General features: G+C 37.8%; 4 protein-coding genes across 7 annotated transcripts; 2 read left to right on the top strand and 2 right to left on the bottom strand.

Moving 5' to 3' along the window:
* The first annotated feature begins 14,328 nt into the window (after positions 1–14,328).
* Positions 14,329–89,693, top strand: AK5 (adenylate kinase 5). The gene is made up of 14 exons (XM_088526087.1): positions 14,329–14,472; positions 15,982–16,168; positions 17,226–17,393; positions 21,518–21,687; positions 21,818–21,931; positions 31,770–31,961; positions 53,814–53,904; positions 60,851–60,927; positions 73,841–73,883; positions 74,946–74,990; positions 81,513–81,676; positions 82,631–82,747; positions 84,693–84,878; positions 89,363–89,693. The coding sequence occupies exons 1-14, from the start codon at positions 14,413–14,415 to the stop codon at positions 89,471–89,473; spliced, it is 1,725 nt and encodes a 574-aa protein (XP_088382213.1). The 5' UTR covers positions 14,329–14,412; the 3' UTR covers positions 89,474–89,693.
* Positions 89,694–92,315: 2,622 nt separating this feature from the next.
* Positions 92,316–148,728, bottom strand: ZZZ3 (zinc finger ZZ-type containing 3). 2 transcript variants are annotated; one of them, XM_088526078.1, is made up of 13 exons: positions 148,643–148,728; positions 123,405–123,561; positions 119,182–120,743; positions 106,645–106,783; positions 105,063–105,210; positions 104,861–104,979; positions 104,517–104,588; positions 104,229–104,330; positions 102,837–102,932; positions 99,429–99,581; positions 96,958–97,092; positions 94,030–94,130; positions 92,316–93,678 (listed from the first exon to the last, which is right to left on the bottom strand). In XM_088526078.1, exons 3-13 carry the CDS (start codon positions 120,690–120,692, stop codon positions 93,534–93,536), a joined length of 2,721 nt encoding a protein of 906 aa, XP_088382204.1. In that variant the 5' UTR covers positions 120,693–120,743; positions 123,405–123,561; positions 148,643–148,728; the 3' UTR covers positions 92,316–93,533. The 2 variants fall into 2 exon arrangements, with proteins under 2 accessions (XP_088382204.1, XP_088382205.1); XM_088526079.1 differs by having other exon boundaries at positions 104,861–104,976.
* Positions 148,729–161,937: 13,209 nt separating this feature from the next.
* USP33 (ubiquitin specific peptidase 33) lies at positions 161,938–197,748 on the bottom strand. Of its 3 annotated transcripts, none has more exons than XM_088526074.1 (25): positions 197,729–197,748; positions 193,331–193,402; positions 192,718–192,838; positions 191,571–191,624; positions 189,592–189,654; positions 187,339–187,491; positions 185,546–185,645; positions 184,389–184,458; positions 182,929–183,042; positions 182,030–182,108; positions 179,443–179,863; positions 178,902–179,042; positions 176,767–176,879; positions 175,227–175,399; positions 175,027–175,121; positions 174,473–174,506; positions 173,651–173,696; positions 172,804–172,984; positions 171,453–171,579; positions 169,131–169,300; positions 168,651–168,732; positions 166,646–166,754; positions 165,284–165,386; positions 164,302–164,370; positions 161,938–162,540 (listed from the first exon to the last, which is right to left on the bottom strand). In XM_088526074.1, exons 3-25 carry the CDS (start codon positions 192,796–192,798, stop codon positions 162,383–162,385), a joined length of 2,736 nt encoding a protein of 911 aa, XP_088382200.1. In that variant the 5' UTR covers positions 192,799–192,838; positions 193,331–193,402; positions 197,729–197,748; the 3' UTR covers positions 161,938–162,382. The 3 variants fall into 3 exon arrangements, with proteins under 3 accessions (XP_088382200.1, XP_088382202.1, XP_088382201.1); XM_088526076.1 differs by having other exon boundaries at positions 175,027–175,097; XM_088526075.1 differs by lacking the exon at positions 197,729–197,748 and adding an exon at positions 193,730–193,943.
* Positions 197,749–198,132: 384 nt separating this feature from the next.
* MIGA1 (mitoguardin 1) lies at positions 198,133–231,826 on the top strand. Its single transcript, XM_088526070.1, has 16 exons — positions 198,133–198,213; positions 198,793–198,965; positions 200,379–200,556; positions 201,102–201,238; positions 201,587–201,713; positions 202,206–202,342; positions 202,982–203,105; positions 223,657–223,757; positions 227,100–227,218; positions 227,351–227,423; positions 227,749–227,835; positions 227,949–228,047; positions 228,395–228,529; positions 229,844–229,897; positions 230,493–230,609; positions 231,017–231,826. The coding sequence occupies exons 2-16, from the start codon at positions 198,867–198,869 to the stop codon at positions 231,233–231,235; spliced, it is 1,806 nt and encodes a 601-aa protein (XP_088382196.1). The 5' UTR covers positions 198,133–198,213; positions 198,793–198,866; the 3' UTR covers positions 231,236–231,826.
* Positions 231,827–243,353: the final 11,527 nt, after the last annotated feature.

Raw genomic sequence — 243,353 nt, 5'->3', positions numbered from 1 at the left:
ACGGTTGGAAAAGACCTTCAAGATCATTGAGTCAAACCGCTTCCTCATCTACACATTTCTTGAACACTGCCAGGGACAGTGACTCCACCACTTCTCTGGGCAGCCTGTTCCAATGCTTGGCTATTCTTTCCACATAGGAATTTTTCCCAATATCTAACCTGAACCTTCTCTGTCAGAAATCGAGGCCATTTCCTGTTGTCCTGTTGGTAGTTATTCTGGAGAAGAGATTGACCTCCACCTCACTACAACGTCCTTCCAGGTAGTGGTAGAGAGCAATAAGGTCTCCCCTGAGCCTCCTCCAGACTAAATAACCCCAGCTCCCTCAGCCGTTCCTCGGAAGGTCTGTGTTCCAGCCCCTTCACCAGCTTCATCCCCCCTCTTTGAACATGCACCAGCACCTCCATGTCTGTCTTGTAGTGAGGGGCCCAAAACTGAACACAGTATCTGAGATGGAGCCTCCTCAGCACCAAGTACAGGGGGACAATGACATGTTGAGTAATTAACTTTTTTTTTTTTCAGACTTCAAAACTGCTGCAGAACTATGCACCTCAAAGCACCTGGATCTTCTAGTTTTTAAAACAAGCAATGTTAAATTTTGGCCTTCTCTGGAATACTTGAATTTATAGTTTAAATATTGTTCTTTTAAAGTTATTATGTATGATTTACTACATAAGAAAAACAGAAATGGAAAAAAACCACAATATCCATCATGTAGCATTGGAACAATGTAAACAGATTAGCTGTTAAGTTGGACTCCACAAATAGACATCTGCTGTTTGTGCTGAGCAATTATGAACTGTAGCAAGTTATTTTTACATGGAATATAACTTGTAGGGGTGAGACATTTTAAACACAAGGTTTCTGAGATATCAGAACAGTTTTCAGCACACGTGCCTTGTCAATATTGCTGCTATTTCACATGGGTTTTACTGGCTGGTGTAAAAGCATAGCTGCACGTTCATCAGTCTTGTGTCCTGTGCTGTCTGCTGCAGCACGTGAGCAGTATTTGGATCATCTGCACTCACGCTGGAGGCATTAGGATTTTATTATAACCATTCAGGTCATTTTGACACCTTTCCAGGGTACAGGCAGCACCGGTCAGAGCAAAGCTCTGTTTCGCAAGCCCCTTGCAACACTCCAAAAGAAGGGCTATTATTCCCTCTGATTTATGTGCTAGTCTTTACGGAACACACTTCACTATTTTACCGTCTGTGTTTTGCCTGCTAGATTCCTTTAGCCTGTTTCGGTGTACTTTGTAATGGACCTATTCCTTCTACTTCTGGCTTTTATTTTAAGATCAAAATCAATCTTTTTCTTTACAGTAGCAATCTTTCATAGGCTTTAGTATTCAATCGACACTCACAAGTGTCCCCACATCTGAAGTGTTATTCCTGGGGATGGCATCACATCTTATTTTTTCTCAATAAGACAGTACCAAACACTTCGCTTTCATTTTTTTTATTATTATTTTTATTCCCCACAGACACTTCTCTAGTGTATGCTTCCACTCCTATACAGAATTTTTGTCTAAAAATTAAACTCCATTATTCTGTTTCTTAGTTCTACTTTGTCTTCATGCTAATTACAATTTTTGTCATGCTGTGAGTCTCTTTAGCTTGACCGGTGCCACCATGTTTCTTGTACCTCATGCTGAGTAATTAGAAAGAACACCCAAATCATTTGTAATTAAAACAACTATTTACAAAGCTGCTGTAGCTGCAGCTGGCGTTCGCATTGGTGTACTTCTTGGTGCACTTCCAGATTCTTTCCTCCTCCAGCAGGTTGCTCAGACCCTAATCCTGCTCTAATCTAAACGCTCTAGAAATTGCCCTCTTGAAGCCATCTGGCAGTTTCAGCTCTTATCCCAGCATGGAGCAAACAAGCCCAGTCCTCCTTCCAGAAAAGGTAGTTATCTCATACGTAACCACACACTTAGATTGTAAGACAAGAAAGATTTAGTTGATATTTTCTGATCCAAACTTTTTTTCTATAACAAAAATACTAGTTAAATGCTTTTATTTTATTGTTATTAATCTTCATTAAACTAGCTGTATATACCATAGTGTATGCCCTTCTTTTCAGTGTATACTTGGTCCTGTTTCTTCTTCTGTTTTCATCAGCATTATAGACACAGCCTGCAAACTTTACTGTAGAAATAAGATAAATACCTTTGTCTTGCTTATTACACTTCTAGAAGAAAAATGAAAAAGAACACTTGCAATGAAATAAGACAAAAAAGCTGATTTCTTAAGGAATCATCAAAATCAATCAGTGTATTATTACACTAAAAATACAGATTTGTTTTAATTTCTTCAATTATAGAGGTTAGAGAACCCACAATATTAATTGATTTTATCATTTTTTTTGCTTTATTTTTATTTAGAAGAATGGCTTGGCTACAGAATGTGCTTCTGAAAGATTTACAACAGCTAAGTACAAGTGAGCAAAAGTATGCTATGGACAGTGTAATAAGTAAGTAAGCTTCAGAACTTCAGAAATCAGTAAGCTTCAGAACTTCCAAAGGAAAAAAGCTTGAAAAAAGTCTAGTTTCTAATACTATGAGAAACTAGACTCTGCTTTAATAGATTCTTTTGAATGCTGATTAAATGCAATAAAACTTGTGCTTTGGTTCATCCCTAAAATTACGTTGCTTGCTTCTAGGTTTTAATCAAATTGTCAAACTAGTATTTGCACAATGAATTATAGAGATAACTTTTTGCAGCACCATTTGAGGTCAGAATAGAACACAGGCAGAAAAACTCGATGTCTAAAATGATGTTCAGTTGACATTTGTTCTTAATTAATTCAACCATCCACCTCATCATCAGTTCTGTTCTGTAATTAATGACGCAAATCTCTAGCATATCACCAGGCACGTTGTTTCCGAATGTTGAATTGTGTAATAATGCCGTGGTTCATGTTCAGAACATGTAAGGTTACAAACCGTTCCAACAATGATATAAAATAAATAAAAAATAATGGCGACTTGTATATATGTTTTGTTAGATATAGTGTCTGTCATCAAATATGAATGTATAGCACATTTCCTTTGAATGGATCAGTATTTTTCTCAAGAGAAAACGACACTGAAAACGTTTCTTGAAACAGTCTAATTAATGAAAAAAAACACAGCAGTAAAAGAACACCTCTATCTTTTCTAAATTACCCTCTTCATTGTATTTTTCCATTAATATTATATTGTATTATTTGCAAGTAGGGAAATAATTGGCTTTCTAATTAGAAATAAGTATCTTAATTACACTGCCCTAAGCAAAGCTAAGTTCAGTATCATAGTTTTACTCTTTATTTCAAGTATCACTTGAATTATAGCTAGTGCATCACATTTTAGAATCAATAAAAAGTCAGAATTTTTATTCCATTACTAGTCTGACACCTGTATGATAATGTCATGTGCTCAAAATATGCTAAGTATTTGACTATCCCAGGAAAAGACCTCCCAATACTAAACAGTTTTGCTCATTAAATTAAGTATCAGATCTCATTACTGATGGAAAACCTGTTGCCAAACCATTTATAGAGATATCTTGTCTATTCTTACCTTACCCTATAGCCTGCAATCTAAATATATGCTGTTGTCTTCCAACTCATTTTCTTCATTTGCAAACGGGATTTTTTTTAGTCCATCCATGCTATGTGAGAAAAAAAACACAACATTCTGAAAATTACTGATAACAAACATAAAAACTAAAGCCTGAGGGCAAGTCAACAGTATCTGGAAGAAAGATTTAATATAATGAACATTTTATTAGAAATAAGATATACAGTGAAAACTGAGTCACCATTAAAAGAGGTTACTCATTCACCAAATACAATGATGTTGATTAAATATTTGAACAGCAGATAAACTCTGTGGTTCCACTCAGTTGTCAGGAAAGGTTACATAGATCACTGTGATGAGCACCAAAATTTTGTTAGAACTGATTAGTGAAAAATTGCACTTGAGAAAGTGCAAGTTAAGAGATTTAAGGAAATGTTCTCAACATAAGAAATGATTTAACATAAAAATAATGTAAATGTTTAAGATTATTTTTGTTTTCTCAAGAGTCATGGAGTAGAAAATATCAAAATACTCAAAAATATTTTTACACCAATGCCAACTTTTGCCTTTCCGAGTAGCCTTTAGGCTGTGAATCAAAGTAATATAGGACAAGCAATCCTTAATAATATCCCTGACCATTCGACCTGTGTACAGCCTCTCTAGCTACACTGACCAGAAAACTAAAAGCTGTCACAGATGGTGGGAAGTGCTCAGGCTGAACTAAGCAGGGAGGATCCTGCATCATACGCTAACTTCAGGGTGCCTATTATTTTGGGAGAATTAAAAGTACCTGTTTCTTTAAGCATTTCTATTGGAGACTGTTCCCAAGTAAAAATGCTGAAATGACCTCATAAATTGAAATCATAATGTGTCAGAGCCAGATTTTGCTATGATTTATAAAAATGCAATCTCAATGAAATTTCCTTCTCAGTAAGCAGCCTTTACACCAGTAAAGGACTGGCACTTCATGCAAGGCAAAATTTAATTTAAAAAATTAAATGGGCTATTACTTAGCAGAAAATCTAGATGAAACCAGATAATACATTCAGCAGAAAAATTATGTGGGGGCTAGGCAATTCTCCAAATATTTTTTTTTTCTTTAAAAAAGAAAACTGCGGCCTAAAATTGATTAAGATATTGTCCATCTCAAGAAAACCACTGAGAGCAGAATGAATTCAGTTATGAAATTTATGAAAGTCTTTCTATACTATTCTGCAACCGTCTTATGAATTTAAAAAATCCAAAGTCCTTTTTTTCCCCCCATCATACTGATAGCAGGAATTACTCACATATTTAGTATGTGCCTGTTAATTCTATGTATCTGACCTCTCTTGACCTGAACTAATTGTTTCACTGATGAATGTGTCATAAGAAAATGTAAAAGCTACATTTAGTGCAGTTAACAACCTTTCGCATTTATAAGACAGACATTAAAATGTACATGTTCATTCAAGATGAGTGACTTTTATATGGAAAAAAAGAGACATCACTTAGTCAAGCAGTTTCAACTAGTCAATGCCTTAATGGATACATTTGCAGAATTATCTTTTTAGTGAATATCACCTTTGAAAAATCACATTTTAACTCTCTAATATTTATCAAGTACTTTGTCAAATAAAAATTCTCTCACTTTAGGATAAACTCTGAGAAAAAAAAAAAACAGTTGTCTTGCTCTTGGGAACAAAACCAGATTAATAACAATAAAAATAACAATAAATAAATACTGTGTGAGTACAAAATAAAGATTTAAAGCATTAGAGTCTACTGCCTGTCCAAATTTTGTACAACCTTCTATCTGGTAATTTTAGGGGGTTTGCACCTCTCCACCCTAATGAAAAGTAATAAATCCAGAGTCAATGAAAGTGCCAAACAGTCCCTACATTTTGGTGGCCCAGAGACTCATATAGCACAGCCCAGGGCAAAAGATTTGAATATGTCCTTGTCTTGGATTTCAGAGACTACAGAGGTGACTTAAATCTGCTTTTGTGACATCCTCTCTTCATTTTTTAACAGATTAAAGCTCCCTGGTCTAGAGAATGTGACCTTCAGATAATGGATTACTCAGTGGGTTAAAACTAAAAATCTTTCTTTCAGAACTCTCAAATCATTCAACCAAGCTTTTAATAAAAGAGCCAGGACTTATGCATGTCAGGTGCATATTATTTCTAAGTCTTCTAAGTGCATGTTCATGTTAAATTTGATATATACACACATATATGTATCATTTATTATTAGTGTCTGTCAGATACTGAAATGTATACTCTATTTGTCGATTGCAATGATTTCAGATTTAAAAATTTTTAGAGTGAGATTTGCAACCTCCTGGTTTCAAGAGGACATGAAACTAACTTGGAATGCTGTGATATCTTAGAGAAATTGCTCTAGAAGAAGTAATTTCCATAGAAGAAGTTAAATAGGGAAACTGTACAGTCTGGCTCTACAGGACACATTTTTCTCCACATTTCCCTGATCTAGAGACTGGGTGAATAAAAACTTAAAGCAGTGTAGTAGAGTATAATTAATTGGAGATGAATTGTAGAGAGAAAAAAATATATCAGCTACAATTTGGGGCAATTTTTAAAGTTCTGTCCAAAATTAATATTAAGGTGTTTTAGCTGTAGAAAATAGAAAAACATTTTAAGGGATCTCTGAATATTCATATATTCATATCCAAATAGTACCAATTCGGTCGCAAGATAGCAACAGTAAAAATGATAAAGACTCATTCCTGTATTACACAGAAATGCAAACCATACAGTCTTATACCTAGTATAGCAAAGGAAAAAGATATATATATGTATGTGCGTATTTACAAATATGTACTTGGTGTTACGGTAACAAAATAATTTGTGATATATTGGATACAACGTATCCAAATACATGGTGAATTCCACAACAACATAGTTTCTCATTGTCCCAGTGTAGTATGAGACCCGTGAAAGCCATTTTTAAGGTTGCAAACTTCCAGACAGCAATGCTTTTATAATTTTAAATCGGGACGAGGAACATACTAGTGATTGTTCCAGTATTGTAAGGTAATTTGAATCAAAGGAAATAGAAGACACTGGCAGGCTTTACTTTAGGAACCCACTAAGATCCAGAAAATACAAGAAAAAACCTTCAACTCAAGTACTTTTTAAAATACGCATGACAGCAAAAATAATGCTTTTTCAACATTTATGAATAAAGATGAAAGCTGTAGCCACAGAGCTTGTCTTTTATACAGCTGTGTAATTTTGTAGTAACCTGCCTCCTGAGACAACTAATAAATTCACAATGGAGCAAAACTTTGTAAGAAGTTCTCCTGAAGATAGCTACTCTTAACAAGTTGTTCCTGACTCCTTGATGACTGTTTCATGACTTCAAAACCCAGCCAGAGTACATTTGCTTTCCAGAAAAAAAAAAATAAAATTCTTCGTCTCTGAAGAGATATTAATAAAACTCAGCCAAAGGCTCTGTTCTGCACTGAACAACCGCTTACATTTATTGGATAGCAGGATTGGGGGGGGGAGAGTCTTGGTGATTAAAAAAGTGCTGATGATTATGAGTAATTTCAAGTATGAAAAAACATTATTCTGTATCAAGCTCTAAGCAATATCAGGCTAATTTGTTTTCTCCCATTTAGCCAAAAGTTTTCAACCCATGCTTTGTTGAATATGAGTTCAAGTTCAACCATCATATGACAGTTTCATCAACCGTTCTGTTATATTTGCTAATAAGCCATCTGGCAGGGTGTCATCTTCTACTGAAAACAGGTGTTTGGTCCAATTCTCATTTGTTACACCGGCAAGGAAGCTTTCACTGAAGTTGGTGACTAAATTCAGGCAATGTACTTGTACATCAGCAGAAAGACAGGATGCATTTTGATTTTCAGTGAGAACATTTCTATGGTTAAAACATTTGCAAACTACTCTTATGCTACCTCCCAATGCATCCAGTGCAATGGCATCATCTTGTCCTTATTCTATATTCTAATTTTTATCAAATTATTAGGCTCATTTGAAAGCACTCAATCAAAATTAAAATTCTCCACAAAGAAAAAAAAAAAGCCCCATACAATAGAATTCACATGTGTGACCAACAGCTTCCTATGTTGCATCCTTCTCAGGTTTAGAGACAAGAGTTTGAATGGTCATTTTCTACTTTATTATGAAATATGAAAAGCAAACAAAGCTTTAGCTCTAAAGAAAGTTGGTACTTCAGCAATGAAACAACAAAAACCAGTGGCTGACAGGCATTTTGACAACTGCTTCTTTGTGGTGAATACTGAAAAAAATAAAATCAAATCAACAAATTTGGCATTAGGTGAGTGTGTATTTCTTACCAGAACCGTACAGTTATTGTGGTGATTGCTTTCCAACAAGAGCACTTGGCATTGTTATTCGATTGTGAATCACAAACTCAGTTATAAAAAATATATTTTGCTATTGTATATCTTCATGCAAAACAAAGATTTTTTTTCTTATCTCTTTTTTTGTAGCTGACGTACAGACAAATTAGTAACAGTATTTTTCTCTTATTACAGTGAAATTAAACTCTGTAATGGCAAATATCCTATGGGCCCTTTCATACTTGGGAAAAAAAAAATCTAGTGCCAGGTAAAAAAAAAAAAAAAAAAAAGTATCAGACTAACTTGCATCTCTCTCTCTCTCCATCTCTCCATGGCTTGACATCACAAAGTGTTGTACCCCTGAAAAGATACAAATATAGGAAATGTTTGCAGGCTTCTCGACGTGAGCAGTCCCTCAAATTATGTAATAAAACTCTTCTACGCAGTTCATATTCAAAGCTGGCATTACTTTCACTTCATTTAGCTTCCTATTTAAGAGGAAAATCGAGAGACCATCTTTTCAAGAGCTGCACTTTGTATCAAGGCGATGTTGAAGAAGGGAAGGTTTACACTGTGTGAATGAATAACAGCTTATAGAAGTAACATTCTAAGGCACTGGTTCCTTCTCGAATAAAACCCAAATGATAAGTAGCAGGATCATACTTTCTAATCATCTTAAACTCCTTGAAATCTCCAAGAGGAAGTCTAATAGCTGTGCTTGAATTCTCTCTCTGTTCCCACCCCTTGCTCTCTGCAAATCATTATTCAGTTCAAGTTTCTTTTATTAATTACTTTTTGCTTTACTATTAATTACTCTTTGTGTTTTTTGTTCATTTGTTTCTTTGATTGTTTTTTTGGGGGTGGTGGTGCAGTGCCTTAGTTAGATGGAGTCCCCTAAATCACAGAATAAACAAAAGCATCATAAAACTGCTCTACTATCAGCATCTATCTGGGGATAGTTCACATGTTTAGAATGGTAAACTCTATGGTTAGATTATTTTTAGGAAGAAAAGTCACTGAAGACAGCTAGTGACTTTGAGTGTTTTTAATCAATTACTGAAACACAGTGAAAGCAAAACAATCCTCCCAAAAAGCACTTGTTGAACAAAAAGACCGTGCTGGAGAGAAAAATTCCTTTTTAAGTGACATCAACTAAGAGAGAAAGGCATCAAGAATCCATGCCAGTTCAGATGGAAGGTCCATCTAGCCCACTGTCTTCTCACTAGTAGGGACCAGCAGTGACAGGGAAGTGAGTTAAGAGCAGTGAAAACTTCTGCAGGATCTCCCTGCCTCCCATCTCTGTGAGGCTCAAGGACTTTCAGAGGTGGTAACTTTGGATTTAAGTTGTGTAATGGCTGTATCGGGACTTTTACAGAATATCTAATTACTATGAGCCAGATGAGGGCTAAGGAGAAATGTACACGATTGAGAATTATTTAAGAAAATCTGACAAAATAGGCAAAACACTATCTTTGATATCAAAGATAGTGTTTCTCACTATGATATCTCATAGATTGATTAAAATGCAGTTTGAACTTAAAAAAGGGGATGTATAAAATGGGAAAAGGATCTATAAAAACACTAGAAGTAATAAATGATACATAAAAATAAGAATTGTAGGAAAAAAATGAGAGGGGAAACAAAACTCAAAAGCTCAGACAGCAGTAGGATTAAAAAGAGCTAGTTTTCTATATAGAAGGAAAAAAAAAAACAGGATCCTAACAATACTACTGGAATATGATTGCATAAATATAACAAAAGTGATTGGAAGCCTTTAGTAAATATTTTTCTTCTGAATATAGAGAAACACTCAGGCAATGCAATTATATTATAGTATGATGACAAAGCACTTTACAACTGTAGTCAAACAAACATTATAAATACTAAAAACAACTGAGTAAATCTGCTTATCTATGTACCTTCTATCAGAGTTTTAAAGCATCTCGAAGAGGATATTCGGTGGGCTCCAACAATCTTTGAGATACCTGCATTATGGAAATATGTCAGACAAGTATTTTTAAGGAGTATATGGTGACCTAGAGAATTATAGTCTATCCATCTAACACAGATCTCAGTAAAAAAGCTGCTAGGAGCCTCCAGGAGTGTGACTTGTATGAAATTGAATTAATGCTCATTAACACTAGCTTTTAGTCAGTCTAAACTGATACTTGTTTTAGTTGATAAAAATATGATTCAAAGGCATTTATTTAGTGTTGCTGGATATTTTGTTTAAGCAACTTCAATGAATTAAAATTAATGCACATATATTTAGTGGCTGATTGACTGCTCTCAAAATTGAAGTGTAGATGGGAAATATTGCTTACATTAATTTCTAGCTTGGAATGGAAACCCATTGGAACTGGATTTTGGACATCTACAATATAACAGTTTTATCATCTACCCCTCTAAAAAGGCACTGGTAATACTGGAAAATAACAAAGATTGGGGCAGTGGTAGTTAACAAATGGGACAGCTCCATTGGTACTAAGCAATCAACATTCTTGGTAAACTGCCTGCAAGCAAAAACATGAAGTTACATATCTAGGCATAAGGGAGACAGGTTGATTTATGGAGTGGAGGAATCTACATTGGAAAACAGCAGATTGGAAAACATACCTGCCAGATAACCAGCTAAGGATGAATCCCTCTGCAACACTGAGGCCAATGCAGAAACTCAATCTATCAGAGTATCCACAACAGAATCAGGACTGCTATGATGTTATGGGCAGCTGAATCATCAAGACTCAGCACCTGTGAGACCGTTTTGGGAACACGGTGTCCTTCTTGATGCCATAGCTAAAGCAGCCATCGAGAGACTGGAAAGGATTCAGGGAAGGGTCAGAGGAATGATTACATCACAAGGAGAAAATAAAAACTGTATCTATTTAGCTTATTAAAAAGAAGGCTAAAGAGTGACCTGATCATAGCAGTGTTTTGTTTTGATTTTTTTTCTCTTTAGATTGAAATACATGTTCTCAAATTTTTAACTAATTCAACCTCCTTTCTTCCCTTGCAGGATTTATATTTCTTGGTGTCCACAAAAGTTATATAAAATGGCAGTTCTGGAATTAAGCAAAAATTAAATCCAGAAATTAGATTTTGCCAGGCAGAATTTTGCTACTTTTTAATTAGTGATTTAGGTCAGTTACGTAACCTCTTTAGATATCGGGAAAGGGAAAGGGACAGGGAAAGGGAAAAGAGCAGGTTAAAATATGCTGTAGCAAGAAAGATCCAAAAGAAGCTTCCCTTTAAAATGGAAAAATCTTATCAATCTTGTATTAATTTACAACGTGCTAAGGGACTAGGTAAAATGCAGGGCTGCAAAGAAGTGGTGTGTTTACATTAAAATGCATGCTGGTTCTGAATCAGAAATTTATCACTCAGCATATTGTATTAGAAAGGTTGCACATTTTTTTTTTTACTTACAGAATCTACAGTGTTCAGTCCAGGAACATTAGTTCTGATCTAATACAGACATCTAGCAGAGCAGCAGCTTATGTGAAAAATCACAGCCACCGGGGCTTGAATGGGCACTTAAACACAAAAATATAGAGGACTCCAGTACAGTGCTGTGATTTTTGAAAACACAGTGAAGATTAGACTGAAGGCTAAGGATACCACACAGTTGGTTTAACTCGGGAAAAAACACAGAATGGCAGATTATTGCCAACTGCATACTAATTTCTTTTTAGTTCAGCTTCACAGCCTTTAGTGGAAGAACCAATGAGAATGATACTGAAATCAGCCCTAGGGTATGGAACCCATAATATGAAATTACAGAACTGCTAAATTATCATGTAGATGCAAAATTTTGTACTTTCTGCTCCAAGACAGGTAGGCAGCTGTGGTAGTAGCACCGCTGAGGGGAACCCGCTGCCGGCCTCTTCGCAGCAGCACGAAGAGAGCCGGGCACAACCAGGACCAGGCAGCGCTCTTCGATTCAAACCCATGTTTCCATTTCCGTCAGCATTTTGGGGACAGTGTTATTTCCTAAGGCAGCAGGACCATTTCATTTCCATCCATGCACTTGATCAGATCATGTTAAAGGACAACCAGCTAACCTTCATCCTTCCAGCTACCCAAGCACCTGCGATGATAAATAGCCCAGCTTTGGAAGCCCATTTAACTGAGGCACCCTTAATCTTTTGCTGCTGAGAGTCTGTAGAGCCTGCTAGAGGCATCTGCCTGTGACCCTGCTTGCTCCACACATCCCTGCAATACACGGACTTTGCCAAAGGCAAAGGCATCACAAGCTTCTTCTTCAGAAGTGCCACGATATGAGATCCAAAAATGTTCTTTCTAGATACATATGGCCTGACAGGTTTTCTAAGCAGCAATATTTTTTTCTGAAGTGGTAGTTTCTGTAACACAGAACTGCATTCTGTGCAACAAAACTCAAATTGGCTCAAAATAATTCTTTTTCTTTTTTTTCAGGCAATACCCCAGATATGCATGATGATAATTCTTTCATAGCAGTCAGAATTTTTATTTAAGCATGAGCAGTCAGAACAGTCAGAATTTTTATTTTTTGTTAGCATAATCTGAGTGAAATATCTGGGTGGTTATAGTAAAATAAATAAACATCAGACAAGACTTTACACACAAAATAAAATTCACATTCCCGGGGAAGAGGCCAGAACATATAAAAAAAACTCAGAAAGCATGTGAAAAAGTATTTTTCTCTATTAAGAAAAGGAATATTTTTCCCCTATCAACCCAGGACATTGGATGGGATAGTAATTTACCTATAAATGCTAAATATATATAAATATATATGCTGAAAGCCTGTAAGTGGATTTTTTTTGAGACTGCAGGTTTAGCTAGATCTTTCCTAGCATAAATTAAAAAAGATTAAAAAAAAAAAAAAAAAGCTAAATGTCCTTAGATCTCTCTTCCTAGTATGACACATTCCATTCATTCAAGAGAGTAGGGTTAAAGCTGCAGCCAGCATTTCATCACAGGATGAAAAAGACAGGAGACAAATGATAATTAAAACCTAAAGACTTTCTTAGTTATACCGGCTATTCCAGTTAGTGATACAACTGCAGCTTGCTTTACTTGAACGCCACTAGATGTCTATACTGGATGTATAGATAATAGATCCGGAAAGGATCTTAAACTGTTTCATCCAAATTTCTTCTCAGAGATATTTCAGATGAAATGGAAAATAGGCCATCAGCAAAGGAGCATCAGTTGCTCTAACAACTGGGTGTCTGAGCACTTGAACCACCCTCCTGTCCCATCTGCCTGAAGAAGTTCCTCGTTCTTCCCTGGGGACCGAGTTTATCAAGTCAGGGAAGAAAAAGGACTGGAAGCCTCTTCCAGAGAAAGGACAATATTTTCCTGGAAGGCTGGAGGAAAGGCAGAAGGGAAAGGAGGCAGTTAACTTCAGAAAGAAGGAACATCACTGCATATGAGGGAAAGAAACTGATGCTGCTTCACAGACAAACCTAGGCATGAAAGGGAGAAGCTTCTTACAAGACTCCAGAGAAAATCCATCCAGTGCCTGATGAATACTGAGATGTGGAAAGCAGCTGTTCAGCTTGCACTTATGTAACCAATTTCTTATATGGTTTGCATCAGTAAAACTATATGAATGATGTTTTTGTTAGAAAGATATTAAAAAAAAAGTCTGATAGAACATTAAGTTTGTTACATGAAGCAAAATATGAAGATCTGTGAAATCATCTACTCTGATTTCCAGTATGCCAGAGAATATCTCAGCATATAGCCCCTCACTGGCACTCATTTAGAGCACACCTAGAATACCTGAATCCAGTCTGGGGCTTCCCCAGAAAGGAAGGATGCTGATAAACCAGAGCAAGTTCATGGACTGTCACCAAGGTGGCTGGAGCACCTGCCTGTGAGGACAGGCGGGGGGAACTGGATTTGTTTAGTCCTGAGAAGGCTTCAAGGGGGACATACCAGCAGCAATTTAATGCCTGCGAGGAGGTCATCAAGAAGATGGGGCCAGGCTCTTTGCAACGGTGGACCGAGGTGACAGAGCTCTGAGGGACTGGAAGGAAAGAAAGCCTTTTTCTTTGTGGAGACACCACATCACGGGAGCAGGCTGTGCGGGACAGTGGTGCATCTCCATCCTTGGAGGTCTGCAGGACCAGATCGGCCAAAGCCCTGAGCTACCCGTTCTGACCACAGAGCTGCCCCTGCTTGCAGGGCCTCTCACAGCTCCAGGGCGAGCACGGATGGGGCTTCCACCGGCCCGAGGCGCCGAGACCGCCTCGCTTTCCAAAGCCTCGAAATAGCCTCGCCAAAGCAGGAGCGAGCTGCAAACGCCGCCCAAACTTTGGCACGCAAGGCCGGCGCAGCGCCAGCCCGCGGCCGCCGAGCCCGCTCCGCTCCCGCTCCGCCACGCGGCGGGCACGGGAGGCGGGCAGCGCTCCCGCCGGCCCGCCCGCCAGCCCGCCCTCCTCCCCGCCCCGGCTCGCTCGCACGCTCGCCGAGCCGCCCGCACTGCATCGCCGCGCCTGCCGGCGGTGCGCGGGGCTCGTCCCCGGCCGGCGGCATGAGCGCCGGCGAGGCCAAGGAGTACCTGGCCCGCAGGGAGATCCCGCAGCTCTTCGAGGTAGGCGACGCGCGGTTCGCCCCGCGGGCTGCGCGGGGGACGACGGCGGCGGGGAGCCGCGGTGAAGGTGGCCGCAAGGACGCGCAGCCCCGCGGAGCGCCCTCAGGCAGCGCGCGCCGCTGCCTCCGCACCGGGCGCCGCGTGACGGCCGCGCTGCCCGCAACGGCCGCGCTGCCCCAACGGCCGCGCGCGCCGCCCGGCCCCACCTGTGGCAACGGCCGCGCCCCTCGGGCAGCGCGAGGCGCCGCCGTGTGAGGGCGGGCGCCAACTCACGGGTCCGCGCGGCCGGGACGGGCGCTGCTCTCCTCTGGTTCCCCCGATTCTGACGAGAAGAAAATAAAGTGCGAGAGAAAATAAAGAAAAAATAGTAATAATAAATCCCGAGCTGTTCGATAAGCTCTGTTCGGCTTCATACAAGTTACCCGCTGCTAACGGCCACTCATTGCTCCTCTCCTATCCAAGGTGCGTTTCAGCCCCCTCAGCATCACCCGTCCTGGTGATGCTGATTACCTGGATGTAAAATGCACAGAGCTAAACGTATTTCTGTCCTGGGCTCTTCAGAAGCAAAAATATTTGTTATGTGTGTTTTAAAGTGCCAGGGCTTGGGCCGTATGGGTGTTGTACTAATGCATGTGAAATATATATTGTTTAACAATAGATGCAGGCAACTGCTTTTTCAACAGAGGCATGAGGCTTGTGCTGGTAATTGAAGAAAAATGGTGCACATCTTAGAGAAAAATGTGTTTCTGGCTGCTGTAAGGGCATATTTATATAAATTATATTCTTGTCAATACCTATGTGTGTATCATTGTTGGAAATATTTGAATTAACAGCAGATAATAGCAAATAATTGAAGGAAAATATAAAGTCATGAATCACAGCTATTTCTGTTTATTACAAGTATCAGCTATGGCCCTCTGCTTATTTGCACCAAAATTAGGAATGGCCAAGAGCACGAAGGAAAAGCTGTCACCCTGGAACACACTCGTAGCTAAGGACAGGTTGGCTGCAGTTGTCTTTGGAGCGGTGAGCTGATGACCTGGGTATCACTTCATCAAGGAAAATCAATTCCCAGGCACCCAGAGAGGGCCTGGCATTGCTTCTTCCAGGCTCCTCCTGATGCTCATTGGTGCAATGAGTGTATAATCAGCACTAAAAGGGAGAAATAATAATAAAAAAGGGGGAATTTCTAACGGCTATGAATTTCTGGTCAGTTGATCAGAGAACGTTGACTCAGAAGTGTAAAGATCCCTGTGACCATACTAGTCTTTTAGGAAGAAACAGATTTTACTGATCTAATAGGACACACAGAATGTGAAACTTCGGGGGCTTTTCTAGCTCATGCAAAATCACCATGTGTGTATTTTTGCAGGTTTCACACATTGGCTTGAATTGGAGGTTCTGAATATAGACTATGTCATTTCTCCATGTAAATCAAATCCAAATAAAAGAGTTTATGTTTTCCTGTTATTTAACTTCATGGTTTGTATTTCTGATCTGATGTTGTAGAGTCTGTTGAATGGATTGATGTGTTACAAACCCGATGACCCAATAGAATATTTGGAAAGCTGTTTGCAGAAAGTAAAAGAGCTTGGAGGGGCAGAAAAAGTGAAATGGGACACTTTTGTCAGTCCAGAAAAGAGGACCCTCCCTCCACTCAATGGAGGACAATCCAGGAGATCTTTTTTCAGGAATGGTAATGTACTAAGTGTAAAAGTGAATGCACTTCCTGTAATATGGACAGTCTTACCTCCACTATTGATTTATTTTATTTAACTGATTTAATTTCCACGTACTTCTATAGCAGATGATGCTTCATTATGGTATTCCATAAGCAAGAAGTTACAAGCATCCAAACATACACATCCAGTATGCTGTACATAAATGCACAATGCCACACATGGGAAGCTATTCCTTCCACCATTACAAGGGTTCTGTTCACTTAGATTTTGTCATTTTGTTTTCTCCCCCCATAATGGATGGTATGCAGGGGAGGAAATTGTGATCATTTTGCAGCCTAATGATGGATGTTTGCTCTGCAAATGTTTATTATGACATAGAATGATTTCCCTTGTCTGACCTAAAACATTTACAATGATAAGGGTAAAGTTGACTTAATGTACTTCACTCATATCCTTAGTTGGTCTTCATGGGTGATGTGATATTAAAGGTAGTCTTTTTTTCTAGCTTATATTGGAGTTGTGAACAAATTTATTAAAATAATATACACGCAAAATTCTTATAAAAAGATTCATAGAAGCTAAGCATATGTCACATCAATACCTGTAATTATTTTTTGTAATGTTAACAATGAATAATTACCTTATCTTTCAGTTGCCATAGTTATTCTTCCTGACCATCCAGCATTTCATTGAACTAATTAGCAAGAGTCCTATTCTATCTCAATGTACAACATGTAGCCTGTGCTATTAAATATAACTCCTCTGGTGCTATCTGAACTGTACAACTGCCAACCCCTTTTCACATGAAAACTGAAATACTTTTAAATTTAAAGAACCTCCAAAAAGTACTGAGTCTTAGTTGTTCTAATTTAACAAATCAGCTAAATAGAGGAAGGGAATATTTAATACAGTAATAGCACACATTGAAACAGTAGTTATTTTATTACTTTTTAATTATAAAAATGCTAAACTTTGTTAATTCTTTTTGTTTTTTTTTGAATCTACCCATCTATGCATAATTAACTTTTCTAGATATTTTCAGCATTTCCAGTTTATTTTACTGTTTTACAGTGATTCCTGATAATCCTAACTTCCCATACCGACGGTATGACCGACTCCCTCCAATCCATCAGTTTTCTATAGAAAGTGACACTGACCTCTCTGAAACTGCTGAGCTAATTGAGGAGTACGATGTGTTTGATCCTGCAAGACCTCGACCAAAAATCATCCTTGTTATAGGTATGAGTGTAGATGCCTTTTAATTTCTCCTACAAATACAGTGAATTCCTATATATATATATATATATATATGTATATATTTAAAAGCAAATCTAGGTTTGGAGGAAAAATCTAATCAAAAGGCAATTTTTAGATAAGAAGTTGGAGGCTGTATCTCCAATTGTCTTTGGCTGTATGCAGATAAACTGGAGTGTATTACAAAGTTTATTTGTTCATGCTGAGGATATAGCATCCTGACTATACGCATTTTAGGGAAGTTTACTGTCAGCACCTGTAGTCTTGTTCTGTAGGCCGAATGCCCATTAGCTGCTGGAGTGCTCATGGTTTGCAGTTGAAGCACATCTCAGTTTAATTTAATCTGAAAAAACCCAGCTCGTGCATTTCAAGGCTGCTTGACCATGTGAACTGAAGTGTTCTGGCTTGACCATGTGAACTGAAGAACCCCCCTGGGTCTGAACTGAAACGCTAATGTACCAAAACCATTCATAAAAAAACACGACAACTCAAAAAGGTAATAGTGAACTGCTACCTTCTGTACTTAGAGTCCTGAAAACTGATGAATGTGTCCAGCTAGGGTATGTGTTCATTGCATCTAGGGATAAATAAATTCCAACATCTGCTTGGCAAGTGAGTCCAGTGCTATCATCGGGGAGAGTGAAGAGTCGATTAGCGCTATTTAATTGATCCTTTTTCCCAAATTCCCCATTGTGCACTCTTCAGAGCCCTTTCAGGGTAACTCATGTTTCCCAGCCTCAAACAGACAAATTGGTTGTGTAGAGATATCTGCAGTTTGAATCTAAATGAACATTATTTTTTATTTTTGAATTATATTTGTTTTAATTAGTTTCCTTACTGTGTGGAATAGTTGCCTTTCCAGATTCTACATGCAGGCCTAATTCTGTGATTCTCTGCACTATGTAAATAGTTACAGCACAGGTACCAAATGATGGACAATCACATTTTTAGTCTATAAAGCCTTATTTTTCTGAAGAGAAAATACCATCTGCAAGAAAAAATAATAGTATATATTTCTCCTATGTGAGAACCCAAGCGTGAACTCTGATAACTCCTCCTGTAGACTCTACATCCAGTCATTCTCAGAAATTTGGTATTGGAAGACACTAAAACCAGAAAGAAAGCCACTGTAGATATTCTAGATATTTGTTGTAGATCAAAGTGATGAATGAAGATTTTTATGTATGTGAAATGAAGAGACAATGGCATTCACCTTTGGAACAAAGATATTACAAAGCTCTTTGCAAATGCTGTCAGGTTTATTTTCTAACTGAGCTTCTCTGCATCTGTCTAGGATAGCGTGATATAATAGAAACACAAAAGTATATGAATCTTAGAAACTATTGTCTAATTTTGTATAGTACTAAGAAAATTTCTACCAAATTCAACTTCCACTTGACAAAGCACACAAGGACGTACACTAGAAAGAGTAAAAGAATAATTAATATACTGAATAAAAAAGAGAAAATGAAAAAAGTACCCTGCTAAATTGCAGAGACTGAAATTTTACATGAAAAATAAATGTTGCATACTTTTCAGTTTTATAAAATGACAGCTAAAGCCTCAATTAAGCAAGTTACTTCCATCTAACTAACCATACTGCCTAACTAGGATTGCACTAGGCCCATTCATTTGGGAGACTGAAACGGATGAAATAGCTGTCTTCTGCTTCACATATTAGATGAACTTCTCATTAATAATACATTACCCCAAGATCTTTTAAATGTTTCCGTGAAGTTTTCACATTTTCTTTGCTTTATAAAATCTATCACCCTTATAATGAACGAGATAACTTCAATGTGAAGAATAACTCGCTCAAAAAGGTGGGTATTTTGTTCTTTTTCTGTGTTTGCAGAAAAATCTACTGGTGAAATATAAGGCTACAAAGCTGCAAAGTGAGTATGTGACTGGATTATAGAAAAGTCACATGAAATCAGCCAGGATGGCACATCTCTGAATCAATGGAAAATTAAGTTTCTAAGGGATTATAACACTGGGAGAGTAGATTGAAAATATGCTTCCTAACATATTTCGGCAATCGCATTTTTACTATTGATACAGCCTGAATAAAAAGATTTAAAAATGAATTACCTGAGGTCACCAGCCTCACACAACAGTTTTATTAGTATATAAATAAATATAAACTGAGTTTCCTTCCTTGGAAGGTTTTTTTTTTTTTTTTTTCCTGCAAGAATTAAATGGTGTATTGGCTTCAGTACATTTTATAAACCTTTGCTTCAAAACACAATCACAATCTACTTCTCCTTTTGTCCACTAGCTAGGGTTATTGCCACTGAATAAATCAATTTAAATTCATACTAATAACTGTTATCCGTATATATAAACACATGCATATAATATATAACATATATTAGTTGTTATGCTCATTAGATTTCAATATGTACTGCAAATATTTAGAGAGCTATTTATAGATATCTTTCCACAGAATCAGCAGTCATTCTGGAAACTAGCGATAATCCTACTTATTCACCAGGCATAGCTTTTCTTTCCTTTACTTGTCTGTTCCATGAACATTAGTGACTGTATTGTCTGTTTGGATGCTATGAATATATGCTCATATTTAGATTCTCCTAATCTATCTTAATTAAAGTATTATTTAAACTGAGTAGTGATAAAGCATTCATTATCTAAGGATGTAAGCAAAAAAGGCTGCAGGAATTTGTTGACAATGCACATTCAGGGATTTATTTGAAAAAAGTGAAGTGTTAATTTAAATAGTAAATGAGAGTTTTCATGCACATTCTTCTCCACTGGGTCCGAATGTGAGTTGCAAAAGCCAGGTTGAAAGTTACCACCACTAGGACTGGGCATACAGAAGAGTTCCTGATTGCTGGTGACACTGAAAACTTTCTGACATGTATCTGGGGTGCAGATATGAAGCTGGTCACAAGGAGAGTGTCATATCCATATATGAAAAAAAACACTATAGAGCCTATCATGCAGTGTTAATTATATAAATGATTAAAAAAGCTATTTGTGGGGATAATACATATAAGAGTTTTATGATTGCTACCAAACAACTCATTGTATTCATATTTACTTTCATGGCAGTGCTGCACTTTTTCAAGTTCATAGACAGAACACTCCCAAATATAGCTGTTAAGTGCTGAAAATTCACATCAGAACATATGTTTTAGTCTTGCTTTGTTACACTATTCAATAATGTATGCTTTCCTCTATATAAATACTTCTATCAAAACAAACTCCTATTTTTACATAACAGATTCCAATTTCTATAGTATTTGTCCCTCCTGTCACAGCAGGTCCTTTTAGTTGAGACCTTTTGGTGTTCTGTTTACACATATTCTTGCTTCTCCTGTTCAGTTGACCTTCACTTCATCATTTCCTGCTGGCTAATGTAGCTGTTTTCTGTGATTTTGATGCATACTCTGCCTGTGCTGTATTGCAGGGTTTCTTTATTCTTCATGCTGTCCAGCAAGCTGAACCTAACAAACTGTATCCCTAATGCTTCAAGCATCAATACCAGAAGTATGCATGGTTCAACAGAAAGTCCTTGTAACAAATCACTATGGAAACATCCCAGATGATTATTTAATAATTCTATGTATTTTAAAAATACAAAAAAAAAAAGAAAAGAAAACAACAACAAATGAAGAACTAAGAAACTCATGCCACACACTTAGGAACAGATTTTATATATTTATATTATATATTATTTATATATATATTTATATTATTCTTGAATAGATTTTCTTAGTCAAGTGTAATTCTTTCTGTCAAGGCTTTCAGAGTATATGGCTCTACTTTTGGATGCACAGTGTTCAAGAAAAGTGTGGTTTATTTCTCTACTAGAAATAAAAACTTCCTTTGAGGAACAGCTTTAGAAGGGCTTTGTGCCCAAAAGAACATGTACATTTTTTTCTTCTCAGATGGAGTTGTGTTTTTACAAACTGTTACTTTCATGTTCTGGCTTGGGGCCTGGATGAGAACCTTTTCTAAAGGCATGGAAAATTGCAAGATTTGTTCTAATAATGGTTGGGACGTTGGTCTTATAACAATAATTTCATGTAGGATGGAGTATTTTAGATAGAAGTTTAATGTGATGTTTTGCTTATAACTAACACCAGGTGGTCCGGGAAGCGGTAAAGGAACACAAAGTTTGAAAATAGCAGAACGTTATGGATTTAACTACATATCAGTTGGTGAACTGTTAAGGAAGAAGATCCATAGCACAAGCAGCAATAGAAAATGGAGCTTAATTGCTAAAATAATTACTACTGGAGAACTGGCTCCTCAGGTACAACAGAATTAAGCCTATCCTCTGTTAATCTTTGCTTTCTAATGATCTGTAAAAGCTTTATTAATGTGCATCATCATGAAAACTTCATTTACAAAACTGAATAAATACTTTTTTCTCTCTGTGAAAGGAAACAACCATAACTGAGATAAAGCAGAGATTAATGCAGATCCCTGATGAAGAGGGTATAGTGATTGATGGATTTCCCAGAGACGTTGCCCAGGCAATCTCCTTTGAGGACCAAGTAAGAGATCGTTTTTATTCTTAAAATAACTGATATGTCTCTACAGCAGTTAAACTTCGTCAAATTAACAGACAGATTCCAAGAAGTACTAGATGATATTTCTAACCGAGCATTCCTCTTTAAATCTTTGCAAGTGCCTAATTATAGGTTGATAAAAGGTTATTCTTTTGCCTTACACTATAAAGAAGAATATTTTGTAAAAAGACAGTGTGATAATATAACCCATAATCCAAGACTCCAGTTTCAGCACTGAAAATGCTCTCAAAGATGAAGGAGGAAATAACATCAAATCTAAAAAGTACTATTTTCCAGGTATTAATATTTGGGAAAGTGCAAGAACCATTATCTTTCCATATCTAACTTAATTTACATTAGGAGAAGCACACTTTAATCAGTGCATGTCTCCACAATGCATTTGATCTCAAGATTACTACAGTGCACTGAAAAGACTAGCGTAAAAAGAGGATTAAAATTACCTATGCTTTGTAGGTTTTTCCAAACAAGAAATAACACTCTTTTTTTCTTTCTAAGAAACTTGCTGTGTTTTGGTTATTGTAAACACTGTACTACCATTTCTGTACTTTGAATTCTAAGTGGCATTGCCAAGACAGAAGTAACAAAGGAAACCAGCTAATGAGACATTTCATTAGTGTGTAAGGTATTCTGGGCAAAATTTAGAAGACTGAATTGAGGAAATTAAAGGAAACAGAAAAAGTAGTTATTACAGAAAATGGCCAATGACTGCAAGCTATATCACGTTGTAATTAACAAAAGAGAAGATTGTATAACACCTTGTAAACACTATCCATTAATACCACTAACACCTCATAAAGATAAGGAGGTAATAGCAGAAGCTCAGGCAACACAGTGTCAGGGGAGGAGGGAAGGATGAACACTATGTATTGTGTGTACTCAAACACGCCCATTCTAATGTCTTTTAATACAATTTCCTCATTTAATATGAAACATTTCCTACTTCATATAGGGCCATATTTAAATCTCACTCACAATTAGATAAATATGGGAAAGGATAGAAAGAAAAATCAGCAGTTCCACCATGGGAATTATAGAAACTTTATGGGAGCATAGGAAAGAACTTATTTAGCCTGGTTAGGGCATCCCCCAACTTCACCTTTCCTTCTGACCTATTATACGAGTATATCCAAATCCATAGAAAAAACTGCAAACAAAGGATGCTCCTACTTCAACATAAAATGCCTATTTAATCCGGCAGGATATGTTCAATGTTTTATCTTGTATTTATATTTTGAATAAATAAAATATGCTTGCTATTTCTTTAAAGTTCTCTATTTAGTAAGCCATAATGCTACTCACGTAGGAAGTGTGGTCTTGTGATAACAGAAGTTGACTGTCAGCAGACTTAGATCAGCAGACTTGGATCCCCTCCACAGCTCTGCCACACTCTTACTGTACTGAGCTACTTACTTCCCCGGTGGCACCCATCTTCCCTCACTGTAAGGCTGAGAGTAAGCCATGGCTTGTCACTTTATTTACATTAAATATGCTAACATTTTTAAGGAGCTCAAAGATCTCTACATGGAAAGCACAACTGAGTTGTGAAGAATTTACTAATTAACTCTTGCCATAATTTGTGTAGTTCTGCAATTAAAGATGTGACTGGTGTTTTCCATGGCTTATGAATGTTGTAGCTTTCTTCCTAGCAGTGTGTAAATTCATAATTTATAATGAGGAAAGTACAAAATTGTTCTCATTAGCCAAAAGTGACAAGATGAGAAATAATGAATTGAGATTTCAGCAAAGGAAGTTTTGACTAAATGGTAAGACGGTTTCTAATTAGAGAAAGACTTATTAAGCAATGGAATATGCTTCACAAGAAAAGGGTGGAATTCCATGAAACAGGAATAGTAAAATCACATTTCTGTAAATCGTGCCTTATTCTTACATTCTTTTTTATTTTATTTTTTTAGCACATGGAGGTCTATTGATAAAAAGTCTGAATAAGAGCTAATTATTCGTACTGTTGCTAATTTCATCAGGGTTTTATTCTTACTTATTCATTCAAATGGTTCCTTTAAAATAATTACATGCATATGTACCTGAAAACAGTAGAAAAGGTTATGTAACACAAGCCATTTTAAAGGTTACATTTAGGAGAACTGTCTAAAGATTCATATAATAGGACTTACTATTTAGTTAACCATTTTCCCTCGCTGCATGATCTCTTCATAACTGTTAATTGTTTAGATTACATGGATTCTAAAATGAAGTCGTATAGTTTAGAACAGTGACTGTACCTTATTATTTGCTCCATAAAGCAGCTAAAAAAGCTAAAACACTTCTGGAGATAATGAAGTAAATTAAAATACAGATTTCTGTAAGGGTAAACAGAATATTCCAACTATGCACTGGCTATCTAAGCCTCTTCAACTGTATAGGATATAGACTAGATACCGGTGGAAAGAATGAGCAGCAGAAACAAGGGTGGCTATTGATTTTTTCTTTATTGCTTAAGTGTGTTTGGATTGTGTATTTGCCTGGGATTCTGTGGAAGTTTGAAAAAAAAAAAAAAAAAAAAAAAAAGCAAAAGAAAAGCTTTCATTTTAGAAGTAGCATTTTGCATTTTATCCCCTTCCTCCTTTGGCCTTATTTACACAGACAAAAAGAGAAAAACCAAGCTCAAAGAATATAGGTTAATACCTATATAAAAGAAACAAAAACAGGATAAAAGAACAAATAAGAGAAACAAATGACAGATGGCAGGAGTGAATTTAGGGGTGAGTCACTAAACTCATGGAAATATTGTTGAAGTAATACAAGATAGTGGGGAGAATAGGTAAGGCTGAAACAGGGACTGAACGAATGCGAGTAGAAGAGGAGACCTATAAAAATGAGGCTGCAAAAACCTGGACATCTTCTAATCTAAGATAGCCACCTCTGCTACACCTGCCATAGCTTGGGGTGGACAGCAGATCCCAAACAACTGGAAGAAAAGGGGGAAATCTGTTTTGCTGCCGAACGCTAAAGCTATAGAGATCCCGGAACATTCCTTACTGAACTATTTCATATATTACAATAGGAATAAATCTTGTATCTCCTTGTATGAATAACATGATTTTCACCAGAATGAACTGTGCTGAGTTATTAAAAAACAAACAAACAAACAAACAAAAAACCTAATTTTATTTAGGGAATGGTTCACCATACTAATAGTGGAAAGGAAAAGATAGGTTGTTTGGTTTCTTTCGCAAACATATGTTGAAAAATAAGTGTACTGTGTTTGTAGACACCTTTAGCATAAGACAAGCAAAACAATTTGTACCAGAAAAACCTTTCAGCTTTATAGTTTACATAGCTGTTTCTGAGACTTGACATTATTTGAGCTTTCATCATCTATCTTCTGAAAAAGTTACAGATGTGTAAGCAGATATATATTATATGCATATATAGGGAAATATGTAAGTATACATAGGGCTATATGTATCTGTGAATTCTATTTCATAGTTCTAGTACCTGCCCTGAGTAGTCTTAAAGTATTGAAATATACAGTGATAATGAATTCTTGTTAAAATTCATATGTAATTGCTCTTGATACTGCCAACACATTTTTATCCCTTTGCTAATCCAGAAGCTGAACATTTTTCTAGGAAGAAATTTTATTTTTAGTAAATGAGTCAAAGCAAACCAACTTATGCTAACATTCCCAAACATAGGTATAGCTAAAAAGATTACATTTTTCTCCTTATTATGTTGCCAGGCTGTCTCTTGTGGACAGTAAGTACTGGAAGTGTTGCTAGGCAGAAGAGTATTAAAACATTACATCTCAGTGATTAAAGTGCTTAAGATAAACCAAGATATCATTTGCACTCATAGGATCACAGTATTTCTTTTCCTATTCAGGACTAGAAGACACAGGGAACAGACGCAGCTTCCAAATAATAAAGTCAAACCAAAATAAATGTAGAAAAAAAGCAGCCTACACATTTGAGGAATTTTATATTTGAATTAAAGATCAACTTTTGTTATTTTATCCAGTTTTGTTCATATCACTGCTCCTTTAACTAATATATTTTGAGCAGAAAAGATGACTGTTAGGTGTCATCAGGGATGTTTTTAGATTTTCAGCAGTACTTACCAGCCAGCAGCAACTCTGCCATTATGGTCACTTGATTAACCATCTTTATTCTTAATTTACTCTCATTGTAAACTGGCTTTCTTTCACTGTATTATGAGTTTACTTTCATTTAATTATTATTAATTTTAGTCAATGAGAATTCAGAGCTTTGATTACTGGTGAAGTCACTCAGTTTTCTCTGAACTTCTGACTTGAGTAGAAATAAGGCCTACATTTTTCTTTTTTAATTTCACCTATCTAGACTGAATACATAACATTTATCTTATAGAAAGTCTTGGATTTTTGCCAAATTTTCTTTCTCCCTTTTCTCAATTCCAGATAGCAGAGTCAATACTGACAGTCATTATGGCAGTGGTACTTTTAATAAAGTCTTGAACTCATGTGATTATGAGAATCTCACTTTAAAACAAAGTAAGTTTCAAGTGGTCATGATTGAGAAGAAAAAGTAAAAACATGAATTTGAATAGCTTAAAGGCAAATAGAAAGAATTTCCAGCTCGTATTTCTAGCAGTCTGAAGCTCATACTGCTTCAGACATCTGAGAATGTCTGGATTTTATCATTTAAAAATCCTTTTGGTTGGCCCTAGCATTGATTTCCTACTGATTTATCCTTTCAGTTTGACCCATAAACCAGAAATTTCAGAGTAATTCCATATCCCTGCTGAGTGCAAATGCTGCAAAGTTGTTTAGATTCCAAGCACACTTTGGAAAACGCCAAGAAGAAAATGGTTTGTTTACCATTAACCTGTCAGCTTGAAATTCAGCAAGTCACCTGCAGTACTGGCATGTCCAAGCATGCTAAATATCTTCCTCCAGCAACACTGTAATGAAATGTCTTTGAGTGGTGCATTGAACTAAGATGAAATGTGGAGAAAAAAAATGCACTTTGACTTGTTGTCTGATGTCTCAGATGCTGTTAAATTTTTATCCTTCTTCGGAAAAACAATTTTTCACTTCAGTATTTTCCTGTTAATTGCATTTATTACCCTTTTTCCTATTTTCAGTCATTTGTAGATAAATTTTCCTTTCAGTATTTTTTTTTACCATTAACACTGTTAATTTCAGTAAATACAGCTGAATTTTGTTTGTAAATGTAGAACAGATATTAGAGTTAATGAATACAGATTAATGTATATCTTAATTCCTTGATAAAAGGGAAGGAATATATTTGTGTAAATTATTTGATAACTTTTTTAATTGGTGACTTATGGCCAGGGTGATGAGGATTTATTTGGATAAAAACTGAAGTCTTAATTTAAATAGTGAACGAGAGTAGAAAATTCTTATTCTTTGTTTAAAACACCCTTAGGAACATTCATATAGGCACTATACCCACAAAAAAATTAGTAGTTCAGCTCAGTTACGAGTCAAGTTATCTATTTAACCCCCAGATTTATTCCTATGGAAGTTATTTCAGGATTTTATTGTACTTAAGTAAAGAAAACTTTGTAAAAGGGGCAGAATTGGAAGTTCAGAAGAACTGACTTCTTGTCAGTACCTCATGGGCTATGGAAGCAGTACTGTTCCTGCAGGTCTGATACTTAAACCTTCAGTAATGATGTCTGCAGTCCCCTTAAAGCCTTTAGCCTTACACCTAAAGACGTAGGTGTTTGTGGCCCAATGCCAAACTCATGCTGTGCAGGAGCTTCTTACATAGAGAGCTTGCTCAGTCACTAGCCAACAATGTGCTCCAGAACAACTAGCAAAATGTTGTGCTGAATACAGACATACTGTTGACTTTACTGTTAATTAAGAAATTATATATTCTTTGCAATATTTTTTTCTTTTGTTCCAGTAAAGCTATCTTTTCTGCATCATAATCTTTACATCTTCTTCACCTCTCTCAGTCCACAGCTTCTACCTCTTCCCCAGAATCTCCAGTCTCAGCCTGATAATCCCCACAGATAAAATTCCGTATTGAATATGTATACTCAGTCATCAGGATGAGGAATGGAAGGGCTATCACATGAGCAGGCTACGCTGCTGTGTTTCCTCTTGTTTGTTCTCATTTGCCCTATGAATTTTCCATTGCTTTCTTCAAAGCCTTGGTTAAACAAGAGAACTATAGGAGGGTCTTACAATTTGTCTCAGGTTAACTATTTTCTGGGCAAGTACTCCTCTTGCTAGCCAAGGTAGCCAAAGCAGAGCTGCTCCCTATCTGACTGTTTCACTGGTCCTTGACCCTTGGGAAGGGACCTGAGTTCAGTATTCAGAGTAGATGAAGGTGTCTGGTCATCAGCTGTGAACCAGAGATCTGCTTAGTCTTTGTACAGTTAGTGTTGATGCTTACAGATAACATTTCCTATGTTATCTGCCCTACACAGGTGAACATCTGAACCAGTCCTTTCTTCATCAGTTATAAGAGGGTCTGACCACTTGCTTCTCACTGTATTTTTTAGATGTTTAGAGTTAGGTACCTAAAACAGGCAGAGTGAATATGGTTCAAAAGCAGAAAAAAAATCTCATCAGCAGGATTTATTTTTTGATAAGACGATTAATGATTTTGTTTCTGTAAAACAAGACAACAATATATGCAAACAGTCCTACAATCTAGTAGAGATGGAACTATATATAGCTAACAGTTAATTACAAGAGCAAGCACCCATACAATATACACAAAGTAACTTGCTAGTAACCTCTACCAGTTGGAATGAAAAGTACTATTAAAATAATGATTGTTCATGAGCTGTCAGTTAAGCTTCCTCGTGAATATGTAGTGGGACATACAAGGAATCAAAAATCTGAGCTTTTTTGTCTTTTGCCTAATGAGGAATAGTGACATAGTGTAATCATCTAATTCTCTAGCAAGCAACTACTCTACTCTCACTTATAAGAGGAGATGTAGAAAATATCCCCAGAGATAAGAAAGCATCTTTACGCTTACAGTACTTTACCTCAGTGACACTACTGAATTTAGATTACTCTGAATTTACTTCCTTGTACCAGTTTAGGAAGAGGGTTTGGATCCAAAGACAGAAGGATATACTCGCTAATAAATATTGTTCTAAAAGCATGAGAGAACTGAGCACTTCCTACCCAAAGATTTTATTTTGAGTTGATGCCATATATTCTTTGTCTTATTTGAAGCTTAGAAAGTTATTCGTAACCAGAAAGCTATGTGTACCCACCCATAGGCCAACGTTTTCCCTTTGGCTGAGTTCCAGTTAGTAAGTAGTCAAATTTGGTTCCCTGAGCCTCAGTCTCCCATGCCAGCTCTATGTTTAGCAAGAAAACTATGATTTGCTATAACTTATGTAATTATTTCTTTATCCAGAAGTCAGCATAGGAAGTATTTCCACTAATTTTCTTGGGACCAAGCTGTGTCCAGCTATCAGTAGACTTGGATAATATTTCTGACAGAAATATATGCTATCCTTTCCTCTCCTACTATATGCACTATTTCCTACATATTGCTTGCAATAAGCATTTTTTATATTTTTTTTTCCTTTTACATGATTTTTAGCTCTATTGTAGAAATCAGAAATTTAAAGCTAATCCAGCTTTAAATCTCTTTATGCATACATCTACATTCCCCTGTGTGTGTGTGTGGGGAGAGACAGAAAGAGAACATAACTTTGAGAACAACCTTTAAGTGAAAAATTTTGATTGTGTCATTAGTCTTACTGTTCCTTTTTTTTTTTTTTTTTCTTTGCTCTAGGCACATATCAGTGTGAATTACATGTCCATTAGCAACACAAAAATTGTTTAGCTGAGGATAAAACGCTAGCATTTTATCTATTGCTTGTTGTAGTAGTAAATTGAAAATTTCCTCTAGCACTAATACTTAATCACATTACAAATCTATAGCCTGTTTTCTGCGAAAGCAAATGTTATAGTGCAGTACTGTTTTCTCCATGCTTTGTGTCTTAGCAGTTGAACAGAATACTGAGTTCTTGTGTATGGAACTTCTGTTGCTCTCTTCATTCAGAGGTGAGATTGTGTGGACCTCCCCCCTTAAAGAAAGGCCTTGTCACAGTGAGGCAGAAGACAGAGATGCAGAAACACCCAAATGCAGTCTCCTTGATTCCTACCAGCTTTGGATGTGATTCCTGCTCTTTGGCAGGACAAGGGGTCTTTTCATCAGCCATCTGTCCTTTGGGACAATCTGTGTATTTGCACCATCAGTTTATTATGTGGATGACACAAAAATGGTTTCTTTAATCTTTCCTCATACACATTCCTGGACAAGAATAAGACCCTCTGCCTTCAACACAAGGAGCATATTGGGGGGTAAATGGCAGGAAGAAATCCAATTCTCCTGCCTGTGCTGCTTCTATACGCAGCACCTTTTTTGCAGATTGAATCCAAAGGCACAACCTATTTCCTAGTTATAAAACTCAACAACATTTACTTTGAGTTTCAGAAATAGGTTTGTTTTCAATGAGTCATAAAAAAACATTACCTTTGTTAGGAAAACGCGATTTGTACTTATTTTTACGTAGGAGAACTAGACATTTTGCCAGAGAAGTAATCCCAGATGTCTATATGTTCATAGTAGTCTGTTACCTTCCAGCTTAAATTTATAAGCAAGTCTTGCAGGCAATTGCAGTTGAGGTAAATGGGAGCAGAGTGTCTCAGGAAAACAGGAGTGAAATATTGATAGCATTTCACAGGTTTACCCTGGAGGTTATAAAGTGTGTAGGAGAAATAGAGGAAGTGGTATTAGGTCTGCATACCCTGGGGTGTAGAAGAGATGATAGTCTTTTGCATATCTAAAAACAAACAGAGAAGTATGCTTACATGTTTTTTATCTACTTTCTAATGGCAAAGATGCATGTTTTTCAAATAACAGATGCATTCATAGAGACATCACTTAATCAGGATCTATTTCATATTCCTATCTCAAAAAGTAAAATACCTCTTAACTTTTTTCCCCACTTCAAAAGTCTTGTAAACAGTACTTAATTTGAAACTGAGCTTCATAAATTTAGAATTTTAAGTATTTGTTTTCACTGACACTCTATTTGAGTGAATAAAATGCATTTCAAAATGCAAAAACTGAAGTCTCAGGGTAAATACAAAGGCCTTTTCTGTTTGTGAGTGAGCACTGCAACTGGGGATAGTGCCAGCTACAGCTGGAAGCATTTGAAGATTTCTCATCCTGCTTATAAGCTAGTGTTAGACTGTTAGCATCAGTGGAAGTACTAATAAAAGTGCACTAGTAATAACTAAAAAGGTAACCAGAGACAGGTGTGATTATCATAAATTCATTTACAAGGAAAACTAATTCTTAGCAAGAGTGTGCATAAGTCAATGAGTAAGTTTACTGTGGATCCTGGAACAGATCTCTCTTCACCTGGTCCTACACATCAGTTAGCAGCCGCTATAGAGCTAAACTTCACATGGCACCTTATAGAGTGGCGCTTTAAATAAAAGTCATATGGTTATCTGCAGAATATGGGACACTGATTTTCATTTTAGCTACTGGAATCTTCTGCTAATGCAAAGGAGAAATATATAGCTTAGAAAAGGTCTCTGAAATGATGTAAAATGCTTTCATTAAGGTTTTCCTTAAAATTTCAAGGTGAGTCATAAATAAACAGTGACATGAGGCAAGCCCTTTCCCAAGCCTATGAATTTCCTATTAGGAGAGAAAGAAAGAAAAAGTTAATCAAGTTCTGGATTTGAATAAATGTACCATATTTGAGCTTCACTTAATAATGGAGTGTTTTTCTATTGGAGAGCCAACTAAATTGACAACTTTTTGACTTGCTCTTTCCACAGATCTGTACTCCAGATTTGGTCGTATTTCTGGCATGTTCCAATCAAAGGCTGAAAGAAAGATTACTGAAACGTGCTGAGCAGCAAGGGAGACCTGATGATAACCTGAAAGCTACACAGAGGAGATTAATGAATTTCAAGCAAAATGCTGTCCCACTGGTTAAATATTTCCAGGAAAAAGGGCTAATCATCACAGTAAGTCCTTTTATATACATCTCGGAAAATTCAGAAGTCATCATAGTTATATTTGGCTCCCGAGATCTTTGCTTTAGGATAGGCTAGATGAGGTAAATTATGTTTTAGGTTTATACACCATGGTTTCTAAAGGCAATTTTTCCCTTTTTTTTTCTCCTGTAGATACAAAGTGAAAATACACTTTCAATTTTTTATATCATTGCTTGTGAAATCCATAAAATATTATTCAATTGTGATGCTAAAAAGTTGTATGAGAATCAAAGGGCGCATGCATGCGTAGTGTGCATATATAAGGACTTGAACCATCTTTTTAAATGCATAGCTCCAAGACAATTATACCAGATTTAGCCAATCATTTTCCACATTTTGAAAACAGGATATATAAGACCGTAAGGACTTAAAACTGGCTTAGGCCAGTCTATGAGATCTATAGCCTTTTAATTTGAGAAAGACTGCAGAGGAAGACTGAGGCAGAAGCTGAATAACTGTCAGGAGGAATATTTTCAATAAAACACAGCAGCATGGAATGAAAGTCATCTGTGTGCAGATGACAAGGAGACCATGTAAACACCATGTCAATATGCAGCAGGCATAAATTGCTCCTCTAACTGGCTGCAAAACCTCTGCTCAGATTATTTGCATGAAGGAAAACACACCTTTGAAGCGCTGGTTGCTATTTCAGTGCAGGAGTCTTATGCTTTGTGCATAGTCGTGTGCTTTTTGGTTGCTTGCCTTGGGATAAATTAGGAGGGAGCGGAAAACAGAAAAAAGCATATAATCTAACAGAGACACACTCTTTGTTGGAGTGAAGCAGTACATCCTCTTCTAGAAGTAGGTTTATAAAAATGTTTACTGATGCCAGTAATAAAAAGCCTTTATCTTATCTCATAGCTTTTACATGGTCCTCTAGAAAGTTTAACATTTCAGATAGAAATTCCTACAAACTTCCAATATTTACAGTGTAGTTTTCTTTTTATTTCTGCAATATTCAAGGAAAGAAAAGCTAGCGTACTTAAAACTGCATGCATAAATAAAACCAAAAGTAATTAGTGGAAGTAGGGCTAGCTAGTACTGCAGAAGTATTAAAGTGCTTAATCACGTTGAAATCAATGAGTAATTGACAAAGGTTGAATTACTGACAAGTTATAAATTACAAATTGTGGCTGGCTGTAATAGTGTACAGAACTAGGTACCACATATCATACTGTAAGAGCATAAACAGCCTGTTTTATTTACTGGGACAGCCTGCATAACTCAGGTAGTTCACACTGGTCCATTCTCACAGCAAGTGTGAATAACTCTTAGCAGTTCTGGTGCTGATCAGGTTCACCAAGGGCTAAAGCATTCATAATTGCCAAGGCATCTAATGATGTTAGTACCCCTAATTATACACTAAATCTTTCTGGATTTTCAAATAAAAATCCAAGGAAATTATTATATTGCTTTCTGGAAAGAGTATCTGTTCAGTTTGCAGGTTTTCATTAGTTCTGTTAGGAAGGAAGGGAGGACCGAAGTTCTTACGAATTATTTTACATTATTGAGGAGGTAAGTATTCTGTGACATATCTATAGCCCTTTCCAGTGCTCTGCATATGGAAAGCATACTTAGGTATTCAGGGAAGATGCATCTTTTGCAAATGAAGTCTCAATGGGGCACTTGCTAAAATTCCTTCTTTGTGATGAGACCTGAAGAAAGGAATCTTTTTTTCCTACAAATGTTTGGCCTTCTACTTCGAAAAAAAAAATTAGCCTGATTTTTTGAGAGTTCTAAAGGTAATTTAAATTATAATGTGTACCTTAAGTGTATCTTTGCTTTTTGAAAGATATATGGGCAAATAAATGATAACATGGCATGTGGCTGTTTTATTACTGCCCATTACTGAACAAAGAAGCATTATATGCAGAAAACATTGACTTGTCAAAATGTAAAAAGAGTCTTTAATGTGGGGAAAAAAAAAAGATTTGGTTTTGTCTCTTAACTATATGGTCTCCACTGACAGTATACTAATAGACATCATTTTCACAGACATCTAGAAATTTCTCTTGATTTACATCTGTGTATAAATGAAGAAAATTATACTTTGGAAGGCAGTCTTTATTGTTCACATGCCTTATCTATTACTTCTACAGTGCAGGCATTTTTCTCTTGTTGCAAAAACAGGAGGCAGCTGTAGAATAAAGCCCTGGGAGTTAAACGTATTGGCAATTTGATGGCTAGGGGGACAAGGATCCCTTTTTGTAGCTGATAAAAAAAATATATGCAGCATACCTGATTTTCGTAGGATTTCATTGCAAATGGAAAATGCATTTTGCAGATGCCCAAGACAACTAAGCTGGTGGAGAGTAAATGAAAGATAGCAGTAGGCAGGAAATAAAAATAGATTATGCATGCATACTACAGAGGAAGTGAGCAGTTGAAATTCCTACAAAGGGACATTAAAAAAAAATGACCTTGAAATAAAGAGAATATTCTAAGTGCACCTAAAAACTACATACCACTATAGCAATTTGTAAATTTAAAATAGTAATTTTTAAAACGATCATTTGCCCCCATTCATTCCTTTTCTTACTGCTCTATGTATAGACCAGCAGGAGTTCTGTTGTTCCTCTTACAACATAATTTCTTTTAGTGTATTCATTCTGTTGAATATTTTTTCCAATGGAAAATGTAACTGTGTTTCAGTTAAATTCCAATAGATATTTTATTACTCTGCCTAATGTTTTCTTTCACTTGAAGATCCTATTGTTTCCTTCACTGATGAACTTGACCTTTCTTTCTGAGGGGGAAAAAAAAAAAAGGAAGAAAATAAAAGTAAAAAACATACACTTTTTTTAAAGCCTCTAGAGTTCTCCAGATTAGTTTGATCAGTGGGAAAGGCAGAAATTCATAAGGTCTAAGAACCACTACAGTCTTCCTCATCATCTAGCTCTTGGTGAAAGGCATATATATTTAGCTCATATTTTTTTAGCATGTACATACACAAAATACATGTAATATTAACACTTCTACAGACCTTGGAAGTGCTTGTGCATGCTATTTTCCAGCAGCAGGAGAAAGTGAGAAAGAAAATCACATTTGTCCTGCTGATTAAAGTATTCCAACACCTTGCAGGTTCAAAGCTGTGTGGATGAGAACAGTGTAAGAACTCGAACAGCATAAAATAGAATTAAACTGGCCTAATTCCTGGAGGAGTGAAGCCTTGAGGCAAGGTCAGGGTGGACCAGGAGAAAAGAAGAAAGATTTACATTTTTCTTAAATCCCTGCCTGATGCTTGTCACTGTTATTCAAAGCTCTAAATCTGTAAATCTCTACCCAGCATCATGATTCTACCTAAGGAAAAGAAGCAAAGCCATCTGTATTATAAACAGAAACAATTTTGGAACTGTAGCTCAGATTTTAAACTTAAAGATACCATTCTTCATCAATAAACAGATTGTGACTAAATATGACTAATGAGCAGACATTTGAGATAATCATAGTCATCACAGACACTGTATGAACAAGACAATAAAGTGTAATAATCTAAATTCTTCTTCCCTCCTCTCTCCAATCTGTGCATGGTGTCCCTGCTTGTACAGCCCATTACTAGTAACTAGTTTCTAGGGCCCTATATACAGTAATTCTAAGGAGCAGGAAAGCGTGACCAAATTCTTTTTGAAAAAGGCTTCTCTTGGAATAATAAAGTAGGGAGATCCAAACTCTTGGATTATTGTTCAAATTTAACAGATTTGTAAGCATCATTATAAGAGAACCGAGTTTTTTTTTTTTTTTTTTTTTAAACAAATGCATGGTCTTTGTTTAAAGTTATTTTTAGCAATGAGCTAGTAAGTCTGATAGAATAAAATCTGACTTTACTGAATCAAATGCTATTTCTGAGCTACAAGACATTAGTAATACATATCAGAATATTGGATGTGGCCTATATAGAACATATACTGACATTTATTACATCAGATTTTAAGAAATATTAGAGCATTGCATATTGCTTATCAAGACACTAAGCTACAGATTATCAGGAAAAAAGTTACGGTTAATTAATTTTTGAAAATGAGAACATGTAATTACCTAGATAAGTACTCCAGTGTTTAGCAGAGTGTCTTCATTGCTGTAACCTTCCTGCTGTCTAGTAATCATTTAGGTTGGCATTTTAGAATACAGTTTATTTGGTCTCAGCTGCTGACACGTCAGTTTGTACCTGTACACAACCATGCAAATAAATAAAAGAGAGGTTTGGCCTTGAATAGGAAACCTCAAAATAAAGGGATATGACACTACCTAGTATAGATAGCTAAATAATCACAGAGAGGAGTCTCAGATCACTGGCTTAGAAAATCTCTCCTCCACGCTTATTAAAGCTGCTTTCAGAAACTGGAGCTGTTCTTTGTAGAACTAATTAAGTATCTATTGGTCCAGAGAGGGAAAGAATATTGCAAAACCCTTGTGCTAATGACAGCACAAGTTTCAATGCTCATCTTACTGGAGACAGGATTAAGGCCAGTTGGTCTTATTTACAGTAATTCCATGTTGCTTCAGTGTCAACCCTGCTGAGTTAAGGTGTGTGTAGTTTTTGCAACAACAAAGGTTTGTTTAGTGAGAAAAAAAATGTTAAATATTAAAAGAAGATTCTGGACTTTTTTTTAGACATGTTATACAGCCAGGACAGGATCCCAGGGCAGAGAGTTTTGACATCACTCTTTAAAAAAAAAAAAAAAAATTACCAGTCCTATGCAGAATAGAAATGGCATTCACTTAAGTCAGAGAAGTAAAACGAACCCACAGAAAGCTGCTGAGGCTGGATTTTTTTTTTTTAAGTACAAATTTAGAAGTTAAATAGTTGTGAGTGAAGGAAATAGCTTACATAGCTGTCTGCCCTCATTAGTATCAAACAAGCCTAATGGCTGTCAACTGTCACAGGAAAACTCCCGATGGAACTGAGTTATATAAAACTTTCTCCCAATTTGGTTGTAAAAGGGGTTTTACTATAGCATTGCACACTGATGCAAACTTTAGCTACAGGCTGTGACTTACCAGTACCCTCACATTAGTTATAACCCATTTCTAAAGTTTCTGTCCAATCATATTGCTGCCAAGCCTGGGGTTTGGGGATGAGGTTTTTTTCTATTCATTTTTTCTTTACTGATCTCTGAGGACTGAATCCAAAAAAAATACTTTAAAGTAGTAGCTCTCCTTCCCATTCTACCTTCCTCTCCATCCTGAGAAATGTGGCTCCTGAAGTTCTTGCAGCAACTCTCAGGACCAGTCCAGAGCTTATCATAGACATGTCAAGAAAAAAAGACATGAACCAAACCTCTGCTCTGCTTCAAAGCCTGATTACGAGCTGCTGCCAGGCAGCTCTCCCAAACCAGATTACAGTGGGGAGTACAGAATTTACACCTGTTCTGGCAAAAAGCAGGAATGAATAGTTTTGAGTCCAAACTCTTCTTGGTGCTGGCCAGCACCAGGACAAGGGGTAAAGGGTACAAGTTGAAATGCAGGAAGTTCCATCTCCATGTGAGATGGAGAACTTCTTTACTGTGAAGGTGACGGAACCCTGGAACAGGCTGCCCAGAGAGGTTGTGGAGTCTCCTTCTCTGGAGATCTTCAAAACCCACCTGGATGCCACCCTGTGCCACATGCTCTAGATGTCCCTGCCTGAGCAGAGGGGTTGGACTAGATAATCTCTAGAGGTCCCAAGCTTAACCACCCTGTGATCCTATGAGTTCCTGTTGTTTGTATGGCTGAAGGGTCTGCAGTGTTACTACTTCTTGCCCATGCAGTATTACATTAAGCAATCCTTTAGAAAAAGGAAATAGCCCCTCAAATCCACACCCCACCTCGCTGCAATAATCCTAGGGATAGAGAGTGTTAGCCACCACCTCCCACTTCTGCTCTTACTCTCAGCTACAAGATCAGGATCTCATTTAAATTCCATCTGATGCCTTCCATCTACATTTTTGGCTGCGAATTGGTACAAACTTGACAGGAACAGCTTCCCTCAAACTTAGCATCATCTGTATCCTAGCCTAGCCCTTTTCCCCCACAGATCACAAGCTTGGAAACTTGCCAGCTGTGCATATGCAAGTGTAGGAAAACACCTTGAAGGTAGAAATTCTCTGCTGAGGTGAACCATTTCGTGCTCCAGTAAACACGTTAGTGTGATGATTTAAATAATTATCAGCTCTTTGAAATCTTCCCCTACCTCCTGGTAACTTGATTGCAGAGACGGACTGAAAAAACTGCTGAGAGAAATACCCTGTCATGAGTGCAGGGACCAAATCCATTTAGTAACTCCAGAATAAGAGGGACATCTCGGGCAGACTTACTATTCCATGTTCTATTCATTTGTGGCTCTGTGAAAGTTTATACATATTTAAAATTGGTCTTATTTTACAGATCTGAGCCTGAGTTCAGTAATTAATCCAAGTTATCATGCAGCAAAGTAGACTGTAAGAGTTATTAAAAAAACCCTACATATTCTTCAAGCCATTCTAAAGATTTCATTTTAAGGTAATTAAGCTGTATCCTTTGCGTGAGTGTTACTTTCTAATTTCCTGTTCTTAGTTAAAGGGAGGATTAGAGAAGATTTCTTTTCATGCAGATTGGCCTCGTATTAAGAGCTCATCTTGAGAAAAAAAAATACTTGATCTCCAGGAAATCCAATGATCAGGAATACCTAGAATTCATAAGCAAAATCTTCCTATCCTAAAACTCACCTGGTTTTGTAATCATCCAGGAGAACTAAAACTGAATTTCTGCCACCATTTGCTGTAAGTGCTAAACATTGCTTTCTTGTCGACTCAGAAGTTCTATCAGTGATTTCCAACACCGTGGAAATCAAAGGCTGCAAGTTTATATTCAATAACTTCATAATTTTATGGGGAAAAAAACACCCTTTCTATTGCTGTTTGAAAAGTTTTGAGTATTGACTGATGCAAGAAGAACCGTTGTCTCCATTCTGACTACCTAATTATTGCCCACCCACCCCCACCTATTTTTTTTTTTTTGGTACCACCGCAGTCCCACATGACAGGCCTGGCTTTGCAAATTGAGGACTTGCATATAAAATGTGGAATCTTTCTACTGTAATTTACAGTGATAGTCAGCTACATATCTGGATTGTTCATACCTCTGTTATCCCTTGATCTATCTTCTTCTAAATATAGTTTCTAAAATTATTTTGAGGTGGATCTTGCACACTTTGTCTTCCACTAAATTTCTCCTCCTGCCTTTGACCACAATATCAAAATGAAAATTTACACCCACATTTTCAAAGACACTACTTCAAAATTCTCTGCCCAATCTAGTATCTCAGGCTTTTTATTGTATTCTACTCTTCATTGTGTTTTGGTAACAATGTAGTTTTTATAATGCTTAAGTCATCTTCCCCTCCAGCCAGTGCAAATTGCCAATTAGGCAATTTAAAAATATTATTTTCTCTAGTTTCCTACTGTGTCCTGCCTTCTGTGCTCTTTCAGTCTCCTATAGGGAAAAGAAAAAAAAGACCCTCTCTGTATAAATGCACACCTTTACAGAAAGGAAGTCTAGCAGGCTGGCAATGCAGTTTTTTCCCCTCTGTCTTCAACCTGTTTATTAAATTTGTCAGTTCAAGATACACTAAAGTTTTATTAGTCCTCTGAGTCTTACCCCAAGAATTTCGCTCTATAGATTCTACTGATTTCACTTGTGCCCAGTCTGCTGATCCTTGTTTCTTTTACAAGAATATTCCTGTGGTTCTCTGCTTTCCTTCAGGCTATGTATTTGGCCTCACCCTGCTTTAATGACCACTAAAAATTGTGTGGGTCCTTCAGCTTTTATCTCACATCCTGTTCACAGGGTGCAAGACACAAATGATCTCAATTCCAGTACTATGAGCAGAATCTTTTCTTTATTTATGCCACTGATACTCTCTTATACCTCTTGAACTGTAGAAAGAGGGTCAGGAGCCATGTGGATTCTGAAATCCTTTTGGCTTTGAGAACTATTCATTACATCCTTGAAATACAGCCAGGAGACTGCTCCTCAGAAGAATTTAGTAGGGTAATTGTAATACAGAATAAGTATATCCCTATATTCCCTCACAGATTAGGTTAGATCTTGGTAACAGGAACCATGTCAGTGTTCCTTGAAAAGGTGTCTGCACTTAAACCCTTAGTTTTACAACCAATTGTGTTAGAAGTAGCGTTTAATAGAGTTTACTTGATAAACTGTTTCACAACCTTAACAAGGAGTTCTCATAACCCATTATAAATAAGCCACATAAGTTAAATGTCATACTTGCTGTTTTTGCAATGAGCAAAATTTAAATAAAATTGCAAAATCCCCTTTTTCCTTCTTTCTCATTTAAAAAAATAAATATGCCCCCCCCCCCCCGGAAAAAAAAAAAAAAAGATTTATTACAAAATGACCAAAATGACCAACACTTAAAGCATGTAACTAGACCTAAATCTGATCTTTATCTAATACAGGGTTTGGTAGGGTTGTAAGAAAAGGCAAATACAAAAAACCTTAAGCAGGGGAATAACAGATTGTTCGCTGCAACATAAGTCTATCTTAAATATATATGTATGTATATATAGAGACAGTCTGTCTTAAAAAGATAATTTAAAGGAATATTTAAAAAACGTGCTTGCCCAGCCAGCGTATATAAATGGGCCCTCTGTGGACCCTCACTTCCCCCACTGTTAAAAACAGGAAGTTTTCCACAACCTAAGAGCACTTGGGCTATTCATGGAAAGGGGATCTAGTCTGGGCCCCATGGATGGAATACTCATCCTCTGACAGAGGACTCTTAGTTAGTCAGTTCCCTTACTTCTTTGGCACAACTTTAATGCAAAGTAATAATTCACATTTGCTTTTATTTTTTTAATGCTATATACCAGTAAAGGCACCAGACTCAAGTAAGAATCAAGTTGTTCTCTGGAGATGGACAGTGACTTTCAGAAGTTACTGAAAGCCAAATCACTACAGTCCAAGCTAAAGGAAATTATATGTTTCCTCCTTCAAAGTAATAATTCTATGAGATGCAGGGGCTAATTCCAGTCACAACAACAACACCTTCACAAAACACTTCAACACCAGCACTTAAACATCTGCAGACTTCCATTTCCCTCCCCAGGGAAAGGCAATGCACTTCTATAATAAATTTCATAATTACAGCTGCATAATTGCATAAAGATAACTTCCTGCTGGTGTAAAAGACGGGCTCCCAAGCCTCTGCTGAGGATACATTTTGAGAAAGAAGTGGCTAGAAATCAGGTAGCCAACTTCCATATGGGTATGCCTGCCGGTCTCCTCAATCTTTAAATCAGCACTGAGCCTTATTCTAGAAATCAAAGTTACAGCTCAAAACAGAAGTTGTGATATTTACGCACACATTATTAGCAAGGTATTTTTGCCTGTATTACCCAAGAGGCGAGATTAGATGATTGCAGTTCTCCCTTCCAACCTTGAAACTGATTATTGTTCCAAGAACACACTTCTGCATCCTCAAGGGACTTCATCTTGCATAGTCATCAATGACTTTCTAGAATGCAAATACAATAACTCTAAGTCTTATTTGTCTCCTTCTCTGTGTGGATTTTTGTCAACTATTTGCTTTCCCAGTCAAGTAAAGACAAAATAGTACAAAACTGTGTTAAATTACAAGGGCAGGGATTATTACTGTCATCTCACCCATTAATTCATTGCTAGGTTTAGAAGCTCTCTGACTCATGTTTTGTTTCAGCTGTTCCCTTTCACATTGTTTCTAAATTGTCTGTTTATAGTTTGTTCCAAAGGGGAATCATTGAAACAAATTAGCTACATTTCTGCATCTGTTACCTTTACTTAAAAGGTCTTCATTGTGGAGAAAATCGCCCTTCTGTCTTAAATATTTAGGTCATAAATTAGTGTAACTGGAGACTTTTCCACAAACAAGGCTTTTACAGGTAATACACAATGAATATCTATCCCTTTAATGATTCTTCTTTAAGAACATATCTGTGGAAGAGTGAATGACAAATAAATAATAATAATGTAAAATATCATTTTCATTAAGTGCTTTCTGTCAAAGAGACACAGAGATGTTGAGAAAAAGAAAGTGGCACACTTTATGTGAAGACTCCCCCCCACACACACACATTAATGTTTTGTTTAAATTGCTTAAATTAAATTCTACTGTTAACAGGAACATATGTTAAAACAACACCCAGCAAAGTTTCAGGGCATTTTTCTGAGAGGGATTTAGGATTCAGGAAAAACATAATGATATTATATTAAGAAGCATTCTCTTTCTGCTCTATGTTTATCATGTAAAATACAATACAGTACAATTTGTTTCCGCCAGAACAAATCTAGAAAGAAAAGAAGAAAAATTGATGTATTCGAAAACATATAGAATAAATCCTTTACTTTTCCATTGATATCTGCAGGAATTTTGTCCCTAATTTTGCTCTGCGTAGGCCTGTAGACACTGTCTACAGCTGTGCATCGAGATGTGTCATCTAGGCTTCAATACCTGTCCGTGATAGCCCAGAGCTGAGGCAGGGAAGTAGCTGTTGATTCACATTGCTTGAATTTTTCCACCAGTGCAGATGAGGTGGTCCTCCTTTCTCAGGACCATGGGTAATACACACCTCACCCCAGTCCCTGTAAATTTTCATTTTTTGGTCCCGTTTGGATTTTCTATAGGAAAATTGATGTCAAGAGAAGTTGTGTGGAATCATGCAATAAAGGCAGGCAGCTGGAAACAAAATAACCATAGAAAACATCAGCAAAGCCTCAGGCCTTGTTATCATGGTGTGTGATTATCTTCTCCTCTGAAGGGATAAAGTCTGATACCTTACATGTAAAGAGAACTAGTTACAGTTTATGATTTTGAAATTTAAGGACTACTATCTAAAACATTAAGACCCTGAAAACAGTGTTTGATCTACAATGGTTACAAGTCTGCTTTTAGAGAAAGTCTGACTATTGCAGACACATTGGTCCATATCTATTGCACAAGACTGTGGCCATTACGGCATTTGATATAATAAGCTGTGAGAGTTAAAAGATTGAATAAAATTTATGGTATTAAAAATGAGAGAATGGTGTTAATGATCACGGACTAGTATATGATTGGAGAGACCCACTAACTAAATTTGACACTGTCTCTACAGTGCAATGGCAATATGTTGCATGACTTTAAAAGGAGACAATTGTCAAACAATGCCAGAAAAAATGAATTAACAAAACAGGTTCAGGCTTAAGGTTGGATGAAATTATTTTTTGTTTAAAATGATTTTTTCCCTGTCAGACTTTGCAGGTCTTGCCTTAGTTTTTTAGACAAAAGGGATATAGAAAACAAACAAACAAACAAAAATTTATTATCTCACTTCAACCTAAACCACTTGGGAGGAGAGTTGGAACCTAAAGTCCTCAAGATAATAATTCTATTGATAAACAAAATATAATGTATTCAAACTTTTTAAAATTTGACACAACTCAAACTTATTGCACCCTTATCAATTACCTACTAAAATTTCTTTATTCCCTGAGTATTTTCAAAATAAAGACTAAGTTACCTGAACTCAGTTGCATTGCAACTTTTCACAATACCTTCACAAGACCTAAAGATAGTTTTAAAAAAATGAGATACTTCTATCTTCCTCATCTCATAAGCATGCAAGAATTCCCATTTACATTTTGTCTTCATAAAGATGAGACCTCCCCCAAGTTTTATGTGTACTATAAGAAAGCAAGAGATTCTGCTCTAATATATCATAAGCTATCATTTTCAGAAAGGAGTAGCCTATACACCTGTAAGATTAGTTAAGGTAAGTGAGCCCTGGAACAGAGTGTTGTTGATCACATTTCTGGCAGTCCCTACAGTCTGCTTTCTTCATGCAATTATATTGGTGAGCAAGGGGCTCTAAATTGCATTAAACCAGACTGATGGTCCTGGTAATACCTAATTTTAGTGATAGCACCTGCTTTCCCTAATAATAAGAGAATATAACAAAGTAAAGATTCTGGATTGTAGTATCCAGAGGGGAAGAGCCATTTTCTCCAGCCTCCCTTTTACACTGTTTTATCTTGACAGTTACCTTTCTATTTTTATGTCCCTGAAAATCCATCTTCTCTTTCCTCTCCCTCCCTTGCTCCCCCTGAAACAGGGCTGGTGCTTCCAGCACAGTTTCAGTTTCTTCCCTCCTGCCAGCCACTCTCCTTTCTTCTGTTTTCCCACCCATTCCATCAGTTCTGTGCTGGATTATATATCCTTCAGATCTTGATCTGTTCAGTTGCCTGCCAGGAAGGTGGTTTCTTTGTAAACTGAAACAATGATCAGTTACAGCAGTTTCTCTAGGTAACATGTAAGTACTTGGTGTGTTTGCTGGTTTGTTTTTGCAGTCAGTGACTGATATCACAATAACCTCCTACCACTATGGTATTAAACTGCAAGTGCTAGTTTCAGGTATTCTGTAATTGGTTTAGCTCAAACTAAAAGGTATTGGGCAACCAAAGGAGAAATTAAGATATTATAATGAAGAGAAAGTTTATGGAGGTTTCTTTTTGATCTTGACTGTTTTTATTCCTTTCTTCTGCAACACAGGCTGTTGTCAGAGTACATGACTTTCTTGAGAACATACATAGCCCTTCTCAGACATCATTTCCCTAGTCAAAGGGAAAGCTGCTCCAGTTTTCTACAGTGAATAAGTTTTCTACTTATTTCCTTGATCAATAGAGTGGTCATTCCCTATACTGCCTTGTTGACAATACATCCCTTAAACATTTGTCATATCTTCTTTCTCGTTTGTAAGCCATTTTATTACCCAGTGCTTCCCTAAAATTACATTTCATTTAATAGCCTCTGGGTAGAAATACTGCCAAAGGCTTTTGAAAAGTTAAATAAAATATGTCAGTCAGTTCCACTTCATCCACGTTTTTTGTTTAAACATTTTAAAAAATGTTTTCAGCCTACATGATCATATGGGGTTTTGTCCTATTTTTTTTTTAAACAAAAAATACACGTTAGTTGCAAGAATGTCATATTTGGTGATGTCTAAACCAATAGTTTCTGTCAGTATCTCCTTAGCTTGCCAGCTTTCATTTATAAATCAAATAGTCTCCTTTATGTTCTGAAACAACATGCTCCAATAATTTAAGTCAACTAAACAGAACTTTCTGGTACAGAGAAAAAAGAAACAAAAATAACAAAACAAACAAACAATCAGTGCACTAACATCTCACTACAGGAAACAAATTCATGTCCTTCCTTAGGCAACGCAGTTGGAAGCTGGTCTTATGAGCCCAGCCTGAACTCCAAATGACATTTGCTGAACATTATCCTAGATTTGGCACAAGTCTTGCTTCTAGACATAAATATTTCATTGAAATTTGTCACTCAACTCAAAAAGACCAGGGGAATACTCACTGTCAAGGATTCCAATATCTTTCTCAAATTTACCTGCATAGAGATCACCACCAGAAACACCACTTGTCCTAGGGCACTTTGAATAGCTACACCTGTTGCAGATCAAACTATTTATATTTCTAGTATCTTAGGCACCTAGAAACATGAAATTACTTCCCGAATTAAATATTAATCTATTGCATATAAAAAACAACCACAGCAAACATTTAAGTCAGTGGTGCATCCTATGCTATAGCACTTGTTTTTGGATCCAAGTAATTAATTCTCCCATTTTGTTAACTACTTAAATCTCAAGTTGAAATTCATGCAGGACTTCTTAGCTTTAGTTGATACACACTTTCTTAGAAATTTCTGGTTATACAGAGGCAAAAATCATGTTTTGTTAATGATTGCTATAACTTCATCTATCACTTAGATTAGCCTACAGTATTTTAGCATTTTTGTTCATAATCTCTGCTACAAAAGCCATGGGGAGAAACACTGTCGAGTTTGAAAGGAAATACTTGGTGCACATAACAAACAGAGGTGCCTTTCACTGGAGCAAGGTGCAGAGTATCACTGGAAGAAAAAGGCACTGCCTGTGAACACTAGTTATTTCCTCAGATGTTTCTAAAATGTGTTTTAGCTGCAGTATTTGGATTACAGTTGATGCAGGAAAGCTGTGTTGAATATATTAATTTCAAGTGCCCATCTGCCACACACAGTACATGCTGCAGGTGTTTGGTTTTGTTTTAAATGAAATGAACTGTGACCCTGGAGATCTAGTAGCACTGCAGAAATGGAAAAACAGATACATTAACTTCATTCATGAATAAATGGCTCTACACGCAAATGTTCGTTAACATCATCTGTTTTTAGGGCTTATCTGGGAAATAGTGTGGCATCTGGCAGTATAAGTTAAAGGTATCAAGGCAGCTGTTTACTTGAACATATCAGTAATCAGGGTTGTTTCGCTGAGCAGGAGCTTGTGGGGAACAGGAAGATTCCCATACTCCTTTCATGTGATGGAGGAAAACGTAGGAATAATACTTCAGCGTTAAATGTTGTTTGCACAGCTCAGCCCTATGAAACTAGTTTTCAAAATCCTGCAGCATCGCTGTTAGCTCCAGTAATGCAAGCATAAAGAGGGTTATTGCATGTTAAGACAGAGTGAACTGTTAGAGCCAAACGAGGATTCTGACAACATCAGTAATGCCTTTCTCCTTCCTCTAGGTTCAGATTTGTTGTACTAAAAATAGAACAATTTCTTCTAGACCCAGCAGAGTCAAGATTTAAGATCCCCTCAGGCTGAACGTTGTCCTAGGTTCTTCAGGAATAGAGGAAAAAATAAATCAAGGAGAATCTCCTAACTCAGAGCATAATTCAGTTTTCAAGTGCTTCAGTTGCAATTTGTCTTGATGCTGGACACCACTGTTGTGTTTCTCTGAAATGTCATTTGCCTGTTTAAAGAGAACTTCTTTTAAAGGTAAATAGGTGGTGAAAATGACTTCAACAGTGGAATGCATATTTTTAAAGGCAAAATGAATTGTGCAGAATTGTGCAGAAAGGTATAGAAGATATGGATCTTATGCATGTGGTAAAGCATCTTGTTAATATAGTTGACTTTGCTATAGAATCTATGAGAGACATGATGCACATCAAGGGGCAAGTTTTCAATCTGCAAAAGGTGTGTGCATAGAATTTATAAATATAACCAGCTGCTCTATATATATTAGCATTGTAAAGTTACTTCTAGATGTTGGTAAGTCAAATTTCTGGAGCCAACAAATAGAATTGATATTTCTTAAGTACTATTTAAAAATATGTGTAAGTTAGTTCATTCAATTTTGGTTTCTGATGATGACTTAATGGAAAAGAACAATTTATATTAGAAGGGTCGCAGTAGTGGAGTGCGATGACTAAAATTTTTAATTAACATTTACACTATTAAGTGAACTTAAGGTTATAAGAATTAAAGAGATACAGTACAGAAAAGTGCCTATCTGAAGCTAAGAGCCTGCTGATAGTAATGAAAAAACACAACACAAAAATGATTCCAGCAGTAAAACAGCAATACATTTGGTCTTTGAGTAGCATTCACCAGCCATCTAGATTAATATTTTTACTAGGGTGGGCTGGGGAAACAAAAACAAACAACAACAATAACCACAGCTAGTGAGCTTAAACAGTAGCTCAGACAGAAAGGCTTTGTATGTAACTGTTATAAAAGGATGCATGTTCTGAAATATCTCTGCACAGCCACTCCCTACTTCCGTCAGCTTCCCTACTAACCCAGTAATTACTTTCCTTCCTGTTCATTAATTTTCTACCCACCATGCCACCAACTTATTTATTTCATCCCACCACATCAAATCTAGCTCTTCTTCTGTTGCCCATTTTCTGTTCTATGAGGACCTGTAATTGCACATTTTTGTTTCCCATCAACTCTTCAGCTACTACATTGCTTAAGGCACTCATTTTTAACAGCTAAAAACTGATGAAAATCAGGGTACTGCTCAGCACAATCACAACAAGATAGGACTTTTATTTCTTTCCACCAATCCATATCTACCAAAAGCTATTATTCCATATAACCCTACAAAGAGAATCTGTTACTACTACTAATTGTCTTCAGAGAACAAATAGTATTTCCTTACAGTTCAATAATAGCTCAATATTGTAAGTAAGGATGCTGGCTTAACAAAAAGTTACCATGAGAGGAATTAAACTATAGCAACATCTCACACTTGTATATGCCATGGTGCAAAATTATTGAGTTCATCCTGAAATAATGGGAAAAAAAAAAATCACAATGAGAACAAACAAAGCCTCTTTTTTCTTATGTCAAGATTGCATTGTTTATTTGCTACCAAAAATAATATAAAAGGAATATGATTTACTACTGAACTACAAGTGTTCCAAAATGTCCAGTTTTCTGGATGCAGGAGATGTGCAGTACAAAACTTCCCTCTACTTCCAAACTCTTTTACATTTGGGGTTGGAGCCATGAGCCCTTTTGTTGCCTACCTGCATTTTTTTTTCATAATGTTAATAATTTAAAAAAAATCCTCATTGAAAAGGATCATAAATAGATGATTTGTCCTTTTTGTAAGTAAGGATTGTGTTTTACCTTCAAATTACTACTGGTTGGTGAATAATAAAGCAGGTAGTGGCAGGTATGACTATATAAAGCAGCTTTTAGGCTGCTAAATTTTCCCAATTCACTCCCATTTGAACTTTAATGTGTTCTTAGGAAGCATCTTCAGCATTTTGAAGTCATGTTGAATCCATTATAAATTACCATTCCCACCCAGGGATGGCCTGGCAGGAAACAGGCTCACTTTTAAACCTCCTTTTGGTCAAATAATGCCAGTGCCAATTCTCTTGTTGTTAGACACAACATTCAGTCACATAAGCTCCCTCATGGGGCACATCGTACCCAGGAGCTACTGCAGCTGTGCCTAACACCAAGGTTTTTTGTCATCACTGCACTTGTATTCATTATTCCTGCTTATACATCCAATTAGACCTTTTGACTAAGCAGCACAACCAGGCCGCTAACTTACTTGTTCATTTTAAGTCTCCCTTCAAGTTTGTTTTGTCTGAGGAGAAATTTCCCTATCCTGTTTATATGTCTGACTTATTTCCACTACCAGATATCATTCAGACATCACAGAAAGTTCCCTGAGGCTGTACCTTAAGCAAAAACCTCAAGAGTACCTCTATTTGTTTAATAATTTACTTAAAAAAACCATCCTCATTTTTAACAGACTTCATAAAAACAAATTATCTTGCTTTTCTGAATTTAGCCTTTTTGGATTATTTTCAAAAGTGCAGTTTAGTAACAACTGTCTAAAGCACATACCAGTACACATGTCCCCATGCCAACCACCACCAAATTAGCTCCAGAACTGACACAGCCAGATCAAGGCAGTGCTTTTTCCAAGCTACTTGACCATTTGTCTTGCTTCAGCCACTCCACAGCATGGCAGTAGAAGAAAAAGTATCAGGTTGGTTACTTGCATTAATCAAAGCACTTAAATCACTACAGATTTTCAGTAAGTTCTAGTTAGCTACAATTTCCTTGCTCATTGTGTCCTGACAGCAATGAGAATCCTAGATCTCTCAGCTATGAACCTTTTTCTTTCTTTAACTTGAAACATCATGTTTACTAAGCCTTGGTTTATTAGTTTTGACCAGTTATGCGCAGTGCTTAACAATTCAGACAAGTTTTTTTTGTGAAGTTGCTTCGGTTAGAATTTGCTGAACATGTACTTTTTTCTGTTCGAGAATACATTAGGTACAACTTACTCCATGTAGAAAAAAATATTTACCACATAGAGAATCTACAAAATATTTTTCACTACATTTTTCCATATATAACTCTGTACCAGCATCAAATTATCCAGCAGAACACACTTCACATGAAAGTGGGATAACACATGTGAGTGCCTGTATATATGTATACACACATATATCCTGAGGTATATGCCTTTTGCTAGTCTGTTATCGTACTAGATATCTGAAACCAAATTAAAAGGAAACCTAGGAGGAAGAGACCTGTTCTTGTTCCTGCTTTAATCACTGTGATGATTCCACCAAATGAAGTGACAGAAGAACAGCAAGCAAAGAAAACCCCAAACCCCTCCTTTTCTAGGTTTTTCCCAAGTATAGCACCCAGATTTACTTATTTGTGAAATCTTGTTGACTCTGAGTTTCAGCCCAGTATCCTAAAGAACGACAATTCTGCTGCGACAAACTAAAAGACAACTAGGTTGGAAAAAAAAAAAAAAAAAAAAAAAAGCCCCATTATTTTCACTTTCAGGGAAAGATTGCAGGACAGGCATAGACCTCATCAAACAGATGCTTTGTTCTTTTTTCTTGCATCACTGATAAATACTATATCAATTTAGACAACAATAGTGTTAGCATGTATTGCAAATGCCTTCAGTGGCATCTTTAATACAATTCTACTTATAGGACTTGAGAAAGTAATATCCATTTCTGGCAGTTGTGCTATTTTTCCAGAATTACTCATAGAAGTATCTAGCTATAAGTATCTAGCTCTGAATTATATTTTAGTGAGACGACTACACTAACTCAGAGCAGAAAGTAGATGAAAAGTCCATATTTTCTGATATAATTATATATTCTGTCAGGTTCCTTGTGTTTGGACAGGGCTCTAATAAAATAAGTGCTCCCCTCCTCCCCCCACCCCTTTCCCCTCCTAGATATAAAGAGAATAATTCTCTTATGCTTTTGGGGCCTGAGGTCCAGATTAAACAGAAGCGACTCTAAACATATATCTGCTGAGCAAGAATGGGCCCTTTGCATACAATCGCTTTTCAGGACAGGACCACGTTCTGTTACTTCTAGTTTGTTCCAATTAAACATTTGCAGACAAAGAATAAAGATTGTTGTATTTCTATGAAACAAAGCTTTCTACTATGACTAAACTGAGCTATCCATAAAAATACTATTAGATGATTTAGTTGAAGACACGTGTTCTGAAGCCAGTAGCGATTCTGAAGGAGGGATTTGTTTTCAATAGGGAATGCAGGCTATTGATTTAGGTATGTTTTTTAAAAAAAATATTGTAGACTGTAGAAGTTTTGCTTCTGTTTGTTCCATGAGAACAGGGTAGAAGAATAAAACGCAAAATATACTCAAGCTTCCAATAATTATCAAAGGATTTCATTTTAAAGTGTTTAGTAATTCAGTGGAATATAGAACTCACATGGTTTCTTAGTTGCTTTCAAAAATACTTTATCTCTGAAAGCTACTGTGCCTTCCTGTGGCTCAGGGTATTGCAGTGCTCATTTTGAGGAGAACACTGAGTCTACGTGCAAGCTTCAAATAATTGGTGTTCCTTCAGTCACAGTATAGGATTTAATTATAAAAACTCTGATTTTTTCAGAGTGCTGAAGCACAGCTGGTGTGCTTTGAATGGAGGTTGGTTGCTTCAAATTCTTGGAATCATCAGAACGTTTTGAGATTGATCGCATTTTTTTCTTGGTAAACTGGATTACTCAAAGGAATGCTGCTAATGAGACACAAAGCCTGTCATCTCCCCAGACGTGGTGTTACCTGCTCACTATGGATCAGACAACCTGATTGCAATTTATTGTTTGTTTTCTGCATATACACATATATATAAACATCATAAAACATGCCTTCTCTAGGATAGCTAATGAAACAGACTTTTTTTTTCCCTAAGGAGCAACAGAAGAATATTCCCATACTTTCTCAGAGAAAGACCAACACAAAAGAATACACATTAAAGATCGATACTCCTTCCTTATGAGCAAGGACATTCCAAAATCACTTTTTCTTCATTGATGATAAATTGCCAAACACTAGCTCAACAGCTTAATTAAGGGCCTGTTCTCCCGCAAACCACCTTTGCCTCAGTTGCCACAGGTTAAGATGCAATCCTTCCAATAGATTAACACAAACAAATTTCCTCTTTAAAAAATAATGCTCCAAGTTTAAATTAACACTGTTAAGATGGCAGTACAGCTCCTCAAGATACATTTCTGCCCAGACAGATGGACAACCATGCTACATTACAGGACGAACTTCAGGATGGTCCTCAGAATCTGAAGCACAAACTGCTTTCCAAGAACCAGGTGTGGAAATTCCACGTGTGGGTAATCGTAATAGTGCACACGTGTGACTAAAATGATCTCTTGGGCTGAGCTAAACATAAAGCTAAATATTAACACCATTAAGTTTTAAAGCAGACTAACACCAGCTCAGCTCTGAGCACTCATGTTTTGAGAGTTTAGCTTTTCTAGCACCGGTCTTGCTGCATTTGATTGTCCTCCCCTTGAGCTTCATTTTCTCTTATCAACACTGTCCCAGTTTGTATCATCACTGTCACTGTAATGCTCTTTCCTTGCTTTTGACTTATTCCTGACATCCACCAGTAAATAATTATTCTTGGACTGATCTTTGCCTTTATGTTTACTATGAGGTGCCAATGGAAAATTCCACTAAGAAAGCACAGTCCATTAGCCAATGAGAAATCAGCTTAAATAATATAGGTGCTCCATAAGTCTTCAAAAGGAATAGAGTGATATTGATTTTGCAATAGTGCGTGGTAGATAAGCAATTCAGTACCTTTCTAAAATTAAATCACTAGATGGGCCTTGCTATATTCTTAACCAATATCTGTGATAGATCCTGAGAAAACAACTACATCACCATGAGCATCAGCTTCTGTGACAAAGTTGCTCATAGTATTTAAAATTCTCTCTCCTGGAAATTTCCTGCCTATTATTTTCACCATGCAGATGCTGGCTAGACATCTGAAGAGATGCTCAACAGTTTCAGGCTTGGAAGAATGAGCCCAAGATGTCCATGAGCTTGCTTTAGCTAGTGTAATGTGTTGGGTCCTGAGATTCATTTTCCATCCTAAAACATATTGCAAGACATAGAATAATTCAAACTTATGCAGGGAGGGTAACACTGAATGACAACTGCCTAATGTGAGCATTACCTGGGTGCCCTTGTGACTTGCAATTACTATAATTGCTTCTTCCTTAGTAGCGTGAACTGAGATTGTTAAATAAGAAAAAAATTGAGAGCAACAGTAATAAGTGTGCATTTCCTCTTTTCCCCCCCCTCCCACCCAAGAAAGCATTGAAAAATAATAATCTAAATGAATGAGGCACAATAAATATTACAATAAAGAAACAAAAAAGCTTGTCAAACCTGGCCATAAAAAGAACCTTCCTAACAGAAGGAAAAAAGACTCAGTAGAGTCGGTATCGGAGTTGGGCAAAAGCCGTAATAGGTGAAAAAAAAAGAATAAAACTGTAAGAAATTCCATCAATTATTGGACATTTTACTGAAGCTTTGCTTTCCTGTTTTTATTGATTTATCGCTGAGCACATTCTGTTACTGTCAGAAAAAGGGAAACTTTCCATGTTATAGATGTACTTTTAAAAATTGTTTTCCTTTTTTTAAGGCTCTTGCTTAGCAATCTGAATGAATCATACATGTACCATACATATCTCAAAAAAAAAGGAATTTCAAACTGCAAATTAAGTGTATTTAATTACTTTAATCTCTGGAGGGGAAAAAAAAAAAAAAAAAAAAAAAAAAAACAGACATGAACATCTTCCCGTCTCCACACTGTCATTTTTTTTTTCCTCAAACATCCAAAGCATTTAATATATATTTGCTAATACTGTTGTCTGCTTTGAATCTTCATTCTTTGGGATCAATTCAACTGCACTGCTGTGAATGACAAGCCCATAAGAAATGGCAATATAGTTTAGGAAATTTAGTTTTCAGTCAAAATAACAATGAATCATACTTCAAGCTTGCAGTGAACAGCACACTGAAAAAATGGGATAGAATAGTTCCTATTAATTTAAGAAGACTTGGGATAAGAATTCATATTACACATTGATGTCCAGCTAACTAATAAGCAGTACCTGATTAGCACCTTTTTTTTTTCCCTCCCTTTATAGTTTGATGCAGACAGAGATGAAGAAGAAGTGTTCTTTGACATAAGTTTGGCAGTTGACAATAAGCTATTTGCTAACAAAGAAGCTGCAGCAGGTGAGTTAACATAAGGTTTAAAGGACCTTTGTTTTCTACTGCTTCTGATACTGACCAGGTGCCTTTTTCATAATCCTATATAGATGTACGCACCATAGAAAAATCTTAATAAACCTCAAACATTTGCACAACCAAGGGCAAAAATTCTTCTCACATTTGAAAGTGTTACGCAATCCAGAAGAATGTAATAATCTTGTTTTTCAACAACATCAATTTAAAACATTGTAGATAGTCCATTAAAAATATGGTTTTATACACTAACGTTATATTTTGATCAATTCCAGTTATTAGTTACATCTTTTTCAATTCCAGGTTATATCACAGTGTTAACCAGAAAACCAATCCTATCATCCTTCCACCCTAAGAATTGCTACTAATTTAGAAAGTGTGTGTGACGGTATCAGTTAGGAGATTTTTTCTTGTATTTGTGCTCACTCAGGCTTGAATGTCTTCAAAGAAACAGCCTTTGAGGGACAAAGGACTGCAAAAAAAAATTGAAGGAAAAAAAAAAAATCAAAGCACTAAAAATCCATAACATCTTTCAGAAACATTTTGCTTTAAAGGAACAGGAAAATATTTGTTGGTACCTTGACAAGTAGCTTTTTTCCGACAGGCAACCCTGGCTGTCTTCCAAATGGATCATGAGGGTTGTGGGGGGAAGGTAGATTAAGTTTCATTTTACCTAAACTACATTTTTTTCCTGTGTGAATTCTATAAATTAATTTACATTAAAAATACTAGCAAGACATTTACAAACAGACCTATACTTCATAAAGAAAAATAGGTCATGTTTTGACCACTTTAAAGGCAGGGCCATTCTAACTATCCTTTGTACAAAATCCAACTGTAAGACTTATTTCATAATGTTCAAAATGAGATAAAGATGAGCTGTCAATGAGGAGAAAAAAAATGATAAAATGTATATCTAAAAAGCAGGTGTGTAGTGGTGGTCTCAAGACTAAATATTCCACTTCATTAAGTGGCACACTTACCTCTGTTCTGTGCTTAGCTTTATTCTTTGGGGGAAAGTTTGATTCCAGACTTAAAATGGCATTCTCACTGTACGGTATTGTATTGGTAACTGCCTACAGATTCTTCAGTTAAATGCACTAATGAATAGCAAGAAGGAAAAAGTATCATAAAGGTACTGATTCTGAAAAGCAGGATAGCAAAAGCTAAGCAGTTCACACACTCTGGTTGTGTTTCTGGAAAGCCTGATCTACTTTTCCTTGCCTAAGGAAAAAAAATTCTCACCAGAATAAACTGAAGAGGCGTTAGAAGCCATGCCACTGGCCAGACTGTTGGCACATAGTATGTGCTCGCCCAAACTACTCAATAAGCTTGTTTTATTAGCAGGGTGATTATTTAGTTGAAAGAGAAAGGACAGCTAAGACCATTGGTGAGCTGGATCCAATGTGAATTGCATGTTTTACTGTCTGGTGAAGCTAGATTTAACATATGTAGAAGGAAGAGAAACTACTATTAAAAGAGACAGTTTAAAAATCAATAAATTAAAAGTGGCGGGGGGCGGGGAGAAACTACCATTAGGAGACTATTAGAGAGACAGAAAATGGGCTTTTCACTAACAAAGCAAACTGCATTTAGGCTACTTTATTGGCAGGAGTAGTCCTTGGGGCCAGACTCTCGAAGCTCAGTGCCTTGTTGTCATTGCCATCAGGCACACATTGGAGCAAACTGTCATGCAAAGTAGATCGTTGTATTACAGTTTTATCAGGCTCCTATCCTAACAGGAAACAGGAGATGAGCTGGTCTGCAGGCTAGGCTTCTCTAAATAACTTTTTTCTCCATGATTATTAGCAAATTCATGATCAAATTATACAGCCTTTGTTTCCATCAAAGATGTTCATACAGGAAACATAATTATCCCCCAATCCTTTTTTTGCAAAGGCTAGTTCACCATAAAGCACAACAGTAACAAACACAGACACTTTCATTCAAAAACATGTTGATTTTGGCATCTTCATTTTACATACCTGTTTAGTGGTAATTTCACAGGAACGGAGAGATCCTCAGTTCAATTCTGATCTCAGTTTAGGGGTTTCAAACACCTCTTTCCTATTTCTCAGTATGAGGCCTCAAACCCAGGGGCCCTGAGCAGTCAGGAATACAAGAATGGTGATTCCAGAGGGAGCTAGATTCTGTACCCGTTTATTAGTTGAGAACAGAAATACCTCTTTTAAACTCTGCTCCGTCAGGTTTTTGTTGTTGTTGTTTTACTACTCAAAAGCTAACATAAAATTCAGAAATACTCCAGAGAGCAAGGCCCTTTGGAAAGATAAGCCTATAGCTAGGCTTATACAGCTATAGGCTATAAGCCTATAGCTAGCCTATAACAGAGGCTTATAATACCTAATTCCCTGTTTTTTGTAAGACAACTTATATATATATGTACACAAACATGTATATTTCTATGTAGAATACAGTTTAACTGTGTTCTATAGAGCCCAGATAGGTGAATCAGACAATACCACATATTAAACATATGAAAAAGAAATTAAACAAGACCACACAGGTGCCTGTATATGCATTAGGATTATTTAACAGGATGGTCTGACACAACATGTATCTTAGCAAGTAGCTGATTTACTGATCCTTGAAAGCAGGAGAGCATCAAGAAGATTCACTGCGTGCTTGCACTGTCTTGTACGCTTTATGAGAATCCTACCTTAGCCAGTCCTCGAGATGCATTTTGAGCTGCATGGGCCTTCTGGTGCTTCCAGGCAATCACACTGACATTCCCCAGCTGAGAAACCAGCTTTCCTCTGGAGCCTGCAGGATTCTTTATGCTCACTGCAGGGGTTCAACAGCTCTCATTATCTCTCATCTCCTGTAGGTTTTCATTGAATGGCTTCAGGATGATTTAATCAGTGGCTAAATTTGAGCACCTGTAGCAGAAAGAGACTCAAAGTAGGATTCCTAGAGATCCTACTGTGGCTAGGTATTACATTTCTAGGGTGTGCAGGTTCAGTGTTCTCTTCAGGTTACTTTTTTATTATTATTATCTTTTAATTCCCTTAGTGATACTGCAATATATTTTGCTTCCTGGTGGACAGCATAGACAGAGTATTTCTAAATATTATTATGTCTCTGCATCATTTTCATTCATATGATATATCGGCAAGATGGAGTTGTAACCAACTATGTGACAATACATGTTGAAAGAAAGCAATTGAATATTTTTATAGGTTACCATATAATTTTTCTCATTGTTGCTTCCAAAGAAATATTAAAGTTGTTGCTAAGAGCAACAGCCTGTCAGGAAATTCAACAGTGTAAGGTTGCAGTAAAATTTGTATTAGAAGCATCTTACCGAGAGCAAAATGAAAGTGTAATCGTTTTAGTGCTAATCGGTGCTTTAATAAATTGTTTGTTTTATATTCCACTTGAAAATTATCTTTGGAGCATTTGTTTAGACCAAGTGCTTTTATTTAAGATGTGTTAGTTCATTTAGTAGACAGTGCTTCACAGCACTTTCTATAACATGAGAGGACAATTTTGTTATGTTGTGCTCAACAGGTATAAACATGCAATTAGTAGAAGCAATGTGTTTCACGGGATAGTTTTACATTGCTTTAAAGGGAGTCAAAGCAGGGAAGTGCAAACACTGTAGTTGTTAAAGATAGCCCCGAGTATGAGAATGAGTATGAGCCAGTGAATCACGTTGAATCATATGGCTACTAGGACTTCAAATAAATAATGGATTTAAGTAAGGATTAGAAAAACATTAAGAGATTTGCCAAAACACAAATGGTCCAAGGATCAGACTTAATTAACTCATGTAATGGGATCTTGCTACCTAGTAATGGGAAGTTAAATTAACTGCAGCTAAATTTAGACAGATCAGTACAATTTAGCTTCTTTGTATAAAAAGTGTGGAAAAGTGACACTTGGCATTTGCTAAGATAAGGGTGCAAAACTTCTCCGGCCAAGTAACATGTACCCCAAAATATTTTCTAGTACCAAACACATTAGGGAAGATGTGCCCCTGGGTTTTGGGGTACATTCCTGTGGCAGCATTCCCACACGCATTGTACAGACCTGCCCATAGTAGCTATGCTCTAGCTTTGCATCACCAATCCTGTCGAGTTCAGCTTGATGGCAACCAACAGCACATAAAATACAGCTGGAAAGCCCAGGCCTGCGGTGAGGGAAGCGACCGAGCACAGCCCCGCACCACCATGCGGGTGGGCAGGTTGTTCTCACGGACTGTCATGCTTGGCAGGGGTCGCTTCTGTCACTGCTGTCACTGTGGCCACCCATTAACTTCCCTGCAGTCCCTCCCTGCTGTGTAGTGGGACCTTTCGGGTCCCTAGCCAGGCAGATCTTTATGCACGGGGCTTTCGGTGTCAAGACGCAGAACAGGGAGCGTGTTCGTTGTCAGCAGCCTCCTCCTCCCTGAGAGCTGTCCCTCCCTGCTGTGTAGTGGGACCTTTCGGGTCCCTAGCCAGGCAGATCTTTATGCACGGGGCTTTCGGTGTCAAGACGCAGAACAGGGAGCGTGTTCGTTGTCAGCAGCCTCCTCCTCCCTGAGAGCTGGTTACTCGGTAAAGTGATTTATTTTTTTAATTGTGCAGTACTGTTCATAAAATCCTCTACTTTTTTTTCTCTAAGGAAAATACAGAGCACATAACACCAAAGAGCTCTGTTTGCCTTACCTCAACTTTATGCTCACATTGAAACTCAAGAAGTGTATTCCAAGTGAGAAATGTGTCTTTTCAGATCAGGTAATTGCAAACTATTTCTCCTTGGCAGTGCAGCATAGAGAACAGTGCCACATTTTTTTACGTAACATGTTGCTGATTAAAATTTGGGCTCAGAAAGCCTGAGTTTTGAATTTTCTGCTCTTCCTCACTTCCTCCCCTCATCTTAATCCCTGTCAGTAGCCTGGCCTAGTGCCACACTTGCTGACTTCATTACCTTGTGATGCGACGAGCTGGCACCCTCTGCCACCACTTCCATGAGAGATTAGTCAGCAAGCCTCTTCTCCTCCCCAGCAAGGCTGGTTTTAATAAGTTGCATCCAAACACAGCAAAATGTACTTCTTCCAAGAGCACACCAAGCTGGAAATCAACATTGCTCATGTGTTGCCTCTCTGCTCGATCTTGCCCTGGGAATAGCTGTTCACAACAGTTCATATCTGGTAGTTTTTTATTCAGGCACCTCAAGAAGAGGAGTCTCTATTACCATTAAGTATGTGACAGTTGGTCACAAGTCAGTGTTGGTGAAGACTGAGACTTAATTAAAATCTGTTATGAGCAATGACACAATGTTAGGAAGGAGATGCCAGCTGTGAAAAATCAACAGCAAAAACTTCTCTCAGCACTTGAAAATCTATTTGCCATAAAGTATATGAGCATGCTGCGTATGTACATGTGACATTTTAGGACAGTAAATGTATAATCCCTTTCTATTAGTTATTATAGTAGTCTTTTAAAAGTGTACAGGAACATTAGAGGGGAAAAAAAATTAAAGAACACCAGCAGATGGGCCCATGTCTTTTCCTGGTGTCTTTTATTAGTGCTCAGAATTGCATCAAAATGTATTTGGCAGCAATTGTAATATGGATTGCAAATTAAGACACCCGAGAACCATCATGCCTAGCAAGCTCTTTGTGGTTTTAGTCATCATGACATCCAATTCCTCTTCTTTGTTCTCAGTGATGTTTAGTTCACACACATAGATTACTATGTAAACTTTAAGAACAAACAAAAGCGGACGATACATAAATGCATCTGGTACAAACTGAACTGCAAGATATATGAATATTGCTTAGCTCAGAGAGCTGTCCACACAAGCACCTCTAACAGGGAGAAAACCATGGCCAGGTCAGCAGTGGTTTTAAAACCTTGGTAGCCATTGTGCCTATGCTTTCCAAAAAACAAAATCACCGCAGGTTCAGACACAGCAATAACCCAAGGAGTTACAACAGAGAGGGAATTGTTTTCTCTTCCTCATCAGTAGCCTTGTCTGATGGGGGACAGCAGGACACAGTACCAAGCACATCTTGCAGGTAAGCTGGTGCTTCCTATTGCTCCCTGCAAAAGATAGTGACTAGACTCACCTGTGGCTGCTGACTGGTTACAGTTTGCCCAGGGGCAACCTGAGTCCTGCATGTCCTTACAGCTTTTGTTATTCTTACATAATTTTGTGCTGTGAGATGCTGTGAGAAATACTCCAATAGTCACATGCCTGTTGACATTTTCATGTGTGTTGAATACTTACACAGTTCAATGTAGGGCTGCATTGTCTTGGGAAACGGTTTCCTTCTTTCCATTGCCTGGGAATGAGAAAATCTGGATGCAGTGATGTTGCTAAAAAACAAGTATGATATCCAAACCACATCCTTGTTACCTTTGGGTGAAAACGTTATTAGTGGCATCCTGGTTTTAGCAATGACCACTGCAAGACTTGCTGACATTTCCACAGGAACATGATGGAGGGGCAGGAGCAGAACAGGGTCCAGGGCTACACTCTCACCTAGGAAAAGGATTGGGAAGGGGGACTGTTACTGTGGAAAAACCTGCTCTGGTCCCCCATCGACATGGCTCCAGAATCCGTATCTGCTAATCACTAATTAATCAGTATTTCCTTTCTCCTTCCTAAGCATGGTTTGTATTCTCCCCTAAGCTCAGTTTTACAATTGCAAGTCACACCATGCAGAAAACCGTGCCCGATAAATTTGCAATCTAGCTGAAACAATATACCATTTAGTTTAACTGTTCTTTATTAAGATTTGTGGTAGCTTTTATAGATACTTTGAAGGCTTTATTAATGGAAGAGCACTCACACAGGTATTTCACCACATCTGAATGATTCCTTGGATCACAGTTTTTGCATGCCTACAGACAATTGGAAATGTTACAGTGTTCTGTCACATAAAGTAAAAATTTCCTATCTGTTTCTGATATCTAATCTCTTATTTTAGGGTCAAATGAACTTGACTGCAGTCTGCTAATGGATTCTGGAGACCCTGTTTATACAGAATTTGACTTTGAAGACCAGGTAATTTTCCTTCTTCCTCTCTCTCTCTCTCCATATATGAGTGTCTCTCTAGATGTATTTTTTTCTTTTAGATATGTACCGTACTATACACCTTGTCTGAAAAAGATGTCAAATTAAGCATAGCTAAACATAAATACTTTTAGAGTGCTGTATTAAGTAAATGTGTTAAACACACATAGCTTTGGTTATTGGAAAAGGATGAGTATTGTGTTATCTTCCACTACTTTGCATCATTGAAGTTTATCCATGAACATTACAATGCTGACGAGTGTTGGCAAACAGTCATTGGAATGTGTTGTAAGTCTTCAAAAGAAAGGCATGAAATTCAAAACAAAAACTGTGGAACTCGACTAAAAGCAAATCAAACATTCTCCCCTTGAAAGAGGGGAGTGTTTACAAAAAGAAAATGACAACAAATGCTTACAGTATGTTAAAGTTATTTTTTCTACTCATCCTGACCTATCCCCATCCAATAATTAAATTTAGATAGAATTTCGCTTATATACAAGAAAGAAAGAAAACTGGAAACAGTATCCCATGCCAAGCCATATACAAAAAGGAGAGGGACGGCATGTTTTAGCAGGAATTTTGCCTTATCTACCTCTTCTAGTCCTGGCAAAAATAATAAAAAATGTTTGTCTGTGGCATACAGCCTCTCAGAAAACGTCTGTACTATAGTTAAGATAGAACTGTGAGATGAAAAATAGTCTGTATACTGTGCTAATAAATATTAAGAGACTGATTAGTAATCGGTTTCATAGGGAGTTTCTTTCTAAATCATGTTACACTACTGTATGGGTGGCATTTTTGCATATTTAATATGTGATTCCCCGTAAGATTATAAAACTAATGAAGAAATCAGAACCAAGAGACCCAGATTTTCATTCAGTATCACAATTCATGTACTGGCTTCCTCTGGCAGTTTTCAATGCAATACTTTGTCCTTTATTTCAGTTTGGCTTTTTGTCAAGCAAACAGCTTGCCTCCGTCTCGTAATCCCATTTTAAATCCCATTCTTTCACAAATCCTTCTTAAGAACAGTCTACCCTAGAAAATTCTCCTAAATTTCTTTGTCTTAACTGTACAGAATTGTGCTCCCAGTGCAGGAAGCAGTTCTTTCATATCCTGTAAAGCAGTGTGTGGCATAAATTATGTTTGGATTATGCTGAAACTAAATTTTGCTTTCCTAATGACAGAAGTAGGTAATTTTGGCAGAGCATGAACACTGCAGAAATTACACTCTTTGCTCATAATGTTTGAAATGCTGTTAATATAATATACACATGAGGTTTTAGTTATGAAATAATATTAACAGAAAGAAATATGGGGATATTATACTGATTTGTACTTTCAAACTCTATGGTTCATTAATGGTGCGTTGCACAGTCCCTAAAAGCACTGACTCTAGATTTGAAGTCAGATGCATTTGATTCTCGTATGAAGTTAAATGGAGAAGACTATGACTGGTCCTTATTGTCTTTATCAATAGCAAATACTTCTTCTGCCAGATGTAGTTGTTAGCTTTTCCTGTTATTTTGTCAGAGCAACACACTGTCATTCTGGCAAGAGTGCAATATTGTTATCAAACAGAGAAGGAGAAATTAAGTAAAAACAGTACTAAAAACCATTCAGTCATACAAAGAATAAATATGAAGTGCCTGACAGTGGTTGTCTTCAACTGCAAGGAGACATCATCAGCCTTACTGATGAAATTCTTAAAAAGGTAAACCTTTCTGTTATTAATATTTTCAAACTCAGTTTATGTGAAGTGTTTCATACAAATATAAAGAAAATATAAAGGAGTAACCAAAAGTACTTACCATTTAAATTTAGAATGATATAAATGAGTATTGAGCACAAAAGCAGAGAAAAGAAGATTTGCATACACTTATAATACCATGTAGGTACTTGGTCTGAAATTGCAGAAAAGATCAATAATGGAGTGCAAGAGTGAAAAATGCCTTGCACTCAAACCTTGAGCTCATTCTGACTGTGGCAGTGATTTAATACGGCTGTGATTTACCGCATGCTGTTTAGGAATTGTGTGAAGCACCAACAACCTTTACGCTGAGAGTCTCAAGTGGAAAGTGAATGCATGTCTGGATACAAATGTGTCATGCAGTGCTGTTATTGCATAGGAAATCTGTCATGAGAATGTGGGGGATAAGAAGGCTGGTTTCTAAGCAACCTTACACAGCTGAGCTGCTAAAATGGTTGAATTTCAGCAGAACATCTTGGTAGCCAGTGAACAAGAGGAGCTGGAGGTTACAGCAGTGCAGAGCATGTTGTTTTCACTGAAGGCAAAGCCACAGCTGCAGATGAGGAGCGCTTGGCCCAGCTGAAGGGACATACACAGATACTTTTGCTTTTAGTCATACTTGGAATGGGCTAGGAAAACCTCCAGTGTAAATTAAGCCTGTGAAGAATTATCTGAGCTCTTCAGACATACACCCCTTCTCCCAGAATAACCTCTCTTACTGGCAGGCAGTAACAAGCAGAATGAGTGGTGGTCTTCCAACTACTGATGTGATCATTGCATCATCCAGAAGTTCTCCAAAATATAGCCAAGTGATTCTAAGAAACATTTTGTACCTAACGTGGAAACAGGGCAAAGCAACACTAACGCAGGCAAAGATCTGGCTTTTCTGGAAGGGCACAGCAAATTAAAATGTGATTCAGAAAAGGCTTTAGCTTTGTGTTACACATATTATAAATGCATGTACAATTAAATTAATTGCTTTCAACATGAATGCTTTGGAGCTAGAACACTTGTAATCACCAAGTCTGCAGTGAAGGTCTAAATCTGCACAACACAGAAAAACAATAGGGAAACATATACTTTGGGGTTAGCCTGACGTGTTCTGTGGGGTGGCAGGGAGGTGGGAATTTCTTCTATCACTAATATTTTTCCATTCCTGTTCAGATATTTAACTGTTAGATATAAGTGCCTCTAGCAGTGCCTCTTGCTCAGAATATTTTGTGGAAGAACCAGTCAAATTTTCCCTTGGTAGCATTCTCTGCAGACTTTTTACAGTCATGACTTGACTGAAAAACACAAAATACAATAAGCTAATAAGTTTCAGATATTTCCACCTATAGCAAGACACCAAGAATGTGTTTGTGGCTATTCATTTTTGGGTGCAACAGGATAGCTACTGACAGAGGAAATAAATATATTTCACTGTCATGACTAGTGTCTCTTTGATTTAATAAGGATTGTCTTCTGTTGTTGGAAGGCTCTCAAGCATGATACAGATTTTCACTGCTCACTCTGTTCATTTTTACTTGCTATTCAATTTCTTGGCTTTGCCAGAGAGGCTGTCAATATAATGCCACTTGATTCCAGAATTCAAATAGGTTTTATCTTTAAGAATTGGATTTTTTAATTAGAAACCTAGCATTTGGCTTATTTTAAGTGCATTCAGGCCAAAAGGGAGCATTGAAAAATTGGCGTCACTGAATCCTATCAAAGACTTCCAGAACAAAAGAGCATCCAATTATTTTCTGGTGAAAACAAGGCTTTCAAGATAACAGCAGCTAGTCTGAGGAATATTTAGACTAATTAAAGAAAAACACTCCTCAAATAAGAAGGAATAAAAATAGATACCCTTTAAATTAGGGAAATGAGATAATAAAGGTAATAAACAGCAGGTAAACTTCGAGTAAAAAACCTAAAAAATACTTAGCTTCATTTAATCTTTTTCTTCAGGGTATATTTCCTATCTACAATACATGCAAACACATTTTTGTGCCTCAGAGGAAATTACCAGTTTGTAACTGAGGTATTTCCCTGCCCCAGTGTCAGACTAGATTTACTTATGCAATTAGGTAAATGGAATTAAAGATGTAAATGGTGCATGCAAAGGCAAGATTGCCTTTTTTTTTTTTTTTAATTTGGCCAAAGTATGTCAAAGACCTAAGAAAAATGGGTGTTAAAGAGACTGAAATAGAATACAAGGTTTTCTATTCAGCAGTGACAAACTGAATTAAGCAAATTGCATAACCTGATCGTTGCTGCAAGTGCAGAATGTTGTATAATTAGAAAATGTGACAGTTCACTTGAAAAGCAGCAAGTAAAACCAAAATGAAGTGGAGGCAAGGAAAGCTCTCAAACAGATTTACACTGATTCTAATGAGAGGAAACAAGCTCTTGATTAAAAGTTGTTGCCATGTGGTGACAATTCCTCTTAGAGCTCGCTGTCACTTCCCACCCAGAACACGTAACGGGCTTGGCTGTAAAGAGCAGGAAAGAGCAACTTTGAGTGAGCTGATGAAAAGCAGACTCCACGGCTACCAAGAGTATAAGAATATCTCCACTTGAATGATTATTATAGCTTGAAATTCCAATGGCAAATATTCAGTGTAGACAATCAAACGTCCCCGATAAGCTTTTCAGTACAGAAGCAGAACAAAAACATCTCTAAAATAGAGGGCAACAGAAAATTGAAAGCCTTATTTAGCTAAAGCTGTCTGGATTGAACCAAAGACTACTTTGCTTCCTCCATTTACTCTGTTTTGTACTATTCGCATTGTTTTGTCTCTGGTTCCCTCTCCATCTGCTACAGCAGGCTCAATCTAAAGAACTTATTTAGAAGTTCAGTCCAACTGCTTCAGGTTTAGGTTTCAGTATAAGAAAGAGCAAACTGCACCCCTCCATCAGCAGGAGAAGGGACTTTGGGACTACATTATTTAAGAGAAGGCTGGGTCAGGCACGGATTATGCTGTGATATTTGAATCATGCCCTTTCTCTTTGCTTGGGAACGTAAGGGCAGTTCCCTTTTGCTGGTGGGCAGCAGTCTCGCTTTGGATCACAGATTCTGGTTCTATAAGGAACCTGATTAAAAGCCGGAGTATGTGCTAGAAAAGAGACTCCTGAAGTCATTCAGAGAACTGCAAAACTCCTCACATACATTTCTGCCAAAGTGCCTGGAAAGGTGGAGTCCAGCCTTGCTTACGGGCTTTGACAGAAAGAGGTAACGCAGACGAAGCCGAGGAGATGAAAGTGCTGGAGCGGCAGCGCTGCCGCCAGCGCGGGTGTTTAATAGAAACGTACCCAAGTCAATGAACAAGCTGTTCAGTGCATGTTGCCAAGGCAACTGTCCTATTAAATGCTAAAAAAATCAGACTAGAAACAAAGTACTACAGTTTGGCTGTTACAAAGTGCCCCGTTATAAGCTCAAAAACAAGCATTTCTGTAGCATTTGTGTAAGTTTGGAGGAATGACTGTGTTTAAAGTCACCATTGTATGCTGTAGCAAAGGCTGTGGTTTCCACATGCAGATCGTGGTAAAACAGGCAAACAAAACTGCCATGGGCTACTCCTGCCTATTTTCCTTGGAATTCCAAAAAGACTTTTTTGTTCCTCATTTCATAGACACTATCTGGCTTCGCTCTCTAGTGTCACACCTGCCAAAGGTTAGCTGAAATCTTTGCATCCTCCTTTCCTTTTTTTTTTCCTTCCTGTGACCCTGGAGCTGCTGCCTGGGGCTCTGTGGGCAGCCCAGGGCACCAAGGTCCCCTCGATGGGGGAGCTCCTGGAGCCTTAAACAACAGCGCAGCATCGTTCTTTGAGGTGGGCACCTCGATGCTTGACTAATGCTGCAACACCCTGGGTTACTCTGGGCTAGGAAGGAGGGTAAGTGATAGAAGATACACTTCTGAGCATAGTGCTAGTTGTAGATATGTACTGTAGACATATAAGGACAAATACTTAAGAATGAACAAAAGAATCATCTTAGAGAAAATCAAATGCCCAGGAGATTGCAAGTGGAAGTCACAGACTGCCCTTGACTCCTTTGGTGTTTATAATCTCACAGCCATGCTGAAATCCTGCCTTTGTGCATTTGCTTCATAGCCTTCCTGTTCTGCTTGCTCAAAGGGGATCATCATTTTTAGGTCTCTCAAAACTGTTCAGTTCCACTACAGTGTGAAAATGCACAAGGACAGTATACGACCTTATGAAATAGTCTGTCTGAATCAATGAGAGGGTTTTTAAAATGAACTCACGGTGATTTGGGGTTTGAACACGAGACTTGAAAGTCTTAAACCATGGTACTACATGAGAAAGGCTCTTACTTCGTACTTCTTTAATCAAATGGAGAACCTTAAAAATTAGTTGTTATACATATCTGCAGAATTACTAGCCTTACCCATGCAAGTTGAATTCCCTGCTTATGCTTTATATTGCTTTTAGTGGGCCTTAGTCTCCTTTAGGCTAGGAAAAATTGTATGAGAGTCAGGAACATCTTGTTCATATTCAAGAGCTTTTCACTTTACCATTTCTACTTAACATTTGTGTTTGGATTTTGCCCACTCTGCCTTTGCTTTTCCTCTTATCTCATTGTTTTTCTGTTGATATTTATTTTTCCACATTTTCATGATTATCAACCCAGCCTCAGAATTTAGTCTTTTTGTGTTCCCCCTGTGCTGTAGTCCTTCCACATTATTACAGTAAAATAAGATTTTTCTTTGCATAAAGTCTTCTGATGATTTCCCTCATTTAAAAATAATGATAAGGCCTGTCACATTTGCAGGCTAATCCGAGTACATACTAGTGTTTTATATGAGAAGAAAAGAAAAAAATTGAACTTTTGAGTTCTTCCAAAATATGGAATTTCCAAATTTCACTAGTTGAATCTTAACAAAGTGTTTGTATTTTGTGCCAGAGACGGATTGGAAATTTAACTCAAACTGTTTTGCAAAATAGCTTTTTCCATCTAAAATAAAAAAAGGAATCGAATTCCAGCCTTTAGCAGGCCATGTTAAGCAATAACGTAATAGTTCAGAGCAGGCACAGTGCAAATGGTGTAAGATTTGAGGGACGCCTTCATTAGCACTGTCGTTAGTGATCTGAACACAGGAGCTAAGCAGCACTTTGCGTTTGCAGTTGAAATGCACTGTACTGTTCCCTGCTGCACTTTGCTCTGCTGCGCCGGCTTGATGTAACAGGAAGCCCCCAGGAGAATTTCTACCACGCTGCGTAAATACTACGCACAGAGAAGAGGAATACCAGCTGAAAATATAGTAATTACTTCTGTGGAGAAACTCCGAGATATTGGGTATATTTTATAACAGTAGATTACTGATCCATAGCTCCGAATTGTATGTGACAGTATTTGGGAATGGACAACAGACAATAACTATGCATGGAAATGTGGAATAGCTTACGTTTCTGTCATAGGTATTTAGGCAGTCTTGCAGTGAGTCCAAAATATTATTCAGAACTAGAGTTTCTTCAAATCACAACAATGTTAAAAAACAAAAAAATAAAATAAAATACTTCCACAGACATCAGTTCCTCAAATCTGATATAATGCTGATCAATCTAGTCCAGCCTTTTAATCCAATATAAAAACTGCAAATGAAATGTCCAATTTACCAGAAGGCTTCTGTGCTGCTCTGGTCATGCAAAAAGCTGCTACCCTGTTGACAAGGGTATTCTTATTGCATCTCTTGATAAGCAAAATGGCCCTTAGAGGACAATTGGATGGTCCTTAAGAGGACATTTTTTTTTTCCTCTGGCATGATAATGTCTTTAAATCAATATGAATAAGATTTGCTTTGATTTCTTGCTTAGTAATCATATGTGTATTTTTAGCCATTAAAAGGCTACAGAAGTTAGCAGAAAACCTAAACCCCTCCACTACAAAGAGATGGTAATTTTCCCCCTCTCAACACTATTTGATTACTATACTCAGAGAGTACTATAAGTACTCTCATGTATACTATTAAGAGACAAAAGAGAAAAATCTCAAGAAAACCCCAACCAACAAACCAAAAACCCTTTCATATGCTTATGAGTCAGATATACATGATCTTGGTTTATAGGTGTTTAAAACAACTTATTTTCCATCTCTGTATTGCTATTGATTTGTGCTCTTTCGAGAACTGACAATAAGATTTAATTTGAAAAAAGATATGGACTCTTGTCTTTGCTAGAAGCCCTAGTAAAAGGGAACCATAGGCATCTATATAATCTATTAGTGTTTTGTGCTGCAATTACAAAATTATTTTTTTAAACATGACTTGCACTCCAGATACTAGGCTCTCCAAACAAACAGTCATCATAAATAGTGCTACCCAGCCCTCATCTTAATTACAGTTAGTCCCTTCTGACACCAGTATTTCCACTGTGCCGAGTGGTATGAACTGCTTAAGAAGATATGCCTGCTGGGAAAAGAAAAGCCTTGATGTCTAAATGCACTCGTTTATTCCTTGTGACTTCGCTTACTTGCACATGTTCATTAGCTCCGGACCAGGGCAGAGCGCTTTCCAGGGGCACACTTCAACACTCAGCTTGCAGAAAGCGGCACAGCCTCAAAAAATGATTTGAATCATAGATCAAATTTAATGGCAAGCAACTGCATGGTTCATAAAATCCTTTCCCGGGGACCATTGTCCTACATAAAACCTGCAACTAGCGCAGTGCATCTCATCAAAACCAAACATTCACTCAGTGAGAGGACACTGACAAATTCCACAGATAAGATTTGACAAGCCACAGTATTTTCATTCTGATATTGAACTTTGCGTGGTGATCTTGCTTGGGGCCTTTACATCTCACAGGCTGAATGAAAGCATAGTGCATGTGCAGGGGTTAAGTGATTAATCACTCACTGATTATGTTTTTATACGTAGTTTTATAACTATATCTGTAATCTGAAAAACTATTCTCTATGATTAGAGATATGCCTGTTTAATCCAGTTGTAAACACACTGGGCTATGCTTAAGCAGACAAATTACATATACCTAAATGATACCTAATACTTAACGGACGTCTCAAACTGCTTTTTGATTTCCTAGACTATTTTTATTCAATGGAAATTTTATGTCATTGACAACTAAAGTAAAGTTATTTTAAGGGTACAAGGTAAAGAAGCATTATCTGCAAACATTTGAGATTTAATGTAATACTACTTAATTAAGGAATAAGAATTCAAAGTAAACATAATACAAGCTAAAAAAAATGAAACTGGAAATCTAAGTCTTAAACCTGGTTCAGTTTCTATAGAAATGATTTCTCTGGGAGAAGTCGCCTTTCCTCTCTGATAAAATAGCAAGAATGCCCTTGTCTCTATTCCCAGAAGTTCTTCGTAGAAATAAAATGTTAGAGTTGTACTAGTGTTCTGCATAGCTCAGAACAGAAAAGAGATAAATACACTAGTACAGCATCCCAAGAAAGCAACGATTCTAGACCTGTGTCTGCATCAAAGGAGATGAGGAGATCGCTATGGTTAAACTATGTAGTCAGTTCTTGCCCCACCTTCCAATGTATGAATCGTGTCATTCCCTATTAGTTGCATTTTCATATGTTGCATTTTTTAAAAAATTAAACATTAAGTTAAATTGTCAGCAGATAGTTTCTTGGCAGAGTCTTCATTTAAATAATTTATCTCTGACACATTCCTTTGAATATTTACATTCTCAAATTCAACTTGAAATCTGAACATAATTTTAAGCAACAATCATGCTGCATTTTTAATTCAGTCTCATTTGGTCCTCTGGTGAGGAATTCAGTCTGTAGAGGAAAGGAATAAAGGGAAAAAAGGATATGATTTTCTAAAACAAAGGAAATAAGCATTAGAATGCAGAAGCAGCCTGTATTCACTTTTATTCTCTTAGTCTGCTGTAGATCTTCAATTATATTGAAGTGCATTGATATTGCTGAAGCACTGAATGATCTTATTTTTTTCCTTAAGCACTTCACAAATATGGTTAAAGATATTTTTCCCTCCTTTTACAAAGTTGTCAAAGTCAAAGGCATACAAGAGTGCTCCTGAAGAAATAATGTGCTTTTTCTCCCCCCTTAATTGTCAAATGTTACCTTAGACATGGTATTTAAATTAAGTGACATTTTTGCACAGCTTAATTGAATTTCAGTTTCTAATCAAAATGTTGCTTGACACCAAGCAAGAAAGAAGAAATGACTCAGGTAAACAAATGAATCTGGTAAACAAAAAGTGATTCATCTACCTTTTGCAAACCTAACATGTAAAGTTCAGAAGTTGAAAATCTGAATTAAAAAAAGCAGACACTTTTAACAGTCATTTTAGTAAAATATTCAACAGCAACAAGCTAATAAGAGAGTTTTATTGTACCATTACAAAAAAAACAAAACAAACATTAAAAACAAGGATGCAAGTGGGTAAGAGTTCTCCCTTCAGCAAGCAGCGTACATTCACATGACACTTGCAGTTAAATCCTGACAAAGATGTTCCCTCCATTAGATTAAAAAAAAAAACTGCTTTTTTAAATTTATATGACTTCTCCCAATTTATTACTAGCATAGGTCAAACATTAGAAGAATTTTGTATCATTTCCTTACGATATGCAGTGTTTTACCCTCAGTTTATCCCATTATGAGAACTGTTTCAGCACATTGTAGCAATTATAGGCAGTAAGTTAAACTCATTAGTCTATAAAGTACCCAGCACTAGTCAGTTATTTAGCAATAAGGAGTTAGTTAAGAAGTTAATCTATATTTTCCAATGATGACAGCAGCTATAAAGAATCTCTTCCTGTGTCATTCATGTGTGTTGCTTAGATTGGTTGGTTGGTTATACCATGAGCTATGCCCCACTAATTGATATGTTTGCAAACAATATTTGTACATCTGTTACCTGGCTTCAAAGGCAGCTGGAAGGCAGATGACCCACCTTTCTTCAGAGCCCAAGACCCATAAAATAAATATTGTCCTCACCCGGCTGTCAGCTCAGTGGAAACAGCTGTCCCCGGAAGGCAGCAGCTGTTCTGCTGCTGAAGCCCGTCCAGCTCTTCACCAGCTCAGCGGAGAAACTGGCTGGGCCTTGGGGGAGACGGGAGGAAAGCGAGGGGGAAAATGGTTCTTACTACAGTTTGCATAGAGAGTTGTGAAAACCAGGCACAAATGAATACATTAGCATCAAAACCAGGATCATTATAGTTCTTTTCTAGTTTACTCCTCCTAACTTCTCCTCACAGCTTCCCTAGAGTCCAGGATCTCTCATTATTGCTGGATTCTGTGCAAGCAAGTTTTGTAGAATGACTTAAATTCCCTGAAATATGATAAAACTTATTTTGGAAGATGCTTTCAGTGGGACAGTAGTGCCATTCACATGAAGCAATGTTCTTAAGTGGTTTTTAAAAAATGAAACATATCCGAAAATTCTGAAAAAAGAACTTTAGGCCTTAACTGCCTAAATGGCAGTTAAAAAGAACTCTAATAGCCTTTCATAATCTCATCCTTAGGTGAGCCTGATTGTGGCTTGCCAAATAAAAAAATGCAAATAGCTTATTTAGCTACACATCTCTATTTTTTACATGTTTAACTCCTAAAATGTTATAGCTGCTCCAGATGTAAACTTCCCCATATTATCACTTGCTGCTCTGAGCAGCCCACCAGGATTACTGATGCAATTTTATTCTTTGATTAAAGAGGATAACAGAGCATTATTTGAAAGGGTAGAAGTAATGCTGCTTTCATCTGAACATAATGTAGTTTTGTAAATGTGATCGTGATTTTTGAAAGAAACCTTGACTTAAACTTACATTTTGTTGCCTAAAGATACTTAGATTTGTAAACCTTCAAAGACACAATAAGAAACATAATCTAAAAGTCAGGCCTTTGCTATGTAACACATTTTGCAGGATCAAAAAGTCTATTATATTATGGCACTAAAAAAATAGAAAAAAGAAAAATAAATGCATACCCGTACATATGCAGGATTAAAAAAATATCACCTATGCTACAGGTGAAATAGTAGAGAAGAAATCATTCTCTCATTTTTGAATAACTCTTCTGCAAACTTTGCAAATTCAATTGTTTATTTTTTCAGTTAGAAGCCCTACTGCTACATGATAATAGGCTGAGAATTACAATGAATCAAAAATGAGTGTGTTCCATCCCATCCATGTAATGGTACTTCAGCCTGTAACCAAGAGTACTTGTCTTTCTGTGATAACAGGAACATAATGAGGAACCCGCAGACATAGAGCAAGAGCCTCACACATGAGAGCGGTCAGCAGTTAGCTGTGCTATTCAGCACTGCTGCTCATTTCACTTCAGCTATTCATGTAGCATCTATTCTGACCGTGACTAGTGCTGGCAGGATGCTCAAACAGGCTCCAAAGATCTAGAGTTTGGTAGCCATATGCTAGTACTGAGCATAATAACCTTATAGCACGCATGTATTACCCTCAATGCTCTTACATTAAAGTACTGATGATCTGAATGTTTTGACACTATGTAATTTTCTCTCTGCCCAGCATATGTAAATGTATTATTTATAAAAGAGCAAAGAATGTCTACTCTGACCCTCTTGCTGACCAGCATGCATAATTCTTAGTTTGCAACACTGTACAGTACATGACAAAGTAATTCTAAATGGCCAAGCATGAGGGGGACAAGGGAGGACAAATCAAGCACCCCATTTCCCTGGTGTAATCTCTTAAAAATTCAGCAGCCCTCATAACAAGTTGTAGCTTGCAATGAAATCTACATGTCAACAAATTCAGATTGATTTAGACCAAAGACTCCCTTCATCTTTCTATTGTAGTTCACAGCTAGAACACACTGTGATGTTACCTTTCCAGTGTTAAGGGTTTATTTTTCCACATTTACTTTGGAAGCAATTCAGTAAGGGCACTCATCACCTATATGATAGGCTAGGACCGTGCAGCTGGAAACTGAAACAGACGGAGCTGTTCCTCACGGTTATAGCGTGGCCCAGTTAATCATCTCATGTTATCTTGAGTTCTCCATTCTTATGTTCTGCAGAGTGAAACAGTATTAACAGTGTTCCTGTGTCACTGTTAACCCTATCTCAAGATATATTAAGCTTGAGAGGTTAGAAGATGGAGAAGACATACAAATAAAGATATAAGAAGAAATGCAAACTATGCAAAAAAGTCAATTTATCAATTGCTTAATTAACAGGAGGAAGACCAGTCAAGTTTTTCTTGTTATGAGAACACAGGAGGTAAGTTTCATTTTACTATAAATTTGTGTTTTATTTTTGAAAGCTTTGATTCTACTTACATGTGAATAATTACATAGAAGGAAATCTAGATTATTCATAGGGAAAAGATTGTGTCAAACTATATTTCATCATTTCAGGGCATATGAATAAATAGTCCTATACTGTGGATCCAAAATTATTAGAAAAATATTATTAGGCAGCATTAAATCTGAAAAGTGTTTTCCAAAATTGGTAAATATTGAAAAGACTGATGAAAGATTATAAGAAATTCTAGGAAAAAGGAACAACTTTTACTTCTAATTATATAGTGAAATTTTGCAGACATTTCTATGTGCAATAAGTAAATATATATATATATATTTACATATATGTAGTTAATGAATACATGTTGTAAGTGAGTAAGTCAAAACCATAATAAAATGCAAGCAGACATTGCAAGGTATCATTCAAGATTGGTATAACAATCAGGGCAATAACTGGAACTCAGAAGTTTTTTTTTTTTTTTTTTAAATATAATTTCAGTAAAAGGCAGAGCTTAAGTTAGCACAGTAGTTTAGGTGCTAAAGTGACAGTAAAACCTGGATTTTAGTTGAAATATAATATGCCCGAAAGTAAGACTAAGGTAAAATTTAAGACATCTCATATTTAATGCACTGAATATAAAATCTTAATGGAATGTGACCACACTTCTGTATCTATTTTAATTCAATTGTCTATTCAAAGATATAATTGCTCAGGAGACACATTATTACTTCAAGATGCATCTGCTTCTCATTTTTTATTGATGTTATTTATTTTTAAACTGGTGTGCTTATGCAAGGTCTAATTTTCAAGTAAAATCTTTTTATCACATCTGCAGTGACAACTACAAAGCTGCAACAAAAATAAGCTTGTGGATAACGGTTCCTTTTGAAATTCAGAGCATTAGCAGAAAGTAAGCCTAGTTTAAAGGAAAAGAAAAATTTCACACAGATGACTGTGGGAATATTATCCAACATGGTGGGAAAGGTAGACAAGATTAAAATGAGTAGCCATTATAACTGGATTTTATTCTCATTTTAGATTTTCCAGAAGATCTGAGGAAGTCAAATATCATTTTTGTAGTTGGTAAGTAGGAATCTAAATATAACTGCTCCAATTGAAAATCCAATTTCTGCTTTTGTATCAAGCAGAGATTTTCGGAATGACTTTACAATATTTCAAAGAGCAGTAGATTTCCTAGGGCCTAAGAAGAGATGCACAGACATGTACATATACATTTTGTGAGTTCTTTTCCCAAGAGAAAATGTGACTTCTGAAAATAAATGAACGGAAGCTTGGAGTTCATGAGACATTGAAAGAAATGTACCGAGATGCACGTTTATGTCTTGTACTTCTAACTCATCCTCCTATAGCAAATAGTAATATGCTCAATTTATTGAGAACCTATGTTCTATGTGATAGATTTGAAAAACTGAGTAGGATTTCTGAACAGTTCACTCTTGGCTTCTCTTAAAGTTATGTTTATGTTTCTACGAGCAGCTAGATTAAAAAAAAAAAACACTAAAAATGTCAAGAGGGTTAAAGAACCTCTAAACCATTTATTGTTTCTTCATTTTTAACAGGTGGATTTTAATTTCCAAATAGAAAATTTTATAGACCACCCATTAATCATTTTTCTAATACTCAAATCTTAATACTCAAAACTCACCTCTTCTGAATGTACTTTTGCTAATAAATCCATCTCAGATTTGTAATAAATGCTTTATAGGAGCATAAAAAAGTATATTTTTATCAAAAAACCCAGTTCCCTTGGAACACAGAACATGTTTCAATGCAAAACATTGTTTTCTGCAAAAATTGGGTTCTTGTCAAAAATAGAAGCTTTTAAAGGACAGAACAAACCCAAACCCACCTTTAAGTCACATGTGCAAAGCAAGGGTACATATTTCTAGATTTTGCTTTTTTGATTTGACCAAGGAATGGGAATTGCCTATCTGGCTGATAGATCTTGGTTTCTCTAGATCTAGGTAGTGAAGGTAAGCAGTGTTCCACAGGAACAGGTTTCTTGCTAGTGCTGATTCAGCAGCCATGAGCTCCTTTTCCTTACTGCCTTTTCAGGCAGTTAAGTCTGCCTGGATCAGTTTTGGATCCTTACGCATTCCAAGTTCAACAGCATACACACTAGCCAAAACCACGTCATTTGCCTAGGTAGCGAAGCAGCTTTTCATTATCTGCCAAGAGATGAAGGCTGATCTTTGCAAAACTCTTCTTCTGCTCCTTTTAAGGCTGTCCGAAACAGCAAAAGCTTGAAAAAGTAGTATCTCAAAGTTTTCTGTTTCAAGTGTGATAATAAATTCATTCATGACACAGATGTATTCATGAAAAAATAGTAAGATGGTAAAGAGGTTTTTGAAACTAGACATACAAGACTGTGCATTTGAAGAAATAGTTTACCAAGTAATTGACATAAATGCACCATCTGCCATAGCTGACAGGCAGAGACAGTGTTTATAAGAAAAGACCGAGGGGAAAAGCAGGCAGCTCCCACCCCTGCTCATTTCCCTTGAAGGTTCTCCAAGCAGCAATATAATTAGCAAAGATTTACATTAGAGCTAATATAAGAATTGGAATAACAATCAAAATGTATTAATTAAACAACAATATAAATATTTTATCCAGACAGGAAAGCAGCAGAGATAATTTAACCAGATTACTTAGGTAGCAGCATCATTTCCAGATATTTTAATATTTTAGTGCTATTGACATTTGAGCAAATATGACAAATGACTAATTCTGAAGAGCTTATTTCTTATTTTTACTTCTATAAATAATCCCAGTAATATTGAGAAAATTGCCAAACCAATTCTTTAGAAAAATCTCCACAATCCCAAGCTCTGACTTCTGAAACTGTGTTGTCCAGTTGCAATGCAGCATCTGCAAGCACTTTTCCATAACACAAGGATGGTAAGAATTAAAAAACAATGTCAAAAAAATGAAACATTTAAAAGTGTGTGTTGGGACTGCCTTGTAAATCCTGTTGTTGACAGTTTATGTAATTATTCACAATATTTGGCATATGATGAACTTTAAGATTTGGCAAATTCCAAAATTGAGACAGTCCAGTCTGCCTGCATCTACCGTTCTTATCTACTGCCTGTGTTTGCCTAAAGATCTACTTGGTTAATACTCCAGAAAGCAAAGCCAGTGCACGCACTGCTTCGCTTGTCCCTGTCCCTCCTTGCTCCCATGGCCATCCCAGCCACCTCTGAAATCTTTAATCCGTCTGCTTGTGATGTTGTGCTCTAAAGAAGAGCAGTCCATTTAAATCACCTCACAAACTCGTAGTTTTTTTGTAGTTTGGTAGGGTTTCAGTCCAGGAGGGAAAGCAGGGATGCAAGGAAATTGATTTCTTAACCTCAGATATTTCACTGATTTAATGCAGACTGCAGCGAAACATCCAAAAGTGCTGCCTGGGTGGTTGTCATGTCTCCCGCCCACCAAGACCACTCATTTTCTCCCCTGGAACTGCCCTCTGTGAGGCATTTGTGCAATGAATATTTAAATGGGGGAAGATGACAGACAACTTAAGTCAGCCTCGCTGCCAATAAGTTGTTTACCAGAAGTTCTCCTTACGCCGTTTCACAGGCAGCTGGATCAGCCCTCAGGAAGGGGTGCCCATGCCGAGGGAGGCATTTTGAGCCAGCCTTGCCTACAGGGTTATCAGCATGCACAACTGCATGCAACTTCTATATTCTGTCTAGCACTCTGCTTCCAGATGCATGCTCACTGTGTGCACCATAAAGCACAAAGGAACACGGAAAGCACCTGTTTCTCAAGAATAAGCTGAGTGATATGTCAGCAGTATGCCCATTTCCTGAATGCAACTTCATAATAAATTAAACTTCAAGTGCTAAGAATGCTAGAATTGTTAAGTGTAGTATAATGGGCACCCCAGAACTGCTGATAGTCAGACTCTGTGCACAAGCCTGTGAGCCAGGATTCACACTTTTGTTATTAGCAAAATGCATCCCAAAGCCAAGTAGAATTTTTGTTGTTATTGTTTTGGTTTCTTTTTTGATCATTGCAAATCCACCTTTTTGCTCTCTGCTCCAGCTTATTCTGCCTAAGAAACAGAAAATGCACAGAGTATGTTCTGCTTATCCTTTACTTTTGCATGGATTAAGGAGCTGTGCAGTCTGCTCCCCTGGGGTTGGCAGGGCCCACATAACCTGCCATGTAAAACCTCTCACTTGTTTAAAAACACACACACACACACCCCACCACCCACATACATGGATGGACAGGGTCACCTCCACATACTCATTTTGCACTCTCCTACAGGTCACTACAGATTCGTATTTTTCCTAGGAATTTTCTAGGCCTTTTTTTAAATCTTCATGAAAGTCAAAGAAGGTGATTATATCTGAAGGACAAGTTACCATCGTTCAGTTTGTTGCTGGTTAATGGGCGAGCTTTTTCCAAAGATATATGTAGGCAGAGAAAGAGACGATAGCATGCGCACAAAAAACGTCAGTGTTCTCAAAGAATGTAATGCCTGCACAACAAAAGCAGGGGAATATTTTCCTTCTAACAATTGTCCCATTATGGAAACCTAACTACTTTTTTCAAGGCTTCAAGTTTTTTCTATTTGAGAAAAAAAAAAAAAAAGTGTAATAAAATAGCAGCAAAGACTTCTTTACTAAAGATGTTTTTGCGCAAGCTTTTGTTAGGATAATGAACAAAAGCTTCTTCAAAGCTTCTTCAGTTTAATTATTTAGGTCTTTACTAACATCACATTTTTTAGAAAAGTACATAGATTTAATAACAAGACCCTCCAAAATGATGAAATACAAATTTTGCAATGGCACAAATTAATAATCAGCCTCCCTACTGCAGGGCTAACTTGCAGCTAAGGGTGCTTCTGCACTGGTCCTACGAGTCTACTCACTGAACAGGAAGGAAGTATCTAACTAGTAAGAAAATGCAGTTTCACATGCTCTCCCACCTAGGCAGCTCTTTATCAGTCACATTAAATACTAGCCTTCAGACTGAGATAAGGCATTAACTAAGACTCGAACTTTTAACACATAAATTAATACTGGCACAAGTGCCGAGTGCATGTTAAGTCCTGGGTACTACAGAGTCCCTTAGGAGCATTCAGGCTCTTCACAATTCTTGCTTAGCCTTTTTGGAAATCTCATTTGCTGATGAGAAAGAAAAAGATTTTGTGAAGTGGGTCATACATTTGCAAAGCTTTGCTGCACATTGAGTAAAACTAAATTAAAAGTAATGTCCATAAAGTCAGTAGTTTTAAGGCAAAAGTTACTGCTTTTCAGCACCTGTTATTCAATTATGTCTTTTCTTCTTTAAGAGGCTCACCATTCTCTTTTAAAATACTAACAGATAAATTTTCAGAAAAATTGATATGTCTCTATGACACATTTATCTGATTGGTTGCTAAACAGAATTTAAAAATTGTCCTTGTATTGTCATTTCTAAGAAGACATTAAGCTTTATTTAATATATGAAGGGTCACCACGGAATTTCTACTTTGGTGCTACATTCAAAAGATAAGCGATTATGTAAGTGGAGTAAAGGAACCTCGATAGCTGCATTTTCTTTCTGTACACACAAATAGGTAGGATGAAATTACTACTGTATGTTCCAGGCCAGAAAGCAGAGTGCATAAATCAAAACATGCACACTCAAACCTACTAATCCAGAATCCTAAAAGAATCCAGAAGTTGAGTTACTTGCCATTGAAGATATTAACACTCATTACATTTCATCTATTTCTATACATCTACCTCCACTCTTATTTATTGCTCATTTTCTTCCAATGGCTACAAAGGGTGTTTTTTTTTTTTTTTTTTTTAAATTGAAGCCGTAGAAAAACAACATGCAATTTACATAGAAAAGCCTTTTTTGGAAAAGAAAATGAGATTGTGACAAAAATGTTTCTGGCTAAAAAAATAGTGGCTCAAACGTGATTGTCACACCACACAATTATCTTTGTGAAATGGAAATAAGAGACTCAAGGTGACACTAGACAAAGCCTTTGTTTTTTTGCTTCTATCGTATGACCTATTTTCAGCTACAATGCTATAACTTCCCTGAAGGTTTTTGCTTGGCGCAATCCATTTCTTAACTGAATGCAAGTGTTGGAGGAAATTTCTAAATCAGAAGACATCGAGGCCAAATTCACTCTTATTCCTATACTCACTTACAGAAATATAAACAATAGAAAGAAAAATCATGTTATTCTGCATCACATTTTTAGCATCTTAAAGTCACCTAGTTGAGATATGCTTTCATATTTGCAAAGCCCAACAGTTAATAATTTGATTTAATTTGATTTTTGGGCATTGCTAAGGTATAATTATCTCCCACTGCGAGGCTTCTTCTGAACAGATACCTGAAGATGTAGAAATGCTGCTACAGAACTTGTCATTTCCCCCAAGTCCCATCACTTGGGCATCACCTACATGCCACCCAGACCTCCCACCACCTCCTGCGATGGCCACCCCTCACCTCTCCTCTTGCTGCTCCAGCAGTCTCCACCACACAAGGTTGATCGAGGAGAAAGAGCCTTCTCCAGCTCACAGGAACTGCCTACACCCATCAGTGCAGCAGCCTGCGGGGGCTGCTTGGGTCCATGGTACAGACAGGCAAACGTCAGGGGAAGATGAAATTCATGCAGCATTTTGAAGGGTTCGGGAAAGGCTGGCTCTGGTTCATGCCCATATACCAGGATCTGAGGACAACCCCAGGACAAGCACCTGTTTGCACTCAGGACATGGGACAGGACACAGCTGGGCAGGCAGGGCTGGTCACAGGTGCTGTCCCTCAGCCAGTGGAAAAACCTCTTGAGTAGCTTTGGCCCAGCTTGCCCTTGTGTCTCCCAGTGCTCTGAGCCCTGGTTCATGGGTGACTCTCTGGCTCCTGGCCCAGTATCAGCCAGGATGTGTGACAACGGGGGGTGGCACCTTCTTGGTGCGCTGGTCAGACACCGCCAAGCCGGTTCCGAGGGGCAGGGGGTTACGCTCTTGTGCTTTCCCTTGGTGTGCATAGAGAACAAGCCCAGTGCAGTGAGTTGTGTAATCAGCCCCTCCTCAGTACTGAGCAGCTCTGGGGCACGACTGTTGGGCAGCCTTCAAAGTGGTGACATGGGCGAGGGCTTTCCAGCTCCAAGGGAATGGGAACGAGGGCAGTAACTCTGATCTTTACCACAGCACAAAAGGTTACTGTGGTCTCGCTTGCTTCCTGCATAACACACACAACTTTCATCACCTTTGCCAGATTCCCTTCTGTAAAATGGACACAAAATATTTCCTTCACAAGGACAAAATTCGCTTCCCGGATAGCTGCTGTCTAATGACTTTCCTTTGCGTGGTAATTCTCTTTTAGGAGCAGATTCTCTTCTGCAAGAGCTTTTGCACTTTTGAGGCTTCTTTGACTTCATTTTTTTTGATTCTATAATGTGTGTGTCAGAATGGAAGTATATTGCCTGTTCCACTGTATTAAGTGTCTTTGCTAAAAAAATATATAATAGACAGTCAAATAATTTTACTTAGATTTTCTTAGTTGCTATAATTTGAGAAAAGGTCTATATATTTTTCTAATTCTAGATATTTTTCCCTCACAAAGGTGGCCCTGGCTCTGGCAAAAGTAGTCAATGTGAACAGTTAGCCAAGAAATATGGATTTACGCACCTGTCCACTGGTGACCTTCTCCAAAATGAGTTATCATCATTATCAGAGAGAAGTAAATTGATCAAAGACATCACGGAGTGTGGTGAACCAGTGCCTGGAGTAAGCTACAGCTTTATTTGAGGGTCCTAATTCTTAAATAAACCAGTAGGAGGTGGATTGTCCAAAAGAGTGGAATAAGTGTCTCCTGTTCAAGGAAACGGTCTGCAAGCTGAGGGAGAAATTTTCTCACTTCTGGATTTATGGCACATGCTTCCCCTTTCTATGCTGCTGGATTTCAATGTTTCAGATTCCTTTAAACAATATGGATTAATCACTGAGTAGAGTGAGACAGATGCTACACTGTGCACTGCAAAAATCACAGTCACAAGTGCAGGAAACAGAAACTTTATGTCCTTTTTATAGCTTCACATTCAGATTCAAAGCTAGTCCTCCTGGCAGCTCTTCTAATTTACAGGACCCGCAGTGATTCCCCGCAGAGCTGGTTGACATCCCAGTTTAATAGAGATTATGCAGAGAGAGACTGTTGTTCTCAGCTGAGCTTGACTTTTAAGACAAGTCCAAAGCCTGAATTCTTAGTGAGTCTTTAGCAAGCGCAAAGGGATCAGGGATGTTTTTATTAATGAAAGATAACAGGAAATGCTGGATTTTAACTGCTTTAATCACACACATTCCCTTATCACTTCCCGTTAAAAAGTATATCAGTGATATGCCAAAATACAATCAGATTGAAAAATGCTCCAGCATTGTCCAAAAGTTTGATAGGTATTAACATTCATTTTGAAAATGCAAAATATTCTCAGCCCTCTGAAGCCCAAGAGTTTGGGAACTCTTGGGTGGGTTGCAACACTAGGTCTTTATAGCATAGCTGCTCCCAAAAGGAAGAGGGGTTGTGTGTCCTGCAACCAAAGAAAAACACCTGCACCCACGGGACCTGCTTTCAGTGAAGCAGATTGGAGTAGTTCCCAAGGATGTAGGACTGAAGTCAGTGTAACAAAAAATAATCCCAATCTTTCTTATTAATTAACCAACTAACTGCCTTTCTTTTCAATGCAGGGTATTGTCCTAGAGCTCCTGAAGGAAGCTATGGTTTCCAGTTTAGGGGACACAAAAGGATTTCTGATTGATGGGTATCCCCGTGACCTGAAAGAAGCAGAAGAGTTTGAAAACAAGGTGACCATGTAGTAGTAATACTAAATATTACCCCTCCTGTTCTTGCGATGCTGCTTGGGTCTGCATCTTTCACAGACTGCAGGGGTGGCTTATAGGGTCAATCTGACAGCCAAAAGAACGGAGTTTTGCTGCTAATCACAGAGGCTTTGGCACCTTATCAATGTCGTGACTAGAGCTTGTGTCCTCACCTGCACAGGCTCTGTGATACCAGGAGAAGTAAAGGCTGATTCTAGCCAGATTTAATGCAAAGTGTGACCATTCTCAGTTAGTAGAAAGCCTCATTTTTTAGAATCAGTTTTTAATTCTAGTGAATTACCAGATCTCTTGACTGAGTTCTGTACTTCTCATCAAAAGCTCACGAAGCACTGTCTGATGTAGGTGTGTGAAGGTCTGTGTCATCATAGTTAATCTCTGACCATTGAGCAAGGTCTGCCGAAACTTACTGCTGCTTTGAAATGAGCAAAACAGAGATAACATTTTTGTGGTGAGTAACATGTGAGAAACCCATAAAAAGAGCATTTTGCAAGTGAGCGTGCTACAGTTCACAGAGTTATTGATTTCCTCAGTATGTGCTAAGACCTACTGAGAATTCTCAGCTGTCAGTTTCTTAACCGTCAGAAAATGCTCTAAATAAGTTCCAGGAATGAACTTGGCAGGGTTTATGAGAAAAGAATTGGTGAATTAGGAGGAAGTAGCTGACTGTTTATGCTACAGTATTACATTCCACAAATGTCCTATACAAGCTTAAAAGGTAATAAACCTTTAATGAATCATCTGTTTTCTCCTGAACCTGTAGTTACTTTATATAACTGATAACTCTGAAAGACTTGCACAGCTGATGGCATCAGAAGCTGGGCAAAGTATTGGGCAGTAGGAGTTAGTATGGAAGCCATTCACAGAAATATTGGTCTGTTAGTTCCTTTATTGAAGACTCAGACTATTAAAAAGACATTGGAGGTTTCATTCATTTTGTATAGAGGGAGGAACTATATCACACCTTTCCTGCCAGGTGTGCCACTTCATGTTACTCTGGCAGCAAAAGGTCCTGTAGTCCTGAGTTGACTTTGGCTTTTGGAGTAAAATACAAGGAACCAGAGTGATAGCTTTTAATGCCATTTCTGTTGTAAATCCCTGTTTCCACTTGAGCTTTCCCTGACTGAACTTGGCTCCAGGCTGCTCAGGAAGTCTGCAAAGTTTGGGGGGGTTTGTTTGTTTTTAATGAGTCGTTGGGTTAATGCTCCCCAGTTCCTTTTGAAGAGTGTTCAGAAGTTCTTCCTACATTATAAGTGGATAAAAAGACATTAAACTTTATGAGTTAATGGTTGCAAAATGCAAATGAATAATGCCCTGTATCCACATGATGCGCAAAAAAAGCATCGTAGTTGTTAACAAAGAGCTGTGCTACTCATATGACTTGAGGAAAGGCCCGGTTTAATTTGAACTTTAACAGTTCCTTGTATTTGCTCCTGAAGCTCTGTAAGCTCTGGTTTGACAGCCCCTGAATGAAAAATACACTTCTCACAGATTAAACAAGTGGAGGCAAAGGTTAGAAAAATAATTGTGTGAAGAGTTCCAACACTTCAATGTTGTTTGCAATCAAGCTCTTATCAAACAATAGCAAATAGTGAACAAATAGATGATCTTCAGACAAAAAGCCTTTTTTTTCCTATAATGTCTTCTTTTCTGTACCTGTACAGCACACTTAAGCATTAATATTGAACACTGGGATCACTAAGTGCTGCTACAATAAAAGGTGTTTTTTAATAAGCTTAATTTCTGTCTAGACAAATAAGGAAGTAATTTGTTACTAATTTACGTGATGACTCTTTTATTTTTAAATGACTCTCTTATTGTTTTTAAAGTTTTATAAACAAAACAGGATTCATAAACAAGACTAGATTATGGCAGGCCCATTGCTTGAATACTTAACTATTTTTCTTTGTAGATTGGGGAACCAAAACTCGTGTTCTGCCTGGACTGCTCTGCAGAAACCATGAGCAGTCGCCTTCTGATGAGACAGAGTGGGCACCACTTTGATAGTGCTGAAACTACCAAGGAAGGAATTGAGAGCTATTGCCAAGCAACAAAACCTGTGATTGCATACTACGAGATGAAGACACAGTTATGCAAGGTAAGCTACCTGATTGGTTGAACTACATCATTATTATCTACTTCTGCTTTATGGACAGTATTCAGAAACTACTGACATGTCACATGCAACCACCTGGGTTAGTTTCTGCACTTTCCAGTTTGTTCTAATTTTTCACTTTCTTAGTCTGTTTTATCTAGAACACAGATTGCAGAGACTGTTTGATACCGATGATATCAAAATATGCTATTCCTTTCAGCTGGTTGAGTAGCCTGAATTTGGTGACTTCTGAGTTCTACAATATAATCTGAACCACATATACCTTGTATCTGAAAAAAAAATGTATCTGAACATTCCCTAGGCTATATAGTATAGATTTTGAAAAGAAACTGTCTGTTTGCAGATGAGGATCTCTGAGATCTCAGGAAAAGCCCCAGCTAAAGCATCTATAGACATGTTTTATAAGTGAGGAAGAGAAGAAGGGTCAAAAGGGGCTCTAGTTGCTTTTCTCTGGAGAGTCTTTTGTGCTCAGTGGAGGGCCCGTGTGAGCTCCTATGCTGCTATTATTTGATTTCTCCATTTTAATTGCAGGTAGTGATAGGTAAAGTTTTGGATATCTTAAATACAGGAGAATAAGAGCACATGGCTATGTTGGTGTATGTTTAAACTGCCCTAACCAGCTGCCCTAACCAGCCTAACAGCTTTCAGTCCTGAAAGAGGCAGGAAGGCAGATGAAATATATAAAATTGAGTCCTGGACATAAAGCCAGCAGAGGATCTGGGACAGGAACTAAATGAGGAATTAAATGTCCCCCAGATGAGCATTCTGGGGGACAAAGTGGCTCTGTTGCTCTGCAAGAAGGTTTTTCTTTCGGCATTGGAAAGAGCATTAAGGAGGAGCTGATGGAAGGAGCCTGACAGAGACAGAAAGGCTCAGGTCTGCTGTAGCTTCCTCTGCAGTCATTAGGAGCTCTTCCCTGTGCTTTACTTGCACAGAAAATACAAAGGTACAGGGTGGTAACAGCAGTCCCAGTTTACTCAATGAGAATTTCATGATCTACACTCAATTTAGAGTTACAATGTATAGAAGCATTAATAAATAAGTAATATGAGATTTGGAATTGGACCATCTTCTGTTCTGCTGTTGTACGAAGAGTGACCTGGCCAGGCTGCCGCAAGAGCCAGGACTCGGTTTCGTTTCCCTTTGGACAAGCTCTCCTGCCCGCTGCGACGGAAGGTCTGTGACCCCGGCGGGAATGGTGGTGACCCGCGATTAGGAGCTGTGATGTGATGTGAGGCACGGGGATATGTTTATGAAGGAACTTCAACGGACAAAATGAAGGATGACAAAGTGTTTTCTTTGGCTTGCTTTTCTGCCTAGGCATTAAGCTTCCAAATTGCTTTCTGGAAGGCAAAGTAGTTGCATTAAACTACGATGCATTAAGTTTTTTCCAACTAAGAACTAAAAAAAAAACATGCTCTGGAGATGTAGTTTAATTTTCAATAATTTCTTTCCTAGTCAGTTACAGAACATCTACCTGTCACTAATGACAGCATGCAGATGCTTTCAACAAAGAACTCTTACTGGATATCCAAGGGCTAAAAACACTCTTTACAAAAATAAGACATGTAAGTTTCCTAATTCTGTGGAATTCAAATGATTTAGATGAATAAAATGAAAGGAAATATACTATGCTAATTGTAGGAAGCAGTAGATATTACTGCTTTTAAATGTGTTTCTCAATGATTTCAAAGACAGTTGGACATAAACGTGTTTTTGAATATTTATTAGGTACCTACTTGTGTTTTAACATGTCTAATTGTAAATATCTTTGAACTTATGGTCTTCTGTCTATTGAGAAAAAGGAGAGAAAAACACTGATTGCTTTTAATATCTGACTCATCTTTTAAGGCTTTTTAAAATTGACAGCATGTAGGAGTGTAATAAGTAATAAGAAAGAGTAATGCACTGGCAGTCAAGGAAGACAAGTGATCCCACCTAGTTAACATCAAAGTAGAAGATGTCTTAAATACAGGTTCCCTATTCAAACACTCATCTGAGGAAAGGGAACATGAAAGTAACAAGGCAGTTAGGCAGCCAGGGCCAGAGGATTTTCCAAAGACTTCCAAACTCTTCCCCTTTTCAGATCACACCATATGGAAACTTAGCCTACAACGTTTAACCAAGATGCTTTTCTATTTTTCAACTTCTAATAACAATAATTCTTCTGCTTTGTTTCCAAAATCACTTAAAGTCATGTGCTGAGCAAGCAGCAGTTATTAGCTTCTTGTCACACACATTTTCTGGAGCTGTCACGAAGCAAACGCGCTGCAAGCGGCATCGTGCCCCGAGCGAGCGCCCAGCCAGGCTCTCACATCTTCCTCCTCTCAGCCCTTGCCAGAATATTGGTGCCCCATTAGATTATTTTTTCCAGAAAAACATGTGTACTTCTCCCTTCAAAGAAGAGCTTATCAATGGTATTAGTAATAGTAGCTATATAATTTATTTCTCTCTTTTGAAAGGTTGTCAAAGAACAATTAACGCAGTAGGTGAGTACTTGAGGAACAAAGGAACAAGTGCGTCTTTGTCTCTGCCCTTGGCAGGTTATGATCAATTAGCTGGGACCCACGTAGAAAGGTACATCAGAAACATTAGCACAGGGCTATAGATAATTCATAGCTGTGAGCTCATGCCAAACATGAAAGGTATAGAAATCTGGGCAGCGTGTTTCCCTGGATTTCTAAACAGCTCTGTTCACTGCTCTGAGAGTCACATACTGCACTGCCGTTCTCGGAAAGGTTTTTAACCCTGTTATTTAAGGACAAAGATACAAATGTTCATGGCTACAGAGCTGACCTTGACGGGCCTTTTCGCAGGCTCTTCCAAGCAGTGCATTTCCCAGTCTGTTTTTCGGAAACCTGCAGGCTTCAGCTGCCCCTTTGCTCTGTGGCAGGATACATTCAGGGCTCTAAACCCAGAACCCTACAAGAAATGGAGATTTGATGAAAGAAAATGTATTTTGTTGAACCTAGTTTTAAAACAAGCATTATGTTATGACAGTCATTTTTCTTATTAACTCATTAATTTTTTTGCATTTGATTGCCTAAAGCCACACTGGAATTGTGAAATCAGTAGCACAGACTTTATCTAATCCTGCTTATACCAGAAGACAAAAGCCTCAAATAACCTTGAAAACCTTGATAAGAACCTTAATTCATGAGGTAGGCTATAATCTGAAAAGAGAAGCACAGGTTTCCCCTGTGGTACTGCGGAGTTTTACTGAATCACTGTGGTCCTAGCTGTGAGCTGTTGACACATTAAGTTGCTTTGTGAGTTGGACCTTTGCTATTTGGCAGGCCAGCGTGGGAAGCAGAAGGTGACGAGGGAACAAACTTGGCAGCATCTGCAGATGCCACCAAGAGCAGAGGCTTGGGAACGTGCTGCCGTGCCGGCCGGCTGTGCGGAGCAGCCGCCGGCTCCCGCGCAGGGCCCCGCTCCGAGCGACGCGGAGCGCGGGAGCTGCCCATGAGCCAGCACCACCTCTGGGCAGAATTTCATGCCCTATTGCCAAAAATGTAGTTTTTGGAGTTGGAAGCTCCTTTTCTTCTCCTGCAGGATAGAAGGGATGGCAGGAATATGATAATTAGGAATGTCCCCTTCAAACACTGCCACTGTCTGCACCCTAGTGAGTGCCTTGGATACAGCTACACAGCTCCAAAAACGTTTTTGGCAAAATTGGCCTGGGCGTAGTCAAAAATACGTGCAAATTGCATGATGTGAAGATATGAAAGAGGCAGCGCAGGGAAGCGAATATGCAGCTTCCTTTGGAGTAGCGAAATCTCAAAGCCCTCACCAGGCACCTGGCAGGAACTGAACCACCCAACTCATCCTGCTCTGTGTGCAGGGCCAGCACGGCTGCTCCTGGGAGGCTAAAGCTCTCCAGGAGCAACACGTAGGACATCCCACGGCCCGGTGCGGTGTCACGTTCTCTTAGTGCCTCACAGATGCGTTCCGGGCTGTGAGTGTTGTTCCTCACTGCCACAACGGAGCTACCAGCCTTCCTCAGGGAGGGGCAGGAGGTCACATGTTGAAATCCAGCTGTGGAAAACAGCTCGAACACCCCGGGAAGCCTCTGCTCAGAACGGAATCAGTAAATTAACAAGTCAATGCTATTCATCCCTCTGACGGAATGATACTGAAGTCACTGTTTTTAAGAGATTTTAAAAATCCTGGGAACTGTTCTGTGTATCAAAAATGTCATGTGATTTTTGTGCTTAAGAGCCCAAGCTCCACCATTCAGTTATTGTACTTCGCTCCAGACAACAGAGCCTTCGCCAGACCTTCTCACATAAATCTGTGGAAATGTAGTGATTTTTTTTTTAAATGACACTACTCTTGTACAGTAGGATACTAATAACATCAAAGACAGCAACCTGTATTCACACTGTACCCTTTTTTAAAAAAATTTAGATAAATATAACAATGTGAACAAATGTCTTCATAATAGGCTTGATTTCCCTCCACAGGTTGACGCAGAGGGACAACTAGAGGATATTTTCCTGGAAATCTGCATGACCATTGACTCTTTTCTCAAAAAGGAAGAGGCAGCATTTTCTCTTCCAACTGAAACCCAGTAACGGTGTGTTCAAAGCTTCCTTTCACGTGCACGCGATAGTCACGATTACAATGCTGGTCAAAGCAACACGTCTTGAGAGGTATCTGAAATTCGTGCATGTGGTATAAATGTTATTTTAGATTAAATCTTTTTTTCTTTCATTCATACAATACTCAATAGGAAATGGTCTCTATGCTAATTCCACACTATAAGTGCTGTGTATTGTTTTATTAGTTGTTTTGCTCTTCAAAGGTGAAAAGCACCATGGTGAACACCAGCTCTGGTTTGTATTTCATGGTATATTCATGTATTTGATTCAGACAAATTGCTTCATCACACAGCACATTCAGATTGTTCCACTGGTTATTGTTTCTTTTAATTAACAATATTAATTTTTATGATATCACTTAGCTTGTTCTTGATTTTTAGTGACAGAAATCTGCTCTGCTACACTCACCTGTGAGGCAACTGGATTTGTAAACTAGCCTACCCTACTACAGAAATTAAAATCAACTTTTGAAATGCCCTCAAAACACTTACTAAAACAAGAGAAAAAAAAAATCGACTATCGTGGAAATCTGACAATCCCTTAAAATGGAACATTCCCAGTCACTGAGACAGCCTTACCTTTTGGTGGGTCTTCAGATACTAGAATGGCTTCCCAGTTTGTCGTACGAGGTGAAAATAATGACTGTATAGTGCAATTAAAAGCATTAATAACTGAATTGCACATTTAGTAGTTGAAATTCACCATGAATACTTGACAAGTATTTCAAATGCAAATTTCAGATCAGCTGTTGTCTTGTATTTTGACACAGTGAGCAAAAAAAGAAAAAAGCAGGGATTATTTGATTCATACTGCTTGCATTTTTAATCGGTCACTTATCTACAGTATCTGCAAAAAAGTCTGTAAAAATCGTATCATATTTCTGTTAACCAAAATATTGTGGAGGTTTTTTGGTGTACTGATAGCTAGGTAAAAGCTTGTTTGACATTCTTGTAAAGTAACTGCATCCTCTTACTGAACTACCGGATAAATTCACAGTGTAAGTGGCTGCATGATAGCTCTTTCTGTTGTACTTTATGGGGCAGATTTGTATTTTTAAAGTTATATTTCTTGTAATGAAGACATAATACAAATAAAACATGTACAAAAGTGACTAATGACTTATTTTACAGTGGGTTTAATCCTTCTTAAGTTACAGTACATCACTTGAAAATATAAAAATCAAACCAGCATGCTTGCAAAATATGTCCTTTTCCATTACAGCAGATTCTCTTCCTTCCCCCACCGCCTCCCCTCTTTCCTTGGCATTTGCCCAGTAAGTGCTAATTCAAATTATTTACCAAGGGGCCGTTTTAGGATGCTCTTATCCTTTATACCGTGGCTGCTTCCCCTCCCCTGTGTCCTGAATTCTACCTCTGAAGCTCTGGGAAGAGCATTTCCAACTCCAGAGGGTGCCGTTCAGTGACGAGCAACGTCTGCAGGACATCAGCTTTAGGCAGGACACTTGCAGAAGGCATCAGCTTGAAAAGGCAGGTTTTTCTAAGCTTAGCCTTGAAGCATTAGGTGATGATGCTTTGCATTTTTTCCAGAAATTAGAGGATTCTGGAGCTGCAAATTCATCTGGGGAGTTCAGATTTATTACTTCTAATTACAGCATAAGTTCAGAAGAAGGTGTGGGATATCATAATTGCACAGGATGAGAACAAAGGTAATAAGCAGATGCTAATTAAAAAGAAAAATCACTTATGAAGTCATTTTACATACATTTCCAGTTTAATTTCTGCTTCTTCTGGCCCTTTTTGTGGAACAAAATAAAACAAAACAGCCCTGTGCTTGGCTACGTGTATGTGCATTAAATATCTATTTGCACACGTTCATAATGTATGCAAGGGAAATAACACGCATGCATTTACACAGATGCAGTAAATTGCATATCTGAGACATTCCTTTCTCAGGTAATTCAGATTTGAAATTCTCCTCCTCCTTCCAACCTCATTCAAAATTAGATCATCATCTTTCGTTTCTCCCAAGCTGTCCTAAAGTGACGATTACAGGATTTGCATTTACTATTTTTATTAATGTACTTTGGTTATTTTCCTCCAATAATTTTTTCAGGAAATCAATGCAGAAAAGATTATCACAGATTCCCTCTCCCAGATACATCTCCTCATCAAATCTGCTTTCTCAAAAGCAGCATGAATGAGTCGGAAAACACATTTTTATGGTACTAGAGAGCTTCTGGGGGTGGTACCTTTTTCCATTAGAGAAAGCTTTTCTAAAACTGTTGCATGTTTGTGGGGTATTTTTTAAAGGTTTATTACACTTCCCTAATCCTCACTCAGTGTTCTAGGAACCTTCTAAATAGATTAACTGCTTAAACTTTTCTCTAAAGCAAACAATGTCTACACTTAAATGTTATTGTGAAAATTAATACCAATCAGGTTATGAGTAAAGTTATTCAGAGCGGCCAGCCAATTACCCTTCTTATTGCGATAAGTCAAATTAGTTCCCTCTATACAGCTAATGACTCTGAATATTCAAGTTTTAAAGCAACTGGAAGTCTATTACAGTTAAAAAATAATCAGTGTTTCTGAACCACAAGCTATACACTTCAATAAAAAAATATATTAACTAAAAAATATGTCACAATAGTTACAAAACTTCTCAGACATCAGTATATTTTTTGGCTAATACAGCGTACCAAACCCACTGGAGTCCCCTTTCCTGCAGTCTGAAAAACGCCACGTTCGTGGGTAGGACACGGGCAGAGGGGACAGCGACCCGGGGGCCTCCACGAGCCGCCGGCCGCGCGAGGGAGCCCAGGCCACGCCAAGGAAGTCACGGCAAGCATGCTGTGTATAAACAGACTGGATCCACAGAGTTTATTTCTCACAGTTCTCCTGACAATTGAACATTATTTAAGAACATACTGTATACACAGATAAGAAGAAACATACAAAATGTTTTAAATGATGCACAACAAAATCCAGCAGTATAAAAGAATGCATGTGAACCCTTGCTCACTGCTCAGGCTAAATTTAATCACTGTTTAAATAGTAATAAAAATACAATCTTTCATGGATCTTGTGCAGACTACAAAAGAGGAAAAATTATTACCATATATATGATTTATATTAGGCAGTTTTCTTTGATGAGTTGCACTAACAACTCCAAATACAGAGGCAGAAGGCTGTGTATTTTATTTTAAAGGAGTTAATGTTGAGTATTAGAGACTTTACACAGTTACTACCACTGGCACTTTTCACCATATTTTGTACACATCACATGATCATCTTATATAACATTACATTTAAAAAATATATCTGAGTGACAATTTTATAACATTCACACACCATGAGCTGGTTAAGGAAGCAATGCCACAGTTGCCCCCTGTAGTGCTTCGCTGTTGGTAAATAGAGTTCATTGTGGTTTAAAAAAAAAAAAGAAAAGAAAAAAAACGGGAAAAAAGGAAAAAAATTTAAAAAATTGAAAGTCAATGTGATTAAGCAGCTCCGATTTGATAAAGGCCTGTAACCAACCATCGCTGAGACAGTGAGCATTTTTTAGAGTACATCCTAGAAGCAAACACTGTCACTGGTTAAAACCTTGCCTAAAGAAGTCAGTTACTGTGTTGAAAACTATTTCACAACAAAACTGCAAGCTACTAAACTGTTTTTATATAAATACTTCATCTCCTCTGGATCTCATTGTAACCAAGCTCTTCAAAGCCTTTGGAATTTACTCTATCTTTAACGTGTGCTCTCTTTCCTGGCTCACTCTCTTGTATGGTTTTCTTTTTGTATAGATTCACCACCTAAAAATGACTAATGTGGTGAGAGAAAAGTCTCCCAGTGAAACCTTCTGCACACTAGGAATGTTCAGCTGCTGCTCGGTGATCTAGAACCATGACAGTTCGAAGCTGTAGTTTGACAAGTACACCCAGGAAGCTGTCATGCTGTGAGCGACATTTCAGGGAAAGCAGAGTCTTTCCAAAATGTGCACAGAATTAACAATGGTGCCATTGTTATTTTTCAAAGAGGATAGTAAGCCCCAGATTGCAGATCTGCTTCCCATGTCATCTATTTGCTGGAAAGTAGTTTGGGTCAAGATAATTGTAACTGGTGCCCTGGGACATGCAGTAGTCTCTGTCTAAAAATGTCTCTGCTCTGTAAATAGGCTCTAACTGATGGTCTTCTTTATGAATCTCTGTTTCATGCAGACTGTTAGGGAAAGAAAAGAGAGAACGGTTTGTCAGCCAAGTATTCTTATCTATAACTTTCAAAAACATACGCATGCCAAATTTGATACCATATGGTTCTTCACAAAAAATAGCTACCCCACTATGCAATACAACCCCCAAATTTCCTCCTCTACTTAACAACAATAAAAAAAGATTTTACACAACCCAAACATGCTTACCAAAAAGCCACCTCCCGCAAATACACACACACCACAGCACCCTCCTGTTCACCCAACACGGAACGATGCATCCCAGGCTGCACCCACAGCAATTAAAGCCGCTCAGAGAGTCACGTTAACGACAACGACAGGCAGAAGCGAGCGCTGCTCACCAGTCGGAACAAGCGTCGCAGAAATCCAGGGACATTTCTGGAGGGCAGTCTTGGCAGTGCCACCGAACACCCTGAATAGGTTCAATCCCGCAGTTATCACACTGTGAAGCAGATGGAAGAACTTTGAGAAAAAGTCTGCAGCACTCACTGCACCAGCAACACCTCGTCACACCAATACACCATATACAAATACATGCACACACACACGTTATTTAGCTACTGCCAGCCCTTGTAGCCGGATTCATACCACCCCAGGGAACTCATGGGTAAGTCCCAACATCTCAGGAGCCTTTCAGAGCTCTGAGGGTTGATCCGTGTTTCTCTTGCTCTGCTCCCTACTCCTCAGCTGCTCCTCCTGCTCCAGAAAGGAGGACCTAGTTCCTGCCCGCAGCCTGGGCCTACCCTCACACGGATGAAAAACTGGTGCAATGAGACAGGGCCTCTCTGCCTGTAGGGTGAACGTTGAGGTCTCTGTAGCCAATGCCCAACAGTGGGAAATGTCTGAACATGGAACCGGTTTCCTTGGAAGAAAAGAGCAGCCAGACTAGAGCGCGTCGGCTCGTGGGGAGGCTGCTGAAGGCTGCGGGTCAGGACAAGAAGGGTCAGGCTGAGGCACCTGCAAGTTGAGCAGGTGAAACACACTGAGCGAGCTGGAGCTGAAAGCCAGTCCGTAAAAAGGAAGCGGGATGATTCAGATAGGAAAGAGCAGACTAAAACTAGAGCTGAGCAAAAACATAAGAACTAATTCCCTGAGAAGAATCAGGGTCAAGGAGAGCAGAAAGTGCAAGCAGAACATCAGAGCCGGACGCCTGGGAGGCGGCCAGGGACGCGAAGGGATCTGCTCTTAGAAAGAGCCTGGAGCTGCCGGGCAGGGCCCGCGGCCACGAGGAGGCAGATCCGTCACCGCCGGTCCTGCCCTCCCGACACCCTGGGCTCGGGGTGAGGACACAGCAGGGCTGAGCGGAGCTGCAGCTGCTCTCTGAGAACACCCAGCTCAGGAGGAAGCTGAAGAGAAAACAAAGCAAAGCAGAAACAAAAAAACCCACACACAGTTCCCGTTACCTCAGGTTGAGAACCAAAAGGTAGGGGGAACTCTTGAGCTTAACATCTGTGCTCTACCTTCCCACCTCTGCTGCCAAACAGAAACAACCACCTGCCTTTCATTTTATTAAAAGATAAAAGTCACTAAGAATTGCAAAGTACCCCAGTATTACAGCAATGAAAGCCATAAAAAGCCCACAAGGGACTCAACAATTTAATATTCACAGTAGGGTTTGAATAACGCGTACTAAATAAGGCTGAAGGCCACACAGAGCCAAAAAAAAAAAAAAAAAAAAAAAAACTAAAAAACCAAAATCAAACAAAAATGTCCCAAATGGTTCCGTATTACTGAGCACTGTCCAGCCTGTGCTTTGAGAGAAACAACACTCCCATAGAAAAAAAATGCATATACTCATGTAACTTCATAACTTACTATAACGCATAAAAAAAATCTTAGTTGAGGTTGCAAAGAGGCGTTTTAGCTTTGAATGCTCGATATAGAGTAAGGCTAGTTTAGTTTTCTATGTGCAATTTAATGCTGGAAAAGGATCTCTTGTTATTTTTGCTCTTTAGATCTAAATTTTGCTTTTTGGAAGGAAACACAAACTTTCTGAAAGAAAAAAGAAAAAAAAAGTTGACTCTTTCAGTGATGTAACAACGTCATTAAGTCTGTCAATATAAACTAACCAACTTGTCCCCTTTTTCCAGTCACTTTGAATGGAGTTTTAACCTGAATACCCTTTCGTTTTGATAGAAATAAGCATTAGAAAATATGTCTGGCTACGTGCCCCAAAAGGTGAAGAAATTACTCCAACACAGAGGACAGATGCACCGAAAATCCTCTGCAAAAGACAAAAAATGTATTTCTAGAAGGCTCCCTTTCTTTCATGCCCCCTATTACTGCTTGATGCCGGAACACCACATAATTTTAACCTAACGTTTATTTTCTTAATTTCGCATAGCCAGCCTTTAGGGCCTTGCTTCACCTTCTGTAAGTATTGCTTAATAGTATTACGAGGCTGCTACACTTTTTCCTGCAGCAAAATGAATACATATATGTATGTATCTGTTAATCTACTAGCAGTTTATTCTACATCTTTGTCCCTCCTTTGGCCCAAAAGAGAAGCAAAATGAGTCCAACACCACAATCAAGGAATTATGATCAGTGAATTAAGGTCAAAACAGAACAAAGTGTCACACGGACTCCCCTAAGAGCCAACCTGGCCCTGCAGCTAGAGACCCTCCCAGACTGAATGCAGAGCAGCCAGCGGGGTCACTCCTCTGCACGCAGAATCAGGCTGAAACTCTACAAACACGTGGGGGGACAAGATCCGATTTCAAATGGGTTTTGACACGGATGTGTCCGATAAAGATAAGCTGGTATCCAACAGCCCAAGCCCAGCACATCTCCACAAACCACCGTCCTCCTTCCTGCATTGGTGCAGACGGCTGCTTGGGGAGCTGTTGTACACAGAAACATCTGGCAGATCAGTGCAGATCACAAGCTGGATGTAATTAACAGTGTCCTATAAAGAAGGACACACGATGGTGGGCATATAAGCCTGCACCAGGAGCACATACTGACAGATAATGAGGAGACCCTTTTATTTGATTTGATTTTGACTCCAGGTGTTCAGTTTGGGGCAGTCTCTTCTTGCTGAAAGTGCAGAGAGCCCCAGTAAGAGCAACAGTCTGAGACTCATGTGCTGCCAAAACCAGTGCATTAACAGCCTTGCTGTGATTAAAAAAAAAGAGTATGAGGGAAAGAAAACATGGCAAACGAACTAAGGAAACACGGATGCTATAGTCAATAAAATCTTCTTAGGAAATCCAAACCATGCCACCTTTGGAAACGTGGACACTGCACAGAAGATCAGTTCATCTTACCTTGAACCCCACGTGCTGCACAAACCCACTTTCCGCATGCATCTGCTGGAGCTTCTGCTTCTTCAGCTTCTTAAACTCTAAGAGTTCTTTGTATTCAGGTAACTCTCGATATGTTATAGGAATACTTTCTTCATCCTGTTCATGAAAAGAGAGAGATCTTGTAATCTCGTAATTACGAGACAGATTTCCATGTATCACTAGGTATGATTAATTATCCTGTACGAAAATACTTGCAAAAAAATAAAAATGAAGTACGCATATCTAACTTCCATGTTATTTTGCACTATTTGCAAAGTCTAGAGTCTACTTGCTCATACATTGTGGGCAAAATGGTAGGTGCAACCCAAGAGCTTTTGTTTAAGACAAAGCCAGCTTATTTTTTGCTTGTGTAAACACTTGACAACAGATATTGTGATTTTTCAGAATTAAAACTTCCAGTAAGTTTATCAATTTAACTAATCCTTCCCTTGGCCATTCTACATAACATGAATGGTTACAACCACTGTTCCAAAGCACCCACAAAGCACCCACAAAAAAGAGTTTTGCAGACATGTTCAGGAACTCTACAGCATTTTGCCTCCCTGCCTGCTGGCAGCTTTGCCAGACGTTTGCACCCACGTTCCCCTCCCGGGGAGGAGGCGGGAGGCCCCGCGGGAGGCTCCTCCTTGGGCAGGGGCAGCTGCTTCCCGGGATCTTCAGGGATTTAAAGCGCTTCTCAGCCCTGTGCTGAAAGCCATTCCCAGGGATGAAAAACAGCTACCAGGGAACCATCAACATTCCCATAACGTGGCCTACCTAGAATATTTCTAAAGAATCTGTAAAAAACTAAAGAATCGGTATTGTTTAATAAACATATTAAATGGGGGCAAGGCTTGCTGTTTACTGTTTATTCTGGACTAATAAGTAGGTGCATTCCAGAATAATTAGACTTTTTGCAAAACAAAGTAATTGTAACAGAATGAAATTACTTTTCAGTTGAGAATAGAGCGTCCTCATTTAGGAATAACTCATTCACACTAAAACAATTCTCAGGAATAGCTACGTACGCTACCAACAGCACCTTCTGTTTTCACACGGGAAGAGCAACTAGAACTTCCATTGTGAAGTTATCCAAGAAAAATCTTCCTGCAATTTTATTGCTACACCAAATCTCCCCTCCACCACCACGGTGGTTCATAACGTCCTTCTCTGAGGGGTGACTATCACCAAGAGGCCTGACTTTCAGCATTCCAGCAGGATCCTGTACTACTGATTTATTTCTGGTTCATGATCTCGTTTTCCTTCCAGTCTGCTTCTGTTTTGCACTAATAAGGGAGATGGTGACATGACAAGAAAACAGGAAAGGTGCCTGAGGACCGGAAGAAGGCAAATGTCAGCACCTTCCATCAAAATGAAAACAAAGCCCAGGAGTTACATGGTGCCCATATTTTATTAGAATTGCGACACCGTAGGAAAAAATAAGTACTTTTAGGAAAATAGCTGGAACGCAGTTGGAAAATATGTATTCTAAAAATAATAGAGAAAAAGGACCATATGTTCTAAGAACAATACTACCATGCATTTTTCATGCCAGTTATTGGAAGATGCTAAGTTATCAGAACAAGAGTGTAATCACAGAGAGAAGACAGAGCATGACTGAAGACGTGCTTGAAGACTGATAACAGATTTAATAGGAGGCAGACTATGCAGTGGCTGTAAGGAAGTCAGTAAAGGAACAAATGGACTTGCACTGGGTGGCCTTGATACTTTCTGGCATGCAACAAGCTTTTGAGACACAAGATGCCACTAGGCTCTCAAATTCAGCAAGTCGGGCCCTTCACCCTAAGTACAGTAAAGCCACAGTAATTCACCCGAGCTGAGAATCCTGCTCTCCAGGAGGACACGGTCTCGGCACAGAACGGCATATTTGGAAATCTGAAAGACCAAGTTTGTTTCCCAAATTCCTGCAGTGTTCCTGTTGTATGTCTTAACTTAAAAAATGGGAACACTAGAAACATTGAGTTAGGATACATACTGGAATTCCCCTCTAAAAAACATACCCATTTAATGCTTGAGGACTAAGTCAGCTCATACTTTAAAGTAGATTAAAAAACTTCCTCTATTTAATCCAGCCAGTGAAGAAAGCCAAAAAACAACAATGCTAATGGGATTACATTCTACCATGGCCCTGACTTTTCTAACACTACACAACTTTAGCCAGATTCAACCTATTCAAATTGCTTTCATGTCAGATCCCTTTTCAAACTACTACTAAATATTTCAATTCTGATTTTCTCTATTTTATTTTTTGCGTTTGGGGGTCTCTATATTAACCATGCATTTGCAATGCAACTTGGGTCATGAATCTAGCTGCATTTCCATACTTACCCCATTGTATTTATCTTAGGGCAAGGATGCTTAATCCACATATTCATTAAGCAAGGTTAAGATAACAGCAAGCAAGATATTCTGCAACTGATTTAAGGACATACCGATACTTCCTCTTCTGCTGCATTATCCATATGGCTGTGAAAGCTGGATCTGTCATCATCCTCATCCATATAAACTGGAGGTTCATGCGATGTCATAAAAGTTGAAGGTTTGAAAAGATGTTTATTTAAAGGATGCTGCCGTCTACTTGATGACTATGGTGGAAAAATGATACATGTTTGAAAACATTCATTCTTCAGGTAGCATACATAATTCCTCATCAAAAATTTGCTCATTTATACTACATGTAACATCTTTCCAATTACTTCTACTGAAGCTTCCATATCAGAGCTTCACATGGCTGTTTAAATTTTCTTCCCCCATAAGAAGTGAAATCAGAGGAATAGAGGAATATTTTTTTTGTAAGAACCCAGTAAGAAAGAGCCCTTAACACAAAAACTCTACCATTTTAAAGATTAAGAACTGAAGCACAAAAAGATTGAGAGACTTCCCAGAGCTGCTGTTAGTTCTGAGACCAGACAAAGGTGCCTGTGGCACAGGTCCAAGACCCAGGAGACTGGTCCATGTTTGACCCTTATCATCAACTTACTGCATTGGTTTGAGCCTTAAAAAAAATCCAAGTCTAGGCTAATTGTCCAGATTTTTCCCTACTCTACGGAGACAAAAGGCAATTGTTAACAGTAATTCATTCCACCATAAAAGAGGTTCCTAAGAGTTGGAAAGAATTGCTCTCTAAAGGTACTTTTTCATCTCCACTGACTAGAAAGGAAGCCTAAAAATGTTAGATGAGATAAATTACTCCCTTAGTGCATATCTAAAACCTTTCAACTTTAATGCTGTCTGCAGGTTTAGAATGCACAGCAATTTTAAAATAGGTTACTGAAAGGCACTCTGCCTCTATCCCTTATTCCCCATGGAAGAATATTAAAGATCAAATAGAATAATTCTTGGTGAATGAAACTGGCTCAACTTTTTCCTTAGATATTTCCAGACCACATTTTTTGATGTGTTAAAACATATTCCAAAGCTTAAAACAATGGGAATCAAAAACCAGAAGTATAAAAATAATTTCTATAATCATGAACTGGAGGATTCTCATGCATTGTTTAACCTTCTATCCTGAAGGGAAAGCACAGAAAATACTCATGGCAGTAAATATTTCTCTTTTACATAAGGGTTCTTATCTCAAGGGTTGAGAAAGACACTTGCAAACATATTGCTCTATAATACAACCACTTGTGTCTAATGAGGGATTCAACAGTTCAGCATTATTTTATAACTGTGCACAGTAGCAGCTGTGCGTGGCACTGCAGCCAAAGGAGCGCAGATCGGCACCGCTCGCTTTTCAGGGAAGAGATGAAACCTGGAACAAAAACTGGAAAACCTGGAGCCTCCGGTGTTAAATACTAATGTGGTACCTGTAATGCTGAATTTTCTCCACCTTCTGTCTTATGAGCACTGACTTCCTGTACCCGGTTTCCTTTCAAGGTTTCATACACAAATAATATTTAGGATTTAGAAGCTTAAGGCAGTGTTTCAGTCTCGACTGACACAGTGATTTATATTTTCTATTAGTACAAAAAACTATCCAAAATAAAACCAGAAAACAACTCAGATCTGGAAATCTATAGAAGAAAACCACATATGCACTTGGATAGTATCATCATTATGCTTACAGTTATGGCCAGAGAATTAAACTGAGAATTTGAAATCTCTTGATTTTGCTTCAAAAAACATGATTTTGCTTTTGATGCAGAATGAATGAATTATCCCTGAGTAGGCTAATGACAGAATATGAACATTAAATTGGAAATAATGAACCAAATATTAAAAATCCAACTCTGATTCTGTTGTATTTTGATCAGGAGTAGATTATGGTTGTACAGCAAAATAAACTGGTTGCTCCTGTTTAATCCTCTGTATCACACTATGTCATACGAGAAGACGTATGCAGCATCTTCAGCAAGAAGTCCAGGGGCTGAACAGGCTTCTCAAATTTCCAGTAATCATTTCAAAAAAAACATACTGGGCAGTCCTCTTGGAGGAACATAAATAGCTTTTCCTTGTGAAGCACCTCTTCTAACGCAAGATCATTCAAAAGGCTAAGAGGATAAATAACTCCCAAAATTTTCAAAATTAATTTTTCAAATCCCTTTGAAAGCAGCCTCACAGTGTGGTAACCGGAACAAGAAATTCAGAGTTCTATCAGATTAATTTAACCACAGTATTTAATGAATTGAATTCCAATAAGGAATCAGATAGGGGTGCTCAATCTTTACAGTCCTGATAATATAGCAATAACTTCAGAGAAAACAAGGAGACAACCGGGAATCTGTAACATCTTAAAATATTACAGGCAAGATTTGAAACATCTGCCGCCAGGCCCCCCTGGGGAAACCTTCCATTCTGAACTTCCAAGGGACTACATCTACAAACATCATTTTTTGCAGAATCAATATAAGGTTTACTTGAGTCCTAATCAGAAGCCACCACAGACACCTGGATGCAAAAAAGCAATGTTACTCTACAGAATGTCACTGTAGCATTTTTTTGTTTCATTTTGTTCTAAGAATTTCTATAAACTCAGATAACAGTGTAAAACAAACAAACAAAACCCCGAGATTGCCCTTTTTAGACACACCCAATGTCTAGAGTTCTCGTTTGTACCTATGAGTACTACAGGATTTACATCAAAATATATGATGCATCTGCACAGAAATCTAGATTTTTTAAAAAATTTCCTGAACAAAGCAGGTTTCTCAGGAATCCATTCCTTTCTCACCTATATCAAGATCAGGAAGAATGCAAGATTTTAGTGGAAAGAAAGGAGAGAGCAAAATCTGTGGATAAAAAGCCTTTCTGGAGGAAAAATCAAATCTCTTATACATGGCAACTGTAGATGGTTGTGTATATTGCAAATCAAAACCGAACATGACATTGCAGAATTTAGACTACGCCTGTGCTAGTTTCGTATGCTCAGTCATACATAATTTGGTGTTTGTTAATTAAAGATGACTGCACGATATGAGGTATTGTGCCTTTTAGCCTCTTGCGGGAGAGCTCTCCTAGAGCAGCTTCAGTCAACTTACAAATGAAAAAAAAAAAAAACCTACCTCCAGACCAAATCATTCAGCCCTAATTAGTTCAGCCTGCAATCTCACTGCTCTGCTCTTTTCTGACACTTCCTCTCCCACAGAGGTTGTCCAATACAGATGTAATTAATACGGGTCGATGTGGAACTAGAATAACATTCTACCTCCTCTACAGTGCTAATAGCCAACAGTACTTCATTAATAAAGTAACAAATAAGGACAAGGCATAACAACCTGCCTAGTTAATAATAAAGCATTAATGAAGACTTAAATCTACCGAAAATATGAATGATTTTGATTCAATTTGCATACAAATGCCAACAGGAATATGAATTTTCTGCTGTAATATTGTCTCACCTTTTTGGAGTATAAATATAAGTTTGGAGTTCTTCCTGGAACCGGAATACCAGCTTTAGTGAGTTTTATAAAATATTTTTGCACCCTGCTGGCAACCTAGATAAAAGCACATACAAGGATTTAATGTCAGGAGAAATGGAAGGCTTTCGCCGCACAGAACACGAGCACAGGAAATCCTAGTTGTCTACTCTGTAAAAACTACTCTAACAGTCATTTATTTGCAGAAAAATACCACTGTATTTATTGCATATATGAGCATATATATGTGTATATATGTATATAAGCAGTGTATTTTGTCAGGGAAAAATGTTTAAAAATACACAGAAGCAAAAGCAATGAGAAGACACATGACTTCAGTGGCTTGTTGTTTAGTATTGCTAGACTTACTCTTTCTTAAAAATGACAGATAAATTATGCACAGCTTGTATACGCAATTTACATATATATGAAATAAGGAATGAAATATGAATGATATCTATGAAATACATTTTAGCTTTTCATTATGGGCAAACATACTTTAAGTATAGACACGATCAGAGATGAGGCAATACTCTACATAAAATATTCATGTATGTTTTACCTGATAACACATTACTAAAACTCAAAATATTGAAAACATAATAAATCAGTATTTTTGAGCTATGATCAACTGGACGAAATTACAATTTTGAGGGAAAATGCCTACGAGCCATCTGTGGAAACACTTCTACCTCCAGATCCAGCTTCTAGCTTTGCAGGCCTAGGCCCCAGCATAGAACTGATTCTGCTGCCTGCAAATATTAATGTCTGCTCTTTCTGGTGGAACTTGCACTTCAGAACGGCTCTTTCGGCAGGAAATTTAGCACTGCAATCTGACAGCAACTGATGTTCCTATACTTGCTAAACAGATTTAAAGGATACTGTCAAAATCTAAGGAAAAGCAATTAGGCCAGACTACTTTTGTTATGAGTTTTGGGGCACTCATAGAATTCTAGATTTGACAATGAATAAAATGGTCAGGATCTGTTACTAGTCAAATGCAGGGCCTAACTTTTTTTGTTGTTGTTGTTTAATCTATGTCAACTCCTAGGATGCAGGAATTGATACCAGCAGTACGATGGCCTAGGCACTAAAGTATTCAAAGAACACCCGAGAAGTCAAATCTTTTTTCTGTCCAAATAGTTTTACTGCTTTAATCATGAACAGTACGACAGCTTGTAGAAAACATAGGACCCATTTTTTTAATTCCTCTTCATTTTATGAACTGTTATTTCTGCAAATCCCAAATTAGAAATACATTACTAAGTAACTGAAGAACAGTTCAGAATACAAACTCTTACCAGTGCCTCCTACAAAGCCAAAAAAAGCATAACCAAGGAAAGGGATTACTCCACCAAGCGTTTTTCTTTTTACCTGTTTTGCTGTTCTATTTCCCAGCTCATCAGCTATCTTCTGCCACCTTCGGGACTCTACTTCCTCTGGTGGATACTTCAAAAGCAACTGCTCAAGTTTTTTCTAAATCAAGCACAAATCAATACAAAATATAAATTCATCTTTCCTAGTAGAGATATGAGTTGCCATAAAAAAACCATGTAAACATGTGACTTTCAATTTGTAAGCTCTTGAAACATTATTATCCTTTTCTGCTTTTATTCTCACATATGTTATTACAATTACAGAAATGGAAGGGTTTCCCATTACCTGTTCTTCTACAGTCCACAGCTGATTAAAAGTTTCAGGTTTGGTCTCATCATAAAGTCGCCCTCTTATCATCTGTTTAAATACAGGATATAACATGGAATAGGTCTTTAGAAAAAAGAAGGCTTGAATCTCAATCTTAATCCTTTTCCTACATAAGTAAAATCCAACCCAAACAAATAAATGCAAGTCATTTTGAAATAAACTTTTCCTGAACTCAGAATAATTCTCTGATTTGCATACCAAAATTAACTTTTAAGTAACAATTAACATTATCCCCACGCTTATTAAAAATATTTAAAAGTTACTATATTGTAAAAATTTGTCTTTCCTTTTGTAACAACTACCTGTGGACGACTGCTTGTAGAACCTTCTGGACCATCACTTAAAGGCAATACAGAGTATGAAACAGACTCTCCATCCTTCTTGGGATCCAAAGGACTTTTTGGTCTTGCGGGTATACCTACTGCGAGCAACACAAGAAAGGAAGCATTAGGTCTGCACACACGTAATTATTTTCCTTGTAATTTACCCTTATTCTTCTTTTACCTTTGTCAAAAATCAGCTTCACTCGTCTGCTGTTACGCTTTCGGTTTTTGAATTCTCTCTCGAAGTTCCCAAGGCTAGAGGTATATTGGTCCCAGGCAATCTCAGGGAGCTGGACAACTCTCTGAGGATATGGAAGACCCATATCAACCTGGGTGGCAAACACAAAAAAGTGAAAAGCAGTATTTAATGTAATTGTTGTCCCCCCCAAAAGAAAAAGAAACCCTGTAAGGTATGAAACCCTTAAACTCCCTTTTAGATAACAGTAGAATGAAAAAAAAAAAAAAACACACAGTATTTTAGAGCACCATGCAGGACACAGCCCTTTTATGCGCAGGTTATTTTTGAAGAGAAACACACAACTGTGCATATAAAATATGCAGCGGCACGGTCAATGATGGCTTATTGGACATAAGGCTTTAAAACATTTATTTCTCAGATGGAATCCGATGTTCTGACTTGAGTATCTTCCCCCCCCCCCCCCCCGCCTTTTAAGTTATCGCTTGTCCATGATTTGTACCATTCTTAAATACAAGAAAACATGGATGTCAAGTTTTATCAACTGCTAAAACATAATTTTCTTTCAAATAAGCCAATGTATATTCTGCACTGATTTTCCTATCTTCTGCCTAGAAGCTAACTGCGGCCAGGCTCCTCACTTTACTGTAAGGTCAGTCTCACAACAAGCATCGTTCCTTCAATTCAGAGACAAAAATACACTCAATGCTTTCAACCAGCATTAGTGTTTCCCCGATACAATGTCAAACGTTACACAATTATATCTTCAATGCTATAAACTCATAGCAAAATTTAATGAAAATACAACTACTGAACCCAATGGCCCTATGTCAAACATCTCTAAGCCCATGGCTCCACAAACCTGGAGAAAGGCCATAAAACACCCACCTCATTCTTCCCTGAAAAGCAACATAATTGCTTTCAGACTATAAGGTCAAGCCTATCTGTCATCAGAAGATATGACAAAGTTTAAGTCTCAAACATTTTTCCATGTCCCCTTACCTTAAGGGGAACATGTTTCCTATTAAAACTCATCCTCCCTCACCACACAACATTCTGGTCATGTTATCCAGCGCTCATCATGTACTTTTTCTAGTGTTATTTAAGTTTTAAATTATGAGCTACATTTCCTGCTCTATGCAAGTTCCCTACCTGAAAACAAATTCACTCACAGCAAAAAAATGAATTCCTCTAGTGGCAAAAGTTATTAATTCTTCAACTAAAACCTTACTACAAAGTCCTTTCAGTCATCTACATGTTTCTGTGTCTTTAAATGTCTATGCTGCATCACAAATTTTAAGATTACATTCCTATGTACAAAAAAAGAAAGCATATCTAACAAAATCTTTGTAGACCTGTATTTTAAAATTTAATAATGAAACCCAAAACACAGGGTCCTCTAGCTCAGTAAGAAAATAATATTAAACTCAATTTCTAAACGAGTGTGTGTATATACATATAATATATGTATATGAATATAATTACCTGGTTTCTATCAATGATGAATTAGTAGTTATTAAAAAAAGAAAAAAACTGAGTAAAACTTAAGAAATGCCCATTGAAATACCTTCTTCTGGAGTCTTTCCACAAATCCAATAGGATCTTTCAGGGCTTCTCTCTGGTGTTTGCCTAAACTTTCAAGGTCTTGAACTGCTTGAGTACGTTGAGCCTCGAGTACAGCAATCGTCTGTAACAGTCTCTGATAACTACAGAGACAAAGGAAAACATCTCACTGCATTTTTCTTTAAAAGCAACCTCCCCCCAACTAAATTCTAGCCATGATTATCTACTAGCGCCTACCAGAATCCATAGCTTATCTGAAACAGTTTATAGACATTTTTACTGAATTATATAAAATCTATTTATTATATAAAATCTATTTTTAATAAGAGTTGAAGAATTGAAACCAATTTGAAAAGAAAAGAAAAAAAAAGGAGTTCCTTTATATTTAAATCCTACTCTAGCTAAAATCTAAACTGTCCCTCTGTCAGGGACAAGTTATTCATATTCTCAGTAGTTACAATCAACCTTGTTTATAGGAAGGAAAAGAACCCCCAATGACGTAATTTCTCCCCCCTTCAGAACAAGCTTCTGTCCAGCCCGCAATTAACAGGTCTATTTGGAAATTTTAGCATTTCACGCAACCGCACACAGCATATGTAAGAATGACTTAGAAACCTTGTACCTGAACATTTAAGAGAAGCTTCAAGTTAGGAAAATCGTTTACAAATAAACCAAGGAACAAGGAATATATGAGACCCTTTAAAGAATACACAGAGTGAATGAAAATGGCAGTATTCCCGCAAATCTGTCATTTGGATTCAAATAAAACAATAATTTTCTATTTCAACAGAAAAATCTGATAGCCACTTATGTGACTACCATACCTATATCTGATAGTGCAACCTTCCCAAACTACCTTCTGTGAAGCTAACTTGGTGATAGTCCAGAACCGCAGTCTACAAAAAAATTTAAAGAGAGTAACTACATTTAATAGCTTTTTCTAGCTTCATAGCTGCAGTTGTTGGTTTCATTTCTGAATTAAATGATTGCCTGTGGGCCCTATTGTTGCCAATTATTATGTAGCAACTAAACTTTCTCAAGAAAATGTTTTCTAACATTTAATATTAAAACTATGTTTTAGTTCAATGCAAAGTATGACCTAACATGTTAAAACCAGATAAAATGTATTTACCACCACCCTAGTTCACTAAATATTCAATGCCTTCATTGCTAAAACGAAGATAAACCTAGCACCAACTTCCACACATGTTCCCACAAGATCCAGAGGTTACGCCGTTAATACAAGCTTTTCAATTAAATTTAATTAGTGGGAAAAGGAAAAAGTTGTAAATGGAGGGAACTAACGGGCTTCAAGGCAAAACGCAGCCTTCTCAATGTCCCTGGTCTTTTTGGGCTTCTTGGCCTCCAGCAATAACACACCACCTTTCACTGCACTACCTAAGCGTGCAGAGTTCAAAACCAATTAGCAAATCTACAATAAATCCTCCCTGCTTCACACTGAATAAGCGCAACAGCTACAATTCCAACTACCTCCTGCACTTGCTCTAAAATTCTCCAGAATTTTAGGAAGCCTAACGAGGACGAGGCATTGCCAACCGGGACCAGCAGGCTACCTGGAGCCAAAGTCTTCACGCTCTCCACGAAGTCTTCCATACTCCAGTTAGCCAAAGAGCAACCATCCCCGCTATCTTGTACAGTTATGTGATTTTCTCTGAAAGATTCATGAGAAACTACTAGGGAAAAATCATCACACATCATCTTCCAAAATAAATCAACCTCACTTAGCTAAAAATAAGTCATCTGGGCAATCTGTCTGTCACATTACCTGCACTGATATAAGCTACACGTTTTCTCTGCTCCATAACTGCTGAACTGCTGGCACACACCAACTGGGAAACGCGGTCCTCTCTTAGAAACACTTCTATTCTGGGGGGAATTAAAACCTGTGTTTCCCTAATTCTGGTATGAAAACACCGCTCTTCTCTAAATCTACTTGAAAAATAAGGCACATTGTAGGAACCCCAAGCATCTCTATGCTTACAAGTCAATAAAAGGCAGTGACTATTTAAAAAAGGAAAGCCATTTCCTTAAAAGCTTGGTGTTGCTCAGCAAGGGCTCCCACGGCAGTCGCTCTGCTGCAGCGTTGGCTGTTCCAGTGCTCTGCAAAATAACCAGCTCTGTAGCTCTGCTCCATAGCTCTGCACTGCTCTGTAACAGCAGCACTCTGTTCCAAAAATCTGCCCTACTCGGTCAAGAACCTTCTTCCAACAACAGCTAGGGACACAGCAGCCTCCTCTCCTATGATAATGCTCCTAAGTAGTTTAGCTCCAGCCTTCATGACATTCCTTTTGACACCATTTTCCAAGATGCACCTTGGAGGTAGCACAAATACATATAGTTTCATCCTGTTGTAACACTATTTACGCTTAGATCACAGATTATTTTTGCATTAGAAATGATCAATCAGATTTATAAAGCACAAATATTCAGGGTAAGCCTGCCTTGAGGATAGCACAATCTTAAGTTTTATCCTATTTCTATACTAGGTGCCTGAAAAGCAATCTGTGCAAGAGGCCGTGTCATTCAGCGTTTTTAAAGAAATTCATTTTAATATTAGAGAAAATGACTTAACCACAGATACTCTATGGTTTCTGAAAGCTTCTCTTTCAAAGTTACTGTACTTTAGAAGTTATGTGAATGATTAATCTGAGGAACTATTACTGCAAACCAAGAATTTAACTTTTAGGCTACTAATTCAAATTACTAGATGGAATAAAGTAATTAAAACGAGGCTTCTCAGTTAAATACCATTAAATAAGAATGTGGCACCAGTTTTGTCCTGCGGGACAACGTACGGGGCAGACCCAGCAGTGGCTGCTGGTACATTCACCAGCTGCCCTACGAGTGCCAAGCCTCCTCTGAAAACAAGCCCCCTGCAAAGACATCCTCTGCATCAGAAATCAGGAACATATGAGAAAAACAGGATGGCAGCCACTGGTCCCAGCAGAAAAGAAGTTTCAGCAAAGCAGCTTTGTCCCAAGGCCAAGCTGACGAGCTTCCCGGCTGTAACACCGCAGCGCTCTGGCAATGCATCCTCCTGCCTTCAAGCTAGAGACCTGGGATCAGCAGTTATCAATCCTACTTTAGCCTCAAAGGAAAGTAAATGAAGCCTACGGAAGGAGGCCCTTTCCCAACGCTCAGGCCTAATTCCCTAGGAGTAACGAAGCTTTTTTAACCTTATGTGATTATATAATTGCAAGGACATGATGAACAGTTCCACATTTACTTATTTAATTAAAATTGTCAGACTTCAACTGCCTCTAAAGTTTCACACAGTATTGGCACATTCTCGCTTACAAGCATATAACTTGATGGTTATTATTTGCCTTGGGCATGAACCACACACAGATTTAAGCATCTGCATTAATATTGAAATGACTGTTTCTTATTCTTTGCATATAGATTTATTGCCAAGTCTTAGATCACTAACGCAAGTCTACACTGTCCTTTTGAAAAACATGACAATATTTCAAATTGCTTTACACAGTGAGCAGGTAATAATTAGCATACGACATTTAACAAGGGAAAACTATAACATGATCTTTAATTGTTTGCATTTTTTAATTGAGACAATAAAAATCAACATTAGGAGCTCCCTAAAATTTATCATCGGGATGCTTTAGAAAACCTACAGAGGAAAAAAGAAAAAAAACAAGATGAAAATGATGTCAGTTATGTGTGCCTTACAAATATCACAGAGTATTGCAAAGAGTAGAAATATCGTGATGTCTCATTAAAAAGCAGCAGTCTGCCCTCTCCTCTCCAATAAAATGCTGCTGCAGGTGCTGGGTCAGCTCTTTCCACTCCCGAAATGGGCTGCCTTTCAACAGCAGTTTGAATTCAATTCAGATATTATGATACTGGAAATACTGACTATACTTGGGCAGGTAGGATCCATTTTAAATGAAGGAGTATACGTTTCTCATAACCAAAAAGGTTAAACTTGTGTTAAAACCTATCTTAAAACAGCTTTGTTTTGAAGTTTGTATTTCAAGCACCCGTTACACCTCACAGCTCTATCTCAGTAACGCACAGAACTCACCCAAGCCTTTGTGTTACTGCCCTCTACCGGCTCTCCAGGAGAGACGGAGCCAGCTCCGGATCTGCCCATTTATTGGAGTGGGCTTTGGTCTTCTAGAGCAGTGATTCTGGGGGAAAAAAAGCAATTCCCCTTTGCAAGTAAATGGCTTGCTTCGGTGCAGGTAACAGCAGATAATGCCCACAGCTTTTAGTCTTGGCCTGAAATCCCTGACAGGTCGTTATACAGTAATTTTGACAATGCAGACATTCACACAAGTTATTCCAATATGGCCCTGAAATTAAAAAAATCTATTTCTGCGTGGGGAAGTGCTGGGATTTGCAGTTGAATGAGAGGCTTGCTGAACATACAGGACATCTGGTTGGACTCGATCACAAAGGTCTTTTCCAATTGTAATAATAATTCTATAGCCAGAGGGAAGCAGTATAGCTTAACTCCCTATGAATTGTATTTTACTGTACTTGCTCTGACCATCTTTAAGGTTCACAGTTCAGACCACCTAAAAAAACTTGCCAGAGAAACAAGTTACATCCTCCTCCTAACTTTCTCATTCCACAGTTTGTATTTCAAGCATCTGAACAGTATTTGATCGGTTATTTAAATCAGCCTTTATCTCAAATCTTTTGCTCTGGTCCAGAAGCGAAGTGCTAACTCATGCACTTCCAGAAGCTTCCATCCCGCCGAGTGCTCTCCACCACGCGCTGCACCTAACACTACCTCTGTAAAACCGCCTTTCGCAAACACCCACCTTTCCCAGCTATTTTTTTAATTAGCAATTAAGCCACTGTACAGATGTGTAACTCGCTTCAGTCTTGTCAACATCAAAGCCTAAAATATCATGCATCAAACTTCCCCAATTAACAACTTTTAAAATAGCTTTTTGATCTGCCTTTAACAGCACTTCCCAAAGTATTTTCCTGGAGGACAGCCACATTTACTGAGAAAAGATGACTGACAGCACATCCCCGAATCTGTCTGCTTCCTTCCCTCTTACTGAGAATTGCTCCAGTTCTTTCAGTGAGACAGAGAACATCACCCTGCTTCCTTCAGCAGCTCCGCTTGGATATTTTTCTCCAAAACAGACAAAAAAATAAAAAAATAAAAAAAATAAAGCGGGAGAAAGCAGAAACTTTCTTCCAGGAATAGAAGAGGCAGGAGCTTCCACACTACCAGAAGACAAACAGAATCCAAGTTAGTCAACAATACTTATTTTCTTCCCAACACAAACTCATTCTAAGCAAAATACAGATTTTTTGTTCTTGTTTTTAAAATACAGGAAAAAGAAGTCCCAGTTATTTAGGGATATGCTTTCGCTTACATTGAACAAATATAACATACGCTCCTCAGATATTCACTTATGGTAACACCTGAAAACTATGATCTCTTTACGATGGCATGATAAGCAATCACTAGAAGCTTAAGAGTAAAGAATTATTCACTCAATATATCATATATATAATATATATAAGACAATATATTACAAAATTGTTCTGGGGACAAAGAAGGAAAGAGGGTAGAAAGAAAAAAGTGAGTAAAACAGACCTCTAATTAACATCCACTGTTGTAATATAACACACACAACCACAGTTAGTCCTCCTTGGTTTAGAAAACGTAACTTTTAAAGATGAATTGTTACATAAATCAATAGTAGATCTTTACCTTGAACTATGCAGAACAGAACAGGCAAAAATGTGTAGATGAGGCGTGCAATAGCAAAAAGTTGAACACCAACTTGCCCTTCCTATCAAGTATTTAAAAGAAACCAATAAAATATAATGGAAAGCAAAAAGCAGAATCTTTCATCTTCTCAAAACAGCAGGTAAGTTGCTTGTGGTACCAAAGGAAACCTTATCTTGATAGGGGCTTCTTGCCAAGACTGCAGCAAGCACTAGTACCTACTACCCACACGATTAACTTCTAAAAGATACTACCAGTCATCTTTGCGGCTCCTGATAGAGACGCTGCTTAAATTTAACACAAGACCAAAGCAAATATTTACACACTGTGTAATGAGCACAGTATTCCCAGCTAGCTTAGCTAAACTGCAAAGCAAAGATACAAAAACTCTCAAAGCATGCGCCAGTAATTATGGTCTAGTTATTTTCTTGGTGGCATCATTATGCTTATTAGTATTTTAGTGAAACACTGGTACATCTCTGTCAGGTAGGCAATTATGGTAACATGATTTATTTCTTGTCCCATCAGATTTAGCCTTACAGCAATGTAACTGCATCCATACATTACTGCTCCTGCATTAAAGCAGTATCACTTAACACATATAGACAAAAACAGAGCCAGGCATTTAGCCTCCACACAGCTGGGCTGGCTAACAAAGTTAGTACCTCCTTGTTTTGGGTTCCTTCTTTATTAGGACCATGAATTTCTGCAGCATTTTACTCGTTTTTCTAACTCGTGTATTTCATACATCTCAAAAGCAAATTTATTTACAACTACCTAATTTTACAGTTTAAATAATTTTAATAAACATCTTTCAGAGATGGTCTTTATTTTTAAATGAAGGGCAAAATAAGTTCATATCATTAATCTTACAAAACAAGTTGTGGGGCTTTTTTGTGTGTGTGTTTGTGCAATCTTTCCTCACGATTTTTGAGCCACGTAAATGAAAACTCACCACTGTAAGAAAGTTGCTGCATGTTCTGTAAAATTGGCAGTTTGGTAAAGGTGAGAGATCATAAATACTGTCCGCACTAGGCAACTCGACTGTTATTTTTTCCACTCTGTGCTCTGTCCAGCAGTGCACACACACGTGCATAGAGGCTCTCGCTCACTCTTCCAAGAAAGGATTTCACAGAGGTGAGAGCGTAAGCAGGAAAACAAAAACAAAATTATCAGTCAAATCAGATGAGGGAAGAACTTGAGCAGCAAAGGACACAAGTCCAAAAAAAAATCAAGCTTAATTTTCCACAGATTGTGTTAACCAAATGAGGCTTGCACTGAGGTAGACAGTGCTGTTGCACTGTGGTTGACAGCAAGTGAGAGAGAGGAGGAAAACGGAATTTGACAAATTTACTTGACATTTAATAGCTCCTAGGCTAAGCCTATCAGCAGAGAGAGAAAAGCAGATGCAGAACATGCCCAAGGCATTATTTCTTGCAAATTAAATTAAGAACTCTATTATTTAGTGTTTATTGGACAGTTTATATAATTATAAAACACAGTTCTTCAAAAAACACTCTTACTAAACTGGCCATTTGTTCTGCTTGTATTATTATAACTTATTCTATTTCTGTTACTTACATTTTTTTCATTGACATATATACACACACACACACACACGCAGAGGGGATCTTATAAAGATATAATAAAAATGACAGCAATAAAAGTTACAAAAGTAGGCATACACTATTATGTTATGCCAACATGATTTAGTCATGGAACTGTAAGTGATACAAAACTGCAGTCTACCAGAAATCCATTAGCATTTTCTAATATATTTCCTTTTTATTTCTACTTTAGACAAAAAAAATAGTAGTATTCAAATTCTAAAGTCGTCTGTGCTTTTTTTAAATCCAATTCAGACATTTTCTTATTCATTCAGAATACAGACCAACCTACCACATGACCCATTCTTCGGGACAAGAACCAATTTTGTGCATGTTCAAGTTTTACATTAATAGGTAATTTAAGAAACAGCTCCTGATTTGCCAAACTATTTTTTTTTTTGTGGACCAGACTTCAAAATTTAAACACACAGTACTCTCACATGTGTTTTTTTTTTTAAAAAAACACTATTATTCAACAGTAAAAATGTATATTTTGGCTGATGGTGGTCGCCTCAAAACACTCAGCCCAAACAGAGGCTACCATTAAAAAAGGCAAAATTATGAAACTTAGGTCAATTCCTGTTATCCTCAGAGACGATGGAATGATGCGACACAAAGTCTCCCCAGCATAAGATTGTGTCATAGGAAAACAAGAAAAAGAAAATGGTATTCTTAAAAATAACATGAAAGGACAGTTTATTCTGTAGTACAACTCATTATAGCTACATAACACAATAAAGGAATGTTATACCATCTCTTAGTGGTACATTAAAATAAATACATAAAATATAATAAATTGGACCTTAACTTGGGACATGCATATCTGAATATAACTGCAAGCGTGAGGATAAGTTACATTACTGAATTAATATTTTATTCTTAACCAATATACATGAAGATAGATATGGAGATTTTTGCCTTAAAATATATAAATGAAAACTATTTTTTTTAACTTATTGCTAAGTTAAAGGAAAAAAAAAAGATGCTGCAGGGAATATTAGAAATTCATCTTAGTTAAAAAGACTGCTATGGATTCACTTCAGAATCATGCCTCAAGAGAATTCTCTTTAAGACAGTTCTCAAGTAACTGGTGTGGCAAGATGCAGGAGACTATGATCACAAGTCAAGTGCAGTAAGAAACTTTTACATGGAGACCTACTTTAAACTGATCTTTTCAGCAAAGCATTTGTGACTGTATAAAATACAAAACCTGTCCGGGAGGAACCGCAGCAGATGCTCCTGTTCTCCCATTCATGCCATCTTTAAAAATTAAACACGGATAAGTACATTAGCAGCATTTCTGTGAACTGTCAATTAAAAATAGTAAATCTGATCCTATGGTCCGACATGATCTTCTGTCTTTTCAAAGACACCACCACAACAAAACAACCTGGAATATGTAAGAATTTGCAAGACGATGCTTTAAGGGATGTGTGAAAATACTTCCTTTTACTCTGTCTGGAATGCCAGTACAACTACTCATTTTGGTTTTTTTTAATATTACAAGGTAATAAATGAAAATACTTATTTAATGAAAAAATCACAAGGTCCTATACCTTGCAGCTTAATCCTTGAGGCAGTGCTCATACGTAACTCCTATTTCCAATGGGCTCACCCACCAATCTAAATGGTCCCTACAAAGCCAGCCACAATTTACAGGACATTGGAATTACAGTGTGTAACGCACTGTATACACATGAAAACTCAACTCCTTGATCACATTTTCATCTAGAGCCTTCTGTATTTCAGAAAAAAAGTGAACAAAAATTTCCCCCCATACAACCAGAACTTTGTCAAACAGGGCAAACCTCAGAAAAGGTTAAGTAGAGAGACATAAGAAATAAAGACATCATTTAGAGCACAAAAGGAAACACAGGGCCAAGGGAGAAACTTAATTAAAACTTGTAAAACATAAAAATTAAACCAGTATACGGTAAGAAAGCTCTAAATCACAAAAAGATACAGCAATGAGATACACTAGAGACACTGAGAAGACACTGAAAACACTAAATACAGCCTACAAAATTTAGCAATATAGTTAAGATTTAAACCTGATTTTTTTTTTTTAAATCTCAGCATAAAATGCAAAGGTTTCTGAGGTAAAAAATACATGCAGTGCTCTCAGATAGGTACCAAATGGAATTTTCAGAGAGGTGTTACAATAAGAAACAAATATGCATGTAATACAACATGCTGCACCAGTCCATTACCGTCTTCACATATGTCTATGCTGTGATAAAATTTCTTTTTAGTAGATCTCAGATCCCTTTTTGTTGGAGGGTTATATTTTATTACAACTGTTGCAGAGTGTCTCTAACTTCAACCTTCTCTCAGAAGGTTACTCTTCCACAATTCTTGCATTTTTTGTGGTAATTATCTTCCCTATTATGTCACTAAAGAAATACTGACATATTGCTTAAACATGGCACCATTCAAAAAATAACAAATTTGCACAGAAATACCACAATGCATATTTACTTGTTTTTCTTATAGCAAGTCTTATTAACAGTTGTTGAAGGCTTTGGTTCGTTTGTGGTTCATCACTCTTACAATAACTTCTGAAGGGTGAATATTGGCTGTATAATTATGTATGCAATCAAGTTATACAACAGGAAATACTGGAAGTCTTTATAGAATGAAAAAATGCTGCTATAGCAGAGAGAAACATTAAGTGTCACCTTTGAAAGATCTGCTTCCTTACCCTAACCAAGATGCCAATGGTTCTCTGAACTTGCTTTTTAAAAGGAAAAGAAACACAAAAATACAAGTCAAAAAAAAAAAAAAGAAAAAAGAAAAAAGAAAGAAATAATCCACAGGTTTAATCACTGTATACCAAACATAACTGTGTACCAAGTTGCCGATTTAAACATTGCCAGCACACTTTCCTCAGACAAAAATATCACATAGCAAACTAAAAGCCCTTACCTGCTAGCATGGGCACCCTGGAATCCTTTGCATCTGACTAACTAGGAAAAACATTTCTGCTAAAGGCCTTGTTTTACTTTAACGTCTTAGAAAATAAACACTAAATGAGAGAACGCAGGAGTATAATCCCTACATTGTTCAAAAATGGTAACACACAAATTGAGAGCATCCTCACTGAACTTTGATGTTATTTAAATTTGAAAGAGAACTGATCAATTCTTCAACTACAAACTTACAGATAAAGAACAGCTACACACCTAAAATACCAAAAGACGTATCTCAAGTTCTTCAGGAAGACGCTATTATTAGAAGGAACCACCAGAATACTAAATTTGTTTTATTGCCACTAAAAATAAAGACTGTCCACAATTGTCCAGTTATATCAATATTGTTTGTAAGAAAGAAAAAGAATTAAGTAATGCTACATTCAACAGCATGCTTCCCTTCTGAAAAGTAGAAATAATACTTCCTTGATATAGCAGAGACGTCTAGTTTTCCCATCTTTTGTCACAAAAAATCAGTGCAAGGTAAGACAGGACAAAAATTATAGCATTTCTTTTGGAATCCTGCATTCAGCAGAAAAGTTAGTACTAAGCTACAAGGTGCTATTTGCAGGCAATTTGTACAAATACCCAATTTCAAAAGCTCTTCAACCAGCTCGTATGTACAGGCTGTTGAACTAGTCACAATTTCAGGGGAATTATTTATATTGAAAGGTCAACACTGTGGCCTTTTCCTGAAATGGATTGAGAATATTTTACATTTCTGTTTGTTCAAATGGAGAACTGAAGAACTACCTTTACTTTTTCCAGAATTTACACTAAGTTGTAGATTTCAATTGAAAGAAAAAAAATGGCCATTTATATGTTTAATTCATAAGTAATTAAAACAGATGCTGCATCTAAAATCTGATCTGTTCTTCATAATAATTTCCCTAATAAATGTCAAATACAGTTACATTACTATTATCCTTGTAATAACCTTAGTAGTACAGCCACCCTAATAGGTATAAAAACCTCAGAAGACAACAGCCAATTTTTCCATTAACAACTTGGAAAACAGCAGTCATGCAATTTTACAACCTTCTCTCTGCCTAGCAGGAAAAATCTCCATACACCTTTTACTTATTATTGTAACTGCTGATATTTGATTATAATTGTAAAATGCTTGTGTGATCCATGCTCTAAATCATCGTTTTCTCCAATTAATGTATTTATTTTTGATATTGAAAAAAAAGAAATAATACAACTGTAACGTCCCCTAAAACACTCAAACTTTTGCTGAATTAGGCAATCATCTGTTTCTTGCAGGTCAGGTTCATTATCCCTGTGCTGTAATCAATTTCCAAGTCCATCAGCAATGACTTTCACCAGCAATGAATCACCAGCAACGCTCTTTATACAAAGCAACTAAAGATCACATGTGCTTGGCCCTTCTGTATTCAGAACCAGCTACCAGGCTGCAAAATACAGGAAGTCAGAACCGTGTGACAAAAGCCACTCTCTGATCCGCTCTTTGAAGAAAAATTTCTCCATTTAAATTTTCTCCATTGAGAAGAGTGCCCTTTTGTTTCAAGAACCTCTGTCACAATTATCACAGGTATATGATTACTACAGTTCTACTTCTAAAATTCAGATGATAAATATAAAAACAAATCATAACTCCCTTCCAATAATATTTTGGAGGCATAAATATTTGCATTAAATGCATATAAGCACCAACACAGACATGACAGTTGTGTTAGAGAAAGTTTTCAAAATGCTGCATTTGACTAATTTACCTTTACATGATAATGGCAAGTCTTTTCCGTGTCACTGAAAATATGTGCTTATTTTAAGAGCCTAATCATGTAAATCCTATGTACAACAGGATGATAACTTCATAAACAATATATGCTATATCTATTATATATGATGACAAATAGTTGAAACCTTTGCAATTAAAGCTTATAAATTATTTGATTTGGTACCCAGCTAGTTTTCTAGAGGGAAAAAAAAAAAAAAAAAAAAAGATAACAGAAGTGTTTCAAAAACAATTGCTGGCTAAAAAACTCACACGTTTAGAAATGTATAAACCACATTGCTGTACCATACTGCATATTAAACAGAGTTTAATTTTCTTTGGGGTAGAAACAAGGAAGAAAGAAGACTGAAGAGCAAGAAAATTTTAAGCACTTAATTTTTTTCTGTGAAATTAACTTTAAATATATATTAATTTATATATTTTGGTAAGAAACAAAAGCAGAATTCATGGTTACCATAGTTACACATACTCTTTGTTGTGTTTCAATGCCACATGATCTGATTCAAAGTAATACACATCAGGCTCTTCCTCCTCATCCTCTGCAGTGTGGCTGTTGGCACTCTCTTTGGCAGATGGTATATATCCAGCAACAAGCCTAGCCTCAGAAAGCGGCTTTCTTAGTCCGTCCTTCCCATGATCTCCAGTGTTACAATTTCTCTCTTTTTCATTCTGTTTAATTTCTTCAGACTTTTTGGGAGATCCATTGATATTATTAATACCTACAGGTACATTCTTTTCAGTGGAATTAAGATTATTTTCCTCAACCTGTCCGTTTTCTCTACAAGGAGAGTTATTTTTAGTAGGGCTACTTCTAGCAGGGGCAGCCCTTCGGGGTGAAGTTCTCAATGTGTATCTGTGTTCTTGAAGTTCTGACATTGATGTCATTTGAGCTGAAACACAGTCCAGCACAGAAGAATGTGGTTCAGGTTCACCTGAGATTGATGTACTATCATGACGAGTATTTGTGTTGCTATTGGTGTTTTCAGCACACTGTTCCTTAGAGGCACTACTATCTCCTACTACATCTACCTCCTCCTCAGAATCCCTCAACAAGGATGACTGGATTTCAGAAAAGGACCCTGCAGCTGGCTCGTTTGCCTGATTAGCATGCTCCTCAGGCAAGCAGTCATTTATTATTTTGTGGTCCTCCAACTTTACCTGTTCTTGAGAGTTTGTGCAAGGCACATAATGGTCTACAACACTGTCCTCCTTGCTGCTATTAAGCAGCAATGAAGAGTGGGCAAATGCATTTCCATTTTCTGCTACCGTTTTGTCCATGGGCGTACAGGAACCAGCACTATTTTGCTTAGCGTTCCCATCAAGCTGACAGTCATCACAGTTTAGAGAATTTGAGTCTCTCTCACCAACTCCATTGACAGTCTGATAGCCTGCAATCTCTTCAACTATTGCAGAGTTATTAAATCCTTCCGCACAAACATTCACCTTTTTAACTTCCCTTTTGTCACAATCATCCAATATAAGACATCGACAAGCTCGCTTAGTCCCTGGAGACCCCGCATCATTGTCCGACACTAAGCTTTTACGTTCCAATGGTTCCTTCTCTGTCTTGGCAGGCAAGTCTTCTTCGGAACTGTTGGGTGCCTCTGAGCGAAGACAGCGCTTAATTCTTTTCAAAACAGGCGATACAGGTTCTGCTTGTCTTTTTTCACAATTTTCCACAGTTTGTTTATCAGCATTATCTTTTTCTGAAGTAGACAGCCCTCTCTTCCTAGGGCTCACCCATGATTCCCGAGCACTCTGCTGTTTCAAGTCAGTAGTTCTCCCACCGTTACTTCCCTTCTGAGCTTGCACAGACTCCGGTCTCTTCTTTGGTGACCTTGATCTTACTTGAGGATGAGGTGAAACTTCCTCTGGATGAGCAATACTACGGTTTCTTAATGTTCTACCACAAAAGTTTTCATCCAAACCATTTAAACCCACTGTTGATCTTGTAACACGAGTAGATCGAGAAGCAGCCATACTACGGCAAGTCCCTAAAGTATGTTCATCATGATCCACTCATTGGGAAACCTTCAAAAAAGCAAAACAAGACATGAGAAAGAAATATGTGAGAAAAATTCCTACACACACAGAAATTCTGAATATATTGCCACAATTCTACTTAGCAGAAGCTGCGTATGCTTATGCAAAATATCACTTCTTATCACTTCTTTCTCTGCCAATAAATGCCAAAAAAAATCCAACTCCAAAATAGTTGACGTGGTTATTTGTGTTTTTTTTTTTTTACCCTCTCTTAAAGACTCATATATGAATATAATTGATATTGATTATATTTTGTAGAATTAGACTACTCCTATAAAAATATATTATTTTTTACATACTGTACATAGAGCATATTGTAGTGGAATTATTAGTTGTCTATTTAGATGAGATTTCAAATCACATTCTTAAATCCCAGTTTCATGTTAAATAATACCGCACATTAAGGTGCAAGCCATTAAAAAACATATTTTTAAATCACTTGTTGCTTAAGCCTCAAGAACAAATAATTTATAAGTAACAAAATAGAACAGCAAATCTAATTCAACAGATGATTTTAAAAAACCATACCAGTAAAAACAGCTACACTTATTAATAGTAAAAACTAAGCAGAATCACAAAATCATTCAAAATAAAGATCAGGTAAGGCTACATAGGGATGGTCTAGCTGAGTCTCAAAAATCTCCAAGTACAGATATCCCACAGCTTCTCAGGGCAACCTATTCTAGTGCTTAGTTACTCTTGAGACAGTATTTCTTCTTATATCCAGGTGGAGCCTCTTTTTTTTCCCATTTATGACCACTCTTCCATTTTTGCACCATCTATCTCAACAAGACTGGCTCTGTCTTCTTACTAATCTCCTATGAGGTATTATAGAAGGCTGTAAGTTTTTATTTTTCACGGGCAGCACAGTGAATCATGGTCTATCTCATATTTAAATAAATTTATATTCAAGCTTAAGTTAAAAACATCCAGTTTGAGCATCTTATTTGAGATTTCACTGTGAAATGTAGGCGTACCCAATTTGCCCAAACTCAAAATAACATTTAACAGAAATTAGTTCAATCTTACCCCTCTTCTATCAATGCATCAAACTCCACGTCACCATGAAGCTGTGATAATATCCTTAATGAACAGATTCACTTTTGTGTATGATGCCACATCTTCCCTTTTCCATCTACCCAAATGCCAAATTTAGCCACCATATGATGTGAATGCTAAAGTTATTAATTTTTGAATCAAGCATATTATATGCTATTTAGAAAGGCAAACAAGGATGCAGGAAAAGTGTTTCAATAGGCATTCTTTTATTTTTTTTCATCCATACTAAAAATAAATCAATAACATTCAATTTTGTTATGAGAAAGCCAGTAAAGAGAAATAGCTGAATATAAATTTTAGTCTCAGACTAATTATTATTTGTAATAATCCATGACGAGAAAAACAAATGAAGTAAATTGAATTTATAATTTAAAGCTGTAAATAAGACATAAGTCAGCTATGGAATAATGAAATGAAAAATCCTAGCAAAATGAAAAACTATGGCATACATTTAAATTATTGTTAATGCTTGATAACAATACACAAAAGTCCCAATGATTTAATGTCCAAGACATAATAATATATTTCAGTATTTACTTAGTAAGCATAAAGTGCCAGTTCTGCATTCATCCCACACAGTCTGCAAGGTAAGTTTCCTGACACACTTCCTAGGGCAGCAAAAGAACTATGAAGTTATTCTAAATTCAAAAAACACAAGATAAATTCTGCAATTCTCATCATGAGAGACCTCTCAGATGGTCTGGAATCTTCCCTGCATTTGAACCAAGCAAGCTACAGCTCTAAAACTTGGGACAGAAGAGGAGATCCTTCCTGCTCTCCTGTTAAGAGAAGCAGGGTGGCCCTGGCCACTCTCCCAGCTGGGCTCCTTGGGAAAGGGGGAAGGTGCCGCTCAGCCCTGCACTTGCCGGAAAGGCAGACGAGCAAGGCTGCCTGCAGGGAGAGCAGTGTAAAAGCTGTCAGGACAATATTACACAAAAAAGCAGCTACAACATGGAAATGTCCATGAGCCGGGTTGTGCAGGCAGGCTTACACTGCTCCTGCAGCTTCACACTATGTCCAGGCAAGTGCACTGCTTGTTTGCCTCAACATAGAGGACTTCGGGGGCACTAACTTCCACTTTGTGCCATCAGCAGCAATAACGTAGGACAAAGATGACCAACGAGAAAATAGAGTGAGCCCCCAAAAGAGGGAATTGGCTAAATAAAGAGATAAACAAAAATGTACCTACGTATTGTACACAATGGCTCTTCACACCTATTTCCTGTATGGATAAACTTCCTGGGATATTCTCCCCATTCACACAAAAAGTGCAGTACCGTCTGGCTAAAATTCTCATTTGGGGATGAAAACAAACATGACAAACAGGGATCATTTACACAGTCCATTTTACCTAGGCCAATCGATATAAAGCTATCACAGATATGGAGTGGTAAGTGACATTTCAAATGAACAATAACAAGGAGCAAACAAATCAAATTCCAGTGCACACTATGGTAAGTAATTACTGCTGCACTCAGCATACACTAAAAACAACATGCAAGACAAAAATCTTGGTGATTTGCCATGTTACTCTCTGAAGAAATAAATCATTCTAAAAGTTATTTTTTATTTAATACAGAAAGCTCTTACCATCACAAAAGTAAAAGAAATACAAGCTTCTGACATGCGATACTGCAGATTCCCACTGCGCCACCGTAACACTATCAATCACCATTGCGGATATCCATGACGTAATCCGAACTCCTTTTGACTAGTTTATGCCATCACTTTAGCAAGATTTTGATAACTGTTGAGAAAAGGAAAGAGGTATCACTAAAACACTTGAAATTATTTTTCCTTATATTTTAATTAAATAAACAGGCCATTTAAGGAAAGCCACCTTCTCTAAAAAGCAATTACCAGTTTTACAAGTTTCTTACAAAAGAAAGGAATAAGCTACAAACTAATTAAGAATGTAAAATGTTAATTCAACTTTAAAATGTATATCTTAGCATGCTAAAAATGTATGAGAAAACGAATTCACAACAAAGTCACGTTTTAGGGTGTCCAAACCCCAGACAATACTTAAAGCAACACGAGGGAAAAAAATAGTGAAAGATACTGGTTACTACAGCTAATGAACTATGAATTACATTATCAAGTATGTTTTATAAATAGACATTTTTTCTGCCATTTAGCTGTAATCAACTAAGCAGAACTCAAATTTAAACTTACTCCGAATCCCCAAATTACCTCAACACAATAGGAGCGAAAGGTTTGCCAGAGTTCACAGTAACCCCATTCTTCACATGCAGGGGGAACAATGTGCACTTACACTAGCGAGGCGGTGGAAGGGAACCAATTTTATATCAAAACACAGAAATAAATGTACTGATCCAAACCCCACACAATGCTGCCAATTGTTTCCAGAATGGGCCATCAGTGCCAATGCCCAACAGCTATTATTTGAAAAAACATCCTGGGAATCCCATCTCATTTTAGAACACCTAGTAGTATGGAGAGACTGTAAGTTACTATAGAAAAGGAATTACTGAATCTTGCTTCACATGCTGTTGCTTTCCTAAAAGTGAACTTATCTGTGATGCAGAAGACAAGCAGTCAGCTTTCTCCACTTTTTTTTTTTCTTTACACAGTTGTTATATTTCTATTATAAATCTATAAAGTCTTTGGAAATTATCTCATTTACTTGAATCATATTTATGATTTTATATATATTAGAATTAAAAAAATCCCCTTCTTTAAGCTGACAATTCAAAATATAAATTCAGCTAAATACAAGCAGAACAGATTTACCGCATCTGGTTACAGTGAAATTCAATAATGAAAACATTTCTAGAACAACAGCTCATGAAATATCACAATTTTTATTCTATTGATAAATTAGATTTCAATTATTTAGTGGAACTTCTTATTTTAGTAAAGAGCTGAAAAATGTCATGGTAAATGACGAATGGAAAAGAAAAAATACAGGGGCAGAGACTTGAAAAAATGCAAGAGGTAAGTGACAGCAAGGGCTCAGGCAAAAAGAACAGTTGCTACTTAGCCACATCAGGGACAGAACCAGACGAGCGAGAGGTGAATTCCAGAAAGAGCTCCTGTATCAAGTGACTTCAGGATGACTTTTTTTTCCCCTCTATCGAGTTTCTGAGGCTTTTAATATTCTGGTACACTCTCAGTTACTTAAACCTATATTGTTGCTTATCCTATAAATCTATTTAAGCGAAAGGAGGAACATACGCGTAGAGAGCAAGAAATATTTTGACAGGACTGTGGAAAAAAGGAACAATATACCCCCCCCCCCCCCAAATCCCTTAGCTCAGCCACATGGGTAAATATATATATTTTATATATATATACACACATATATATACACACACACACATATATATATATAAAACGTTTATATAGGCAAAATATATCAGTAAGTTGACCAGAAAAAGGCCTGACCCGGAAACCTAAAGAAACAAGAGAACATGGAAGCAAAAATTCTATTACTGTTCTAGGATTACCTAAACAGAGAGAGCTCAAAAAACACACAGAGCTTGTACATATAAGCAAGGAAACTATTAATTACAATAATCTCAGTTAATTACAACTCTCAACGTTGAAAACAGAATTTCAATTTCACAAGAATCAATATAATTTGATTTTATATTGAATGAGAGAACATTAAACTTTGCGTATTCCACAACTTTGGTGTCAAAATATTTCAGTTATTTGTTTTGAATTGTATACAATTTTGCAGAAATACAGAGTGGACAAAATTGAGCTTTCACTGAAAAAAGTGCCACTAAAAGACAACTGTTGCAGTAAAGTTAAATATTTTTACATACTGTACATAGAATATATTCTAGTGGCATTGTGATTTGTCTGTTTGGGTGACATTCTCAAGCAATTTGGCAGACTGCTATCATATAATTATGTCAAATACTGAAGCAGCAAAAATTATGCTAGTAGCTTTATCTGACATGCACTACACTTACGCAGAGAAAGAATTCTGAACAGAACTCATCCATTATCCAATCATTTTCTTAGATGATTTTTGTATTTTTTTTCAAAATACAAATCACCTACTCAGCAACAGCTTTAGATTGTTTTTAATGACAGTAGGTAAGAAAAGATTCAAAAGTCCGAATTACTAGCAAGCATTTTTTCATTCAACTGATGAAATCCCTGATGTGTCAGATCAGCAATAAAATTAATGACTACAAACAAACAAAAAAAAAAAAAACACTCCTCTTGTAAAAAGCCAATCAGTAAATCAAAAGGTTTACAGAGAATTCCTTATGAAGAGTTAATTTTAGGAGTAAAGCATGCTTTCAGTTCAGTAACTGAATCTGTGTATTGCCCAGAATTAATTCACGCTGGTTTTGTTTTACCCTTAACTGTTCTGAGCTGAAGATGCACTTGCCAGTAAAGCCCAAAGATCAGCACAGGTGTTTGGATTAGAGCCGCAACAAGGGAAGACACTAAAGCTAATGATAGAAGAATCCTGGTAAAAGAAACTGCCTTCTCCTGTACATTTATTAGACTGGCTCAGGGCAAAAATATCTATTTTTGTACTATGACCTATTTACTCTTCTGTTGACACCTTTCAATTCACAGCAAATGGAGAGATGTGAAATTCCTTGCTGTCATGAAAGAATTGTTTTGGACTAAATAAATTCAACCAAAAACCTGAGCAGTTTTTTTCTTCCATAATAATTTGCTGGAGCACCTCCATTTAAAGACGTTTGATTGATGACTAAGGTTACATCCCCCTGGCAGCATATCTAGATTTCCATTTGACCAGACTGCAAGGAAATGATGAGGGAAGAAAACTAAATGGACAGAACTCCACTGAAAACACAATCCTTTTGTAATTCAAAACAAAAATAAAAATGTGATGGGCTCATAAAAATGAAATGGATTCCTAAAAATGAAGAATTCATGTTTCATAATGAGGTGGACCAAAAAGTTTGTGATTTGTATCACAATCGACCTACTAAATAGTAAAGGTTCCTTAGATACACATTAGTCTTAGATACTCATTTCACATTAGTCTTAACACACGTCTGCTGCACGGTTGTTTGAATATTTAAGATGCGCTTTTTTTAATTACTCTACCAGTCCATAAATAATGAACTTTTGCATAAATTCTTTCAGGAACAGCAGAAGTAATAAAGCCAGAATTTCTTTAGATTTGTGACTTTAGCTCCCATCATTTTCTTCTCTTCCTTTCCTTCCAAACAACCCTATTTCAATTCTGCAGGAAATAACCTCTGTAGTAACTAGTCCACTACAGTAAGTAGCTAGCCACTACAGTAAGAGGATTTGAAGAACAGCAGGAGGAACATAAACAGCAGCAGAAATCAAGGTGAAAAAAAAAGAGTTTTATCTCATCAGTATATTTCATTGAAAAAAACACTTTCAAAAAGTATCAGTTTGGGGGGGGGGGGAAAAAAGAAACAAAAAGTTTAAAGCAGGAGACAGTGACATGACTGGACGTTAATTATTACTTAAAAACCAGAAAGTGAAATTAGGAAGGTGTTTATTAACCAACTAGGCAATTAAAATACTCCTTCCAAAATGTTGTTTGTAAAAACTGTCTTGAAAGGAAAATAATATTTGTTTACATTCCATTAATAATTAGAAGGATTTTTGTCCCCTAAAGCAACCACAGCTTCCCTGGCAGGGAAGATATTCCTAAGTGGGAATCTAATACATCACTAATATCATACAATACATACAATAACAAATACATCAACATCTAATAAAAAAGAATATTGCAATCAATACCAAGGGTCTAAGTAGAAGGAATCAACTAAGAAGCAACATGGTTTGGAGTCTGCAAAGCCCATTAAAAAATAAGTGACAAAAAAGATGAATATAAAATACAATGTAGACGGAGTCAAAGCTTTAAAGTATAAATGACTAAATTGTCTTTCATGGGGAAGGAATCAGGGAGCAAGCGGTGAGACTGAAACCTTACCTTGTGAATCCTATTCATAAATCAAAAGGCCCTGCATTAATCAGGCACTTCAGAGTGAGTCTGAAGTCTGACTGCTACAATTCATGTTGTACATAAGAATTTTTTTGATCCCAGGATGGAATTTCAGGATAGGCATTTTAACCTTAGATAATCCTCAAGGTGTTACATAACTTTATGTGAACTGTACTGATACGTACCACAGTCATATAATCACACTAGCTTTTTTATTTAACTTAAAACAGAAGCCTCTTTAGCAAAGCTAGAGAGCACTGAACTAGGTATGTCAAAATCTCTAGCCATAGAGATGACAAATTTAAATGGAATTGGCTATAAACAGCATAACACATCAGAATGAGGCAATTCCTTGTCAAACCTGAAAAACTACCAATTCCTAACTGTATTAAGCCAGTACTGTTTACCCGTGAACCATTATACACAGTCAAAAAACATATGTTCAGTGTGACCCTACGGTAGAAAGAGAGATAGTGAAGAAAGGAGATCAGTGCAAGAACATACTGGGTGCATCAGCATACCAGACCTGAAAGAAGCAAAGCAACAAAAGCCTCTGCTTTTGGGGTGCTTCGTAATACCGCAATCTAGGGTCACATTATTTGCTGTCACGTACTTTACGAACACGGAAAACTGCTGAAGTCTTCTCAAGAGTTCAACCAAGGAAAACGGAGCACAGTTTGCTCATCTGATCTACAGTATCACTTTAATTGTCATCTTATATGAACAGCAATAATCTGTTCTCCTCCTAATAACCTGTCGCTATGACAAATGATACTGCAGGGTGCTCAGACTGCCATGGGGACACCCACTAACACACGCCTGTCCCGTTCACCAGCGCCTTCCAAAGCTGCTCCAGAAACCGAAGTCGTTAATGGTTTAGCTACCATGTACAAGAGCACCTGTGCCACATACGTAAGTGCCCTCTCCCTTTTCACTTCCATTCTACTCCAGATCTGCAAGACTTTGCGGGGCCTTGGAGTTATTGCTATTTCAGTCAAAAGAGTCTTTGATCATACACATATCTGTCACTATAATTTTGAGTCTTTCATGTATATTCCTTTTTAAAGCATTGTATTATACTACTTCAAAAAATCCGTGTCGGGTTTTTACAAATCCCTTTATACAAACCCTCTTTTTCAAAATTAAAATGTTTGGAAGAAACATCACATTTGCACATATCTCAATGCAGAGATGCAGAACATTTTCTGGAAAGGAACACAACTCTAGGCAAATGTGCATCAACAACAATAATATGGTATGATTTCGTATTACAAAACTACCTCATTTTGCTAGTTAGACATTACCTCCACTCCATTACTGAATATCTCATCTCAAACCATCTCCTTAATGCTGCTAACATTGACCTAATGTTCTTCTAGACTGCTATTATGATGTACTTTATGTAACTGTATTAAAATAACTACGACACTTATAAGAATATAGCAAAGCCTGTCCTATTTCTGTACCTATAAACGCTGGCTGTTTCTTTCAGAATCTCCCACAAACAACCCTGCCTCACTGATCACTATTTATATTTTAGGAAATAACAGTCCATGTTGTACTCGTTACTAGTATATCATCATGCAGACATGAAACTGGTGGTCCAAACTAGCTTTTCTCAAACCTGTAATTCCTGCTTCTGCCAAGACTTGCTCAGAGTAGACCAAAACTCAGGCTTTGATCCAAACTGGTACTTGTTACTCAATCTTCTCCACTAAAATGGTTTAACAAGAAAAAGCATAGCATTTAGCATGAATCTCCTGCTGGTCTTTTTAATCAGTTACAGTATCCACACACCAAGGAGGTATGCATGCAATCTTCAGCTAGCAGGACCCCATATTTCATTCACACTATGGGCTCTGTTTGGTTCTTTTTTTTTCCTCCAGACATCCAGATTTGTTTATTCCACTTATAATACCAAAAGACTTTTACATAAGCTTCTATCTTCCAACTGGCTACAAAAATCCTGATTATTAGGACCATATTTTTCCCCTTATCAACTATATATGCCAGACCCAATTATTTCAGTGACACTGGGGAGAAAAAAAAAAAAGGCAATTAGACTAACATTTCAAGCCTACATAGTACTACTAAAAGCACACTGAAAAGTTTAGCTCAAAAGAATATTCATGGATCACACAGTAATGTATGAAACGTGGGTGTATCTGTGGTATAAAATAGCAGTTCTCACATTATCTGTATAGCAGCAGGATGTTATTTGGAACAGTATGTTTTTAGAAAGGGAAAGTTTGTTGTATAAAATGAAAACTGAAGAAGCTATTTAGGCAAACAAAATATAATCCCTTATATTTGTCCAAGATGAAGAGTTAACATCTTTGACTAGGAGATAATCTGAATGGACCTCAGATTATCAGGACTTTGGTTTATCTTCACACACAAAGCAAACCTCCTCCTAGCAGAGTGGTATTATTAAACTAGGGATGAATTCCATTTAACAAATTATACTCACCAGACTATCACATCTAAATATGCCAGCATCCCTTCCTACACAGACGGACTGAGTTTAGTGTGATTAAATTAGTAAGAAATCAGTTTTCTGGAAAAGACATCATATTCTTCTGATTTTACTTTACATTAAATACAAGCAATACTTTCAAGCTACAAAAAAGTCCCCAGCACATCATGAACACCTTATGTTGAAGTATATGCAACAATAAGCAGTCCAAAGTCACAAGAAAAGGTTAAAAATAAATGATAATTGGCTCCATGGTTGGGAATTATTCTGAGAATTCAGCCATCTGTGACACAGTAAGGTTACTTTACATACTGTCAAATCCTGTTTGTCAGAGCAGGCTGCTCCAACTCGTATTAGGCCAGTAAGACCAATTTAAGAAAAATCCAGCCTGGAAGGAACAGGTTCCTGAAAGTCTTATCATTTGTTCTACTTTTAAACCAGATACTTTATCAAACAAAACCAACACCGGCCAAGAACTGGAAAGGGTAGTTTATCATGATTATTTTCTTACGTAAGCCACAGGAGTTCACTAGGCCAGACATACCCATTTTCAGGGCAGGGGGGAGGAGGAAAAACAAAACAAAAACAAACACACACACACAACTTAGGAATAAGAAAATAAAAATCATTAGCAGAAAACAAAGTTTGTAGTTCTTCCTGCACAAAATTACACTGAAGAATGCATGATATTTAAATAGGATCTATGAAAATGAATACAGGATTAACCTCCTCTTTTCCATCACATAAAGTCTCCCTCCCACCCCCTGCCCCACACACTGCTTTTCCTTTCTTCCGCCAAAACAACAAAATAGAGAAAAAAGAGTGAATTATTTGGCGATGCACATCTGCCCCTTTGTGTTTCCTCCAGCTGCTCTTGCAGTCAGCAAGCAGGGATCAGAAGGGCTGCACTGACTTTCCCCAGTAGTGAGGGCTGTCTTCTCTGGGAGCTTTCTTGGAAGATTAAGTATAGTAGAGGCCTAATTCCTTATCTAGACACACTTATTCTAACAGAAGAGTGCCAGGTTAACTTAAAACATTTAGAAAGCAATATAAACTAACAAATGCCCTTGTGCCTGAAAAACACTCTCTCAAGCTAGAATAAAAATAATCATGGGACTATACCAGCATAACTATACAGCAGCATTGCAAAAAAGTAACCACATCATCAAATTTCTTCTCTTTGTAGGCATGCCCTAACCTGCTTTAAGTTTCTTATAAGCTAGCCAAATTAAAAGTCTGATCTGGAATCATGTCGTTGAAGCATCTGCCTCAGAGCACTCTTCCACCCTGCTGCCTCTCCCCTCAATTCTCAGTCACAATAACTAGTCATTTCTGAGCACAACATGGAATAAAAAACAATCTTGCTCAAGACCCAGCTAATCTTCCACGAATTTTTCTACCTCCTTGTTTTAGGATAGGAAATTGAAATTTAGCATAATAAAGCATTTAAGGACCAAAAGTCTTGGTGGAACTGAAATGGAAGAAAGGTTAAGAGGAGCATTAAAATGAACAGATAGGGAGGGAAAACTGTTTAGGGGAACAGCAAAGCAGGCAGATGCTGCCTAGGGAAGGAGAGAGACTGGAAATCCCAAAGACCTGGCAGAAGACAGATCCAGACTGTGCAAGAGGGAGGCTACAAGTGGGAATTACGGGAAGTAGTGGTCAGATAGACCGACCGACCTCAAAGGACCTGGGATACTACCCAGTCATAACAAATCTGTATGCAGCACCTCAGCACGCCATCCTGAGCATTTGTCACAAATATTTGTGACAATTCTGCCAACACAAACACAAATATTTGTAGAACTGTATTATGAAATGAATCTAAAATAGGTCTGAGATAAAAATATCTTTCCTTTTTTCTTTCCAGATGGGTCAAATTAAAGGTCAGAGTGCTGCAGGACAGCAATGAGATTACTTGGCCTGAACCAAAGACTCAGATGTGAACTTCATTAGGGTGATATTCCCACTAATGTCACAGGATTATACCAACAGAATATCTAAGAAAAATGTGATTTAATTCCAAATAAAGTTGTTATAACAATATGCAGAAACTATCAATCATAAAAAGAAATTCAATTTTTTCCAACAGGTAGACAACTGTTGGGGATCACCAAGTACCTAATCACCATGCTGACAGCATGCATATGAAAAGGAAACTGAAGAAAAGCAGTGCTGCTTTCGCTTCTTGAAAGCCACAAGACGTTCACGTTTGTGGAATCCAACACCGCACACAGCTACCGTGACAGATGCACTTTCAGAGCAGTGAACTGCAAGCATCTACCTTATGAAATATACTATGGACATACTGCATGAAATACTATAAACAAGATGTTTTATTCCAGATTTTTATTTCATATGCAAAATCACTACCTAAGCATCACAAGGGCTACTGTAATGACAAACACTGAAGTAAAAGGCCAAGCAGTGTGACTTGAACATACCAGGTTGTGCTTAAAGGTGCTGCTGCAAGGGTTACAAAGGCAAATATCAAACCAGAGAGTTTGGAAAATGTAGGCATGAGCCATTTAATACTTTGTGTAAGACATTTTAGTGTTATATCAGAATTAAGAAGTTTTTGTTCTGTTTTCCTTCAAAACTTCCTATGTCAATCCCTGCAATCCCAAGAAGACAAGAAAGAAAAGGGACTGGTATGTTCTCATTACATTTATGAAAAATATTTTAACCACTTGTCTTCTACCTTATATTACCTTTGACTATCTTTGACTCTATCTAGGAGATAAGCAAGTTATGCTATAAGACTAGCAAAACAGGATGTTTTTCTGCAGCCCTAAAGACAACCCAACTCTGCCATATCCACCTTATCTCCAACACTCGAAATGCTTCATGTTCCTGTGCCCTGCTCTGTCTTCGAACCAGATGCATCTTCTCAGGTTGCCAGGAGTACAGGCATCCCTCGTCATGCAAGCTGATACTGCAGGTCTAACTGTACCACCACTTATCAGGTAACCCAATACATGACTCTTGTGTGCTAGGACACTGGAAAGTAACAGACTAGCTTAGGACAAAACTAAATTTTAACCCTGAATCTAAGTATTGTAGTAGGCTACTACTAAGAATGATTTGCCTTATGTCTCATTTTGATGTTTTTAAGTCTTAGCTCTTGTAAACACATGCTTGGCTATGTTATGACTGACTTGGATATATTTATTAAACTACACACTGTAATTGAACTGATTGCATGAAGTCAAGTCCCTGGCTTATAGCAAGAGATGCATCTATTTTCTGCTATATCCAAGTAAAGATTGGACATCTGTTGAAAAGTTCCCCTGATAGGTTCATGGCCTCTGTGCTCAACAGTATTTCAGCAACCAAATAATGAGTGATACATGGCAAAAAATCCCATTTCTATTTTTTATTTCAGCCTTCATACATGGGATTATGCATTTTCATGGTCTTTTTTCTTTTTTTTTCTTTTTGCTGTTTGTTCTGCCAGTGAGATTTAGCCACATAGCCTACTTTGCAGATAATCTTTCCAAGTGTTTTTGAGAAAATTCCAGTTCTCATCATCTCATCTCAGTAGTCCCCGTAGTATTGGAAGGCAGCCTGACAGAAAGTCAGATATCTGCACTTATAAACCTTTGTTGTACAATTTACTCTTAGATTCCTTCCAAATTCTGCCTGGCAAGGGCCACTCTGCTTGTTAAGCAGACAGGCCACGTGTCCTTCTATGCTTCCGTGTGGTAATGACACTCTGATGCCCTCCTCCTCTGTTCAGGTTGGTATTTAGTGACACAAATCTGTGCTCAATAAGGCAGCCATTATGCATATTCCACAATATTTGGATTTGGAAGTGTCAACCGGCAAGTAAGGAAGGTGATTTAAGTGCATTAGCAACTGCATTGTTTAAAAGCTCTTAAAATGAGGGCCATTCGCTACATCCTATTTGATTTTGCCTTGTCTCTGGACACAGAAAACTTTCAATATGAACATCACTGCACATCATCTTCAGTACAGCATGCTTGCTATTAACAGGGACCTTGATTCAAGAAAAAAAAGGTATTCTAAGAGTGGTCCAAGTTCACCTAGCACATTATTTCATGTCTATATCTAACTACCTTCACATAGCTGGAAAGAATTTTCTTGATCTAGCATTAATGGTGGTCTACTTTTCTTCTTTATTGCAGTTGTAATTTATTTAACTCCAGAAGGACTATGACTGTATCACATGTGATTTATGTGATTTTGTTTTGTGTCGTTGTAATTCTGCTTTCTTCTCCTATTCAACTCAGAAAGGCTTTGTAGGTCCACGACATTTTCTGATAAACAATATGTTGCTTTTAATTTCCCATGTTTCCCGTGACCTGTTTAATCTATGCATTTAGCACTATTTGGAAATACGCAAACTGTTATTTCTGACCTGCATTTACATTTAAAATCTCAGCCTTTTAGTCACTACTTGCTTTCTTAAAATGGAGTTTCTTGGTTTGAAAACTTGGACATAAAATGCCATTGTCATCCTGTTTAAAAAAAAAAAAAAACAAACTCATAAGATTACTTTTTCTCTAACATAATTGCAGGTGTTTGCTTTTCCTGCGACCATTATATTTTGTCTTTAGGCTTGCTCCACTTACATTCCTCATCTAGAGGCAGGCTCGTTGGTCAGTTTGAAGTTTCTACAGCCTTTGGCATAGTAGACTCAGATCACTGATTCATGCTTTTCATCTTTCACTCCTATTAAAAGGCACAATTTGGTCATCTCAAAAGATTCAGCCAAAAGAGCAAGACTTCTCACAGACTCACTACAGCTATATCTCAACTTTTTTTTCTTCCTTCTAGGTGTCTTACCTTGTTGAACATCTGATATCTTTTGGAAATTCAAAAAGCTTTTCTAAAAATTTGTAATATTTTACACAGTTCCTCTAAAATTTCTATTAATATTCTGCATATGGTTTATATACCACTATAGCTTACAGTTGCAATGCTTTTCTTTTTTTGTTCTTTGCTGGGCTTTGTAACATTAGGAAAATCCAAGTATTCTGCTCTGATCATTATTGTTCTTCCAGGCTGTTTTGTTTTTATAATAATGTGTTTATATTTTCCTGCAGCTGTATGAGAAAATTCACCTTCAAAATAATGCTCACTGTTCAAATATAAAATGAAAGACTCCTACAACCTGCAAAACTGATCTGATTCTATTATTTTTTTCCCTGCTGGCGGCATATTTCATCAAGCACTTTCTAAATATGTCCCATGCACCAGACACCGCAAAGTTATTCTTCAGTTACAGAGCAAGAGTGACTTACCACATACACACTGAATTGTGTCTTAACTGCCAGAGTGTTAACTGACTGGCTATTTTAAAAAAACTCTTCCTCAATGACTTTAAAAGCAATCCCATTAGCTTAAATTTCATACATCTTTCCTCACTAACATGTAGCCCTTCTTTTATTTCTTAATGTTCATTTTCTCAACATACAGGGTCAAACCAAAGGTGTATTCAGTCCGTGCTCTCCTTTCAACAACAGTTGTGAGTAGAAGTCTAGGGAAGAGCAAGAAATGAGCAGGAAAACAGCAGACTTCCCTCCCATCCTTTCTAGCTTCTAATTATTTTCAGCTCAGAGTCCTCCTTAGTTGCATGTGTTTAACCTGTTTATATTAGACTAGATGACCTCTAGAGGTCCCTTCCAACCTTAAGCATTCTATGATTCTATGATATTCTTATATATGAAATTTGACCTTCCTCCACAAAGCTCCCATAAATCTTTGGCATTCAAGCTAACCACTGCTGTATTTGTAAATATGTGTTCTAATGTTTATTTTTTACAAAAAGGAGGGAAAGATTCCAACATACAAATATAGGTAGTATGACAAGAATATATTTCCAATGTGGGCACTCTCACAACCACCAACTTGAATTTTAACTCTTGTCCTTATTGCTTTCATTTGTGCCTATTGACAGAATGATTCTTCTGTGTTTTATTCAGAGCTCCCTTTTCTGCTTCACTTTCTATGCTTTTGCCTGTATACATTTTTTCAGAATAAAAATACAGTTATCCATGATAGAAAGGCACTGCATAAACAGAGCGTGCCTTTTCAACTGCAGTGCCGCAGTTGTTTTGAATGGCAATAGGAACACAGTGACTACTGGTAGCCTAGAGCTCTGCATATGCTTGTAATTATAATCAACACTAATAGAACATATCAGACACAACGTTAAATAACGCCTTGCCTCTTCATTTTTTCTGAAACTCAACTAATTTCTGATGCTTTTACCTTTCAGCCTTCTCGAGGTGACAGCATTCACAACTGCAGGAGTATTTCACTGATTTTATACTTCATCAGGGTTAATTCAATAAACCAGTGCCAACTATGATCAAATTTTAATAAATTATCACAGCATTTAACCTTCTATATAGAAAGCTATGTGAGACTGTTACCTAATGTTCTTAACCGCATCTTATTTCCAAAAATATAAAGATGCTGCTTATCCTACCATTCCTCATAATTGCCCTGTAACAGCAGGTAAAAGGACTGAAGAAACATTAAAAAGGCTGTTCAGGTTCCAGATTGAGCCACCAGAGAATTTCTCTAAGCACAAGAACAAAGGAAGAGCGCAACACTCTCCCTTCAGTGTATTTTATCACAGGCTCTGGCAATAGGAGCTGTCAGCAGCTGGGTCAGACAGTGTAAGTCATATAGTTTCCATACCTAGCCCAAGCAAATGAGAGGTGACTGCCAGAGTTCAGATATTCTCCTAAATGGCTTCTCCCTCACAACAGCAGCAAATCTGCACTTGCTGTTACTTCTTCTCATTCTTCACAGGCTAGCGTGAGCTTTGCATCTGAAACACGCACTAGATCACTTCTCCCACTTATTAAGTGACAACACATTTGCAAAGAAATTAGATAAATCGTTGACTAACCTGAAAAATTGTGTTTATTAGGGCTTTATATATTAACTTATACCAGTATACTACTAAACGGAATTTCTCTTAACACTTTCTCCCACTGAAACATTCAGTTGTAGAGATTTAACTACTAAAAATAAAACCCTTTTTATTACTAGACTGAATATAAATTGATCAGGGGCTTTCTAAGCTTGCCATGGCCATGATTTAAATCTTCCTATTATAAATCTGAGAATAAGCATTAGAAGCAGTTACAAAACTAGAAGTCACTTCATTCATTTTGATAGGCATATCCACAGTGCATTTAAAACATTTTCAAGCAAAGAGGTCCATACAAAAGACTTTGCAACAGCTTTAAAAAAAAAAAATGCTTACTACTTGCCCATGAACTCCTAAAAAAGGTTTTGCTGACCATTTTGAAGGACACATCTTTCAAAATATTGTAGATAAAAGAAATTTAAGAGTGCTATTCTAAACCAGGTGCTATACTAATTCCTTTCTTAGTACCTCTGCAGAGCTGGCACAAAGTCTTAAGTGAGGATTAACTTGACAAATGCAACGTACATGCCATTCATAAGACACTTTATGTTCCAAAATATTATCAAAAAGAGTAACTGGTCATCAGTTCTCTTAGAAAGCACTTAAAATTTCTGTCTCTACAATATGAGATTACTCAGCTATGAACAACTATTACCTGCAGCACAATGCTGGAGCCATAAAAGAAAAAGAAATAAACGAACGAAATAGCCCCTAAGCAACCCTCACTTCATATGTTACTTCATGATTTTGAAAATAAGTTTCTGCTTTTGTTTTATCACCCATTCATTCAGCACTGAGATCCTTGTGTAACCCTGACACAGGACTCTGCCACAATAAAAAAAAAAAAAAAAAACCCAACAAGCATCACTTTTACCATCTCAACGTGATCAGAGTGGCTTTCTTCCCATAAGCACTTAATTTAAAAAAAATAATAAGTGAAAGTTTATAACTTTCACTGAAAAAATCGTAATTGAGACCATCTTCTAAACATTTAAAACAACAGCCTAATTTGCACAGCTCAGGAGATAAAAAAAAAAAAAAACAAAAAACAAAAAACTTAAAAGCAAATGCAAATATTGAACATACCCAAGCAATGAATGCAATCCCTCTACAAAACCAGTATTGCATCCTCTCCTTTATTTTATAGATGTTTACAAGCAAACAGTAGAAACAGCAAATTCAGAAAATGCTCAAGGATCTTATCTAACAATCTACAAATTTAGATCAATTCTACTAGGCTTAAAATAAACCCTCTCATTTAACATTTCAAAATAGCAGGACCACTTCAATTGAGTTAAAGCACTCTTAAACACACACATGTGCAAACTTTGTACACTGTAAAATACTGGTTGTCAAGAGTTTCAAGTCCCCAGTTGCAAAAGATAACTAAAATCCTGTGCTTAAAGTGGGAACTAGTCCTTTACTGTGTTCTGGACATGAATTGGATTTTCCTTGTTAGTTGAAAACATTAAAAACTTTTTAAAATCACCTTTAGCGATGAGAAAGAGCAAAATGTTTGTGTATTTAAAGAGTCGCTTAATAATTAAAACTGCAAATCCATATGTGAATTAGCAGAATCATAAATGTGTTGTACTAGATCCTATGCTTGCCAAATAAGGATACAGTGATTCAGTGATAAAAACCTTTTGTAGTAGATTGAAATCTCTTTCAGCACCCCCCTTAATTTAAAAAGGATTTTACTGTTGCCCAGGCAGAAGCTGTGAGTAAATATCTGTACTTTGGGTAATGATGTAGTGACCCAATCACTGCAAAAAGTCATAAGAGAAGCTGGATATAAATGCTGTGTAAACCCTCCAATATCCTGATTTTGTAACTGTATTTGCAGACTAAAAGTTCTATAAAGATTTCATTTTTTTTGCATGCCAATTACTGCAACATTCCTTTTTCAACCGCTGCTCCACTTATATTCATTCTGGAGCACTTCCTTGTCTTCCCTATATCTTTCTAATATCACAATCAATTCCCCACCCACCTATTTTCTCACTCCTCATCACAAGGGTTGGCCCACACTCCAGCTAGCCTTCAATCACTCTCTCTCTAATTTTTCAACAAGGCTTCCTGGGTGAGGTTTCATTTAACTGTTATTTAAGCCACAAGAAGGGGCAATCCCTTTCCCCTGTCACTCTCAGGCACATCAGCCTGATTTCTCCCATGCACTTACGTTAGTTCAATCTGATCCTGCAATGAGCTGATTTAGAAAATGCAACCCCCTACAAAGAGGCCATTATTTTCCTGCTGATTTAGCTCCCTAAGCAGGCTTGCCGTAACGGTCAAAGGAGCACAGGTGCTAGCAGAAAGCAGGGGTCAGAACTATGTATTTTGGTGATAGAGACCCATTGGATCAAGCAATAGGAAACGTAAGGCTGTCTCTCATATTTTCTTTGTAAGCATGAGCACAGTTAGTTCATTTAACATTCGTTTAATTCAAAACTCAACTTTATCACGATGAAGATAAAAATGTTTGATATCTGATGCACAGAAAACAGCTGCACTGCCCCGCTGTTTCTGCCCATCTGTATTCCCCAGCGATAACCTTTATTACACTGAAATTGTTAACTCTTTGGGGCAGTGTTCTTCATGGCTGCTCCACAAGGCAGGGGTCAAGGTATCTCTTTTACTTTCCTTTTACTCTGCACTGCTGTTCACTAGAATATAAAACTGCTAGAATTTTATTGAAAATTCAACTGAAGTCCAACTGAAGCAAGTCTTCACTGACAGAACCCACGGCACAAAAAAGCATCAGAAGGAGGGAAAAAAGTAGACTTCGTGCATTCCGTTTTATTACCAATTCAAAACTTTGGGCTCTTTTTGGCAATTTCTGCTTGTGCGAAATGCAGTCAGTGAGGATCAAAACAAAATAGTTGTCCAGGCTTGCTACAGAATTTAATTTTCAAAGCGCAAGAAAAGCAAACTTTTTTTTTTTCTTTCTCCAAAGCAGTATCAAGAGCTAATCAAGCAGGGAAGCTGTAACCACAGCGTACATGTAGTAAGACACACACTTAAGGGAAGATGTAGAGACAGGCTTCAATTTTAGCTAAAATCCTGACATTCATGCCACTTCTGCAAACCAGGTCTACTGACACAACGGACAGGATGAGAAGAGATGTCTACATGATTATTTGATACTAGTCATACTACAAAACTGTGGCAACACATGAACTAAGTCTGCAAATGGTACCAAGAATGTAATTTATGAAGACTCTCCAGAGACCTAGAGTTTCTCATGGAGAATTTCCTGAAAATCTAGGGTGGTCTCTTGACGAGAATTTCCTGGTTCCAAGTTAAATACGGATTTACGACAACGTGAGAAGGGCTTAAAAAATAAAATAAAAAGTAAAACAACAATGAAACTTAGGCGCAGCTAAATCAAATATAAGCTACACCCTGGAAGCAGGAGACAAAGGTCTGATCACCAGTTATCTCCCAACTGGAAAATCAACAAGAGTCAATACACATCAACTAAAGCAAAGTTAAATGACCTGCCCTTACCATCAAATTCCTGCGAAAGATTCTCTTTCATTCACTTCTGATTCACTTCTGAACTGTAATTATCCAAAGACTTAAAAAAAAAAAAAATAAACAGGAGAGACATAACTGAAATTCTCAAATATTGACAGGAAATTAGTTACCTACTTTGGGAATGAGAAGAAGATTGTCACAAATAAAACAATTGAACAGCATCTTGACAGTCATCTCAACATTTTAAGAAACCTTATCAGCATGAAGCCTGTTCCTTTTGTGGAGAATCTGAAAGATCCTGCAGCAAACAGCACTTGTTCATAATGAAGTATATTTATGAAAATGAAATATACATATATAGAAGGCTCTTGCAGATTTGCAGGCTTCTGCTTGGTTCAAGAATGACTAGGATCTTCAAACCACACAAAAAAGCTTACTGACGTAAGACCTATCACCTAAAGAGCCTTCAAATGAACGGTGGAGTAGGAAAGGAAATCTGAAAGAGTCAGATTTTACTTTTGGAAAGCAATTTTATTTGAACTAGGGAATCAAATGAGAAACAAATGTTTCTAATTATCCTTTTTAGCACTGGCTGTGAGGCAGCAGCTATGTGAAGAGCCTTCTCTCTATAAAGTATCTTAGGAATCCTCTTAACAAAGGATCAGTGGATTCCCAATTACGTGAGCCACAGATATTCTCAGCTGATCTCACTGAAGAGAAATGAGATAAGCAGAACTTTGTTCTATTAGGAAACCACTTCCACATAAACGAACAAAAAATTGTGCAAATAAATATGAAAAATAATTGCATTACTGCATCCTGTACAATAATACTGTGAATAAAGATTTTCAGCTTTTGTGCATTTTTGCACCTGCTAGTATATAGGATAGTTTCCAGAAAACTGATGCAATAAACACCATGATTATCTCCGACAGAGGGGAAAAAAAAAATGCAGCCTTTTTTTCCTAGGACAAATAAATGAAGGAGGAAAAAAAAAGTGCAGACAGAAGACTGCAAAACACTGAGAACTTCTGATTAGCTTCCTTCTTCCTTAAGTCTAGCTTTGGAGGATATCCAGAGAACAGCACTAGCAGAAAAGCAAAGCACAGAAATATTGCCAAATCCTTTGGAGTAACAATATACATAGGGTAATTACAATAAAAAGCAGTATCATCTGGATGCCAGTTACACTTTCACAGCTGCACAATGAGAAACTGTAAATAAAAAGAATCTAGCAGGTAGAAGATAAAAAAAAGCATCTATATATTCTAACTTTTGAAACAATATTTTGCTAATCATTCTGATTTGCCAAAGAAATTGTATATACTTGGTAACAAACAAAAAAACATCTGTCATTATTTTAACGAATTGCCACACATTTGTCAGTCACTGCCTATTTAACTCCTCCAAACCAGTCTGCAAGAAATGCTTCTCCAAATGCCAGGCTTAAAAACAAAACAAAAACAACAAACAACTTTTCTGCTTCATAATTTCTCCTTACCTCTTCAGTTGGAGCTTAGGGAATAGGTGCATCTGTCTCTGCCTAAGTCTTAAGTCTTCCTGCCCTTACTGTGTGACACAGTGTGACCCTTCCATAAATACTCTACAAGAAAGGCTCTGTACTGCAGTGATACATATAAGAAAAAGAGTCCCTGGAACATTTAACACATTTCAGGAAAGCAATAAATTCCTTCTTCTCCATCATTCCAACAGAATGAACAGCGCTTGCTTCCTCCCTTGAGTTTTTAGAAATTGGATTGTCATTATTAGCATTGAAATCACATTTAACAGAAATAAAGTATAAGAAACCTTTACAATTAAATTTTATCATGTTTTAATGTATTGCCATACACAAGCAAATACTACATCAGTAACTAAGACAGTGCCGAATCAGTTAGCAACATCTCGTTTGTCAATTTTTCATTAGTTACTACAATCAGAATGACGATACCCTCTTGAGCTAAATATAGTATAATCATAAAGTACAATATGATATATCTTTACATAGAATCCATATCATTGGATGGAATGTTGGTGGAAAAATGCCCTAAGATGAATTACAGTTAGGCAGTAATAGAGAAAGGTGTTATTCGATTTAAATTCTGCATACTTCTCCAAATGCTGATTTACAAATTTTGTTTCACTTTAAGCCTTTTCCTAATTATGGAGCATACACATATATGCAGAAACTACCCTTCATTCATCCGTAAGCCGGGAATAATGTTGTGAAACATGAGAAATCATAAAATCTTGGGAAAAGGCCGTAAAGAAATAAGGCAGCTGATTGTTGTAACAAATTGTCTAGTATTCTTGATCCTAACGAGCTTTAACAATCCATCACCTCAAGGAGAAATCAGAAGAGCTCTCGGATCGCATTTTGCTTAGTATCAGCTTAGATGGTAAAAAGCAAAACTTTCTGTGCAGGCTCATCCATGTGGTATTATTGCATGGCAATGGGGGCATGAAAAACTGAAATCTATTTCTAGCTCAAGGAATACAAACCCCTTTTAATACACCAATTCCTCAGGAAGATGAACTTATTTTATAAGTGTTAATCACCCCCTCAAAACACATTTCACAGGTAATAACTGTTATCTCTATTTTACACCTAGAAGTTGCACGATTTGCCAATGTGCACACAATCTATTTCAGAGCTTCAAGCACACCTGATTCTCTGTCTCTCTTGACTAAAACTTTTAATCCTTACTTCTCTTTAGAGAAGTCTTCTAGAAGACTTAGACTGCAGCTCAGTTAATTTGTATTAAATCATAAGGACCATATAATAAGGCAAAGATATCAAGTCTACCAGGAAAATTCTTTTCAAAGTGGTTTGCTGTCTTATTCTCCAAAAGAGCTCAGCAAATGCTTAAAAAATACATACTAAAAAAAGTTTAATCAGCATATTTGAAGTATTTTTACCAACTGCCCCATTTGGATGGGACAGTTCTTTGCTCTACTAAGAAGAGTTTTTGAGACTTTTTAAAAAGACTTTTAAAATCAGGCCAGCAAAATTACAGATAAATATAAATATGGACAGAGATGTTATGCTGACAATTCATGCCACCTCCTGTGCCAAGGACTGCCAAGCCTAAACCATTTCTAAAAGGTAGTTATTTAAACCTTTTCTAGAGTACTTTCAACAGTAAATATCCTATTACCTCCCTCAGATAGTTAACCCTGTGATTATCTATCTGTACAGCTGGAAAGCTTCTTCTAGTATCTAAATCTCCCTTGATGCTATTTAAGACCATTATTTCTTGTCTGTCTCTAAGGAATGTTATATTCTTCTCTTTACCATACTTGAAGCTTTTTATGATGTTTCTCCCAATTCTACAGTACTCTACGGTATCCCACTCTCTGTAGACTGAACAAGCCTAAATCTCAATCCTTCATTTTTACAACTCTCTTCCAGATACTCTTCAATCGGTTCAAATCTGTTTGAAGCACAGTCTCCATCAATGCTATACTGTCTCCATCAACAAATGGAAACACTACCTTGAACACAGCAGATTTTCACACCTTACACAGCAATCGTGTTCATACCTCCCACTGTAACACTTGTTTTTTTCATAAAGCTATACATGACTGATTTATGTTCACTTTAAGCTACTGCTACTTAACTGCAGAACTACTGCCCGGCCAGTTGTTTCTTACTTTATATTAAGTTTTTTTTGTTCCTTCTCAAATGTATTATTCCGTATGCCTTTACTGAACTGCATCCTATGCATTTCAGCCGATTTGTCAAGACCATTTTACACTCTAGTGCCTGCATTCCTTCCCAGATTTGTCCTGTCCACACACTTAGTAAATCTGCTTTGTTCCATCATCCAGTTCACAAACTGAAAGACCCAACAGGATTAAATTCAGAAAATACACCTGCAGAATTCCACTTGATGCATTCCTTCCATTTGAAATGTCCTCAGAGCATTTAATTAATAAGTAACTAACCACCATGGTAAATCTTCTCTGACAGAATCTATTTTTGGTGTTTCTGGATTCTTTAGCTGTGGACTACTTTAGCAGTACTGTACAGGCAGACTGTCTTTCAAACATGGATACTCAGGGGACTCTTAACATTTCCCTTCCCCTTTAATGTATTTGTACGTGACACAGTAACCCAGTTGCACGACTCCTCCAAATTTGAACTTGGGCTATATTCTTGTTTTCCCTTTCTGTACTAGAGAGACTCCAATTCACAGAGGATTTTTCAAAACTGGTGAATTCCAAGTCTTTACATATATGAAGCAAAAAAACAACAACAAAAACGAGTATGTCATCATTGTGTACAAACAGGCAAACTGTCAGTCACATTCCATTGCCCTTTTGATTTTTATATTTTCCAGCTAAAATGTTTTAAATATTTATATATGTGACTAAAATGTTTAAAACAAAGTACAAATCACTACAAAACCTGTAATATGAACACATGCCAAGGAGAGCAATCAGATATGTCTCATGACAAAGCTGTAAAAGACTGATAAAAATCTCACTGCTGTATTAGTGATAGTCTCCAAAAGTCAAGCTTTTACTCCAACCGTTCTTAGCAGTAGCTTGTCTGACCTACATGCACCCATTAATCAAAATAAATATTTTTGTTCCAATACTGCATTTACGTCTGAATTAGTAAAAACATCTCTTAAGATCTTGGGTAGTTGAGCTGTCTAGCTTGCCAACATTCATGTTGCTACGTCTCCTGATAAAGCTGGATGCATCAGAAAAAAAACGGGGAGAGGCTAACGGCAAACTGTAATAAATGTACAAGGAGGATCAAATGTTTTCCCACGCAACAAGGGAAAAGCCAGCGAGCAATCAGCTTAATGCAAAGCAAAATATTTAAATTGGGTATTAAGTAAAACTTTAAACAGGGGGTGATGAACTGCTGAATAAGCAACACAAAGAGGAACTTCTTCATCGGAGGGAATGATCTTGGTACGTGGCCAAAGGGCAGAGGTTTGAACTAGCTTATCTCTCTACGTTTCAACATTTAACTAAATTCATTTTAAGCATTAAACATAATCATTAAACATTAGAAGAACTTTAAAGATTTTTAAACTGTTGTAAAAAAAAAAGTATTTTGTTCAAAGATATATTAAAACAGTATGAAGAATGATTTAAGAAAAAGCAGTGCAAACTTTATGCTAAATATCACGTAAGTTTTGAGTATGAACTGTACGAATCATCAACCTATTATTCAACAAAATCAGTTCCTGAAGATAAAATGAGTACTGATTACTTTGATTATGAAACTGCAAGTGATCAAAGAAACTTTTTTAAAAGCCTATTCCTTAAAAACTAGTGTCCAAAACAGAAAGAGAAGACATTATTTAAGGTTTAGCTACAGGTTTGTTTAACTCCTAAAGTACTTTAAAGAACCAGAAAAGTTTCCACAAAAATAAAATAAATTATTCTGAAGTTTTCCTTACAATGAAAACAGTTTCTGAACCAGAAGTCATATTTACTTAAAGCTAGAACAATATAGCCCTAAGTGTTACAGTGCAAAGTTTACCAGAAGCAACTTCTTATAATAAGCAGCTCAATTTCCAGCAAAGAACACTTAATTTGGAAACTAAGAAGAAACTTTCTCACTACAGAAGTGAGAAAGTTTCTCACTTCTACCACTTCACTCCCGCCTACAGAGGTGGCAGAATTTTCTTGCTTTTTAAAGACAAGTTCTACAAATATCTGTCTGGAATAATCTAAGTATATTCAATCCAGTGCTAAAGAGAGGGAATGATAAGTCTTCTAGTCCTGGATTTATAGAATTTATGCATGTGCAAGGTATATCTATGGTCATAAGAAAGTATCGAATAACAAGTTTTCTCCTGAAATTGCAGTCTTCATGACTGCAGAAACCTGTATCTTTCATTCCCTTACAAACCAAAAGCTTCAATTTTCAGGGAAAATCAAAGCAAATGCCAAACTACTCGCTTTCAAGACTTTACAGAGAGTTTTTCGGATGTGAAAGAGTAACACTTAACAACAAAAATTCATTAACAACTGGAAATAGAACAGACTGACAAGGCTTCTATTGCAACCTCCGAGTATTTTCAGAAAGATGAAGAAACCACTTTTCATTTTGCTCATGTCAGCATGATAGATAGTTCAGAAAAATGTCTCTCCACCACAAGGTGGTCAACCAGAGAACTCCACTGGACAGAGCCCAGTATCCTCACAGCGTCCAGAACGGTCTGGAAGAAAAGAAACCATAAATTCTGTCTGTCTCTCAGAAGCAGTGGGGGAGTGAAGCTTTCATTCTATATGAGACTATGTATGTCTGACTACAGAATCTGTCTACACAAATGTGGTAGAAACACTGACAAATATCTGAGCAGTCACATGCTGCTCAGCTGTAGGAAAAAAAGCCCATATATTCTCAAACCTTGTGAAATAAAGACATAGTTATTTGTATATATTAAATATGTGATAGCCCTGAATTCAAAATCTATATGCTACTCCTCATTTTTCAGAAATGTTAAATGAGACAAAACATGCATGCAGGTGAAGTTCATCACTAAATAGCTTAGTGACCAAACCACTTAATATAGTCTATCTCTTAGAAATGGTACACTTACCATACACATTTCTTTGCACACACAACACAAATAAAGATTTATTTCAGTTAACGGAAATTAAACGAAGAGTGGGAACAACTACCAAAACTGGACTAAACAACTTCTAGTCACAGAAATACGCAGAAGTATTTCAGTATAAGATCACAACTTCTCCTTCTTATTGATATCTACAGAGTTGCACAGCATAACAGTAAGGCTTTGTGAAGGACTGTAAGATCAGGCCAGATTTTTTTTTTTTTAAATGAAATAAGCATGACAGTGTGGCAAAAAGCCTGCCAACAAAGCTGTTCAGGTCCTGAAAGACTTATTAGAAGTCATACACAATGTTAACCCCTCCTACTCCCTTCTTGGGCAGTGGTAGCTTTATGACTGACATCATTGGGTCAAAATTTCATCTTATTGTCTCTTAATCAGACTCTACTAATGCTAACATTTTACCTAGATTTTACATACTTACTGAATCCTTTTCCCTTGCACATTATTTTTCCCCCCGAAATAAACTTTTTTTTGTTCAATTTTGATTAGATTCAATAGTCCATGTCTCACTGCACTGTCATGTTACAAAAAAAAAAAAAAACAACAAACAAACTCTGCAACAGTAGCGTGTCAGCTTACTTTCTAAGGTATTACAGGCACTTATGAGAACAACCAGACTTCGCTAACCCTGCATCTCCAAACCCATTCTGAACGACGAGGACGAGCTGCTAGACAAGGAAAGCAAAGCACCATTTCTAACAACAAGTTAGAAACATACCCAGAAGATACGCCCTCAAAGCCTGCACAATTTGGTGTTTAAAATAAACTCGAAAGTACGATACACCTAGAGCTTCACCCTGAAGAACTCTGTAAATGATCACTTAGCTATTAGAGCAGTACTGACACTAGTACCAACAGAAAACACGTGCACACCCACCACGAACCTACTACCCTGCATTTAATACAACTGGGAACATTCTGCGGAAAGAGATGCCCCAAATCAAGTCCGGAGAACAGTCTTTTACACAAGTTTCAGCATCAGTTACACAGCGGCCCAAACCGGACTGCTGAAGGCAGTGTTATGCTCCAAGCGCTGCAGCGCTTCAGGTGAGCAGCCAGGGGAGGGATATAAGGCAAGGAAGGGTCAATAACGCGAGGAACGGCAGTCCCGTGTGCCTCCCTCTCCGCCACAGACACGAGGGCGGGAGGCCCTCGTGGGGGCCGGTCCGGGGCGTGTGGCCGCGTGGGGCAGCACGAGGCCCCGCGTGGGGGCCCGGGCGGCGGCGAGGCCGGGCTGGGGCAGCGCCGGGGCAGGGCCGCGCCGCGAGGTGAGCCGAGGTGAGGCGGGGCAGGGCCGGGAGCGGAGCCAGCGGCGCTTCCGCGCGGCCGGCGCGCCCGCCCCGCCACCCGCGCGGCCCGGGAGGAGGAGGAGGCCGCTGCCAGGGTCCCCGCCCCCCGGGCCCCCGTTACCATTTCCCAGCACGCCCAGCGCCGCTCCGCCATCCCGCAGTCGGCCCGTTCCCGCGGGCGCCGCGCGCCCTCGCGAGACTTCCCGCCGCCGCCGCCGCGCCTTCCCGCCCCTGCGGGCACGCGCACGCCCCGCCCCGCCTTCAACATGGCGGCCGCGGCGCCGCGCACGTGTCGCGGCCGCGCGGGGCCGGGCAGCGCGCGCGCCCCCGCGGACACATCGGCACGTAGCGCGAGGGGCGGGGCGAGGGGCGGGGCCGCGGCGCGCGCGCACGCGCACGCGGCGCCGCTCGGGGCCAGCTGATTCGAACGGGCCGCGCGGAGCCGTCGCCTCCGCCCCGCACGCGCGGGTCACGTGGGGCTCCCCCGCACCCCCCCCCCCCGCACTCCCTCGCTCTCTCCTCCCGCCGCCCCCTCCCCTCGCGGGTTCCGCGCGCGGCACCATCCGGGTCCCCGCGGGCCGCGCCGCCGCCGAGCCCTCACCTGGCGCCCGCGGCTCCCGGCCCGGCCGCGCCGCGCTGCCCCCGAGCTGCCCGCACCGCGCGGCGGCGGCGGCGGCTCCGCACAGCGCCTGCTCCCCTCGGCGCGGCGGCGGCTCCTTCCGCTTCCTTCCCCTCCCCCTCCTGCCCGCTGCGGCGGGGACCCGCTCCCTGCAGCTCCGCCTGCCGGCGGCGCGCGGAGCCGCCCGCCCCGCTGCCCGCGCCGCCAGCCCCGGGAGCGGCGCCCGCCGCGGCGGCAGGTGCCCGCGCGGCCCCGGCGGCTCCCCGCTCGTGGCCCGGCTCTGCCCTTCCTTCCCTCCGGAGCAGATGTCCTGGGATGCTCCGGCCCGCCACGTTGCGACTGAAAACAGAAGGAAGCGGCACCGCGCGCCTCCGGTTGTGGCAGCCGCCTCGTTCCCGTTACCGTGTAACGCGCGACTCGCTCAGAGCTTTTCTTGCAGCCTCCTGCGGAGGCGAGGAGGCAGCAGGCACCTCCTGCCAATCCAGCCTTGTTTTCCCGGCTAGGACACAGGGAGAAGGCAGCTGGGAGAGGAGGAGGCAGCCCAGACACACGAAGACTTGTGTTTTCTAATTAAATGCCTAGGGGAATTCAAAACCGGCCCAGCCAAGAAATACAATGTCACAGATGGCTAAAAAAAAAGTACTAGGAAAGAAATTTTCTTTAATAAAATACTACCTGAAAAAAAGTATTTTAAGTAGTTACTGGCTATAATGTAATGAAACTGACTTGTATCCCTACAAAGAGAAACAAAAACAGTTTTAATAAAAATCATGCCTACATAAGCTACTTTTACATGCCTTCATTCTGCTGTCCTAGATGGTATCCTTTGCCTGAAACCTCAGTAGCATTTCCATTTTCCAAGGCATTTCTCACTTTCCCCTGCTCCTTGCGGAATTGGAGCTCTTCTCCTGTGATCAAATTCAAAATAGCAGAAATCCCACAAGAGACAGAAGGAAGAATTTTCCTTGACTCAGTGCCACTGTTCTGATGCAGGGCTCTATCCGCATGCCCCAGTCTGAAAGAGCAATGGAGCTTTTTGTATTAATGCTTACAGGTGCTGCTGCTGTATTTTTTTCCTCTTTTCCTTTTTTTTTTTTTTTTGAAGTGTAATTATTTTAGAAATATGTTCAAACACATTCCCTTAGCAAATAGCTGCAGTGAGGATCTGACTGCGTTTCAGCCAAGTGCTAGGCTTCTGCAGTAGAGCAGAGGGTTTTCTCAGCTGTCTCAGTTCAACACCCCTTGGTTTTGTTCAGACAAATTCCCCTGGCAGGCGCAGGGTGCAGGTGAGCCAGAGCGCAGAGCTGCATGGGCCAGCACTCTGCCGCTGCTCCCAGCCCCACGGCTTCCCCTCTGTCCCTGCTGGTGTTCATCTGAACCTGCAGCTGGACTTCCTAAACCACTAAGAAACTGGGCCAGTTATGCTAGAGAGAGAAAATAAGAAAATAAAAATAAAAATGGTGCCTTGGCTCACCACTCTGCAAGCAGGAGAGGTTGAGGAGAAGGTGCTGCCAGCAGAGGGGAGGAGCAGCACTACTTTTTGGCAGCAGCCATGGTTTTGGCAGCTGGATGAAACCAGTCCAACCGTATTGTCTGACCCCACCCTAGACCAGGCTTTGCCGTGAATTCACCGAGTCCTTAAGTATTAGGCTTAGGGAGGGCAGATAAAGTAATTGTGCAGGGGCTGCTGTTCTCTGCTAGTCCAAAGCCCTTGCCCACCCCTCTGTGCCCCCTGCTTCTCCCACATTGAAGCCCTCAGGCTTCAATGCACAGGGCAGTGGCAGCAGCTGTGCCCTCACAGAAAGGACTGGGACTAGACATTCACTGTGAAACCTCCACTCCAAGGAATTTACATTTACACACTGAGAAAGTTGCTTTGTTTGAAGCTGGTTGGACACAGCTCCCCTTCTCGGCTGCTGCCCCCACACTCCAAAGCTCCAGCCCCTCATATCCTGCAGCCCCTTCCCTGCAGTATCCTGGAGCAGCTTCTGAGCACTTCCCAGTTACACCTCCTGCCCAGCAGCACCATATTTTCTCTATCATTTTCACTTTCAGGCACTTCCCACTGCTCCTCCGGCACCCTGTCCAAACCATATCATATTCCTGCCTCTGGTGGCAGCCATCTGTGTGCTACAGTTTCTGTCTCACAGTAAACAACTGGTAGACTTGTGTATTAAGAGCAACCTCAAGTAATTTATTAGGCAGTAAACATTTTTTTCCCTGACTGTTCACTGGTGACAGTAAAGAACTGCTGTTATCAAGAGAAAATGGAGTGAATGACAGCCTTTCATCAAGTTATGATGGGAGAAGATGAAAAAAAAAATCTAAGCCAACACCTGTCCCCCTCACTAGTTGCTACAAAATTATAAACTAACAGGTTTTCTACTCCTCCACTTGGCTAAAACCAACTGCTAGTCCATGCCTGTGCACAGAGAACTGCCACAGCATAAGGCCCAGCCTCAATGATGCTCTGTTCCTATCAGGCTCATGGCTGTGGTGCCCTTGGTTCTAACTATCTCAGTCCACAAACTAGCTTAACTTCTCCTCTTGCTTAGTGTGTCACGTAGCACTTCACCAGAGCAAGTCAAGTGTGCATGTTCCCTGCATCCCACCAACAGGAAGATTGACAAAAATAACTCCCCTTGAAAACCGAAGAGTCTATCCTAATTGAACACAACTGAAATGCAGTTGAAAAGTCCATCCTAAAGACATCTAGGTTAGCTCGTAGCTCTTCCTAAAGCTGTCCCAGACAGCAGGGAAGGCAAAGTGGAGCCGATTCCTCCTCCAGAACCCAGCTCTGACGTATTTGCTCTGCCAGGAGGCCAGCTGCGCCGGGCCGGCTGCTCCGTGCGGTGGCCGCGCACAAGTGCTGAAGAGCAGAGGCGCCTTCCGACGCCAGCCCCACCGACGCGGGGCTGCCCGAAGCCGAGACGCCCCCTGCCCCGCACCGCGCACAGGGCCCAGAACCCTCCACCGGATCAGTGGCATCTTAAAAACTCCTCGGGGATAACATTTAGATGGACTTTTAGATTTTCTATTTGCAGGATGTCTGGAAAAATCCTCCTTTAAATTCTTAAGAAAATTCCTCTTTCAAGTTACAAAAGCTGATTTAAGAGGAAGACATTTTCAAACGGAATTACAGAAAGACTTTTTTTTTTTTTTTTTTTTGCTCAGATAGGGAGCCTTATGTGGAATGACCTCATGATTTGTTTGCTGCATGTCCTCTATTTTGCTAGATTTCTCTTAATCTTAACAACAGTAACACCACTGCCACATTTTCCAGTGTTCTTCCATAAAGTAAAATGCCTTAGATAAACAAGGCTGTGGCTACAGTAGCTAACTGCCACAGACTGCACAGGCTTCTTGCCAGAACTTATTTTTTGCCAGAATTATTAGTTTGTGGTATTATGAATTCAATAATCTATCGTTAAGGACAGGCATTTTGTTACTGTTTCCACTACTTTAAAAACTCCCTTGGACAGAGCCTTCATAGTACATACACAAGTCATCATGTTTAAAAAATATATAAGTAGCAAATTAGTAAAATAACAGTTAAATTTACAATCATGGTAAACAGCAAGCTCAGAATCATAAACCAATCATTAGACCATCTGGTCTAATGGCTACTAAAAATCCACACCAGTCATAAATGTAGAATGCCTCATTTTATGGCTTTGTTTAACGGGAAAAATTTAAACTCTAGTTTAAAAAAAGTGGGAAAGTGGGAAAAGTTTTAAAGGCTAAATAGAACAGTCTCCAATCACTGATATATTAGTGTATGTGTACATTAGACAATTTAGGAGTCTTCCAATCCACACATCCTATTACAGAGTTCAGCTTTAATTACTAGAAGATGTTCTATAATATTATGAAAATGTTGGTAATTATAAGAGAGTTAAACACATTTAGGAAGTTAATATATTTCCATTTTTTACCTGCATATCTAAAGTAGTGGTCACCTAATTCAAGTAGATGTAAATATAAACAGTTTGTTAGGTTTACAATTAAAGCAGAGCTGACATTTTTAGTAATAATTAGGCTACATTCAGTAAGACACATACAACCACCCCCTTGCTCATGGAGTATTGCACTTTAACTTGCTTTTGCTGATTTCAGCACAGGCTTCAAGATCACATATATAGGAAGTGTTAGCTAGAATACAGTGAGTTGTTAAAACCAGTCCCGTTGAGAATTTGTTAAGACTGTTATTTTTCTGATCTCTAAATTTTGACTCAATCTTCAAAAAAAGTGACAGCCTCTGAGATCAGGATGCCAACATTTCTGGCTTTTATAGTTAGTTAGGTTACCGTAGGAGTTTTACCCCTCACAAGTCTTACCAAGCCTACCCAAGTAGTTGTTTTCATACTTTCCCTTCTCCCTTCGAAACCTCTGTCTATGTGTGTAAGGACACGGTGTTAGTGGGTCTGCGTTACCGCACTGGGGCTCGTGCACAATCTGCCTAACCGCGTGTCAGCCCATGGACTCTTCCAGTTGCTCTTCTGACTACCCTGCACGTTCCTTGAGGTCCCAGAGCACAACAGGGAGCTCTGCTGTTACTCTGACACTGAAGAGCATATGATGTGTTCAACGCAAACCAGAAAAAAGTACCAGAAGTTTCCAAGATGTAGCTGTCTAAGTGCAAAATGAAGCCTAGTCCCAAGGAACCCTTTTTTTTTTTCTTTCTGAACAGAAAAGCTCTCTAAAGCCAAACTTGCACTCTGGGATGAAGGCCTTCTTCCAGAGGATGTGAAAGCTAGGGTTAAGTAAAAATTTAAACTACCACCATGTAGGTGCATCCTGACTAGCACCTCTGACAGTTCCATTTTAAAAAGCAGGGATCCTTCTTCAGGGCTAGAAATCTAGTCTAGAAAATAGCTACTTAAAAAACAAACAAACAAAGGTAAGAGAATGTGTTTCCCTTGTTTAAAATTATTAGGAGGATGAAACCCCAAACAAGAGTTCATAGCTGAAAACTAGCTTGCTCATTGCTTGCACAGTTTATTTGTAAAATCAGTCTAATCGTAAGCACTTTTTACTAGACTAGAAAATATAATTGGAAATACTGTATAACTGAATTAATGTTGCCAATCAAGTAGCATTTTGGTACATATGAATGCATTCCCTTCATTATAGCTGAAAAATCTCATTAAAAAGAATTTTTCTGTTGGACCTATAAAGAAGGTAGACACAAACATGCATTCAGAGCATGAGCAAGAGCTGCACTGCTGCTTTTGGATTACGTTAACAGACACAGAAGAGTAGGGACAGAAGACGGAGATTAGGGGGAAAAAATAGGCAGTGTATCACCACGGTAACCAGGACCTCTTGTTTAGCATGTACATTACAAAAACATACACAAGATAGAACAAAATTAGTCATCTAGAAAAATATTCACTTCTGGGCAAAAGTGTCCACAGGAAAAAAGTACCAGCATTTTCCTTTGAGATGAGACATAAAAATTGTTATTTTTCATTTTTGACAGCTGCCTCATTCTCATGTAAATTTTCTTTTATGGATAAGAATCCATTTCTCTTCACTGCCCTCTTTATTCTTCTTAACAAGTACTTTAAGACTTACTTTCTTATGTGGCAAGTTATTCCAAAAGTGCAACTTAGAATAAGTTCTTAATAAGTTCTTTGGGAGTTTCAAGTGAGAAAGGAGAAACATATCTGGAAGTGATAAATGTTTGTTCCACTTACATAAAATAATTCTTTGCAACTGCCTTAATATTATGAAGGCATTTTGGAGATGTCATAACTACTAAATTTTTTACCTCTCATACTGCTAAACAGATAACCAGCACATAAGAAAAGCATCCAAGAATCACTAGCATTGCAGAGGCAGAACACCCTGTGTGTGCAAACACCCAGTCTATTCTTAATACCTCCAACTTCCTATTTGAGAGATCAAACTCATACTGCATTTTCAGAAGTCTGCACATACAGCCATGTATGACCTGTGCAAGGAAACCTGTGGTTAAGCAACTTGGCACATAGCATCACTAAGAACCCATAAAACTGAAGCCTTCTACTATCTACGTATCACAGCTGGCACCTGTTTAGGAAGGGAGAGAAGTCTTGTGATACGATAAGCAACATCAACCTCGCATTAAAAGCGTGTTGGAGAGATATTGTGAGCAAATATTTAATATTAAATGTGCTATAAACAGATGACTGTCTTATTGGTTAGCACTGCTTAGGTCTAACATTTTAATGGAAGTAATTCAACAAGGTGATATGGCTTTCCATGTTTTAAACAGTCATATATATTATAGGGTATGTTCAAAAACAAGTTATGCTTTTTATTGCTGGTAGGAATAGCCCTTTTAAGATTTGTCACTGATGAGGCTATTTTCTAATCTGCTAAGATTTTGAAAGCTAACATCAACCAAGTTTGTTTGCAAGCAGAAAATTTCGGTGAAATACTGCTGAAAGTGATTTGTCTTGCTTTGTGACGCTTCAGAAATCTAAAATCTATTTTGCTTCCTGCTACTAATTGTCAGGTCTGGATGGCTCAAGTATAGAGGGAAGCCAGAAAAGCCATCTGTTTGGAAGAATAAAAGAGGGTAGTTGTTTTACTCATTTCCTGGGTAAAATGAAGAGCTGAAAGGTTTTCAGTGAGAAAACTGCTTAGACTGCATTAAGCCAGATGTATATAGGGAATTCAAAAGGAATAAATGGAACAGAATTTTCTCAGTTCAGTATAAAGGACACATATGGCAAAAAAAAGAATCCACTTGTTCCTGAAAACAGATAATCTAAGTTCTCCTGCAAGCTTTCCCAAACTCTGTTTTGGGAAATTAACCGTTTTTCCAAATTAACTTATATGACAAATAAGTTATCTATCAGCTACAAAAAACAAAACAAAAAACACACCACAACAACAAGAACAAAAAACCACAAACACAAAACAGGTTGGCACCATCATTATGGTTAAATGCCTACAATACTAACTTGGAAAGAAAGTTCTTGGCTTCAGTCCTTTAAAGGAAACCTAGGATATCTTATATTACAAAACCACCCATACACTAAATAATTTTGAACTTGAGAAGGATTAGCACGTTAGCATAATGCATTAGTACAGCAAATTACACTAGATTTCACAAGAAAAACTCAGGCCTACTTGGGCATACTTAACTTGCACTTCAAGGATGAAAGCTATTTCATCAACTTAATAGATTTTACAGCAAAATATATTTCTAACTCTAGGCAGACATACCAGAGTCAGAGGGACAAAGTCAACGATTACATAAAATAATCCTTCTCTGTAGGCCTGTCTTTAGCAAAATATGGGATCTTACAAACATACAAGAGGCTTTAAATACAAATTCTTTCAGGTATCACCAGGTATATACTCTGCCAAAATGACAGATTTCTAAAAGTACATTATCATCTAGCCTCAAAACTCAGGAACTAATGAACTACTCTTGTTGACTCCAGGCTTTTCATTTCTATTTCAATAGATTGGTCAAAAATTCATTTTCCTTATAGCTCTGTCAGTAGAGCAGATAAGCATTACTGTATGACTGTGCAATGTCCAGACAAAGCTGAACAGAACTTCCAAATAAAATGTATCATCATCAGGGTAAATAAATGACTTAAAAAATTAAAAGCCCCCCACTACCAGGGACATGTAGCAATAGGTGTTAATATCACTCCTTCAAATTCAGATTTGTAGTGTCATATCAGAGACCTTACTCTGCAGCAGATTTCATCAACTAGATATTAGATGATACCTTAAAACCTTTTACTGCATCTGAGCAGCTCAGCATCTGACAATAGCAACACTATTCAAATAAATATGTAGAGTTAAGAAAACTGATTCTGAGTTTTTCTGATATAATTTAGTAAAAATGGCTTTTGCCCTCTCCTCTCTCCCCTTTTCTCTCCTTTTAAAGAAAAAACCCTATTTTGGTACAAATACTGAACTGCATATGAAGTCTGATTTACCTAGCAAACTTCCAGGTCATTACTGACAGACAACTGACAGCCATTACTGCATTCATTTGAAGTGTCATTTATCCTATCTAAAGCCTATCCAACCCATTTACACAAGATCATTATTCTTATGTAGAATTTAATTATTTTAGTACCTCCAGACATAGTTCAACTAAGAAAATGGAGAAATACATTATGTGCATTTATATCAATCCTTAGACCCAGAGCTAATTTAGAGTCTACTTGCAGACACAGCTTTCTGGACTAGCTAATCTGAATTACACACTTCAAAGTTTCCTTCATTTCCTAACAGCCCTATGACAAAAAAAAAAGAGAAGCAAATAAAAGCAATCTGCTTGCTGGCTAAGAAATTTTTCTGAGTTATTATTGACTTAAAGGTCTCTTATTTTTTTTTTGTCATAGGAATATTAGGAAATTAGGCAGAGGACTATTTACCTCTCCCCTCTGAAGCGTATTGTGAAAGCCCCTTATTTTGCCAGGAAGTAATTCAATAACTCTTCAACTGTTATTCCCCCCCACCCAGGATACTTCTTGGGTACCTCTGGATGTTGGGTGGGGTTAGCATGGAAGGGGCTCAGGTGAAGAATTAGTTATATGATTTTAAAATATAAATAAATAAATAATCTAGATTTCCAGGACTGGAACAAGGACTCTACTGAACTTTTCTCTGCTTGAGGTAACAACTTCCTTGGCATCCAGACACACTGCACAGTTTCCTCAACAGGAAAAAAATGGTCAAAGAATCAAAGAGGACTAGTTAAGGACTTCCAAGAGAATAGAGAAGGGGAGGAAAAAACAAACAAAAACAAAACCCAAAACAACACAAACACATACCACAAGCATTCTTAGGACACACTGTTTCCCTGCTTTGAATAACAACTCCTTCGCAACAACAGTTTCTTCTGTACCTGTATTCTTAAGGGTTACCTTCTCTCAGAGAAGAGATCTGGCAATCTCAAACTGCCTTATTTTAAACAAGCTACTTTCACTTCCATGGCACAAAATCTCTTACTGAAAACTCAAATGAATAAGGTAGAGAAATCATCCATTTGTAACTGCCTCACAACCAAATACATCTATTTCACCTCTGCAAGATCAAGGATCTTTTATGTTCTTCTTTTAGCATTACAAACAGCTCTTGTGAGAAGATACCCGTTACTGAGGGTAACGGAGGTACTTCGTGACCGCTAGCATTGAATGACTTGGGTACATGCAGTTTGTGTTTCACTAGGGGTTCCCAGGCAGTCCATGAAAAAATGTTCCTACAGAATTGCTAGCAAAAAGCAAGTTGCATAATATCCAGTAGAAGTAATTGTACTACACTGCATTGCTAGTATTTAGGCAAATATTCCTACCTAAGAAAAATTGTTCATCATCACCCAGCAGTTGTCTCCACATTAGAAGCCTCACATCTTCCTTCAAAATTCTTTAAAGCCGGATTACTTCTAAATTTTGTTAGTCTTTTTCTGAAATACAACTTGGGAGGAGAGTCTTTATCACTACAGAGTATCTAGAATCATGAACAGTGCAGATGAGATGTCACCACCAAGTAGGGCATAATAATTACCTCCTGTGTCTCACAGCTGATGCTTTTGTGACCATTACCCAGAACAATTTTTTGTTATCATCAGATTTTAACTCTTAATCTGATCTTCTGCTTCCTTCTCTGCTTCTCATGTCCAACATTCATAATCTACTTTAAGTACATTCTGTTCTAGCACTTTGATTATTAGTAGAAACATTAATTAAGATAGTAAACCTAATCACTGCACAGCGATTTAACTAAGAATGTATTTCTCAAGTTTCCAATTAAGAACAACACCTAGGGAAAATTATTCCTGAAGTATGCAGAGCTATTAAGTTTTTTTCAGCTTAAGAACCTTAAAAATAGCTTAGATTAGACAAAAGCTTAGCAAAGAACAAGTTAAACTTAGACATTCAAACCTACTCAAGTAAGTAGTGAAATAGTGAAGTAAATTCAGCCAGGCTAGAATTTAGTATCAATCCTAATTGAATAGGAAAGAGGGAAGGGAAAAAAAGCTAAAACTGCCTCCCACAGGCCAAGGCTAGCAAATTACCATTGACTGTCCATAAGCAAGTTATGTTTACCTTGAACAGTGAGATAACATCATAGCTGTAACTGATACGTTTCTTTACTATTTACATAATGGAGAAAGCTTGGTATTAACTGCAAGGTGTCTTGTCTACTAATACAAAAATCAAAGAAACATAATGGTCAGATAGTTAAGGGCTCTGCTTGGTGTTCCTTTAGATGTACCCCTGTGTACATGAAAGCCTTATCTGCAGATATCCCAAGACTTTCTTCAGCATTTAAGAAGAAACACAAGTTCAGGAATTTAACAGGCTGGGCTAGAGTAACCTATGGCGACTTCAAATTACTTTTTTTTTTTTTTTTCCTCTCCTTATTCATATAATTATTGGGTTAACATTACTGTCAATTTCCTCTCATCTGAACCATTTTATTCATATTGTATCAGTATTTAAGATTTTAAAATATATTATACACAAGCATATACACACTTCCTTTACTTCAGCGTGAGATTCCTTAAGTACCTCTTGATTTAAAGGCCTTACTTCAGGGTGAAAAGGGCATTCTATCAATCTCCTTTCTGTTTCCTCATACTTATCTATAAACAAGACTGCCAGTATTGTTTTTCCAAAGCTCTCCAGAGCTCTCCTCTGTACTTACCTATATCTTAAGCTAATGTATCCAAAGGGCATTAAGTTACCTTTATGTATGACTTAAACTACATAGCTGCAGTTTGGCAGTGTAAGTTGCCTGCTCTTAGTTCTTTCCTAATGGACTTCAAGGGCAAAAAGGGTAAAAGACTGGATCCCATTAGACTCCAGCTTAACTCATAAAGATCAAAAAAAAAAAAAAAAAAAAAAAAAAAAACACCACAAAGCAAAATGCACAATATATGTGGCTTTTATAAGCTGAAATAGGAATGTAAATTTAGTTTAGTTCAAAGTATGCTACAAGAAGGACAGAGAAATATTAAATGGTATCAGATTTTAGACAAAGGTGATGAGTTAAGCAGATCAAAAGTAAGATACATATTACAAAACTCAACTTAATTTCTTTTGTTCCTTGCTCTAGCTCTTCTCACAGACTCACAGAATGGTTGAGGTTGGAAGGGACCTCTAGAGATCATCTAGTCCAACCCCTCTGCTCAAGCAGGGACACCTAGAGCACGTGGCACAGGGTGGCATCCAGGCGGGTTTGAAGATTTCCAGAGGAGAATCCACAGTCTCTCTGGGCAGCCTGTTCCAGGACTCTGTCACACACACAGTAAAGAAGTTTTTCCTTACATGGAGATGGAATTTCCTGTGTTTCAATTTGCACCCATTACCCCTTGCCCTGTCACTGGCCAGCACGGAGAAGAGTTTGGCCCCATCCTCCCTACATTCACCCCTCAGGTACTTATACATAATGATCTGATCTCCTCTCAACCTTCTCTAGGCTAAACAGGCCTTGCTCCCTTTGTCTTTCCTCACAGGCTCCAGTCCCTTAACCATCTTTGTTGCTTTCTGCTGGACACTCTCTAGAAGCTCCACGTCCCCCTTGCCCTGAGGAGCCCAGACCTGTACCCAGTACTCCAGGTGTGACCTCACCAGAACTGAGGAGAAGGGCAGGATCCCCTCCCTTGCCCTGCTGGCAACACTCCTCCTGATGCATTCCAGGACCCCATTGGCCTTCTTGGCCACAAGGGCACACTGCTGCCTCATGGTTAACTTCTTGTCAACCAGGACTCCCAAATCCCTCTCCACAGAGCTGCTTTCCAGTAGGTCAACCCCTCAAGGTTGTCAACCAAACTTCATGAGCAGATCAACTTCTCATGTAGATGCAGTAAAATTCTGGGCTTTTAGCTGCTCAGGCAGAACTCACTCCTGCTATGCAGCACATTAACAACAGGGTCAAGGACTTCAGATTACAGGATACAGTCTAGGACTGTCCTATGTGTTTCCAGCAAGAACAGCTTTAAGTGCTTTGCAAAGCACTTTGCAAAGACCAGTTTGTTTGATACTATACATAAAAGTTATCCAGGCAAACGTCTTAGCATTTGCTCACTGTGGAGCTAGAACTGCTAACATCAGTGCCTAAATGTAAAACCATCAAGGAATATACTTATATGGGTGAAAAAGCATTATCAAAGCGTTGCTTTGAAAGGTTTTATACTTCTAGAATAAATGAAAAACATTTAAGAAAGTTTTCTCCCTCCTTCCACAATTGAATTTTTTTTATTATTATTGATCCAGCCTTGAATAGTGTTGCTTATTTGGTAACAATATCAGGCAAAAAACAAAAGCAAATGCCATTCTGCATTCCAATATGAATCATTCGGTAAAGTTGTGCAATATATATATATTTCATCCAGTTTCTGACATCATAGGTCATCATGCCATTCAGAATTTTTAACAATACAATAAAATACTTCAAAAGGTACTTTTTTATGAATATAATTCAGGAGACCAGACAATTTAATGCCTCAAATTTATACCACTCATCCATAATCATTTTACATTTCACACTTCATGCTCTCAAATATCACTCTAGAAGACTAATAATATTTGTGACAAAAAAAATTAAAGATACTAGCCAGGTTTATACAGTTAAAGAAGCCTATAATAAGATGTACAATTTAGTAGGTAATAAATTATGACACTTGCTGACTAGAACAATATTCCATCTAGACTAATATTTGATCCACTCAAATACAAAACGTATTTGAAGGTTATATACTACTTGTTTTAAACACTTACAGTGCAAAAAAAGCAAGACTTTTTCCTGAGCATTTAGGAAGTTACCTTTTTTCCTTTTTAAATCAATTATTGTGATCCATTTAAAATACGCTCCCCTTACACCTAGGCTTGTCAAAACTTTTTAATTAAAACAGGCAGCAGTTTGTAGATATCAGAAGTCCAATCGGGAATAAAGCTATTTAATGACACCGCTAAAATTTTGCTCCAATTTTTCAAGTCTAAGGTTACTACAGGATTTTGACTTATACCAAGAAGTCCAGAAACGAGTTTTCCATTGACTAAACATTCCAAAATGTACAAAACATGCCTTCCAAAACAGAGAAACAAGTCTCTATTTGAGCAAATTATAATACATATTTTGACTTACTATTCTTTAGTTAACATAATGCCCGGTGAGCTTTGCGTCCTACAAATATCAGGAAAGAAAACTTTCAGGAATGTATAGGGGCCTTTTGTAAGGAAGGATGAATCTCTTACATGATCATCTTTATCTCAACAGCTACAGACCATGAGTTTCTAATTCAATCTTCTCCTCTGTTTGCAAGATATCAGGATCTACTGGAGGAACAGGTGGTCTTAGGATAATCTCTGGACCTCCCCCATAGATTGACTGAAGAAAATTCCATGTTTCTTCAGATATCTGTCCAGAATCTGCACCTGAAAACATTTTTAAAGTTTTAATTACTAATTATTTTTTTTTAAAGTCCATAACAGAAATAAAAAGAACAAAACACTCAGATAAATTTAATACTCTAATCTGGATTTTTTTGCTTCATTTTACACTAGCTACCAAACCTGATGACGTGTGTCCGCTTTATGCTTCTTGACTCTAGAGCTACTTGCTCTCAGAACTATACAATACTTAGCAGAGCTCAATCATAAAATGCATACGTTAAAATGTTAACTGCCCCACTAACGCTCTTCACATGAGACACTTTTAGTAACCCTTCATAGGGGCAGGGGAGCCCCAGCACATCACCATTAATTGGTTTTGACACAAGAATTCTGTCTAATAGAGTTGAATCCAGGATTTCTTAGTCTAGACATAGAGGGCAGTTTTCTGCTCTGTCTGAATAAGACTCCCATCTTAAGCAACTGATTAAAAATCAGCTCCCAAGAAGCTTCTCCCAATATCCTTTTATTAGAAATATTACTCTTAATCTGTCCCATTAAGTTTAATTACAGTATGCTCTATTTCAAAACAAAACAAAGCTAAATCAAGGGGACTCCTCCATATACACTCATAACGTTTTAGCCTTGCCACCTGTGCTACTACCCTACTTTACAAATAAAGCATTTCCAAGGAGGAAAGGTACAAAGAATTGTACATTTGATTACCCACGTTGACTCAACCAGGCAAAGCTTCATCTGGAAGCCAGGATGCACTCTACCAGAAACAAGAGCTATGCCTCAGTAAACAAATGTTTAGGTTCGGCACTGTACATAAATGCATCTGACTCCATTCCTGCAGGCAAAGGAGTAGATCTTCCTCCCCTCACACAGCTCCCAGCTCTCCTAATAGTCACATTTAGCTGAACAAGCATAGTGAACTAACACACTGGGATCAGGACCACTGGATCACAGATATGTGATACTATGCACTACTTAGTGTGCTCTAACCTCTTCACTCAGGAAGAGAGAAAATTTTCTACAACCTTTTACACTTAATTTCTACTTATGTTCTATTTGAATCAGAAAATTCAAAACCTGCCATTTTTGTTTACTGTTACTGATCATAAACTGAACGTTTCTGCTGCTATACTTTAGTCAGAGGCTTCATAGTATATTTAAAACCTATGTTACAGATCAAGAGTTTTAAATCCAGGGGCACATTGATGGGAGCAAGAATTCATTCTTTCAAACTCCCTGGTAGATCTGCTGTATGCTGAAGCATTAACTGTGCAAAAATCCTATTAACAAATAGAAATTAATCTTAACACTGCATTTTTTTCCTCGAAGTTGAGCTACAGTGAAATGTAATATCCGTATGTTTTCCCTGGAAATCTAAAGTCTTCATAGAACAAGCCATCTTAGAAAATTTATCTCTCTACAAACAAAAGTCAAATAGATATTAAGAATCTATGAAGAATAACAAATGTTTGTATGCTAGAAGAGTTTTTCTGCTGTATACAATAGTAAATAACTTGCTGAAAAATGAGCAACAGCATTTGCTCACTGTAGTTTGTTTACCTCTCAACTCAAGTTAGATTTCAGAATCAATATAATTAGATAGAGAACCAAGCCTAAATGCCAAGATTATTCTGCACTGCTTTCTACATTCTTACGTGCACTTAGTGTCTATTGTAGATTAACCTAATTCATAATTTTTATAAGCTGACCGCCCAAAAATGGGCCTTGTAACAAATACCACTTCCCTAGCTTTAGCAAATACATAATTTGGAGTCCAGAGGCACTTACCTTGCTTTAGCACAACATTTCCACCTTTTGTGACTGCAATCTTGGCATTGTCAATAGGACCAGGAGGCTCTACAGTGACAGGAAGATTGATTAAAATGAGGGAGTGAAAGCAAACAACAGTCTTCACATTTGGTTTTTCAATGAAAGGAGAAATAGCTGTTTGCTTCCTGCTTGTTCTTGCACTGCTCAGCAATATATTCCAAGTTGTTAAAAACTAATCAGAGTTTTAATTAAAAGCACTTTTTTTTTTCTCCACGCATTCATGATTACAGAAAGCCTTCAAGCAATATAAAACACAAATTAATCCTAATTCTCACCTCCAGCCACACTGTCCCAGTGCAGACTCAAATAAGATCATAGGACATTTTGTCAGTGTTTCCATTTCAAAGCTTTAGGTGCACCTAAAGGCAGCTGATAGTGACACGATTACAGTTGTCCACAAGCTTCAAATCACATCAGGGGGGTTCCCTTTCATCCAAAGGCTACAGCATTACCAGTCTGTTTGCCCTGCATAATGCACAGCACACTTCCTCATACCTGAACCCCATTCTTTTGCTGCTGCTAAAAGATCACCCTGATCTCTCCAGATGTTGGTGTTTAAGTTTACTACCATTTTGGAAGGATTCAGGACAATAAGCTCTGTATAAACTTGAAAACAGCCCTGCCCACTTAAGTAACATACTTTCACAGGCTTCTCATCATCCATTACCTTAAATTATCCAATTTTGACTATAGTTTAATTTTATTATTGAATTTCTAAGCATATTTCCTACATATAAAAACTGTCTGTGTTTTTTTTTTGTTGTTGCTGTTTGTTTGTTTTTTATTTAAGTAAACTTTCTGTTTGTTTATGAAGAGCTTTAGTTGCTTCATCTTACTATTCTTCCCGCTTCTATTTTAGCGGTAGGATGCAATTTAAACAGTACTATTTGACCACAAGAATGAAAAGGTTATGCGTATCTTGACAGGAGCCACAACTCACCACTGTCTTTGCCCTTTACAAATCCTTCCCATTCTCTGAACCATGGCAAGCTGATGCAATAAAAAGTTGATGGAGATTCTTCTTCTTGGAATGCTCTATTAAGCTGCAAGGAGGAGGAAGAAAAAAGGCAGAAAAACAGTAATTCTAAAAAAGTTGCTAAATATTTTGAACTACTCACTAAATATTAACATAACACACTGCTCCTCCCCCAAAACAAAGCAACAAAAAAAGGGAACACCAGACTCCAGACTATCAGTACTATAAACACTTGGTAAATTCCCAAAGAAAGACTTGAGGTACTAGTGGCCTTATTTTATTTTTTTTTCTTGAAAAGTTAATTTCTTTCCTCCCAGAACAGCTTGGCTTGGAACCAAAATCATCAAGTTGTTCTTTTAAACATAAGTGCTCATTCATCGCATACTACTGCATTACTGTGAATGCCCCGCTTTTCAGTGTAAACATAAAAATATTATCAATAGTAAGCTTATTTTTATGAAATTATAAAATAAATTATTAGATAAAATAAACCAGTGTTTTGAAGACTTGCTTCACTGTTAGATGGCAAGCTCTTTGTATGATGAGCTACATTATCTATGGTTTTCCTAATAATTTAGTCAGAAGCAAGTACGATTCCAACCAAGACTGATTTTATGACTTCCTTCAATTTTAAAAATGGAGTATGTTTCTATTTCTTTAATCTCTTCTTAATAGAGATTCATACCCCGTTGCTCGACTTTCTCCTGCAAGACAAGTGATTTTGCACAGATCACAAAAAGCAACTAGGTAGGGAGGTCCAGCTGTATCTAGCTAAACTTGTTTTGTTTTAACCTCCAATGATAGAAACATCCCCTTCACCTCCCCTCAAAAACACCTTATTTCTATAAATATCTTCCAGCAAGATCTTTAATTAAGATTTGGGCAATTCAACATTCTATTTTTGTTCAAAGACTGCAAGACAATGAAGTAGCACTTGCTGCACAAATACACAGTGAGCTTAATTTTATGGATCCATTACATCACTAACACACTCAATTCACACTGAACTATTCTGTTTTTTTTGTTGTTGTTGTTTTTGTTTGTTTTTTGTTTTGGTCATCAACAGGTACAAAATTAAAACTACAGCTAAAGACTATGATTAGCTCATGAGATACTCCCTTGAGTTACACTTCCCTAAGAATATTTATCTAGGATATCACAAGGACTCTGTTGATGCTAGCAGGAAAAAGGTGATTCTGGGTAGGCATAAAAATAATAAAATCTATTTGTTAAATGAATCACCTATGCATATGGTAACCCATAACCTGGGGTTACAAATATTAGATGATATCAGAAAAATGGAATGAGAATTGTTTACTTTTTTACCCGAATAAACATTTCCAATTCATTTTTCCTCCTCTTTTCAATCCTTTCAGACTCCATTTGACAAGTATGACAAACATACAGATGATTAACAGCTGGTCCCCCTCCAAACCTGCAGTAAAAGAGAAACATACCCCCCAACACATTACCCTGTGGAAAGCAACATGCAAAGAGAATCAAGCACCTGTTGGACAGAAGCAAGTGCCAGCTTCCTACAGCATGTAACTGAAGTATGATGCATTCCAGTGCTGATCACGCTGACCCAAGGAGGCCATCATTATTTCCTTAGTAATATTTTATACTTGATCCTACAACAAAATTTTCCAAGTTCTGACTGCCTAAAGCCAGTACAAACCATCTCTAAAATTCTGCTATAGTCACATGCTTCGAAAAGAGTTACTGCTGGAAAAACATGTTGGTGATTGCTCGCTCCAAACAGGCACTCATATATGCCAAGTGGGTTTTATCAAAAGCCTCTGACGAACAGCTTAGGGAATCACTTCAGCCAGTTCTCAGACTGATTTCATGAATCCATCCACCCCTCCTATACACCAATTGTACCTTTGAAGATCACATTACCATTTTAGATTACAGTGATCAGTCCATAAGTTTTTGACAGAAATATGAAATGACCTTTTAAGCAAATTTGACTCTAGAGCTATTAGAATTGAATCAAACATTTCCAGGCAAGCAGCAAAATAGTCTGAACTTGGATAGATTAGCAACCAATATATTATCCGCTTTTCCATAGTACTACCTCAGTAAAAGCCAACTTCTGCCATTGAGGCCTTGTTTCTCTCAATACTTTGCTTCGCTACCCTAAACGCTCACCCACCACAGCCATGGAATACCATGATTCCCAGCTATCAGCAAGATTAAAAGCAAGGTATGGTTGCTTCAGAGCTACTCTGTGTTGATACACACATGGCACATGTGCCAGTTAGGAGGCCACACAGAAGAGACAAGCATTTAATAATTGTATCCCTCTACCAGAGGGCTCCAAAACCGGGGGGGTTCCTACCATCTTGAGGACTTCTACTTACCAAATATGACCATAGTTTGATATCTTACTCAAAAATTTATGGAGAAAAAAGAATGAGAAGCTTAAAAACATTTTCCTTAAAATCTAACAGTGTGTGTGGTACACCCATAGGGGATAATGCAGTTCATTTAATGGATATAGATATTTATAATAATATATATTAATGTTAATATTCAATAACACTAAATATATAACATGTATTATGTATGGTATTCAAATAATTATTTGGAAGAAAAGTTCAGTATATGCAGGAATGTGGAAATAAGTAGACAATAGCACCATTTTTTTTCTTGTGGCTACTTAAGCCCGCCCCCCCCTTTTTTTTTTTTTTTTTTTTTTTTTAAAGAAAGAAAATATATATATATAGGTGCCTGGGAATTAAAGAGACAAAAGTAGTGGCTATAAGTGTAATACAGAATCCTTAAGGTCAACAGCTAGGCTCTTCTGCTGCTTTTTTGTTACTTTAAAAGATGAATTTTTATAAGAATCCCTCCCACAAAAGCAAGCACTTAAGCCTGACCCATAGGAAAGTGTGGAGTAGTTATACAGCAGCCTTATATCTAAGCTATTTTGAAGCACTACGGGCAGCTGAGGCTATGGATTCAGAGCCAACATGGAGAGAAAAAAAAAAAAAAAAAAAGCTGTCTCTAGCCAGCCAGGGAACAGGAAGCTGACACAGAGAGCTCTTTCAAACTGCCTCTTGCAAAGCGTACTTTTGCTGACCCACTTTGTGTTGTTTTGTGCAGACCCTAAACAACGTTTATTGATTTAGTTCTTGACTATCACTCCAGTAATACACTACTGTTCATGCAGGCTTTTATTCAGTGTTACTGTGCACAAGCAAATTATATAAATCTTCACTTTGAAAAATTTAAGCTCCTAATCCCACAAGTCTGAAATCACTGCTTGGCACACATCTGCTCTCAAATTCCATCATAAGACTTTTTTCAGTTACATGAAACTTACCTGCTATACAGATTATCCCATATATTTTGAGGCAGCATTACCACCAGGTCTTCTATGAAACTTGCCTTGGGGGGAGGAACACCTGCAAAAGCAGCAGCAGGAAAAAAAAAAAAAAAAAAAAAAAAACACACATGCATTTGGACTTTAAGAAATTTTGGGAGAGACTACTATGTTAGAGGTCTCTACATCATAAAACTCTGACCAGTTCAAAGTAGTCACCCAAAAAACTTTGACTGTATTATATCACCTGCATTTAAGAAATTGTTCTTTGAGTCTCTTATGATGCCAAAAAATGTAGGAGACAACTGAAGTAAGAGAAATCCGAGTATCATAGAAGCCAAAGACAGACAGCCATAACAAACAGACATAATATATTCAATTTCCGTTAATTCCTTGTACTTTCGGCACAAGTATACATCCCTGTACAGCTACAAATTGACAGATAAATTCTTAGTAAATGATACTTGGTTATATTCTTACCTCCATGCATACAGAGAAAATCATTATTTGAAATTGGTCCTGGCTCTGCAAAAGTCTTAAATTTATTTAACCACTGTCTGGAAACATAGAACTGAAGAAGACTTGGTTCCATCATATTCAGCAATCCTGATATCCTCCGTCTTTCTCTCTGTGCTTCTTCACTGCTCTTCCTATTACAGGAATATAAATTTTTAAACAAAGATATATCTTTGGGTAGAAGGCAGGTAATGAACTCGATGTAAAGCCTGCCATTTCAGTACATTACCTGGTCCACATCTATTTTCAAATTCTAATAGTAGTACAACAGTTGGTTTAGCAGGTGAAAAAGCCTTCTACGCACACGCGTGACAATCCTAGAGTGTTGCATGTTACAGAATTACACACAATAGTTGGTACTAATAGGTTCCTGTGAAGTGGGAAGGGCACTGAAGACTGTGCTTCATTAAAATTATGCCTGCCCTTAGTTTTGACAAAGCCATACTGTGGATATAATCATGTTTACAAGACTGAACTTTTGCTGCCTAGTTTAGCCATTCAGAGACTCCCAACAGTCCTCATCCTTCCTGGCAGCTTCAGAAAAACCAAACAGGTGGACTGCAGCACAGGCTGCAACTGCTCTGCTGCGATGACCCTCCAGGGGATGAGGATGTAAGACTCCCTGCCCATCTGCTAATAATTTCCTCTGCACATCTGCAGTGTACTGCAACATACTCCTTCAGGTTAAAGCCTTGCCAGCTGCAGTCCTTTAATACGCTCCTTAGGATCAAACAGAAGGTTGAACAGTAAAGGAGATGCTGCAACTCCTCTACTCCCTAGTATGGATAAAATCTTGTTCTCTAAAAGCAGGCTTGAACCATTGATCCCATCCTGCAAATCTCCTAATTTGGAGCTTGGCTCTTAACTGGCACAAATCAGCTGATTTATGAAGTCAAAGTTTGTTCAAATAGCTGGGTAGAAGAGCTTTGGTTAGACATAATGCCTATAAGTAAAAAAGACTATATAGCAAATATACAGTGCAACAAAACAACAAGAGTAGTAAAAACAAATGCCATGAACTCAATGAAAATACTTTGCCTGTTTAACTTTAGACCAAATGTAACAAAAACCCTAACCCTAAAAATGAAATTCAAGTAATTAGGGTCATTTTCAAGCTGTAATAATGCAAAAAAAGAACATGCAGGTCCCTACTAAACTTTCATAAAGTCCTGAAAGTGTATCACTGTGTGTGTATTCTTTTTGCTTAAATCAGACTATACGTCCAATTATTTTATTCTTTGTTTTGCTTTTAAAATGTCTACCTACGACAGCATTCACTGAGCAATGCAGCGCCACCTCCACATTACTTTTAAAAGACGACCTTCTGGATCAGACTAACAGGCTTAACTCAGCGGCAGAAATGAGAGCTCCTGAAAGTTAGAATATTCTCACAACATTCTTAAACTACTGAACAATCTGTTTTGTAGTCAACCTTTAATAGCATACTTTATCTTAATAGAAGAAATTCTCAAACTGAATAGAAAATTTCTAGAAAACACAATTTTAGTTGCATTTCTTGTTTCAAGTACAAAAGATCCTTAGGGCTAAGACAGTAACAACATAATTTCTCGCCTTTCATTTTGACTTTCAGAAAGAGATCGCTCTATAAATTCCCTGAAGATAAATTACAGCACAGTAAAACCCTTGTTTTTCCACATCCCATCTGCCGAAGAGTTTCTACAATTTGCTTTAGAGCTCTAACAGTTAGAGTCTGTCTGGGTAAAAAATCCCCCCTTGTGCAGAACTCCTTTCCTCTAATTGAAAAAGAGGAAATCAGTTGCCAGTTCTAACAGTTGCTTCAAGTTCTCTTCCTAGGCATCTTACTGGGCTTTCTTTATGCAGACTGTAGATAATTAAAGCCCCAGCCCATTTCTGAATTTTCACTAAAGTTCTAAACATGCTCAAGAACACTGAAGCCACTTCAACTGGTTACATCAACAGAACCCAGTAAAACAAAGTGAACATACTGAAACCAAATTTCATAATATGACACTTCTCCACCCTTTTATTGTCATTCAGCATTTCTGCTATAGAGCACTAATGACTTACGCAGTCTATTACAAAAAGAAAAGTGATTGTTGTGCTTGAGGAGAAGCAACTCGGGCAATCTGTCCAGCAGTTTGGTAGTGACAGAAAAAACATTAAGGACATAATTGAAGTCTCTCTCCACTGTTACTGGTCCATCAAATTCTTCCCTTAGCTGAATTAAAATGGCCCAATTACTTAACAGGTTATTAATGTATTTGACTAACTTGAATTATAACTGTGCTTTTAATTTCCTCTTACCTGTAGAAGAGAACATAGGCTTCTGCATTTTGCACAGTAGATTCAGATACTTCTGTGACGCTCTGGTCATCAAATTCATACCACAAGTTATTTAAATTGTTCCGACAATAAGCTATATAATGTCCACCTAGAGCAATAGAAGCCAGAGTTAAACAAGCTACTTGTTAACAAGCTACTTATTTTACTATGCAAAACATGAAGGAATACAAAAAGTGTATTAAAAGGGAGAAACTTAAAGTCATTACCAGAGAGTACTTGGGTATACATACTAACTTATCTCAGATTCGGGATCAAATTCTACATTCTTATCACCTAGGGAGGAGCTTCCATCATACTCTGAGTAACTTTACACATCTACCGCATGTCACAGAACACTCAACTCAGACTAAAGCTGCTTGAACAATTTACCCTAAGTAGTTTCAACAAACTCTTCATGTCTCTGTATGCATTAAAACAGAGATAATCACAGTGGTGTAAGTGCTATAGGATTTCAAGACTACTTAATGGTTGTTAGTGTTAGTAGTAATATATTGGAATTATTATTTCTTAAATACCAATTAAACTGACAATATCTAATAATCAAATACCTACTATATTGATTCATTGATCCATCTAAGCAATGAACCTCCGTTTGGGGAGGGGTAACTTCTATAAGAAAATCTATAGAGTTTCAAGCTTCCATCTTCAAACTTACTTTTCTCTTCCTTTAACAGATCTTATAAATACCAAAAGCGTCTGAGCAGAAATGAGCCTCAGACATCAATAAGAAATTTCTTCAGTTACTCATCATTATGTGTAAATAAAAGTTACTGCCTGTGTTGAGATTAGCTGGCACAATTTTTTTGTTTGTTTGTTCTATTTTAAGATACTGGTATGTTTGTGGTGCTTTGTGAACTCAAAAAAAAAAAAAAAAAAAAAACCTACAAAGCATCCAACCATTAGACATGCATACACCACCTACAGAGTGTAGCAGACCAACTGAACATCTGTTGGTATGTAACATTAACATTATTTCATGCTGCTTACTTTCAACAGAGCAAATATTTGGAGGAATTTTTGTTGTTCTTGGGTGGTAGGAGGGATGTTACATTTTTGTGCTTGCTTTATATTCCAGGGTCTGTTATTTTTCTGGATTGCAGTTTTATTTAGCAGCACTGTATAAGTTTTAAGACATCTCTACTCTTAAAGAGCAGCTCTTCTTATGGTTTTAAGGGTAAAAATGCCAGAGCATACCACATCTAAAATTAAGAATGCTTATCTACTTACCCTTCACTACATAAACATTATCTTTCAACAGAAGTGCTGATGTTAATATCTATGGCAAATGCAAAACCCTCAGCCTCACACTTACTGCTGGCAGTTCCATGATGGCAGATGACAGATAACAGATCATAAGTCACTATTTGGGCTGGACTGTCCTTGGCAAGGAAAGGCTGAAGATCAAGTCCTTCCAGGGGAAAGGATACGTGAGTCCCGATTTTCGTGGAAAACATAAGTTCATGTCTAAATCTTTTGAGATGAATGCACAATATCTGCAGGAAGGAGCAACAAGATCGGGACTCAAGATCTGTACATGCTATTTGATAAACATATTGTATATGTCATCTTTTCATCATCCCAAAAGTCTCATTTTTCTCTACTGCATGAAGTGACTGATCACACTGTACTCCTCAGCTTTTTAATCAATTGGGGCTCGATGAGGAATTTTCTTCAAGGACTCATTGACAGTGCAAGAGGCTGACCTGCACAGTTATTACCATTAATGCAGCAAGGAAGGACATACCTTTTCCTCAATGCACCTATTACACATTCTTGTCACGAGGAAAAGTAATTCCTCCAAATTGCTGCAGCCACCAACTCATGTTTAGAGGTGTAAGTTTTGATTACTTTTAAAATACAAAACATTACTGGTCAAAAGTGTTAAGCCTCACTACATTATGTCCTCCTGTGTTATGGCATCAGTTGTGCAGTCTGACAATAACAGGAAAAAAATCTTCCAGCTTGACTTTTCACTATGATTGTTCATCTTCTTAAAGGTACATTATCAAATACTACTCACATTTGTAAAACACACATCAATATGTAGATGCATTCATCACGTAACACTATGAACACAATTTACTCTGTGCAACTTATTAGCCTTACCACATTCCTAATCATGCAGAAAAAGTGTTTTAAAGTGCATGTAGTAACAGTACCTCAGGAAACTTTTGGACTTTGCAGAATTTAACTCCATTTCTTAACCTAAGCAAAAACAAAACAGATAATTTATTTCACTGTGCTAGATCAACAAGAGACATGACAAAGTCTTAAACTGCGTATTAAATTTGTAAATGTGGAAAGCAGAATGGGCATGACGTAGCCAAACTATACAAATAATGACACTTTGCCAGAGAAGAATTTGTTCTGCTGAAAAATTCAAGGCAGTAGCTACAGATAATTAGGTTCCATCTAGTTAACAGTTTCTCCTAGCATACAGGAAATGAAGCTTCACAGAAGCTGACTATTTATAGAAGGAGAAAAAAAAAAAAAAAAAAAACACCCCCCACATGCAAAACACCACACACACACCCCTACTCAAATTTATCTTAAGAAACATGCAACAGATCAGTTGTATAGCATGAAATGATGCTCCTTTTCCAAATAGGGTTTTAAGCAATTTTAAAAACTCAACTGTTTCTTGCTTCTTTAGTCTATCAAAGCCGTAGCAAAACTTGTACACAGTAAAGTGGCCTACTGCATCTTAATGAAAACTCACTAGTACTTTAGAAGTATAACAGCTTTTATCTTGATCAAAAGAATTTAGAATTGTATGGGAGAAGTAACCACATTTGGTCTATAATCCTGAGTATAGGCAGCTAATGCTTCCTTGCTCCTGAACCTTTGTTATTAATGGCAGCCACAGTACAAGGTAGTGTCAGAAGATTGTCAGGTACTACAACATGTTTCAAAGAAATAAATGTCTCTTGAATAAGAGCAAAAGAAAAGACAAATTGAAACAGAGATAAAAGCCAGCTTACTTTTTACACTTTCCACAACTGTACATGTTATCACCTGCAAACATAGGGGAGAAGAAAAATAGACATTATTCTCCAAATTATCCTTCAAGTTTATATATCGGCTACATAAAAACTTCAAGAAAATTTGTGTCTTTAGATTTCATTCAGTGTTTAATTGCTATAAGAGTGTTGACAATGCAACTTAATAGAAAGTTTTCCCAAGTTTCATGCTTTCTACTATGAAGCAGCAGAGCATAATTCAGAAAGGAGGGTGGTGCATAGTTTAAAAGGTAAAATTTATTATGTCCTCATTAAGGATATGAGGAGTATTGATAGTTTTCTGTCAGTACTTCATTAAGCCGAATTCAGTTTCACTTGACACTTCTAAAGCAATCTTTATGGGCATTTTTGACTCAATATTCAGTTGACTGGATACTTAACATTTTAAAAATGAATGATCCTGTAAGCAAGGAATAACTGTGTTAGGAGTCTAACAGGTGGCCATTCCTTAATTATATAAAGCAAAGATCTTTTTATTGTGATTTAAAAAGTAAGCATATGAATTAACCTCTTACCCTTAAGCTCATCTCTGGCGAAAAAGGCAGCAAGACAGTCTTGTAAGTTTACAACTGGACCCCAAAACCAGCTAGGAACACATGAGACAACAAACCTGAAACATCATTGACAGAAAAGAAAAAAACAACAAATGTTCTGCCAAAAAGCAGAATCTGGAATTAGAGAAATAAGTCAAGAAAACAAGGCAAAAATCATTTACCTTTTGAAATACTCCATAAAAAAAGCTATCCATCCCTGGGGTGCATATGCTTCTCCACATGATCCTGCCTTGACTAGTGAAGTCTGATGACTTGCAGAATGGAGCTTAGCAAGATCTTCCTTACCTGGAATAGGCAAAGACAGATCCTGAAAGGTCTCCAGGGTTACAGACACCTAAAGCAGGGAACAAATGAAATAGGAAAGAATTAAGAGAGAAAGTAATTAAAATGAATTCTGTAAAGCTCACCAGCAGCTACCAGGCTGTTGTGCAGTTTCAAACTACTTATCAGTGAGGGTATGTTAGAGTTCATGGCCTGCGGTCTGAGGGGAATGAGAGCACGTACACATGTTTAAAAGCAACTGAGCTCATACATTATAATCACTGAAACTTTGGTTATTTTCTTATGTTATTATTAATCATTTTTCTTCCTACCAGTGATAGAAAGCCCTAAGATTTTTGCCTCAGGCCCTTGTTATGCAAGCTAGTTTCACAAGGCTTCAGCCTATCGTTCTGACAGTATTCCACTTTGACATTATCTTGACCTGATGCAACTGGATCTGCTGTCAGAGAGTGTCTATTCCCTCAGATGCACATTTTATTTCTCAGGCTGGATTTAGTGATCACAGTCACAGGATAAAGCAGTCAAGCAAAACAAAAGAAGAAATACTTCCCATATGTTTACCAGCTGAACCTAGGGTCTCAACATTATTAACTCCAAATCAAGTGAAGTAGCAAGAAATAGTACACCACAATGAGGCAAACATTAATAGTACCAAATATTGGATAGAGAAGTCTTTGTTTGTGGACAAGGGATATCATGTTCAAAATTCATATGATGTATTATACTACTTTTTTTTTTTCCCCCTCTTCTTTCTGAATGCTCATTTGTTCTATTTTAAGTATCTCTAGTAGCAAATAGGAGCCCCAAAAAATTACTGTTCCTGTGACAGGGCACATCATCCAGAAGACTGAACTTCAGAAACCAGTTTGCGATTTGTAGCACTTGGAAAAATCCAGCCAAAGGCCACTACTTTTTAAAAGGGCTGAATTTTTTTTTTAAACTCAGCCTCAATTTACCTGATAAGAGTGATAAAGTAGAACTGAACTACTACCTTTTAGTTTTCTTTGTAACATTATTTGTTACAATTCAGCACAGTAACAGGCATATATTAGGAAAAAAAAAACAGAATATTACTAAAACCTAATCATACCTAAGAAAAGTTGAAGATCAACTTTCTTACTTCGGCCTTGCTGTAAAATGGCTCTCAAAGTTTTTTTTATCTCTGTGTTAGTTTCTAACTGAAAGAAAGCAAGCTACATATAGTCTACATATAAAGCGCTGGGAGCAGATCCTATTAGCATCTGAGTAAACAAGTATGGAACAGCCTCATCTTCTGAGGAAACCTGCTACAAGAAATAACAGATTATCAGGGAAGGCCTATATCCCTAAAGCCAAAAATATTTGTACTGGAGGGTAGGATGGGAACAAAAACACCCACACAAGAAAAACACTCCTTTCCATCCCCAACTCCTTACTCACCCGATCACAAGTCAAGCACTGTACTGAGCTTATTATAGTCCCATCAAATATGTCAGAGATAACACTCCTGTACTTCTTGCGTTTCTTCCTTTTTGGTGAAGACACAGTTGCAACTAGAAAAAATGACAAAACAAAAGTAATCAAGATATCAGAAGATTTGGCTTTCCTCAAACTTTGCATAATATATTTAAAGATGCCACATACTTAAGATCACGAGACAAGTTTTCTTTTCTCTTTAGCAAAGATTTCTCAAGAGATTTCACAACCAGAATACTGCTACTGCCAGGCAACCCATGTCAGTTCCTCAAGCTGCTTAGAGAGAGACTAGAAAATGTAGCCACTGTTAAACTGACTACAACTCAAACTGCTGGTCTTGAAATCCATTATCTGGATTCCAGTCTACTACCATCAGATCAATCTCTGCACTAACCCTTAAAGAATAATTTTAAATAGGCAGATTCTATCTGACATAGAATTAGATCATATTTTTCCATTTTTAACCACACTGGGCCAAAGAGCGGAGCTCATATACAACTTTCTTGTATTGGTAACGGTGAGTTCAAACTAGGCTGAACTATCAGACTAAATGTGTCTGACCTAAATTTAAGCTGCTGCTTAAAACAAAACAAGCACCACACGCCCCCAAAATCACCCCCTCCCATCCTCTGCTAATTAAGCAAACACACCAGAGCAGCCTCTTGGGGTCTATGTGCTTTCAGAAATGAGACAGAAGACGACTGCAAACCCTCTGCCAACGTCAATATGTTACCCAAGAGACTGCTCAGAAGTCCTGCAGGAGTCAGAAGCAAACCTTGCCAAACTGCTAGCGGACAGTAACATGATATGCAGTGAAACATGGAATTAATTACAGTGAAAAGGAAAGCAAACTCCAGTAAACTTTTCCTAAAAATACAACCTCCCAAGGCTCCTTTATAGATAAAGGGTCGGCCCATTAGCAAAAACCCACGGCTCTTGGCTGTCGAGCCGTATTAGATACTGTCTGTCTCACCCCTACCTAGAAAACTGTCTAAAGATTGAAAAAAAAAAAAAAAAAAAAAAAAAAAAAAAAAACACGCTGGATTTAACAGTATCACCAAAAAAGAAGAGCTGTTAGGAATAAACTGAAAAATCTTCTTCCACAGCACATGAGATAATATATTATTTATCATGGACACAAGCTACCTTATATTGCCTTTTGTCCCATATGTGCTAAGGTTCCTTTTTTTTATTATTTTTTTTTTTAATTTTATCGCTACATGGCTCTAAGACACTTCTAAAGCTTCCACTTGCCAGTGATTTTGGAGATGTGTTATATCTGTCGTGATCCATGTTAACAAATAGCAAGAAAAAGGAGGACAGGCAAGCAGGAACATCTTAAAATTATGTCACCCAAAAACATCATTTGCTTTCAGCAAGGAAGAAATGGAAAAGAACAGGGGAGAGTTGTATCTGATTAGGTAATTATGTGTTATTCACAAGTTCAGCACAGGTAATAAGGAAAAGCTTGTGAGCCTGCAAATGGCTGCCCCACTACTTTCCTAGTCACTTCTGCTTCGTAGAGTTATCTGGTCTCTCAATACTCTGTAAATATGAGCAGGAGCAAGGTTGTTGGGAAGTGACAAAAATCAGAGTAGCTGAGGTTGGTACGGTATCATTTGGTATATCCTTGTTCAGAGCAGTACTACTTTTGGACAGTGGGAAACCCACCTCAAGACAGATATTCCACAACATCTGGTCCCCTGTTGAAGTACTCAGCTAGTTATTTCAAAGCCTTTTTTCTTTCCAACTAATGGAATTTTTCCTTACTGCATCTTCCCTCCATTTCCATTTGCTGTAGGGCTTCAAGCACAGTCTGGCTCTGTGTTCTCTATAACCATCCATTAAAGGGGTGATGAAAGCAACATTCCCCCTTCACACCGAACAAACCCAGCCTCTCCTTGTATGTCACAGGCTTCAGCCACCTAACATCTTGGTTCTCTTCCAGTGTTGCATTGCTACACAAACAGCATGGAATGAGAATAGAGAAAGAGTGTTCCATATCCGAAAGCCTGCTGTGCAGAAGTTAAGATGCAAAAAACAAAACAGAAGTTGGAATATGGAGCAATTCAGTTTTAGCAGGGGATAAGTGTCAATACCTTTTTTGTGGGCTGGCACCAGGGATGGGCATGATGAGCATGATTTTGGAGGACTGCTTGATAAGTGTGCATTTATCCCTTCATTCGATGAGGCGCTTTGGACTGTAGACAGATCATTCATGTGGACATCACTGATGTATTCTGCAATTAATATTTGCATTAGGTCATAAATTATTTCAAAATACTGTAAGGATAAGCCAACTGTAGTTACACAAGTCACTTATCTTCACTGGCAGAACACTGGACGTTTAAAAATGCAACATGACTTTAATTCACATATTAAGCTAAAATCAAAACAAGAAAAATTCCCCTCCCTTCTAGATTATATGAAGTCTTAACCACTAAAAATCTTTGGCTTTCCAGGTAATTTCAGAATGGATTACAAAACATGTAAACTGAAAGATAAATTAAATTGCTTACAAGTAAACCCACTTATCCCATTAGATTTATAGATCTCCGCAGCATCCTAGAACTCATTTCCACACACAGTTATGTCAGCCGAGAGTGTGACTGTTTCATGTGCACATCAGTAATGCCTTACCTGAGAATCTGCTGTGTATCTGCACTTTGACAGTTCCTTGATTATTTAAAAATTCAGTGGTTTCTGAAGCAACATTTACATCTTTTTCCAAGTCTTCCATAGAGCTTTCTTGGTTAAGCTTGTTGCACAATGCCTTTTCTTTCTGCCAGTCTTTGGACATGACTGAAGTGTTTTCATCATCCTGAATTAACATAGCTGTCTCTGCAGAATCCTCCAAGACAGGTTTGAAGACAGACTCATTTTCTGATTTATCGCTGGTACCATGGGTTTCACAAGACTGAAAGCCTATGTCTGAAGGGCTCTCGTCTCCTTCCATACTTTCTTCAACACTCATAGGTTGGGCATCTTCCACTTCTACAACAGGCTCTTTCAGTTCTTCATGAAGCAAGTCCATTAAACAACGCAAAAATTCTTGTGCATCCTAGGATTTTTAAATAAGTTTGACAACATTATTCCATTGCATTTGAAAAATATTTAAATTATATTAGGAACAATATGAATAACTAGAATGAAAAGTACAACTGACAAATTAATGAATAAGGTAGTGTTCCCCTACCCCTAAACTAAAGTGCAAAAAACTGATTTTTGGACAACATGTTCCTGCATTCATTTCCATGTATCACAAGGAATCTTGAATATCAATACAAGTTTCCTCGTAAACACTTCTGCTAACGAGCGTTTCCAACAACTTTGACAAAAATACTGCTGTAGCTTACACATACAATAAGCTTAACTCAAGCGACCACAAAGAATGTGGTCAAACTCCAGCTTCGCTGGTAACAGACTGTTTTGGGGTGGATAACTGGAAAAGTTGCACAGCATTTTCGGTAATCAGAGCCTTGTTTTCACTGGGCCAGGAAGTTCTTAATTAAAAGGATTACGGTATGATATCCCAGTTTTCCTATTGTATCACGTTGGCAACAAGTTCTTAACTTTTTTTTTTCTCCCCCCAACCTGAAGACCGAGCAAGATTCCTTAAGGACTATCAATCTTCCACAGGGTTGTGGAACATTACTACCAGTCTAATCTGTGTTTTGAAGTAATGCTAAAAGGAAAAAAAATATATATATATATATTTACATTCAAAATCCACCCACCAGCTGGGTTCCTTGAAATATCAAATAAAAGGAGACAAGGGAGAGAACAACGGTCCCTTTTTGGTAACTACTACATGCTTCCATTTTCTTCTTTACAATTTGTTTGTTCATAATAATCACTTCTGCTGCTCAGCCTCCCACCTCACCATCATAGCAGTTATGTGTTAAACTAACTACTGCCTGTCAAACATTCATGCTGCTTGGTTAATACAAAAAATATACACATCATTACTTTCTTGTAAATTTATTGTAATTTCTTGCAAGTCTTGTAATATCAGATGCAGATTTTTTTCATTACCAAGTCTCCGCCTTCCCTCCCCCCTCAAAAAAAAAAAAAAAAAAAAAAAATCAATAAGCCTATTTGCCGACAGTACTTTTACATAGACAACTCAATACCTGAGATGTAGATTAACGACTAAACATTCTGATTGGGCAAAATAATTTCTTTTACACTGAATATTGGACAAAGCAGATGAACCGCCTGCCAAGCTTGCGAGGCAGAGCAATAGGGAAGTGTCAGTCACATAGAACCCATTATGTTTTAATTAACTATGAAGCTTATTACTAAATACTTTTGTACTACTATACATCCACAAAAAATATTTTTCACTCAGCATTCAAAGCTGCAGGAATCAAGTTTCCATGTAGTTTGTTAGGTTAAAGATCGACAATTTCCCACTTTACCAGAAAGGGAAGAGGAGGCGTCTTAAGAAATTAACGAATAAGTTAAATTGTCCTGAGTCGCCAGAATAATTTAGCACACGAATCAGTATTGAGATGACTATTTAAAGACTTTATTGCTACTTATTTTGATATTTTAATGCTCCAATATTAAACACATTAACTAAAACAACAAAATTTCCTTGAATTACAAAGGTTTGCTGAAATCTGCTAAGGATACTAGTAAGCTTTAGTTACTATTAGTAAAGTAAAGATTCTACTGCAAAAAGCTATTAATAAACACTGTAAACTATATCAGTCCACTAAGATATTGTCCAAAAGAACATATAAAAATGCCTTCACTAAGTAATAATTCATGTATACTTAACAGCTTATCAATTAACAATTTCCATAGTGTTTTATATGAAACAGATATAGATTAAAAAAGCTAATAAATGAAAAAAATTGCTACTATGATCTTAAAGAATACAGCTGGCAGATGATTTTTTTTTTTCTTTTATGAACACCTTTATTTTAGGGGATGCTCAGACTCAGCAGTATTACTTAACACAAATAAGAAGGTTTTAGATACTCATTATTTACCCTCTTCTAAAAGAGGAGGAGTTTTTCCTCAAATGTCAAAGCCTGATACAACTTAAATTTTGAAAGGATTTTCAGGTCATCTACAGATTTTAAGTACACAAACTTCAACGTTTCAAAGTACATTCATGCTGAAACTGCTTTAAATGAACACAGGAAGCACAACAATAAGATTAAGGACAGCTTTATGACTCGGATTTAAGAAAGAAAAAAAAAAACATAGCTTTCACCTGTTGTGAATAGCCTCGAAATGTTGGATTAACTGTTTTAATTCCTTGAAATAGACCAGTAGGAACAACAGAACCAGGCCTAAATGAAAAAAAAGCGTATATTAAAGAAGGAAAAAGAGAAAGAAAGCATTTAAGCATTTTTTTTCTATCTTTACTGGGATCATAATTTTACATTAAACTGAACTATGACAAATCTAACAGTTTAATGACAACCTTAGTCGAATAGTGGTATTGAGCTATTTTTTAATAAACACAAAAATTTTCTTTGTATCTCTCATTTGACAGAAGAGCAAAGACTGTATTAACCATCTTTATTAGACATAGTATTTAAGGTTCACAACACCCAATGGCCTCCACGATAAAGAATCAAACACTCTTCATGCTATGCACGACTACTGCTTAACTGTTTTAAGTATTTTTAAAGTAATTTCTTAGACAAATTCCACACAAGGAAAAGCAGTTGATAAAGCACAGAATATAGAATTAAGAAGAGACAGATCTAAAATATGTAACTACTGTATTTCTTAGGGATATAAGTCTGTTTTTAAGCACTTAAGGTTACTAAGGACAAATAATTGATAGACCATCCTTGCTAAAAATTGCAACAAGAAACACGTGAATAAGCATTGTACAATCTTTGGCACATACAGAAAAGAACCAATTACGATTTACAATATTTAAATCCTCGTTAGTTTTTCCTTCCTAAAGCAAAAGTCTGACCCTTTCAGCTCTTCTTGAAGATCACTGTTTCCGACACAAAATTTTCGTACTGAAATGGACCTTTTTTTCCAAACAGTATGTACCAGTCCTTTTAGAACAAACACACATCTATGACAGACTAATCCTAATACTGAGTTTGTCTTATTTATAACCTTTTTATCACCAGAATGATACAATACCTGCTTTTGTGCCAGAGTTCTGTCATCAGCTTGAGGTAACTTTTACAAATTGCTGGTTTCTTATCGGTTCTGGCTAAGGCTCCACAATCAAGAAAAAAGTGTGTCAAAGGTGGGCTGAATAGATATAGGAGGAAAAAATGTTTTCAAGTAGTTAAAATACAACAGAAAAATCTACATTTCATACAAGATATTATTCAAGAGTAATTACTACTACATGAACGAACAATTTAGTTTCCAGGGTTCTCAAATGCTGTAGTGAAGTGTCTCCTAGTAAGATAACCTCCTTGGTAAAGCAGCTCTGCTCCTTAAACTTATCCTGACATTTTTTAGAGCACCCAACTGTCCAATCGGATTCAAATTCTGTGCAAGTTCTACTGTCCATCACAGAAATACACATATACCTCTATGGCAACAGTCACCACGAGACTAGGCTGTAAACAGATGCCAAGATCTTTTTGCTAGCACCCAGCACGGCCACATGATGTTTTTAGGTAAATAATTTCTCTTACATCATTATTTAAAGATATTTTTGATCATGTCTATGATTTGTAATGTTTACTTCATTGCATGTTGCCAACCCTCACTTTTTCTTCTCTCCACCCTTTAACAAGTCAATCCATCTTGCACAGTTTTAACTTATTTTGATACAAAAGATGCTATTCCAGCATATTGCAAACTTTGGTATTTCTTCGACTAGAGGCCTTATATCACTTCATCTTCTAGAGAAGGGTAGGAAATTAAAGCACCAGTACTTTGCTCAACTCCCTTCTCCCTAAGCAGACATTTTCAGCAGAGCCTACTGAAGCTTGCCCTGTCTTGAACTGTGGTCAAAGCAGTTGCATACAGTAAACACACATGGTATGTGTTTAAATATTGTCCCAAGCCTCTAATAATCTGCAGTACAAAACATTCTGGAGTCGGATAGACCTTCTATCTCTTTAGCCTTAGATTTCTCTTTCATGAACCTGCCCACTATCTCCAAGCAAGGAGATGATATTGTACCCTAGACACTCCTAAGACAATTTTGCACCGTTACAACATTCCATGTACAGAGTTAACAAGTACTGAATTTGGAGCTTTTAAGTTTAACATATCTTTTTTCTAATTTTCTAATCATACTTAGGTACTTCATTTGGTTTCTTATGCTAAGGGAAAAGAAAAGCAGCTTGCTTTTTGAAGAGTTGGGCAGGGGATGTTGTTTAAGTCAGCTTTTCTTCTGATTTCTAGAATGACATATATCCTTGAGGACATCAAGGAAATAGAATGAATAGGGCAAAAAAGAGACACCAATCCTTATCCAATAATACTTGATTGTATAGGTAACACAGGTGCTTGTAGCGTGCAAGGTTAAGCTTTAACAGAAACCTTTGGAAGCCAAGCCCTTCATGACCTGCAACTCAATCTTCAGAGAATGTATGCATATGCAAATACAAGATTACTTTTATATCCATTTTCCTCACCAGTTGGAAAGTGCTTGTAAAGCCGCATTCATATAACATGTGTTTCCAATATTTTTTAATCCTGTAAGACCTGAAAAATAATTAATATTTAGCAAGTCTAAGTTAATACAAAGTCATACTAAGGAATACTTTCTAGTAGATACATACTAACTATATCATAACTGCCAATTGGCTTTTTCATTAGAACACAAAGGTATAACTAAAAGAAATATAGGACCCCTAACAGAATATTATTCTATCTAGAAAAAATAGTTAGTATTTTGATTTTGGCTGACTAATATACTTCTGACAAGTAGCCTTCTTAACTTGCAATGTTTTATGAGAGTTGCAGACTGCTATTTTAAAAAGTATTTATCAGTTATTTAAGCTTTTATTAAGCTTAAGAATTTAACTAGGCTGGTAAATCATTTCTGTGCTGTTCATAACAGTTCATCATACTATCAAAGACTTTCAAAGAAAGTTTTCAATCTTCTGTTTAAAGTTCATGCTAATAGTTAAGATTAGATTATACATTCAAAACCTATTGAGCTTGTAATTAGCCCAGAACTGAAGATTTAATTAACTTACAATCAGTCTCTTTCTATGCAGACCTACTACCCTAATCTTCATAGAAACTGTTCACTTTACCCCAAGAATTAATTTTGTTTACTTTCTTTACTGAAAACTGCAAATAGCTTTTCCACACACAAGTTACAACTAAACTCATTCAATAACCAATCCAGCAAATAGAGTCACCAAAAGTACTCCCTAAACATTCGGAGAGAGGCTATTCAGACAAGTCTTAGCTAGAGCACTATCTGAGCTCAATGAAAAGAATTCACCTATTTCTGTTCTTAGCTAGTGCATCATTAAAATAATGAAGTAATTAATTTCAAAATAAACTGCTGTTGTCCAAGAAGGCATAGTAAGATTTATTAGCACAGAATCACTACCTTAATTACTATAACTGGAAAGCTTAGAGCATTTAGTAATTAACACCATTGGCCAGCTTTAATCCTATAACATAGGAATTGCTTCTGGTCATTTTAGTCCATGACAAAGTAAAACACAAAAGGATTTTTTAAAATATATTTTAAAATTTCTAAAAAGGTTTGCATCAATTGAATTTTCCACTATTCAGAACTTCAGCAATAAATTACTGATTTTTGCTTTATTACCTCTGGTCTTCAACTCATCTTCTTCCACTTCTGCATCTAGATCATCAAATACAGCTGCTAGTGGAATCTTCAGTACAGGATTACTAGGTATTTTAAAATCCTTATCAAAAGAGAAAAGTAGATTTATTGGTAAGTATTTTCTTTCCTCTCAAACTTCAGCATAATTCCACCCAAAAAAATAGGAACTAAAAATGTGTGAATGAGAACCGCATTTTAAAAGCTCATTTCTCAAAGTGAGAATAAAAGGATTCCACAGCTACACTAAGGAAATTTACTAGGAACAACAAGCTTTTGTTTTCAGACTAGCAGTGACAGGATTGTACCATTTAAAGATGACTGTTGAAGAGAATAAAAAGAGTAAGTTATAATAATATTTCCTTCCCTTTGATAACAAACAGTAAGCCAGCACTGCAACACTAACACAGCAGTCATCACTTCAGAGTTGTGTATGTGCTTTTCATTTGCTACCAGATGTCTTACTACATTCAAAGACAAACCTCCAGCAAGCAAAACTCATAGAGAAACAGAATATTAGGCAGGCAAACATTTATTGCCTGACAAATTCCTGTGAGCATATAAATAAACATTCTAAACAGAATACAAGTCAAAATGTGCAAGCTCCACTGTTTTTCTGGGAATTATACTTATTTCCTTAGAAGATTAAAAGAAAATAAGTAGAGCAGGACAGAAGGGAATTAAGCCTGGACTCAGCTTTATATTAATTCAGAATTCCTGCTAAACAGAAATTAAAAATACATATGCCAATAGAACTATTCCAATTTGGAAGCTGATATTTTGAGATAATTACCAAATTCTGTTCACAATGAATATTTGAGTTAGACTTTTCCCCTCCACTTATTTTAAGCATCATATTGAAAAAGTGCCAATCTGTTCCATAGCTCTACACCCAAAGCAAGGCATATTAAGAAACGCTTCACTGCTGTTTGTGTCAGTTTTGAGTTAACAGTCATTTTTATGCATTCATTTTATTTCATCTTCATTTCATCTTCATTTCATCTTTCATTAAAGACATAATGATTTTTTGATATAAACATCATGCCAAACAAGTTTGACAAACTGTCAAAAATAGAATGAACCATACTATTAGCCTTCATAAGCATTAGTAACTGAGAATATTTAAAAAAACACACTTGAAGGTGCAGAAGAACATCCTATACACAGAACTGAATTATGCTGTTTGAGAAATAACATTGACTCCAATGTTATCTTATTATTTTCCACCATTACCTTACTCTTCACTTACTCTAACTGCTAAGAAACATAGAGTTAGAAAGTTAAGCACTTCAGAAAGTAATAACACAATTGTATAAATAATTACAATTTTAGGTCTATATTTTACTTGATAGTATATTCTTTAATATTTACATGCCAAGGAGAAGAATATGGCCAAAACATACTAAAGCATTTTGCTACTACATGCAAAATAGCCAGTAATTATTATAATGACTTTTGTAGCTAAGAAGTTTAAGAGCTGACAGAATGGCAAACACAGCTGATCAACCTTCAGTCTTAAAATTAACTCTGTGCTTTTTCTGTACCTTGCAACTTATTGTCAGTTTAAACAATACGGACAGTAAGATCAAAAGGCATTCTCGGGGCGTATGCAGAGAATGCATCTGCTCTTCAGAGAAGCGTTATAAAGAGAACTGAGTAGAAAGCACAGGCAACACAGGAGAAAGAGTCAGCCTCTTATTCCACAAAAGACATGTACAAATACTACTACTTTACTGTAATGCTACAGCTGCCTATATATTGTATCGGTTTAAAAATACCTGCACACTATTTTCTTGTGTTTGGTGAGACAATCTTGCATTCGGTAGCAGAGAGTGAGAACCCAATTTTCTGTCCAAGAATACTTCCTTACTACAGGCATAACACCAAACACGGAGTGTAGTAAGGTTGACAGTTAGACAGTGTTTTGTTTCCTAAAACAGAACAAAAGCCGAGAAAGGGATTCAGAAATATATATATAATTCTATATATAAAGTTTGAACGGAATTATTAAAAAGCTGTGTCTCAACAATGAAACAAATACACGTTAGAAGATTAAAAAAAATCAGTTCATTACTGAAAATACAACATTTTTAGCACGAGTCACTCAGACTAGCAACAAGCTGCAGTCATGATGAATGTAAGCTATAGTCGTATATGATATGCCTCTGAGTAATTTCAAAAATCAGAACAGTCTGGTGTTAAAAGTGTTAACACTTAAAAAAACCCCTCACTTTCTAGGAATGTCTATGAATGGTAACATCAAAAGCAAGGATAGTGCTTAATTTTGCTTGTTTGCTGTAGGAAAATTAAGTTACTGGCTTTTGAACAAGCAAAGGGGCAAGATGAGTAAGATTTTTAGTTCAGTTATAGCAAGAACTGTTCACACTGAAACAGGCACTCATTTGGACTCAGTTCTCTTGAGAGTTTCATACCATGGGGCTTTATGAAAGCTTCATAGATGGATGATATTTTTACCTTTATCTTTTGTCAAACTCTGCTTACTGAAAGATTCTGCACGGTTGCTATTGCCCTCCAAAGATTTTCAACCATCTTTACTGCGTCTTTTTCTTATATGAAGGCACCAGCTAGGTTTGCAGGCAGCAAGCAATCAGCTAGAACTTAGCAAAGTGCAACAACTGCTGCAGATGCCCAACTTCTTCCCCCACAGATTTAGTAAGGCCTTGTTTAAGAACAATGTTTTAAAATATGAAACGTGGGATACGTTTTTATTACACAGACCTTCTTCAAAAATTTGTCAGACTTGAGATATTTAAGTATTTTTTAAATAATAAGAAATATGCCTGATTCTGCAGCCTCAGTTGCATAAGCAATTAATGTCTCCAGAGCACCAGCTTATTAATATTCTCAAAGAGAAGACGAACATGGTTATTTATTTGCAGTACAGGGAACCCTGCTGGTAGAAACTGAGGTGACCTAGACTAAACACCAATCCACATCACCCTTCTATCTCCCATGTTAGTATCTATTCCCTTTCTTTAACCTCACAAATATATAACATAGCTAAAAAGAGCTTGCGAAGAAGCAGGAATAAGCTACAGTAGAAAGTCAAGAGGTATAAAGTTATAGTCAACAAATTCAGGGACCATCTGTTCCCCAACTGCACTTCAAGCATCCTATTTATATATTTATTGTAAAGGTTTTGGAACCGATTCATACAGCTACTAGTCTGGATTTTTATTAATGTAGTATTAGGTACGTCCCTCATTTCAAAAAGGGTCAGGAGGTGTAAACGTGCTCATAAAGCCTACTTTTTCCTTGTAAAAACCCTGCATATACTATCTGTTCATTTTAAAACTTAACACTAGAGCATACATATGCACAGAGCAAACTGCAAGTGTATGACCCAAACAGAAGCACTCAAGCTGTCCAGCCATGCCCGAACTTGGCACGTTTAAGGCACACAATGCACACACTCCACTGCTCCTACTGAACAAGTTCCAGGATCAGCACTGAGCAGGAAAAGATACTCTCAGCAGGGCCTACACTGTCTTAATCCATAGCCACTGAAACAGGCAGCACAGCAGAAAAACAAGCCACCTATTTCACTAACCTATCTTTCCTCCTCTTTGCAATAAAAGAGGCCTCTTCAAAGGCTTCACTACAACCCTTCTGTATAGAAGAGAGTTGCTCTTATCCATCAGGCAGATACAATTCCAAAAAGTTGGACTACAATTGAAGTACTGTCTATTAGGAAGGTTTTTGTTCACATGGAAATCTAACATCTTAAAGATCACCACTATCTGCTGTTATGCGTTTTTATTTCACTATGCTCTTTTAGGGAACAGAATAGTTTTAGAATCACATAAATAATTATACAGTCACACAAAGATTATGAGCTCAAACTCTCACATTAATATAACTTGTTTCTATGGTTTTAAGACATTAATAGCTATGTGAAATTTTACTCAGCTAATGCTGGCTGACGTTACTGATTTCCCTAGCCAGGGTAAAGAAAGTTCTCTAATTTTACTCCACTCTTGCAAACAACTATTACTAGCAAATGCACATACCTGTGAATGGGTAGTACTGTGATCTACATGGGATTCACCACAGCCAACATATGAGCACTTGTTCTGTTGAGCAAAGAAATGAAAGAAATTATACAGAATAACACTGATGTCAAACAAATTTACAGAGTAGCAACACAATGTCAACCCTTTTTAAGTTCGTTATTTAAAATTTGCAAGGTCCTACACAAACCAAGAGACACACACACAGTGTTAAAATAAATATAATCTAAAGCAACTTAAGAATGCTGCAAGATTTAACTCAACTTTTTCACCAGTGGGCAACATTAGATATGTAATGCTCTTGGATTTGACCATTTTTATATTTTCATTCAGATTAAGGTCAATGTATTTCATTGTTTTAAAAACCAACTATGATTTTGTATAGATCTTGATAGAAAATACAAAGTTGACCAGCATCTAAACTGCTGATTTGCAACAGACTTGAAGCAGAATGTATTTCTATCAAAATGCCTCCACGCCGACACCCACAGTGCCCACTGACTAGAATATTACTTTACAATTCGTTAATTTCTATCTTTAAATAAAGATTTTCAACACAGTAGGCTTAAGTTTTTACTAAATTTCAGTTACAATATGCAAAATTACTGTCAATTTTAATTATTCTAATTACAAAAAGTATTTGGCCAAGTTGAGCACAAAACCTTGCAGCTACCAGTCTTACACATCTTCACAGCATCTTCATTAATTCTTCATTTGCACGAGTAAAGACAATCACATAGGAGAATACAGAATGTTATTTGTGTAACTGAGCATATTAATTCATACAAATTGCAGCTGTACACATACGGTAAATTAATTTTCTGTATTAAGTTACTACAGACACTTGTTAAGTTACAAATATTTATCATGCTGGGATCTCACCATGTGGTGGCTGTTTTTCTACGCACAAAGATGAAGGTGAGATGCCAATTCATCCAAGAGGAGATATAACACAGCGTGACACTTGAAGTGCCTTACTGCAATTATAAAACTGCCCTATGGGAATATTGGTATGAAATTAAGTTTTTGATTAACAGTTCAAAACTAGTAAGTGAAAAAGAAGAAGAAAAAGGTGCAAAAATAGCTCTAAGCTTCATATCTTCCTCACCTGCTAGCTTCATGAACCCCTCAACTTCTTTATATAAAAAAAGCTTTATATACACACATATACCTCAAACTTTAATTATCTTGATAGTAGATAACAATGTGGCTTATTTCCTCCCCCTTCATTTTTTTTAAACAACTTTGATAGAAGAGGAAAAATAATCTAACCTCCTTACTGTTACAAAAACCCACTTGAGAAGAGACTTAAGTTTCTGAAAATACTCATACGCCTACAGGATGGCATCTCAGCCTAGACTTCCTCCTGGCAGGACTTAGCTTAGGCAAGTACTGTCAAGAAACACAGGCATTCCTACAGAGCAAATCAAGCTCTGGAACTGTATATTTGAAGAACTCAGATTTGTACACAAATCAGAAAACTATAAAGAATGTTTGTTCGTGTTTCAAAATACAGTGTTTCTTTGTTTTACCTACGAACCAAGAGATCGTAACATATGATTTTACACTAAAAATAAAGAAATAAAAAAACAACATTATTATTAATTTTAAGAGAAGCTCAGAAAAAAGCTTAACTCAGGAGTGATGAATTTAATTATCTTCAGATCTATTAACTAAGAGACTTTTTTTTTTTTTTTTTTTAAAAAAGGGAGACCTTAACTCAAGAAGGAATTTTAATATGCTAACTTCTTACCAAAAAAAAGATAATTTTAAACACAATACTTCTGCATTACAAGAAAAGAGTATCTGATACTAGGAGGGAAACTGATTTAGAAATGGTAAAATTGCACAATAATTCTTTTTAATTACTTCTTTGAAGTCACTATTAGAATATTTTGTTGTAGTTGTTTATTCAAAAGCATTACCAATACAGCTTACTAGAGAAGCACAATCTCCTTTGAAGCAACAGACCAGCTTACCTCTAAGCATGCCCAAAGGTTGGGTCCTCCAACTTTACATTCCTGACAAGTGCCCTGTTAAGTTAAGCACATAAGAATTATTTGATTTATTTTCATCAACAAAGCATACTTTGAAAACAAAATGAGAGGAAAAAAACCTACGTATCAACTTATGAAGATTTAGGACAGTTAAAAGAATGTGTTCATAATAACTTTTTTTTTCCACTTAAAATTTTAATAGCAGCTCTTTTTTTTCTTTTGTAAAATAGTGGAGATTTTTGATCTTTGCAGACTGACTAAAATAGGAACGCACAATTATTATATGTGCAAAGTTATAAAGAAATCACTTTGACTTCTCTTCATATTTAAATTGAGATGCAAGACCAGTTTGGGGGGATCTTGATGTTAATATGATATGAAATATATTTATGCTTTTTTAGAAGAACTTTTTTTGGTTAAGATGAGAACTTTGTATAAAGATGATGAAAAACAACAAGTAGATGCAACAATAGACAAAGAATATGCAAACACTATATACAACAGCAAACCAAGATAACTTATACTTTTGGTTAAGAAATTTAATACTATGCACAGGAAAGTGTTCTTTGCTTTTTAAAATCACCTCCCAGTTCCTAAAATGAGTTACAAAATCTTTTGTTTGTTCTCTCTGTTAATATTGGCGAGCAAAAGGTCAGATAGGAGTCTTTAATCAAAAAGTAAACTAGCAGTCAACAAAAATGTAAGCATAAAATATTTTCTTACATTTTCTTCTTTACGTCACTTCAGCTACAGTATATTTAATTTATATTCCAAATAAATGATTGCCACAGTAACATAGTCTAAATGAAAAATGAATAGATCTACTTCCTGTTTTATTATCTCCTGTAAGCAATACTTCTATTAAAACATCACCCATTTCAGAAAACAAGATTAAAATTCTTGGGAATGTCCTCTTAAAAGTTGAGTGCTGACAAAATGTTTCTCAGTTTGATCAGGTCATTAGTTCTCCCCCCACTACACCTGAAGCTTTATATTCCAGTATAAGAGATGGAACAAGATATTTCATCCACATGTAGTGGTTAACTGCATCTTAAGCATAGTAATACATGAGAAGGTGCATAATTAAGTGACCAGCACTTGTGACAAAAAGGAAGCTGCCATAACTCACATGAGATTTCTGTATCAATTCCTCTTTTGTTATTTCACCAACCGATTCCAAGTGTGGGCAGTCGCTGCTCACTGACGACATTTCAGAAGCCGTGCTTTTCCTGTATCCTGTATCTGGAGCTCTGGAGACAAGGAAATCATTTTTTAATAGAATTAAAAGCAAGAAAAACATGATTTCTTATAATAGGCAGCATTACTGGATAACTAAAATGCAACATATACATAACCTGCTTTCATGTAACTCAGTATAAATAACTATTAGGAGAATCTAGGAGCCCAAATTCAACAGCTGTCTTCTAAAATGCAATCCTGTATTTTCTGTCTTTTAGGGCATACACCAATGTAATCCTGTGATAGAGAACCTTTGGATGAATTATTTAGCTTGCTCGCTGTCACTGTGACAAAACAAATAACCCAAAACTGCTCCTGGTCTTGACTGTTTATGGTGGAAATTAGATATTATGTAACAGCTAAACTGTGTTGAAGCTATCAAAATTAAAATGCAAGAGTATGACTTGTCAAAGAGAAGAAAACTTAGTTACTTTATTTAGAGACGCATTCAGCCAATTACAGGTATATTATATACCAAAGGCAAACTGAAACCTGCAACTCACATGTAGTGCAAAAAATTCAACAAGCTTTCTCTTGGTTGGCTTCTCTCTGTCCTTTCAAGTTGTGAAGCAAACCTAGAAGGTTATTAGAAATAAGGTATGCTAAATGCATTCACTTTGTCAATATTATGATAGCTGCAGATACAGCTGTCATTTTAGAGCACAAGAAAACTGAACATAGAGTATTTTCCATAAAAAGAATGTTGCTATTTGAATTGTGCAGTTAAGAACCATCCAAGAGTTTTCTTGCTATTTTCCCACCGAAACAATCACTACTGATGCTTCAATCTTTCCAAAGCCCAACTGGTAAGTCTTCTTTGTCCAATTACCAGGTATCCAATCTAGTGCTCCTTTATTAACACACACAAGTAAACTTCAAAACTAATTCACTGAGGCACATACCCTGTTCCTCCTCCTACTTGATCTGTCTGTAGCTTTCAGCGCTTATCAAAATCTCTTTTCAGTCCTCCTCCTATTTGCTTTGGCAGATTTAGGTCTCTCTCTTCAGTTACACCACCAATCACATCTTGAAAATAAGCACACCAGACTAAGAAGTATTAATCTTACGCCCATGCAGTATTAAAATAATGAGTATTCTACTGCCTAGGGAAAAAACAAACAAGCAAACAAAACACTACTGAATCAAGGGCCATTTCGGTTTATCTTCACCAATAGTATAAACAGTGTTAGCCATGTTTTTCTGCTAATCTTCAATATTTTTAATCATTGGTGCAATCAAATTATTTTCAGAGCAAAGCTCTTCAGCACATTTATATAAAAACATGTAACAAGCCCTTTTAGCAAATGAAATATATCAAATGATGAACCACCGCAACTTTCTGTCATATTAAATTGTTCAAGTTCCTATTTAGAACGGGAACGGAAACAAGAACATAGGTTTCGTCTTGGACGTCTTGCAAGGTCTATCAAGGCAGTAAACACAGATAAACACGTTTCAAGTAAAGCCCCAAGTATCTTAAAAACATCAGTGTGCATTAATACTTATTTAAGACCAGAGCTTTAGGAGGAAGGCTATAACAGATTACTGAGACTTAATTAATTTTATGCACTAAGATTTTCTCATTGCATTACTACAAGCAATATAAAGCAAGGAAGGAAGCAGTCTTCACACTATCAGATTTCTTGTTAATCGACTACTTTTCATAACCAGAACTGCGCAAATACAACCTGCAGGCCCAAACAACCTCAAGTCAGGGGTTCTGGTTCTTTCCAGATTGCTTCCTGGTGCAGCCTGAAACACTGCTCTTGGTCATCATCAGAAAGACTGGAGCACATTAATGCTCATGTCCCTCGGGACATTGTCCCTACTCCTGCCCATGTGGAGGGTACCCCTTTTACAACCTCAGTTAGCACATGAAGAAACTATTACTAAACAGGTGCAGCTAAATGGCCTTTCTTTCAAAGGGCTTTTCTGTTGAGAAAATCCATATGTCCCCTCCCATCCAGTAGCTTTTATCTTGGTACTTAAGGTACGTAACTGCGGTAACACAATATGTAAAAATTTACCTTAAGCTTCATTGCACTGCAAGATGAGATTCTAAACCACTAATCGTCTTCCATGTCTTGAAATACTAGCAATCCAAGGATAGTTTTTCCCTCATTTGCTGCCCTTGCTCCCTTTCAGCACCTCCTGTTGATTCTAGTTTAGAATTGCTCATCCTCCTTCACCCCTGCTTTAGCCATGAATGCCCTTTTCACGGCTGCTTTTTCTTAAGCTTCTTCACTGCACTGACCACATCTGAAAGTTGCTTCCTCACCCTTTCAATGAAATTAATAGAATTCTACTTTGCAGATTCTCTTATATTCCTTTCCCCCCCGCCACCCTCCAAATGCTCCCCCCGTAGTACATCTCAGCTTCTTGCCTCCACTGATGTGATTATTTGTATGAGGATGAACAGCTGCATCTGAACAGATCTCCTAAGTCAGGTCAAAGGTACCAGTTCTATGCATAACACAGTATCCAGTGTGGGACAAAAGACATCATGGCAAGAAAATTATGACAAGAATACAGTAATTTCCCCAAATCTTTTCCCAAGGCTGCAACCTATTTTCAGCACAAGAGTTTCCTGAACCAAAAGTTTTATATATATATTTATATTATGAAGACAGAAAATGGCTCTGGAAAAGATCTGTAATGTCAGCCTTCCCAGGTTGTAAAGCCCTACAGAAATTGTCATGGAGCGTTAGACAGGGATCACATGGTTAGTGATAAGGGATCTGTTTCTGCTACGTTTCATAGGCCCTTCAGAAATACTCCACACCCTCACACGAGCCTTTAAAACCACAAACTGAAAACCCCAGTCCCACATCATGTGATATAAAAAAAAAAAAACAACCTTTGCTTCATCCAGAGGTTAAGAGTGAAATAAAGCTTGCCTGAGGAGTGAACTTAAGTTTCCACGCTACCTGTTCAAAACCATATCCATGTGCTAAGCGTTCATATGCTTCCTATGTATTTGGGAAAGGACCCTGAAATGCATTCCTAGTTTGCTTCTTGGGTTCCACCAAAAGGTTTGTTTCAGCCCACCAGTCTCACTGCATCACACAGTATCACAACACAACATCATCCAAACAACTGAGTCCTCTAATATCCAGGACTGCTTAATGCTTTTTTTTTTTTCCCTCTTGACTATTACCACATACAGTAAGGCACACTATAAAACTGAACCTGTAATACTTACCTTAAACATTTCTTAAAAATACATTTTCCATTCATTTTGTGAAATTAAATCTGCTCATGGGAGCTAGTGAAACATGAACTGTATTTTAAAGCATCAAGGCGAGCAACTTATTTATTATTCATCAGAATTCCACGGCGTCAGAGACTCACGTGGTGCCTCCCAGGGAGGCTCTATCATATCAAAATCCCTATGAACAAGTCTAAAGAAACCACAGTTAATGGGTCTTAAAAACTGGAGAGTAGGAAGAGCTGCCCTATGCAAAGCAAGCTGCAAGTAGAAGGTTTTCATTCATCCTCAGTTATTTTAACACTGATGCACTAGAACAATCACATTTATTTTTTTTTTCAGCCACAAAAGGAGAGACACCGAAATGCATTTTCACAACTGAACCTAGAATAATAAAAAGCTCTGGTAGTTTCAGTAATTAGTTGCCACACAGAGAGTCTTCACACTTCAAAAGACACCAGCATCCAACCCAAACTATACCTGCCCATGGAAGCTAAAGGCATAGAATGTAGGTTTAGGGAACCTATATTTTTCCACTTACATCCTAAAAAAAAAAAAAAAAAATGTATTGGTCTTTTAAAAAAAAATACTGGATTCTTTGCTAATTTATCACAGATATTGATGTATTTCTTGACAACAACCTACAAGAACAATTTTATTATTTCAAAATTCCACAAAATATTCCTTTTAAGCCAAAATCAACTTTCACACACTAACCTCCTTTATATTATCTTAACCAGTAAATATTTTTAATATTAATTTCCCATCCGTCCCTGCCCTCCCTATTTCTGCCTTTTGATTGTTTGTTTGTTTTAAGGTACCAACTCTAAACATCAGTATTGCCTTTTCTGGAACGAAAAATCTGGAAGAAAAACAACTTTATACATTTAAAATAAAAACTGTTATTTTCCCAGTAACTGACAAGCACCTGCCTAATAAAGTGATAGAGAAAATAAATAATAATAATAATAAAGAAACAGCCTGTTTTGGGGCACCACGAAGCATTCAACCAAGCAAAAGGCAACTATAAGAAGCCGATTTTGTTACATTTGCTTTCCTTTCACTAAATACCGTTTTCTTAAGCAGAAAGGACATTACAAAACCCGCTCGACTTCATGGCTCGCGCTCTCCCAGGCTCGGAGTGTACGAGATAACACGGAGATAACCGCAGGCACCCAGGGCCGGCCCAAGGCCCGTGTTCGCCGCTCTCTTTCCCGCACAACGTTAATCTGAAGCGGCGCTGCCCGCCGCGCCTCTAAGCCGATTTCCCCCCGCCTCGGGCCCTCCCGGGGCCCGCAGTGATTTTCCACTCGGTATCACCACGGATTTTGTCACTTTTCCAGTTATATTTTTTTTTAAAACGCGGCCCATTCCCGCCCCTCGCGCACGGCGACCCAGACAATGAATCGCGGCGTAAAACAGGAACGATTTTACTAGAGAAAATAATAACAATAAAAAAAATAAACAAGAGTGACCTTAGCCGTATCGCTCCCCTCTCCCCTCGGCTCTCCCCGGCCACCTCCGCCCCGCTCGGGCCTCCTGCGCCGGCCGAGACGCCACGGGCGGCTGCCGCGACCCCTGCCCGCAGCTCCGGCCGGCCGCGCCCACCCCCCAACGGTCGTGCTGCACTCGGAGGCCGGGCCGAGGCGCCGCCTGCGCCGCTTCCCCCAGGCGCCGCGCCCGCCCCACTCACCGGAGCCGTGAAGGTCGCGCTGAGCCACGCCAGGCCCCGCTCTACCAGAGGCGGCGGCGCTGCTGAGCGGACGGGCAGAGCGCCGCTGCCCGGGACGCCGCCGCAGCAAGAAGCGGCGATTAAACTGCGGCCGTGGCGCTACGAGCAGCGGCTGCAACAACCCCGCGCGCAGGGCGCGCCCGGCACAAAAATGGCCGCGCGGAGCCTCTCCGCCGCTCACGTGAGCGCTGCCCCCCACAAAGATGGCGACGCCAGGCTTTCGCTCGGTTTTGCCTGGTTGGCCGTGGCAAGGCGGGTTGCCCTGCGCAAAGATGGCGAAAGCGGCTTCGCAATTGCGCAGGAAGCACCTGGGAGATTGGCGGGCGCTGCTTAGCGCGCGGGCCGGAAGCGGATCCGCGCCGTCTCCTAGCAGCAGCCGGGGCGGGCCGGGAGCCGCCGCCCGCGCGGGTTGCTGTTGCCCGCGGCGCCGCCGCAGCGCCCGGCAGGTAACGGAAAGCGGCAGCGCCGGCACGGGGCTTCCCTGCCTTTTCCTGGGCCTTGGGCAGCTCCGGCGGGGCCTCCTACCCTGTCCCGGGGGCGGGAGGCCGGGGCGGAGGCCAGGCTTGCCAGGCTCCAGTGTTTGTTTCGCCTCGTGTGTCTGGCAAATATATATATATATATATATATATATATAAAATATATATCGAATATGAGAATAACTTTCTGGTTGCTCTCAAGCACTTCTGAGTTTCCTAAGTCTTCTAGTTGAGATATGTGTTCTTCCCAAAATACTGCTTTCAACTGTAGGCACAGGGCTGTTTCTATGAATAATGCAGCACGCACTAGGGGAGCAGCAATTTAAAGGAGACCGAGTCCTCTGCAGAGTCCCGTTCGCCAGGGCACCGGGCCTTGCGACTAGCGATTAGTCCGATTTTGGCCTAAGCTAAGGCAGCTTATTCATGGTCCTGAGATCTTACACAGATCTCCCTTTCAGAAAAACATACACCATGTACTTGGTATGATGCTTTCAGAAGGAAGCTTTGCTAGGCTTGTACCTAATTTAACATGTGTCCTTCGTTTGACAGAGTGTGGCAGAGACCATCTGTGGCTCCTGCTTTCGGCTGCTTCCAGTTAATGTGGTTATGGGAGAGAAGGAGCCATGTCAGAAGAAGCTGTTGCTGAGACACGCTTTTCTTTGAAGACAGCAGCTTCGCGGGTGTTTCATCTTCCCCTTTCTTGGTACTATTCTCTTAGCCAGGTAACGTGTGTGTTATCTGAATATTTTCGCTTATAATGTACAACAGTTTGCATGTTTAATTGCGTTCAGTGTTCTGTGCTTAATATGACTTATATTTGCAAGGAATATCATGATTTTTAATTTATTTAGAACACTGAACTAAAGGAAAAGTGTTTTTTTTCTACTGATTAAACCTTACGGCATCATCGGACTGCAAAGTGTACTTTTTCTGCAATGCTCTGTCCTTGTTGCTGAATAAACATTATAACAGAAGGATTCTGATCAAATATTACAATTTTCTAGTTGTTTCTCTCTCTTTTTTTTGTAGAATGTGTCAGCTAAATATGTCTGTGATGAAATCTTGATTAGTATTGTGTCATCTGATTTTTTTTTATATTGCCAGTGCCACTTACAAACTTAATCTGAATAATAATTCATTAATGCAAGTTTAAAATAACAAAAAAACTTGCTGTAGTTATTGAATCACTTATGTTTGATTAAACATCTGCTGTGTGACTAAAACAAGGCAGTGATTTTTTGTTTGTTTTTAAAGAAAAGATGGAGTTTAAACCAATAATGTGGAGGAGTTCTCTATTTTTTGTTTTTGTCTGTTTTTACAGAATGATCTTACGCAAATAAAATCTTAAAGGCTTGCTAATCATAATATTTGCTTTTACAGGTGGCTGTAGTGTGATTTATTTTGATTTATTTTGTTAATCTTGTAGGCTAGTTTTCATTAAATGAATAGCAACATGGATAGCTGTCTTTCAAATCTGAGAGAAGAGTACATTATGATCTTAGTTTTCAGGCTGATGAAAACTGGAAGGATTGTAAAGCTGACGCTCTCTGTCTACAGGGAATTGTAAAACCTGAGTTGTCCCTAGAGCACCTTCATGTTGAAGTTAGGGAGGAGGAACCGTAATTGTGTTGTGCACATTCAGAGCTATCTGTTGCTTGTAATTAACTGCATATGTATGTGATAAGTGATGGAGTGAAATATTTCTGAATTAGTTGAAAAAAGTACTAGGACTGGAGTTGTGAGCTGCTGCTTAGTATTATTGGATTTTTATTGTATTTTTTGTTGGTGGTGGTTTTGTTTTCTTTCCTCTCCATAGGAGTGCACTAATTTTTGGATTTAGAGTGTATGTATTGGTTGGTCCTGAAGTATCCTGAGTGCAGCCATTCATTTTGTCCCCCACCAGCCCCTTTGTAATCTGTGAGAGAGCTTTGCCTCACCTATTATCTGCCACAACATTTAGGAAGCAACTGGAGTCTGTCCTTGTTCAGAGTCAGGGATTTCTCAGGTTGTGTGAGAGCAGCATCTCTTACCTTCTTCAGACAAGGTACAGTTTAGGTTGAACACCCTGCAGCAAGAGACAAGGTGAGAATGAAGAACCTAAGTTTACAATGTAGTCAATGCTTTTGTGCTTTCAGGTAAAGCTTTCCCCTGGGCTAAAGAAGTTGTTTACAGTAACAGCAGTGAGTGCAATATCTATTATTTTTCTGGCTCATCATTTTAAAAGAAGGCGTGGAAAGAAGAACAGGAAAGGGTCACCGTGGGAGCCAGGTCATATAGTAATAGAATGCACCAAAGCAGCTGCATCAGAAAAAGGTACATGAAGGAACCCCGGTTTTTGGTTTTCTGTTTGTTTGCTTCTCGGAAGGGAAGAAAAGGGATGGGGGGGGAATGGGTGTGCATAATAGTACGTAGTAGTGAAACAAACTTTTTCCTTCTAATGCTATGCACTTAAAGGGTGCAGGATTATTAAAGGGGGAATAAGAAAATTGAGAACAAAATTACAGTATTTTACAAGTTAGCAGGTATTATTCTCAAAGCTAACATTTAATCGTTATTTAATCATTATCAAAACTATATTAACTATTGAGTTTATAGTTCTTTTGGAGGTATCCGTACACTGAGAAAAGAAGATTGGTATTTTTGTAGGGTGGGTAAATGATTATGCTTACATGCATGTTTATTGTTGTCAATATTCTGAATATTAAAATTCCTATTTCTAATATGGAAATGTAAATAAAGTCATTATTTACTTTTGAACTGATTTTATTGAAAAGTTTGGAAAAAGTTTGATAGTAATTGGTAATATAAAATACAGTGTTTTCAGCTTGCAGAAGCTTTAAAATTACTGTATCTCTTAGGTTCTAGTTGTTCCAGTAGCCGGCAAAACTTGACTCTTTCTCTGAGCTCTGCTAAGGAAAAAGGATCCCAGTCTTGTATCTATGCAAATGGAGGACTTTTCAGTAAATACTCTGGTTCCGTTCAGAGTCTGGCCTCGGTAAGTGAAGGTGCCTTAAGGCTCTTCCATGTCTGTTAACTTGCACTACTTATGCACCTAATGGTTTCACTGAGCTGGAACAACTTTCCTGAGCAATGTGCAGAACTTCAGAAGGGTAGGCATGCTGACTGCACAGAAGATGGATGTGATATGAAGAAGGCTGCCTCACTTCAAGCATTGTAAAAATAGTATAATTATTTTCAACATTGCCAACAAAACCTTTTTTTTTCTCAAGTATCTCAAAAAGTGAGACTACGTATATAACTCGGACTGTAATGTACTGTGGTAGGAGTATATTTTTAAGGATGGTCAGTAAGATTATGCTTTTTTTTTTTCACCTTGCTTCAGGTTCAAAGTGCTACCTCTTGTCACAGTTGTGCTTGTGCCAATTCTAACTCCTGGGATAAAGCAGATGAAGATGATATTAAGCTTGTCAATATTCCGGTGACCACACCTGAAAATTTGTATTTGATGGGTAGGTTATAGTAAGAAAAATCAGCATCTAGCAGCATCAAAAGTATATGATTGTTTTTATAGCAAAGTGCACAGTATAATTCTGGCATTCTTAGTAAGCTGCAGGCCTATTCTTTCTCCTGTACTGTGAGAACAATCCATTTTGGAAAAATATCTTTCTGTAGGCATGTGTGTTAAGAACGTTTCCATAAAATAATGAAGTGTTACTTCATTTAGAGTTTCTGAAAAACCTATTTTATAGCTTACTATTAAAATATAAATCAGTTAAAAAAAAAATGGAAAAAATACCACTAGAGTCCGTTACTTTAATCACTCCTTTAACTTCCCTACCTTATTAAAAAATACCCTTTTTTAAGATTGGGAATTGTTTAAAAAATTTACATCTCTGCTATAATGGTTCTTATTATCCACATAGTTTCCTGTGACTCTAAAATGTGAAGACATATGGAGGCTGTATGTTTGATGGGATGGAGGTATTCCTGATCTCCCCTAGGTATGGAGCTCTTTGAGGAGGCGCTGCGCCGCTGGGAGCAGGCATTAACTTTCCGTAACAGACAAGCAGAAGATGAAGCAAGTTGTAGCTCCATCAAGCTAGGAGCTGGAGATGCAATTGCAGAAGAAAGTGTAGAAGTAAGTATATTCAAGCTGTCATATACTGCTGCTGCTTGACAGTTCATGGGGCTTTGTTACCTAAGTATTCTCAACTTCTAATGCAGTTACTGAGTGCAAATTCTGACTTTCCATTTAGTGATGTTATGTTTAAAGGATTAAAAAGCCACTAGGCATTTCTTTTAACCATTTTTCTGAACCAGGTCCGTTGGGTCATCCCTTTCTTGCAGGATTGTTTAAGAATGCTCCTAGAGAATCTCCTTAGCACAGACACAAGTCTTGAGAAAGATGAACACACAGGAAATAACGGGATTGAACTTTATTTTGTATTCCTTTGTTCACATAAACTAAATGCTAAAGTATTTAAAAAGAAACATTAATTATTTCTAGTGCAGTAATCATCACATTTAAAAAGAACTTTTAAACCTAGATTTTAATGTTATTACATTCAATAAAGTGTGTCTATGTGTGTGGAGAAAGTTTGTATATTTTGGATGTTGGATTATCCATCAGATGATGATGTTGTACTGTTGGTGGGTAAACGAGTGGAGCACAGTGAATTTTTTAAAGGCATAATTTTTTTTTTTTTTTTTTTTTTTTTAGCCTTTTAGACTGTGAACAAATAGAAAATTTTCTCTTCTAATTCCTTTCTGCTTGTAGGATATCATTAGTGCTGAATTCATTCATAAGCTTGAATCCTTGCTTCAAAGAGCTTATCGTCTTCAGGAAGAGTTTGAGGCCACCCTTGGGGCTTCTGATCCTGCTTCCTTAGCTAATGATATTGGTGAGTACTCCTGCTTTTACAATCCTATTGCTTGTAATAATGCCCTTTGTAGGGAAAAATGACTGAAATAAGTGAAGTGAGTGGAACTGTATTGGTAAATAAACTGAATACGTAAATAAACTGACTCTATGTTATTCTTATCATTGCCAAGCATTATCTAATGAACTGGATGTATTTTTTTCCCATGTGGGTTTTCAATATATTTAATAATTTTCAGGATACTCCCAAAATTTCTGAAGTTTATATTGCCTCAGATATTTAAATATTTACACAGTAAGAATGTATAACCTCTTTTTATAGAATTGAGGTGCTCAAGCATTTCATAGGACTTCCCATTGTATAGGAAGCTTCATTTATCATTTGAACTTCAAGTTGTGTATTTGTGTATTTTTCCCCCACCATAGTTTCAAAAAGTTTTACAAGAAAACAGCCAAACTCTCTGCAGTTTTCTGCAAAAACTGATGCTATTTAGCTCTTTCATAATTCAAGATCAAACATCTGATTTCAAATAACTGCCAGAATTAAAAGGCAGCACATGTTCTTCTTGGTTACTTCTTGGTCTGTAGCTTTGCCTGCCAGGCTGCAGCTTGCCTGGCACCAGGTGGCAGTACAAACCCTCCTTCAGCCACTGAATACAGCTCTGAGCGTGCTGGGAGTTAAGTTCAGGACAAAGCTGACTTTCTGACGTACCTGTGTACACGTGTTAATTTAAATAAAACTTAAGAGAATTTTCATGTTGTATTTCGGTGTCTAAGATCTTAGGCCCCTACTAAAATTGCAGTGTATGTCCATTATTAAATTAGAAGTTTATTCATAATTTCTGTGTTCAGGCAAAATTATTGTAAACATGTTCCAAAGGTCTGGTGTGCCATTCAACACAGTTATTGTTTTGCCTAGTGACTCTAGAAATGTTTTAAATTTATATTATCTAAATGGGATATTTTGATGCTTGTTTCTCAAAAATGTTCTGAGAAATTGAATTTCTATCCAACATTTTTTGTAGAAATCATTTGCAGTTTCCTGAGTAGAGATTATCAGTTGCTTTATTATGAATTTTATCTGTGCTGGCTCAGATGAGTAAGGAAAACAGTGCTTGACTGTTTGAGATTCAGGGCTTTTTTGGACCTCTTGAATTCATGGTTTGACCAGCAAGTAATGTATTAGAGAATACTTGACTCTTTCAGAACGCTGTTTTAGAACATAAACAGAAAGAACACTGTCTCAGAAATGCTGTGGCACTTTCAAGATATTAATACAGAGAGTACTTTTATTCAGCATTTTCCATTTATGTAAAACACATCTATTTACTGAAATTATTTGATAATATATTTTCCTATAGGTTATGACTATTCAGTGTAGTGTGTGAATATTGGAAGGAGGATGTTTGAGATCCAGGTTTTTGTGGGGAGAAGCAGGCAAGTATGTGAATCCTAGAGGTTCTTACATAGTTGTTTGGGTTGATTGGTTTGTTTTCCCTTGCTTTTCTTGTTTGGTAATCTAGGTGAAACTGAAGGGTGCTCTCAACAGACTTTTCTATCCAAAAGTGTACATGCTAAGATGCAATCCTCTGTTTCACTTCTCTTCAAAACTGTATAGTACTCTTATAGGAAGTACAGTAGGAAAAAGTATTGACCACTTGGTTTATGTCTGGGAAAAATAGATTGAATGTGTTCAAGAGCCACAAGAGCAAGAGTCCAAGAAAATGAAGTACCAGTAACAGAGTATTCTGTACACTGCTTAGAGTAATATTCCACTGCAAAATATCAATGACAGTTGTGAACAGAGACAGAAGTGAATGTGCTCTGTGTCTGATATGAGACAGGAGCATGTATACATCTTTGCCACTGATAGGACTGTGTATAATTTGTGGCAAAACAGGCAGCATCTGCTAAATCAAAATCAACGATCCTGCATAACTTATACTTAGAACTTATTTAAGAAACCAAATAAGGATAGCATTGTGATCTGTCATTAACTATTCACTAGTCTTGGAAGATAGAAGATGTTTCAGATGCTGGAAGAATGCTAATTTCTGTATTTTTTTTTCTTTTTTTTTTTCTTTTAAAAGCGTAAGGCTAAACAAGGAACTGCAGAGTTAGTGTGATGGCAGTGAAAAAAGTATTGCTAATTTGCCACTCTGTTAGCATAGAGTAAGTGGTAAAAGTGTACTTGGTGACATTCAGCATGGTGTTATGGTAGCCCGTTCTTGGCTGCAAGTTTCAGACTTTTTAATGTTGCTATTTTGATACAAACTTTTCCTTTGACAGTGTAAAGTAGTAGAAGACCTCGGACCTTGCTGTCAAGATCATGACTAGAATCAGTGGCTGGTGGTTTAAGTGAAATAAGTTGTATTTTGGAGTAAGTTCCTTCTGAAACATGGTTGGAAATATTTTAGTTTTAGACAAATAGGGCTTTTTAAACACTCTTTTGAGGAGTGTTTTATTCTTTTTTGAGAAACTTTCTGCTCTTTAAATATGTCTTCCATTATTTTTCTTCTTTCATGGACTTGGGGTGAAAAATAAAAATCTTTTATTGTCCTCAGTAGGTTCATGACACTTGCAGCTTGTCATTAAAATGTTTATAACAAAAGCTTATGCTTCAGGGCTTCAGCTGATTGCCCATAAGGAGTATCAGACTTTTTTTTTTTTTTTTCCTCCAATCTGATGCATATTGTGCTTAGATATGGTTTGTGATTTTTTTTTTTCTTTTGTTTTCTCCATCTGCAGTGCTTGATTAACCACAGCTGGAGACAGGGCTCTCACAGTTGGACAAATGCTATTAACTGTTATCAAGAGATGTACTTCACAAAGGTCTGAGTACGTTTCTTGTTCTGAAGCTGAAGGCTATTGTGAGCTCCAAACTTGATCAGGAAGGAAACTTTCAAATGTAGAAACTACATAGATTTCTGGGATTTTCCAGATTTTTTTCTATAAGATAACTTTTTTTTTTCTTTTCTTTTTTTAGTATATCCAGATTAGACACAATGATTTGCTCCCCGCCCCGGGCATATGTGTGTCATACCGTAATTGCAAGCAGTTGTCATGCCACAAGTTTTTGATCCCACTTGCTGGCTGCAGCTGGTAGCCCCGTTAAACAATTTGCCAATGTTAATGTGCTGCAGAGGAGAGGAAGAGGTTAATTACCTGGAGACCTCTTGAAAGTCTGGAACTTGTCACTGCAGCCACTCCATCTTCATGACGTGGCCTGAAATGTTCTTTTCTGTCTGCTGTGATTGGTGTAAGATGAATTATCAGAGCAGTCAATCACTGCTCGAAGTGCTTGCATGCCATGGTTTAACTGTCGTTTGTTTAATCCATTCAGTGTAAATTGGCACTTTCAGATGTATTTCTTCTAATTACATGTAAATTGAATATTTTGAAAGAGGAGAAGAGAAAATATGTAACTTGAGCAGTACAAAAGCTACAGGTATAAATAAATGCCTCACCTCCCTCTCCTTCCTATTGGTTAAATTATGCCCTTTATTATTATTATTAACTACAAATCATTTTTTTTCCCAACTCTGTAAGCTCTTGCTGAGTTCTAAACAATGAAAATAGGCCTGGCTTACATTTCTGGATAGATTAAATAATGGAATACAATTATGCTCACTCTCGAGGCATTCTCCACTGGACTTGCAGAATTGCCATATGAAGTAGCAAATGCTGAACTAAAATAGGATTCCTGTAGCAGAAACACTTTTTGCCATAACATTAGCAGAAATAAAAACAAGTTTAAAGGCCTGAACTGCTGTTCTCTTTTTATGCTCATGCTCTTAGGACTGTAAAACAACCTGGGGAACTTAGAAATGGGCTTTCCTCAGACAGGCATGAGGAATCCTGAATCAGGAACACAGATTCCTACCCTGAATCAGGAGGAAGGCAATTGGCGGAAAATGGAGAAACGAAGTACATATTTTTTGCCTTTTTTTTTTTCTTTTCCTCTGAGTGATGGGTGTGAGGAGGTAGAGGGTTAAAAGCTTTCAATACTCTATAGTCTATTCTGGAAGAAAGTTCTCCCTGTGTAGACTTCCCTTCTCTAGCAGACTGAAATGTTAGCCCATCTAAACCGAGGGGAAGGCAAAGGTTTGGGAGAGAAACAATAGCTTCACTTATGAGCAGAACTGTGGGTTAAAGGGCAAAATTCTCAACTTGTTGGGCTCCCTCTCAAGACTGATTTTCTAGTGCATTATTATTTTGGTTTCTATGCTTAAAGAAAAGGAATGCTGGTACTCGAGCCAATGGTGATGTGTATGCTGGCAGCTAAACGAAACAGTAATTTTACACTCTATGCATCAATTAAATTATTCTTATTTGAAAGTTTTTACTGGCATTTTTATTTTATATTATTTGTACCATTTAAAACAAATTGTTTAACTTATTGTGATCAAAAGATGGAGATTGGTGCTGTTGGATGGTTTTCATGGTAGGTTTGTCTGTTTCTTTTTTTAATTTTCTTCTCACACTCTAAGATATGTCTGGCATTTTTGGAGAGAATGAGCACAGCACTCAGTGATGAAACTCTTCAGAGAACATATTTACATATTAGAAACCTTTCCTCCAGCTGCTTTGAAAATAAACAAAAACCTTTGTCTAACCAATGACATATTTGAAAGCTCATTTTTATATGTTTTTATTTGGTTACCTGCAAGACAGGTTTCTGTATTTATAATTCTCAGGAAGGCACAAGTCAGGTGGTGAGAAATTTGTTATAATACACTTAGTTTTACTTTCTAGTAGTATATATTGGTTATGATTTGAAAATATTTCAAAGTAGCTTAACTTTTCACAATAGTTTGAAATATTTTGCTTGTTTGGGGCACTTTAAGAAAAAATTTACGGTCAATAGCTTTATTTATCAGAAAAATACAGAGCCTTTGGTAGAGGCTGAAACATAATTGGGATATGGGTATTTCAAGCAGAACCAAAAGTGAAAAAACTGTTTTTGGGTTTTGTTTTGTTAAGTGCGGAAACATTTTCATTTCAAGAAACATTCTTATAAAGCAACAAAAACAATATTACTAACTCTGAGTGAAAGCCCAGAAAAATCATTCCATTCCTATTAAAAGAACAAAAAGATCCCTACAGCTTTTGGACATAATTAAGATATTACAGTTGACAAAAGTTTAATAACTGCTGAATCTTGCTGACTTTTACTGACTGTCTCTTGCAGCAGTAAGTTCAGTCTAACTCATTTCTGACTCACTGTAGATATTAAAATGTCAGATGTTTGATTTGGATAGTATGTCTTCTGCTAAAAAACAATATTGAAAATTTTCTTTAATGGCATAATTAATATTGTCCAATATTAATTCCGTTATAAACTGCATCAGCAAATTTCTTAGCTAAGGAGTCTCTAAATGTAGAATGCTGAATAATAGAGTAAGATCAGTTACAAAATTGATTAAAAACTGTAAACAGAAGTATTTTTGCAAAGTATGCATGAATAAAAGGACTGTAATGCTGTCTGTTTTCAGTAGTACTCTTACATTAGTTAGCAGCACTATGGTAAAAATGCAGAATGGCTCTGCTTAGACCTGCAGCAGAGAGACATGTACTGAATTAGATTAGTATTTCATAATCTGCAGCTTCATATTGGTAATTGATAACCTGAGCATTATGTTTGTGTACATCTTGGAAGAGAAGTTTATATGCCTTTTTGTTGCATGGTAGAGCAGCTCATTTGAAATGTTTTTGGCATTGGCCTAAGATAACCCATTTTACCTTGCTCTGAATCAGCGTAGGAGAAATCAGGGATTTATTGTATGTCAGCTGAAGGGTGGTGCGGGTAGAAATTTCTGAAAACATGTCAAGTATGCTTTGCAAGAGCATGTGTTTCTGATTTTTGAGGACCCTTGCTGCCATTTGCCCAGCAGCTTTGGTCTCTAGATGAGAGTGTGCAGGCTATTTATACACGTAGTTGCTTTTCCTTAAATGGTATCTGAAACCTGTCTGCTCTGTCCAAACAGCCCCAACGGAGCTTGAGCCCTTGTCTCTCTTCTTGGCTAATGCTGTGTCTTACCTTGTCCATTTACAACTTGCTCTCCTCAGATAGGCTTGCATGTTGTTTCTAAAATCATCTTGGCTCGCTGTCTGACCAGATAGCTAGTCTCTCCCTTAAGGAGGCTCTTTTTCCATCAGCTGCTGTTTTCAAGTGATATAAAAGCTATTCTTTCTACTTAAGGCTGCTCGTCATAGAACCAGTATCCACTTCCCTGATTTAAATTCCCCAAACTCTGTTCCATTAGCGGTTCAAGTATTACTCTTATTTCTTTTAAGCCAAAATCTGTCTGCTGTTTCTCAACTGTTTCTGCACGTTCCCTTAAACATGTGAACAGCTGCTATCATCTTTCCTGAGGTCTCTTCTTTCCAGCAGCTTCCTGGTTCCTTCAAGTTAACCCAGGCAAATTATAATCACTTTCTCTTTTTTTTAACTTTATCCTCTGTCTACCTCCACAGAAGCTTGTGGGATAGAAGTGGGAAAATACAGGGAAGCTCTACAGTTCCCTATATCTTTGTGTTCTGTATTTGCAAACTCTAACTTTCAACTCTTCTTCATTTTGTAAGATCTTGCTAGCAAGACTCTTTTCTCTGCATCTGTATAGCACTTTACACAGTTATGGCCTTGCAATACTGTTCAAGTAGGGCTATTTGACCCCTATACTGACACATCAATATATTTAACATTTACCCTACAACTGCAGTAAATAGTAATTATATTTAACAGTAATGAAAGTGACACTGCAATTCACATAAGAGTGTAAAAACAGCTGAACAGGTCAGTCTATAGGTCCAGCTGGTTCCATATCCTCTTTCCAGCAGTGGTTGGCAGTAGATTTGAGAGAAGGGTAAGAACGGAACCTGAAAGAGCCTTCCGTTGGCAAACCTCTTGGCCTCCAGACCACGGTTAGGCTGCCACAGCCAAGTCTGCATCTGACCATCTGGCTCTCCTAAGGTCTCATCTCTGCGTGTGAAAATCATTTTGTACCTGTGGTTATACTAGATAGCTTTCTGCATACCTTATCTGAATACTCCTGAAAGGAATTTATATAAATCTATAGAACTATAGTTCTGTATGATTATATGGTTCATATATACTATGAACCATAGTTCATACTATAAATATTAACCATGGAGTATAGTATATGCCTTAAGATATAGACAGAGTAAGGGCTTATTGTGGAATATGGATATTTTTGTTTCCTGCTATTTTTAGCATTCTAGTTGTATAGGCAGCCAGAACAGCAAAGGACAATGACATGCATCTTCTATGTCATGTTCTTAATATAATGCCTGTCGCTGTGTTCATGTAGCTAAGATTGTTGTTTGTTCTTTCTTGTATATTAGATAATGACCAACGTAAAGATTTTAGTGTATTGTTGCCTTTTATTTTTATCATTAGCTTAAGTGGCAAGTTATGTACTGCAATTAATCACTGATTTCATACTTAAATTTCCTTTTCCTTTAGATTTGTTATATGTGTGGCCTTATTTTTTGAGTGCTCCTTTAATATCCTGTTCACTGGCCCTGCCATTTTGCTGCTGATAGCTGCACCAAGCAAGACTCCGTGTTCTGGAGAGTTTTTTGGAAGTCAAAGGCTCTAGTAGAGTTGGTTGTTTCTCAAAAGGAAAAATGTTGTCCTTTTTCCAAAAGTACACATATTTACTTCTTTTTTTGTATAGGTAAGGAAAGTGCTCATTTTCCTCATCCCTCAGGGCTTGATTAAATGTCAATTTTGAACACTTCTGAATAGTGGTATATGGAATAAGTGGAAACAGCCTTTCCTAAAGGAAAAGCTGTTCTTATTTCTCTTATATATTCCAGTGATATGCTTTTAACAAGTAATAGTTGATAAATTCTTTTTCTTACAAAAAAAGGATGTCTTCTGTGTGTTTATACACATTCTGATTATTAATGTTCTAGAGGCAGGAAAAATCATACCAGACAGATGGCAAGTTGTAAGGGTGGGATAAGTGTTTATTTTTCTGGCTGGAGTATTGCAGTGAGAGGTTATGTAAACTGAGGATCAGGAACATGCTTTGGCCTGTACAGCCAATTCCTGGTCTAGAATTTCTACTAAAACAATTTATTCTTACATTAAGCTCTATTTTGAGAGAAGCTTGTCTGAAGCATTCTTGGACAAAGTTGGTGAAGGAGAGACAGAGTTGGTGGGGGGAATATAAACAGTGTTCGTTGAGAATTTAAAAAGATTTCAGGATTCTCAGCTCAGGTAGCTTAATCATGAGAACCCAAACTACAATTTATCTTTTTGCTTTTGAATATAATATCAAAATGAAATGTTGACAGAATTATATATAATCAACATCATGCAAATTTAACTGTGTGCTATATTTCCCTTATTTATTCAATAGCTTGCAATGAAAATAGCTAAACTTGCCAGCTTGTTTTCAAGGCTTGTAAGGTAAGTATTGTCTCTCTTCAAATGGGCAAACACTGAGTGTTTTTCTGAACTCATAGAGCTGGTGGGTTTAAACCCTGCTGCCACTTATCTGCGAGGCTCTGACCCATCAATCTGTCGTAGAGGATTGTAGTGAATCCGCACTGGACGTTACTCAGCAACTGCTGGATACTGGGCATCTTATTTAGCTTTGTCCAGACTCCATTGCTACAGCAGGATGTGTGTGTTTAGCGAGCGTGCAGCTTTCTCCCATCCCTCCCCACTGTTTACTCTTAGTGGACAAGCAGCTTGGATATAAAAGTTTCCTTGCCTAAGGAAGGCAACTTAACTTCTTAAACTTTTGTCTTGACTCAAAATACTTCAAAGTTGAACCTGTTTGTGGGAATAAATCTATCTTTCGGAAAGTTATAGGAAAATATGCCGTGATCAATAACAATAGAGGGACTAAAACTAAATTAATGTATCATTATTCTCCTATGCACATATCTGGGCACTCAGTTTCTAAAACTGTTACCAAAGATTAATTATGGAATAGGGATTGTTTTATTTCTGATAGGTCTGACTTAAGGTTCAAGTGGAACTTGTCTTTTGTCAAATTGCTGTCATTTTGCTAGCTCTTAGTGAGATATCTGGGCCGTGCACTATGTCCTACCTTAGCTAGTAAGCCTGGTTGTATCATAGCACCGCAGAGCATCTGATTCAGAGCACATGTTGATCACACCAGACTTTATTCTTTCTGCTGCTATTTAAAGCTGTCCCTGTTCTACATGTAGATAAGCCTGCAAGTATTTAAAGGTAAACGTATAAAAATTTTACTACGTAGATTCTGCATTATAAGAGCTTTGATTTATTTTATTACTATAACTTAGCTTATTTTACTCTAATTTACCATAGTTTTTAAATATGTACTACAACTACTTCTGCTTACTGTATTCTTTAACTACATCTGTTTGAGTAGCTGCTGACTTTTAAACCAACATCAAATTATCTTCCAGGATCAAGTTGCACTAACTGTAGTAAAATAAAGGTATAATTATGTTACTGCTAAAATATTTAGCAACCTCGACTGTTACTAATTTGCTTTCATTTGAAGCTTGATAAAAAATATTATTAAACTAAAGGTCTGGAGGAAGAACTCTTCATTCAGGGATTCCTGTCTCATTCTTTCCTACTGCAGACTGCAAGTGGAATGCATGTCGGCCCCTAGCAGTAGGGCACTTAAGTGTTTTTTTTTTTTTTTTAAGTTTCACTATTTAAGCGAGTGTCTGGCTAACTTAGATTCATAAAGCGTATGATTTTGCAGAAGCCAGTCACCTTCCAGAATGGTTTCACTAGAGATGTACAGAATTCCGTAAGAATGTTCTACACCAAAATTCAGGTGAAAGCTGGATGTACTGTGCTGTCCTTGTAGAAGCTGCCTCACATCTGGTAAATTTGTGTCAAGTGTAACACTAGAATCTCCACTCTGAAAACATATTCTGAGTATTAATCCAAATCAAATACATGTTTGCATATCTAAGCTCAGTGGCTGCTTAACTCAGTGACAGCAGTTGAATAGTTTTTCAATACTGTCTTTCTATCTGTCTATTAGTTCCTTAGATAGGAAGATATAAATCTTTCCTTTCTTACCACAGTCTTAAAGATAAGCTGATTCTTGGGCACATTATTGTAATTTTTTTTTAGGAATAACTTTAATATGGTAACATTACTATTAAAAATGATTATCAATGGATAGACGGTACATTTTTCTTGTAATGGAAGAGAAAATCAACATGTGTATAAATCCTCTATCAGTCTGTCTTGCTTTGAAATGTGAACATCCCTGACGGATAACATACTGTTTGAGGGAGACCTTTGCTGTCAATCTCTTCTTAAAATCTCACTTCAAAGGGAATATGCTAGGTGATCACATACCCTTTCACTGTCCAGCAAAATAATCAGCATTAGAACACTCGTGGGTTGTTTGTCTGTTTTCTAAATATATGTATATATAAAATCATTTGTAGAACTTTCTAAAGCAGCAGGTTTCAGTTGCTGAGCAACAGTTGCTAGTTAGTTTTGCCCCTTTTTCATCACTGAGCACCTCTACTAACTGTCCTTTTCTTAAAAGCAGCATGGTGAGAACTGAGGAGGGTGGCAGTGACTTTTTGAAAAGAAGCAAGGGGTACCATTACTAATGCACAGCCTTGCTTTAAGTGTTCGCAAGTGTCAGTAGGTTTACACAGGTGTGCTAGCACAGAGGCCAAAGAGGTAAGAAGTTCACTTACCTTTGAGACTCCTCTCAAAACTGGTGAGAAGATTTCAGTACCTACCCTGCTTATGTAGGTGTCTGGGATAGGGAGCTGGTGTTAAAAAGCTCATTCTGGATGCGTAAGCCTTAATTAGGCTTATTCTCTTCTCCGGTAAGCAGGACATTGTATTTTAAAACTGCTGTGTATCACAATGAGTTAATGTGCTGTCACACTGTGGCTGAGCAGGCCATTTTATTGTCACTAGAAAGTGTCTGTGCAAAAAGAGTGGTATGTTGTGGAGGCTTGTTCAAAGACAATAGTACCTTGTTAGCAGATAGTTAACCACAAGGGTGTCAGTCTTTGCAGCAGATGGGGGACAGAGCCGAGAAAGACGAGGACTGAGGAACACCTCCCCCTGCCCCGTGTGCGACGTGTCTTGCCAGAAGAAAAGAAACAAAGCCAGACAACCGCGCAGGTGGCCAGATGCTGATTGGTTGTGAGCTTTGCAACACTTGTGTTAAGAAAGTATAAAAAGAAGTCGGTTTGGAAATAAAGTTGTCTCACTCTGCACCCCAGACTGAGTCCGTTTCTTCACAAGGTGCAACAAATGGCGCCCAACGTGGGGCACGAAGACTAGCTGTCTCTCCGGTTGCACCGCCCAGCTGAACTCCCGGGAATCACGCTGAAAGGAAGCGTAAGGATCAAGCTGAAAGGAAGCTTACTTTGTGTGCACACTAAAAGCCTCTTGAAAGGAAAGAGGTAAGCGGCTGGGAACTATGGGTTCATACCTAATGAAGGAACAAAAGGACGATTTAGAAGCTTCTCCTAAAAACTTGAAACCGCAAAGAAAAAAATTAGGTGAAGAAGAGCTGCAAAAGGTTCTTGCATGGGCTTCTAAAGACGATCCTTCGGTGAATAGTAAGAATGTTTTTAATCTGGAAAGATGGGACCAAATTGGGGTCCGACTGTGGGATAGTGCCACGCGCGGTGATAAGGCTGCTGCTAACCTGTTGCCACAATGGCGAGTTGTACTCGAAATATTGAAATCTCATAGTGGGTTGCAGTCGAACATAAATGACGGGATCGGGGCCCCTGCCATCCCCTCCGCGCCTCCTTTACCTCAATCGTGTCCTGATGAGAATCAGAAAAGAAAACGTGCTGCAAAAGCCTTTGCGGTACTGCCACCTGATGAACAGGACGATGATCCTTTTGGTCCGGGTCCTATTGACCCTGGAAAGGAGCCAGACCTATACCCCCCGGATCCTCACGATAAATGGGCCTCAGTAAAACGAGGAGCAAAACAGGCGGGGGATGTGGGCATGCTGAAAGCCTTTCCCGTTATCTGTGCACCAGACCAGAATCCGCGTTGGGAAGGTTTGTCGTATAATCTTATTAAGGACGTGCGACGTACGGTGACAGATCATGGCCTTGGCGCACCATATACCACCCACCTTATACAATCTCTTTGTGATTCTTCGGTTTTTACTCCCCATGATTTTAAAACTTTGTTTCGCCTCATTATGACTGATATGCAATACACGATGTGGGAATCGAAAATGAGAGAGCTTGCTCGAGCTCAGGGGGAGGAAAACCAGCGGCTGTCGAAAAAAGGTCCTTTACGGGCTGTTACTGTGGACGTGCTAATGGGGGAGGGCGATCACAGTGCTACAACAGCACAAGCAGAAATCCCCCCTGAGGGCTTGCAACAAGTTAAGGCACTTGCTCTCCGCGCCCTTAAGGCCGTTCCGGAGAGTGGTAAACAAAGACAACCTTTTGTTAGCACATTCGTTTTTAAAAGAGGTTTCAAACGAGACCCTCTTTGCGCTTCTTTGGAAGCTTAGATGGCTATTAAACAGAAGGATTTATCCGTACTTTATCCAACATGTACGCTCGCACACCTCACTGCCTGGACCTATTAGCGAAGGTAATGCTCAAGCAGACAGCCTTGCAGGAGCTGTAGTTCTGCCAGATCGCTTTGCACAAGCACGTTTGTCGCATGACTTTTATCACCAAAATGCAAAAGCGTTACGGAGGTCGTTCCAGTTGACTCAGGAACAAGCTAGACAAATCATACAGTCATGCCCAGACTGCCAGCGCATTTTACCAGTACCATCCATCGGTGTAAACCCTCGCGGTCTTTCTGTGCTTGAAATTTGGCAATCAGATGTAACGCATATCCCTGAATTTGGCAGATTTAAATATGTACATGTTTCTGTTGATACCTTCTCATCCTGTATCTATGCTTCTGTACATACAGGTGAGAAGGCCAAGGACGTATGTCGACACTTTATTATGGCCTTTGCAATATTGGGAGTGCCAAAAACTATAAAAACTGACAATGGTCCAGCCTATATAGCGCAAAAAACACAAATATTCTTTCAACAATGGGGAATCCAACACATCACAGGTATCCCCCATTCACCCACAGGCCAAGCTATTATCGAGCGCACACATGGCACCCTTAAAAATATGTTACAAAAACAAAAAAGGGGGAGTGTAGGCTTATCCCCACAGGAACGCATAGCGAAAGCTTGCTATGTGTTGAATTTTTTAAATCGCTGGACAGAAGAGGGCCCCCCTATATACCAACATTTTGATTCACAGAGACAACACAAAGTTCAGGATAAAGCCCAGGTTATCATCAAAAACCCACAGACAAATCAGTGGGAAGGGCCTTTTTCTTTAATAACCTGGGGTAGAGGATATGCTTGTGTTTCTACAGGCTCAGGGCCAAGATGGGTACCTGCTCGATGGATTAAGCCTTTTTTAACACAGTCATCACCATCATCCACACCACCGTGACATCATCCACACAGCAGTGGATGCTGTCCCAAGCTAAAACCTACATATGGGTAATTCTGGCCAATCAAATTTGACAGGACATGTTATACTATCTAGTCCAGTAAATCCGTTTGTAACCTGTCTAGTAGGACAGCCTGTTGATGTTTGGCATATTTCGTTTATTGTTAGTGTGCCTGCTTTGTTTCTTGTTATGTGTTTAAGGATAGATCATTTAATTAAGTCATGGCTGTTCAAACAAAAACAAATAAAGAAGGGTGAGATGTGGAGGCTTGTTCAAAGACAATAGTACCTTGTTAGCAGATAGTTAACCACAAGGGTGTCAGTCTTTGCAGCAGATGGGGGACAGAGCCGAGAAAGACGAGGACTGAGGAACACCTCCCCCTGCCCCGTGTGCGACGTGTCTTGCCAGAAGAAAAGAAACAAAGCCAGACAACCGCGCAGGTGGCCAGATGCTGATTGGTTGTGAGCTTTGCAACACTTGTGTTAAGAAAGTATAAAAAGAAGTCGGTTTGGAAATAAAGTTGTCTCACTCTGCACCCCAGACTGAGTCCGTTTCTTCACAAGGTGCAACAGTATGTTGTACTTGTTTTCAGAATGTGAAAAACTAAGAAAAGGCAGTGACGTTCAAATCTGATGACTAAGGCATCTGGCAGTCCTCACAGCACTGTGCTATAAATCCCCAGTGGACAGCCTAGGTTTTAAAATAAGCATCACTGGAATTCAAACTAGACTTTACTGTGGCCAAAATAGATGTGATGTTTGCTAAATTACAGGAGAATGGAGTACTCCTATGAAGAAGAGAAAGTGAGAATTTTGTCTGCACATTGGTCTAAACAGAATCTGTCCAGATTAGAAAGCTGTGCAAACTTGATTGTCCTATCTTCCTTCTTAAATCAAATGTGAGTACAGAAGCTGACTTACCTTCTTTATTACACTTGAAAATAGAAGGGTGAACAGAAATCAAATTCCCCTTTGAGGGATAAGCATTTCGACCTTAAAATCGGATAAGATCTACTGATCTTTAGCTTCAGGATAAACAAAAGTTGTCCCCCAAAAAACCCTGTTACTCAGTATAAATTTCAGAGCTTATGAATTGCACATATGAATAATTAGCTTTACATTTTCAAAGAAAACCTGTGTGATGGAGAGAAAGCTAACGCTGCCTGCACGGTTTAAGCAGGATTTGTTTCAGGATCACATGTCCACGTCCAGCAGAGTCAGAGCAGTGGGGCAGGGAAGTGAACATGTACATGCATTAATTTTAATGTGTGTGCTACATGTGTGCAGGTTATGCCTGCATTATAGGTTATAACCTACAAGTAGGTTATGTATGTAGATTTAGTTGTCAATTATAGGTCTGCAAATAAGATAAGCCAAATGATTTTTTTTTTTATTCATTATCATTTTCCTAGGAGACTTATTCATGAATCAAGACCTCATTATTAAGCGTGGCTGCCCCTGTGCCAGAGAGGTTAAGTTCTAGCATTTTGCTTTGGTGAGTTATCAACATTGTCACTACTGTTATAGGCATTTCAGGTCAAAAGATGAATCTTGTGGTTAAGTATTAAGAGACCTTGAAAATGTAAAATATAAGTAGCAGTGGAAGTAATTTCCTATTTTTTTGTATTAGCTTTACCTGGAGCCATTCAAAGTTTTAGTATATTAGAAGAAAGACCCTCTTTACTCAGCTGGTTCCTCAGCACTTTTTATATGTTAGCACTTTCAGCACTTTTTTATATGTTAGTTCAGTTTGTAAAAGACACATTAGATGTGTCTTTATCTTCTTAAAATTCAAATTTGGCAATCTAGCACAAGTCTATATATGTATTGCAGCTTCCTTGATTTGAATTGCAGAGTTCCTTCTGGTCAGATATTTTTATTTTGAGATTTTGGTTTTACGTTAAACCATGCTGCAGTAATTCAGGCACAGTTTGCAACAGGGCATGTTTTTTTATGATTAAGCACCTTTTTGTAATTTCTTGTCTCTGTTTAAAAAAAAAGAAAAAATAACTGTTCAATTATTAGATATATGGAGCATATGTTTATTGGATTTAAATCTTGAAAGAATCATACAATTTATAACCATTCCAAAATGCAAGGATTATATCATATTTCCTAATACTCTCAATTATCATGATGCAGTTTCTAAAGTAACTTCGATGGATTATAAGAAAGATATATTTAAATTCTTAAATTGATGTTTACTTAGACTACAATGATTACTTATGCACATAGTACATAAAACTGCGTATATACTGTGTACAAAATTATGAACTGGACTCCTTTTGGGTTAAAGACCATATCAAAGGTATAAAAACAGGCCCCTGTGAAGCAGTGCAATAGTGACCCACTGTCCTCCAGCCATGTGCGAAGGCTGCCTCTAACGAGGCCTCTTGGCAAACCAACAGAAATTGGTGAGGTTACCTCAGTATGGAGCTGGAAGTGAATCAACATAAAGTTATATTTTGTGTAAGGGTAATTGGATGAGTATCCAGTGTCTTGAGAAACAGGTTTTTCTATGTGGACCTTGAAATACTGTCGCTATGTTTGGAAAGTGGAGCATGAAAGGTCATTTGCGTCAGCTTTTACTGAGGAGGCAGAATTTGTTCTTGGGTTTGCACAGCAGCAGACAGTCATTCTGTGCATGGAGAGTGCTGAGGCGTCCCTGAGGAGGGACGCAGCCTGGAGGGGAGGGGAGGCGAGGCGAGGCGCCTAGCCTGGCTGAAACTCACCTGAGAAGGGGTCTGCGGTGGGTGAGAATGTAGGAGGTCCTGTGAGTGTCAGGAGGAAGGTGGGAGCGCGAATCTCAGTGCTCCCTGCTGTCCCGTATTCCAGTTTCCCCCGTTGGTCCTTTCCACTAAGCCCCTGCTTTGCTCTCTTGTGTGGTGAGCAGAAGTTGTGTGTTCACAACAGAGGAACGCTCACTGATGTTGAGCAAGCTGCATCTCTTTCCAGATGGTAAATATTGCAAATCAATACTATGGAGTGACTGAACAGCACAAGAGTGCTGTGTGTGGATTTTTTTATTATTGTTGCTATTTTATTTTTAATAAATCCTGCAATTGTACTTTGTGCTTTGGTTTGCATCACAGTGGTCTTGGAAAGACCAGTGACAAACGTTTTACTTGTGATACATGCTGTTATGCTGATAGAATACAAGATTTGGTTAGGTAATTTCAATAGGCCCCAATCTAAAATATATTTTTATACTTAAGTTTGGTTAAAAACAATAAAATGAGATGCCTCTAGATATAAGCCCTTTCTTGGACCTAGGTGCTTTTACCGGTGAAGATAAATGTGTCACTCAACAGTAGCTGTTAAATGAAGAATCATCTGCTTGGTGCCCCTGCTCTGTGCCTGGCCTGCCTGTTGTAACCTGTTGCTTTGTTGGAAGGGCTGTCTGAAGATAGAGGTTGATTTCTGCTTGTGAATGTGATGTTAAGTAATATTCACTGCTTTCTAGGTGCACCCTGGAGACTTGATGCATGTAATATGGTAGGACTGATGACTTTTTAATGAATATTCACTCAACACTTTCTGAGTTATGACTATTTTTAAATGTAGATAAAGCTGGAGCCTGCTCTTGGATGCTTCAACAACAGTGGTGACAAACCACTGGGCTGTTTGTAACTACTTGGAAGACAGTGACACATTAGTTGGAATTAAATACATAATAATTCCTGTGTGAATTCTCTGAACTTGATTAATTTAATTCCTTTGTCTAGGAATGAAACAAGATGCCTAGGAGGTTTGACCAGCACAAAACACAGTAGCTGGCCGTTTGTAAACGGCTTCTCCTGCAAGGCTTCCTCCTCCTCAGTGTCTGTGAAAGCAATGGCTGAAGCTAACTCGGTAGAAGTGCTTTTCCTGTCTCCTCCCACCTTCCTGCTCATGCTGTAGCTGCACTGATGTTCCACTGATGCAGGGGTTTAAGAACTTAAAAGCAGTAGTTGGTGTGCAATTTCGTATCTAAGCTGAAATTCTCCTTGGAGAGCTCAGAGCGTTTACTTTTTGGTCTGTCTTACTGCAGGAACCTACCTGAGCAAAGACAAAGGTTGTAGATCAGTACTGTTTAAAACAGAAGTGCCATGCTGCAATAGCTGTTTGCAGAATCTTACAAAGCCATGATGAATTTCATGTGTTTAAGCCACACTGCATATTCTTAACATTTTCGGATACCCTTAATCTACCTTTAGACCCACCTATACATTTTAAGGTATTACAATTTAGAGTCTATATGGAAATTGCTTCAGAAACTCCACTTCAGCCTCTTTACAAAGACAAATGAACCCTAAATAAAGCCCTGGCTGCTCAAATAAGCAAAGTATATTTGAAGCTCACATGCTCACTAGTATTTCTTTCTCTCAAGTGTTAGAGTACATAAGAACTTGGGATGTCTTTGCCAGCAGATGCAGCCTCTGGTGGGCGGGTTCTCCTCGCAGCTGTTCATTCCCGGATTCTCCTTGTGCTGCTCTCTCTTTTCTCATGTTCTCGTGGCTAATAATGTTCTCCCGGTACTCGTGTGGTATGTCCTCCAGCTGTAACTTAATTTTTACCCTAACATTTTCATAATAGTGTGTTCCTCGCACAGCATGAGTATTGATAAGCACCTGCTTGACTAAGGATATTTTAGGATATTGGGAGTTGGTGGTAACTGTAAAGCCAGAAATAGCTCACAAGGCGCCTTTATTTATTTTTTTAGTAAACTGATTTGTATTGGACATATCACTTGCCAAAGATATTAGTATTTTACTCAGCACTACCAGCCCTTTTTGGAACAAATTTCTTATTTTGTGCCTTTTCGTGTAGTAAATGAGAATTTTTTTTTTCTTTGAGTGAAAACATAGGTATTTCAAATTCAACATGCATGTTAAAATATCTTGGCTAGGTGGAGCTTTTAGGCCCATACTTAAAAAAAAAAAAAAAAAAAAAAAAGAGCTTCCCCCTCTACTCTACATTCTAATCTAGAACAACAAAACAGGGGTCTGTGGGTTTTGTGTTTATCCTTTTTTTTTTTTTTTTTTTTTTTTTTTCCCTGCTCTCATTTCTCAATAGGTACATGTAATGAATCATTTTGAAGTTAACTACATATTCAGTAATCTTTAAAAAATCATCTGGCAAAAACAACCTTTTATCAGGAATTTAATCATTCACTTACATAGTAGCGTATTGTTAGTTGACATTACTAATGACTCTTGCAAGCATTACTAGAAAAAGAGGGTTTTGTGTTTTGTTTTTTTTTTTCCCCAACATGAAGTGCATGAAACTCCTGGTGACTGTATAAAGTAAAATTCCAGTAAAATTGCTCAATAATCATTAGACAATATCCAGAGAGTTTTAGACTTTACTTTTAGGTAGAATTGGGGCTTCCCTCTGCAGGCAGAGGAGATGTTTTTGAATTGGGAAAAAGACAATATGTTGAGACTACTTAGCAGCTGCCCTCTGTGTATCTTAACATCTCCACTAAAACTGCCCCTAAGATCCTTAGCAGTATGGCCCGTATGTTACTGTTGCTTGTAATTTGTATCACTTCTTATACAGCAAGTGCTGCCTGTTGCCTACAGACCTGGTAGGATCAGGAAAACGATATTGCTTTGGGGTGCACTTGGACCATGAACTGGAGAGTTTCTCTGTTTGTGAGGGGTAGAAGCTATTGTTTTAATTGCAGATTTATTGTGGACTTAACTAAATGAGAGGTTCAGTGAAAAAAATCTGAGACGAGACTGTGCTTCCCTGTTCTCCCCTACCTTTTACAGTATTTCTGTTTCAGTAAATGCTTATGAGACAAAATCGTATTAGGAAAGCATTGAATATAGCATTAGAGAGGTATTAATGCAAGTAATTATGAGCTTGAAATAAGAAGGAAACATCATGTTACTAATCTGCTCTTCAAGCACTTGCTTTACAAATCACAGTTTGTTTTTCTGTTGTAGCCCTTTGGATCCGTACATAGGATGATATGATTCTCAGTGCATAGGATATGATATGTTTCTCAACCAACTTGTATGTTACAATACATTTTTTCTTGCTTTTGAGTTTGAAAGAAAAAATAAACTGAATTTCTGAAGAGACCAGAGACTTTCTCTGCATGTTGATGAAACCACGATAAAAACTTGGATTCAGTCTAGGTCAACTATGCTGTGTAGCAGCATCGAGAAAAATCTCTGTCCAAACTTGTAACAACTTTTTCCTCTCTGTGAATATGTTCAAAGATAGATATTTATCATTATGCATAATTTTGGAACTGTCATTCCAAGTCCATAACAGCCACTGAAAGAATAGTTATGTGGGTTGTAGCATTTCAATTGATGAGTAAACCATTCTGATATATTGGCATGTGGCCTCTTTGCTATGTAATAGTGTTTTTTACGAAGTATTGCCTTAGCAACAGGTCTGGATGACATTAGGTAGCTGGTTGCTGTTGACTGTTGGAAATAAAACAGAGACTTTTAGCAACACATGTGTAATGTCTCAAGGTAAAGTAACCCAAAATAAATGCCTGTGATCCGCTGAGAATGTAGTATGGGTCACATCAAGCCAAAGTCTGGCTTACTGACTTATGAATTTAATCCTTCTGTGAAAGTGTTTCTGCATGGTGAAAGCAAAACTATATGCTAGCAATACGGAAAATGGATGGAAATTGTATTGCAAATGACTTTAAGGATAGAATATCAATTCTTTTGAAGGTTTTAAGAATTACAGTTCTAGAGGAACTACTTCTGGATGTGTAATTTCAATTGGAAAGATTTTTGGAAAAAGAGGATGTAGTGAAGAATTTAAAACTGTCCTTGCATTGCTGGAAAGCTGTTAAATGAAAACGGCATGAAAATAGAAAATGAAATCAAATTCAAGCTATTGTCAGAGCAAACTGAAGTATAATGGTATATAATTGAATGTCAGAATTACAGAAGATATCTTGATTATTCCAAAAGTACAGCATTAAATTGTTAAGTTTGATTAATTTTCATGCATGTTTTCATCAGTTTTATATGAAAAATACAATCTTGTTACACAAATGTTAAACTTGTTTAAAGAAAAAAAGACATTAAGTTTTTAGAATATCAATATCTCCCCTTTATCAGCTTATTCTTATTATCTTAAAGATAAGAATACAGACATCACTGTAAAGGATAACACGGATGATTTCTGCCTTCGAGATACATTGAGCATTGCATCAACAGACTCCTTTGTTTCCACAGCTGAGGTAAGACTTGCAATTTAATTTCTTCTCTGATCATTGTAGGTTCTATCTGAAGAGTGAAGAGGGAAATCCTAGTTCCTTGCTTATTTTAAGAAGTAAAACTTATTTTCTTACAAAAAAAAAAAAAAAAACCCAGCTTCCCTCTCATATCCGTAATCAGCTTCCCAGTAGTTCAAGTAATGCAATTGGAATGAGACAGTTTGCCATTTTCCTGTCCACTGGCAGCATATTTCCCAACTCATCTTAAATAAGCTGCTTATGAAAAATATCACCAGAATTTCATGAGAAGAAAAAGAAAAGAAGAGAAAAGAAGAAGAGAGAAGAAAAAATAATGAGGCTGTATAAGTTTCTCTCACATTTTTATATTCCCTGGCCCCCTTCCATTCTCTTTGCATAATATAGGCATATCTGAAGAATGTTCTGTTTTTTTGGAGTTGGCTTTGGGTCTGTTTTTGGGGGCAGAGGGTGTGTTATTTGCAATTCACAACTACCTATTTAAGTAAGTTGCATTCACACCATAATAAATGTCATCTACCTGTTCTTCCTCATCTTGAACAGAACTACAAAGGATACATAACGAATGCTGGGTAACAGCATTGCCTCATAGCTGCAACCTGCAATGGCTTCCTTGGAATATTCAGAATAATTCATATACAGCCACATACCTACTTGAATGAGGAATATCTCATGGTATAGTCTCTCAGGAGGTGAAGTGATCTTGAATAGTATTCTCCAAACACAAGGAAGACCTTTGGTCTCAGGCAGTACCTTCTATGTTAGCTATCACAGTTGTGTAGCACTATAAGTGAGCTACTAACAGCTCTAGAAAAGACAGACTTGCATATACACATTTTGCAGGGATCTTTTGAATTGCTTTTATAGGGTTTGTTTTTCCATGACACAATTGCCTTGATTTAGTAATTTACATTGAGTTGTGATGGCATGCTTAGCATTAATCTCTAGCACAGAATTGGAACAAGGCCACAATTCAGGCTTGCTTCGACTCCTTTAGATCTTGTATACCTTTTTGATTAAATTTTGTCAGTGATTTTGCAACTTATGTTGCCACACTTTTTGAGAAAAATTATCCTATCCTGAAATAGTAAATTATTTGTGCTTGCTAAAGAGTTAGAATTGAGCCTAAATTGGCTTTAGATCTTGTCTCTCTATATTCTGAAAATAGTCTCTGTATTTTGATACCTCAAAGCAACTTCTGTCAGGTTTCTCCTTGAAGAAAACAACAAAAAAAAAAATCTGGAGATACTCTTTTTTTGGAGCGCCTCTAACCCTGGCTGATAGAACAAGCTCTCTGGTTGCCTCTCTTCGATTTAATAGTAGCATCCTGATAGACTGCCTGTCAGCTGCTGAACGGGAGTCCCAGAGATCAAGAGAGTAACAAATGTGTTGAAGTTGGATCACCAACAAACCGCTGGATCCAACGTGAGCTGAAATACAGGACCAGTTAGCAATGTAGTAGCAACATACTGGGGCATCACTGCACACAGTAGCTAAAACTAAGCTGTTATGCAGTTATCTTCTTTTATGAATATAGTGTCACCTTCATGTAAAATTTTGCCCATTCTTGAAGGGGTGGAAGTGCTTTAAATTAGCTCTGCAAACAACTATAGCAGTAGCATGAAATAATTACTGCTTCTGAATGTATTTCAGTTCTTGACAGATAAGTGATCACTTTAGTAGTAACTGGGTTAGAATCAATGTATTAAACTTTGTATTCTGAGCAAGGTAATGGCATGTAGCTTCTCACTTATCTAATACTTCCCTTTTGTTCTTCCTGCACTTGCAAAGCGATGGAATGTTCCAGGTTAAGGGGAACAAGGGGTTTCTAGCTTTAGATTTGCTCATCCAGTGGACAGTTTGCATTTATCCTGTTCTCCCTGGTTGCAGTAGCTGTCCTGAACTATGTCTGATGGTAGAAAGGTTTTCAAAACTTTATTTTATAATATGGTGTTTATGTATATATATGCATATGCTACTGTGTGTATTTGCCCTGCTGGAATCATTATTAATTTTACATTCAGAAAAATTACAAAATAGTAGCATTTTTGTAGTCACACGGTACTACACCCTATATTGGCAGTTATTAGTATTTCTTCTATATTGCATCCTGTCCCAAAGAGCAGAATTATATGTTTTTATGTGGCTCTCGTTTTAGAGACTAGAAGTTACTTCCCTGTTTCAGTACTGATAGACAGTCAAGTTCAGTTTGGTGCCCTGAGGAAAGATGCAGGGAAAACTGAAACAAGATATTAGTGCTTCAATGGAAGTCGATAGGGAAATGCCTTAGGAGACGACATGATTGTTGTGTTGTGTTATACAAAAACACAGCATAGGAAGATGGCTTTCAAGAAGGGGAATGTACAAAAGTAGGACAGCTGGCAGAGGCTGGATGGCACCGCCTGAGCTCAGCGGGATAGCAGTAGAGGATGTCAGCGCTTCCTCCTGGCTGTGGCTGGCGGTCGAGAGGCTGCTGAGAGTCAGGCACTTGATTCCTCATAGAGAGCTGCACCAGTCTGGAGACCTGCAATACACAGGTGACTGCATCCCCGTCAGGATGATTTGGACAGGCAGGTCCCTCCCCAGGCCCGGCCAGGCTTCCATTCCTAAACACAGGCAGTTTCTCACAAGCTCTGCCGAAGTGTTGGTAAGCCTGTCTGCCTTAATTAAAAGTTGTTGATACTGCTTAGTGTGATAAATAATTGTTTTCTTTGCCATTTGAAACAGTCTGCTACCAGCTTGGGTTTATGAGAGTTTCATCATAAAGGAGAGTTTCCTTTTCATATTCTTGCTATCCCAGCTACAGTGTGATCAAAATAGCTGTCATCCTTGGCATGAGAACAGCAGTGAGTGTGCCAAGTAAAGGTCTCTGCCTCTTCCTTCCTGACTTCCATTGCAGTTTACCCAATTGAATATTTTTCCTGCCCTCTCCATCAGTCAGTTTCATCATTCATTCATTCACTATATATACAGCTCATGCTCTGTTCTCACATGTTGATAGAACACAAACTGTAGTCGTATTATCAAACAAAGTTTACTTTTTTAATCAAAATATTAATTCAGTTTGAGGCTGAGGAAATTTTTTAGTCTTATAAATAATTTTGTATATATAAATATAGTATTGTATATATTCCGTGTATGCTACTTATATACTGTGTGTAAGTAAAGGTGTTGCTGATATAAAATATATTACGCAGTATATATAGATTATATAAGCATTCACACATGTATATTATGTTTTATCTTTTTAAAAAAATATTTTAGCCAGCTCTTTAACCAAGATTTAAATATATATATATATATGTGTGTGTGTGTGTGTGTGTGTTTCAGCTTACAGAGCACAGAGAGATTCGTAATTCCTATGGTCTAGATTCCCTTTGCCATTGCCCACTGTACGAAGAAGCTATGCACTTGGCAGAAGAAGGCAAAATTTATTCCAGAGTGTTAAGGTATTGCTTGATGTTTACCTGAATTTCTAAGGGGGAGGAAAAAAAAATTTCGTCACCCTAAGAAAAGAATTAGACTGTGTATATTTTCTGTGCTTCTCTTTTTAATGATTGATAAACTTCTGTTTCATATAGGACTGAAATGTTGGAATGTCTAGGAGACAGTGACTTTCTTGCTAAGCTTCATTGTATTCGACAAGCTTTTCAGGTAAAGGCAGAGTTTTGTGTCTCGTTAAGCCTAATCTACATGGCAATGAAACTGTCAATGCAGTATGTGCAAGCATTTTTGCAATGTATCATGTAATTAAATGTTTTCTTGTTGCTTTTGTTTTTGTAATTCTACAGTGGGACATACTTGCAAAGGACTTTTCTGATCAGCTTTGAAATTTTTATTTAAAAGGCTGATTGGAAATTTTGTCACTGTACTAATATTTTATAAATAAAACATATACATTGTATTTGACTGAAATAACTAAGGTCTCATAGCTTATGGCATATTAATTAATGTCTGTACTTTCTGCATTTTTTTCTAGGTAATTCTTTCAGAAACAGCTAACAGAATATTTCTTGCTGAAAGCGGAAGGAAAATTTTGTCCGCTTTAATTGTGAGAGCACGAAAGGTAAAGCTCTTTTTTGAAACTAACGTTTTACTGCTTAATGGCCTTTATACTAGAAGTCACTTTTTGCTGTAAATAAACATTTTAACTTGATACTTCCTGCTTTTACTTCTCAGAATCCAAAGAAATTTGAAGATGTCTTTGATGAAATGATATACTTTTTGGAACAAACAGATCACTGGGATAATACTGAAATGGAACTTGCTGCTAGAGGGGTGAGTGTGACTTTCTGAAATGTGCTTTTACCCTTTATTTAATTATGCAAATCTTGCCTCTTAAAATAGACTTTTATAGTTCAGAATTGTGGGAAAGGCAACTCTGTTGTTTACATTGTTGAGTCAGAGAAATGACACCCACCATTCAGTTTGGTATAAGAAAACATTCGATATTTTTCAAATTTTTTCAACTTTTTCAACTTCTGACGAAATATCTTTAATACTTCATTAAGAAAAACAACCATGACAAATCTGGATGTTATTGCAGAGCTGAATACTGACACGTGCTGATTTCCAGGCCTGCAAGAGAAGCCAAGTCACTTAGATCATGTTCTGATTTAATATAGGTGAAAGACTTGAATTTTTATGATGTTGTTTTGGACTTCATATTAATGGATTCCTTTGAAGATTTAGAAAATCCACCAATATCTATACAGAATGTAGTAAACAACCGCTGGCTAAATTCCTCCTTCAAAGAAACGGTAAGTTTTGATGTGTAATTGTCATATTTGTTATTCCGTTGCACATTGCAGTAGGTAGAGGGTGTGAGTGATGTAGCATTGGTGTGAGCATGTTGGTACAAAACTTCTGACTGGCTGAAACCATTCTTTTGATGCTCTGGGCTTTACATTCTCAAAGAATACTGTAATGAGGAGAATAATTTCATCCTTTCTAGCCATTTAAGTATCATTGGCAACAATTGCAGCATAAAGACTATATCTTCCTAGTAACAGCATTAAGTTTGAAGCAAAGAAAAAGCACATTCTCCCTCTGTGTAAAGTCTAATTCAGCTTCCAATATAACTGAATACGCACCTGAAATGCTCCTCAGAAAAAGTGAATGAACTGTATTATAATTGTAAACCTGTCAGGCCCAAAACATTCAGGAAGATTATGTTGGAGAAAACATTTTGGCTTGTTCTGCAAAAACAGAAGATAGAGTTTTACAAGGGAAGTTTCTGATAGCCACACCAGAGATATTAATACCACTGATGTTCATATGCTAGAGTTTTAACAGTAAGAGACAAAAAGTAGCAGGTAAATGAATGCAATACAGAGATTTAGATGTCCATATGACTTCATTTTTTTTGTGTGTGTTTCTGCATGTTTATTTATCAAATAGAATTCATCCCTCTGTTACAGAAGTATTGTCATTTCATCCACTTCTATCTGTAAACCTCCATTTTTCCTTTAATTTTATCTTTCAATTTAAATATTCCTTCTACAAGGAAAAAAAACATATTATTATATTTTTAATGCAATAAAATTGTGTTTTGGGACTAGTAAATTATCTTCCAGTACTGAAAGAACATCAGATTAGGTCAGAACTCTGTTACAAGCTATGAGAGGGAAAGCATAGTTTTGATATCAGTATTTCACAGGTCCATATTAGGACAAAACTACTTAGCTGAATCCAAAGCTATTGAAAGAATGTTTTTGTTGAAATGAAAAAATGAATTTGAATGTATTCACATGCTATTTAATATCTAAAATAGCTACTGGTGTCTCAGCACACATTTTGATATGTAATAGACTGGTTCTGTTAAGCTTAGTAAACGTCAATTGTTCAACTGTAAAAAGCAGCTAAGGGGACAAAATTACATTTGAATTGAAAAATGTTGGGAAGACAGACTTCAAATAACAAATGTACTAAATAGTAACTTAGTGGTTTGTGTCAGCTGATATTGCAAGATTGAAATACGAAAATATAAATCCTCAAAATACAGAGATATAGTATTCTATATTCTGAACTTCAGTGCTTTTAAGATTTTTTTTATTGTTATTGTTTAAATTTAGGCTGTGGCCTCAAGTTGTTGGTCAGTATTGAAGCAGAAAAGGCAGCAAATGAAGGTAAGTTGCTTTGCAAATTGTTTGGACCAAACTTACCAGTCAGTCTGAAGAATTTGAAGTTCTGCCTTGTAATTTGGAAAAATAAATTACAGATCAACCATTAATTCTGTGCACGTTTGTTAAACGAGAGCCAGTTGGAGAAATTTAGCTCGTGAGGCCTTAGTATCTACTTCTCAGGGGGGGAAAAAAGAAAAGATTCTATAAGATTCTCAAGCCAGCTAAGGTCCAGGCAGCAGTGGGGAGAGGCCAAGGTCTGTAATTTTGTATCTCACCTGCTTAGAGCAGGATTCTCAGGCCTGTGTCCCTGCATCGCCTCCACAGCCAGGGGGAAGTTCCTTTGCCTGCCTGACCTACCCCTTCCTCAGCAGCAGCCGGAGCTCCTGCCGAGGAGTCTCCCTCGACTCTGCCTCAGACCTGAATGATGATGATGTAGGTTTTTTTTTTTTTTTCCATATAATTTAAGAGCTTAGGTTACAACAGCCCAAAGTAAAGGTCTTTTCTTTAGGCTTTCCTAAAGACTCAATTCCCTATAATAGAGCCTTGTAGCAGACTTACTGTATAACTTTTTTTCTCTCTCCATTTTTTACACTGCTAGGTGCCTGATGGATTTTTTGCACATTTCTATGCTATATGCGAACATATCAGCCCTGTTTTGGCATGGGGCTTTCTAGGCCCTAGAAACTCCCTGTATGATCTATGCTGCTTCTTCAAGGTTTGCACCTCTTTTCTTTTTCCTTTTATTTTTTTTCTCTCTTTTTTTTTTTTTATTTCCCACTTATCTTAGTAAAACAAAACAAAATCTTTCAGATTAAACAAAGTGAGGGTTTTATTAGTAAGATAATATTTACATTTTCTTAAAATTAACAGTAAGAAATCATGAAAATATTTATTTTCCTATTGAACTGTTTTTATTTGTTAGATTTTTAGGCCTAGAACTGTTTTGTATATTCTACTTTCGGTGGATTTCTATCTAAGCACCAAAAGACATAAATGGAATTGTGGGGGGGTAAAGAAATAAAGAAAAAAGAAAACTTGCATTTACAAGAACCACAATAAAATGCGATGTTATACTACGCAATGCTATTTCTATCCTTTACACATAATGTTTTTTTCCAACAGGATCAAGTGCTTTTCTTCATGAAAGACATTTTTGACTTTGAAAAGGTGCGATACTCGAGCATGGAGAGCCTGGCGGAGGATCTTATGCGGTTACTGATGCGGCGCACGGAGCTGCTGGCTGCCTACCTGGGGGCAGATTCCCTGAGACACGTCAGCGCTTGTGTCAGTGCTCATGGCCATGTCATGACCAGTGGCCTCCTCGAAGCGAAAGTGCAGTAAGCTTAAAATACCTGGCAAATGCAACAGAGTGCACCCTGACTCACTCCTTCCCACCTTTCTTTCCATAACCTCAAAGCTCTTCGCTGCTCTTACTGAGCTAACATCTGAAAATGTACCATGTGGCTGTATATGGAAGGGAACTCAGGGAAGTTAGAAATGCATCTAGGAAAAGAACTGGTGAGCATAGTGTTGTATATATCTAAATTAAATTTGCAGCTCAGCTGTCACTGTATTTATATTTAATGTATCCCAAAGCTTTTTTCTGTAATATTGGGGTAAAGTTTATTTATGAAATACTGTACTTTTGCCACAGGTAATTTGTGATTGAAGCTGATGGAGTTGTTTCCTTTAAAGTATTGTACTACAGCTGCGCATTACAGTGTCTCAAAGTCATTATGTGTTTAGATCTAGAAGGTGTTTCAGCTGGGGCATATGCAGTCTCTGATTTATGTGACCCATGTGCAATGAAGTAATTACACTCACAAAATTCAACATGTTGCCGCCGCCCTGAAATTACATTTGTGTGGGTGTGAGCTGTCATTTTGTATTGCAGGTTAAGAGTTATGGAGTAAATAGAGGCATCATTTGGGCGGTAATGACTTTCATTATGCCTTTTTTGTTTTTTTTTAACTTTTTGTTTAAAGATGCCTAATAATCATGAAAATGTTCCTTTGAGGCCACTGTTTTATACATTTTAAATATATGGTTTCACCACTTAATTTTAAAACTTTTTCTAAAACTCTTAAGACTTTATGTGGTGGCTGTGCATAATACCATTCTTGGTTCAGATGTAGCATTTAAAACTGCATCCTTCAATAAGGCTGTATGATGACATCTGTTAATCATGAACATTGGGTTATATTTAAAAGCATTTTAGTCTCACTTCCTTGTAGGAAATCAGTTGTCAGTTCAAGAGGAAATTTAAGTAATTGGCACAATCTGCATCTACCTATATGCCTATCTACATGCATGTGCAAAATTGGCTAAGGATATGGAACCCTTAGCTTTAGATAGGGGCACAGTACAGTAATGAGGAATCTGGGACTTGCAGCAAAGTTTTTTTTTCCTTCTTGTGCTAGAGATAATAAATAAGAATGATCTCTATATATAAACATATATTATTGAATTCTCATAAACTGAAATGATGCTTCCTAGTTAGCTATTAGCTTCTGAACTACATCTGTGTATGCTTTGCTGCACAGAGGCGGCACACAGAAATCTGTGCTGTGGTAAAGAAGTAATACAAAGTGATGATAAATACTGAGCTACTTCAGAAGCATTTTGTTACAGATCTGGCATGTGGAAACAAAGTTAAATAGGTTGCATTTCAACTTAGTGTTGCAAACAACCCAGAATGGTTCTTGAAAGGAGGGCCTGTGTAATTCAACAGACTTTATTGAAGTCGCTGTTTCAACGCCTTTTATCTTGTTCATTTGATAAATGTAAAAACTATGAAAATGTGTCATATGACTTGTGTGAAATGCCAATTGACTGTGGTTTATAAAAAAGTATACTTCTATATATAATAAAATAGAAATTCTAAATGCCGCTGTTGACCTATTGGTACTATTCAGGCTGCTGAAATGGGCATTAAGCTATATTTTTTGTCTTGGTGATGTCTCTTCAATACCAGAATGTGAAGATTTTTTTCACCCTTCTCATGTAGCTTATCTGCTTAATCTTACAGCTCAAATATACACGTTTCAGCAGCTTTTTGCAAGTCTGTGAATGAAATTGTAGGGAACAATAAGGTATTTCATTAGATTTGAAAATAAATAGAAGCTTCTTGAAATAAAAGTAGCAGAGTAAAGAGCATATTCTGCAGCAAAGGTACTACCTGAGAGGATGTAAAGTGTCAAATGAAAACTGTGATTTGTCTAGTTTGTAAAACAATACTGAGAAAATTACTGAATATTCATCATGGAAAAACAGTTTTGTTTGCTTTTACAGAAGCAAAGGTATATTTGAATGTTTTCATGATTCTCGTAATTGTAGTAGGCAGTATTTCAACGATACTCATATAAACTGCTTGAAGACAGTGCAACCCCAACATTATTTGATGGTGTTACCGTATGAGATTAGAAATCTTATAAATTATAACTCTTAAATTATTTGGAAATTCTACCATATAATAGTTTGGTTTTCTTTCAAAAGTGAAATGCATTTCTTCAGGTCATGACTGTCAAAAGCCCATAGAATCATGGCAAAGATCAGATTCATGTAATTCCCAAGCAGAATGCTTTGCTATGTCATCAGTGTGTTTCATTCAGACTTTTGCTTTTAGTTATGTGAATTTCCAAAACATTTGAGGAGGAAAGAGAATGTGAGAATGTGTGGGTAGGCTCCTGAATAATTCTGGATCTTTCTGGACCTTTTCCTGAAGAGCGTTCATGAACTGTAATATTCTGTCCAACCTAACTCAGAAGCAGAGGTGTAAGTTTAAGTGGGAGACAGTTGATTCCTTTTAATGCAGAGGATATGTAAAGAATATTGATAACCAAAGGCTGAGCTGAATAGTCATTCTGAATCTACTGTCTTTGAGAATGGGAATGCCCAATTTGCACCAAGCCAATGATGGTGTGATGTAACTGTATTCTTATTATAGCATATTTTGTAATCAAAGTAAAAATTTGGCTTGTGACTTTTGAAATAAATAGTTTTGAGTGTCACTTTCCATGCTAATAAGAGCAAGCTAAACTTAAAAGCCATCCTTTTCTGCTATAACTGTACATCTAAGATCAGAAGCATTGTGGTGCAAGCTTTAAACAAGAATTAAATATTTATATAATTTGTAATTTAGTTGTAATAATATTACTTTTAATGTGTTCTCAATTACTATTATACTTCACTTTTGTAGTCTTTGATTTCTATCAAACTAAACATGTCAAATCCAGTGCTAGAGTAAGCATATTGGTGGACTTTCTATTGCCTAAATGAACCGCAGTTGTGTATATTAAATAATTCAGTGAAATTAATATGGAGAGAAAGTAGTTAATTTATTCTCAGTTGTGTAAGGCATTTCTTTTAATGAAGGAGGGGGAAGCAACAACTTTTACAGCTTTTGCACTGACATTCATTTCATTCTATTTCAGCCTAGAATAACTGACAGGACAAACTGTGTGATTTACAATAGAGATATCGAACTGCAGTAAAATGGAAACTTTTTTAAACTGGTAAGATAATCTGAATTGATAAGTGCTTCACATCATTGCTGATCTTTCAACACATGGGCCACCCACTCAACCAAAGCCAAGTAGTGATGTATATGGTCATGAAGTCAAAAGGTGACTCGGGCACCTAATAAATGCACAGGGTCATGATGTGGGGAGGACGATGTGGCTTGCACCATGATGCAGACAAGGCAGACTCACGTGGGTGACCAAGGCAGTGGGTGGCAGCTGGTGAGATCCCTGTTGGTTGTGCTGATGGGAATGGCTTGATTGCACTCAGCTGTTTATGCCAAGCTCTTGTCTCTTCCTTATGTTTTTGGGAGCAGAGAGGTCTGTTCCTTTGCAAGCCATTCCACTATGGTGAGCTCCAGGCCTGGAATAGGACTTTGCTGTTACGGGGTAATATAAATAATGAAATGCAGAACATAAGTTAAAAAAGGAATATGTATGCTCTTCACTGCTATGCAAGAGCAATGTGCCTGTGATCTGTTCTGTCCAGATTTATTACTCGGTTGTAGGTGATCATCCTCCCAGAACTGCTTTAGGTGGAGTTGAAAGCACCACCGTAAATCTGTGTCTTTGCTTCAGAAACACAAGTACAGCTACCTGAGTGTGACATTGGGAGAAAGTTCTTGTTCTCTACTTTATAAGCAATCACTCATGCTTTCCAGTTTTGGTGTCTTTTGTTAAGCCTTAAAAATCCAGTGCTTAATGGGATTATTGTCCTAATTATTTATTTATCAGCTTAAAGCCAGTCTCCAGTGTTTCAGGTGAGACAGAAAAAAATAAGTTTTCCTGCACTGGAGGAAGGTCCTTGCAACTAAAAATGTAAGGAAATGCCATCTTCAAGGAGGGGAGAGGAGGCAAAAAAAAAGTATATTCAGTAAAAAACTCCTGTTTCTGACTGTTTTTTAAAGTTTTCAGAGAACCACGCTGCTTTAAACTAAAGGCGCTCCACAGGAGCTAGCTGTGCCCCAGCCGGATTCCTGCCCCTCAGCTAGCTGTCACATTACTATTATTAGTTGATTGCTCCCTGTGTCCATGTGCTAAAACGCGACCCGCGCCTGGACCGGGGCAGCTATAAAAGCTCCGGGCGGGCCCGGCACGCGCCAGCGCTCGCGGATGCTCCGGCCTCGCCAGGGCGCTCGGGGCAGCGGCTCGCGGCGGCTCCGCGCGCGGTAGGTGCGTCCCGAGGGTCCGCGGGGGGCTGCGGCGCTGAACGGCGGGCGCTGCCGCCGCCCGGGCCGATTCGGCCGCGGCTCCGTGCGCGGCGTCCTCCGCCCGCTGCCCTCCTGCAGCAGCCGTGGCGGCGGCGCGGCCGGGAATGCGCTGGCTGAGACCACCCCCAGCCCGTTATTTATAGCGGCTTGTCGGCCCAAGAGGAGCCACTTGGCCGAGCCGGCTGCCCGCGGGGTGGGGGGGGCTCCGGAGGGCAGCGTCCCCCGCTCGGCGAGGGGCCGGGGCCGGGGCCGGCGCGGCTGAGGCGGGACAGCTGCGGGCGGCGCGGGGCTCGCCTGGAATGCGGGCGCCGGCCGCGCGCCGCGACTTTTATGGAAACTTGGAGCGGCGGCGGCGCCTCGGCCGCAGCCAAGGGGCGCGCAGCAGCCGCGCGGCGCTCCAGCCCCAGAGCAGCGGCGGCGGGGCAGGCGCTCCCAGGTAAGCGCGGCCCCGGCAGCCGCGGCGCGGCCGGCAGCGCGGCAGGGACCCGCGCGGTGAAGCCGGGGGGGGGGGGCCCGCCGGGGCGACGCTCGTGGCGGCCGTTGGCGGGGGCGCGGCTCGAGGGGGGCCCCTGCCCCACCCCTAACGGTCGTTGCCCCAACGGCCGCTTCGCTGCTCGCGCGGCGCCCGGCGGCGCTTCGCTTGAAGCTCTTTAGAAGGAGCGGCGGGACGGGAGTGGCGCGGCTGGTCCTTCCTAGCGGGAAGGCTTGGCTGGAAGAACCACGAGTTCAGCTAAAATATATATATGTTATGGTATATGATGATGATGATATATATTATTGGGCTGCGGAGTTTTGGGTTTCCTTCAGGTTCCTCCTTCAAGCAGGGCACAGCCCTGGCACAGGCGGTTACTCCTGGCCGGTTGTGGAGTGAAGGATCCAGGCACCTAGATGGTGTTACTGGGCGCTGACCGCCCGTCCCGGGCGCGCGTGCCTCAGCGGGTAGCAGCCAAGGCGGCCAGGGCAGGCAGGGCCCACAGGGATCCCGCTGGGCTCATGGCTCTCGCTGGTGCTTGCAGAGAGCTGCCCAAGGAAAAGGCAAAGTCAAAACAACAGTTACGCAACTCTGATATTGGCAAAACGCGCCGTGTTTCCAGAGAGACGTGCAGTGTGGTGTCCACTGGAAGCCTGTTTCTCAATATCATTACACCTAGTAAAAGCATTTTAAAGGTCCTTTCTGTTCTTAAACCACATGTGTCTGTTTTTTGAAATCCAGTTTTGTGCATATGGTCTTCAGTAACAGCCACATATGAAGAGTCTGTTTTTTATGTTCTACTACTTCCTAAAATGATCATGGTATGATTTATACTTGGAACCAAATGTCAGATTTCTGAAGCAGCAGCTTTATATTTTTTTTCCCAATGTGTTCTAGGTGAATATTCAGTAACATCTGGAGGGGAGGAAAAAAAAAGAAAGAAAAGTTCAATGACATGTATTAGTAGTTTGAAAATTGGCCAGCAAGTAAAACAATGCTCTTAAACTTAGATCTCAATTCTTAAGAGATCTAAGATCTCTTAGGAAAATACCCAATGAATTGGAGTTGTTAAATAAAAATTAGTCTTGGAAGAGGTCCATGTGTATTAAGGCATACGCAGAAGCATGAAAATAAATCTAGCGTATGTAGAAAGCACCCAATCACATGAAATACAAGAATGAGGTAGACAGTTTTAAGACATGTGCCTCAGAAACACTTTCTCTAACTGCATTTGATACTTTAAAAGAGCGTTTTCCTCCGTGCAAGAAGCCAGACAATCTGCAATTTACAGTGCTTTAGTTTTCAGTTTTGAAACTCTGTCTCAACAAGGAGCAGTGCTATTTTCAAGCTATCTGAAAACTGGATGGGGGGAAGCTGAGGTGAAAGTTAATAATTCCAGAGAAGTACTTTGCAAAGTAATAGGAGCTCCCCCTCGCTGTGCTTTGAAAGAAGCTGTGGCGCTCCATAGCTGAAGGCCCTTAAGTGCTATGTGGCTTTTATTGGCATCAGCGCTACCAACCAAGCACTGTGGCCAAGGGGAACAGGCGGCAGCAGCAGCAGTTTATCTCCAGGGAGGCTGGAGGCTCTCACGGCAGTGTGAGCATGGGCAGGCACAGACATGGCCCTCATCCTACTGGAGTCATCCTGGAAGGGCTCGGAGAGTAATGGTGAGCAGATAGGCTGCATCCCATCTTCTAAGAGGGGCGGAAGCAAATTGCAGTAATATTTTACATCTGTTATTTTATCCTACATTTCAGTACTTCAGTCTCTGGAGTCCTGACAGTGAAGTCAGCAAGAGTCAAGCTCAGATCACACTGTGTCTCCTCAGCTGCTGCAAGGGAGGGACTGTGACATGGGGCAGGATACCTTGGTTTTTCATTTGGAGAAATGGAGAAATTGGAGAAATAGTTTCCTGCCACCAGTGATTAAGATCCCCTGGTGTCTTTGAACATGAATTTGCAGGCCAGAAAGTTTTAGGAGGCCTTTCCCATGGCAGACCCATCTGTAAGCCCCACTGTATTTGTTGTGAAATGTATGCACTCTGCAATAGTATCTAAAGAGAGTAAGGAATTGCCTCTGTCATGGAGAAGGGCTATCTAATTTTCTAACATGGGAGTTAGGTTGTATGACAGTGTCACATGAGGAGTATTTATGACATAAGTAGACACAAAATACTTCATAATAAATACATCATTATAAATAACATATCCCGAAAGACTCTTCTTTTGTAGTAAGAGGCTTTTAATGACAAAGTACAATAAACTCCAAGAGTGAGAAGATTCTAATGTGCACTTGAATGATCTGGGCTGATTGCTGGTAAGCAACAGAATTCAATAATAAGTTACAAATTGAATATAGCTGAAAAGAAATAGTTTTCTATTTTGCATTGTACAAAATGAAGTGTGTAGACAGATGGTGTTAGTGGTCATAATTCCCTGGCATCAGGGGAGCTGACAGTTTATGCTGGCTCAGGCTCTTCCCCTATGTGTGACAATCTTGGTATCTGCTTTGGTATCTGAAGATTAGTAGAGCAGCTCCAGGTAATGTCACAGCAGACAAGTTACAGTAAGGCCATACATGAGGAACAACACTCCCTTTCCTTTTCTCTTTCCAGTTCTATTTCATATTTCTTTAAATATTTTAACATTGTGAACCGTCTTTTCCTCTCCTAAGTGCTTTGGCTGCAAGTAAGGAGTTTCCACTGCTGACAATATGGTTTCCTTATATAATGGAGTCTTCTCTGCAAGTAGATCACAAAAAAAGGAGACAGATGGTAAATGCAACATAGACTGTGCTGTAAAAGCTTATTTATAACTCACAGTAGCCAGAGCGACTGTAGAGGGGAGCCTACTGAAAAGGGAAATCACAGAGGAACTTGCCTTTATCCCAGCTTCCTACTCCCTGCTGTAAACAGTAGTATTCAGTTCAGGGAAACACTGGGACCTCTCTGCATCTCATATGAGAATGTTCACTGCTCCACTGAAAAGCACTATGTTTACCAACGTGGTTATGCCCAATAAGATAATAATAGATCAACCTTAGATAACAACAACAACAACAAAAAACTTTAATTGGGAGTGTTTTTATTTGATTAAAGCTATGCAACAGATTTTGTTCAACTGAGGAGTTTGATTTTTCTTTCAGAAATTGAAAATAAGTAAATTTAGAGAGATAGTTGTTAAGAACTGTGATCCATCAAACCTTTTTGTCCCCTCAATGGTTCTCTTTGTTCAGTTTGATTTTCTTTACCGAAGAAAGAGTTTAAGGTGTATGGATGAAAAATTGAACAGCTGGTATGATCACAACAAATTAGGATGTGTCACAGTGGAAGAGACTGCTTACCCCTTCTCAACCAGCAATCTGGTGTTTGAAAACAGACGCTTCCCCCCGCCCCTCCCTGTGAAGTAGCTAAACATGGAGTATTTTTAATCTGTTGCCTACTTTTCCATGTGTTTCTGGTTTTGTATTCAGTTTTCACCTCAAACCTCTGCGAGATCACTCTACACATTAGAGTCAGTCAAGCCATTCTATTAGTGGCAGTCTCTCTTTCATACAATTCCAGAGGTAACACCATTAATCACTGGTTAAAGATTAAATTTTCCTTCCAGGAAAGTCTCTATGTGGACCTCTTAATGATTGTAAAGAGAGTTCTGGATAGCAGTTTCATCTTTAAAACACTGACTAATATTTCCTAAGATAGTTTTTTTAATAATACGAAAGCTGAAATGTGGAAAAAATAATTTTAGACAGATGTCAGCTGAATGCTAGGGTGATGAGACAGGATAGGTTAAAAAAAGTCATATAGTAACAAGCTCAGTTAATCTTTTGATCATTGTGCTCAATGTTCTAATTTGGATTTTTTTTTTTTTTTTTTTTGCGGGGTGAGAGTGAGAAGATTCAATTAGGAGCTCTTACAACTTTCCCTGAGATATGGTGATCTCAGAGAAACAAATGAGAACTTCAAGATTTTGGACAACTTCACAATAGGGTGACGAATCTCTTCTAAAGTAGACACTTATATAAGCAGCCCTCGTTGCCTGGAAGAATGAACATCACTTGAATTATATGAACTGTGGAAATTTTCTTACTACAAAACATGGATATATATATATATATATGACTTGTTCTTTTCAAAAGGAAATTAATTAGAGACAGCATTTTATTTAAAAGTAGCTGCTATTAGAAATGTGTATGTCAAAGTTTCTTGGACTGGGGAATTCATTACCTACATACTATATACTTCGTGCAAAGGTAACGAGTAGATGATGAAGGAACTAATCTTCCACAGTCTGTAGGCGTCAAGACTTCTTGACCTACTGACATTGGTTTTCTGAGCACTAATACAGAGCCTGCCTGGATCTTCTTCTAACTGACAATGTTAATATAAAGGAGCTTTCGTGTGCTCTTGGTGTTCCTAAAGCAATAGTAAATGGCAGAAGAAAAAAAAAAAAAAGGATTCCGGATTACATTTATTGGAAACCACTTAACTGCCTGGAGTGAGCTCTGAGATGGGCTCCCGCTGCTGTTCCTGCCTGGGGTATAACAGGGGTTTTGTCGTGTTCAGTTCGGCCCAACGGCATTATATCCCTATCTTTTAGCATCAAACGTGAAGATAGGATGACTTGCAGTTGCAAAATGTGTAAGAGCCAGCTGGCTACTTTTCAAACCTATTAACAGTTAGGTGATGCCAAAGAAATGGAAGGTAACCTAGAGTAATAGCAGATGTGGCAATATTCCAAAAGACAGAAACGTGTCTGTCATCTCAAAGGCCCATAACTTGTTGGACTGGCACATATGAGGAATGTAGCATATAGCGGAATTTACAAAGAAAGATTCTACCAAATCTGTAGACAAGAAAAATTTAAAGAAAATCTTAGGTTAGCTTTTGAGTCAGGAAATTTAGTGATGTTTTCAAGATGGATTAGGTAATCAGAACCGTTAGAAATGTTCAAGGTAAAGTTGATCAAAAAGATAAGAAAATTATTCAGAAGCAAAATTACCTTAAGTATTCTCAGGCTCATAAATGTGATCTTTTTCCTGAGGTGAATCCCACATGATAAGCAAATTAGACTTTGGAATAGTTACAGTCGTCGAACAACTTCAAGATGAAGCCACGTAGGTTGTGTACACTGCTGTAATGGAGGTTAGCTGTAGCCAGTGGTTTAGGTGAAATGGAAATTTCTCTGTGAAATATTATCTTAGGGAACTGCTTTTTTTTTTTTTTTTCCCCTGCCCCAGCCCTGTATTAAGCCTAGAAGGTCTCATATTTCCTAGGATACTTCAGTGCAGGAATTGCACCAATGCATGATTTTTTTGTTTGTTTCTTTTCTAGTCAATTCATACAGTAGAACTTTTATTTACTTCAGTATTTTAATTATTAGGCAAAAGGCTATTGATCACAAGGAGAGAAAAAGAAATGCAGAGAAAAGAGAAGCAAAGGGAAGAGAACAGAACTTTCCTTAAGATTGGCTTAGAAAAATCAGGAAGTCAAAACAAAGTTTGACTAGTTTTAAGCAACACTGATCGCAATGGGCATTTTACTTAAAGATATGCATGAAGCAAGCTGAAGGCCACAAAATCATACAAACTCAATTGCACAATATATAAATGCGCATTCACGTATATAGGGACCTTGAGACCACAAGAATGCTTATAAAATCATCTGCCTTTCTAGACGCAACAGAACTTGGACAGGGTATTGCTAATCTAAAACAGTCTAAATAGAAGCTTGTCATGTGTGAGCACATAAACATAAACACTTGGATTTCTATCAGTCAGATGGGATATTGGCCAACTGTGTCTGGGAGTGACTGACTTTACACATGGATGTGCTGAATAGGAACATCCTCAGTGTTCTCCAGAACATCTCTGAGAGAGCTGAATATGAAGTTTAGGATTTGTAAATCAGGGCAGATATTGGTAGCTTAGCACTCTTTCAAACTCCTGTATTTTAATATGGCTATGATGTGGAAAAGCGTTCCAAAATACTTATGGATCTCACTCAATTTCTACAGCTACAGCAGCACCAGAAAACACTGAAGTCTTCTGTTAGTTTGTTTCTTAAGGACTGCTCTGAATTTTGGATTAAGTTCTGGAAAACGAAAATAGACTACTGGGTTCGTTTTATGCTTGTTTTTGGCTCTGTTATTTTGTTTCTTAAAGATATCACAAAGATTTACAAAGCAGTAAAGGTGATATTCCTTTAAGTGATGAATAATTCAATTCTCAGGGGGCATATGATTAGCATATTTGATAAAATATTTTTAAATAACTTATTCATTTGTGTTAAATTTACAAATCAGTGAATTAATGAGACTTTACCACAAACAAAGGTATCCAGTTGCTAGCAACTAGTAACCAAACTAAATTTATTTTCCTTTTTATTGTTTCAAACTTAAAAATCAAAAATAAGTACCTGTATTTCACTATAACTTTTAAAGAATACATAACCATTTTGGCACACTGAGTCCCGAAGTTTTGTTTTAGCATAGTGAAAGATCAGAAATTTTACCGTAAATTCAGGTTTTATAGAACTGAACTATATGAAAACTAGCAGTGAGTGCAGAGGGTTGGGAAAATTATTGAAGTGACTTTAAGCCTTTACCACCTTTTCCGTAACTTAAGCACAGAAAAACACACACCTTTAAAATCGTTTTGACATTTACTTTACAAAGATGCTCTTTCTTCTTCAAAATTCCCATTGCATTTTCATTATCTATTTATTTATGCTATTTCATTTCATTATCTATTTATTATTTATGCTATCCCTCACACTGCTGTGATCCCGTGTCTAAATTCACCGGTTTTGTTCCTCCTTATTACTCACAGAGGACTACTGCAGTTGGTGTTGGTAGGTAGGCAGCTATATTGGTGACCCTCTGGCTGTCCACCAAAGCTGATGAAATAACCAAGAGGTGAAACCTCAGGCACTGCTTTATTCCCTTGCACATGTACGGGAAGAAGTGGCGCTGCTTCTCTACCAGAGTGAAAACTGGTGGGCCTCTATAGGCCCAGTGATAAATGTGGGCTTTCCCTCAGCTTTTTAAGCACTTTTTGATTAGTTTTATAAAAATAGTGTAATTCAAAATTTGAAATGTTGTTCTCTTGAATAATGCAATGCAAGTTCTAGTGCACAACTAAATGATCTAAATATTTTTCTAAGGTGTATATATGACTTGTCTAACTCTAAAATACCTGAGCACTTCCTATTTTTTAGCACAATTCATTGCTAGAACAACAGCAGGAGAAAGGAAAGC

Source organism: Tinamus guttatus, unplaced genomic scaffold (assembly GCF_059628265.1).
Source record: "Tinamus guttatus ecotype Peru unplaced genomic scaffold, ASM5962826v1 Tinamus_guttatus_pri_ptg000242l, whole genome shotgun sequence".
Classification (NCBI taxonomy): domain Eukaryota; kingdom Metazoa; phylum Chordata; class Aves; order Tinamiformes; family Tinamidae; genus Tinamus; species Tinamus guttatus.
This window is presented reverse-complemented; position numbering and strand designations above follow the sequence as displayed.

What these genes read in the sequence shown, in the direction of transcription:
- AK5 (XM_088526087.1), top strand. Translation starts at nt 14,413, where the DNA reads ATGAGCGCCGGCGAGGCCAAGGAGTACCTGGCCCGCAGGGAGATCCCG. An exon ending in GAGATCTTTTTTCAGGAATG is followed by an intron (nt 16,169 to 17,225) that starts GTAATGTACTAA and finishes ACTGTTTTACAG; the next exon opens with TGATTCCTGATAATCCTAAC. An exon ending in CAGAAGAGTTTGAAAACAAG is followed by an intron (nt 82,748 to 84,692) that starts GTGACCATGTAG and finishes TTTTCTTTGTAG; the next exon opens with ATTGGGGAACCAAAACTCGT.
- MIGA1 (XM_088526070.1), top strand. Translation starts at nt 198,867, where the DNA reads ATGTCAGAAGAAGCTGTTGCTGAGACACGCTTTTCTTTGAAGACAGCA. An exon ending in GTATTCGACAAGCTTTTCAG is followed by an intron (nt 227,424 to 227,748) that starts GTAAAGGCAGAG and finishes ATTTTTTTCTAG; the next exon opens with GTAATTCTTTCAGAAACAGC. An exon ending in ATTCCTCCTTCAAAGAAACG is followed by an intron (nt 228,530 to 229,843) that starts GTAAGTTTTGAT and finishes GTTTAAATTTAG; the next exon opens with GCTGTGGCCTCAAGTTGTTG.
- ZZZ3 (XM_088526078.1), bottom strand. Translation starts at nt 120,692, where the DNA reads ATGGCTGCTTCTCGATCTACTCGTGTTACAAGATCAACAGTGGGTTTA. An exon ending in TGGAAAGACTCCAGAAGAAG is followed by an intron (nt 105,211 to 106,644) that starts GTATTTCAATGG and finishes TTTGCCACCCAG; the next exon opens with GTTGATATGGGTCTTCCATA. An exon ending in CAGCAGAAGAGGAAGTATCG is followed by an intron (nt 97,093 to 99,428) that starts GTATGTCCTTAA and finishes TTTCATGAACAG; the next exon opens with GATGAAGAAAGTATTCCTAT.
- USP33 (XM_088526074.1), bottom strand. Translation starts at nt 192,798, where the DNA reads ATGTCGTCAGTGAGCAGCGACTGCCCACACTTGGAATCGGTTGGTGAA. An exon ending in ACAGTACTACCCATTCACAG is followed by an intron (nt 187,492 to 189,591) that starts GTATGTGCATTT and finishes GTTCTGTTTTAG; the next exon opens with GAAACAAAACACTGTCTAAC. An exon ending in AGTGCTTGACTTGTGATCGG is followed by an intron (nt 175,400 to 176,766) that starts GTGAGTAAGGAG and finishes TCCCTGCTTTAG; the next exon opens with GTGTCTGTAACCCTGGAGAC.